At 42.4% G+C, this 288,358-nt stretch overlaps 3 protein-coding genes and 1 long non-coding RNA gene across 6 annotated transcripts in view; 2 read left to right on the forward strand and 2 right to left on the reverse strand.

The window, feature by feature from the left end:
* Positions 1 to 16,202: 16,202 nt before the first annotated feature.
* chst8 (carbohydrate (N-acetylgalactosamine 4-0) sulfotransferase 8) lies at positions 16,203 to 206,202 on the forward strand (the record flags this gene model as incomplete). The annotated part of the gene is made up of 3 exons (XM_080789378.1): positions 16,203 to 16,362; positions 202,501 to 202,538; positions 205,054 to 206,202. The coding sequence occupies 3 exons, from the start codon at positions 16,203 to 16,205 to the stop codon at positions 206,200 to 206,202; spliced, it is 1,347 nt and encodes a 448-aa protein (XP_080645504.1).
* On the reverse strand, positions 132,480 to 217,380 carry LOC308333244. Its single transcript, XR_013965785.1, has 3 exons — positions 217,234 to 217,380; positions 188,634 to 188,788; positions 132,480 to 132,575 (listed from the first exon to the last, which is right to left on the reverse strand). It is a non-coding gene; the product is annotated as an uncharacterized lncRNA (long non-coding RNA).
* A 12,702-nt stretch (positions 217,381 to 230,082) lies between these two features.
* On the forward strand, positions 230,083 to 271,836 carry kctd15b (potassium channel tetramerization domain containing 15b; the record flags this gene model as incomplete). 3 transcript variants are annotated; one of them, XM_080772209.1, is made up of 5 exons in its annotated part: positions 230,083 to 230,916; positions 233,408 to 233,583; positions 241,479 to 241,623; positions 252,126 to 252,431; positions 266,677 to 271,836. In XM_080772209.1, the coding sequence occupies 5 exons, from the start codon at positions 230,902 to 230,904 to the stop codon at positions 266,833 to 266,835; spliced, it is 801 nt and encodes a 266-aa protein (XP_080628335.1). In that variant the 3' UTR covers positions 266,836 to 271,836. The 3 variants fall into 3 exon arrangements, with proteins under 3 accessions (XP_080628335.1, XP_080628336.1, XP_080628334.1); XM_080772210.1 differs by lacking the exon at positions 230,083 to 230,916 and adding an exon at positions 231,155 to 231,286; XM_080772208.1 differs by lacking the exon at positions 230,083 to 230,916 and having other exon boundaries at positions 233,381 to 233,583.
* Positions 271,837 to 277,081: 5,245 nt separating this feature from the next.
* LOC308318850 (transcription initiation factor TFIID subunit 4) overlaps positions 277,082 to 288,358 on the reverse strand; it is a 118,696-nt gene continuing 107,419 nt past the window's right edge. Inside the window, exon 14 of the mRNA XM_080768523.1 lies at positions 277,082 to 278,713. Coding sequence (XP_080624649.1) covers positions 278,540 to 278,713 — 174 coding nt within the window. The 3' untranslated portion in view covers positions 277,082 to 278,539. The remainder of the gene's footprint in view (positions 278,714 to 288,358) is intronic.

Genomic DNA, 288,358 nt, shown 5'->3' on the forward strand with positions numbered 1-288,358 from the left:
AATAACAGAAAAAACAGAAGGAAATGGATATTGGCACAGTGGATTACAGCTCCTGCCAATACTTTATTGATTAGTACGTTTCAAGCCAATAGGGTCTCCATCTCTTCACATCTACTTTTATCCTGCACCTGGCTGGCTTAAACAGGCTGGATGTGCAGAGCACTACAGCTACTGTACTGTGTAGAAACAACACACCATCTGTGGCTGATCCAGATAGGATTAATATCCCTAAGTAGCACGGTAAATAATGTAATTACAGAACCTCACATACCCTAGAGAAATTAATCCTGTCCAAACAGAGCTTTTATTTCACATTACATTGTAGAGGGTATAAGGAACTAGTTTTATGGTGGTACTGTAGTATACAGTACCAGCCAGGTCATTACACAGTCAAATCATGGCAGTGAGTGGTCACACACAGGACAACTAGTTAATTGAATTCATGGCGATATCCACATGTTTACAGTACAGGTTTGTACTCTCTACCGTAGGTAGTTTTCCCCAAGGTAGTTTTTCGTCACTGTCGGGTGGAATGTCCAAACCTGTTTCAGGCTTCTGATTTAAAAATAGCAAAGATGTCACAGAAATTGCTTTTCGACAATGTCGATCTGTGCTCTAAAGTGTATCGAAACAACTTGTTGTGGTTTGGCACTTTAGTACAATGGAAATGGAGTGACACCGTTGTATGACGAAGTATAAATAAGGCAAAAATACATGTTTGAACTGGAATGAGTGAAAAATGCTGCTGTGTGCAGTTTCAGTAGTATGTTAATGATTCCCAGGTGATTTATCTTATACAAATAAGACTTTTTTCTTTTGCTACATCAAACAAACACCATTCCACGATATTTCTGTTTTTAGCTGCATGAGATGTGTGCCCCTCTGTTTGCTAATGAACACAGTGTAGGAATTAAACACAATTCATATAAATGCAGCGCAGCTATAGTTCATTACGACATGGAAGGCAGGAGGATACTTCTTTTTTATATATATATTTTTTTCCCCACGATTTTGCAAACCATTTTTTCACCCAGTGTCAATTATCTACACTTCCTCTGCCAACCTGGGGAGAGCAACGGACTGACCTCATGCTTCCTTCTATGCATGAGGAGTCCAAGCCGCTTCTCTTCATCTGACAGGGGGGAATTTCCCCCGGTCGGACGTAGTAAGTAGAAGGAACACGTCATTCCAGTTCCAACCAGCGCCTTTCCCCTCCATCAGGCGCCCCGGCTGGCCAGGGGGAGGCAGTTTAGAGGACTTTTCTGTTTGGATGTATGGGCTGTCGAGGCTAGAAAGTAGTTTTTTGCCACTCAGTAGGCGTTCCTGCATAACTTTCTGGTTTGATGATGATGTCACACGCATACCCTCTATAGTTAATTTATATATATACTCCCACTAATCAGTCTCCTTCTCATTCGCTTCAAGCTAACACACGGCCACAATATATCAGGCAGTCAAATTAAGCAGTCTATATTCTGTGTTCACTCTATGCTATGGAGACAGTAGTTGTTCAGATGTTGGCGTACAAATTCCCTCCAACTACCCGGCCTCCTCCCTGTAGCATCGGTAATGGGTGATTCTGTGATTATATGTGATGTATGGGTTGTACGTACAATGTGGTATCTGTAATGGGTGATTCAGACAGTGATAATGTGATTTTTCAAGAAATAAAAAATATAAATGTTTCAGTGGTAATGGCAATCCTGAGCTGAAGAGTCTTAATGAATAAATGCTGTGGTTTCACCGTTTGATTCAAATAGCACATACGTACAGTACTACTACCTACAGATAACAAAACCAAAATAGTTCAGCCATTTTACCCCCACATGTGGGTCAACATCATACAAATTGCAACAGAAACAAACTCAAGGGATTTGTGTCAATCTGAGCGAGACAGAAAAAAAGGAATTGTATGAAAAAAAAAGCCTAAATATGATCTAGCCAAAAGCACGTTTTTTTTGTTAGCCCTATGGTGCAGTGCCCATTCATGGCGTGGCCACCATTTTGGAACATGAACCTGTTCTGAGCAACCAGTCTGGGGAACCATTCCGATCAACTTCAAACTCAACACCACACTGCCCTTGGGTCCTCAGCAATACATCTGCCACCCTACATTTACACAGTGTTACAAAGTTACTCTAAACAGTAATATTGGTAACTAGATAACGTGCCCCTCGGGGCACAGGTCTCCACCAGGGCAGGTGATGCCATTTCTTCTTACGCCTTGGATGTCAATTGGATGATTTGAGGCATTTTGTTTCAAAAATGTATTTTGCAAAAATCCACCTGTTGGCCGTTAGTGGCGCTATAACAGGCCAATGTGAAAAGGGTGGGATATATTCCTCAGCCTAGTAGAAAAGTCTGTGAAAGATTTCACGTAATATTAATAAATAGTATGTATATTATAATATATATTTTAATATTAAAAATAATGTTTTACAAAAGTCGGCATCCTGGTGGCGCTATAACAGGCCGTTCTGGAGAATTTGGGGCAGAGGTTCATCGTTGGCATCAAGGGAGTGTGTGCTCGTGCATCGTCCAGGTTAACGGTGCCGGAGATTAGCTGTTAACAGACGAACGGACACACACACACACACACACACTCGCACACGACCACGATTTGTACAGTTCACCACACGACCAAATGCTATATTAAAACTCGGCAAATGATAAAAGCCCTTACTGATGAATTGCCATGCACTGCAGGGGTTATAAAATCTGTTAATTTCCATTTGGCCTATTTGATTTATTGATTACTGGGGTGATTGATTCCCTGCCGTGCACTGTCAGATTTGGAAAGCAAATATATGGACATGCATGGACACAGGACATATTTAATCCACTGGACCATGCGGTTTTGGCTTTTCTTTTCTTTCTTTTTTTTCTTGTGGGATTAATCCGTTTTTGGACTCGGAAAGGCTATATTTCATCCGATCCAACTACGTTGTATGTTTACTGATCAAGGTAAGAGTTGGCTATTCTGTGTGGCGTCCGCATGTGATCAATATACATTATTATAAATTAATACCACGACGCAGGCCTGGGCCGTGGCTCAGCGGTCCAGGCACCTTGGCTGAAAATCCAGTCAGGCAATGTGCCGCGGGTTCGACTCCTGATCCCGACGGCCTTTACTGCATGTCACTCCCCCATCTCTCTCCCCATTTCCTGTCAGCCTACTGTCTGTCCCTCCATCAAAAATATAAAATAAAGGCAAAAGCCACAAAATAAACATTATTATTATTTTTTTTTAATACCACGTCGCAAATGGAGGCAGATAGGTGCTTGCAGCAAAGCTTGCAGAAACTTTAATTGGCTGAGTCTCTGTCAACATGCTGATCAGCGAGTTACAGTAGGTAGTAATGATCATCATCCACTGCCTTTCTTATGTCTGTCTGTCCGTCATGTTTGTGAACAAGCGCAGGTGAGCTGGCTTTAAACCATGATATGACTGGCCGACTTTCAAACACGCTGATGCCATTCAGTAATGTGGTTTTCTATTTTTTATATACTGCAGTAACCCTCGATTTCGCTTGCATATAGGCAATGGCATACAAGTGATACTAGGCTTTTATATAGGGCAGGCTATCATGTTTTTATGTGCTGACCAATATTGGGGACACATATTTTATCTGAGGTTTGGGAACTATTTATTGATTCAGCATGAAGAGTAAAGCCTTCTAAATAAATATAAGCCGTATGCCCTATACACCACCCTGGAGCAGACGTCGATATGAGCGGAGTTTACGGCCAATTAAGGGACGTCAAAGTCAAGTTCAAGTACATGGCCATGAATTCCTACGTAACGTGGGAATCCTTGTAAATGCCGGTCCGCTTACGCTCCGCTCACGATAGGAGCGTAAACGCGATTGTGAATGAGGTCCATGACTTTTACTGTGTATGAATTCATAAATTACAGACTAAATGAAAAGCACACCTGGGCTCAAAATCATAATGAAACGCAATATTTGAACAACTTCTGTTTATTAAAGCAAACATAGTGCTATAGCTACTTTTTTTTAAATAAAATGCCAGTGTCGGTGTCTCCTCCACCTCCATGTTTAGTTTGTTTACTTCTCTTGCTGTCTACCACGAGTCACACACTAATTTGTTGTTCCGCGTTCCGGACAGGTTAAGGCCTGCCCTTCTGCATCCGATACTTCACACCTACTAGTCTCACAAGGTCGCTTCTCGCCCTCAGGCGTCTTACTGGTGTTAAGTAGTATAAAAGTATAAAACCAACACATCTCACTTTAATAATGTTGATAAAACCGTGTCGGAATCTACATTGCAGTGCAAACATTTGGACAATGTCTGTGTGTGCGGCGTGTGTGTGTGTGTGTAATGTATGTGTGTGCGCGCGTGCACGTGTGTGCGTGTGCACATACAGTACGGAGAGAGAGATGCAGAGAGACAGAGAATTACTTTTATGAAAATCAAGATTTTGCCGTTAAATCAGACAGGAGCAAAATGTTTGCATCCTGTCTGCTGCAGTGTGTGATCCATATAGTTGGCAATCAAACGTGTTTAGTGTGAAATACATAACGATCTGATGACTCCGACAACTTTAAAAGTCCTACAGTGTGTAGGGGCCATAAGTCTGCATTCTTCCTGCGTTCCTTTTGCATATTGTTGTTATGTGACGTTTGCTCCCACCACTGCCCCAGCATCTCCGGTGGGTGGTTATTGTGAATGCAGTGATTACTATCACTGCTCTTAATGTTTAAAGATGACTGTCTAATTGTGCTGAGCAGGAAGATAGAATGTAGCAGGGCTGTACGTCAAGATGAATATTATATTCTCATTCTATAATAAATATTGGTTAAATCTATCCGTGAGTTATCTGACTGAACTCAAATAGCCGTACCTGTGAATGGAGGTGCTAATGAAACATATCAATCATTCTGTATGGTTAATCACAATCATGCTGATTTGAATGCAGCGGTTAAAAGCAGATTAAAAAAATAATTAAATTCCAATTTGTGTTGCGATTTTTAGTACTGCAATTATATCATTTGAGACAGAGCAGAGAGCACAAAAAATGAAACAATGGCGCAGCGCTTGATGCCTCCATGCAAAAAAAATCATAGTTGGCCAGCAGAGACTAGGCTGTAAAAACAGAATATCCTCAAAGAAAAAGATCAAGTCACAAAGTGTAGATTCCTGCTGCTTGTACCAGTTTCCTTAAAAATAAATATATGAAAAACGAAAAACAAGAAATGTACCGGATGCTTAAAATGTAAATGGCAGCTACGTGCTGACAATTTCTAGTGACACACAAACATTTCAAAGACAGTTAACAGAAAGCCTTTTGTAATAGTTGTTTGAAGAGTCTTTTTGTTGCATGTTATTTGAAATGGATTACTTGCTGTGCTTTCTAGCAACGAATTTAAACTACAAAAAAACGATGGATGATATGATAGTAACAGACAGCAGGTATATGGATAATACTGAGCTTCCATAATTAATAAATAATAATCAACCCCATATAGGTGTATTGAATCTTAATTAAAATCTTATTTAGCAATTTACCAAGATTTTACCAGGCATTATTGGAGTTTCCAGTTAAAATAAATACAACTTTATTCAAATACCTAGTGTTCCTAATATTTTGCACAACTTATATCATGTTATAAAACTATAGCATTCAAGCTTTCTGTGGCATCTGAATTTAGTTCACCTGGAGAGGTACAAAACACAGCCGTCTGTGCTGTACGTGTGAATACAAGGAACGGGACTTTAATAGAATCCAGCTGAATGATGTGTGAGCTCACCACTCTGCCCGCATTGAGCACACAGGGTCGTCATGAAAGAAGGCAGTGAAAAGTGATAATGATTCATGGGGCCTGAGGCTGCGTGGGTGGCCCCAGTATTAAAGTCATCATCAGTATATGTTTTATACTGAAAGGCGCCCGCCGCCATATCGGTCATGAGCCCCTAGAATTCCTGGCAATTCCCCTGATAGTGGTAAAGACAGCCGTTGGCGATTTAGAACACGGAGAGAGAACATGAGTGGGGTCAGTCAGTGCAGTTGCAGCGTTATTGCTGTGTTTTTGTGCTCGACAGTGGGTCTGGTGTTTGGCGGTGATGGGAGAAGTACTCGCCTTTCTTTACTTAAGTAAAAGTATCAATGCCCTAATCTCACTTTGCGACACGTTTTTCTAATTTGTACGGTAATAATAAAGTAGAAGTAAAAGTACAGAAGATTGGAAATACTCCAGTAAAGTAAAAGTAGGCTATCACAACATTTTACTCAAGTACAGTACTTGAGTACATGCACTAGTTATTTTCCACCACTGGTGGGTGGGTGAGTAGGTACAGTAGACAGAGATGACATCTGGATATCTAGAACGACTCGATCCCAAACTGTGTGCCACTGTCTCGGCACACAGCGGAGTGCCGCGAGACAAGTCCAGGTGTGCTTTGGGATTCGGTGACAACCACTTTTCTGCCCTCACTTTTTATCCTCAATACGTACTTTTCTCAGCCAATCAAATCATCAGAATGCCTAATTGGGGAGCCAGGCAGTGTAATACCTGGAACAGCAGGACTGAAAGAAGTCTGGGGTTGTCCGGAACTGAAGTCAACAACCAGTGTCAGTCTGTCAGACTGGATTCCTGTTAGATTTATTTTTTCTTCAAAATCTGTATGGCAAACTCACTCAGCACCTCCACTGCATTACAAAACTTGATTATGGGAGTGTAATCCACAGGCAGGCTTATATTTAAGGGAGTCTGTGGTCACATGTGTGGACACAATGTCTACTGCCCCACTCAGGGGTATGTAACATTCATGGTCCAATCATATGCATGTACCACCCTGTAGTGTCTGCCAGCAGGGAATATCACACCTTCCTAGTGAGCACGAGAAGTAGCCTACAGTACATTTTGATACTTTATATCATACTTGATATTTTGTACACCCCTCCAGTAATGACTTAGGTCAGTCATGCACCGAGCTGTAATGCTTCATTACACGCCAGCAGTGCAGTGTCGATGTTTACAGTGCAAACATTGGCAAAAATGCAAAAAATTGTGCATGATCAAAATTATGACACCCGCAGAAATTACACACACACACACACACACACACACACACACACACACACACACACACACACACACACACACACACACACACACACACACACACACACACACACACACACACACTCTTATTTGTACACTCTTCCATCTTCCAAATGGACAAATTAACTGAACTGCTCATTTTACTTTAACCAGCTCATAGTGCCATCTGAGCTTGTAGATCTGCTATTTGACAAATCGTGAACATTTGTGCAAATCTTTGAATACCTTATGTATTTTTTTTTTAAGATTCTTGGGGTCCCTAGAACAACATATTTTGAGATGGGGGTCCGCTGCCAAGTACATTTTGGGGGTTTTGGGGGTCCTTGTCATGAAAAGCGTTTGCACACTACTGAATTATAGTAGGTTTTTTAGAAAACCGGCCCTCAGATCTTAAGGGGTTAAACCTATAGTTTCTTCTTAAATACAGTAGTATTCTGCTGCTGTAGTGAGAAAACAATTAGCAATGAGCATTCATTTTGTTGACCTGCTTCCACAATAAATGTGGAACAAGGTTGCCTAGACACAGTCTAGACAAGAGAGGAAGAGAACATTGCTGTCATTGTTGTACGCTGTGAGGTGTGGTGTTGTTGTATTTGCTAAAAAGAAAAACTAAAAATAGCAGTGATCAAGTACGCCATGAGACTGAAAGAAATGGATGACAGTGACACTGTTACTGGAACTGAGGAGAATTCATGACATGGCTGTCGTGCAGAAATTATTTGTGCAAAACAGGAAAACAGGAAATTATCCTATATGGATCCGATGTAGTTATTAAGTCCTTATACTTTCTATTGGTAAAAATGTTATAAAACCCACTTAACCATTTTACTTCCCCCTTAGGGGACATATTGGGTAGATATTTTTCAGAGGTAGGTAAAAATATATAAAAACAGTGGGTAGATTTTTTTCAAGGATAGGTAAAACGAATATTTGGGTATATATTTGGGTAGAAAAAGGTTGAAATTATGTTTTCAGGGGATGACATTTTTTGTTTGTCTTGGACTTCAGTACAGAACAGATGAGGCTAGAGAGGAGGGAGGACATGCACCACCGCTGGAATCAATGGAGCAGCTAATGTAGAGCAGTCCTGAAATCCCTTTAGAAAATGACCCTGTAGGCATTCTTGAGGAAAAGTACTCAATGGGTTGTTTCTATATGATTTTGATGTGCTGAATCCATTTCTGCCGTATGCCGAGTGATACGGGTCACTGTGTAGTCAGAAATTGAGTAATTAACATAATTAATCACAAAAAACTGGAAATGGGCTATAATTATGATAAATAATTGTGCTTAATGGGTTGTTTCTATGGTTTTTATGTGCTGAATCCATTTCTGCCGTATGCCGAGTGATACGGGTCACCGTGTGGTCAGAAATTGAGTAATTTGTATAATGAATCACTAAAAACTGGAAATTGGCTATATAATTCTGATACATTGTACTTAATTAGTTGTTTCTATATGATTTGTATGTGCTGAATCCATTTCTGCTGTTTGCTGGGTGCTACGAGTCACCGTTTTGTCAGAAATTGAGTAATTCACATTTAGTATTTAGCATTTTTTGAAAGTTCAATGTAACCCAAATAAGAATCCACTGTATGCCGGTGAAGGGTCCCTGTTTTTTTTAATTCCTCTTCCAACAACATGGTGATGTTTTAGGCAAAACATCCTGGGCAAAGTAATGTATACGATTAGGCCCCTGGTGGTGACCGAAAACACATTGAATTCAATGGAGCGACATTCTATAAATGGCTATTCTATAAATATAATGGGGATTTCTGTTTTGTAGAACTCACCCCCAGAATGAGTTATGAGCACATGAAAATCATATAGAAAAAATACATTTAGCACAATTATTTATGGAAATTATAGCCCATTTCCAGTGTTTAATGAGTAATTGTGCGAATTACTCCATTTCTGACGAAACGCTCACACGTATCACTCGGCATACGGCAGAAATGGATTCAGCACATCAAAATCATATAGAAACAACACATTAAGTACTTTTCCTCAAGAATGCCTACAGGCTTCAAGCTTTTGTCATTTCGGGACTGGTCTAATGTTGTTGAAGGGCACACAAGGTCGAGCAGTGTGCACTGGGCCTTTCTTTATCAAGGTAAAATTAATGCTCTCATAAATTCTCAAGTAAATAGATAAGTAAGTAAGTAAAAGTAACGTAAGTAAGCAAAAAAAATGCTTCAGTATATACTGTAGTGGGCAGTCTATAGGCACAAACAAACATTGTTCTAAATATCAACATCAACAATCCTGAAATAATGTGTGCCAAATGAGCTCATTTTAAAGTAACAAGAGGGGTAAAGGTTATGCTGATTATACCTGAGAAATGCAGAACAGCATCTGTACACACAAACAGTGCTCCCGTGGAAGTGTGTGTGTGTGTGTGTGTGTGTGTGTGTGTGTGTGTGTGTGTGTGTGTGTGTGTGTGTGTGTGTGTCTCTCTCTCTAAGGTTCACACTCTCAACACCTTTCACACTTTTCCCACAGAAGCTGGTTTGCTCCCCTTAATCCTCGACTTCCTGGACGGTAATCCTTCCTCCCCCCACCAACATGCTCTCTCATCATCATAGTCAATTATCCAACTCTCGCAGACACCGAGTGCATCAAATATTTAAGACCGCCATCCTAATATTGACTTTACTCTTCATTACTCCTTCAATGAAGACAATTGATTTAACAACGGAAACCAATAGGTGATCATAGCCTTGGCCTTGAGTTCACCTGGTCAGTGTCTTGGGATAAGAGCAGGTGGTCCAATAATGGTTTACACACACAAAGACACGAAGCAAACTGCAGGAGTGAGCCAAACAGCACTTGGTATCAGGGCCACGCAGTACTACAATGAGCTCATTAAATATAATTATGGTTATTTAGCCTTTTAAGATATTCAGCAGCCAATCTGTATTCATAGTGCAACCTAAATTGTTTTCCCGGCGGATCATTTGTCTGACATATATAATAAGGGCCATGTACTATAAAAGCATTATAAGGATTTACTTCATTATATTTCAACTAGCTAGTCCAGGTTTCTCCAGGTTTCTTTCAGGTTCAGAGTTTCATCGAGGGTTTCTCTGGTAAATTTAGAGCTGTTTTGTTGTGAGGACAGACAGACAGAAAGACAGACAGACCTGTGTGTGTGTGTGTGTGTGTGTGTGTGTGTGTGTGTGTGTGTGTGTGTGTGTGTGTGTGCGTGTGCGTGTGTGCATGCCTGCCTGCGTGCGTGCGTGGCTGCCTGTCTGTCTGTGTGCGTGCCTGCATGTGAGTCTGTGTTTTTATTGATCATAAAATGCCCTCACACAAACAGCTGGCTTGTTTCCAAAGTGCTGTCTTCTAAAACTAAAGGTAAGTAAATACATGCTTCAGGATATCAAAGGAGAAAATGACCCAGGTTGTAACCCAGTTATCATTGTTCTAATATAAACAACAAATAGGCCCACATGTCTACAAATATCAGCGCTTGCACAGAAGCCTGGGTTCAAATCAGGGGTAGAACATAAAAGTTACATAGTGCAGCATTTTTGTGCCATGATTTTTTTTCACCCCAAAACATGATCATCAGGTATTATTATAATATAAGGAGGATGATCTTTTCCAAAAAGTGTACAGTATTTGTTAAAATCATGCTTTTATGTGGACACGCCCACCAGTTCATTAAGTATGCCTGGTTTGCGGTGATGGGTGGTGATCCACCTGAACTGAAGCCGCACCCACAGCTGTATTTGTATGATAAAGGGGGACAGGTTAGGGGAGGGGCTGATAGTGTGATGTCACTATATTACTGTTTATTTCATTTGACTGTCAAGGGTTCAGCCTCCAGGAAGAAACCCTAAATACAAAGTTAATACACCATTGCACATAAAAACGACTCAAGGGTGTCTAATGACGTACTGTCACCTCACAGACACATGAAAAACTGGAAAAATACAAAAATGGTGGCACTCCATCTTTAAAATATAGCTTTTAAAATATATATTCAAAGATTTGCACAAGATTTATTTTTAAATAGCAGATCTACAAGCATAGCACACCACTTAGTGCCGTACTATGACCTTATAGAGCTAAAAATATTACATCGATGCTTTCCCGGGTTTATGGAAAAATAATAGAAACTAGAAAAAGTAGCCCTCGGGGCACAGGTCTCCACCAGGATAATAGCATTTGTGTTGTTTGGACAAAATGTGTAGGAGTAATATATGAAAAATCTAACAGATCTGTGTTGAACACATGTCTATAGACAGACAGATTTGCATGATGTATGGATAAAATCTGTACGAGTAATATAAAGCAATGTGTGGAAGATGCAGGGAAAAGGTTTTTCCTTGGCCTGGGGAGTGCGCATACAAAGATCGGTGCAGTTATAGGTGAAAACATGATTTGGCCTGGTATAGCGCCACCATGAGGCTGATTTGAATTTGTGTCATTTCTTCCTCAGCCTAATGGGAATGTGTGCATAATGTCACGTAAATTGCACGTTGCCTGCAAACTTTGGAAGGCAATCGGGATGTAATATGCAAAAGCGAACAGATCCGTGTTGATCACATGACTATGGGAGATACGGTATACCGATTTGCATAATGCATGTATAAAATGTGTATGAGTAACATACAGGATTGGCCTCATGGTGGCGCTATAACAGGCCAGGTATAATAGCATTAGCCCCATATATATTCATCACCACTAATCAAAACATAATTACACGTGAACTGACAGTTTATCTGTTTGCCGCCATAATGTCGCAGGACAAGAAAATCTTAAATATTGAGTGATTTATTCAGCCACATTTAAAACTGGTTGCTATGGCTGACAACGATCAATGTGGAGCTGAATAATAAACATACATATCTCTCTTTAAACGAAAGGAAGGATGTATTACCGTGTATTGTTGGCTGATCATGGAACCGCTGTGACAGGCCTAAGTGTATAAATAGAATGCACTAGAAATAGATATGTCAGACGTGCTGTCGTGCACGGGAGAGGAAAGCACTTGGCATGTACTGTATTGGGGGCTGATGTGATATGATGCAGCCCTGGACCTATTGTATTAATTGAAGCATGTCTGAGCATGTGTTCAAGAGCTGTTGTTCCATCTGCCTGAGCTGGTAATGTCACTGTTCTGACGACACAATCAGGCTTACTGATCGACCGACTATACATGTTTTTTCAGTGGCTGATGCCGATATATAAAATAAATACAACATTAATAATATGAAACAGTAGCTAACAACAACACATAAGTGAAAATAACAAGGTGAGTGATCCACGGGTGAGTTTTAACCAGCAGTGCATGCCGGGAGCCACAGGTGACTCTTACCATGCAGCCAAGCATTTGTCGGACTAATGCCTGATCGGACCAACGTATGGGCCCACTTCTAAATCAGTAGTTCACAGTTACACACGGCATGGACAATAATTCACAAAGGACTGCTTTTGCAAAATGATTGCATATCTAAAATCCTCAGAAGACAAAATAATAATGCATGGTTTTGTATGTCCTACATGAAAAAAGTTGAATCCCATAATAAATTGAGCATTTCTTTTATGCCGTGTGAGCATTTCTGAAGATCATTCGGCTCATCTTGAACTGCTAAAGTGATCTGCAAAATGGTCTGCATTTCTATGACGCCTTCATCCAAATACAACGTGCGTTTCACCCATTCGCACACAGACGTTGGAGGAAACCACTGAAGATACCGCCATCGTTGGTAGCAGTTAGGGGTTCATTGTCTTGCACAAGGATACAGTACATACGGTACATTGTTGATATAAAATCACGTCCAAATAGGCAAACTTTTGGCACAAATAGGTGATATATGGTACAAAATCACAACTGAGCTTGTACACTATTTTCAACAAAGAAGGCTATAGAGGTAAACGAAAAAATGGCTGGGACCAAGACTAGACCTGGAGGTCTCCATCAATGAAGTAAAAATGTATTGACTGTTGCATTTTGAATTTAACCGCTGTTTCGTTAAAAACAACATACTTCTAACCCTCTGACCTCTGACTGTATAAGACAACAAGCTTTAGCTGATAACAGGACGGTGATTCTATCTCCCTCTCACGGCTATAGTCTCCATCCCAGCGCTCGGAAGAGCACATTAATTCAGATGGGGGAGATGGTCATAAATAAATAAATAAAGACAATTAGCTGCGCTTTCAACACAATTTTACTGGCTCCCACTTCACCCGCTGTCAAATTCCCCTCTCATAGGTAATTATTAATTAATGAAACATGCCCACCAATGGTGCCGGCATCTCTTTGTTTATCAGCCAGTGTTGTTCCTTTCCAACTAGGATTCAAGGAGCAGTAGATACCGTATGCATGATATTCATAAAATCTGCCTCATCTTTCTAGGGCACCTGTTCTCCGAAGCCGCTGATTGCATATGCAGTGAGATAATGAAGAGGTTTTTTATGCATTCTGTGCCATAAGGGGCGAGCTCCAAAAGTGGTCTTTGGTATACCTCTCTACAAAAAGTGGTATACCACTTTTAAAAAGTGCTATACCGTTTTGAAAAAGAGGTATACCACAAAGTGGTGTAAAAGTGACAGGGTATTAAGCTGTCTCTGATGTCTTGGTATAGTGGGCAGGTGGGCAGAAAGTGTAGCTCTGTTTCAACTGCATTTTGTGTGCAGTGGGTGCATAGTCTGTCTTCCCTTGGGAGCGGGGTCTGTCTGTGGTGGCCTCTCTATTGCAAAGCTGTGTTCACTGAGCCAGTACCTACAGTAGTCATGGCTTTCCTTAGTTTTAGGTCAGGTCTTCTGACATTATATTCTCTATTTAGGGCTAGTTAGCATTCCATTTTGCTTTGGTTTTAGGTTGTCTCTTTTCAGTATGTCAGGTAGCTTTTGTGTTTTCGTATAGCAACAATGAATGCCCCTAGTGAAAGAAATCGTATAGTCCCGCCGAGATTCCCATACAATGTGGTGCAGACGTATGTGGTGAGAGAAGTATTCTAGTATACTATTTCTCATATTAAAATATTATGACCTTCGGAATACTGCAGGACTCTTATTGCACTTATTGCGTTTGTCGTGGATTGCCTTTGTGAGTTCCAGCACATGTAATTGTAAATGATTCTGAAATGTGGAACAAAGCCTCTGAGGACTGTCTTATTGAGTTCAAACGCCTGTGTATTCATTCCAATGTATGCGAGTTATAATAATTCATTAGCATTTTGTATTCAAATTAGTGGGATAAAATGGGGTCATCCCTATGTTCCCCGGCCGGGTTCCTTGATTAGGGTTTAGGGTTAGGTTTATTGTTGTAAGCGGGGAACACAGAACATTTTTAGCAGGGGTAAGTGGAGAACATAATAGGTACGGTCCAAATAAAAGCCTACCCATGTCAGGCAGAAACCTCTTATCTCCATATTCAAACTTTTTGCTCAAATTTACATTCCTCATGTTGGACTAAAGGTATAGCTCTCCACCAAACAGACTAGTACAGACTAGGCCTACTTCAGACTGGCAGTGGAATAAATTCAGGAGATCAGTCGGTTGGAACTTGGAAGGTGTATACCGGTATATATATATATATATATTTTTTTGCTGAATGCACCCGAGAGGCGACAACCGACAGAGATTTCGATGGTGCTAAAAATAGTATTTTTCAACAACAAGCCTGCTTCTATGCAATGGTCGAAAACCATTCAGTGTTTTTCTACAACTCACCCTGCAACATGACAGTTCGACCCAATGTGACAGTGTACCCAGCGCCCATTGAACCGCAGATTTTCGGCAACAGGCACTTTCAAACACCGACGACAGTGAGGTGGTCGGAGAGCTACCTTTAGAAACACTTAAGTTTTATAAATCCTATAACATTTAGACCAGCTTTTTGATCACCTTATTTACAGGTGTACTTCTATCCAGAATTCCTAGGATCGGCTAGTGCGGCTGGCGTTTAGCCGTCTGGAAACGTAGGCTAGCAATAGCCTACATTTCCTATCCTATTTTTCCTAATAAAGAAACTTCAATCATCAAACCTACTGTAAATCTATCAATAAAAGCCATTCACAGGTTGCGGAAGAGTGCCCTATATCATAAACACTGAAAACACCAAATGACGAACGTCATATGTCAATGGCAACCTGTGCCTTGGACTGAAATGACAAATATATTCATGAATGGCAATCAAAACACATATATGGCACTGTGGGAAGTCCTGAAAAATCAGTTAAATCAGTACAGTATATGGCATTCTATGAGTTAATTGAGACGAAAGGCACAAGCTCCCATGTACTGTACAGTGCCCTTGTAATAGGTAAACCGTCCAAAACTGTTATTTTTCAGGCTTCAAATTCAAAAGCAGCAAAAGTAGCAGATCTACTCAAAACGTGTCACTTCGCGTCATTTTGTGCGTGCAATAACTATGCAGATAAGATCTGCGGCTTCTATAAAGGTTACACACACCGGGAAATTCTGGGAGCGGTGACATTTCGCGGTGGACCTTTATTTACCAGTATTTATTAAACTCTAAAACCTATATATATATGGCATCTTTTAGTGTTGTTGTCAGGCCTGGCTCCAGATGTATCACTTCACTCCATTCACTATCAGCGTCGTCATCTGTACACACAGTATCAGTCAAGCTAATGTCCGTCTGACTGCAAGGTGTCATTCTCACTCTGATCTTCTGCTATTGTACAGCGCCATTGCTCACCCTGGCCCTCATTCGTGAAGTCATCACAATTTATCAAAAGTAAAAGATTCAAAATGTTACTCAAGTAACATTTTGAATCTTTTACTTTACTTTTGATAAATTGTGATGACTTCATGAATAGCATAATAGCATAAAATATACTTAAAGAAATAGCCTACCGGTATGTATAAAATCCTGCTAAATCGTGCTAAAGTGGGTAATGTATGTTTTATAATATAATAGTTTATGTTTATAGCCCCTGTTCCTTTTGGAGGGGCAGGACACAAAAACAAAACAAAACAAAAATACTAGACTATACTAGACTATACTGTAAAAGGTCAGTACAAAAAAGACCTGGCAAGAAATATGTGGATAAAACATTATTATGAACACTTCTCTTCTCTGTCTACCCCCCTCAGATCTTCCTGTGTTGGTCCTGTACTGTACTGTGCTGCACCATGCTGTGGATGGAGTGGAGGGTGGTGGTGGACTCGCTGCGCGGGCGGAGGAGGATGCTGCCCTGCACCTTCTGGTTCCTGTTGCTGTTTGCCGCTGGCGGCCTGGTTCTCTTCATCCACCTGCAGGACCTGTCTGAGATGGTCCAGCAGCAGGGACCAGGTTGGTGTGTCTGCCTGCATTCTACATAATACTAGCAAAGAGGGTTCATTTATGAGCATCCTATTGGAGTCGCTATAGAGGCTATATAAATGGTCTCCTAAGTGGGCAATAGCAGCCAGATCTCGTGAAATTCTGTTGTTTACTTGTGCTAGATCTCATGAGAGTGTGTTTTCTGAGACAGAAGAATTGATTGTCTCCTAATTTATCTCTCTGAAAAAAGCCATTTTTAGTGTGACAATCTTGGGAAGGTTGTGTGGCTTGTGATCAGGTCCCCATGATGGGGCTGAAGAATATAGTTCAGAAGCTGTGTTCACGTTCACTCTTCCATTGGAAATAATAGACTCCAACCTGCTTCCGGTCTTGTGAAAAGGCAGCCACCTATGTCATGCGGATATGGGAAGAAAACTGGAGATGGCATATCTTTTCTTTTTCTTAGATACCTATTTATTCCCAGCGTTTTCTCAGATCTCAGAGGAGAAAAGCCTGGTAACAACCTAGACCATCTTCACATGGCGGCCATCTTGCCATTACTCATTCCCTCTCTTGTCGTCACCTCCTCATTAGAGTCACATCCTGTTGTGCCTCTGAAGTTACATCGCTACGTTTAATACACCTTCATGTCTGCTTTTCACCTTTTAGACACTGAGCTGACACTCAATCCAAGCGCAATGAAGAGTCAGCTACTCGATCAACATAAAAAAGTTAGCAATAGTAACACGTGCAAAGGGTCAGAGATATAGCCTAGTGGTTCTCAAACTTCTTCATGTCATGTACTTGGCCACGTGAGCTTGTAGATCTGCTATTTTTTAATCACTAATTGCATACACAATTATCACCCCACACAAGCACAGAAATGGGCAACAAAATCTAAGGCATCCATGGAGACAGTGGCGTAGTGATGCAAATGCACAAATGGATGCATACAAGCACACATGGCACTCCAGAGAAGCTGGCTAATGGACTCCAAACCCCCCCCCCCCCCCCCGCCCACACACACACACACAATTAAAGTACGATTGGAAAAACAGTCTCCCCTCCCGTGAAACTAAGAAATGGTGTCTCGGAGGTACCGAGACTTGGAGGGGGATTCTGTCCCTATCGATACATAAGTCGGAGGACGAGTCGACTTAAGGTGACTTCCCAATGCTCTGGCCTAAGCTCGCTCGGCAGTGCCTCACGTGGCTCAAGTCAAGCTGCGCCTCCGAGTGCTCACAACGCCACTGGGTGGTAGAGCCGCTGACTCATGGGAGCCTTGTGCATCTTCTTGTCGTCGTGTCCTTGAGCAACAAACTGAACCCATAACTGCTCCCTGCCGATGAGCAGGCTGGTGTCTCGCATAATGGTTTCTCCTGCGTGTGTGAATGTGTGCGTGAATGAATGTAATGGCACATAGTAAAGTGCTTCGGATAAGAGGCACTATAAGAAAGCCAGCTCCATTTATTTACTTTATTGATCCCTGTGGGGAAATGTATTCTCAGCGGTTGACCTGATCCTACTTATTAGGAGCCATTGAAGCAACCACTGAGCAGTGCCTGGGGACCAGTACAGGTGTGAGGCCAGTACCTGTATGTCCCCAAACTTACATGCATTGTGTTGGAGGAAAGCCACATGCAAGTACAGCTCATAAGCCTAGTTAGTGGTGGGTGAACTAGGCAACCTTAGGCATGGGTGCCAACATTGGCACAGTGGAGGGTAGCCTAAATACTGGCACATGCAGGTAGCCTATACAAGTGTGAGAGAGAAGATTTTTCTTTTAAAATAAAATATTCTTTTAAAATGTGGTCTATTAAATTAAGTCCCCTGGCTCCCACATCTGTAGGAAAATGAAACCCTGCACATACAGTAATTCTACGTTCATAGAAACATTGATCGCTGACTGGGGAGAGATTCTGAGAGATGGGTAATTGCTCTGAATCTAATGCTCATTACAATGTCCTGATATGAAAGAAAATAAGTAAAATCAAGGCAGTGGTAAAGTCCCACCGCCGTTGTGGGTTCAAATCTACCTTTCTTCCCCTTGGCTTGTATACAGTAACCAATAACCATACAACCTTATCATTGCCACCAGAGGAAACAATCAGTTTTCACATTTTTAAGTAGAACTACTACTTTACTGAAAGTGAGCTAGTTTCATGGGCTTGGGCTCCATTCAGCTGCAGTGATAGACTTGTTCTTTTACATCCCTTAAAATAGAACCTTTTGGACATTAGTTTTAACCTGTAGCAAACGTTCAACTTCAACAAGAGATATTGCTTAGAGATTCTACATTAAAATTATTCGCCGTCAATTTGAAAGCGGAAATGTTGCGTGTCTTCGCGTCGCCGGCCTAATTCTCTGCTGGTCCTCCTCTCTGACCTATCAGATTTGGCTTCCCCCATTACGAGACTCAAATTGTTTCCCTCCTTTATCGCTTCCTCCATGCTGTAGTTAACTGTCACGCTGAGAAGCAGGAGTAATTGGCCGTGAACTGTGGCAAGTGTGAAACAGTTGGGAGTCTGAAATGAACTCCTGCACACCTTCTGCTCTCGGAGGACAGACACTAACGAAACGCCTCAATCAGAATAATCAGAAGCAATGAAACAATCACAGCAGGTATCGATTCGTATCGTGTATATACACGTAACTAATAACTTGGCCAAGTTGTAATTCAAGGAATTTGGTGTTGCTGTTGCTCACATTAAACATTAATCTGAACATGGCAACATTAAATAAATTAATTGGGAGGGATAACAAATTACTGTAGGCAGCTGGGATTTGGATCTCCTCTGCACATTATGCACATAATCTTGGTAAAAACTAGACTGATTATACTGATTATTTATGCAAAATATTTACAAACGACGTACGCTACTGCAGCACACTGAGACTGAAAGCTCTACATGGGAGGGAGGGAAAGAGGAAGACAGAAACAGATAAGCCCGAGTAATATTTAGTTGTGTGGGTGAAAATAGGCAATCTACTACTAAGATCTGTGATCTACAGTAGCCTACTTTTACTTAAGTAAAGAAAAAAGGTTTAATAGGGCCATTGAGGCTCTGGCCTTGTCCACTGCTGAGTTATTTCTATTGGCACTGTGTTGGCCTCTCTGCCAATAAGAGCCACTCCGCCCTAGAGTACAGACTCTCCGCTGGCCTACAATTATACTGATTGTCAAGATACGTTTTCTAATCGTCTCACCCAACAATCTGTTTTCACAGGCAGGCACACCAACGTGTGCATCCAATACACTTCTCCCTGCGCACGCGCACACGCACACGCACACACACACACACACTTTCTGCTACGAAGGCACATCCTTTCATCCAGTTTGCTGTACTGCAGCTGATAAGTGTATTGAGGTAAATGTGGCAGTACTCATGAGCGAGAGAGAGAGAGAGAGAGAGAGAGAGAGAGAGAGAGAGAGAGAGAGTGCTGTGTGCAGAAAACAGTTGCTATTAGTACCGTGAAGGCACAAGGCAGAGTGAGAGAGTATATTTGCCTAAAGCTATGGTGCTTCAGCCCAACAAAAGCTCATATCTAATAGCGTTGAGGTTTAATGCATTGTGTGTCAGCTTTGATCTGCCTCTCTCTCATTCTCCTCCTCTTTATTTGTGCTATAGCAGTGCAACAAAGCGATCCAGAACCCCGACGTGGTTGAAGACAGCAGCACAGACAGTGAAAATGGCCTGCAGTTTAGCCGACAACAGACTTTGGCCCCCTTGATCTCAGTCACACACGTACAGGAGTAATTGCTTAAGAACATTTTGAGAGTCAACCCAAAGAGCTAGTAGTTCAGATAAATTGCCGGCACAAATGTTCATCCCCGGAGCAGCACTCTTTTGATACTGTGACTGAGCTGCAGGTGATGACTGCAAGGTCTGGTTTTGTGTCACCTCACTGAAGCTTAAAAAGTGGGTGGAAAGTGTCTCACACTCTTGTCTCCATAATGCTATACTGAACCAGTGATTCTCAAACGTTTTCGTGCCAAGGACCCCCAAATTGAGCACAGAGTTGTCACAATGGGAACTGCCCATAAGGCAACCTTCCCGTTAGTCAGACCTGTGTGGCCGCACTGGCCGGTTAAAACTAATTTTAACAGCGGGCGAGCATCGGCCGACACATCGCCCGAAAAGATGAATTATTTTTATCTTTTCGGGCGACGTTCCTCCGCCCACTTTTCGACCATCGCCTGTTCACCTTCTATCCCCGGTAGTCGCCGGGTCCCATAGACAAATAATACACTTCGAGGAAAATTCACCTGGCTGTCGCCTGCTGTTAAAATAAAACGTGCTGTTAGGGTTAGGTTAGGAATGGTCTGACTAACGGGAGGCCGGATCAATGACATGTTACCGTCACGACGGTCACGATTAGACTAACTTAGATTTAAGTTAACGGTATGAATAAAAATGTAATTTCAGATTAAGGCTTAGTAATAAAAAATTATACTTAACAAATGTTGGAACTGGCTGATCTACAAATTTACAACACGTCACTTTAAGCTTGTAGATCTGCCATTTCTTCTTTTTGTATTCATTCAAATCACTCCCAGATAGATAGCTTTAAAAGGGAACAGCAGCACACAATTGAAAATATGCTTCAGCTACATTTTATTGCACTGTCTCCTGATTAGCTTAATGCTGCCACGCCCACTGGCAGCAGACATTTTAACCATGAATAATTTTCATTTTGATTACATTTTATGCCTTCAATAAATGTATTATGCACCAGGACACACACACACACACACACACACACACACACACACACACACACACACACACACACACACACACACACACACACACACACACACACACACACACACACACACACACACACACACACACACACACACACACACACACACACACACACACACACACACACACACACACACACACACACACACACACACACACACACACACACACACACACACACACACACACACACACACACACACGGCTTTTCCCATGTATTAGATAAAGTTAACGAACTCAGCTGGAGGAATTTGTTATAAAAAAGGAGCATTTTCTTAAATAATGAACTGGAAAATTATAGCCTATTATGTGGCGAGACATAACATTCTTCTAGCGTTTTGGTTCTATATAGTTCACCAGTTCTGTATAGTTCATGGCACACAAAACCCTGCCTGGAGATTATATTCCCTGTGAAGGGCAGTAGTAGTACACATCATCTGGACAATGCTTTTTAATAAAAAACATTCAACCAAGGTTCATGTTTTAGGTTATTAGAGATTGTAAAAGATGAGTTCATTTTTTTTCCATTTGCTGCTTTCTTTTGTTTTAGCGATTTTCACAATTCCTTGACAGGCGGCGGGGGAATTCAGACTTTAGTCCTACTAGACTCCCGGAAATTATATCTTGCCACAGTTGGTTTCCGTGTGTCTCAAAGAACAACTGGATGCTAGGGGTCTGCCATACCCCATGGGCACATTTGAGCCGATAGCCGCGGACAGAAGAAGCTGTGTTTTATGTCATTTCCGAGTTTTTAGACAGCTGGTGGATGGAATTTAAGCTCCACCCCCGCGGCTGACTGCCGCGGATGAGAGCGTTTCCGGGAATCTGTCTGTCGCGGCAGTCAGCCGCGGAGGTGGAGCTTCTTTTCCATCCACCAGCTGTCTAAAAACTCGGAAATGACGTAAAACACAGCTTCTTCTGTCCGCGGCTGTCGGCTCAAAATGTGCCCATGCTGATACTGTGTGTTGTAGCCAGGCTCATCAGTTTGTCACCTCCCCTTTCACATTCAATAGATCCCGTATCTTTTGTGGCCAGATATACTTTCCTGAGGACTATAGGCTATATAAAAATAAAGAAATCGCGTACATTCTTTTTTTAAACTAAATACATATTTAGCCACTTGCAATCGCGAAAATCACTAAAACGAAAGCAAGCAGTAGCCTAAATGAAGAAAAAAAATCATTAAATATTTTACTTTCTCTAATAACAACCTAAAACATGAAAGAAACAAAGTTGTCCTTTAAGTTGTCCTGCCGTGGAGATATTAGCTGTCCCGACGATTAGATTGAAGATCAGAGGTGACCGTGCCTTTTCTGTCGCTGCCCCCAAGCTGTACAACAGCATTCCCTTCTCCCTTCTGTGCCCTCCGTTGAATCTTTTAAATTTGTTGTTTCCATATTATAGCTCTTCTTCTGGTGGTTAGGGTTAAAATCCCCGGTAGGACATTATGGATTGCAGCTTTAAGGGGGGAAAAGGCATTACTAACTGTGGCATGTAAGACCATGTTAAAACGTCTCTAGTATCGGTGCAGTCAATTTCAGAGCAAACATGCCACAGGCTTTCACAAATGAAATGGCTGATGTGTACTTTTCCACCCGTTACACTTGTAGGATTATGAATGTTCTTGTTGTGGAGTGAACATTCATTCTAACTCCTCTTTCACTTTGCATCTCGTCTCAGGATATCATCTGATCGTGATTATTCACTGCACAGTATAGGCCTACGTACTACCTCTGCATGCACTATGCCTAATTTCCACTCGGCAAAAACAGATGATCTACAAGTTCATAATGCTTTGCAATAAGCCCTACGTTGTTGTATGATGGTGTCGCACATGCAGGCAAAAATAACTCCAGTGCAGCTTGTAGATGCAACATTTTCACGCATTTTTTTTTTCAAAGTGTCTACCTATAATGGCAAATTGAATGCATTGCTTTGAAAGGAAAAAGACATACAGCAACAACAACAAAATTCTACTGCTCTGCCACCAAGATGTGGAATGCTCTGACACCATCCATTAACTGCTTTCTGTCAACATTGGTCTGAAAAAAGGCCAATCAGGAGACCACAATGTTCCCAAGCATCCAAAGGAGGTGTCATTCACCACTGCCGTTTTCCCTTTTTCTCCTTTGCACATAGTGTTTTTGTATTCATTGACGACATGTACAGTATCTCTCGCTAACGTTTTAATGCTTCGTCGATTAATTAAATACATACACACACTGGAATGTCTGACTACCATGTTCCATTTGCATTTCTGACTATTAAAGTATCAATCAATCAACCAATCAACCAACCCTCAGCCGTGATATCACCAATATTTTTCAAATCAACTCTCATCTTGGCTTCTCCATGAGCAGACTCCCTCCCTCCATCCATCCCTGCCAGGGACTGCGTGGGCATATTGTTTCTCTCTGGAGGTAGAATTTGATCTCCCAGCCAGAGGTCCCGTAATCCCCCTAAGCCCCGTCTGTTTGCAGAGTCTAATTTAGCTGTCTCCTAATGTAATTAAATTGTGCCGATGACCCCTGTAGTGGGGTGGGGGGGGCTGCACAATATTTCTATGCAAATCCCACAATGGATGATAGTCGTAGTGATGGAGGTGGAGGTGGTGGCAGCAGGGTGGAGTGACAGGATGTTATTTTACCCTTTTTTTTCATCCTCTTTGACTGTGCCCACAAAGCTGGTTTAAACAAAGCCGTCTTTCTTGTGTAGTGCTGGCACTGTCCCCTGCATTGGGCACAAGGCACAAGGGAGAGCATTGGAAAGCAATACTTGGCACGGCTCACTTCATCGCAGTCATTTTACACAACCCCTTAAGTGCAAAACAAGGGAGAGCTTGTGTCTCGGGGGAACCGGCTACGATAACAGACCTTGATTGGAATGTTGCGAACAGCATTGGTGGTGGGGAGTATACTAGGGGGTCCGCTCTGCTATATAGCCTGCTTCTGTGTTCGGCTCGGATGGCCACCTGGACCGGTATCCCCGGCAACTGGGCACCTCGGGGAGCTTAAGGACGACTGAGGATACCTCAGCTCTGGGGAGGCTTCTGGGATCTCCTGAAAAGGAGGAGGGGGAGAAATGGAACGGGAAACGGGAAAGTACAACCCTGTATTCTTCCTCTGCGCAGGCAGTGTGCTGTGTGGGTATCAGATGGCTACAGCACACTGCCTTAGAGCCATTTCCAGACCGGGGCTATCAGGAATTGGATTTGAGAACTCATGGCAAATGTGAGATCACCCATGTGGTGTTCCATTTACATTAAATCTGTGGGTTATTCCATGGGCTCTCCCAGCGTAATAAGATTTTCCCTGCAATCTGATCTTCTCATCAGTGGCACATATCACAGTAAAATCCTCACTGCTAATTTAATACTGAGAGCGCACAAATGTAACCATAATGGACCCCATTTGTACTGTTGTCTGTTGTACACGCACTTCTGGTTGCATTTGCAGACTCAGTCACTCACAGAGACACAAAAGTGGATGAAAAACATGGAGGATTTTATAGTGTATAATACGCTGTCAAATAATGGGTTTGTATTTGTCTTCTGCATCTCTACTACGAGCGAGTATCATGGAAAAAAAAAAAAGATCTAAAATGTTGTGAGGCAACAAACAAAAGAAAAGTAGTTAAATATGCTTTTGATAGAAAAATCCCTCCAAACCAAGGATTTATGGTTTCTGTCGAGTGGACGTTCTGTCCAAAACTGTGGATGCAAGTATATCTGCTACTTTTGTGTGTACTGTATGTATGATCAAGCAGTGTATTATTTTTTTTTATTTTACAAAAAACAAATTAGAATATATTGACTAGAAAAGAATCGCTGCAAGCAGCGACAAGGCAGGATCAAGCAGGAAGGCAATAAGCATTAAGAATAATATGCACAATAAGAAAAATGGAAGAGTGAAATTGTGAAAAAAAAGACCATGTAATTGTGACAGGGTCAGTTTTAATCGTGTGTGTGCTGTCTGCTACACTCACCTCCCTTTTGACCACCACCCACGGGGAAACCCGACCCGGGTCACAGCACCAATGTAACAGAGGTCAGAGGTCAAAAGTAAGAGCACGATACTTCTATATATTTAATCCAATAATAAAATGTGCCCATCGTCAGCAAACGCCTCTAGGCTCAGTGTAGAGCGATGCGATCAGTTTTCATAGCACTAATTTGAGATTATCAATCTCCGTCTCGGGCACATGACCGTGCACTTGAACTTGACGGTGATTTACACCATGGGCCCCGATGGTGTTAAAAAGAGGTTTATTCTGCCTGACAGCAATGATAAGTAAGATATAAAACACTTATGCCACGTTGAAAACAGTTGGCCGCAACTCAGGAAGAATTTTTCCGATTAGAATCGGAACTGGAAGAAATAATTTCACCTGACAGGAAATGTCCTACTGTTTTACAGTAACTATTTATCAAATACATTACATATGTGTGAAACTTGTGGATAGTGCAGGTTTTTTTAAGGGAAAGATTTATTATGGATATAAATAAGTAAACACTGTGATTCTCTGGCAAATAGATGGACATTGCACCGATATTTGAACACATGGACAAACCCACACCTTGACATGAACACAGAGAATACACACATTCTTTGATAAACCAATAGCTATATGGAATGGAAAAGTAATTAAACCCATATTTTTCTTTCGAAAGTACTTATATTGATTATTTCCATTGCAAAACGATACGATACAAAGTCAAACGATACGATACTTGTTTACATCGATATACATCGCTACACCCCTAATATATACTGTGTGTATGTGTATGTGTATATACTGTATACACACACACACTGTATGCTACTGTGTAGGAGAGTCCAAAAGGAATCATGGGTCACAGCCACAAATCACATTAGTGTGGAGCTGAAGCCTGGGCATTATACTCTTTCTCAACTATTCTTCACTTCTCTGACATGAAAGAAAGCTTTAAAATAGCTGATGGGGGTAATAGAGAGAGCCAGGAAGCATCAAATTCAGCAGAGAAAATAAATGCATTTCTTTTCTCTGCTGAAAGAAGCTACATTTGTGATTTTCCACTGAGCACAGACTAGAGGCAGCAAGCAGGGAGTGATGTACTGTACATGTAGGCCCCTCAAGGGGGTGCATACTTAGTTTAGACTATAGTCATTGGTTAGACATGGGTTAAAGTTAGGTTTAGGTGTGCTGCCCCGTGGGAGGTTAGGTTTAGGGTGAGGGTTTGACATAGGTTGTAGTTGTAGGACTAATGACTGGTCTAACCAATGACTAGTCTAAACCAAAAACTGTCTAAACTAAGTCATGCACCCCTACTCAAGTACTGTACTTGAGTACAATTTTAAGGTGTGTGTTTTTTTTAAACTTTACTGGAGTATTTCAAATACTTTTACTTCTACTCCTACATCTCAGAGGTAAATATTATACTTGTACTCCACTACAATTATTTGATAACTTTAGTTGGGCCTACTAGTTATTTTGATTATTATTACAAAACATACATTAACCACTTCAGTATACATTTTGGCCATTTGAGACGCGTTGTGAGCTTGTAGTTCTGCTATTTTTAAAGATGTAGTGGCATGATTTTGTCCACCCTAAAACATGATCATCGGGTATAATTAAAGAGGAAGAACTTTTTCCAAAATGTGTACAGTATGTGTTAAAATCATGCTTTTATGTGGACAAGCCCACCAGTTCATTAAGTATGCCTGGTTTGCCTGGTGGGTGGTGATGGGTGGTGATCCATAGAGAGCCGTAGTTGTATGATAAAGGGGTTAGAGGAGGGGCTGATAGTGTGATGTCACTATATTACTGTTTATTTCATTTGACTGTCAAGGGTTCAGCCTTCAGGAAGAAACCCTAAATACAAAGTTAATACACGATTGCACATAAAAACGACTCCAGGGTGTCTAATGAAGTATACTGTCACCTCATACACATGAAAAACTGGAAAAATACAAAAAATGTGGCATTCCATCTTTTAAGAATTTGTATGGATTTTAAAACTTGTGAAATGGGACATTCTGCAATAATGAGTATTTTTACTTTAGGTACTTTACGTACATTTTGATGCAAACACTCTTGTACTTTCTTGAATATGGAGTATAATAGGGTATTGCTACTTTTACTAAAATATCTGAGTACTTCTTCCGACAATGGGGAGGGGTATAGGACGCCCTGCTAACGCAGGGAGCAGTAGAGTAGGGAGGGGCCTGGGTGGATGGTTGGGTGGGTGGTTGGTCGTGGTATAGTGGGACTGTGAGGTTTGCCCTTTTCACTAACACCATGCTGGGCTGCATTAAAAAACTCCAAAGGAAATCAAAACAGGATAGTGGGGGGGGGGGGGGGGGGTGGAAACCCAATAGAGAGGCTGCCCCCCTTTCTATTTTTTTAGATGAAAGTCTTTGAAGGCTGTAATCAGGGGAGTGTGCCACTCAGCTGCTGCCGAGCCTAACCCCCCATGCTGGGTCACTGAGCGGTGTAGCTGCTGGAACAGTACAGTGGCCTTTACTGCAGCAACAAAGGGAGAGAACACCTTCATGGATAGACCCAATCGAAATGCAGTCTATGTCAGTCTATCAGTCAGTCAGAGCAGGACAAGTCAAGCATGAAACAAAATAAAACATTGATTAAAAAATAAACATTTTGAGGACACAATAGCCAGCAAAATGTGCACAATATACATTTAGATTGCTCATTTTCGTATAATATGTGAGGATCTTGTGTTTTGTTCCTTTGCTTTTCATTTGTTCATTTAAAGCACAGAATAAATGTAGAATAGGCTAAATGTTACACACACCCACACCCACTCCCACATCATGCACCATCAGTTGTTCACTTGCTTGGGTGTGGTATAAGCGTTAATCATGCAGGCTCCCTCTGGGGAATCAAACTCATTTCCACCATGTTCGCCATGAATGAACACGTATGAACGTACGTAGCATGCTTTTAAAGGTTATTATGGCAGACAGACACTCAAATGAGAAATGACAGCTTGCTCTCCTCTTGAGAGAGAGTGAGGGGGAGAGAGAGAGAGAGAGAGGGAGGGAGAGAGGGAGAACAGTATTGATCAGAACAAAGTTTCTGATAGATTTGGAAAGATTATATTTTATTTGTAGGCTTGGTGCAGTGGTTGATTTGTAATAGAAGAAGTAAAACTTTCCAAATTGATTTCTTTCATAATAAATATGCCAAATTTCATTTCATAAACTATAATGTTCTACTGGAACTGCAGTTATTTTGCGAATGCTGCTTGCCTTGGGAATCCAATAAACAAAGTTGTTTATTACTTGTATCAGCACTATTTTCCTATTGCATAATAGTCAAGGTAGAGTTTGTACTGTTTTACTGTAAAATGACTGACGTTCACAATTTTACCTATATCGTGGTTATAGGGTTGTGTATATTATTTTCAAGTAGGTAAAGGCAAGCTGTGCGTGCCCTCTGTGGGTGGTGGCTCGGAGTGTGGAGAGCCCCACATACGAGGCCAGGGTATAGCATGGCCCCGACTGGGCTTTTCCCACTGGATCGTATATACTGTAGTAACTTGGCGATGCCCCCTTATATCACTGAGGCGGAACTGCTTTGCCCCCAGTAGTAGTCATGCATGCGTCGCATTCCAGGAGGACGACAGCACTCCACCGCACTGCCCGGTTTCCTCCGTGGTGGGAAATAGTGCTCAGTGCTGGCACTGCCTATTCCCATTTATGACCCGAGGGTGATTCTACAAAATGCCTTTTAAATCAGTGGTTTTCTTTTTCGTGCTAAGGATGCCCATGTAGATTAGCCAGGCACCCACAGAAGAAAAGATTTGTGTTCTAAATTATTTGAGATTTTTCAAACACTTAAAATCTAAAATGACAGGTGCTTTACCAGTTTTAATGGGTTAAAAGACGGCCCAAAAGACGACATGGTCGGTGTGTTCCTCTGTATTCTCGCATCTGTCTTCACTTCACTGTTGATGAGCTACCATTGTGTCATTAGCTTGTATCACTTCACAATAGTGACACATCTTTTGAACGTATCCTAGGTGATGAACATGGGCTAGCCAACATCATTCGTGTTTCTTTTGTTAACGAATAAGAACAGGTTCGACAGAGTGCTGCATTGCCTAGACGACACTTATTAAAGTTGACACGCTTCTTTCTTATTGGCTATGAAAGAAATGGACCCTGATCAGTGCACCAATCATACTCATACACCATCTGTATAATGCTGTCCAACAACAAATCCTCATCTTTCTCTGGGAAAACAAATCTGTCTGCACCGCAGCTTCACCAATTAATCAAGTCTGGATCGGTTTTCAAAGGGCCTGTAATTTGCCGCAACATGGCTGTAATGTAACATGTATCTCAGAGTCAAAACTGACATCTCTGCAATGTCTTCAACCAAATTGTTTATCTTATTAACCAGAAATTGGAGAGTTTCAAGGAGAATAATAAACATTGCACTATATATTATATCCCCTAATTGTTTTGTTCCTCGTTCTTGCTTTTGGTAAAAAAAAAAAAGTAATCAGAGCTGAGAACAGCAGAGTGATTTTGAGACAGGGCGTAACTAGCCTGGGATCAATACCATTTCCAGGTTTCTGGAACGGAAATAACTTCACGTCATCAGGTGGCCAGAACACACAACCTGGTGGTGCAATGACTAAGGGGCGATTCACACTATGGTCACGGGTGCCCACTCGGGACACTCGCACTCGGGACCACGGGCAAATGTTGTGGTAGTGTGAATAATGCGTACCGTTCCCAGGAGCGGATCGCCCAACCGTCCCCGGGACGGTTGGGCGGATCGTATCCATAGATTTCTCTTTTAAGGGAAAAATAATAATTCACTGGCAAATATATTTCATTTGACCAAATATGGACTTACTCATACCTTGACAGGCATGCAGAGATGCCCACATTTCTAGGCTAGAGATGAAGTATGGAACTAAGTGTGAATACTAAACCCCTCTCGTTGTAACAGCTAAATACAAGGCATAAGTTCTTACAGTCGGTTAGATACATTACGTTCGTTCTTTGCAAGTCACACAATATAATATTTTAATGTTTACTCGTCAATATAGTTGATCGTTGATTCGTTGGGCAGGAGGAGTAGGACGAAGGCTCTACTGTACGTCCTAATAGGTGCTCCTCACTGGCAGGTGAGTCAAGTCAGTAGGATAAAACAGCAGTGAAAGCTTATAGAAATGTGTGTGGGGAGGAATCAATTAGTATAACTATTAAATTGGGGAGAAAATAAGGTAAAAAGCAAAGAAATAACTAAATGGAAAAATACAGAGATATAGAGACGGACTGACAAACCCTGTTCTAGGCGGCTGAACTTTTCTACGCCACTATGTGTAAATAGCTTGCTAGACGCCCGTCTGCCATGTAGGGCAAGTTGACATAGTAACCAAAGCATTTTGATGTTTTTCTTTGTGGGAACCATGGAGTCTGTTGACTATCGATAAACTGTGTACACTGTTCTATTCTCCCTATAGTTCCCTAGGTCATTTCAGAAAAAAACTCACCACTCGCCTGGGAAAACCGAGAATAGCATAGTATCTGATTTCTTGTACAGTCTCAGAACAAAGACTGAGCCCCTCCATCTGCCAACAACCCCCCCACCTCACCCCCCAAAAATCTCATTATAGTCACAGAGACCCATTTTTGACTAAGATTCCAAAATGCGCAATAAAGTTATACAATGTTGCTCCCTGGAGACGAGAAGCCCGACCGTGTGATATACGTCACCGGCAGACAGGAAGCCAGAGAAGGACGCTGCTCATCACTGATCTCCCCCCGTCTGCGAGGTGAGCCATGCAGAATGTGAGATCACTGTGCTCCGCTGAGGTTTCCATCACTGTAATCCCTCCACAAAGTGGCCGGGTCCGGTCTTAAGACGGGAGATGAAAAGAGAGGAGAGAGAGGGAGCCCTATTCACTGAGTTGTGTGTCGCCACAGAGGGATTAAAAAAGGACAAAACACCCCCCCCCCCCCCCCCCACACACACACACACACACACACACACACACACACACACACACGCGCAAAAAGAACAAAAGATAAAGCCGTCCTGCCATCCACAGTGATAACAAGCTGTCAACTTCTAAAATGTAATCGGCTGACTCTGGGAGGAAGTGTCAGTGTCAGTGGAGAGGGTCGCCACAGGATGATGCTTATCACCTGAGTGGCACACTGTGATGGAGATGGAGGGGGGGGTACACAGACCCACTCTCCCAATGTCTGTCTGTCTGTCCTCCCTCCTCTCCTCATGGAAGATGGACCACAGAAATCCATCAAACGCCACAACTGCTGGTTGGATCCTTTTCTTTTATGTAAAGCGACTTTGGGTATTTAGAAGAGCTATATAAATAATAATAATAATAATAAATATAGCTGCAAGCTGCAGCGATAAGGCGGGACCAAGAAAGAAGACAATACGCAATAAGAACAAAATGTACAAATAAGAGTCATGGGCTGAGTCGTCGGTACCCGCATGTGAACCAACAACCTTGTGGTCAGAAAGCAAGAGCTCAACCAACTGAGCTATCTGGACACAGTCAGTTGTTTAATTGTAAACAGTAACATCATGCAGTGTTTTGGTAATTAAGTATGCATGTCCTCATTTTGGACATGTCATTATCCATTTCTACAGTGTGTTCGATGTTCATGTTTTCACGTACAAACTTCTCTTCAACCAGGATTTCAGTTAATGTTCCATAGATTGTGTGTAGAACGTTTCATGCAAATTGCTAACAAAAAACAGGCAGAAAATAAGGTATAAGTGTTTTTTAAACTGCTCAAAGTGGCGGAAAATCTGAGGGCGGATCTTACTGATCAAAGTTACATGTGTTCCCCATGAGTCAAGGAACATGTGGAAACAAGTGCCATGAATTTTGACCAAACGAGAGAACAGGCAAGAGTTATGCCTGTTCAAAGGTTTCATTTTCAAAATAATGTTATAGCGCCACCCTTTGGCCTATTGCAGTAAGTTTCAGTGCTATTTGGCTTGACCTTCTACCATAAGCAAATGACACTGCATGTAGGTACTGTATATGGGGCAGAAGAAGAAGTTTCACAAAACAGCAATTTTCATTGGCTCATAAAAACTTCATTTTTTCACTTAAAAATAATGTACTTCGATTTTTAGACGTTTTTGTGCATTTTGATCAAATATCCTGGGAGAAGATACATTTGAACTGTTTCATATAACTCAAAATAACGGGTGATTTAAAGGTCAGAGGTCAAAAGTCAGAACACGGAAGTTGTTCAGCACAAGGATATCAAAGTGTCATTGCCAACGGTCAAACGGTTCATGAGATATGCACGTTCAAAGTTTGCATTTTCAATTGAGTGCTATAGCGCCACCATTTGGCCAATCGTCATGGGCTTCGCATAGTCACCGTTTGGCATAGCCCTCTACCAGATTACCGCGTTTCGCGAAAACCGACTGCACGGTTCAGCCAGAACTGCTATTTTTGGCGGAAGGAGGAGAAGAAGAAAAACAAAACACAAAAACAATAAGACCAAAGTCACTTCGTGACTTCTTGGTCCCTAAATAATAACAACATTAATTATTATAATAATTACAATTATTATAATAAGTTATTATAATAATTATTATTATTATAGTTATTATTTGCATTTCATTCAATCTGACCAGAAGAAAACATATCCCCACCAGCTAAAATAAAAATAAAGACCAGAAGTGGAATATTAAAGGCAAAGTCACGCAAATCGAACCCTGCATATACTGTATATACCTCCCTCCTAACACGCACACTTCAGACCAGATAAAAAACATGAATGGCCATAGTGAGGGGACAGTAAGCCATCACCCCTGACAATGCTGACAAGTGATGGGAGGCTCTCTTCTGTCAATGTCGCTCCTTCGCTTCCACCGGACCATTCCCATCGGAGTCCTCCTGATTGTTAAATGTGTAAAAAGCATTATTGCTGCCAACACAGAGAATCTAATGTGCAGGTTACAGTATGGGAGTTGTCACAAGCCTGTAGCCCAGTAAATCAATCCAAAATGGGTATTATTGCAGGTCTTTAACAAGGATCCCAATGGAGTATAATTGACCTTATACCTGCATCGAGAAGAACTAACCTCAAGCTCCCAGCTTTTCTCTCAACTGTCAAAACATTGCTTGAACGTACCCAAGGCAGCTGATAAAGTACGCCTTTCATCGTTGAGTGTAACAGCCATTAACATTGACAAGCCATATAATCTCTGTGGTCTTGCGTCTCTAAAAAGGTGAGTCCATTTACAATACCGCGTGGCAGCGGCACAAAGGCATGTTAGTCACAGCGAGGCCATTTGAGGCCGGGGGTGTTTACAGTTTTATTTCAGACTGGAGTCAATGGGGGGTGGGGTTGGGAATCCCAAGTGGATACAGGAGCTATTGGTCCTGTTCATGCGATACGAAATTGATACGCTTAGTTATGTAGAGCCTGCTGAGACAGAAATGGATGGCTGAAACTCTGGGTGTCCGAGAGTTACCTCGTACAATACAAGACGTAACTTGTTATAAATAGACAGATAAAGCCCCAAACTCAACGACACCATGCTCATGTAAAGGTTTCCGAAACGGTTTCCAAGACGCATATGGTGTAAGACTTGTAGTGCTGCACATGCTCAGATGCCCTCTAGGTCGCACACAGAAGCCTGTGAACATAAACATTCCGTGCATAGATGTGCCACGCAATGGTAGGCCTCAGGTCTACCATTCTGAAATTTAATTAAATAATATTTGGACTGCTGGACAGCTGACAGTAGGCTCTCTTTACTCTTAAAAAAATTATGATATATATATATAATTTATTTTCTATATATTTATTTTAGAGGCCTACCATTGCGTGGCACATCTATGCACGGAATGTCTATGTTCACAGGCTTCTGTGTGCGGCCTAGAGGGCATCTGAGCATGTGCAGCACTACAAGTCTTACACCATATGCGTTTGGAAAACCCAGCCATTGTGTCTTACTTACAATGATGCTGTTGATTTGGACTATAGTTGTGTTTTTCATAAAAAATAGGGCTTTATGCTGCATTGTATTAATGAATCGTTCATTTCATGTCAGAATTAATTTCATGGCTGTGTACAATAGGCTGTAGGGGAATGTGATGTAATATCATGATCATTTATCATCCTATTATAAATGTGTGAAATCTCTGTCCGGCCTTCCATCTGTCCATCTCTCTGTGCATCAGTAGTTCACGTATCTTGAAAACTTGAAAACTTCAAACTTGTCGCGTGTGTCGCCGACAACCAGAGGGAACGCCGTGCCTGGCATCAGACGGTTGTCCAGAACCGTCGATCCAACCGCTATGCCCGAGTGATACTCTAGGTCAGGACCACAGGGACAAACCAACAAGACATAATTTAAAGGGTCGGTGCAAGAGATTCTTTGTTTTCCTGGTTCACAACAAGTAATTGTAAACTTCTCCGGTAAACACTGAAATACAACAGTTTGTTGTATTTCCCTTGAGATCCAACTATTGGTGCTGAGTGACGTGGCAGCACACCCACCACTGGCAGGCCAACAGAGTGCATGAATACTAGTAATAAAAGCAATGACTGCCAAGTCTAGTGGGAAATTAACAGCAGGCACAAGCTGACTGCTGGTATATTAGGTAGTGGTATGGCATGGTAGTCTATTCTAGGCACAAAAACAGCCAATGTCTTGACGTTCTCTCCTCCATTGCTATTGACAATTTTACAAATTGGGTATTTACTGGACACTCTTACGACTTCCAAAGTGCAATTTGAGAGCATGCATGCTCCACGAACACTATATAGTCTTCCAACACTCCACAGAAAGGAATTAGAATACTAAAATGGGTATGTGCTACGTAAGGAGAGCCGTAATCAACTGGGTGAGTGGGTGAAATTAGTTTTGTGCATAGTTCCCATTGTGTAGGCCTAGTTATTCCAAGAAAAGAATGTTTTTTATCTGGTCTGAAAAGGGCTTCCCCAAAGAGTTTAAGTTTAAAGCTTTTCGATTAGTAGGACTATAAATAAAGGCTTGGCAAACCTTTGCTACTAGTCACATAAAAACATATTTACATATAGTACCTGAGATAACATGATAGGTAACTTACCTTACCTAGCATCTAACTAGCTATCTATATAGGAAGTGCAGATGCAAAGGTAGTAACTGTGAGAGGTATGAAATGTGGTGGGGTTTGAAGACGTGAGATTTCAAACTGCGGCACAACATGGAAAATGAGTCTATCTGTAGTCCTGACTGCAGACTCCAATGTCTGAGGAACTGAATAAAAATGATTTGTACTCTTACGTCCTGCCTAGTACACAGGACTTGGGGCTGGGCGATATGACTTCAAATCAAGATCGCTATTTCTGCACACTACCATTGTACAACAAATTATAAAATGGGTAGGCATTGGCACGTGTGGCAACATTGGTACATGAGAGTGTGTTCTCTGGCACCCTGGCATAAGTGGGAGAGAAAATGTAACATTTTAAAACATTTACTATATATATGTACATCGTGTGTTTGCTGATCGTAGTGTGTAGGAAGGGCAGGTATAGGGGGAGCAGGATACACGTACAGTGACGAGTGCATGGTAACCATCATGAGCCACTGTGTATGGTATAGTAACTTTCCTGGCCTGTTGCGAGGGAATTGGCAAGGTGCTGCCTGGCTGTTATAATAAGGTGTTGTTCAATAATGAGTGAGACAAACAAGAACATGGGGGTGGGGGTGACTGACATAGACCCAGACTCCTGCAGTTTCTTCTTTCTCTAGCAGATGAGGATGATGATGGTGATGATGGCAGGAACTCAGCAGAATGAACCCTGCTGGCCTGTCAGGCAAGTATTCACAATTAAGTAGAGAAATGAGAACTTGGCTATGTACTGTATGTACAGTGATCTGAATGTCACATCCCGAACCTTGATGCTTTCAATGTGTGTGTCTTCACTACCTCATTCTCACTAGCCCTCTCTCTCTCTCTCTCTCTCTCTCTCTCTCTGTCGTCCTTTTGGAACTGGAAAGGCAACCGCCTGCCATAAACGCATTCAAGTGCAACTTTGCAATTAGAGAACATATGTTTTACATCAATTACTATCTCGCACATATGCATCAAAGCACACACACAGGACGGCACTTCTTATCCTCTGCATCTCCCCACCCTGTCTCAGCTAGCTGTCTAAAGCCACTTCCGTTTTGGCTTAATGACATTGAGCCGCTCTCTGTGGGAAGCCATTAGTATAGCATTGGGGTTGCTGCCAGTGTTGCCAGATTCTGCGAAAAAAGAAGACTATATAGGCCACATGAGAGCCACAAACCTATATTCATCGGCTATTTGAGAATAGCCAATCTGCAAGCTCACAAACAAACAAGACCCCCCAAAAAACGCAACCTGCAACTACCACTGAATTTTCAAGCAACTTTACAGAAAAAGATCAGCCCAAAGTTGCTTATATAATAAGCGGACAATCGGACATGGCAACACAGTACAGTGCAGTGCAGTACAAAGGACTACGTACAGTACAGTACAGTACAGTACAGTACAGTACAGTACAGTACAGTACAGTACAGTACAGTACAGTACAGTACAGTACAGTACAGTACAGTACAGGACGGGACAGGACAGGACAGCACAGCACAGTACAGCACAGTACAGCATACTGTTCATGCTAGGTTGCCTCATTTCCGGCTTCCAAGCAACTTGGGATATAGAAACATTGCGCCTTGCCATGCTCGCTTTCATACCAAAAAAACAACATAAAAACAGGGCCACTCAGCCAGGTTGCCAACTTTGCGCTTCCCAAGCAACTGCGTATATGAAAACATCATGCGTTTCCATGTTTGCTTTTACAAGTAAAAAAACTAAACAAAAACAGCATCGCCCTCCCGCTATTGCCTTCTTCCCAATTGCGACGTGTGGCGCTAGGATGAGCGGGCCGAAGGCCAGAGAAATTCTAGTGTATTATGCATTTAAGCACATATTTATTTTCCATCCCCTCTCCATCACTGAAAGCATGAACTCATACAGTACAATAAGATTGCAAGTGTGCAGAAGGCATCACGAGACTCACTAATAGTCACAGTCACATGGTTTTCTTTGACAGCAATGTTTTATGTTATACATACTGTACGTGTGGGTCCTTTTAACGCCACATGCAGTTAAAATTGAAAAGCTGTTAGACATCTGCCAGGGAGTTGTAGATTGTTTCCTCATACGAATCATACGCATGTTGTTATTCCTCCCCAACTCTCCCCCTCCCTCGCATTAGACTGATCAGCACAAGCCATTCATACAGCAACATCCCATTTCAAATCTGAAATCTGCAGGATTTGTTTCAGCCTCTACCATAAAACAGCCACTGTTTTATATGATAAGAATTGATTTAGTGAGGCAGGAATGAATGGCTTAACTTACAAGGCACGGGACTGTCCTTCATTTCTCAACTTAGTTGTCACTGCTGTTGCTGTATAATTGCTACACGGTACTGCACTCTATGTCCCATGGCCTTTTGGCTTATCGGGATCTTCAGAAATAAAAGCCATGGCAGAAAATAACACAACACATTTCAAACATATCAGCAATAACAATGAATGATTAGAGAGAGTGCTAGCAAAAGGAGAAGCATTGATCCCACCTGCTACACATCCCTCCAGTAAATCAAATGCTGATTCTGCTAACCTAAAATCAAGCAGCTTTCCTTGAGAAAAAAAGGCTATTGTTTACACAGGCTATTGTTACAAATATCAAGGTTTCAGTCGTCTAGGTCGGATATCACAGCAGCGCCAGCAAATAATAAAAGTCATCTGTCATCTCTTCAATGGCAGATTGAGTCAAGTTCACCTTTCATATAGGCCTACACCAAAACATGTTTTAACACTAATGCAATTTGTGGTGATTTTTGTTATCGCCATTTCAGTGTGATCATTATTATCACTATTTATAGGCTTATATGCAGAACTGTAGCTTTCTAACTTTTTGTAATACGCATTGTTTTGGCATGTCGCATAATCATCTTTACTCTATGCAAGAGTAACTAATCACTAGACAATAATAGTCAATTTTGTAATAATAACCATTATTCATTTAGTTCTCCAGTTGTTTTGTATGGTAACAGAAAGACCGGGCACTATAAGGAAGAATGGGCACCTCGATCGACAAAATGTAATTATTTCTTTCTTTTATTAAATCGACAATAAAGGTCTCATTGAGTGCACCATGTCTCTTCAACCCATAAGAAATGAGCCCACTTCAGTGGAGGGATTTGCAAGGCCCACACAGTTCATGTGATCAATTGTTATCGGCTGTCTTTTTTGTTTTGTTTTGTTGGAAGGGACCACTGGTGTTTGACTGATATGAGCCAATATGTGAGATTTGCTACTGGCAACAAAACAATACTATGCATCATTGATTGTCTCCACTAGTTTGAGGCCATGCTAAGCAAAACTGTTATTTTCAGGATTCAAGTTCAAAACCCGCAAAAGTAGCAGTTCTGTCATGACAACACATCATATACTAGAATATATTTGTATTGAATATAAAATGAGCAATATATTGAAGAAAGAAAGAAAGAAAGAAAGAAAGAAAGAAAGAAAGAAAGAAAGAAAGAAAAGGCCTACTGTACATAGAGACATTCTTTGCCAGAAATTGACACCATGCTAGTCAGGAACCAATAAACAACAAACGTACAGTTTATCAATCTTCAATTGAAAATTAACATTTGGAATATTTGGCTGTTATGTCAAAGCCCAAAACCTCTATCGAACCAAAATAAATAGCGAATCCACTCATAGGATTATTTAAGTGATCAAGAGCCAAATACACATATACTGTTCCCTGTTACAACTCACATACCTTCAACGGCAGATACAACACATCATATAAACTGTAGATTCACATCAGGATTCAATTCCAGAGCCACAAACAGTTACTGAACACCCAGCCACCCAGTCATTGGGTCCCAACATGACAGTAATAGTACACCAGCGTGTATCACACTAATTTACACAGCATACAACACAAACACAGCAGCAAAGAAGCAACAACAAAGTTTACCTTGAGCCGTCTTCTACTTGACTTTGTGATGCCAGGGTCATGGTGAGCCCTTCAGCGGCGTCTCCAGTCATCTCCATCCTCCATACATGTGGATATCTGGCCAGTACTTTCCTTCCAGTATCAATGGCACCGACCAGCCTCATTCTCCTGGCTGCCATCTTCTCACTCAGCCTTGGATGTAGCCCCTTTCGGGACCCTCAGTTATCTTTTCTGAATTTTGGACGGCGGATTTACCTACTATCTGTTCACAGGAAGTAAACAAGGAAGTCAAGGAAGAGAGAGGAGAGAGAAGTTCAGTACTTAACGGCAACTCCGATTAGTGCTCTTTCACACACGTTTCCGTTGTCTCCTATAGCTGTGTTATGCATCTTTGAAACATCTCACCAACACTCAAGCGGCGGCGCAGGTCTCTGTGAGCTGAACTTGGGGGTTTGGACTGGGGTCATCACTGGGGTCATCACCCTGGCTCATGTACCTGTGGAGCATGTTGAGAGAGACACTATAAGCTTTAAGTATGTGGTACAAAGAAAGAAAGAAAGCTGACCAAGAGCAACATACTGTACACAGTGTACACTGTACCCTGCCCTGCCACAATTCAATAGTAACAGCAGACAAACACAGCCTGTATACGTATATCCTGACTACCTGACTACCCCCCCAGTGTCCCTTAGTGCCTCCCCAGACAGTGCACCCCTGGGGGGAAACATCTCACCAACACTCAAGCGACCGCGCGGGTCTCCGTGAACAGACAGTAGGTAAAGCTGCGTCCTATGGAGAGTGGAATAACTAGCGCGGGTCCCTCAGAAACTGAGGGTTCTGAAAGGGGCTAGGCCAAGAGCTGCAATGTTGGTGAGTTTAACGTCGTTTAATACAAACAAACTGCAGATCGCAAACTGGATGAATGGAGAGTCAATGGAGGGTATTTTAGGGTAACTCTAAATTCATCCCATTATTAAAAGAATCTAGAGTTGCAAATTGTGGCTACCTAGTAGACAGTATATGTCACAAGTCACAACACAGCCTGCCCTATAGTATACATAGGTGTACATATATACACAAATGTTAGTTTAATATCGGATATACATTTTAGGAAGGAAGCTGTGGGAACTATGCACAAAAATAAAAGGATTTGTGCTGTGACATGCACCCCAAACGAAGCATTTTGTCTGTATATTTATTCTAGAAATGTATAGGATCCATGCACAGAGCACTTCAAGCTCATTTGTTTGTTCATCCCTCACCCTCACCCACACACACACACACACACACACACACACACACACACACACACACACACACACACACACACACACGCTAATACTTAGCATACTACTTAGCATACTATACCTAGGTATAGCTAACTCACCTGCAGAATAAAAACAGATCGACCAAGCAGTTTGTTGTGAAGATGAATTCACTTCCTAACAACCCAGACTCAACTTCCATGAAGTTGTTTATTTCACTCTTTTTACTACCAAACATAAGGAGCTGTGTCTGTCTGTTGCAGCAGGTGTGTGTGGATGAGGGGGAGGGGGCGTGGCTACCAGCAGAGATTTTAAAGAGCTTGAAGCCTGTTTAGTGCTCAGGCACTGTCTATGTCTATCAATTCACTAAACTAGAGTGTCTATTCATTAGAATCTCTCGAGAACTACTTTTAAACTGACCAACACACATAGAATGGGAAACAGAAGGGCAAAATGGAATTGGTAGGATTTTTATATGTATTATAATATGATGTTTGTAAATTGTCTGCAACGCTCTTGAAAACAATGTATTGCTTTGTGGGTTTGAGGTAACATGTCCTTTTTATGTCAATTAATCAAGTCGCCTTAATTCAAGTGGCAGATGCCAAAAATAGTTTTCTTTAATATTTAATATTTTAGGAGCATGTCATGTGGTCTACTTGCACAGCCTATATGATCTACTGGTACTGTAGATCGCGATCTACCTTTTGGGCACCCCCTGCGTCTACATTCTAGATCTGGATTCGGATCCACGGATCCAGTCCAGGTTTTGGTGATGTTCTACTAGTGTCTGAATCAACTTTGTTTGCGTTTGTTTTCGGTCTAAAAAGAGTGACTTTGAGAGCGTACAATGTAAGTCAATGAGGAGCATATTTTGAATTATCAATTTCTAATCACTGGAGCAATTATTTTATTTTTCTTGTCCACATTTGGAGTTACATCATGGCAAGGTAACTACATCAACCCAGACCTCTACCAAAGTGGCCTTGCCCTTGGAGACTACCCCCTGGCCTCAAGGACCGGACCACTGGTTGAGAACACTGGTGTAGACACAGACAAAGATGGTTGCATAACAGTTTTTAACCAACAACCTCTGTGGTGGTGGGCAGGGATTTTACCACTGCACCACCCGAGCAGCTATAGGATCTGCTACTTTTGTGTGACACTTTAGTATGATCAAGTAGTAGGGTGTTCATTTACAACAAAACACAAAAAGCTAACATATGGAGATAAGAGGTTTCTGCCCAACAGTACCCATTATCATCGTGGCCTTCTGGAGGTCAGTCTGTCATCAGTATACCTACAGTATAGTGTCATATTGATGACAGCAGAGGTGGTCATATATGGACATGTAATGATACCAGATCACATTACGTTCATGTTTGTGATTGACAGCTCATTTGTTTCATTGTTTTATTTATTATTCTCTTTTTCTTTTGTTGAATTGTTTTGATGTAATGCAATGGCTTGCGAAAGAGTTTCTGTTTTTCATTACATATTCGAAATAAACAACCACATACAAGGTAATGAAGGCTGTTGTGCAACTTCTCAGGTAGCACTCATGCTGAACGACACCCTCCCAAACCATTAGTGCAGACAATTCCAAAATGAATTAGCCGATTTGGATAACAGGACCAGATTGGAGTGGGCTCTTGATATCCGGCCCTATTCATGATGCAACGTGTCTTATTTTTATGGGAGAACTTCATTGTGGGCGTTTATGTGAAAAGAGGATTCCAGGGGATCCATGAGAAATGGTAGAATCGCTGTTAAGAAATAAGCCCACTTCAATGGAGGGATTTGCCAGGCCCACTCAGACAGTGGGAGGGAGCCCTTTCAAAGCTGCCCCTGTTCCAAGGCTGTTTCAAATTGGAACTGTCCACACACAGTGACTGGCACAACTCAGCATGTTTATGAGTCTTTCCACCACTGATGGTGGAACTTAAGTGATTTCGTTTTCAAGTACAATTGAAGTGCAGTAAAAATATAATATTTGCCTCTGAGATGTAGTGGAATAGCAACAATTTTGGAAATGTTGGAAATAGTCCAATACAGTAAACATTGTACAGTATTTGAGTAGATGTTACTTTACACCACTGCTCTCCACCACCTCAGAAATGTAATTGGCTCTTCAGCACAGTAAACAGTGTTAATTTAACTCCAAGAGTGTACAGATACCAAATTGAATCCTATGTGTCAATTTTGCTGCATTTGTACACTCTCAGAGATACAAATTAACACTGAGGAGTTTACTATGAAAGCTCTGTCATACCCTGCACTATTAGATCGCAATATCCTTCAATGACCAGTACCATTATTTTTATAGTATTCTATTCAAAGGCATTGTATCTTATCAAAATGGATACACAAATCACTACGGTGTTCAACATGTTCATTGTCATTTGAAATCCTCTTAAAGTTTCACAGTTTTACCTTTGGTCATCCATAAGTTCAGCTTGACAGCGGCTTTCAATATTTCTGAGAACGTGACTAGCTTGTAATTCCACCAACAGATCAATGTAGGCTTAGAACTGACAAATATGTGCATGCCGCTGTCTGCTGCCTGTCCCCGTCATAGTGCCACTGACCCCTAAATGGCAAATCTATCAATTGTGTGTCAAGCTCCCCACCCTCCCCATGAGAGGGAGTGGGGCAGCATTAATTATGAGCCTTTGAGCTACAAGGGACAGTTAATCTTTGTCATTTTGCTCCAGGAGACATTTGGATCTGCCACCGAGATTGGAGCCAGGTCGCAGCTCTTGACCCCTACTAGCTGGTGATCTGAATTCTGTTCACGATCCTGTCAGAGACTAGTGATCATTTACCTTATCCCTTACATGGTTTCAAGGCTTTTAAAAGTCTGTGGATTAATGTGTGGCCCCACCACTTTCCAGGGGAAAGTTTTGAATCACCTTAAGCAAGTTCTTCTAGTGGGTAAAAAAGATCTTCATCAGATTAAGAGCCCATGGAGTGTGAGAAATACTGGAAACTGCACTTTTTAGTTGGGTCGTTTACGCAGTTCAGTGACCGCGGAGATTTCTCTTCGTTTCTCGGTTCGTTTCTCAATGGATTTGTCATCTAGGAGGGTTATTAAAAAAATTAAGCCCCCATGTAAATCTAAAAAATGCGGGGAAATTTGATGAGAGCCCCAAATCCATAGCCACCTTTGGCTAAAAACGGCCATAGCCACTTGATAACCATCCTATATCCTTGATTTGTTTTTGTTCCGTGTGGATTGTTTCTTGTTTTGTTTTGTGTTGTGCTCTGAGGACCCTCCCAAAAAACTAGAGGCTGAACCTCAAGGGGCTTATTTATCCTCTAGTGAAATGTCTAAAATGTATTATGTACTATTTGCCAAACAGCATCAGCTTTTCAAATATGGTTATTTGACCAACAAGGCCAACATTAGCATTTGTTTTCAACTCTGATAAATATTTTTGAGCACACGTCAGATCATGTATTCATACATTTGGAAAAAAGCTCTTTACATAATGAGCTCTCGCCATTATAAGGGGACCGTTCATGCTCGATCGTGTCTAGTCTGCGAGGCTCATTGTTTGGCTCATTATCATTTGCAGATTGACATTGAAGAGACAGCGCATTCAAGTCAAGCAGCCATCTTGAGTAGGTAAAAGACTCGAGTCGAAGGAGTTATCATAAACCAGGTGTAGATAATTAACCGATTGATTCACATGGGCAAACCAGACAACAATGCAATAGAGAGAAACATAAAACTGTGGGAAAAAATTCAAAAGAATTGGGGCATCTTCTATTTATTCTACATTCTTGGTGCAGTGCCCATTTTGTATGTGCTTAATATCTTCAGAAGCGGGGCAGGTCTCACGTCAATACAGAAAGATGATACTAATAAATACCTCTATATTCACCACAGGCATGTGGTGAATAGTCCAGATAGTCGCATGGGGCCAAGCCTCATGTGCATGCATACATTATAGTCTGGCAGTAATTGGCAGGCTGAGAGGATGCAAACTCACTGCCTCGTGAGTGTATAAGCACAGCAGTAGTATGCAGGGCCATGGGCGCAGGTGTTCATGGCAATAAAAAAGAGGTGTGCTGCTTAAGCTGCTAATTCCACGAATGCAAAATTGCACTGAGGTTTTAATTCAAACACACGTCCTTATTTGTATTTCAGCTGCTCCCTGCCATGACACACATCATAAATCATTGCTGTCTTCATATACCATCTCCATGTTTCAAATGTTCATGTTGATTTTTCCTGTGAATTAACGCCCTACTTCGTCCTAAGAGTGTGTCATACAAAAGTAGTGACAATTTCACTTATTATTCAAACTTATATATTCTAATAACCAACAAAGTATTACAAGAGCTTGTGAGTAAATAATAACTACATTGGATCCATTGGAGTGCAGGTTATTTTTCCCTGTCCTTAAAAGTAACACTTTTGAACAAATACGAGGTTTCTGCCCAGCAGCAATGAAACGTTGAGTAGCATCCTCCAGAGAATAATATGCCACCCAATAAGATGGGCAGGCACACGCAGAGCAAGGCAACTCTTTGACTCCTGGTGCTATGAAGATTAATGTGACACTGGGTGTTGTGTCAGTTGTAGGCCACTGCCACCTGAAAGAGGAGCGTGGCTTGTTTGCAGAAAGAGACGGCCCGCTGTGGCACATGTGTCCCGCCTTGAGTGCACGGGTCCTTCTTATCTGGGACAGAATGGGGGGGGGGGGCTGGTCTAGGGGGGCTTGATGGAGTGACACAGTGGGGGGGATGGGACAAGAATGCCTCAGCTGTGTAAAGCAGTGTGGTTCTCAAAGTGGCGTCTGATCGATGGAGAATCTTTGAGTGGATTCGAAGGCGTCCCCTGGCAAAATGAGAGAGAGTTCAAACACTATATTATTTGGACATTTGGCACAGTGGTTATCAAACGTTTTTGTGCCAAGGACCCCTGAATTGGTATGTATTTGGCCAAGGACGCCCATCTGAAAATGTGTTGTGCCAAACTTCTCTTATGGGGGTCCCTGGCACAAAATATTTATCAGATGGGGGTTCGTGGCCAAAATCCTTGACATGATGAACATGTTTGAGAACCACTGGCGTATAGAGTTCAAAGATGTCATTGCCTTCATCAGAGGCATGAAGCTGCCCCGCCCTCCCACCCCCCACCAGCTGTTTCATCTGGATGCCCAGCATCCCACCTCCAGGGTCTCCACAGCAACGCCCTGGGAGTGGCATGGCCTGGTGTTTGACAGATGAGGTTGATGGATGCCCCCCAACCAGCTAACGCACTCACACACACACACACACACACACACACACACACACATCTTTATTTGTATTCACATTTTACAAGAAATGTCTTGAACACAAACAATAGTGGATGCGCAAACTTGAGAAAACTCTACAACAAGTGCTTCAGATACAGATCACGGGTACAGAAAGCATCGCCTTCTCCATATATGGCGACTGCCAATTATTGCAGACACTGAACAGAATTTTGCCGATGCCTTAGCTCTCGTAGTAGTTTACATCTGTAGCCAAGCTGTATAATAGCTTCCTTAAGACGCTGGTACTTAAGCACCTTGGTAAGGAATGCCTCTTCCAGACTGTGGTCAAATGTACATGCCACTTCCAAAATGGTCACTTCTCTACTGTCCTCATCAACAACAACAATATCTGGTGTATTAGCTGTGACATCTGAAAAAGCATAATTTCATTATTGTGCATGAACATGGCAGTTGAAACACGTGAGTACTTGGCAGATGATGAAAGTTTGAAACATATGAACTTATGTCCTTAGCTAATAGGTCAACAATTATGTCGTGCCTAGCAATGTACATTCCCTTATATACATAGCAGCCATTAAGAATATGTGACAGTGTTTCTGTAACTGGAGTGTGGTCATGGTGCAGACAATGAGGAGGAAACGTGTTAGGGTACCACAGAGCCACACACACACACACACACACACACACACACACACACACACACACACACACACACACACACACACACACACGTCTGTTATTCTTTCCCCTTAATGCACCATGCCACCGTCCAATTAGATTACCATAGTTTCCAGTGCCTTCCACTGGATGCATGCTCATGGATTATAGTGGTGGAAGTAACCAAGTACATTTACCCAAGACATGTTGAGGTACATTTGACTTTACTGGAGTACTTGGAGTACATGTCTTTACTGGAGTACTTGGAGTACATGTCGCAAAGCGACTCGTTGTGAGCTTGTAAATCGACTATATGCAAAGGATTTTTATACAACTTGTCAAACGGGACATTCTGCACAATGAGTATTCACTTTTGGTACTTTACTTTGTCTGTGAGGCCTTTCTGACCCATTTTGAGATTTTTAAGTTGATTATCTTTCCCTGTGAATTGATTGATTTAATATTTTATTAGACAACACACAAATGCATGGATTTGTCAAAGTGTCTGGAGACAGTAGTCAATAACCTGAATTCAGCTTGTGCGGTAGGTGGCCTTCCTTCAGTGTTAACTATACCTTTTGATGCCAATATTTGGTACATTTTGAATACTGAACTTGTACTTGTAACAGTTCTACAATAGTGTATTGCTAAATGTGAGTACTTCTTCCATCACTGATGATCCATTCCCTCCAGAAATAGATTAAGCGTGGGTGGTGGTGGTGGGTGTGGCGGCCGGGTGGACGGGTTCTTGCAATGATTTGCTTTCCGTTGTCAGCAGCACAGAAGTGTTAATGGTATTTCTTATCTGCGATTGATGAAATGATGCATTCAGGGATAAGGTATATGATTATTATTAGTATTCACAGATTAGGTCCATCGACTGTATGGAATACTTTTTCTTCCCCTCAGGAGCGTAAATAATAAATAAATAAATAAATTAGGTCATCAGGTGTGAACACACACACACACACACACACACGCCACACTAGTGTTGTAGTTCTCGAGACATGGTCTCGTCTCGAGACCGGTCTCGAGACCAAATTTTCGTGGTCTCGGTCTTGTCTCGGTCTCGCGCTTCTCGCCTTTTTTTGTCTTGTGGTCTCGTCTCGGTCTCGCGCCTCATTTGTCTTGGTCTTGTCTCGGTCTCGCGCTTCTCGCCTTTTTTTGTCTTGTGGTCTCGTCTCGGTCTCGCCTCTCATTTGTCTTGGTCTTGTCTCGGTCTCGCGCTTCTCGCCTTTTTTGTCTTGTGGTCTCGTCTCGGTCTCGCGCCTCATTTGTCTTGGTCTCGGACTTATTGTCTCGGGTCTCTTCCCCCACCGAGACCACTCGAGACGAGATGCAAAACGTTCTATTATATCAACCCGATCGCAAGGACTGAGAGAGGGAGCCCATTCACATTAATGAATTAAAGACAGCTGTTAAGGAGAACAGCGCTGCATGACGTTCATACAGGTCCAAAGAAGAGCACATGTTGATGTTATTATGATCATTCTATCATGAAATTATATCAGCCTCAGGCAATGGGCTTAAATAAATAAAGTGTCGGCCGGGAGGCGGAGAGTTACGCACGGCATTGACGGCAATACGCATGCAGCGCCCGGCATACAGCCTGGCATTTTCATTTCAATATATTCTACCAACAGTGCAAGACTGCAAGCTTTCTTTTTGTGTTGTAAGTTGTAACTTGTAGCCTGTAGTCGTTTTAATAAACGAGGTTGAGCGGTGATCTGAATACTGATCTGAAAATAGCCAATCTACAACTATCACAACGCGTTGCACTGCAGCCGTGCAGCGCGACCGCGACATATGTATGAACTATGAAGCATCGCCTCGGTTTAGTTTCATCATGAGAAGAGTAAAGAACCACCACCTACCTGACGTTACATCTATACCTAAAGTAAACTAAAATCCATCCATCGTCCACCTTATGTGATCATGTCTTGTCAGGCTATAATAAAAACGATCATAAAAACAATCCTTTGTTGTATAACGTGCATGCATGCCTCATTGACATTGTTGGTTCACTACCGATTTATTTACTAAAAGGCTCAAACAGCAGCAACCAAAACCAACTAATAAACTATTGTTTTAATTTGAAGGTGAGCCATAGCCCATAGCCATTAATCTGAAAGGTTTTGGTCGGAAACTGTCAAACTGACAGTGACGGACAGTGTGACAGGTGAGGTCACAGTTCACAGGTTAATTCAGTGCATGCGCAATGCACATGGTTTAATTTGGGGGAACAACAAATGTACTGGTCAATAAGATGTCGGCTAATTCAGCTGTTATAAGGTTTGGCTTTGTGGAACACAAAAATTACATTTGCAAGGATAATGGGGGGGAAAAGCACAGTGCAAAGTGCAAGTTTTGTGGAAAATCATACTCTGAGACGTCAGGAAGAGGGAAAAATAGTCTTGGTCTTGACTCGGTCTCGCCTCGCGGCAGTCTTGGTCTCGACCCTCCTAGGTCTTGGTCTCTGCCCCCTAGGCTCGCATCGGTCTTGGTCTTGGTCTCGACCCTCCAGGTCTTGGTCTTGGTCTCGGCCCCATAGGCTCGCATCGCTATTGGTCTTGGTCTCGGTCTCGACCCTCCAGGTCTTGGTCTTGGTCTTGGTCTCGGCCCCCTAGGCTAGCAGCGGTCTTGGTCTTGGTCTCGGTCTCGACCCTCCAGGTCTTGGTCTTGGTCTTGGTCTCGGCCCCATAGGCTCGCATCGCTATTGGTCTTGGTCTTGGTCTCGACCCTCCTAGGTCTTGGTCTTGTCTTGGTCTCGCTTTAGGTGGTCTCGACTACAACACTACGCCACACAGACGCACGTGTACGTGCATTGCGTGATGATCTTGTTCATTATGACTGATGCATTATGATTAGTGCATTCGATGCGTATGACAGTGCGTAAAATGAGCTGCATGCAGCCAGGTGCCATTAGAGCTTCCTAATTTGCATTCTCTAATATTTGAAGAGGGTTCCGTATTTATTTGCCTATAGAGTGGCAATACATTAGGTTCGGGGGTGGTTTAAACAGAGATTGCCTCACATTCATTTTGAAGATGCATGGTCTCATGGTCATGGCACGGATGATTCCTTACCCATTCCCAGCATCAGTGAGGTCATTACCATGTCCATATTTAAACAGGTTGATGAGGCACATTTTTCTGTTGATGACGGACTAGAGGCAAAGGACACAGTGTCTCCTTCCAATTCTTAGCTGTTGATTATGGTATATACAATAAGTAAGGATTTTGAATGTACAGTGAAAAGTTCATGGAAGGTCATGGAATCATCGAATGCTGCCGAAAAAAGAACAATCAGTCTGCTTGGTGTAGATACAAATTGCACCCGCTGGCCATGCATGCAGGAGGATCCATGGCACTATAGAGCACTTCATGGAGAACGCCCTCCCCAGATCAAACATATGCCTAAACTTAACGCAGACTAACAAAAAACAAACAGTTTTCTGAATAACTTGCCTTTCTATGTTGGTTCTTCTAACGTATCATGCCACGGACCCCCATCTCAAAATATTTCGTCCCAGGAACCCCCAGAAGCAAAGATTTGAGTAAAAGATGTTTGCTTTAAAAGTATATAGATTTATAGATAGATAGCAGATAGCTCATAGCGCTGCACAAAGTGACTTGCTATGAGCTAATATATCTATAAGTATAAAATAATGGTTAAAGTGGTTAAATTCTAAAATGACACAGATGCTGGATGTTTCTAAATCTAAACCAATAATAAAACATTGTGCAATGCATCAGAGATATGCATGATGGCGCCCAGCAGGTATATTTAGCATTCTCTGAGCTTTGCAACTCAGTGCTGCACTAAAATACTGAGAAGACAGCCCACCATATCAATCAGAATGCAGAGGAAAGGGTGTGTGACAGAGACTGATTACGTAAGGAAACATGCTGGGAAGCATTTAAGAGTTTAGTGTTATATTCTTATATTCTTGTGTCTGTTGATAAAATGAGTTGTAGACCTGGGTTGTAGATATGGATGGAGCGTGCAGGACACGCTCAAAATCATATATTTTTGAAGATTGACTGCAAAATAATTACCACAGGGTCTGTGACCATTATTTATTGCATTCATTTGCTTAAAGTTAAGATATTCCACAACACATTAAAAGTATGTTGAAGAAAAGGGATTCTATATGAAAAAAAGAATTCCAAAAATCATGGCATAATGTAGTTCTTCTGCAAAATTCTTTGATTGCCTCTAAATCCTATTACATTTGGAGGGCTTAAAATCAGCTGCCAGAGTCGCCTATGTGTAAAATACAAAAGAAAAAAAGTTTCTGTGAATCAATCAGGTCCAATCAGATATTTAATCATGTCAGTTCAGTGCCATCTAAGAAATAAAACACGTTATATTACTGAGGCTCACCTCATCCTATTTGTCACTGTCCTTGGGGAGACAAAGTTATCTGCAGGAGAAGATTAATCTCTCTTTTCACTTGGCTTTTCTCTCTTTCAGTGTGAAACTACAGTAGTACCTGAATACCCGGAGTGAGATCTTTTATTTCAACCTGTTTCAAATTAAGACCCCTGGGTCTGCCACCACCTGCACCCCTGCTGGCCTGCATGGACAAATCACGTCAGTGGCCTCTACTGTCTCCCCTCTGCCGTGTCCCTCTCAGGGTTAACCTCTCCTAACGAATTACGTACATTCCCAAAGGTTTGAACTACGTGCCATCCTTGGTAAAAATGAGAAAATCTAATTTTGAGCAGGTTGGAGAGGATAGGGGAAGAGGGATCTGGTCTGCCTGCATGGCCAAGCTCAACTAATGAATCTCCTTAGCATATATTTGGCCCCTGTGCTGGGTCTCTTACTGGTCCCCTGTTAAAGAAAGGCCAGAGGGGTCGATGTGCTCAATATCCCTCCTGTTTAATTACTCACCTCATTACCACACAGCTGTGCGGATTGACGATCAGCACCTCTGCCCAGTGTGGCGTGCACTGCACCGGCCATAAGTGACTAGCCACTCAAAATACAACCCCAATCGATTGGTCTCTCTTGTTACAGCTGTTAACAGTATTGACACCATCAAAAAACAAGATGACCAGGTTGAGCCGGACAGGGTTTCCACAGAAAACATTTGACAGGGCAATTTGCGAGTTGAGTATGACTGAAGGGTTTCATTCCATTTGAAAAATGAGACCTCGTAGATTTGATAGTGGAAAACAAGATATAGCTATGTTTTGAAGGACTGTAGGTAACTTAAGCCTTCGGTTGACCACAACATCGTACTCAACATCGTACCCGACCAATTTGCATAACCACTTTCAACCTGGCGTCCATACTTTGGGCATTAAGAATGTAAAAATAGCACTTGTGTGAAGTGAGGGGCTGGAAATTAACTAATTATTTCTCTGTTGGTCTTTTTCAGTAAACAAGGTAACGGATGTCTACATCTGCAGAGTAAAACGACCTGAAAGTAAATTTCGGTGTAATTCCTTATCCTGTGTTGCCAACTTGCCACTGACTTCCCAAACAGTCACATTCTGTGCCATGTCAGATATTCAAACTAAATGAAACATCTGAGTAGAGGGTCGTTTCACTTGGACCTTTGCAGATGAAGCGGAGCCCTTAAGCGTTTCCTCATGCCTCCCAATCCTAAACAGGCAGATTAAAAAGGGTTTGAATAATGCATGGGCACAAACTCCATTCAGGGTTCAGCAGCCTCTCGGCTGACCAGCGATAAATCACGCTCGTATTATCACCCCTGCAAAAGTTAAGAAAACGATAAGCAAGGTCCCAGTGACACAATGATAAATTCTCATTCTTTCCCATGGAGATGGAAGGGATTTTCGGATCCGCTAGGCCCTATCCTGAGATTTGGGTTTATTGATTCTCTTTCTTTTTAGCACTGCCTTTGCTTAAAAAATTAAAACTGGAGAGGCACCGTGTCGTTTTTCATAATTTTGCATCACAATCTTTTAACCACTTTCTTTAACCATATTTTATACCTTGGCTATTCAAAAATAGTAGACATGCAAGTTCCTAGCACGGCACAATTGAGCTTGTAGATCTGCTATTTTTGAAAAATCTTGAAAATAATGTGCAAATCTTTGAATATTATTTTAAAGCGACGAAATACATATCAATTTGGGGGTCCTTGTCACGAAAAGGTATGTGCACCACTGATATAACAACATACAGTAAGCATTTTCAAAAACTGTTAGGATTTAGAAGATATTTGTAGAATTGGTCTAAATGGGTTAAGTCTGTAATTTGATTAATTCCGTAGGTCATTTGTACGTCTTGGCTGAATTTGAATGATTCTCTTTAGTATAGCATCACAGTGCCTTAATGCTTCATGTTATCAAGTGGAAAAATGCAGCTGTTTCCGTAGACTAAAGGAATCCACCTATTTCATGGATTTAAATTCAAAGCCTTACTATTTATTTGTTTTCTTGGGCTTTTCCCACCGGGGATATATCCAGCATGTGCTGATCTGTTTGCAACAATCTGCTTTATATTCATAGAGCTATAAACATTCACATTCTGGGAGCAGCTCAGTTGTCAAACCTTTTAGTCACTGAGCAGCTATAGGTTCCCAAACCATTCAGAATTATCCCCCAAAATTATCTTGAACTGGGGACGCCCCAAAATAATCATATTTGAACTGTGGACGCCCCAAAATAATCATATGTGAACTGGGAATGCCCCAAAATAATCATATATGAACTGGGGAGCCACACTCTGACAAGCACTTGGTAGGCATTACATTTAGGTTGACTCGGTTTCACAGATCGTTGGCCTCTTTCTTACGTAATATTTGACAATTTGGTCAATGTGGTATTAACTTACTTATTATATCCTCTTCGTCCCGGTTGGGGCATAAGGCCGCAATCATACATGGCCACTGAATCCTGCCTCATGCTTTGGCCTGTGCTTCGTCCCAGTGTAAGACCCATCTCTGCAGTTCCCCTTTGCCTTGTGTAACCTTTCGTTGGGCAACCTCAATACATGCCTGAGCCATCTTAGTCTGCGTCTCTTTATCTCAAGGGACATATGAGAGCTGCCCGTCTTCTTCTAAAGTTCGTCATTTGAGATTTTTTTTGGCCAGAAGATGTTACAGATTTTGTGTAAGCAGCTATTATGGAAGACGTCAACCTTTCTCATATCCTCTTTCGTTTCTCTCCAGCACTCAGAACCGTATAGCAGGACAGCCTTAACATTGCTGTTGTAGAGCCTGAGCTTAATTTTGAGGTATTGTTTGGACTTCCAAATGTTGTGAAGATGGCTGAAAGCACCTCTTGCTTTTTTTAGACGCGTCTTGATGTCTTTTTGCGTTCCACTTTCTCTGCCTGAGGCTTCCAAGGTATGTAAAGTCTTCAACACATTCCAATGTCTCTCCATCGATGGTGATTGGAGGTGCTGTTGCTGTGTTGATGCACATCACCTGGGTCTTTTTCTGGTTGATGTACAGACCAGTTCACTTTGCATAATTGCATAGCCGGTCAGACTTTTCCTGGAGGTGGCTATGAGTGGATGACATGACTGCCAGGTCGTCTGCAAAGTCAAGGTCTTCCATAAAAGAGAACAGGGTTCATTGGATTCCACGTGGACGTGATGTTATTTGACGCATAACCCAGTCAATGGTAATCAGGAACAGAATAGGAGAGCAGCCCTGTCTTACTCTACGTCGTCCTCGCACGAGCCCTCCATCTGCGTCTTGAGTCATCTCGGTTCTCCATACATCTGGCCAGCTCATTTGTGCTTTCTGCAACAGCATCTTTCTTTAGTACGTCCACGTAGGTAGGTGTGGGACGTCCTCTCGATTCGTGCCCATGTGTTGGTTCCCACAGTACAAGTTTTTTGGCTGGGAGTTCTTAGTGTCGGTGGCAGTGGCCAGCTAGACTCATCCTCCTTACTGCTATCTTCTCTGTTACACTTGGTAATGACCCGTACAGACGCTTCAGGTGTTATCAAGGATTACACTGCATTCAAAGTCTTCATAGAATGTCCCTGTGATATTAACATTTGGTATTAAAAAGGTCTCAAAATGTGCAGATATCCTGTATAGACTGGTGTTGGTTTGTTTACTGTTGAGGTAGAAAACAATGTTGCACAGTAAGCTAATCATTTGGGGCCCACCATGGGGTTCCGACCCACAGTTTGAGAACTACTGCTCTAGGGCAGTTGCGGCTAGTGTCTCATCCCTTAACCTGATTTTATCCATTGAGAGATTTGGGACTCTACTGACACCATGCAGCCTCCACTGTACTCTAATAAAAATGTATCACAGGTCGATTCAAACTCACTAAACACATCAGTATATCAAAGTGAAATATAGCGACATACACCCCTACAATTTGTATACACGCTAAAATCCAGAGAGTGTACCTGCCTCAGAAAGTCCTGCAGTCACAGTAGCGCCTACAAGGCAATGAGGCATAGTGATGTCTAATGCAGTGACACATTTTCCACCATTTATTTGTTCCATCTCTTAACTCTGCAGTTATTGCATCCATTTGTTTGTCATAGAGCTATAATAGTTACAGTTACGGTATGAATATGAGAGGCCTGCTCACATTCCCTCTCCCCTTCCGCTTCACTGCAGGTTTGACGTGATTAATATTGTCACAGACGATATTAATGCAAGTCTATTTTTAAACGCTGACAAAGGCACGGCTTTCTCTCACACCAATAATACTGCTGATTGAGAGCATCTGCTTTTTTTCTTTCTTTTTTTTTTTTACATAAGAGAACATTTATGTAAGCAATAATTCCTCAGCACATGTTGGTGTGTTTTGGTCTATATTTAAGCGCTGCGATTGCAAAATATTACAGTATGTGCGAGGAAGAACAGCCTGAGCAGTGTTCTTTGGGGGTATAGGGGGGTGGCGGGGCTGGGGCAGCTGGGGATTCATCCCAGAGTGGTGAGATATTGAATGTAAGCTCATTTGTGTTTATATGGGGGTGGTATTAATAGCTCGTCGATAATGGGATATTTCAAAACTCTAAAATTATAGCTCGCGGAATAATTAAGCTGGCGAGAAATTCACTGATTAAAGACGACATTTTGATAGTCCTGAGAGATCAGAGGGATTTCTAATGCTTCTCCGTCTACCTCTTCCCCTTAATAGATTACCACTGATCTAGTTGGGAATTGAAATAGTGTATAAGTGAGGGGAATGATGCTCCATCAGTATTACGATGGTGGTATCTGTACAACATAATGTATATCATGTGATTCCGATTGCCACTGTACAAGCTGAGATCATATTGTCTTTACGCATGTAGGACAACTCTCCCACCGGATCAGAAACCGTTAGAGTAGTTTCTTATGAACTTGGTTTATTGAAGAACAATTGAAACAACAATTGGCCTTCCTCAGCGTTTCAAAAAGAGCCGAGGAAGGCAGACGTGCTGACTAGAAGAGTCTCCTACTTTGAGTACGAGACAGGTTGAGTTGGTCATCAAATTATTGGTTTAGGAATGCGACAAAAACAAAAACAAAATCTCATTGAATTCAAGGCTTCATGGGATGTGTAATTGATAGAAAATATGTAAGTTTTTTTGTGGTTTAGTGGTTACGTTGGGCCGTTGGCAAGATAGTATGTGTCAGCAGCACCCACACCATCAAGACTAAATCTGTAGTTTGGCAAACAACTTGCTGAATCTGAGTCACACTTATAATCATGTTTGCTCTCGCTGCAATATAGCATGTTTTTCAAAAGCTTTATTAATGACTGGGGACATTGTGGGAATTCACTGTTAATTACTGTCAGGGTTTTTAACGATTATGATGAATAATCCCTAACTAGAGGCACGGTATACAGCATGCGTGTGCATGTAATTATGTGCATTGCAGGCGTGTATTATTATGAAATCGAGTGCTGCCCTCAGAAGCATTCCAAGGGATATAAGTCTTCTGCGTATTGCTCATAGTTTCAATGGAAGTTGCTCAGTGGCGTTTGAAGCACCCGGTAGCACTCTACAGTACCCTACTTCCGCATTTTCATGATTTGTGCGGAAGTGAACAAGTGCTCTGTGTTTGGTTTTTGTTTTTTTATGGGTTTTTTTTGTGTGGCTTTCGCATTTATTTTATATATTTTATGGAGGGACAGACAGTAGGCTGACAGGAAATGGGGAGAGAGATGGGGGAAGACATGCAGTAAAGGCCGTCGGGATCGGGAGTCGAACCCGCGGCACACTGCCAGACTGGATTACCAGCCAAGGTGCCTGGACCGCTGAGCCATGGCCCAGGCCAAGCGCTCTGTGTTGAACACCTCTTTTGCTCATCTATGTACTTCGCCTGCCTGCCGTTCTAGCTTTGTCCAGTAGGGTGGGGCGGCTTCAATGTGTCCCAGCCGCTCTGGGGGCTTGGTACATGCATTTGAGTGCATGCATACAGTACAGTATAGTCTGTCATACTACAGAGAATAGCTGAGCTTATTAACCAGATGCCACAAGCCTGATTCAGACGCCATTCATAGAGAATCACATAGACACTACAAGTTCACAGAGCTTGTAGATCTGTTATTTCAGCATGCGACACCACTGTGCATTAACAACACATGAACCATATAGCAGGGATGTCACACTCAAATACACAGTGGGCCAAAATAAAGAAATTGGTAGAAGTCAAAGGCCAGACTGTGTTTCAACTGAAAATGCATTATTATTAAGCTCAGTTTCCTGTTCTATGATCCTCACAAAGCAGGACTTGTAGTATTATGGTGGTCCGTGCAATATACCAGAGGGCCAGTTCTAATACTAATTAAATATCATCCCTCGGGCCAAAGATAATTCATTCACGGGCCTGATTTGGCCTCCGGGCCTTGAGTTTGACATATATGCCCTATAGCATCCTTACAGCCGGGCTACACTGCATGGGCGCGGACTTGGCTCTATTCCGTTCGCGGAGCGGAGTCCGCTGCCACTATCAATGGAACTGGGCTACACCAAGCACGCCTGCGGTGCGCAAGTTGTGCTCCGCACGCAAATCTTTTTTTACGCAAGTGCTCTATTTTTTCATGTGTACGTGGGGGTTGTGCAGCCCTTCGCCTCGCCTTCAGAGGGGAAAAAACCCAGTAAATACGCCCACGGTACGATTCCGTTCCGTCCCTAGTGTAGCCCCCCCGTTATTCTGACCATGGCATAATAGGCAAGGCAAACTTTCTGCAAAATGTGTAGATCTACTGTACAAACTTGCAATGCATTTCGTCGTGAGCAGTCCCAGTCAACAAAGTCAGGTTTAAGTGGATAAGCGTCAGTCTAGCTAGCCCCACAAATCTGCTACCCTGATGGAACAGACCACAGCAAATCAGCAGCCATTAGAGGTTGGACAGTAAAAACAAAACTAATGTTTTTCTAGCCAGGGCTCCTTCTCAAGTATGAACTCACTGTCAACCAAACATCTGTCTTAATAATGTGGTGTGGTCTGGGAAAAAATGCAATAAAACCACTCACGGATAGTGAGTGCTGCTATTTCCCACTAAGCACAATCCACCGAATAACTGGCACATTGCATTATTGTTCACTCAACCCGATCCATACGGAGGCACAAAACACTAAGATTTCATTCAAGGCTGGAAAATGTGCACCTGTCCGATATTACCTCCCAATTCAAAGCTGAAACAGTATCACAGTATCACTGTTGAAAAAAATAAAAATATATATTTGACTGAAAGTCAGATAGTCTACCTACAACATGATCATGGCACCTTTCAGTTTAACTAAAAGCTAAAATGCCTAAAAGTTCCAATTACATGGCTGTTCTTTATCTGGCAAAAATAATATTGATAAAGAGCCTACGGAAGCATGCTTTGTACTGTAGGGAATATTAAATGTGGCATTGTGTGTGTGTGTGTGTGTGTGTGTGTGTGTGTGTGTGTGTGTGTGTGTGTGTGTGTGTGTGTGTGTGTGTGTCACTTACACAGAGTGCACTGGACCATTGCACTACTGTATTCCTGGGACTTCACAACACAACAATGAGAGGGCACAACATTAAAATTGTTCCCGTGAGACCAGGGGCATTTCGGGTCATTCTGGTGACTAGATTGTTGACAGGCGGAGTAGCTGTGAGAATGTTGACCAGCTGATTTGCCTATGCCTAATGCTACTATATGACATCTAAGCCACTGGTTCTCAAACCGTTTCATGTCAAACACCACCAAATGTGTTTGGCCACGGACCCCCATCTGAAATGTGTGTTGTGCTACAGAACCCTACAAGATTTTTGACCGTGCTATGAGTTTGTACATTTTTGAATAGGCAACATATAAATGGATTAAATTATTGTGATGCTGTATTAACACATTTAGCTGCGGACAGCAAAGGACCCCTGGCCCACTTTGAAAACCAATGATCATGTTAATCATGATGCGTAGATCATGTTCAATACTAGTTCTACAACACTACTGCTGCTGCTACTACAATTATTACTATATTACTTCTAGAACTACATGGCCTTGTGTCCGGGTATCTTAGTCAGTAGTATTCTCGTGATGTATATTTCTGTACCAAGTGACCCATATGTTGTAGCAGCGATGGTGTGTGGAGAAATTGGAGTCAAGCAACAGGTTCTACAGTCTATGAATCTGGTCAGATTTATTGAACAGAATTCACTCAGTTACAAGGCGCCACGGGCAGAAGGCCCCGTGGTATTCAGTGGAGTCACATCGCGGCCAATCTCAATGTGAACACACCATGGTGAATACAACATTACAGGTTATACTAACTTCAAGGTCCCTCCTCCATGGGAACTAGGAGGCTACCTCAGCCTGACACATTGAGAATAGGTCGACTGATATGTACAGATGTCCATATCTGTCCAGATCTGATCCATCACTAGCCTTTGGACCACAAGGTTCTGGGTTTAACTTTGATCCCGGGCACCAGCAGCTGTGTATGGCACAGCATAGCTAGCTAAGTCGTGCATTATTACTGGGAACTGATCATATGGTGCTGCACTCTACCTCAGCTCTACTGCATTTAAAAGGGGATAGACACCCTCGTTCTGGGCTAATACGGACAATCCACTTACTTTTATTCCTTACTTTATGACTACTACTAAAATGATTACTATACCGACTATTATAGCCACTAAAGCAATTATTGTACTTATACTACTTTATTCTGTTGCCTTTCCTGTCGTTTGGTCTTTTTGGATGGTCTATTTATATGGGTTTAACCTTTTTGCCTGCTTCCCGTAGTGCCCTACATGTACTGTAAGTGTATTATCACGCGTCTGTATAAAAATACTCTTTAAATAATCTTTAATTCAGTGTTAAGGGGGGGGGGGGGGGGGGGGGGGGGGGAGAAGGCAACAATCTGTTTGTGTGCTCTGTGCAGCCGTACCAGTACGCCATGGGCATTGGCCTGGCTTGTGATAGTAGCATGCCTGGTTTGCTGTGCATCCGTCCGTTCATGTGTGCACTTACATGCCCTGCTTACCGGTTGAACACAGTCAAAATAACCACTACACCAATCCACGAGGCATTTATTTTGTCTGTCCCACTGGGCAGGGACGGGAAAGCTGTTTTTTCAGGCTAACAATTAGGACGGAGAAAAGGCCAAATTGTGCCTTGTGCAAACTCACAAAGGATTTGCAAATCAGGGTTAATTATGAGTCAAACTGCCTTGCAGGGGCAACAGCAACACTTGCAGACGGGCTGTAGCAATGCAGGATGGAATATCATATTTGTAACATACAGTACAATATAAACAGATAAACTACTTTATTAAATCACTGTACATACTGTACCTTTGTTGATTTGTTTGTTTGTTTTGTATTGTCAGAGCACTTCATTTACAACATTACACTGTGCAATTAGTAGGCTATTATGTTTCTTCCCCCTTCCCTGTGGGACTCACATAGTACAACACCAGTGTTGTACATAGATCACGGCCGGCATTTATAAAGACAGAATATTGTATTTAACATTATCTGACCCAGATTCGGTCTTACTACTTTTAACAACTCTTGCGTTGCTACAGTACTTTAAAGTCTAATTAGGATATTTTTTTCCATGGCATATTCCCCTGACACATTCATTTCATCAGACGGGGTAAAGAACACAGAGGAGCACAGGAACAGAGCAAGTAGATGTGGGTGTGTTGACATGTTATCATGGGGTTCAAACCTGTGTCTTCTGCTTAATGGCACTGTGTGCAGTATTTACCAGACAATTCTGTTGGCCAAAGCACGGTGCAAATATCACATTTAATGATCTTCTGTATCTGGTGACTGTTACCCGTTACTATAGTCATGGTCTAGTTTCAGTTGTAGATCAGGGGTCTTCAACTTATTTCATGGCAAGGACCCCTTAGCTGAGAGAAAGATGAAGCAGGGACCCCTGCTCATTATTGTATAAAATAAAATTATGTTGCAGATTAAAGGGATATTACACTTTCAATTTTATAGCCTACTCAGACTCATGTGAACACCAGTATTTATTTTTTATAGGCCTATATTGTATACATTTTGTTTTTTGGATGGAGCCTTGGATGGAGTCTTTCCTTATTCTAAGGATAATCCTAAAGTAATAGCAAAAAAAAAAAACACGGGCACCTCACGTATTAGGAAGGCAGCATGAGTCACCAGAAAAAAGGACAGGTTTTCGATTAATCTAGTTAAAATGGATTTTGAAGTTGCAATGGGTTTGTATTAGCCTGGGCAGCATTGCTTTTCGGGTTTATGATCCGGTCAGGAGCGGATGATACATGTCATGTTGTATAGTCATTGTTCAGGCAGGAACCCTCAAACCAGAACTTCCTTACCCTCAAACCGGAAGAATAATACCTTCCCAATAAAAGTGTGACTCACTCTCCTGTAGCCTGCTATGAGAATACAATTTCCCTGTGGGATTACAAAGGTATACAGACGCTAAATAGTAGACTTACTAGACATAGACTTATGTGACAGCACTATGATCAGTGTTGTTAATGTGTATATTTTCATCCATTTAACCACTTAATCCCTCAATACTTAGCAAACTTGATTGTTGGCTCTTTATACTGGACTGGTCAGCGCACCACTACTTATGATATATACATAATAATGGTAATCGCACGCACACATGCAATGCTGCGAGGCGTTGCATGTGAGCTTGTGGATCTGCTATTTTCAGAATGGAAGCTGATCTGAGGACACCCTAGGGGTCCTGGATCCCCTGTTGAAGACCACTGCTGTACAGCAGATGACTAATCAAAGCACAGACTCTACCTCAAGGTCCTCCACAATCTTATTATAATTCACCACGACTAATGACTTCCCCTCTCTTCTTCTGAAGTTGGAACAGGAGGGGTTTAGTTCTCAAATAGGTTACTAGAGGCTTATAGGCGCTTGCAGGCTATACCAAAAGGTTTATGATTGACATTTCACTGTGATTGAGTTCTAGGAGTTTATTAGGATGATAGGATCTTTATTAGTATCAGATCTCCCTGGAGTCCACGGCCCACGGGAAGATGAAATATGCACGTTACAACGAAAGGGTTAATAATGTTCTAATGTTATGGCTCTACCTGACTTCATATTCAACTTTCAAGCTCAATCACATTTAAATAGCCATTTTTGCTTTATTTTCCATAATTGCGACCAAAGGTCGTAGTTAACTATCGAATCGTGCATTTCCCGTCAGTGTGTTGGTTGGTTGGTCACATATGGTCATGCCTCGTGACATCACATAACATCATCAGGGATGGTGTCATCAATATTAAGCCCATACTGTTATGAAGATCCCTGATATCATCAATATTGGCCAGCAACTCTACATCTGACGTCAAACCTCAAAACCTTAGATCTCCATATATGGAGCTGACCTGTTCTGACATTCCATATGTTGATCCTTCCCCATCCGTCCTTCCTCTTCTCCCTTTTGACTGATACCTGTCCAAAGTGTCCATTTAAAATCTAGACGGGCCTGCCCGAAAATTCATTCCATATGTTGATCTGACCACCCATGCCAAAGCGCCAGCGCTCGCCCAGCAGTCTGCTGTCACCCAAGCGGATATGTTGATCTGACCCCCTATTCCAAAGCGCCAGCGCTCGCCCAGCAGTCTGCTGCCCAGTATATGCATATACCTTGCTGTGCTTTATGTATAGATCTATCGCTATCTATAAGCGCCAGAGAGCTCTCTTATAATGCTAATGTGAATGGGCTCCTCCTAATGAGTATAATAAAAATATTTAATTGCATTGTCTTGTTACTCGAGTTGACTTAGTGGGAGAAGAGTCCCTTGGCCCGAGACCAGACCGAGTAGGCTAAATGAAAATGTGGACTCGAGACCAGACTCGAGACGAATCAAGGACTCGAGTACTACAACACTAGCTTGTAGATCGGCTATTTTCGGAAAATATCCCTGACACTTAAGTATAATGGGTGGTTAAATTCTCCACATTTAATTCACACTTGTTTAGCATCACACTCCATTTGGTTGGGATGCCGCTCATGTGCATGCCACGGCACACATCAATATCATGTTTGCATTTCGGACGGCTTACTTGTCTCTCACTTTAACAAGCGCATGATCCCGGTGTATTCTGGGCGTAATTAATAATTCACATGCTCCAGGAGTGTCAGCTGATGATGGGTCATCCCGCAGTGCTCCCACCTTGCGCTTTGTCTCATTAAAATGGTAATCTGAACCACTGACCCACCCTGTTGGTGAGGAGGACTCATAATGATTGACCATGCAGCCATTCCCCTGGCTCTCTTCCTAGCTCTCACTCCCTGAGGACCCTACCCTGCTAACACGTACGGGGCTTCCCAGGTGCCAAAGCAGGGAGCTCTTTACAGTCAATAAGAACACGTTGGTTTGGTGCGGAAAGAAACATTGTATCTCCATTAGGGCTGTCACCATTATGACATTTTACTTGACTATTAACGTAAGCTTGTAGATTAGCTATTTCCACATATTTTTGCAAATGATCATACACATGCAAATGATCATGATTCTATGCAAAATAATTGTGATTATCTCAAATAATTTCAATTATGTCGCACCGCCGATCCCACCAATTTGTCTGATTCACAGCATGTCAGGGGGTTGTACCTGTTTGTCTGTGTCCCTTTCATGCCCATATGGAGTGCCCAGATCAGTATATATGCCCATAATGCCCATATATTGGCATGAAAATGATGGGCATATCATATATGTATGGAGCTGACTGATTAGTTTGAGCCACGTTGAGGTTAGGCAACAGTGCAAGCTTGTAACTTGTATAGGGATATTTTCGGGGCACATAGCAAAGTATAAATCAGGCATTACGATGGCATCAAGGCCTGCCAAATTACATTTGCATATGCATATGCATATGCATACTCCAATTTTAGGTGAACCACCTTTTCGGTGGTTAGTAAAAACAACGAGACTTGGTCGCTTATCACTGTGGCTCAGTGACGTCATATTGTACTTTTCCGAACCACCGCAGTGAGTAGGTTATCACCGAAAAACTATATGTTTGCATGGTATATTATATTATATTTAGTAAACTAAAACTAGACTAAAATCTTTCAGATTACTAAAATGTGTGTACTAAAAGTGTAATTTTAACGCTTTTGGGCATACAAGGTTTCCACCCGACAGTGGTGATAATATCCACAGTAAGCTATTCATTTATTCCACTGTGCTCCCCTGCTGCTGCCATGGAAACCAAGGCCTCATTAACCAAATGTGATTTCCTTGTTTTTCTTTCTTTCTTTTCCCCCCCTCCTTCTCTCCTTTAAAATAGCTCTTTTCATTTCTGTCACCTAGCATATACCATACTCGGCAGGGGTGAAGGTTCTGTGTTCAGGGAAAAGCTGCGACCGCAGAGATTATGAAGTGCTGAAGACTCATTTGTCAGTCACAGAACAGTGGGATTCTGGGACATGAGATGGAAAAGAGGAGGGGGTCCTATGGGGTTTAGAGAGGCTCCTCTGGTCCCAGGCCTATTAAATCTGGGGAAATTATTTTTTTCTGACCGATATTTGATCTCTGATTATTTGCAGGGTCATATCTGCCTATACAGATTCTGACCGATTCCGATATTATACTGAGGACCACAATGGAAACAAGCCTAAGCCCTATAGGCCTATAAGAGCTTGGCCCAAAGCCTGTAAATAAAGTATTCAATCAATCAATCAATCAATCAATCAATCAATCAATAAATAAATATACTCTTTTTCCAAGTGTCTGTTTTCACTACTGAATGACTACAGAATGAGATGAGTAGGCCTATACTGTTCTAGACTAGAGGTACTATAGACAGAAAAATCCTCTGCTGTCTTAAAACATTAGAAATACAGAAACAAAAGAAAACGACAGAAAGGCGGACTGGCTGCTCTGTGAGTACAAAGCTATTGACGGTCACATTGTTGCGTTATTATTGCATTACATTATTATTATTATTAAAATAATCTGGAATCTGAATTTTTTGACCGATCCGATACAGATATGGCATTTTGAGGGGCGCCAGCGCATCCTATACACAGGTTTAATGTTTGTCTTTAGTTCAATGTTTGTTTTGTAAACGCCATTGACAATGAAGGGAAGATTTACGTCATAATGTGCCTCATTATGTCATATTGTCTCTTTATTGTTAATGGCGTTTAATGTTTGTGTTGGCACCGTTTGTTTTACATCACCATTACATCACCTAATCAACATGAGTTAGACTTTAATATATTAGTGCCCCTCACTTCACACGGGTGCGATATGGCCGATTTCGATATGCTATCATATGCTATCGTGCATCACTATTTTTTACAGATTCATTTTTTACAGCTTGATGAGCTTGTAGCTATTGTGCTTGTGCTATTTTATAGTATCCAAAAGACAGGTTATATCAAAAGCATTTTGTCAGTTAGTAGTACAGACAAATCAACGTGTTTTTGGGATAGAACATTGGCTGTGGTGGTCACACTGTGCACAGGCTCACCAGTCAAGTTAGTCAAAAGTTTTGCATTAGGCCCCTGAAATAGGACATCATCTGGTATTAGTCTAAATACAGTATAATCATAATTGGCTGCGGTGCTCAGTGGCGAGGAATTGTCTGATTCATTTCCAACCACTTGTTTTACATTATTGTCTCTCTGTCAATTTTAAAATGAATCTTTTCAAGGCTGTACTGTACTGTACTCTGTACTGTACACAGTAGTACACACACACTGTAGTACTTGTACTCTACCATACTGTACTATACTGTACTACTGACTCTGACTGCACAGTACTGTACTATTCATACTGTACCGTACTTTACTGTAGAATTCGTACTGTACTGTACTACTCGAATTGTACTGTAAAATACTGTACGGTACTGCACTTTGTACTGGAGTCTGTGCTGTATAGTACTGTACACTGTGTTGTATACTCTGTAGGCCTACTGTACTCTGTACTGTACGTGCTGTAATCTGGACTGGACTGCACTATAGTAACATTGATGCTGCAGTGGTGAATGGGTGTGTGTGTGTGTGTTGCAGTACTGAAGTGGATATGCATACATGGAGTGGTTAGGCACCGGAGTGGTTAGGAGTGGTTGGAGTTGGCGCCGAACTAAAAAAGTCCAGTTCAGGAAGTAGCCAGCGGAGGTATTGCAGTGTTATGTTTATTGTACATGGAGGAAGTACAGTAAGGCTGAATAAAGTGGCTATTATAATACACAGACTACGGAGGAAGATTTATTTCCTTAGAATTGTTTGGAGCATGCGTGTTGCCGTGTGCGAGGAGACCCCGGCATAATACTCCTCCGGACTCCATTGCGAGATGTTGTCAATTATTATTGTAGCGGGATCATGTGCATGCATGCATTGCGTGTGTGCGTGCGTGCGTGCGTGCGTGCCTGCGTGTGCGTGTGCATCTGTGTCCAAAAGGTCTGACTGATACCTGATACTGATAGAAATAAGTGTAGATCAAACAGAAATGCTATATGTGTGAACTAACATGCATTATAGGTTAAGGTTTGTACCCTGATTCTGCATCTTTGCTTTTAGGCTGCCTTTCAAGACCTAACCACATGCATTTTTACTTTGTACTGAACCTTTTGTTTGTTACCTATAATTATGCACAAGGCTGTTTTCTACCATGTTTCTACACCAGAAGGTCAGAGTGCCGTGTTATGCAGTAGATATCCTATGTGTGTAGGCCTACTGGCTAAAGAGCAATCCATGCCAAGCACTACAACTAACTATATCTCCTACCAGGCCGGAATAGCCAGGGGCAGGGAATCAGGGATCAGGGGCAGGGATTATGTGTTCACCCTTGTGAGTATGTGAGTGTCTGTCTGTCTGCTTTTTCTGGTTTTATCCTCGTAGCAGTTTTTGTATAGAGCACCGAAGTCCTGACGTAACTCGCTCATCCCTTCGATTCCCCTGGTTCGCGGAAGTAATTTCTCTATGGAGAATAACATGGGGTGATCTTAATATCGTCTACTATAAGCGATAAACAAGCTGTCTCTGCGTTATTGTCAGGGAGGTGTCTCTGTATCGTTTGCAACAGTCAGTCACTCATATATGATACAGTCTGCTTCTAGCGAAAATGTAACTAATTCAATAGCAGTAACATTAGCATTTTCTCTCAGTCAGTTGATTCTTCATATCCATATGAGTGAAGCGGCCGGTTTATTTTTCAAACACAGTTCTTATATGAGGCGATCTAAAATCCCCCTATGGGGATTATAATGCAGATAAAAAGTACATGAACCTGTGGATTTGCGCCCTCTACCGATATTGACGTCAGACTTCGGTGCTCTATTGACAAACTACAAACTGTCAGTACAATTTTCAATCAATCACAATTCCCCGCCACACGATAAAGCAGAGGTGCCAAGTGCATTATCTGGCAAATAGAGAGATGCTGAAAGGTACAGCATACTGTGTAAATATTTGCTTTGTAGAGCTAGGATTTTATACTTTACATTCAGCTTCCTTACAGTTTTGAGCAATATTATGTAATTTCTTTATTTAATTTTTTTGTCTATACCCACTTCCCAAATGCTGTGGAGAAAGAAAAAGAAAACTCACTGCGGCAGTTTGCAGTACTCCACATCAGCTATAACTGGCATTTACTTTGTGAAAAGCTTCAATTAAATGTTGATGTGTGTCACAGGCTCTGCCTGGTGGTGCCAAGGCCAGCCATTCTAATTGACAGGCAGTGCTAGTTTAACTGGTTGGACGCCACAGATGTTTAGCCGAGTTTTATTTAATAATGCATTGGATGCCTCAGACGTTAAGACGAGGTATGATAAATTAGGCTTAATCTAGAGTTTTATCCCTGTGTGCACGCGTGCACGGCACGCCGTCATTAGTGACATCATAGCTCAAAATGAGATGTACCATGATCGGAGCCTAATAAAACATTAGTTCGAGCTCCCGCTAAACAAAACAATGGCTCAGAGACTAGTAGGTCTCTGAGCCTCAGTAGACCAGGGGGTATACGATTACGTACTTTCAGTTTCAGGCACAACAAGAACTTTTCTTCTCTGCTCATGTTGCACATTTAGCTGGCACTCGGCACCTAGCGCCCCCTATGGGTTTAAAATCTTAATAGAAGGGCTATACGTGCTGCAGCACAGGGCACCAACCTTGGGCACCAAACATAAGGAAGAAAGTCACAGAAGACTCAACTATTGCCGCAAGAGCACCAAAATGTAGCAAAGGCTGCTGAACATGGGCATGGGCCAAAGTCCTAAAAGCTTTCTACAGAGGCACCACAGAGAGCATTCTGACTGGCTGCTTCACGGCCTGGTATGGTACAGTAGCTGCACCGACCTCAACCGCAAAGCAATGCAGAGAGGGTTGTGCGAACAGCTGAACGCATCAGCGGATGTGATCTCCCCCATTGAAGCCCTGTACGACGATCGTTGTGTCAGCAAAGCTCGTGGAATTATGAAAGACCAAACCTAACCCTGGAAACAGACTGCAAAAGAGCTTCTTTCTCCGAACAATCAGATACATGAACGAACTGATAAGAACCAGAGCGAAACCGGGCAAAAGAAAACGCTAGACACCCCCCCTCCCTTTCTTGCACTATCAGGCTGTAATTGCACCTTTTAAACTAAATTTTGCTGTATATACGGAACATGACCTCAAATTGCACCTCCTTAAACTAAATTGTGTTGTACTATATGGAACATATAACCTACTGTGAAGCTGTTCACATGTAAGTTTACCTAACTTTGCTACTACATTGAAAACATGCACAGTATGTAGGCTACTTATGTTACTATATTTTATTTTTATTCTTTACTCTTTGAATGCTCTTTCTTGCACTCTTATTCTATCCCTGTGTTGCTGTGCTTGCTGTGTTTTGTGTTTGAATGTTATGCTATCTATATGCTGCCGCATAGTGCAAACAAAAATAAGTTTTACTCTTACGTTTGTACCTGTACACAAGATGTAACAATAAAGTACAACCTTGAACCTTTAACCTTGAACGACCCATATGGAAAAAAAAGTAGAAGAAACATATATGTTGTCCTGTTGCCTCCAATAGTAAGTATTTACATTTTTTATGTATGTCATTTACATGTATGTCATGTAAAGTACATACTAGATTTTATATGTGAACTCTTGAAAGTGGCACCTTTCATACAATCCTCATATAAGACAATAAAGTGAATCATGTATGAATCAAGTAAACAACATGTATGTGATCTATGAGGTAAGTACATGGCAAACTGTATTTTCCTTACATGTTCCATACAATGTTTGTAGTTTTAAATTATATGAGATATATCCTTTCCATATATAAAAAAAATACCATTATAGTATGTATTTTATAGTTTGTAACCATTTAATTTACAAGAAAAGTATGCTTCTTTTATATGATTTTTATAACATTGTTCTATGTCAGCCAATACATTATACCTTATAGTTATAAAAAAACCATATGTTTTATCTATGACTATATATAAGTTTTTATATGTGAAGTGTATGATAGGTATAAAAAACATATGCGCTATAGACCCCTGGGAGATGGTTGCTGAGATAGAGCACCACACCTACTATACCATCAACTCCCAATTCTTCCCGCATGACTTGCCGCACCCAAGCTGTGCTACTCATACGCTGAGTTGCCAGTGCCCAGGATCGAACCCACGAACTTGTGGTCTTAAGGCGAGAGCTCTACCGACTGAGCTACCCAGACACATCCTGACATATGTGAAGTGTTTGATATGCTCTCTTTATGTTTTTTGTTTTTTTTAGAAGATTCTTATAAGTTACCATAGCAGTATAAAATAAAATGCATTGGGAGGTACATGGGGGGACAATGGTGGTGACACTGGCTGGGGGGGCACTGGTTGGGGGGGCACTGGGGGCTTGTGTCACACTGGGGGGACACTGGCTGGGGAGGACACTGGCTGGGGGGGGGGGGGGGGGGGGGGGGCATCACACTGGGGGGACACTGGCTGGGGGGCACTAGGTGGGGGGTGTCACACTGGGGGGTCACTGGCTGGGGAGGACACTGGCTGGGGGGGGGGCACTGGGTGGGGGGATCTTAAATAATGTAGGAGTCATAAAATGTAAAAGGGAATACAACTCATTATTTTGTCATCTCATGTTATTTCATTGTAAGATTAGGTTTTGTTTCATTTGGATGTCTCTGTGACATACATGGCCTGTATTGTATGGTTTCTATACAATATCCTATCAGATTTTGGTTTCACTGATGTTTGCCCAACTCTACAAGTTTGACAACACACAATTACTAAGGATTTTGTATGTGGATTTACTGCAGTAATTATTTATAAGTTCATATGTATTTCAATTTATACTAATTTACTAAGAATATTGTATGTGAATTTACCGTCACATATAGGTCTTATAAGTTACAAAATTATATAGGTTTCACTTTACAAAAACTTACTATGGCTCTTATATGTGCTTTGACTGTTATATATAGTTCCTATAAATGACAAAATTATATAGGTTTCACTTTACAAAAACTTACTATGGCTCTTATATGTGCTTTGACTGTTTTATATAGTTCCTATAAATGACAAAATTATATAAGTTTCACTTTACAAAAACGTATTATGGCTCTTATATGTGCTTTGACTGTTATATATAGTTCCTATAAATGACAAAATTATATAAGTTTCACTTTACAAAAAAATACTATGGCTCTTATATGTGCTTTGACTGTTTTATATAGTTCCTATAAATGACAAAATTATATAAGTTTCACTTTACAAAAAAATACTATGGATCTTATATGTGCTTTAAATGTTTTATATAGTTCATATAAATGACAAAATTATATAAGTTTCACTTTACAGAAAAATACTATGGATCTTATATGTGCTTTGACTGTTTTATATAGTTCATATAAATGACAAAATTATATAAGTTTCACTTTACAGAAAAATACTATGGATCTTATATCTGCTTTGACTGTCATATATATTAACTACAAGTTTCATGTAAAACATATACAAATTTAGTACATTTTTTTCCATATGGGGAGAAGGAGCCAAAACGCCAATTTTCCACGCTGCACGCCCCCACCCTGTTGACAGGGTGTGGATGCCTTTCTTTCTAATGTGTGATTTTTTAGATCTATAGGACAGACAGACAGGGAGGCTGGGTGGGGATGAATGTAAAGGATGCGGTAATGTGTACTTTGGCTAGAGTCCTAGCCAGTCATACCTGCTGTTACAAGACAGCAGATAAAAGCAAGATCTTATCAGCACACCAGTGCATCTAACAATGGCCGCAGGCGCACGTATAGAATAGTGTCCTGGTTGGTTGGAGAGGTTCACAAGCAGGTCAGGAAGACTTTTTATAATTGTCTACAAATGTCTGTCCTTCCGTCAGTCCGTCCGTCCGTTTGTCCATGGACGAGCTTGATCGCTGCCAAACTATGCACACACTACCCCGATGCCAGAGCAGAACCTCTGCCCTGAATGTAAAGTTTTTATCCTCATTTCGACCTGAGCATAACATTATTTTCTTCTAATCTAAGTGCAGTGGCTATCAAACGTTTTTGTGCCAAAGACCCCCAAAATTATGTATTTTGGTTTTGGCTGTAGACATCCTAAAAAGATCATATTTGTGTAAAAAGGTTTTCAAATGTATTCAAACATTTTCAAAATTATTTGAATGAACACTTTCAAGATTTAAAAAATGTTCCAAAATAGCAGATGTACAAGCTTGCAGCGCGGGACAAAGTGATGCACTGTGAGCTTGTATGTATGCTATTTTTAAATAGCCATGGTAGTTATTTTTTTGCTGGGGACCTCCTCCAAAGACCCCCGGGGGTCCCGGACCCCAGAACCACTGGTATAGAGATCAAAGCAGTCCAGTTCTAATGTATATATATTTCTGCTAAATCGTATTGGAGAGTAATTTCAGTCTGTCTTATCAGTGTTTTGGCTTGTAACACATCAGAAGTTGTAAACATTGTTTTAGTAATGCTAGAGGGCTATGGATCCAAAAAGTCAAGATGATGAAAATTCCTGTTAAACCCAGAGACCTGCTGTTCAGACGAATTGTGGTAATTGGAGAAGTTGGGTCAGAAAGCTATGTTCTACTTCTCTCTGCTGTAAGTTCATCAGCAAGTGAATGCAGAAATGAGAATAGAGGAATATATTACATGTATTCAGGACAGTGTGTGTCATTGCTGCAGCATGGCTATTTTAGTAGAAGCACTACTATACTTAATCTAACCTGCCCAGATCAACTGTCAGTACATGGATACCGCTAGAGGCAGAATGGTAGAAACATTCACTCTTCCATTAGAAAGAATAGACTCCGGTCTCCTAAAAAGGCATCCTATCTACTTACTGATCAAGTAAACCAGAGATGGCATGTCTTTCTATTTTTGTCTTGGGCCATACTAACCTACACTAGTGTAGGCCTGACCATGCATTGTGATCAAATAAAACCAACCAAATCTAGCAGATCTCTGAAGACTACCTGAAATGTAAATGTTGTGTATGTATAATTATAGTTACCAGAAAGTACTGTAGTGTGTGTGTGTGTGTGTGTGTGTGTGTGTGTGTGTGTGTGTGTGTGTGTGTGTGTGTGTGTGTGTGTGTACGTCCTAGCCCCCCTGCTCCCCCTCACTTGCACACATGCATTTTGCACACAGACATCGAACATCATGTTATGCAGCTCACCACAAAGCCCTTTTTCCATATTAACAAACTGAACACTGTTTATTTGCGTTTATTTGCATTTTCCCACAGTTACACCCTTACTGCGCATGCATGGTTGCCACAGCGTCACCCTATATGCATGCGTGGTTGCTTTACTGCATGCGTGATTGCGTTACACCATAATTCGTTGCCTATCAAATTTAGCCACGTACGCTGGACACTCCAAGCCTCATAACAACACTGACTCACAGGCACTCACAGTCGTATGTTTTTGGATGCCTACGTCTGTACGTTGCTCCATTTCACCTCTAAAAACAACCACGGACTCTCTGTGTGTGTGTGTGTGTGTGTGTGTGTGTGTGTGTGTGTGTGCGTGTGCGTGCTCACGTCGTGTTCATATATTCGAATGGGTACAGACTACATAAATATGACAATTATGTCCTCTTGCGTACGCCTTTTATACTCTGTCGCATAGCTGATCTACAAGCGCACAGAGAGTCCATTTCAGGGCACGTGGTGCCAGTGTGCGACAGCCTATTTTCAGCATCACTGGTACAATCCACGACACAGCTAAAGCTAAAGTTTGAACAATGCTCAGGCTGGTATATGTAATTACCACCGAGGGACTGTGCTTATTGTTCGATGGCACCATTGGCACGCAGCCTGCCCTGTGCTTTCTTAATTACCCTAATTAAGCTGATGATTGTTTTTGCCGTTTCTCTTCTCGATACTTCCTGGGGCGGGGAAAGGCCTGGGGCACACAAACTGTACACAAGATTTTTACGGAGGAATTCTCAAATAACTGTTTGGTTATCATGTTAAGGAGCTTACTGTCTGTAGATAGATACTGCATTGCGTGTTTGACACAATGTGCTGGTTGGTGAACAATGGTGATACATCTAATGGTTTGCTCACGCTTTTGATGCTTACATCCATAAAGATATCTTATACGGTATGTTCTTCCCTCAAGACATTTTTAGTAACAACCACACATTTCTGGAAATGGCAGTAATATCATCCTCTTACACTGTACATCTGAAAGAAATGTATAGTCATCTCTTTGAGCACAATTTGCATTGTCTTGTCTGTCATCTTTGTGGACTAATGCAGGGGTTTACAACAGGGGGTCCACGATCCCTAGGGGGTCCTCAGTACCAGGGGGGCTGCCAAACCCATATGATAGGAACCATCAGACAACAATGTAAAACCTTTGACATGAGCTCTGATAAGCCACTATATGCTTATGTGGATAACAAGAGGACATGTGAGGCAGCATTAGTTCAGGATAATGAACTCATAGTGGCTGATACCAGGACATCTGGCAAAGTGACTGTTCTGTGCATCCATAACAAGAGAGCCCACTGAGAAACAAGGCTGGTGGCAGCCAAATCTTCTAATTAACTCCCAGATTTGCATCATGCTGCAACACCCCTCAGTAGATAATCAAATTTGAACAAAAAAACTACAAAAAAGTGTTTTTTTATTGGTTTGTTTATTCTTTGCCAGAAGTAAAACTAGTGTGCCATAGCCATCTTGGATGTCAAGAGATATCGGTTTGTTATGAGGGCCGGGGCAGGCTGGGTATTTTATTTCCTCCAGCTTTGTGTAAAATAAATTCCCAAATAATCATGGAAAGGGCCTCTCTGTTCCTCAGCAGAGATTTATGCACCACTCATTTGGAAAATGGTGTGTGTGTGTGTGTGTGTGTGTGTGTGTGTGTGTGTGTGTGTGTGTGCGTGCATGTGTGGGGGGGCATACGAATAAGAAAAAATAAAGAAAGTCTGTAGGGTAGCTGAAAACTTTCCGGAGAAAGAGAGAGAGAGAGAGAGAGAGAGAGAGAGAGAGAGAGAGAGAGAGAGAGAGAGAGAGAGAGAGAGAGAGATTTTGGCGTGGGAGACAATAGGGACGGCAACAACGGCTACGGCAGGCAACCGGAAATGGATCAGTGCTCGATACATAAACCTGCTTTCCGTCTCAGCCCTTTCTACTACGGCAGAATATATAATATAGGCTTACTTAAAGTACCAAAGTAAAAGTAGTCATTATGCAGAAGGTCCAATTTCACAAGTTTTCAAATGTATCAAATTAAATTAAATTAAATTAAATTAAAAATCCTTTGCCAATAGCATATAAAGCTCACAACGCGTCAATTTGCTTTACCAAATTACTTTAGCTATTTTCAAATTGCTAAAGTATGGGCCTATATCAATATACTGAAGTGGTTTTGTAATAATTATCAAAACTACCGGTAGTAACTAGTAACTAATACGTTTTCTAATAATTGTATTGGGGTAAAAGTACAATATTTGTACTCCAGTTAAGTAAAAGAAAAAAAAAACTCTAAATTGTACAGTACGTGCAGTACTTGAGTAAATCTACTTATATCACATCATGAGTAAGGAGCACCTCTGTCAGATCAATGTGTGAATCGATGCTTGGATTCTGAAACATTACACATCCCTTTCCTTTTCTCTTTCCCAATTAAAATCACAGTTTGACAGACTTTTGCAACCTGAATGTGGAAAGCCTTTGATATGAAATATTAGTGAAGAAAGAGAGTTGCTCTGACATGCAGCTTTACACTTGATTCTATTTATATGTGACATACTTTGTGCACTATATGTGTTACTCTGTTATAAATCACAGTTATGTATACTAAAAGCACACTTTTGTATTATTGCTGCTATAGTGTATATGCATTTGTGAGAAAAGAGTCAAAATGGATACAATATATTCATATTATGAATAGTAAATGCATGGGGGTACTTTTATTCAGCATCAGCACTCTACATCAGCCATTTGAAAATTACTGATCTACAAGTTCACAATGCGTCACTCACATCGCAAAATATTTCTTAGGCCTATATTTATGTTTTAAACGACACAAATCTTGGAAAATTACATATTAATCTGGGGGTCCTTGACATGAAAACATGTGGAAACCACTGGTTTAAACAACATTACAAACCATGGCAAGCCAAGAAAACGCAATAATGCGCAATAATGTTGGTTATAATAAGCATGACATGGCAATACTGGTAAACAGAAAAAACCCTTGATATCCCCCTTCCCCCTCTCCCATGGTGCGCTTGGCCAGGAATAAAGTGAACAGTGTCTAACAGTGTTTTGTAAGAAAAAGCTATATAGCTATAAAGAACTAGGGCCCCTCATGGACAGGCGTGCCGTTCTGCAGACGGAAATCAAGATGGTAAGATATAAACCAATCTGCATGTAGCAGGCAGATTGAATTAGTCAATCTGACCCCCTGCACTGAGAGAGAAGAGAAGAAGAAGGAACCAGACAGGCAGATGGGAGCCCAATCCCAATCATTTAAACAGACTCCCCACAGTTGCGAGTTGGCGTCTAGCCTGTGAGCCAAGGCAGAAAATAACACCTTCTAAATAATGAAACAAGCCTTCGTTTAATGAAAGATTCAGGCCTCGGAATACTGACTCTGACATTACTATGGCTTTCTCTCCTCAGTGCCAAAGCCATTCATTTCCAAGCTATCTTACCCGCTATACCTGATGCGTGTGTGCGTGCGTGCGTGCATGTGTGTGTGTGTGTGTGTGTGTGTGTGTGTGTGTGTGTGTGTGTGTGTGTGTGTGTGTGTGTGTTTTAGATGGAGTAGTCTAGTAGAGTAGTATCTTGGAGGCATGGCAGAAACCCCATTCACCCGTATTTTTTTATTACAGTATACTGTAACCAATTAGCCATCACCATGCCTTCACCCACGGTCTGAAGAATATATGTCACGTTAATATTCCACTGTCTCTGGGAGGAGGAGGTTCACAATGTCTCATGTTTAATGTTAAGTAAAAAAGGCACTATCACGGCACAGCAGTAGCAGTTTACACAGCGCTTCAATGTTGCTGCTTGCATACAAAATAATGTTTCATAATGAACATACAGTACAGTAATGTGATTTAACTTAAAGGAGTAGTTCACCCAAAAAATTACTTATTTTCTATAAATTACACACCCCATCAAGCGCTGAATGGGGGGCCAGATCAACATATCCGCCTGGCAGCGGACTGACCTCATGCCTCCTTCTATGCATGAGGAGTCCAAGCTGCTTCTTTTCACCTGACAGGGGGGAATTTCCCTGGTCGGACGTAGCATGTGGAAGGAACACGTTATTCCGACCAGTTCCTTTCCCCTCCATCAGGTGCCCCGGCTGGCCAGGGGGAGGCAGTTTCAGAGACCAGGATTACTGCATGTTTTTGTGAGGGTACCTACCCTAGGGGACACAGGGAGAACATGCAAACTCCACACAGAAGGGCCCTTTTGCCAACCCCACCTCGGGTATGGGCACTGATGAGGAGGGAACACGCCCACAGCGTCCCCAGCGGGAATCGAACTGCAGGACCTTCTAGCTGTGAGGCGACAGCACTACCGACTGTGCCACCGTGCCCCTAACAGTATAGAATTTCTGTGTGCTGATTGAGATTACACTTCCGCATTGACATTAGACTTAGGCTAATTAACATTGCTAATGTATTATAAATGTGCACCTTCAAATATTTGACCTTTAACCCCCAGGGTTAGTATAAGTGTTTCTGTCTCTTTGTCTGAAGTTGGAGGTCCGTGTGATGAGAGCTATAAAGTACATACTTGCACCACTGGCCTAGATTAACGTCAGTAAGGTTCATAATAAACATTACATAATACAACCATGTAATATTGCAAGGTTGTAGATCTGCTATTTCTAGTGCGACAATCAAGTATAAATGAAGCATGAGTGTCTGAATGAGTAGCAGTGAAGTGCTGGGGAGACGAGCAAAAGGGGAGACTGGGATAGCGAGACACTTTCTCCTCCTCGCTAATGGGATTACTGATGAGACTAAGAAGTGCTCTATTCTCCTGAGTGTGTGTGGGGCAAAAACTTACAAGCTGCTAAGTAATTAACCAGTTAAAACCGTGAAGGCAACTGTGTCATTTTACGTTGTAGCTATATAGCTAACATAATATTTTAGACTTTGGTTATTCAAATGCTAATTTTGTGCAAATCTTTGAATATATATGCCACCAAAACGTCGCTCCTGGGGATCTCTGGGACAAAATGTTTTGAGATGGGGGGTCGGCGGCCAAATACATACATGTGGGGGCCCTTTAAGTTCTAATTTTAGATTTACATTTCACATTTTGTAGAATCGGCCTCAGGTCTTAATAGGTTAAGCCTGAGGAGACGGTGGAGACCGGGGGATATCCCATATGAGGAGCTAGTGGCTTGTGTCGTGTGAGCAACCACTACAATCCTGAAGCGCTCTGTGATATAGTTCAGAGGTTCAAATGCCATGCACAGACACTTTCATGGGGCAAGGACAGCCACATGTACGTATGGCTGACTATAGTGGCAGTTGTCAGAGCACCGAGTGACTTTGGCGCCATGCTGGATGGCATGCTCCTTAAGTTCCTAAACTAGGGTTGTAACAATTACATTTTTTTTTTTAGAAATTTAGAATAGAAAATGTAGACGATTAATTGTCATATAAATTAGTGTGATTAATGATTTAATTGTGTCATGGCATTGAACACTGGAAATATAAGAATACAATTTTAACATTTCAGTTTGTGGCTTAGTTATCAAAAATGGCAAAGGGCATATGATAAATTAACTCACTGCCACGTGATGAGTCCTACTGTGTAAACTCCCCCCGTCAGGTGATACGAATTGGCCTGCTCACTCCCCTCATTTACATGCATTGAAGGAAGCATGAGCTCAGTTCGGGGCTCTCCCCAGGTTGACAGAGGGAGAGTAGCGCCCAGGATTACAGCTTAGGCAATTGGCACTGGGTGAAAAAGATATTACAGGGTTAAACAAAAACACTGAATGAAGGAGAGAGAGAGCACGTGAACAAGAAAGACAGAGAGACAGAGAGAGAAAGAGATACGGCCATTATCCATTAATAGCATAGCGACAAATTGATCACTGTTATGGGCTACCATTACAGGGCCACTTCACCCCTTTTGCAACTATAGATCCTAGATCCTGGACTACATATTGTTTCAGTAAGACAGCCCTTGATCCCCCTCTCCACAAGGTGTGGTGAATGCAACAAAGCAAATTGTGCTACTGTTATCTAGGCGTACTACCAGTAAGATGCCTAAGAGCGAGAAGCATGCATCTGCCTCGTTGACAGCAGACTGCTGGGTGAGCGCTGGCGCTTTGGCATGGGGAGTCAGATCAACATGGAATGAATTCTGTACTGGCCATAGGAGCGGGTACAGGCTTTAGTTTAAACATACTATTGGTCCGACTGTCAGTAGACCGACAACCCAGGGGCGCAATAGCCTAGGGGACGCGGGGGACGCGTCCCCTGCCAGCGTCACATTGGTCCCCCCCAGATGAGTTTGGGCCTGGTACGAGACTATAGGTACAGCTGTTGCTTCTTTCGAAAAATATAACGCAACATAGGAACCCCGCTAGTGTTTTTGGTCTTCGTCTGACAGTTTCTGTAGCAGAAAGACCTCTTTTCTGGAGGGGGGGGGGACAGTCGGTTTGGGGGGGTTCCCGACGGCTGCGCGTAGCTTCCACCTCTGACAGAGGGGAAGCGAGTAAGCGACGCCGTCAGAAACCCCCTCACTCAGGAAGGCCCCCTCACTCAGATCTCAGACGGACCAAATTGCGACAATAACATACAGCCTATGTAAAGAGGAATATAAACAAGACCTTGGCGCAAAACTTCATATTTACCCTGCTCTAATACAACAAAAGTGTGTTCTTACATCCTCCATTTCACATCAGCACTCGTGAGTAAATTTAATTGCCATTATGAAAGTTTTCAGTGACGTTGGACCCACAGGTTGCATTGTCGTCAATAATTAATCTGTCTTTAAAACGTTCTAATGTTAATATAGCATATTGGCATTGCATTTGTATGTGCATTGAGTCACTGGAACAACCTCTCTGTAGTCCGACCCTAACCATAACCCCACGTTTTGGTGGTTAGACGGTTAGACCCCCCCATCCCCCCCTCCCCTAGGGTAGTGGGGGGGACGGGGGGGACGGATTTTTCGGCGGCGCCGCTTCGCGGCGCCGCTCTATATCCCCCCCTAGCGTTCGGTCAGTGTTGCGCCTCTGCGACAACCTACCTCAAATCCTAACCTAACCCTAACCGCAAACACGGAGCAGCACATGTTCGACCGCATGTCCGACCGTTGGTGTATCTAATCTGTGTGTGCATCCCATAAGGAACATGTCTTGAGTGTATAGGGTTTGATGAGGTCAGATCAACATATGGAACAGGTCAGCTCCCTGGAGATCTAAGGGTGGTAGCGAGGACATTCTCTTGAGTGTACAGGGTTTGATGAGGGCCTACATTTTCGGGCCTGTTGCTGGCTGCCGGGCACGGCTGCACTAATAACTTTGGGGCAGGCCCATCTAGAGTTTGAATGGACAGGTATCAGTCAAAAGGGAGACATCGAAGAGGGAGGATTGGATGGGGAAGGATCAACATAATGTGACCAGATTTGACCGAGGGGCTGCCATCGTGCAACCTCCAGCTTTTCACCAGAGGATACAAACTGAATTTATGTATTTTTTATCCAAAATGAGTTAATAGCACAGCCACAGGCAGACTCTTCACATACAGTACTAGGCTACTAGAGCATGTCTGAAATAAATGTCAGAGCTGAAATCGACATGTAGCCTAAATATAAAATAAATGCTTAAACAGGTAGTAATCAGGTGTAATGAGTCCACAAAAGTGAACCTTTCAAGCTTTTCTTCAAGACATTACTCTATAAACCATATCTCCAAACTGGTGGGTCAAACTGAACAACCAATACGTCAATTTGAAGCTATAATTCTGCTTTCATATGACATGAAAAAAGTCCCAGTCAAATCTGGTTGGAATAGAAGATACGAAACACATACTGTATACTGTAAGCTAAATTACGCCGCATCAAGGTTTTTTTTTGTGTAGACTCTAAATGTATGATTGCGGGTAATTCTGGTTCAGGTTTGGTGGTTCCAGCCTGATGACTACAAACCAGTGACTACAACATGACGTACAGAAAGTAATTTCCACTCCCGACCGGATCATAAACCTTGAAAATGGTATTGATCCCAGGCTAGGCTGCTTAATGCTTAGAGAAACATGCCATGTTTCAGTGCCTTGGAAAAACTTGGGTTGACTCATTGACTGTACAAGATCTCCAACAAAAGCGTAATCATCTTTGCTTCTTTAGTGGCCTATATATTTAGATTTGTCACAAGCTGAGCCCAATCACTGTTATTATTCTTCTGAGGATTATTCTGAAGTGTGTATTTCTGCCACAGCCACTGCATGCTCATTATTCTGGACTGAGAAAATGTGTTGTAATAACAATGCTGCAATCATGCAGAATTATGCACGCATGCCACGCACTCAAACGTGCATTTTCTACATTCCATTTTCATATTACTCAAATAGTTTTCAATCCAAAATATAATGCTGTAAAATTATGTTGATGTGGCCACTCACACTGAAGCTATGATTGTAGTGATTGTAGTTTTTATTTTATTTTTCTTGAGGGCCCGGACCTATGTATTTAATCCATTAATAAAATGTGCCCATCGTCAGCAAGCGCCTCTAGGCTGTAGAGCGATGCGATCAGTTTTCATAGCACTAATTTGACGGAGATTATCACTTTACTTTTTGTCGACTCCCACCCAGTAATATTGTCTCCAAAAGTGTCACACTATCAAGTTTGTTCCGGGACCTGCCCTTCCGCATCCGATACTTCACACGTACAGACAAGTCTACCAGTATAAATAAACACTCCAAGGCTGAAAATTGTAAATTTTGGAAAATGGTCAAATATATTATTACTCAAAAAGTACTAATTATATTACTAGTTACTGGAAAAAGGTCATAATATTACTTTAAGTGATAAGTTACTTTAGTTACTTTCCAACAGGGATGATAACTTTAATATTCTGCATAATGAGTACTTTTACTTACTTACTTACTGTAAGCTTATTTTGATGCCAATACTTTTGTACACATTTTCAATGCCTGATTTCTACTTACAAGAGAGTGTTTCTACATTCACATTTTGAATACATGACTTCTACTTATAAGTAACAGATTGTTTCTACATTGTGGAAATCATACTTTTCCTTAAAGGACCTACTGTATAACATAAAACTCAACTTTTTCCATTTTTTTCTTTATTTGGGGCTTCCATGTGTTTTCTATCCCCACAAATAACCAATTTTGAACAATCAGGCTTTCATATTATATGTGCTTTAATGGACATTGCTCTCAGGAACAGCTCAACGGATTGTGTCCTCATCGTGATGTCATCAATGTTACCCTGCTTTGTATAATTCCTAAGCTTCTTCAGTCTTCAGTTCCACATTTGCATTTCCACTTTGTTTACAATGTCTGCCAGTTGATTTTCCAAGCTGGCATGAAATGGAAACAAGCCTGGGTTTATCTAGCATCAGTATTATAATGACTCAAATATTAAATAAGTTGCATATCAGCACCCCACCACCTCAGGACATTGTCCTAAACAGCTTTCAAAGTCCAGAAAGAAATAACAAGGACTGGTTATATCGGAGTGGTGATTGAGGTTCAAGCCATTAGAAATAACTTTGAGGGACATAGACAATATAATATTAAATATCAAAAGCAGTTTTAAAATGCATGTTATTTGCGCAATTAAAAAAGAAAGTAAATTAAAGGAAAATGAAAAAAGTTAGTTTCCACCACCATCGGTGTATGAATGTGTGTGTGAATGGGTGAATGTAATGCACCTATCTAAAGCACTTTGGATGAAAGCGCTATAAATGCACCATTGACTATATGCACCATTTATTGAAGCCCTCTCTACGCGGCATCCCAAGAAAACCAAAGTGGAGAATTATAAGCTGGAGTGGTTACGGTAATGTTGGCATCTTAGAAGCAGTCCTGCTTGTTCTCCACGTGGGTGGCATGCACACCCATTGTCCAAGTCATGAAAGTAACGCAGTGAATTAAGTCACCAAAGCAGGATGAGTATTTCTACTGCCATCCATGACTGGAGGTTCTATTTATATCCCTTTCTAGTGGTATAAGACCGTTCACAAAGCTGGACATGAACCATGCCTATACAGCAGCTATTATTATACAATGATTCAAAACGGTTGTCACCACCGACTGACACAAGGGTCTGCTCAAGTGGTAACCAAGTGGTTTGGGGCAGCGTCCAGCTTCCACAGGACAATGGATCATTGGCTGCAAGACATCCTCCTACATGTGGCCAGCTACCTGGACAGTATACTTTGGTAAATACAGGGGCCATAGACACAGAGCATCTGGCCAACCTGGATCAGGTGCTAAAGTGGCTTCTACAAGGTTGGTGAACCAATAGTGAGCCGCCGTCCGTTTCCAGTATTAGATTGACCCGCCACTCTTTCAGGCTAGGGTCATTTTAGATTTTTGCTATACATATAGCAGGTGAGGTCAATCTGTAAAGATATACCCGTACACTGCCACTTGCACGTTCATGAGAAGTTTTTATTAAACTAATTTACTGTCAATGACGTATTTTTCCCTGGCAAAGATTTTGACGTCTTTTTATGAGTTTTTAGGTTTATTGCACTAGATGGCGTTCTTGGCTAACTATGGTCACACACCGGAACGTTGGTATAATGAGAGCCGTTCGTTGCACGTTCGTGAAATTGAAAGTGACCGTGCCGAAACTGGAACGATACAGCAAGAGAAATAACTGGAAGAGAATCAATGTCTGCCGTGGGGAGCAAGTGAGAGGAGATACTTGCGACCATGTGGTGTCCTTGTGGTCTCGCTGTACAGAGAGGTGTATCCGACTGTCTTTCAGTAGTATTGTATTCGTGTATCTGATTGCTCCCTAGGCCTAGATCACTTGAAATTCCTTTGTGCATGTCCTTTTGACTCCCTTCCTTCCCTCCGTTATGCTCGGTGCCTGTGAGTTAGTTTGTTACTGTACTTATTATTATTATTATTCTGTGAAAGGGTGAACTTAATCATTAGATTTTTGATTTTTGGCGAGCATATTCACACACTAATATTTGAGGTTGAAGGAGGCCAACCTCACATTGTAGACTTCTATGTTCAGCTGTGCCAGGTTGTGTCTCATTGCAGCCTCATCTTTGATAGCATGTGGGGAGAAGTTTTCTTTTAGGAATGTTATGGGCAGCTATATTAGTATTTTTGTAATTATATCAGTATTACTGCAGAATTCAGAGCTCACATGTAAACCACTGACCATGTAAAGTGCAACTTTATTGTCACGTCACATGATTACTGGCATAAAAGAGTGTGTGAAATATTTTTTTTGATGCAAGGATACAGAAGAAGGAAACAGACAGAACATATGAGTCAATAAGAGAAAGGCATGCTCAAATCAAACTAAGTACAATAATAATAATAATAATAATAATAATAATATATACGATTTATATAGCGCTTTTCTAGGTACCCAAAGTCGCTTTACAGAAAGAGTACAGACATATTTATTAGAAAACTATTTAAAAAGGTTTAAAAGGTTAAAAACTAGAAATCAAAATCAAAAGAGGGACAAACAAGAAGGGGTGTGTCAGTGTGTGTGTGTGGGGGGGGTTATGTACAATAATGCATAAGGTGCAGGATTAAAAATTGTAATGGGTAGATGGCACAAGAGAAGTGCCGACATGCTTCTTTTGCAGGTGGAAAACATACCCAGCATAATACAAATAGCAGCAGGCATTGAACATTTGGAGTAGAGTACGTACGGTGGAATTTAACTCAAGTAGAAACACAACAGCTAAATTGAGTGATGCTGAAATTGATTGAAAGCTTCTCCAACTGTGAGAAGAATAATTTGAGCAACTATTTAAAAAACAACACAATAACAATTCCTGAGTGAAAACAGATGGCAAAACAAGGATTTGGTGCTTTGTTAGATATTACTTGAACAGTCACTGTGTGTTTCCTATTTCTGGAAATGTGTTTTCTCAGTTTATTGTGTTGAATATCATACTGCGGGGAAACTTACAGTATGTTTCTGTCTGTGTTAAAAGAGCACATTCTCCAGCGACAGTGGATGTGTGCAATGCTAATGGTGCTAAATGCTAAAGGAACTCGGCTGTTTCCAGAAGGGAACAATCGTGTGGGAAGTTCACAGTTTCTGCATCTGTTAAGTTGTAAAACCTTTGAAAATGTGTGCCTGTTAACTTACAGTATGGGTCTATTCTCGGCCATTCTTGGTGTGCTGCGAAGCATAAATTAGGCTTAAATGCTGACACCGATATCAACAAATAATGGCCGATACATCAGCCATATAACTGATATGGGTCAGGCTCTGAAAAAGGCCTCATTTCCTGACCAGATCACATCATCAGTGGGGCTCAGATGCCTGTGAGTGTGAACGTTGCTCTTCCATGATTGGATTATTCTGCCACTCGAGCAGAAGCAGAGCTTGCCACACAGATGTAAAGTGAGAAAACGCAATGTGCAAAGCCCAGATGAGATGTTAATAGAAGAAAAGAATCACCCTCCGAACAAAAAAATGCAGAGTTGGGGAGGCATTGTGAATAAGATATTTTGAGACTGATGTGGCGAGGCTGATATATCTAATGCTTTTCCAAGTCGGCCAGCTTCGACAGAGAAATATAATATAGACGCCCCCGTAATCCCCTCTGCTGCCTTCTACCACACAGCCATTGTCAGTGTGCTAGCTAGCCAGTTCGCCAGCCGAGCGCCAGCTGATGAGTGCTCAGAATCTACTGATGGCCGGGTAGTGTTCCCATATCAATTATTATACTTTTTTCGCTACATAAACTTTGCAGAGTTACATTTTCTGCAATTATCTTTTTTTTCTCCATTATTTTCTTTTCTTTTCTGTTTTAATGTCAGAACTTCAGTCTTTGTTGCCTTAAACAATTCAGACTGCTCTTTTTATGTTGTACATTAAAGAGATAGTGACCGGGCAAAAAGCCATGTAACATTTATTGATAAATCCAGGAGAAAACATGTTATCTGTACCAAAGAGTTGTATTTTCTGACAACCTGGGTCATCCCACTGTGTACATGTATAAAAGGAATTGCCAAGTATGCTGGTGGAGAAACTGCTCAGTCAGCTTTGATGCTCGGAGCTGCGGATGTGATTCAGTCGGTGCTCAAAAAGTATCCTGCACGCACGCACGCACACACACACACACACACACACACACACACACACACACACACACACACACACACACACACACACACACACACACTTTACCTGCAGTATAGCAACATACTATGTTTTTCAGAAAACTCTTAGGATTTAGAACAGTGGTTCCCATATTCAATATGATATTCAAGCTTCGTGGCCAAATATATACCATTTTGGCACGAGAGAGTTTGAGAACTACCGAATCGTACCGATTTGAATTTGTCTTAATGGGTTAAAATACAAATCGTGTGTGTGTACGTGCGTGCATGTACTCTCTAGACTCCCACAAAAGCTTTCTCTCACATGCAAACACACACACACACACACACACACACACACACACACACACACACACACACACACACACACGCAAAACAGGGACCCTCTGGAGCTAATGGCTTTTTCTTTGTTATAGCCAACACTCTGATTGATGATAGAAACAGTCCAACAGTATATATAATGTGAAAGCGCACAATGCACTGTGAACTTCTAAGAACTTTCACCATAAGGGAACTCCTTTCTGAAGGACATTCCTGTAGGTTGGATATGGCCCTAAATGGTCCTGGATCTGATTTGTGTGTGGGCGGTGTGTACTGTATGTTTGTATGCGTACGTGCTTGTGAATTAAAGCATGCGGGTCTGTATGGGAAATTGTGTGTAAAGCAAGATGGAGAGAGCACACACACACACACACACACACACACACACACACACACACACACACACACCTGTAACTACCATAAACACCTGTCCATCTGATCCCCCCACTACCTCCCTCAGGTGGCCACCTTTAATTAGCCAATGGAACCAAAACCCTTTTCATGCAGGAAAAGCTGCTCCTCTGACTAAATGAGACTGTCGATCACAGCCCCATTCCCCATAGAGTCCCTCCCACATCCCTGTGCTGCTGATTAATGGCGTGAAGTGAATTCATCAATGTGCCATATATATCCAGCATGCAATTCATTACGCCTTGATTTATACCGTGGTTGTGCGTCGAAAATAGCCAATCTATGCCGCAGCATGTTGTGAGCTTGTAGATCAGTTGGTGAAAGACATGGTGCAAAACCAAGTTTAACTGATTAAAACCGGGAAAGCAGGTGTGTCATTTTAGATTTTAACCATGCACTCTAACCATTATTTTATACTTTTACTATTAAACATCACACCCGTGTGAACTGAGTGGTGCAACTCCCCTCTCCCCCCTCCCCCCCTCTCTCTCTCTCTCTCTTACTCTCTCTCTCTCTCATTAGCAGGCAACAGTGCAGCACGTGCAGCACTATTTCTGGCACAACAGCGCCCCTACTGGTACTAATAGTCATACTGGTGCTCATGGCCACATACATGAACCAACACATACAGTAGGTGAACACGGACATTGCTGTTCCTTGGAGTAGTTGCACGCTCAAAAAGCAGATATACAAACTCATGCGTCAATTTGTGCTGTACAGATCTGCTAATTTTGAAAAACCGTGAACATGTGTGCAAATCTTTGAACATCTCAGGGATTCAATAGGAAACAAAAAGCCTCTCTCCTGTCCACACACACACACACACACACACACACACGGTTGGCAGGCATTATGGAAGAGGCAAACTGAAAAGAAGGGCAGTCATTAATCAAATCATCCACAGCCAACAATTTAAAAGCATCAGTCTGGCTGGCTACGTATGGAAAAGTCCGAAGGGCAAATACTTACAAGGCTGCCGCAAATACATAAATTAGGCGGCGGAGTTAATTCCCCGCCGGTGCTTCAAAATGATTGTTTCATGGCCTCGGTGAGCGCAAGGGGCTCACTGATCGTGTCTTATGCAGCTCATGTCATGCCTGTCTATCAAGCTTTGTGTCTTTCTTGTTTCCCCATGTGCATCAACCGTCCGTACATGCTCGCAGGTTCCATCACCTGCCATTTTTTACAAAGAAATCTCCAATTTAAGAGATCTGGGGAAACATGCACAGCCCATCCCATACTATGATTTATTCGATCACATGTCGACGCTAATTAAACCAAAATGTCACGCTAATTTAAGAAGAGAAATGATTCTCTGAATCATCTGACCAAAGCGCTCACTGTACAAATGAGCCTGTGAGTTATTGATAGCTTCCATGCTGAGCTTTACTGTGCGCTTATTAATCTCATATTAACTAAGTCAGCGTGGAGAAAAGAAAAAAAGCGCTGTTTGCGTTCCAATAATCCACGGTTGACTGGATTTTTTTATTACATGACATTTTAATTAACAAGGCTCAGCTACAGTGCAGTGCACCTTACTGGAGTGTCTTGCATATCACATCATCCATACAAGCTTGAACATCTGCAATTTCTGAACATTTTGGAAAGATTTTAACACAAATCGTATCTTCTGGTGGCTCTCTGGCCAATAAATAAAAATATATAAACAATCACGTGGGGGGTCTAGGGTCAAATATAATCTATATCAATTAGGGGGTCCTTGACACGAAAACGTTGAAGCAGTGGTTCCCAAAGTGTGGTCCGGGGACATAGGGTTCCTTGAGGGAGTTCCAGAGGGTCCCCAGCTAAGGAACCAAATGGACCCTTATGGGTCTGTAACTCAGAGAGTGTAGTAACTGAGTTAACTGAGTTAAATTAACAGTGATTTTACAATATACTGTACATTGGGGGTCCCAGAGATAGAAATGCCATTAAATGGGGGGCCGTAGCCTAATTCAGGTAGAACCGTGGGGTTCATGAAATGAAAATTATAGAAAATCAATGCTTATAGAAAAATGCTTTGGCATATATTTTCAAATGGGGGTCCGCGGGTCAATGAGTATAATTTTGGAGGTCCTTGACATGAAATAGTTCACTGCTCTAACTAAATAGCTTTCCGTTTTCATCCTCCTCATGTCTGGAGGTTTTATGGTGTCTGTCTGTTTGATGACATCCATATAAAGCTCCTTTGGGAAGGCCATATGATGTGGAGAAAGCAGTTCCAAGGTGTGTACCAGCAATAGGCCGGCAGCTGCGTAAAGGAACCGGGGGAAGTCAGGATGTGTCTCTGATTGCCTGGATGTGCTGGACCGTTCTTTTACCGCACAAAGCCTATATAATCATAAGAATAGTTTGATTCGGGTGCCATATTGTTTCATGCATGGGTCATGTCATGTGCATATGATTTTTTTTTCTTTGGGGGGGATTCCTTCATTGTTCACCAATGGGTGAAAAGGGGAAATTAAAATTGGTGCATCGATGCAGTGAACTGTAGAATGGCCACTTGCCCAAATGTGATGGCTGTTTTAAGTCCAAGGAGTGTTTTCCGTGCAAAACAAATGCTTGCAATTGATTCAGAATCATGAATAGTTTGACATGTGCTACTTAAAGCAAAATTCAGATTAGAATTTTGTTTCACACAGTTCACACAGTATTACCCTAAGTTCACAGTCATGTCAAACATGCATGTCAAACCTCAATAAAGGCAGAAGCTGCAGATCTAAGTTCAAACCTTGAGCTTGTGGATCTGCTACTTTTGTGTGGCGTTGTGGTGTAGATGATCAAGTATATGGCATTATTTACGGAAAAACACAAAAAGTTAGAATATGCATTGCATATATGAGGTTTCTGCCCGACAACAACCATATCGAAGATGACAGGTCGCAGAAGAACAGCGACCCAGAAATGTCAGAGAAGCTGTAAGTGCAGCAGTCTTGGCCAGTCTATGAGGAGGGCAGGAGTTGTGAATATAGAAGCCCACGACAGCTCAAGCAGCCTATAGGCTCATACATACTGTGTGTTTGGTGTTTGGTGATAGCTTATCACTGCGGTGTAGTTTTTAAAGGGTTGGAAAACTACACCATTACGTCAGTCGCGGTGAGGATCAGCTATCACCGTGGACACAGACCCATCTCTCTGTTTTTACTATCAGACAAATCTTTTCACTCTGGAGCTATCACCCCGTTCACTGATTGGTCTAGAAGTTGGATAAACCACCTATCACCAAAAACTGGAGTATGTATGTATGTGACACAGACCAATGGTTATGGATGATGCAGAGGGTCACTTGGAAGAGACGAAGGCCATGTTCGCAGGTGTCACACTTTGCCTAGTGTGGATAGTGTTAGGCCGGAAGGCACAGGTTGCAAAATAGACAAAAAGCAGGAAAGATACTGAATAATACTCAAAATAGCAAGTCTGAGTCCCTCAGTCAAAATTAAACAAATTAAACAAAACAGAACCGGAAAGATTGGCCTGGGTTTCAAACCCCCACAGTCCTACCTTGACTGATCTATCTGGCAGTGGTAGGTCTCCATATTTATAGGCTAAGCCCCTCCCACTGGACCATACCAAATCTTAATTTAATCCACAATTACACCAGTTCAACACACTATGTCCAGAGACATTACATTTCTTAATACACATTGTGTCACACATTACTCATAATATAAATTATCCCCATAATATGATTAAAGATAAGTGTCTCTATACATAATGAAGTTGGTGTGTTCCACACACAAACCCAGTTAGTATGCTCCCTACCCTGGAGCAATCACTTCATCAGACACCAGAGAGAGAGACGTTCGCGCAAAATAGCCGACACATGCTAACAACGCATTATGTTGCAATGCATTGTGAACTTGTAGATCTGCTATTTTTGGCGAATCTATTGTGTAGTGAATTAAGAGCGTACCAAATGTTCTTCTCACAGGTCCGTTTTAGTGTAGAGGGTCAAGTGAAGTGGCACTGTGTTTGTAGCTGAACTTTTGGAATGTTAAAATGTGCAAATGTGCAAATCGAAAAAAGAGAGTGAATTACCCACACACATGAACCCATAAAAAGATTAGAATGACAGCATTTTATCGATACAAGAAGCGAATAGACCTGAACTTGTGAAAGTGAGAGGTAATATTTTATCATTGCCTGCCTGGTAGTCACTTTTTGAGCCTGAGCAGGCAAATAGGATTCTGAGGAAAAAAAGAGAAAGACGATGGGTCTTTTATGACACTGAAGATGAAATTGAATGCTGCCTTTCAAAGCTTTAATGGAAAGTGGCTGCAATTTACAGGACTTGAAAGAGTGAATGTACCGGTGACAGAGGGCATGCAAAACAGACACAAAACGAAGAGAAAAAGATCCGAGCCGAATCATAAGCTTTTAATGTGCTTTCGGCTAAACCTTTCCTTGTGTATTTAGCCGCGGATTTGAGGAGAGACTGAACGGGACCCTTGCAACCAATCTAGTGTAGAATAACTTGAATAACTCTCTGAATGGAATTCAGAGAGCAGGCCGTTTGGCTTGGTGTTGGGACACAGGGTTTTTGAATTTCAGCCATTTAAATTGAGCGCATCAGCTATAATGTTTTCATGCCCGAGAATATAGATTGCACATTATAAAATGACCAGTCATACACGTCTGTGTGAGACATCTGAGAAAGCCATAATTGTGGGCATTAAAATGTACTTTATCATTCAATCTAATCACGACAGCTACTTCGTCATCATGCAGAACTGTGATCGGTTTGCAAAACAGGTACCTGCTACGATGATAATTCAATCAGTTCTTTGTATACCAAACGGTAGCATTTCCTCAGGCCAAATATCAGAAAACCATTAGATGCCCCAATAAAAAGAGCATATATCCATTTCTGACAGCAGGGCAGCTAAGGAGAATGGTTTTAGGATTGCCCTGCTAGACAAGGCTTGCATTAAAATGCTGACGAGTAGGATGCCCAGACATTCTATATTAGTGTGTCATGCACGGACGTACAATTTTCTCCTCCAGATGAAAGAGACGAGATACACTTTTGCACTGTTGCAAAGGGCTACAAAGTACAGTACTTTAAGATTTCAAAGAACATGAAGGAGATGAAGATTTTAGCACAAGACTTCATTAGAGGCGATGACACAAATTGCAGCAGTCGCAGCACAGCAGAGCAAGACAATAGAACAGCAGTAAGCCTACATGATTGCATGATGATGATTACATGGCACAACATGCAAGAAGAACTAGAAAGGTCGCAATTTTGAAGAATTGCAAAGTGTGGTTGCCGCAGTTGCTTACATAGGCCCCTTCCACTAATGTTGCTAGCCAATTACAATGTCGCGTCAACCTTGTGATCATGCGTAAGTAATTCTGAGTAATTTTAGTAAGTATTATGAATTTACCCTCCAAGTTTTGTAACTATATCGCTTACGGTCTCAGAGGAAAAAATACTTGAATGTGAGTTTTAGCATTTTCCCATTCATGTCAATGGGGAAATTTAATGCACGAATACATTTATATCAATTAAACTATACAATATTTCTCTTAGCAATGAGCAAGCACACGATTCCCGATTTTTCCGGTCAATTGGACATATGGCTCATGTGCGTAGAGTCAAAACTGTGGGAGGAGTAGTACGGCAAAGTTTAGGGTTACAATAGTCTAGTTGCACACTAATGAGCCAATCAACGTAAGCAAAAAGGTTTTAGCCTATCACCTGAAGGTAGACTGAAGGTAGAATTCTATTATAATACAGTATTGTCATTGCATGTTGTTTCGTCTATTTACCAGTGGTGGACAGTAACATTTACAAGTAACTGTAGGCCTATACTTACAGTACTTTAAGGACCACTTCACAATCTACCTTCATATAACTGGTCCTCACTAATGTTTATTATAAAATAGGCTACCACAATTATCTTCTACTTGGTCTGTGTCTCATAGGAGGTCTGTGGTCAGTTCAGAAATCCGTCCACCAGTGACATCATCGTTAGGCAGATTTTATTTTTTTATTAAAAATATATATATATATATTTAGATTATTATTATTATCGTAAGAATGATGGATTCCGTTTTTGCATTGTAACTTTTCAGGAATAGAAAGCCTGCGTTTTCTATTAGCCATTGATGATGTCACTGGTGGACAGGTTTCTGAACTGCCCACAGCCCTCCCGTGAGACACAGACCGAGACACTGAGTAGAAAAAAATTGTGGTATTTTATCATGATCATGAAGACCAATTATATGAAGATGGGTTCAAAAGTGGTCCTTCAAGTAAAAGAAAATGAGTGTCTGTACTTTAATTGAGTAGGCCTATGTGTATTTTATTTTGGAAACTTGTGACTTTCGCAAGTTGTTGTGACTAACAGGAACAAACTTTTCAGTATTACCCGCGTTGCTTCCAAGATCATCGGACTTCCTACACCCACACTTTCTGACATGAACAATAAGTTCATCACACGGCTAGCACTTTCGATATCAAATGACCTGATCATCCTCTGTATCGCTTCATCCTCTGTATTGCCATCTGGACAAAGATACAGAACCTTGCCATGGAAAATTAAGCAATAAGCCAGGAAAGGTCTCAGGTTACCGGGTATTTTACAATGGCTGGGGGCGTAGGCAGACTCGACGCGGAGCGGAGGGTCTTCTACCCCCCTGCATGTTTATTTTTTAAACTACATTTCTTTTCCTGGAAAATAAACATTTTGGAGCTAGGTAGTTTCTTCCAGACAGCAGAGATGTACTACTTTGTCCCCTACGGCTATTCATACACGAACTGTGCCTGGAGCCTGGAACCGATAAATACCAGTGACAACTTCAGTATAATTTGTCTGGGAATTAATGCAGATTGTAACCTTTCCCATTAAAGCCAAAAGCAGTGGGTTAGTGCGCATGCCCTTTTTACATTTTTTGCATGCAACCCATGCAATATATATATATCACCCATTCTTGAGATAAGGGACAAAACTTTTTTCAAACTGGATTTTTTTTTTTTTTAAGATACATTCAAATCAAATAGATGTATTTGTAGACACAGGTCTCAACTACCAATCTTGAGAAGGAACAGGTTTTTCGCATAACATTTCTTTCTAAAATGGGACATTTATGCACTTAATACCTGATTCATGTCAACTCCGTCAGACACACTAAAATCCCTTTTAATTGAATTTTATCATTTCAACAATAATATAAAGTCCTCAGTTATCTTATAATGGCTTTCAGTAATCAAGTTAAGTAATACAAATCTTTTAATATTATTTTGTTCCAATATCACACTATTATGAAATATCCAATTTCTCAAAACCGTCATTTCAACCTTTATTTTCAATATTATAACATGAAAACCATGTAAAAAAATAAAATAATCATCATTACGTATCATTTCAGTTGGTGTTTCAATACATAAGCACAAAAGATTTGACAGCGAATTTTCTATTTCTTTGGAAATTAACAAAAACATCACGGGACGAACGTCTGACGGAGTTGACGAACATCTGACGGAGTTGACAAGTTTAACTGATTTAGGTTCTAGACCACCTAGGATCTTGATTCTGGTGACTAATCCCACATTTTCAAGGATGAGGAATACAGTGGTACTATTTAGAATTGCCCTGTGAACATGGCAGCCATTTTTCAAAATGGCCGCCAACTTTCTGTTATTTCCCAATAACTCAAGTTCTACACCACCTAGGATCTTGATTCTGGTGACTAATCCCACATTTTCAAGGATGAGGAATACAGTGGTACTATTTAGAATTGCCCTGTGAACATGGCAGCCATTTTTCAAAATGGCCGCCAACTTTCTGTTATTTCCCAATAACTCAAGTTCTACACCACCTAGGATCTTGATTCTGGTGACTAATCATACATTTTCAAGGATGTGGGATACATTGGTACTATTTAGATTTGTCCTGTGACCATGGTAGACATTTTTCAAAATGGCCGCCAACTTTCTGTTATTTCCCAATAACTCAAGTTCTACACCACCTAGGATCTTGATTCTGGTGACTAATCATACATTTTCAAGGGTGAGGAATACAGTTGTACTATTTAGATTTATCCTGTGACCATGGATGGTAGACATTTTCAAAAATGGTGGACCTGCTATTATTTTACCAATTTACTCAGGGAATATTATCAGAATAATATAAAATCTGTGAATACATTTCTTACCAAGAATTTTCTTCACCAATGTTTGTAAAGGTGTCTACTAACATATCCCACATTGGTTTCTATTTGACCACCCTAGGGGCATGTTTGACAGCTGCTGAAAGTTGGGTACCATCAACAACCAATATAAGGCTAAATGTTCTAAATTTCATTATGCTTTAAGTAGCATGTGGCATGTCAAACTAGGGGCTTTTCATGATTCTGGATCCATTCCAAGCATTAGTTTTGCACAAAAAACACTACGTTGGCTAAAAACGGCCATAGCCATCATCACAGATGTGATGAGGTCAGCACATGTCGGCACATTTGGGCAAGTGGCTATGGCCAAACTAGGGGGTCTATGGCCAAACTAGGGGTCAAACTCCTTGGGCTAAATTCGGTGAGGTGAACAGTGAGCAGTGAACAGTGAGCGAAAGACTGAAGACAGAAGATTTGGCTTCAGGACCATCAGGCAGGATGTGCAGACACTGAAGGCATCAGTGTCTTTCTCTGTGTCCCCAGCATGTCAACCAAAGCAATGTTACCAATGTCACCTCATGTCACCTGGGGCTGGGTGAGCAATCGTATCCTGTATCTAAACTCACAACTAAATACAGACACTTGGCCAGACTGCCGTTTGAAAGGGTCAAACCCCTCATCCTGATTGGGGAAGACCACCCCACCTAATCACACCAACCGAACAAGTGAGGTTGGGGCCTCCAGGTGGGCCAGCAGCCATCTGCACAAGACTGGGCTGGACCCTGCAGGAAAGCAATCTCCAGCCAAGACAATGTAAGTTGACTATAACAGAGCCCCAGAACACAGAGCTCAGGAGAAGGATGGAGAAACACTGGCAGGAGGCCACCAAGATACAATGCCCCAGAGACCCAGAGTGTGCCACCACTGGCAGTAAGGAGATCAACTGCTGCAGCAAAGATGTCATGAAAGGCAAGTCTCCACCAAAAAAACCCCTGAACCTAATCGGGGTGTCAAGAGACCAAAGTTTCTCCCCCACAGTTCCCTGCAGTGGCCAGTGAAGTCAAACTGTGCATCTGTACCTGAAAGCCCACCTCCTTTTAATGTCCTGTCAGTAGAAACTCATCCTGCACCTGAAATAAGCCCTTACCTCTCCCAGAGAAAGTTCATCCTTGAAAATGTAATGATTAGTCGCCAGAATCAAGATCCTTGGTGGTCTAAAACTTGAGTTATTGGTAAAATAACAGCAGGTTGGTGGTCATTTTGAAAAACAATGGCTGCCATGGTCACAGGACAAATCTAAATAGTACCACTGTATTTCTCATCTTTTAAAATGTATGATTAGTCGCCAAAATCAAGATCCTAGGTGGTCTAAAACTTGAGTTATTGTAAAATAACAGCAGGTGGCGGCCATTTTGAAAAAAAAAAGGCTGCTATGGTCACAGGACAAATCTAAATATTACCAATGTACCCCACATCCTTGAAAATGTATGATTAGTCACCAGAATCAAGATCCTAGGTGGTGTAGAACTTGAGTTATTGTAAAATAACAGCAGGTGGCGGCCATTTTGAAAAATGGCTGCCATGGTCACAGGGAAAGTCTAAATTGTACCACTGTATCCCTCATCCTTGAAAATTAGGTCTTAGTCACCAGAATCAAGATCCTAGGTGGTGTAGAACTTGAGTTATTGTAAAATAACATCAGGTGGCGGCTCTTTTGTAATATGGCTGCCATGGTCACCACGAGACAAATCTGTGATGGCCCCATAGCCAAAAATGTTCCTTAAGGCATGCTCTAACTGTGTGCCAAATTAGAATACATGCCCATTATTCAAAAACAATAATTTTATTGTTTTAGGAACACTTTTGTCAACTCCGTCAGATACACGTCAACTCCGTCAGACACAAAATCTGACGGAGTTGACGTCTGACGGAGTTGACAAAATGGCATTTGTTTTCATCTTAACCCTCTTTAGTACAATGTAGCCATTTTGTTTTTGCTTAATTTTGTTAGCTAAACCTAACCCCTAAACTAAAATAATAAACATTATTTTGGAATTCTTAACAAAGATCATAAAAATGTGCAGACGGAGTTGACATGTAAAAGCTGTGACCACATTGTTATCAACATTGTTTGTTTAAAATATCAAACAATTGAATGCTTGTCAGACCAGGTACTCCACTGTTGCAACAAATATAAATGGGACTTGGAAAAGGAGTCTTCAGGCTAAATCTGTCGACAATATTTTCTGATTAATTTAAGACTTTTAAAAAAACCTGACGGAGTTGACGGAGACGTGGGACGAACATTTGATATGAGATATTTAATAGAAAATATAAATTAAAATTAACTGTGTATATTATTTGCTATGTTGTTGACAATCTACTTTAATTTAGTATGTATATTTATGTGATTGTGACAGTATTAGACACTTTTTTGGCAGTTTGAAATTGTGGCCACTTGCTGGGGACAGGCTAAATACAGGCCTTTTTGGGTACAGGGCCTGCTTTTAACTAATTCAGATGGAATATGAAAACAATTATAATGAAATTAAGGGCATAATAATACACAACTGTATTACACTTAACTTGCTTTTATTTTTATGAATTAATTAATTTTTTACATAAAATAAGGCTCTTATGTGTGGGACATGTTTTTTCCACTTTTGTCCCTCATCTCAAGAATGAGTGATATATATATATATATATATATATATATATATATATATATATATATATATATATATATATACATGCACATACATGTGTGTGTGTGTGTGTGTGTGTGTGTGTGTGTGTGTGTGTGTGTGCTTCTCCATTATCCGATTCATCAAAAAGGTTATGGATATAATAAACCATTCCACCATGTGACCCCCTGAGCTTTTCTTCATTGGTGTATCACAGATCCCTGTGCTCGTCGCAGCAGGGGGAAGTGCCACTCTGTAGCTTAATGTCTACACATCCTATTTGTTTCCTTCAATGACCAATACAACAGCAATGAACCATGAGGGAAATTACATTGAATTATAGGCTGTCTACACCTCCTAATAGCGGTACGTGTTTGGGTATATTGGTGCTATTACTGTCACAGAATTGTGCATCATGATGTCTGGTGGATTCCTCTTTTGGCAGCTATTACTTCTTATTCAATTTGCATGTCAAATGACTGAGCTATTGACCCCTCTCCCTCGCTCAGCAGTCTATTATACTAGGGTGGTTATTGCACTCATAGATGCATACTGCATGGCTGAGTGTGTGTGAGTGTGAGTGTGAGTGTGTGTGTGTGTGTGTGTGTGTGTGTGTGTGTGTGTGTGTGTGTGTGCACGCGTGCGTGCGTGTTTTAGATACATTTTTATCAGCCAGTAAATGTATTGTACAGCAAAGATGGTCTTGGAGAAAGTGATGGCAGGCCATACATCTTCAGTTCATCAGTCCACTATCTATAAATGATGAAGTGGTGAGATCTTGCTGTTGCAAAACTGCAAGATAGTCTCCACTGGTGGATATCAACACCAGAGAGTTTGTCAGTATACTGCATGCCACCACTGTACCCCTTTAACCACTTAGACTCTATACTGCCCCTACTGTACCCATGTACTGTAACCACTTATAATCTATTAAAGCAATAAGCCACAAGAGGTGTGAGGTTAGTTACCTTGTGTTTTATAATGGCTGAGAGGCGTGGTTCCAACTACTTGGAACCGAATTTCGGTACCCACCCCTAGTCACCACTCACCATGCGGTACCCACCCCTAGTCACCACTCACCATGCAGTACCCACCCCTAGTCACCACTCACCATGCAGTACCCACCCCTAGTCACCACTCACCATGCAGTACCCACCCCTAGTCACCACTCACCATGCAGTACCCACCCCTAGTCACCACTCACCATGCAGTACCCACCCCTAGTCACCACTCACCATGCGGTACCCACCCCTAGTCAGCACTCACCATGCAGTACCCACCCCTAGTCACCACTCACCATGCGGTACCCACCCCTAGTCACCACTCACCATGCAGTACCCACCCCTAGTCACCACTCACCATGCAGTACCCACCCCTAGTCACCACTCACCATGCAGTACCCACCCCTAGTCACCACTCACCATGCGGTACCCACCCCTAGTCACCACTCACCATGCAGTACCCACCCCTAGTCACCACTCACCATGCGGTACCCACCCCTAGTCACCAAACACCATGCGGTACCCACCCCTAGTCACCACTCACCATGCGGTACCCACCCCTAGTCACCACTCACCATGCGGTACCCACCCCTAGTCACCACTCACCATGCGGTACCCACCCCTAGTTACCAAACACCATGCGGTACCCACCCCTAGTCACCACTCACCATGCGGTACCCACCCCTAGTCACCACTCACCATGCGGTACCCACCCCTAGTCACCACTCACCATGCGGTACCCACCCCTAGTCACCACTCACCATGCGGTACCCACCCCTAGTCACCACTCACCATGCGGTACCCACCCCTAGTCACCACTCACCATGCGGTACCCACCCCTAGTCACCACTCACCATGCGGTACCCACCCCTATAGTCATAGTCACCACTCACCATGCGGTACCCACCCCTAGTCACCACTCACCATGCGGTACCCACCCCTAGTCACCACTCACCATGCGGTACCCACCCCTAAAGTCATAGTCACCACTCACCATGCGGTACCCACCCAGTCACCAGGCACTCACCAGAAGCCTGCATCGTTTCAGAGAGCAATAACACAACAAGAAGAAAAGCACAACACTGACCTGCACGAATAGGTCAGGGACAGTAGACATTTCATAGGCCAAAATGCATACGAAATAAATACGCTTTCAACAAATTCTTAAAACCGTCAGCAGACTCTGCCTTAGGTTGGGAACTTGGGACCAGGCTTTATACATAAAGAGATGCAATGACAGTTGAGTTGACCAAAGTTTGGCGGAGCCTGGTGGTGGCACACACGTGTCCTGTTGGTAGAGTGTAGGCTAGTAACGTGGAAGAAGTCAAGAGGGGAGGGTGCCCCGTGGGCGGCTGAACCGTTTCTTAAGGTGCTGGAGTGTTTAAACAGGGAGCAAGACACAGATTAATACTCCGGCCGGGCATACAAAGAGCATACAGCCCCATTTCAAAGACATTTCTCATGGACAGGTCACATGACAAGGACATAGGCAAGGGCATGAAAAAAAAGAATGTATAGACCTACTAGGTGGACGTTTGTCCACATAGTTTATTTGGCGAGTAGGAATTGGGTTTATGAACTTGGACTTCACACTGAGAAACACTTTCTCATGGCCAGATGTAAACTGCGTCTGTTATTTTCTCCCAAGATAATTAATTCCTCATGATCGCTTGGTGATCTGTTTGGGGTGCCATATTATTTGACGACTCCGCAACTTCCTCCAACACAAGGACATCAGCTTGCTCTTGGGAGACATGTAGTTTCCAACGCTTTTCTTCTTCCATCACACTGTGGAAATGACCAGTACACCATCAAGCTGAATGTGCACTACACTGCTCTTAAAGGTAATCACAAGTGACCATTTGATTCCACCTGCGGCACACTATGCACCACTCAGCCTATAATCCAATCCACCTCACCTCACCACTTCACTACACCCATCTCCAGTCAGGAAAATACCAAACGTGTGTCACCAACAACAACCACACCACTGAATGCACTTCACGCAGCTTCAACTTGGACTGAAGTCGAGAAAAATGTGTTGGCTAATTTTACCAGCAATATGATGATACCAATGCTGATTGTGGGTATGTACTGTATGCTCATATACAGTATAAATATGGGCCTGTGGGTGCATGTATACAGCATGTCTTCTTGGTGAGTGTATGCCTGCACGTGTGCATGCAGGTGTGTGTGCATGCAGGTGTGTGTGTGTGTGTGTGTGTGTGTGTGTGTGTGTGTGTGTGTGTGTGTGTGTGTATGTGTGTGTGTGTGTGTGTGTGTGTGTGTGTGTGTGTGTGTGTGTGTGTGTGTGACTGTGCGTGCATGATCCAGTTAATCAGACATCCAGGCTCCTGCAGGCTCCTATATGATGAAAAGAGACATCTCGCGTTAGAATCAATGCGAGGACGTCACCGTGATGAATTCATTTTCCAACTGGATTCAGTGTTGGGGGAACACACACACTGCACATTATCCCATGTTGAAGACCTGGCTTGTATATACTCCTCATGAATACAAAAAGCCCTTTTACACTGAACGCAGCTTTTGAATTGCATGAGAGTAATGATGAAGCTCTAAGACGTGTATGGGGCCATTGTACAAATGCCTATAAAATCAGTAATTCTCACACTTTCAAGATTTTTCAAAAGACGCTCGCAGCGTGGCATGAGGTAACGTGCTTTGAGCTTGTACATCTTTATTTTTAATAGCCAACGCAAAAATCTAAAATGACACAGATGCTTTCCCAGTATTAATGGGTTAACCACTTGAACACCTAGTAGTATTTATAGCAGACATTGCATGCTGCGTTCATGATTTGAGGCGTTTTGTTAAAAACAGACCAATCCTGTAAACTTTGGAAGGCAATGTTAGCCAATCAGAATGGCATATGACAAATTTGACGGATCCATTTTGATCACATGTCTATAGAGATACTGTGTACCGATTTGCATGATGTTTGGACAAAATCTTATAGTAACAAAAATGTGCCTCCTGGTGACACTGGCCAATCTGAAAGATTTGAGACAGTGGTTCTGCTCTGGCACTCAGGGAGTGTGTGTGGCACAGTTTAGCTGTGATCAGGCGACCGGTGGCGGCGATTAGCTACTTGTACACACACACACACACACACACACACACACACACACACACACACACACACACACACACACACACACGGACATGGACACACACACACACACACACACACACACACACACACACACACACACACACACACACACACGGATGGACGGACAGGATGCAAAACATACCGGTAGTCTCAGCCAGGCCAAATGACATACAGCTGGGAGCAAACAGAAATGAGGAACCAAGAAAAGTAGACCAGGTAACAAAACATAATCTGTGACTGTGACACACCCTGTTCTATAGACTGCTCATCCATATAGGCCTATAGGAGATACGCCGATCCACGCCCACCAACCATATTTCATTTTACTTTTTCAATTGCAAAGTCTTGGGCAGAATGCCATCTGGAGAAAAATTATACAGTGAGGAGCGTCGATTGCAATTCATGGCAACGTGGGTTGGGTAGGAGAGGAGAGGAGGGAATGGGGAAAGTCGATTCATCAAACTCTCAAGTAACTGCCTATTTGCAACACCAAAACAACAGGATAGCAATTTTCTTCCAGCTAGGGCGAAATCCAAAAGACTGACGCGGCAGTCGGGTCTTTTGGATTTCGCCCTTCCTCAAGGTTTGTTCTCTCCTGGGCCCTCCGGGGGAACATCTGCATGATGATTTCTTAAAATCAGGTCAGACACATACTGTAGGGACAGCAGGAGGTATTACGGACCATCATTTCAAGTGATCTGTCAGTGTGTCTGCGTTCGGCAAGGCCTTAAAGCAGAGGTATTCAACTATTAGGCAGGGGGCTGTAGAATGATTGTGTGTGTGTGTGTGTGTGTGTGTGTGTGTGTGTGTGTGTGTGTGTGTGTGTGTGTGTGTGTGTGTGTGTGTGTGGTGTGGGTGTGGAAGGGGGGGGGGGGGCACGAAAAATGTTTGGGTTCTCAAAAATGCATCTTGTGCTCAAAAACGAACATTTATCTATAGTCTATAATACATTTGTGCACAGTAATGAGCAGGATGATATATGTACTGTATATATGCTACCTTATAGATGTATACCTTAAAGGTTGGTTAACTAGAGTTTCTCTGTTCTGTTGAAACCTCTGTTGCAGTTGCAGAGCAATTTGTTCACTGGCACTGACATGCCATTTAATATGTTAGGCAGTAGGCACTGTCCAGAGGAATCTAGGGCATGTCTAGAGTGACTGTGTTCATATCACTTTTGTAGGAGAGTGTACAAATGTAAAATAGAAATACTGTACAATTGTAGACTTTGAGTTAAGGCCAGCAGAGAGCACAGTTCTCAACATAAAAACAAAACAAAACTGTTTGATATGCATTAGACCAGAAACCGGACACCCATTGTAGGATTTATATGTCTGGGACATACTAAACTATGCAGTAATATTGTCAGTGTTCATTGAATCCTGGTTCCATTTGTACACTCTGAGTTACAGACTGATAAGGTTCCATTTTGTATCAAATCAGTACTGTAGATGGCCCGGCGCTCCCCTGGCCAGCTGGCCTGGACTCGCCCTCAAGGACTCCTGCGGATCCCTAGACCACACACTGAGAACCAGTATAGAGCCATGCTCAAAGACATTTTTATAACAAGCCACATGATGGCCATTAACAGGCAAACCAATGGCTTTTTGGTTACAAGAGTCTTTATTAAAATGGCCAGGCCCTGTCTTTCTCCAAATCGCAATGCCGTCCTCGTGGCTCAGAAGAATATAAAAGGGCTTATATACGGTTTCAAAGACCCACACATGAATGACACCAGAGGTTTGGTATAGCCCCCATTAAAATAACACTATACGAAGCGCTCCATAACTCTCACGCCACTGAAGCTGTTCACACATTGACCCATCGCCGGCTTGATTGGGCGCTTCTGTCAAAAGCCCTAGCATCACCGTAGGAGATCTTTATGATGCAGCCAGAGAGGGCATGTTGATTTTATGACATACTCTTCAAATAAAATAGAGCGGGAGGGGGGGGGGGGGGGGGGGGGGGGTGTTGGGGAGAGAGAGAGAGACACGAGCAATAGGCTACCATTAATTTCACTGTGTGGGCTGTAAAATATTTTTCTCGTTTGCGTGTTGTGTGGAGGTTCCTTCACACTCTGCGATTCCAACATGTCATATAATTCAGTGCCGGGGCAGGGCTGACGCATCCCATTCTGGATATAACTTCCTCACGGTGGAGCGCACTGATGAACTGTAGAACACACTGACACCTGATTTATACTTGGGTTGTGGGTCGTGTCGCGCACCGATATACAACTCACGACTCGCCGCAGCTGCATCACGTTGTGAGCTTGCAGATCGGCTGTTTTCGGTGTGTGATGACGCAACCAAGTAAATCAGGCATGACTGCACTTCCCCAACCAGCTGTTAATACATACACATGTGTAGTGGTGTGATATGTGTACGGTTTGCTGTCAAAATAGCTGATCTACAAGCTGGAAACGCAGCGCAAAGCAACGCATTTCGACACACTGACAATGTGACTTCAATAAATCCTGTAAAGAAATGGAGTAAGTCTTACACCATTTCTTTACAGTATTTGTTGAAGTCACCTCCCCCCAGCAACATACATTCTTCAGAAAACAGTTTTTAGAAGATTTTTATTTTCTTCTTCTTTTTTTTTTACTATGTATGTAAATTATGAGTTTATGTCCCCGCACCGGTGTCACTCACAAGTGAATGTGACTGAAGTTTCTGTTTAGCATCACAGGCTAGACCTGTACTGTAAGACTCCCCGTTTTCTGATCATAGGAGGTAGCCAGTGGATTCTCTTGTTACAAAGCACAGGCCTGGAAAAAGAAGACAGGTGCAATAGAAACTAGATAAAGTGCCCCTCGGGGCACAGGTCTTCACCAGGGCAGGTCAGGTTGTGGCCTCCTGGTGGCACTATAATAGGCCAATGTGAAAAGGGTGCCATTTCGCCTTGGATGTCAATTGGATGATTTGAAGCATTTTGTTCCAAACATGTGGTGGCGCTATAACAGGCCAATGTGAAAAGGGTGGGATATATTCCTCAGCCTACTAGTAGGAAAGTCTGTGAAAGATTTCACGTAAATTGCACCAAATTTGGCATCGACCGGGTTCACAGTGCCGGAGATTAGCTGTACACAGACGAACGGATGGACACACACACAAACACACACACACACACACACACACACACACACACACACACACACACACACACACACACACACACACACACACACACACACACACACACACACACACACACACACACACACACACACACACACACACACACACACACACACACACACACACACAGAGTGCAAAACATACTCTCTCCCTATACTCTCTCCCTATGAGTTCGGCCTGAAGGAGACAATGAACTGCAGGATGCTGTTCATTTCTATTGCATCTGTCGGCAGCCTTCTTTTTGGGAAAATTCATGATTTTCCCCACCCTGCTGCTTTTTCCAGTCTATTGAATTTTTTTTTTTTTTTCCTGCAGTAAAGCCAAATAACTCCATTATTAGACGAACTGAAAGCATGAAGCAGATTATTGACCACTGTTGGAACCATGCCAATTGGGTATTGTTTGTTCTGCCTCATTTGTTTGTTGTTGGAAATTGTCATCTATTTATGATTATATTAATCCAACCTATTTTCCCACATTGCCTCTGTATTATACAGCACTGACACTAATACAACTACGTTATAGAAAATATATGGGTTTAAAAGAGCAAGAGAAAACAGGTTATCCATCTTAATTAATTAATTAACAAAGATTGTAACCACTTTCATACCTAGTACCCACTTTCAGCATTATAGGCAAACCTTTTTTAGCAAAAGGCAGATGCACACCTCAGAAGGCTAGTGACAGGTGTGTAGGGCAATAGAGCATACATTAAAAAGGGTATCTTTGAAAAACAAAGAAAAGGTCCCACACAGGCACACACTGTCAGACACTTGCTGCTCTTTATTAGGTCGACGTTTCGGTCGATTAAACCGTCATCAGGACGGTCGATTAGACCTTCATCAGGACAGACAATGTCTGTCCTGATGAAGGTCTAATCGACCGAAACGTCGACATAATAAAGAGCAACATTTTGTGTGTCTGACAGTGTGCGGGACCTTTTCTTTGATTTTCATAACCTTAGTTTAAAAGAATGTTTTCCCCATTTCTTTCATTCATTCATTCATTTATGAAAGTAGCATACCGGTATCTATAAGCCTTTCTATTTTTGCTATACAACCGTATACAACCATCAAGCTCCAAGGTTCCTCTCTGCATCATTCTAGACGTCACAGCTCTCTTATTGTCATCGTGCTGACCTTGAAGTGAGGGGGGGGGGGGGGGGGGGATCCATGTGTTTACATGCAGGAAGCTTCGGACTGTGAACCCACAAAGGGCCACTATGTTTTAAAAGAGGCCATTAGATCTAACGTCTAATTTGATTAGAATTTTGATTAGAACTGCTGTGATTAGCCTGTTTTGTAATTAGTCCCAGAAGCAATCAACTGTGATTCCAATAGCAACTATCATTGTATGATTAAGATTTGTCAGGAACCATATACTAGTATACTGTGATTACCATTTATTGTAATTAAATGGTAACAAGAACACTCGGCGGATTTACCCTTTTTGCCGACTTCTCAAGACAAGTCGGCAAACCGTGGAGAATATTCGGCAGAATCTGAAGAAGAGTCGTCGCGCGGCGAATCTTCTTAAGATTCTGCCGAATATTCTCCACGTTTCGGGGCACTTTCAGCAGCTGCAGCTGCAAGTTTCTGAATGTTAGCTACTGTGCTAACGACGATAACCAAAACAAACCCAAACCAGAACAATAGCTGTCTACTTCCTGACTGAATTACATCTGAATAGCAACGCTTATTCTCCACGTTTCGGGGCACTTTCAGCAGCTGCAGCTGCAAGTTTCTGAATGTTAGCTACTGTGCTAACGACGATAACCAAAACAAACCCAAACCAGAAAAATAGCTGTCTACTTCCTGACTGAATTACGTCTGAATAGTGGACGTCCTAGCGACGTCCAAACGACACGGGGCGAGATAAGAATATTCAGAATGATTCCTATTTGTTTTTTTGGCATTTCGCTTTTCGCTTGCCGTATGCTAATGCTCTGTGCAACTATTAGCTTGTCATTGACTCCCATGAATGACTCGTATCTCCTCATCCAGGGCGCTCTCCGTGGTGATAAATGGATCGATATGCTGGCGCTTCATTTCTGCTCCTCATCCGTCTGTCCCGCAAAATATGAACGCTTTTTGGAGCGTATATAAATATATTAAGATGATCGGAGATTGTGAGGTCACTTTGTGCGCGCGCGCACACCCACACACACACACACACACACACACCGCCTCCTGGCGCACACACACACACACACACACACACACACACACACACACACACTGTGAAGGCCGTAGTACTGTAAATATGACATGAATATGAATGCAAAGTAGCGGTCCATGCTTTTGCATGCTTTTATTGATCTGCTGTCTGATCAGCGTGCATGATCATCATGCAGTAGCTAGATGCGCGCTCCAGCGCCGAGATTTCTTCCCGTTTCGGCGACTCTTCGTCACTTTCCGTCCGAGTTCTCAGACAGAACTCGGACCGGAAAGTGACGAAGAGTCGGCGAAAGGGGAAGAAATCTCGGCAAAGATGAAGAACAGTCGGCGACCCGAGTTCTCCAGTATTCAATTAAATTACTGTAATCCAATTAAATGTACAGTTATTGTACGTATTAGCCTGGACATTCCCATGGCCGTTAAACAGTATAGCCTGGCTAATAAGCCAGACTCAAATCACACTGCATTTGTTTTTGTTGCCAACGGCTGATTCGGACTGGCTTATTAGCCAGGCTTAAACTGTACAATGAAGCATTGGGGAAGAGAGGAGGGGGAGATGAGGGGGTTCATGGCCAGAGATAATTTATAATTATAGCTTTGTTTTGTAACTGTGTTGTTGTTTTGGATTTTTAACTTTTAATTTGTCCACTGCATTCTATTTCCATTGATGTAATGCCTTTTAGATATGCATCATACTTCTCTTATTGACAATCTGTATTAATGTATTGCATTTGCAACTGTAGCTGCTGAACAGAACACATTTCCTTCGGGTTTAATAAAGTTTATCACAAAGCTCGGTTGAATGCTTGATTCTGATTGGTCAATCACCGAATTCAGCGGTGTGTTATAATGACCGATAAGCTCAATAACAGACCATGCTGTCTAATCAAAGCCTCAGAGCACCTGCTGCACTGCTTGATTTTATGCAGTATGATGTAAACAAACGCACAGCTAAACATTGCTCTCAAGAATGTTTTTGAAAACATTCCAAGCTTTCAAATCAATCGCACACCAGATGCCATATTATCAGGGGAGTTGTGGTTCCCAAACGTTTTAGCTCAAGACCCAAAAGATAGAGTTTAGTTTGCGGGCAGTGAAAATACTAAAATAGCAGATCTACAAGTTTACAGTGCTTCATGCCTCGTTGTGAGCTTTTGAATCTAATATTGTCACGACTTATTAAACATTTTATTTATTTGGAAATTATTAGATTTCTTCATTTTATTTATGCAATACTTTGTTTGAATTGTTTTTAATTGATGAAAAGGTTTTAATATATTATAATATAATATATGAAAAAAACAACACACAACTTTTCATCAATTAAAAAGAATTCAAAGTATTTCATAAATAAAATGAAGAAATCAATTAATTATATTTTTTATGTAGGAAAAAGAAAAAAGTATACATTTACTATAGCAACCCATAAAAAATTGGTCTGCGATCCAAAGATGGGCCCCGCCCTAGTGTTTGGGGACTATACAGCACAGTCACACAAGTAAAGACATTAGAACCACGGTGTGATTAAAGTCCATTAGGCGGATTTATGGTTTTCTATGAGGATGCTGATTTCAACCAAACAGCCATTTCAAATTTGCAATGAGTCATGCTCCATTAAATTCACGAGTTTAAAGATGGAGAATATTATTAAGCCGAGAGGGAATTAATTAAAGTACGTTACTACTTTCTCAATTCGTTGAATGTCAGACGTTCTTCTTCGTGGCGGGGATATTGTATAGTAAATCTGGATTTATATTAAAGTCAGGATGGCCTTGAGGTTAGTTTTATTGGACAAACATGTTTACTCATTGAAGGTATATCACTTGAGGTGGCTCGCAGGTCTCATTAAACATAACAAGGCACAGAGACTAATACGGCTGGACAGGGACAAAAACGTGTCCCTGGGCATTTAGGCTAATGCCTTGACCTGCCCACATCTGATGTGAGGAGAGTGGGTGGGGGGTACTGGCTCAATGTTATTTTCATCCCTTGTGCTCATCAACAATGCATTCCAGCATCAATTCATTAACAGTAACAGACTATAATGCGCAATGGCGCACACAGCCTCTCTCACACATGGCTGATACAGTATAGCCGGGGCGGCAGTGGCTCAGGGGTAGAGTGGCCGGATGCCGGTAACCACAAGGCTGCCAGTTCGAACCCGGGCCGAGTTAGTGTTGAAATGTCCTTGAGCAAGACACTGAACCCAGAATTGCTCCTGATGTGCTGGTTTCCGCCGCCATCAGTGTGTGAATGTAATGCACAATTTATGTAAAGCGCCTTGGATAAAGGCGCTATATATAAATGCACCATTTACCATTTATTTTAGTTCAAGGTTGTTGTCACAGCTTGCTTATCAAATCAAGTAGATTGACAAATTAGCCTAAACCCAAATCTAGTCACTCAGGGCTGCATACAGAAATGACTCCAGGGCTCTATAGACCGATTCCGTAGCGGGTTTCATGGTCGCAGCCTACATATTTCCTGTAGGCGGACTCGACGTAGCTGCGGGTTTAAACCCTCACCAGGCGCATCTCTTCCACTACAGTGAACGGCAGAGTGACTGATGTTAGTTTGCATCAAACTTTACTCTTTTACCTGCTTTTTTACTAACACTAACATTACAAAGATGTCCAGAACATCGGGATGAACATGTGTAGTTTATGGCTGCTCCAACAGTAGTGGCAACATAAAAAATAAATAAATACGGAATGTCAAAATATCCACCGCGGTGGCTGAGACCAGAGCCTTTGAGTAATGGTTGAGACAAAGCAGTGAAAGGTCCTGAAAGATACATCATTTCAGTCTTACCCAATACCCAATCTTTCTGTTTTATGAACACAAGGCTGCTGTATTTTATACCTCATACTAAGCATTTAAAGTATGAGGTATAAAGTACAGCAGCCTTGTGTTAATAAAACAGAAAGATTTGGTATTGGGTAAGACTGGCGTTATGTATCTTTCACTGCTTCGTCTCAACCATTACTCAATGGCTCTGGTCTCAGCCACCGCGGTGGATATTAGACATTCAGTTTTTTTTATTTTTATGTTGCCACTACTGTTGGAGCAGCCATAAACTACACAGGTTCATCTCGATGTTCTGGGCATCTTTGTAATGTTAGTGTTAGTAAAAAAGCAGGTAAAGGAGTAAAGTTTGAGGCAAACTAACATCAGTCACTCTGCCGTTCACTGTAGTGGAAGTGGGTGAGGGTTTAAACCCCGCAGCTACGTCGAGTCCGCCTACAGGAAATACGTAGGCTGCGACCATGAGACCCGCTACGGAATCGGTCAATACTTGGTCTGCGCCTTTTATTTCCCACCCAATCACACCAAATCTCTCTGCTGAAAATGGCCATGTAGATCTGCTATTTAACCCATTTTAAGCGGGAACCCCTTTTGGTGGTTACATACATTATGTTATAATTTAGCTATTGAAAAATAACAGATCTACAAGCTCATAGCACGCCACCGAGTGGCACTCTATGATCTTGTAGGTCTGCTATTTTTGAAAAATCGTTAAAATGTGCCTCAAATCTTTCAGAAAATTGTCATGATTTAGAAAACATTTTTTTCTTTCCGACGTCAGGCCTGAATCGGTTCAAATGAGTGTTCACCCCAGAATAGGGACACAAGGGTTTAGCTTCATTATGATCTATGAACAACAAGATATCTGACTCAGGATCCTACACTCTCCACACACAACGCCACCAAGACCAAGCATATAGCAGAAACAGAGAAATGGGTAGACGAGAGAGGAAAGGGAAAGGGAAACTCACTCACACAGGCAATTATATCCCTCTGAAGTTCTCGACAGCGGCCCAGGAGACATTTTTCTCAATGTCAACATTAATTTGAGTCAGACACTTTTGCTACTGTAGGTTTTAGGGCTCTGAAATAGAATGTGGTCTACACACTTAGTCAGTTTGAGGTTTGAAAGGATTTTATTGATTCTGAATTAGGATCTGATTACACTTATGAAATTTTGAATTGTTAGTGAACAGAGGAAGGAAAATATTTCTCTCTCTGTTGTACTATATGTGTGAGCATATGCTGGATTAGGCGAGAGGTGCCAACAAATTCCATGAAATGATTCATCAAATCTGAAGAATCTGCCTACTTGGAACTGGTTCCAAATTGGAACCAGCTATGGACCAATCTTGAAATGCTTTTCATAGGACCCATCTTCTAAATCCCTGAAACCCCCGAAAGGAAATTGCAGGGTTAAGCATGTTCTAATCAAGTATACTTTACTTATTAAAAACATTTCCTGTGTTTCTACAGTATGTGACAGTCTATCAGTCATTTCTGTCTCATGATCATGTAACTGGTCAAATGAGCAGACACACTGGCCTGTATCAACTATCAAGTCTGTCAGAGAAGTCTCAATTGGAGTCACAAGGTTTTCTTGTGCATTCAGTGGTGTGGTTGTTGGTGGTGACACACATTTGATATTTTCCTGACTGGAGATGGGTGTAGTGAAGTGGTGAGGTGGATTGGATTATAGGCTGAGTGGTGGATTGAGTCGTGACAATATAAATGGTCACTTTTGATTACGTTTAAGAGCAGTGTAGTGCACATTCAGCGCAGACAGCAGCCCCATGATGCTAGCAGATCTGCCTTTTATGCATAGTAGGCCAAATAAGTAACTTTGTCATGTTTTACGGACGCTATACGCAATTTCCTACGCTACGCAATTTCCTCCCGGAATTATCCTGTTAAGGACGCTCCGCGACCCGTTTTTCCTCCCAGATTGTATCGATATTTGCCGGTGGCGTATCGATATATATCGCAATATCAATATTTCAGCACACCCCTACTATTTATAAATGCACCAATAAGTCTCTGTACATGTGTATGCATGTACGTATGTCTGTAATCCACGTACTGTAACTTGAAAACCGTTCGCCCCGCCGACTTCAAATTTTACACACACGTTCCACTCCACCACAGCGAGTACAGTGCCCTGTGTCGAGTCCGTTGAATAGCCCATTGTCCAGAACAGCACAAAAGCCAGGCTCTGGACAGGGCCCAAATTTTCCAATTGATCAAATCTGATGATTGACTAATTTCTCAATATATGGAGCTGGCCTATTCTGACACAATGATGTTCTGACATCTGCATAGACTCCATACTTTAGGCATGCCTGTCAAATAACTCCATATGGGCATAAAAGGGACACAGACATAAGCATGCCCATTGGCCAGTGCACAACGGGCCCTGCTCTAGTAAAGGGGACATTTCACAGCTGGAAGAAACTGCAGTCACTCAATGTTAATAGTATTTGTAGTAGAAAACAATGGTAAAAATATTAGCACTCGCGCAGGAAACCAGGTTCAAATCCAGGGTAGAAGAGGAAAGTAACAGCTTCAATGTATACATCTGTTTCACTGTTCACTCAAGTATTCAATTGCCACTGAGAAAGGTGCAGTGAGGTTAATGAGCCATGTATTACAGTTCTTTGTTATGTTCAGTTTACTGAAGGACCTCTCTCCCCCTGTCACAGTAAAATAATGTTAGTTGTAAGTAATGTTAGTAAGTAGTAATGTTAGCTGTAGGATTAGACTTCAGACTGAGCAGGTTTCAGAGCTGAATGAAAAAAGTATCATCTCTTGGCATCCCTATTTAAATGTAGCCTACAGGTCCTGACATAGCAAGGACATTCACTCCAGTAGTTTAGATCAGTATTGTTGATATTGTTATTGTTGTACAGTATTGTAGCAGAAATCTATTATCTCCATATTTTTTGTGTGTGTGTTCTTTGAGGGGTGCTAGCCCCTCCTATATACAGGTTTAATGTTTGTTTTTAGTTTAATGTTTGTTTTAAAAACGCCATTGACAATGAAGGGAATATTTCCTCATTACATCATATTGTCTCTATTGTTAATGGCATTTAATGTTTGTGTTGGCACCGTTTGTTTTACATCACCATTACATCACCTAATCAACACGGGTGCATTTTTTTTTAAATTAATTCCCAGTAATGGCTTCTGTGCATGCATAGAGCCTATATTTTCATTTTATTCCAAACATGTTAAAAATATACAGTAAATGAGGAAAGACAACGGATCAGCCAGTGTGTCTTTGAGCAATGCCCTAAAACCTCTTACCCATTGCAAGTCTCTTGCATAAGCATGCAGACCAGCTAAATGGCTTGAAATGTGAATGTTGATGTACAGTATTTACAGGATCGCTCAAGTCTCATGTGACACGATATATGTCACATGTCTAATACACACACAACCGGAGTGGGTGGAGGGTTAAGGGATCAGAGTGAAGTCCTCTGTTCTAAAGCTGTGTATGCATGTGTCAGACACCAGAGCATGCACCACGGTACTGCAAAGTGGCCCAATGGCATTCTCAGAGAGTACACAGTGGAGCATCGGCTATACAGAAGGAGATTTGCCATGGTTACTTAGCTTCACTACCGCTGTTGATACAAATATGTCTTCTTGAGCAGATCTGTTCCCGTTTGACAGCATTTGATTCGTATCAACATAAAAAAAAGAAAAACATAATCCTTGGCATACTGCATCATTTTCATGTAACTGTGGGTGGTCTGTAAATGTTCATTCAGACCTAAGTGGTGGGTGACATGCAAACAGGGGATAAGCTACAATTTTCCCCTGCATGCATTATTACGGTATCTTCAATATCTTGTCATGTCAGCTTTTACATGATTCTACTGTATCTGATTTGTACCTTAAAATGGTATCATGCTCAAACTTCAGTTACTGAGTTACAGTTATGTTGCATCTTCTGTAGTCTATTCCACAATCTCTGAATGCTATATAAAGTCTGGAACTAGTCCCCTCCCAAAAGCTGTCATCTGTTCGTCATTTCCATTCATGAAAATATATTTAAGAATATCTTTACATTTTATTTTACATTTCTGATAAGTAGCCTATATTGCTTAGATGATTTATATTTATATTTAAATTTGCACAACTGTAAAGGCGAAGTAGAAGCAGGGAGGACTAGGCGTCACTAGGGGCTTGATCATTTTCAGAGCTTCCGTTGCTCCAGACTGTATGATGGAAGCATTTGAAAATTGTGGGAGGCAACAGTCTCCTCACGAGATTACACATCGTCTGAGTCATGAGTTTATTGTTTATGTACGAGTTCCCAAATGATGTGTCAAGTATCCTTACACAAGTGCAAGTGCATAGCGACAGACTGTATATTACTTGTACGGCTTATTCAAATGTGCAGTACAAAAGCGTTAACATTTCATTTCCAGTCAGGAAATATGAAGTGACTGTTTAAATATAAAGTCGCTGATGCATAAACGGAGTGGAAACATACTGTGTTCAGGTTATTTCACAATATGATGTATAATAAAGTGACTGATGCATAGCGAAAGAGTTTAATATAATATTGGAGAGTGTCTCCCCTGTGTTTCCAGAAGGGAAATGTTAAATTATCGTACCTGAGGCATATGATTTTAAAGAAAACAATATGGTGCACAGCCAACTTGGAACGATGCAAGTTGGAAATGCATGCTCACCCAGTTGTACAAATATGATGATTATCGTACTGTACGTAGATCTGGCAACACTGCTTGCTTTTTTGTCATTGCTCACGTGTCACTTTATTCCTAAAGAAGAAGTTTGGATATGTCTTTACAATTATTCTGAACTACAGTACAGCAATGTAGTGGAGATGTTTTGCTAATAGCCTTTCCAGAATATTACTATCAGCAATGACAGTGTGACTGTAAGGCATACATGTTGGGGAACTACAGCATTATCCTGCTCTTCTCTGCCTGCAGCCCAGAAGCATTATCAGTTGGTCCAGTGCAGTTGGTCCATAATCATAAACCAATTTATATTTTAATGAGTGTGACATTAGATGGAAGTTAGTGTGGAATAAGCGGTGTGCAACCATGCCAAACAACAGCAGTGGCACAGGGGGGTGGAATGGCCGCGGATGAGACTTCAACTCCCAGTGGTGAAAAAAAGCACTCAATTTATGTACTTAAGTATCATTCAATACTACAAAATAGAAATACTCTCGTACAAGTAAGGTCGCATTCACACCTAATACTTCGGTAGACTTGATCCGAATGGGCGGAGAAGTTGGGATTCTTGCATATTTAATTTGCTGCAGTTTGCCTTCACACTGTCATCCGCAGCAATTGAAAACGCAGCAGGGAAATGTGTTCCATTCATAAACTACACAGTGAAATCTATGGTGTTAAAATAATACTTTGAGTAATAGTTAGAACGTAAAATTAGGGTAACGTGTGTCGGGGACTAGACGTCTCTCTCTCTCTCACTCTTGCGTGCGTGTGTGCACGCACTGTTCTTTTGGGCATGTGGAGGCACAGTGCAGACAGCAGCACAAAATGAATCCGACCTCCGTTTACAAGTTTATCGACATGAAGAAAGTTCCCACTCCCTCCCCACACAGTGACAGCAGTGACAACACTCCATGTTTACGCACAGACGGACTGAATATTCTGTACACTACAGTGTTTATGTGTTTCCTTAAGCAATTGATTCATGTACTCGTCCTCATATTTCAATGAGGGCTTCAGTCTCCTTATTTGCCCACGTGACACGTCTATCCACGGTTAAACGGGACATCTTTGCACTGCGTAAAATTAATATTCCTTCTCCGTCTCCAACTGTGTTTAGCTTCATTTCCTTTATTTGCTGCAGATTGCATTCCCACCAGAAATCAAATGTGATTGGAAGCGAAGTGAAACCCCCGTTTTTTGGTAGAATGCGGTTCTTGATGCGCATTAGGATTCGAATGATGCTTCACACCTGCCAAACGAAGCGCACTTTCCGACAATGTGCAGCAGGATTCGTTTTAATCGCATTAAAGCTTTCTGGTGTGAAGGCAACCTAAAAGTCCTGTATTCAACATTTACTTGAATAAACGTGCAAAAGTATTGACATCAAAATATACTTAACGAACCAAAGGAAAAAGTGCTGATTATGTAGATTGTAGAATGTCAGTTTCACAAGTTTTCAAAAATGTATACAAATCTTTTGAAATAGCTACAAGCTCACAACTGTTGTGAGCTTGGAGGTTGGCTATTTCCCAAAGCCAAAAGTATAAAATCGGACTTAGATGGTTAATGCATGGATAATAATCTCACTCTATAAAGTAACTAAAGTTCTCAAATTGTAATGGAGTAAAAGTTAATGGAAATACTGAAGTAAAGTAAAAGTAACTCAAATTGGTATTTAAGTATAGTACTTAGTTACTTTACAACTTTGTCGACTGTTGTAAGGAGAGGTATAGGACTGGGTGACTTTGATTTGTGGAAATTGGCAATGGGTTCTGCTCGATTCCTAAAGCAGCAAAAAAACTAATTGGGTTTATTACTTTCCCACACAAAGCACAGTGCAATCAATCCCAATCAGACAGCTTCAGTCACTCACAAAGTTATTATGACGTTTGAATGTAACGCCTAATTATTTTTTGTGGATTGGAGTATAATGAGCTGCTATATGGATGTTTTCAGTTGAATTCATTAGACCATTGCAGCTAAAAAGCAGCAGAATTGAAAAGGAACAAAAGATTGCAAGAGTTTATGGTGATATAGATGGCAATTATTACTGACTACGACCGTCATTGATTTTTGCCATGACACTTAAAGCCCTTGTAATTATTTCCACCAGGAGATAATGTGTGTATCCCTGTGTGTGTGTGTGTGTGTGTGTGTGTGTGTGTGTGTGTGTGTGTGTGTGTGTGTGTGTGTGTGTGAGTGTGTGTGTGTGTGTGTGTGTGTGTGTCCACAGCTAAGCTTCCACAGTACTAGGCCTTGCTGACATCAGGTCAATTTACCAATTATAACAACCTCAATTCTTTGAATATGTCGAAAACGAAGCCATTTCTTTAAAATAAATCGCAGATCAATCATCCCTTCAGGATATGGGAGAAGCATCCTGCCTGGCTGTGGACCAGAGCTAATCACAGACACGCAGACCCCCCCCCTCAAATTCAAATCCATGATTGAAAGTTAATGTTTATTGTCTGTGCTCATGTTTTTGTCTGAACAGTGAGCTGGATGATTCGTTTTTGCAACTAATGACAGAGGAGTTGAGTGTCATTAACTAACTACCAACAGAACCCATTCAAACTAATGGCGGTGGTCGGTGGAGTTGAGTGTCATTAACAAACTACCACCAGAACCCATTCAAACCGGGAAAGCATGCGCGTGTCATTTTAGATTTTAGCACTGGCTATTCAAAGAATAACATATGTACAGTACAAGTTCTCAGTGCGATACTTTGTTCCAAGATTCGTGCTTGTAGATCTGCTAATCTTGAAAGTTTGAGAACTACTAATTTAGGTGACCTTCACACCAGAAAGCTTTACTGCGATTAAAACGAATCCTGCTGCACATTGTCGGAAAGTGCACTTCGTTTGGCAGGCTCAATCGAATCCTAACGCGCATCAAAGAACCGCATTCTACTCCGACCAAAAACGGGGGTTTCGCTTCGCTTCCAATCTCACTTGATTACGATTCAGTGCAGGTGGTAATGCAATCCGCAGCAAATAAAGGAAATTAAGCAAACAATGTGGCGGGTGAGGAGCTAAACACAGTTGGAGACGGAGAAGGCATATTTTACGCAGCACAAAGATGTCCCGTTACCATGGATAGATAGATGTGGTCGAATGAGGAAACTGAAGCCCTGGTCAAAATGAGGATGAGTACATTAATCAATTGCTTAAGGAAACACATAAAAACACTGCAGTGTAGCCTACAGAATATTCTGTCTGTCTGTCTGTGCGTAAACATGGAGTACTGTCACTGTGTGCAGTGTGTGGGGACTCGGGAGTAGGGGCTTAAGTCTGTCTGTGCTTAATCTGAGTTCCCAGAAGTTTTATTCTTCGCCACTAGGGGGGCGAGAAAGAAGTCTATGCTCAGTGCGCCTCTATGCCCAAAGGAACAGTGCGTGCGGACTAGGGAGGGAGAGAGAGAGCGAGAGAGAGAGGGAGAGAGAGAGAGAGGTCCAGCCCCCGACGGCACGACACATGGATGGATTAGAGTGAAAATAGGCCCTGTGCACAACACCGAAAGGACACCCAAAGCCTGCCCAATTTTATGTGTTCAGCACGGTTGTTTCAACTGCCTAGCAGCCTAACAGTAAGGCAGAGGTGAAAAACAGGCAAAAATCGGCAATCGAAAACCGGCTAAAGTGGCCGTTTTCAAGAGGTTTGGCCATTATCTTTTGGCTATTATATCTATCATTATCTTTCTGACGTCCAAAGTCCAATCTGCTCAGTTCGAAGCTTGTTGGAGCCGTGACTTTGAGGACATTCTGAACCCAAGGGCCCCCATTGGATCAGGGCCCCTGTGCACATGCACACTTGGCACAAGCCAAAATTCGTCCATGGCACGACACATGCACGTTATGAGTATAATTTTAACACCATAGATTTCACTGTGTAGGGTAGGCTATAGTTTATAGCCCTAAGTGGGTGAAAGAAGATGCTTGCCGGATTGTATATCAAAATGTGTGTATTCATTCATGCAGCACACTGATCCAGTGGGGGGTAATTCTAGTAACTCTTCCGGTTACTAACTGACATACAGCCAGGACATGGAGACGTCGGTCGAATGGGGTGGATATTGACCCTTAATTGATGCAGAGCCTGGTCCATTTTTTTTAACCATTACTATCCGTTATTATGTCTGATATCTTGTGGTCACGTCAGTTGGGATCCAGCTCTATATATGCTCCTGTATGTGTAATAAACTTTGTGAACCTTTAGCGTGATACTGTCTCGTGTTATTGTTCTCCCAGGCCCGCCGCCACTGTCGCCGTACCAAGGTATACTTCAACCGGATTGTCACACACCACCCAGCCGGCACACACTACCTGTCTGTCAAACCAGACGAGGGTTCAGTACTTAGAGTTTTAGAACACTATCTATACCAGCCAAAGGCCGGGGACAGAAATTCAGTTTTCAGCCCTGTGTGTGTGTGTGTGTTTCGCGCGTGTGCATGTGTGTGTGTGTGTGTGTGTGTATGCGCCTGCGTGCGAATCCAGAGCTAATCTTGCAAACCGCAGGATCTATTAGCAAACACTTTGTGCACGCATTCAGTATACTTATTATTATTATTATTACTTTAGTATTAGTATTATTAGGCCAGTGTATTCTGAAAATGATTAGTTTTTATATAAAGACTATTTCTCAGCATCAGATAGGTGCCCAGACGGTTGAGCTAACTGTCCGGGCCTTGGATCTGGTACTTGTGGTGCTTTTATGTGACACTACTATAGTATGATCAAGTAGGGCGTGATGCAATGTGTTGCAGCAGCTTTCGTTTAAATATAAGCTTAGAAAGTGGCAGATTTGATGGGCTGTGTGGTGTGTTGGAACAGTAAGGTCAGTGCATCAGTCGGTGCACCCACTGATGAGACAGTGACAATTAAACCACACAACATGTGCCTTAGTTGCATTAGTGTAGACCGGCCTTATAAACACATCTTTTGCCAGGAACCGGCAGAATATGACCTTGTGTCTCTCTCTGCTGCCTGCGGCTACTGTAGGAACGAGGCCTGTCTAAATTGCCCCCAACATTTCCTGGCATATCAGCATCCTTTAGGACACGGTAGCCATGCAGTACGAGAGATAATGGCAGAAGCAACACTGAAGACACTAGTTATTAATTATGCTCCGTGCCTCCGTTTCTGATCAGTATGTTTAACCATGAGGCCGATCCTACAAAATGCCTTCTAATTCAGTAGTTACTGTATCAAACTTTCTCGTGCCAAGGATCCCCAAATGTATGTATGTATTTGACCTCATCTGAAAATGTTTTGAGCCAGCGTGCCCTGTTAAAAAAATGCAAAATTATTTGAGATAATAGAACAAACACTGGGGCGCCACTGGCCTAGTGGTTAAGGCACATGGCTCTAATGTGATCTCTCTCCCGGTGTCTCTTTCTACTGTATACTTTATCAACAATAAAATAAAATAAAAGATGTACAGTAGATTGTACAGTTTTCTTTTTTTGTAACGTATGTTGCTATAATGACACGGATGCCTTCCCAGTTTTAATGTGTTAAAACTAAAGGAAGACTCATGCAGTGCATTTATCATGCAGCTGCATGCCCGGTGGCTATCTACATTAACACATAGCCAAACTATATTAAACGTAGATTAATTGCCAAGGTGAAATGCATAATTTAATAAAACGTAATATCCCTAATGTTTTATTTAGCAATTATGTATAATACTATATTTATTAAATCACCATCAACCTATTAAGGAGCAGTAGCAGAGGGTAGTCAAGAGTGAATATAGGATTAAGACATGTGACCACCACCCACCATCAATCTCTCTCTCCAATGCTGTCTGGAATCAGTCATAAAATCTGAGTTGTGGCCAGACCTGCACATGAACACATTTATGACAATACACGAATGGTCTGTCTTTATACTTTGTTTCTTGGGGGTTATTCTAGTTTTTAGTTTTTTTGCTGACCACATATCCCAGTGGTCATATCTATCCCATAAAAGCATTTTCTGTCCTTCCCGATTCCGTTTCTCCACTGTGCTTTCAAACAAAGCCAGAAAAAATATCTTTGGGGGATAAAGAGAACTGCATCACCAGCCAGCCTGTGTTTATTTCTTGTATATGTGCAGTTTCCACTATAGGCTATATTTCTTTTAGGCAAACAGATTGGGAGGATTTGGCCTCAACTTCCGAAGCATTTATAGCTCCCCCAATTTCTGTCAATAATCCAGACCCTCCCTCGGTGGTCCTGACGTGATCCTGTTATGTATTGATTTTGAAATGCATTTCCAGTTGCCACGGGCCTCAGTAGTGAGATGTCCTTTGTGTCGCCTTGCTGGAGGCCAGTAGAGGGGGTCTGAGTGGCCGGAGGACCAGCTCACCTTAAGGCCGTTTGAGGGCTGTTCAGTTCGGAGCCTGACCTGAATCTCCAACCAGTTGCTCCTATTGCTCCTATGCCACTAAAATGTAGAACACCCTACAAACAGCCATTACGAAATGTGAATCCCTTGACTCCTTCAAAACCGCTCTCAAAGAGCACAGATCTACGGACGGCCACAATCCACCCCACCACCGTCTTGTTCATCATTTTTGTCTCCACCAGCCGAAGGCATGGGGAAAGTATGTTTTGCACTCCTTCTGTCCGTGCGAGTGCGTGCGTGCGTGCGTGGGTGCCCGTCTCCGTACAGCTAATCTCTGGCAGCGTTGGCCCGGTCGATGCCAAACTGTGCACACACACTCCTTGGATGCCAATGAACCTCTGCCTCAATTTTTCCATAACGGCCTATTATAGCACCACCATGAGGCAGATTATTGCAAAGTATTATATTACTCATTTACTTATAGTTTACATAGAAGTGTATATTTGTTCTGATGAATTGACCCTGATGTAAACATTTCTTTTCATGCTTTTTATGGTTTCGTCCTCAAGGTAGCAGTTTTTGTATTGACTTTTGTACTAGTTCCAGTTCTGTGAAATAAAAAATGCAATCAATTTCAATCAATTCTGTGCTTTTCCACAACAGAACCAGCTCTTGGCCAGGTATTGGCTGGTCTAGAATCATACTTACATACATGAATAAATGCATTTATTTAGTTATAATAGGAAAGAAAACACATACGGCAGACACAATATCCCTGGGGATAAAAAACACAATAAAGCCCTCAGGCTTTATTTCCACTGTGGCCTCAAAAATCTAAAAAAAAAGTGCTGAGGCGGGATTGTCGAGCTTCAGGACAGCATTACAGCATTCAAAGTAATAGGGCGACAGAACAGCCTAGGTGACTGGACCACTCGGCCGGCCCAGGCCGATTAACTAAAACTTTATGGCCATTAAAAACAAAACAAAAACAACAGTGTTTCAACACGGACAAACCAAAAAGTATCATTCTAAACAACAGACTATAGTGTTTACGGTTTGGATAGCCTCGCAAAAACCAAGGAGCAACATAACCTCATGAACCCGAGCCTCCCTATTCTGGGCATGTCATAATTGGCGAACTGGTGGGAAATAGGCAAACATGAACTGAAAACAGTCAATCCACAGGTCACAACACACCACACTGGTGGGAAATAGGCAAACATGAACTGAAAACAGTCAATCCACAGGTCACAACACACCACACTGGTGGGAAATAGGCAAACATGAACTGAAAACAGTCAATCCACAGGTCACAACACACCACACTGGTGGGAAATAGGCAAACATGAACTGAAAACAGTCAATCCACAGGTCACAACACACCACACTGGTGGGAAATAGGCAAACATGAACTGAAAACAGTCAATCCACAGGTCACAACACACCACATTCGCTATTTGACGTACAAGTACTGTGTATAGCGTTCATTGCAATGCCATTTCAATGCCATTGGTCATGATATTTGCATATGAATACCCCCCACAGAGGCTGAAATTCACACAAATAAAAAATGTCTGGAAGCAATTTTGAACATTTTTTACAAAGTAGTAGTAAGGTTGAAATCTATCTATGAGTAGAAATGAATGCGGGTCTTAGAGGGTTAAAGTGGTTAAAAAGATGTATGTAATCTTAAATTAATGGTTGTTGAGCCTTTAAATTGGCACTAATCGCCAGCCCAGAACCACAACAAGGTCTGTTGGTGGGAATGGGGGTAAAAACTGATGCCCGTAGGCTGATGGCTGTGGGCAAGCATAGAGAACAGAGAAGTGGGCAGATTAAAGGCTGGCAAGTGTGTGTGTGTGTGTGTGTGTGTGTGTGTGTGTGTGTGTGTGTGTGTGTGTGCGTGTGTGTGCGTGTGCGTGTGGGGGGGGGTTGGTTGGGGTCAGTGAGAATTAGCTTTCAGGAGAGAGAGGGAGGTCTGTGGGGATTGTTTTTGCTACTAGATGCACTCAGGAATTCTCTCTTCTTGTTTCATGTGATCTCCAACGGCCTGAATCAAAACGCACGTTATTCATATGCCGCACCACTACGGACATGTACTGTACTGTATGTGCAGCATGGTCTTTAATGCACTTCTCTTGTTCCTCTGAAAGCAAGGAAAAGTGCTTTTGTCTTCTCTCATACATATGCACATGTTACACATACTGTACATGCAAACACATTACACAAATCGTCTCTCTGTCTGTCAGGTGGAAAAATGTCCAATATGTTACTTTTTAGGATTCAAACTCAAAAATAGCAAAAGTAGCAGATCGGCAAGCTCAAAATGCGGCGCTTCACGAGTCACGACGCGTTTTGAGCTTGCAGATCTTCTACTTTTGCAACAAAATAGTAAAATTGGGCATCCTACCATCTATTTGCTGGGGGGATTGGGTGAAATGTCATGCCTCTACTTTTGTCCGGTGGGGATAATTACGTTTCATCCCCTGCTTCTGGCCATGCAGACTGAATTAAAATACATGCATTTTCCTTTTGAGAAATGTAGATGTATGATATGTTTGAAATGTTTGTTTGATAATCACAATTTAAATTTAAAAACAAAATCATGTCAACCATATTAACCCATTACGACCGATTCTGCAAATGCCTTCTAAAGCAGTAGTTATCCGTGCCAAATTGAATTGACAAATTTTGAATAGCCAACTCTAATGACGATGATTTCCTGGTTTTAAAGGGTTAACCCTGGTCTCCTGATTTGGAGGGGAAACAAGGGAGCCCAATCCATGTTCCCTATGTACTTGTACAGAAAAAGTATACTTAAGAAGCCCCCACTCAGTTTTTTTCTTTACAAATGGCAGCCTGAATCTGCATGTTGTTTTGTTGTACAGTAGATGTGTGGTTCGTGTCTTACCATCTTCTTGCAGGTGCTCAGAATATTAATGCTCCCCAATGTTTTTTTTGTTTTTTTTAAAGAGGCCGCTATGTTGGATATAACTTGCCTCATTCTTTTTCTCTCTCTCCCTCTCTGCCCTCCCTTTTCATCTCCAACCGTGACTTGTCTGTATGGCCATTCATCCGTCCACATGTGCATCATCATCTAACAGGTAAGCACAAATCTCACTATTAATGTTATTACATTGCACCAAGCAGGGGGAAGCACAATGCTTACAGTCGCCGAACTTTCAAAGGACCTTCCCAACTATTGATTTGATTTCTTATCACTTTTCCAGCTCGGGATTATCACTTTGAGACTGACACTTTTCGTTATCTTCTCTCGAGTGTGCATAATGGTTATGCAAGCAATATGCGTGAGCCACTCACAATTTAGTTTGGAATACAGAATGCAGCCTTAATGAGCGCTTATCGTCTTTTCCAAACGATGCCTATTGACTTATCCAACAGTACAGTAAGCAAACTATAACAATAAGCCACCACCCCCCACGCACACGCGCACGCATGCACGCACACGAGGAGGTGACATGCTGTAGGCATTCCTCTTTGGCAGGGTTAAAAACTATACGCCGAGCTGACTGAAAAGGAACATAAAGCAGATTTCAGACGAGTTGCGCAAGGTTGCTTGTTCGCAGAATCGCAGAGAAGAGTGCATAATAGATATGCAAAGTGCATCCCTATGCACAGCGCAGCATAGCAGAAAAACATTTCAGCAGAGCTTGCATGCCTTGCATTCGTTTGAAGACATCAAGGCTATTGTTTTCCCCCTTGGAGGAATTTAGTTTGTTGAAGAAGGGACATTTATTTATTTATTTTCATATTATTATTGTATTCTATTTTGAGGTGGCTGCTTAAGATGTGTACAATGTCTCAGTTTATGAGCATCAAGATGAGAATAATAACCTTAGCAAATTGAACATAACTGATATGAATTCAACCTGCTTAGAGCCTGAAGGCCTTTTGCAATTTGCATTAAAGGTTTTATGACATTCATTTTCATTTCTTTTTCTTTTTCCTTTTAGGTTTTATGACCTCAATTACACCCAAAAAACCTGAACTTTGAACATTCAGTGGATTTTCTGTGGTCTGAAGTTTTCTTTGGGGTTTTGAAGCCTTTTGAGCTACAATGAAAACAGGCAACACAGTGAAAACAGTGACATCTGCTGGCAAATCCCATTGACATATATGGGATTTGCAGGATCTTACATCACAAACTGCCGGCAAATCAGAGCACCTGTTTGAGCCAGAAAACCCCAGATCACAGAAATCTACTGAATGTTAAAAGTTCATGTTTTTTGGGTGCAATTGAGATTAGAAAACCTAAAAAAAATATTCCAAAACCTTTTTTTTAATGTCACAATCCCTTTAATACATCAATCACTTCGACTTCGTCGGTTCAAAACCATATGAAAGAACCAAGTTCAACTCCATGCTGAAGTTCTCCTCGACTCTGACATTAAGCATGCACTGCTTTTCAACACACAAGCTGCTTTTAGTTCTTACCGCTTAAACATTGTATCGACTCTGTCAGGTGGAAACCTCATACTGTATGTCCAAAACTGTTACTTTTCAGAATCAGCATTCAAATTTAAAAATAAATAGCTGACCAGCAAGCTCAGCTGCTTGTGATGTTTTTGTGTGATGCTGTATGATCAAGTTGGAATATGGAGAAAGGAGGTTTCTGCCGACAGCGACAATATACTTTGTTGAGGGTCCCCCACAGCGGTGCTACAGTACTTGGTCCCTGTCTAGGTAAGGTAATGAATGCGCCATGTGTGCGTGTGTGTGTGTGTGTGTGTGTGTGTGTGTGTGTGTGTGTGTGTGTGTGTGTGTGTGTGTGTGCGCGTGTAGGGTACAGGCGTTGCTACTGTATATTTTGGTGAATGATACACTGAATCCCCACCTACAGTAGATACACAGAGTTATATAAAAACAACTGCACTTCCTCACAGTTTTGAAGACAATGCAAATTGTATTAATCAGAAGCATAGCAGTACTGCATGAGCTGTTTGTTGGCCTAGTTTGAATAATGAAACCATGCTGGGGATCAAATGAGGTCAGCTCTTCTTGAGGAGAGCAGCAGTTTCTTTTACAGTGTGATTTCTTTATCAGAAGACAATCACGGAATGATCTGGAACCAGGATCTCAACAGGATTATAAAGAAGCATCAACATATCGCACATGCACGCGCCCGCACGCACACGCGCACACACACACACACACACACACACACTGTATGCCAACCTTTGACAGAACATTTCACAACAATGTCGTCAGCCGTATACACAGTAGCTTAATTATCCCTCCTTATTTCCCCACACGACGGCTTCATGATCCATCAGCTACCAGACACGTTTGTCAGTAAAGTGAAACTTTGTTTTCCGTTTGCTGCTCAGCTCTTTGTGCAGTTCTAGCTCAAATCTTAATTGAACTTAATCTACTGTACATTAAGTACATACATAATATATAATATTTGGCCCGATACCATCAGCACGCCACTACAAAACGGCCTCACAGTTGCTGGAGATTTATCAGGGTCAGCATCTCTCTGCGGAGTGCCAAGCAGCCAGACATGCCTCTTAATCCTCCTCCGTTTCATGGGTGCAGTCGGTCCGCTCACGGATTCAACCGTGACAGTACAAGCCAATGCTGGAGCGATGTGATGCATGTGAGCTTATAGATCGTCTATTTTCAGCATGCAAAACAGTTTTGTCTAATAATACATTGGCTTTTGATTAATCCATACCCCTTTTATATACAGCATTATGCAACAAAATATAGTATAGAGTATAAAGACGGATAGAGACTGAACTGGCGGGTCCGCCTGCAGTCCCTCCTCTTACCACTAGGGCCCAGTGCTTCAACGTTGGAGAGCCTCACTGGCCCCTTGGGTGTGCACAGGCACCTCAGTTAGGGTGTGAAGGGGTATTATATTTTTGCAAGCTAAAAACACGTCAGAGCGCTCTGCATGTTCTGTGTGCTCCAGAGCCACATGACACCTTCCCTCCACCGTGTGCGTGTGTGCGTGCATGCGTGCTTGCTTGCGTGAGTGTGTGCGTGCGTGTGTCATATGCGTGCGTGTGTCATATGCATGCATATGCACAACACACTATGAGCTTTTTGTTATAGATTTGTGTGTGAATGTGACGTGTGTTCATGTCTGTGACTGTGCATGTATCTGGTATGCACGCACTGTACGTGTATGTATACAGTTGCATAAGTGTGCATACCATATACTGTATATATACTATACATACTGTACATACAGTGCGTGAGTGTGCCCTGCTGTCTGTATGTGTGCACATGCTGTATAGTACATAATCACCTGGGCATTTGTTCATCACGTGCCTATCGTCCACACCGCGTTGTGATCTTGTACTGTAGATCAGCTATTTTCGGTGTTTGAAGTAAAATAAAGCGAGTAGCCTATGCTGCCCGCACAAAGTTTACAATGGCTCTTTGACTGACACAATTTCACAAACTTAAGCCACGCACGGAGGAACACGGATATCTGTGCGCGACCCCAGACCTGGCTGCAAGCACTGTAGCCTACTGTACATCATAACTTTGCGCGACGGTGCATGCTTAAAAAGGAACAGATCTACAAGCTAACATCCTGTTCCACACAGTGTTGATTGTAAAGCTGTTCTTTTTGCACATTTGACAGCTGTTCTCCTCTGCCTTTGAAATGCTACACGGATCTGAATGCTGACACCGCCGGGTCAGAGGCAATGATAGAGGGAGGCTGCTTTTTATCAAAAACTAATCACGTTCATTGTAATGAATACAGTAGTATTGGAAGCTCTAATAAGTTACACTATACTTGTTACTGGGTAAATTAATATTACAGTATAATAAATAAGGTGTTACTGCTCAACACTACTGCAGGGGGACTCCCGGGAAACTCCTCCAGGACCCACTTTGAGAACCAATGCTCTAATAGAAACTTTAAGCAACTTTTGACTTTTTAGTCTAAAATTGTCCAATCGGGATCACATTGGATCCAAAACTGATGAATTGAATACATAAGACCACAATGGGAAAATAACTTGTTTTGTGTTATCATTTTAGCCTTAATGTCTTACTGAACCACGTGCTGCTTACATTTCAACTAATAAAGTATTCAGTCAATAAGAAAGAAAGAAACTTAGATGGTCTACTTAAACAAAAAGCCTGCAGTCTCTGATTAATTAATCCCCCATGGGGTGTGATAACCACCACCTCTGAAACAGGAGAATATGAATCAGATCTATCAAAGCCTGAAGTAAAGAAAAGCCTTTTCCCGCATACAGGCTCTGCCGTCCTCATAATTAAATGCAGCCCATTGAACCCCATTAATGCTTCTTGCTATCAGGCCTGACGAACAGCTACTGCAAACACAGGCCTACATTCTATACAATACCATTATTGCTGTATGTCATACAGTACACCTCTCCACATTATTTCCATTATTGCTGTATGTCATACACCTCTCCACATTATTTCCAGTGTGGTTTCAACAAATGGGCGAGGGTTATAGCTCTCTATGGCAGAGAGAGCCCTTATTATGCAAGTTGAGAGGTGCAAATAAATCATGACTTTGTGCATAACAAAATCCCCCAACCCGGCGTGGAGGACTTAGCTCCAGGGCCTATCTGGTCTTCCTGGCTGCAGGTCTGAAATTCAATTACCTAGTGCCGTGGGTTACTGCTCGCCTGGAAGCAAATCATGGATCTCCGCTCACGTTTAATGGATTCAAAATATAATTTGCTTCTGGCTTTGGCTCCTAAGAGACAGGTCACCATTACCTGTAACCACATTAGGGGTAATCAGAGATTCTCCTGAATTCGTTACCGAGACATGAAGCAAGACACCTTGAGTGTTCCATGCTGTTGTTTTTTTTATTCTCTGAAGGACAGGGGGGGAAAATGAATAAAAAGAAACCCCATGGACATAAATCATGCACGTTTTGAATATGGATGAATCCTGAAAAACATCACGTAACCACCAGTACAGTTTGTTTCCTTCATACTGTAAATGTACAGGGGTGTAAAGTAACCAAGTACATTTACTCAAGTACTGAACAGATTTTGAGGTATTTGTAGTTTACTTGAGTATTTCCAATACTTTTGCTTCTACTCCACTACATCTCAGATCCAAATATTGTACTTTTACTCCATTACATTTAATTATCATCCTGCTGATGGAAATGTTTTGGCTTTTATTCATCCATCCAACTGAACAAGTCGCTTTGGTTAAGATGATCATTTTCTTTCTTTCTTTCTTTCTGATTGATTGATTGATTCTTTATAAGTCAGACATGTAAACACCATGTGGTAAGACATTAAAGCTAAAGGGATAACAGAAAAAGCTCATGGGAACTTGTTTTCATTCTGGTCCTAATACTTATCATCAAACACTACGTACAAAAGAGATGGTGAAATTACATTAACCTCCCCTTGTGGTATCGTGATAGATTAAGGCCAATTTTTAAAGGAACCAGTGTTACACATCCTAGGGTGGTTTCTCTCTCTCTCTCTCTCTCTCTCTCTCTCTCTAACAGGCATAGTTCCCCTCCCCCTCCCCTCCAAAGACACCTATTATTAATTATCCTGTTTAATCAGAGACCTGGGAGTATAGCACTATAGCAGGCACTCCTCAGACTCCTCGGATGACAAATGAATTGGCGGTTTAGAAAAATGGAAACAAATTCATCCACTCTTGGAATTTCTGTTCCATAACCAGGCATTCTTCTTCCAGAATAATGGATGGTGTGCAGCAGGGACAGTGTTGGAGGCGTGGCCCGGAATGCCAATAAATAGTTCATGTTGTGAAAAGTCTACTGCTTCCTAGCGCTATACTGTATTCGTTTTCTAGATAGTTTCAATGCTTGCCTTGCGTTCTGGTTAAAGTCAAATAGTGCAGGCTATTGCAAGAATTAAACAACAGAGAACAAACGCACTCTCCATACTCTCCCGTTTGTTGCCCCAGTAAAAAAAGGTTTGCTTTAAAATGTATAAGAGTTGCACACATTTTCGTGACAATTATCTTTGAATTGCCAAAGCATAAAATATGGCTGAAATGTCAAATGACACAGATGCTTTCTATTCCAAGTTTTAATGAGTTACGTGCATTTATATCAGGCAAAGTACTTCACTTTGATTCTGACCAGATAGTTACATTACGATTACGAATATTCACGATAGCATTGAGCATGGCTGATGAATCTGCTGTTTTCAAGTTTATAACCACTGTATGCAAACAGCTGAATGTAAACACTAGCTGGGATTTGTATTGCTCCCCTGCAGCGAGAAGTGGACTGTTTGAATGATTGAATATGCTGTATGCTGCAGTGGGGCGCTACATTTAAAACGAAATAGCTATCACGTCGCAATGTGCTGAGTTTTTCAGAAGGCATTCAAATTGTCATGCATCAGAGCATTTTTATTGCATTAATCAGTAACAACATTGCTTATCAAGTTTTATGCAAAACAAAATATGCAGAAAATTAACTGCAATGTTCCCAGGCTTTGCCACAAGTTGGGGGAAAGTGAAACAATTTGATATAAATGCATAGAGGTTTCTCTAGCGTGCAAAAGTGTTTGCTAAATATTACATCATCGCACATGTACGCGAAGCCACCGAAACGTCATTTTAAATAATACCTAATACTATTGTATATCAATTTAGCTTTGATATTGAATTATATTATGAACTATTTGCAGCTGCAGTCCCATCAGTGAAGGGCCAGGTAACATAAACACGATAATGTATTAGTTACTGGAGTTATGACATCAGACGGTGAAATAGCATATGATGATGTAAATATTGCAATATGATAGTAGGCTCTCATTATAACTGTCGTGTACGCAGCCATAAGTGAAACCTGACTGAAAGATTTGTCAATAGCAGAGAATGGAATGCAGTATATTATTTGACCATACTCCACTACACAGATGGAATGCACAGTTATATTAATTTAATATACAGATGGGAACGCAACATTTAAAGCTTTACACAACCCCCCCCCCCCCCAACAATGAATGATTGATTGATTTAATGATGATTGTCTTACACTATGCGTAGCCTACGGTTTTTAACCGTTCATTCTAGAATGTATTATTGTGTTTTTGCACAGGCGTTTGTATAGTCTGTTGGATGTTGATTGTTTTAAAATAGACCACGATGGAAACAAGCTTTGGCCTTTTTGTTATTTATGGTGATACTAAACTTTAAGATAATAAAGTATTCTATTCTATGAAACGGCAACTATAAAAACAGACATCCTTGTTAATGATGTACTGTATATATTGTTGTAGTTTTTTTCACTATACTATTGTACATACTGTCAGAACAGTAAAACTGTAATAACGCAGTTAGTAATATCAACAGATTTCACCAATTCTGAAGATTCTTTGTTGTTGGTTTGTGCTCAGCAATCAGAGTCATTGTGGTTTTGAGGTATGCCTTCTCGAGCTCACAGCAGCTGTTACAGAGAAACCCACTGCTGTCATTGATGGCACTGAATTCTGTTTGATCACTTTTGCTGGCTCGCCATATAGAAGCACCACAGAAGCTCATCCCAAGAACAGCTGCCCAGGGGCTTGAAGTTGTCCAAATAGCACATACAAATTGCAAGAGTTTGAACATTCACGGCGCACAGCTTTCATCTTTTAGATGATTGCCATGTGCCCTGTTTACAAGTGGATGGAAACGCGTCACCAACGTGTAATCATAAATAAGACAGTGGACATTTAAGCGGATGAGAAGCAGGACAGCAGCGTTTGGAAGCCAACACAGATCTTGCCATCTCAACATCAAAACTGTCATTCCCAAAGGTCCTATTCTATTCCCTTTCATCTGACAGCTTCCTAATACGCTCCCCTTCCTTCTCCCAGACAAACAGGCTCTGATAAAGTAATACCAGCCGATAGATTGCATTTCAGACAAATTTCACAGGCGCCCGATTGTCATTCAGTGTCCATTGCTGTGGATGTTATATAGATAGACTTACAAAGGACACAAGAGAGACAGAACGAGAGAGAGGGAGGAGAAGATGGCTGTCTAGTATGATTATGCACCATATTTTGCTGAACATAAACCTTTAAGAGGCTTGGAGCGCTCTTAAAAGATAACGGAGATAGAATGTCACCGTTTTGTCATTGTAACTGACAAACTTTGTGTTGATTTGGGTGAGCATTAAAAAATAAAACCAACATGCCTGTCTCAGGCTTGCTCTTTGAGTACAGAAAGCCCTGAAAGAATTAGATTTGTCACGGCATGTCGCCGGTCTTTGATGTGCCACAATGTGCCAGTAAGAGCCAGTCATCAGGTTCAGGAATTCACTATAGACAGAAACTGACGGCAAAGACTCTAAAAATGTCTCCACCTCTGCCTCAGCTGCCCTCATTTTAATGTTTCTAAACATGGCCCAGTGTGCTCAAGGCATAAATCAAAGGCCCAGCAGCCATCGCTTGCACCAAACTAATACCATTATCAGCATTCCTGGGGCCAAGGAGGGAGGAAGCAACTAATTCATTTAATTTTCTTTTTTATAATGAACTCGCACATTAAACTCACTTTGAGCATCTGGCTGAAACAAGATAACGGGTTCATAATGGAAAGTGGGCTTGACACCCCTCTTTAATGAGACTAAAGGTCTGCAGAACTCATTTAATGAGCTTATGTCCAAGACCACAAACACACGACAGAGGGAGGAAAGAAGATAAATAAATACAATTATATATCATATCTGTCGGGTGGAAACCTCATGTCCAAAACTATTACTTTTCAGTATTCAAAAGGAGGAAAAGTATCAGATCTACAAGCTCAAAACATGTTGCTACTTTTTTTGCTTTTCTGTGATGCTGTGGAGGATTAAGTAGGGTACCATTTCACAGAAAAAAAACACAAAAATGGAGATAAGCGGTTGCTGCCACACACACACACACACACACACACACACACACACACACACACACACACACACACACACACACACACACACACACACACACACACACACACACACACACACACACACACACACACACACACACACACACACACACACACACACACACACACACACACACAATAATAAATGCCCCATGTTAAACTTCACTACTTCAGTGAGGAAGACTTACGTAAATGCCAGTGGTCCTGTTGTAAAGGGCTCTCCGCTGTGCACACAGTTGCAGCCGTTGGTCAGGTAAGGTAAGACTGTGGTTGAAGCCCAGGCTCTGAGTTATCATTACGGGGCCCGTTGGGGCTGGTGTGATTCTCCATCCTCCAGTAATTTGCCAGCTGCATGAGGATGGCACTGAGGCAGAGGAAGGGGGAATAATCAATGATGTGGGTGTGAACCTACAAAACAAATAATTACAAGGATGGAGAAACTTTTTCTGAACTCAATGGCAGGATGCATCTTTCCCACTCAGGTAAATAAAAGGTACAGTAGGCCGTGACCAGCCAAAATAATCGTATTTTAGCGGGGGACGGCCACCCTGACAAGCACTTGGAATGGAGTTGAGGCATTTAATTCAAACCAAAAATGAATGCCTCAACTCAGAGATGCTTTAGGGAAATAAAGACTGGAGTGGAGCTCAATGATAGTTAGCCAAACCATTGTGATTGCATGCTTCCGTGTGTGAGCACTGGTAGCTGTCCCATTGTCGATCAATGACTGTCCGACTGTCTTGATGTATCTGACAGCTCAGAGAAGGACAGAGAGAGAGAGAGAGAGAGAGAGAGAGAGAGAGAGAGAGAGAGAGACGGAGGCCGACATCACTTTTGTAATTGACAAAATGATGAAAAGATCCGAGGCCAAGCCCCTGAGTGACACATGGGTAGATGGTAGCTTCTAATCCATTGTGCTGCCAGTGGAACACAGCCTTGGCCTGAGCTAAATGCCATCTCTCCCCTCTGAAGAATGTCGTGTATAGGCCTGAGTTCTTCACACCTTTAATTGGGGATCCAGGTAAGGTGAAGCATTTTTTTCCCCAGACCTGTACGTATACCTGCTTATGAGGTCACTGGTAGACCTTGGATTTTCAGTAAAGCTATAGCTGTCAGACAAACACATCAGACAGCCAAGTCAACATAACATTATTCATTTAAATCCATCAAAAGAGAGATTTCAAAAATAATATAAAAATCTGTTAATTTAACTGAGAGTTACAAATGAATAAGATTAAGCGCTGAGAATTGACATGTGTATATAGAGGACGGTTCTCATTCTTTGTTTCCCCATATAATGCAATCAAAATGTGGGATCGTCTACGATTTCAAGTGGAAAAACATCTGAAACAACAAATATTTCAATGGAGAGGAGAAATAGGCGAACAAACAACAAAACAAGGCTATAAATGTGATGCATTATGTGCAAATGCATTTCTCCTAATCGCAATAAAAATAGCACAGATTAATATTTAATGCTATATCTTATTGTCGGTTCTCATCAAAACAGTCAAACGGGAGTCCTTCTCACTGCTGGTAAATCGATTCCAAAGCAAGATTGGCTTTCATGTTTTTTAAGGTAATCCTGCTTTAACCGATACAGCGGAGACAGGGCAGACAAACAGAGAAAAGAGACGACATACATATTTATAATATTATTTGAAACCACATTGTTACGGTAAGGACTGTGCCTTTGTTGTCCCTTAGGGCAAATTCTCCAATAAGTGAAAGTCTTCCAAAAAAAAGGATAAAAATCTTGAATGTTAAATCATTAAATAATAACAATAAAACTGTTGCGCATGGTCTCTGCCAGGCGGGGTTGTCTGCCAGTACAAGCTCCCTGCGAGCTTGTACATCTGCCATGTTTATAAATATTTGACAAATATCACAATATTTTTAGATGGGGGTCCATGGCCAAATACAAATACATACAATTTGGGGGTATTTTTATTTCCGTTTTTGTGTTACGTATGTCAAATGTGAGTATATGTGTTGCAGTGCAAACCGACAATAAAGTACTATATGATATCATATCAGCAATATATCAATAATGACTACACTGGATCCATTGGAATCTTCTCCATTTTCTTAAGAGTACCATTTTTAGATTAATTACCTAAAAAGGTTTCCCATTCAATTCATCAACAGTCATTGGCGCCAAAAAGGCATAAGGTGCATTAGCAGTTCAACAAGTGTTGAGTAAAAAACATGATACTGCTCCAATGGCTACAGTACATCTTATACACCAGCAGAAACCCCCCCTGATCAATTGAAAGTGTTTGCTTGTCTACCCTGATTGTTTGACTGGGAGGTTGAGACCGCGTCTCGCGGGGGAGGAGAGCAGAGCAGGACGGCTGCTGCTGATGTGTTTATTTATAGAGAATAATGAGCCTAATTGGTAAATTGGTCTGATGATTGATTCACTATCGAGTTTGGTGTCGTCTGTCTGGCCTCCGCGGTGAGGGATGTCTTTAAATAGCATGGATGACAGCCAGGCAGAAAGGAGAGCCAATGCATACGGTCCCAGGGAGCGAAATCCTCTGTCTCTCTCAATCTCACTACCCAAGCACCTCCACGAGAGCTTATCTCAAATATCAGCAATTAGACAGAGAAAGGTTACGGCCCCTCTGTCTGCTTGTCATGATGTTGAAGGAAGACAGTGACACGTTGCTTTTCTGTACCCACTGGACTGGAACTTTGCAGTCTGGGAACCCATTTGGTAAAAAAAAAAAAGAAGGAAAAAAGTATTTTTTCCCCCTTTATTTTGGCCTCTGCAGGCACCAACTCCTTTTTTTGTAGAAACAGGAACTTGGATTTTGCAACCCATTTTTTCACCCAAGTGTCAATCATCTAATGTAATCCTGGGCGCTACACTTCCTCTGCCAAACTAGGGGGGCGGCGGACTGACTTCATGCTTCCTTATATGCATGAGGTGTCCAAGCTGCTTCTTTTCACCTAACAGGGGAGAGTTTCCCTGGGTGGACGCAGCATGTGGAAGGAACACATTATTCCGACCATGCAGTTCATTTCCCCTCCATCATGGGGCCCCGGTTGGCCAGGGGGAGGTAGTTTAGAGACCAGGATTACTGCATTTTTTTGTGAGGGTACCTACCCTAGGGGACACAGGGAGAACATGCAAACTCCACACAGAAAGGCCCTTTAGCCAACCCCGCCTCGGGTATGGGCATAATGACGCGGAGGAGAGAACACGCCCTTAATGTGAGATTTTTCAAACATAGTTGCCACTTTGTGAACTTCTAAATCAGCTATTTTCGATACCTTTGTCATACTGTACAATAAGCCACAACACGTTATGCCTCAAAACCTGTATTATCGAGGTTTCTGCCCGACAATACTAATCTGCTTGTCTATCCAAGAAACTACCTTTGTTTGCCACACGGTGGCAGCAAAGGGTAGGTAAGCCATGCCAAGGCATTTTCGCTATATACTGTAGGGGTACTTTCATTCCTGGAGACTGCCATTGTAAGGAACGGCTAATGTTAGCATTAGCTCACAATGTTTATCTTTAATCAGAAACGTTAACATGTCAGGTGCGATGCGATGAAAAATCACAAATCACATCCGAACCTCGGATTTTTTTTTTTTAGAGAAGAGCCTATGCTTTTAATGGAACCCCATGGGGTGCGCACGCAAGCATCCTGGGACTGGGGGTATGCAAAGCGTTGCCTTAAAATTTGATTTTCAGCTAAACTGTTTCATATTTGATATAAAGCTTTATCTATGAGATATCTCGTAGTTGGCATACAACTGGAGTAGCGGTAAACTACAAGAAATCTCGTAGTTGGCACACAAATATTAACAATTCATTTTCTGTAGTTGTAATACAGGGTCTTATTATAGTGCTATTGTACGTCATGTTATAAGGTTCACTCACCATCCTATCAATTCATCTTCATACACTTTAAATGAAGCAGTTCAATTGCTAGCGCTTTCAAATTGTTTGAATTGTGAATGTGAATTCATCAAAATATTATAAAGGGACGAAAACTGTCCATACAAAAAATATCGCGATAAAGATCAAACCTAGCCCCTTGTGACACTTGGATACTTATTAGGCATTTGCATAATCTGAGTGAAATGAATATCTAATAGCCGTCTATACAGAAGAAAACAGTGTACAGTACGCCTCCAATCATTAATGTTTCATGGCTTCTTTCCCAAAGTTTCATTATCACTTCATATTAACAAATGAATACAACCCCAAGAGAGGAAGATATTAAAACAAAAAAAAGAATGGTGTCCGCCTAAAATGAGCGTGGGTTAGTTACTCAGGTCTAAATCATAACGTTTAAAAAGTTGGGGGGAAATTGGGAATGCCAGAGTCAACGTTTCAAGAGCCTGTTTTATAATTCATATAGCGAAGGCAGAGAGGAGGCACTTAATTGGCACCATCTCCTCTCCTGGATGTCTATTGTCTACCTGCATTCTCTCAGGCTCCTGGTTGGAGCTGCTGTATATACTGTATTGCTGCTCAGCCTGTCAAAGATTCAAGATCGTCCAACCTCCTGTCACCGCACAGAGAAAAATATTTCACTCACACTGACTGAAGGCTCATGTCAATAGCTCCTCCAAGACAAACACGAGCATTTTAAAATAAACTGTCAAGACGGCCAAGCCATGAGCGTCAAGAAACATATCTACAAATATTTCTGCTATTGTACAGTATGTCTATCTGTCCACTGAAGGCATGAACTTGCACAGAGATATAACGTCAGTATCTTGAACGAGAGTCAATTTAGTCGCAGAGCAAACCTACGTGTGTAGCAACCAAAGAGTTTGTCTGGGTGGCATTTGTGCAACGACATTATGCAATGGCAAATGCAATAGCACTGTGCACTGACTGACACAGGTGTTGAAGGCCTCGCATACTGTACAGTACAGTGTGATATAGTAGAGATGTTTGAGGGTTTTGCAGTTATGAGATTGTGACACAATGTGACAGGCAGAGTATAAGCGCAATTAAGTGCTTGGTTTTTAAATCGTTATCAATGTGACTGTATTCTATGGCTTGCTGGGTTTTTTGCAGATCACCTTGTGTTTTTGAGGTTTCCCAAACAGTGGGTTGGGACCCATATGTGGGTCCAAATGTTTGTTTTGACTATTATTTCAAAACATTTTCAAAAAGCATTCCCAAAAAAGCTAAATCTTTCATGAAGAAATGAAACAAATTTCATAAATTAGAAAACAAATGTATACCGGTAAGTAGAATTGAAAATAGCCGATCTACAAGCTCATAGCTCGTTGTGTGGCATTTTCACTCATTTGGGTCTTGAGCTAAAGTTTGGGAACCACTTAACTGCTCTATTGGGCCTTGAGTTTTTGGAAGGGTGCCCTGGGGGTGCCCCCAAGTTGAAAAGAATTGCACTCAAAGCAGTAAAGTGAAAAAGGCGCTGTGAGCTACTCTGCTTTGTAGACTGCATGAAAAAAAGTGTGGCACTGCCGTGTGTTTTGCAGCCTGAAAAACACATCCCGTCTGATTGGGGCCTTAATGGGTTTTATGAATTTGTGCAGTGAGCCTTGAACTCTCAGAGGCAAAGTACAACAAACAAAAGAGAAAATGCATTTTATCAATATTCCATCAGAGAGGGGTCTCGGCCCAAGTTAATATAGTGGCCACACTATAGTGGCACAGCATCGACCCAGAAGACCTCACAATTGAGACACTCTGCACTCGGTCTGCACTCAGCACTGAGGCAGCTGCCTGGCTCATGGGACCATGTTGAATTAAATGGACCGCCACTGGTCATGTCTCTCTGTTGACAGGCATGCGTTTTGTTGTCAAATGTATTGACTGTGATTTTTTTTTTGTGTTTTTCGTCTCTCCATTCAAGCCAGTTAAAAAAGAAAGGATTCGTTCTGTCACTCTCACTTGGGACTTGGGAGTGTCAGTGTGTACAAGCTAGAACTCCCGAGCCACATAGATCAGAAAGGAAGGAAAAGATTGTTGTGGCAAGAAAGTTACAATATAAGTTCTCCCTAATATAATTTCTACATTGGACTGTCAGACATTCCTATAGTAGCTAACACATTGCTGCATAGCCCATTAAACCTGAGGCAGACTCTACAAATGCCTTCAAAACCAGTAGTTCTCAAATGTTTTCGTACCAAGGACCCCCAAATTGATAATTATGTATAGGCCACGGGCCATGATCAACAAAAACTGGGCTCGTACACTGAAAGGAAAACTGAGGCTCTGCAGATGCATTTTTGAGTGGCGCTAGCCCCTCCTATAAACAGCTAAAATGTAGATTCTGTCTGAACACAAACATTACTAATAATGAATGGTGAATGGAGAATGTGTCTGAGCAAATCAGTATGCGGGTGGGAACATTGCACTAGACAGAGTGTTCGTCTGATATATATCTTATGTTATATTACTCATACTGTACCCCCATGAGGGACCTCTGTGACAATCTTGAAGAGTAAACTGATACATTAAAAGTAGATTGCCAGTGCAGGGTTATAACGAAACCACTTTAGGCCTATATATCCACAATGCCAGGACTATGAAGAGAGCGCTATTTATATCTTGAGTGATGTTTGGGAGATAGATGTTAATGAAAGAAAAAACATAAACTAGAGGCGTACAGCCGTACACCTAGACAGGAGTGTGATGAAGTGCATGCATACAGTAGTAGGAGACAAATGGCATAGGAGGTGTAATTTGAGGAGGAGAGAGAGGTTGGTTTGGTGGGGAAGTGCGTGTGTGTGTGGGGGGGGGAGTGACTGTGCTCTCCTGACCAGGGCAGGAATCATGTGGAGACTTAGTAGTCGACATTAACATTTCACTCGGCACGCAGGAGCTGTTTATTCTCCATGACAGTGTGGAGGGGGATGTCCCACTTAATGCACAGAGGAAATTGATTTCAGAAGACACAGAGGCTCATTATACAAAACGGCCATGTCCTGCAGACTAACAAAGCAGCCGCTTCTGGGTTTAAAGGTCAACAGCTTGGGAAAACAAGCATGCAAGGGTAGTTCGGTACGACATACTACATGTTTTGAATCATGGAATACGCATCCTTTTTTACCCTCCCAGTGACAACATGGTAAATGTGTTATTTATTGCTCAGATAGGCCTAAATAAAAAACAAACCCTCTGCGATTGTTATTGATTAATTCAGCCTCCATGGTGGCTGATTAATTAGCATTGACGACAAGCAAGTCTGACTCACGGCATCACAATGGCAATTCAACCATATTCTCTACAGCAGAACGCAGACAGACCTCCCCTCAATATGTAACGAGGAGAATCTCTATACAGCACAATGACCCATTTCCTTCTGCGGGAGGGTTGGTATCTTTGTCCTGCTGAGATGGAGGAGGGAGGGCATGCTAGAGGGAGGGACAGAAAGGCGAGGCGTTGTGAAGGGGGCTGCATCTGTGTGGGTTGTCACTTGCCATTGTGGATTATGATATTCATCACATGGCGCTATGCCATTAGCCCTGGTGTGGTAATCCAAACAGCCCTCGGTGATAAGTAGACAGTGCGGCGGATGATTGCAGCCCCAAGGAGAGGGGGAGTTTGAGGTGTTGAACCGAAGCCAAGCCGGCTCCTTCATCGTCAGCCAAGGGAAGGTGTCACAGCCCTGGCAGCCCACGCCGGGCTGAGCGCCACTCTTCAACAACCATCAGAAAAACAAATGCTTCTTCTCCGCTATGACCTCGGGGTGGAACGCACATTAGAGCCATCCATAATCACAGTGATTCAGCATTAATGCGCATTGTCGGGAGCCTTAGCCCAAAGTGGCCCTTGTGTGGGAAAAAAAACATGCTTTATTTAAGAGCAGTAAATCAGCCCTTTACGACAGTAGGAAGGTTATAGTATAGACAACAATTTATAGTTCATCACTCGATGAATAACATTTGAGCCTTAAGGTAGCATGGAAAAGATGTCAGCGGTAAAGTTCTTGCCCACCACCACGTAGGCTGTGGGTTTGAATCCACCTCCGTGCATCCGGCTTTGTCGAGCGACACATAATGTGTGTGGGGATCGAGGAATCAATTGGCATAACGATTAAAATCGTTATAAAATGTTTCAAACTGGGGCCATGTCATCATCCCGTTGCTAGGAACGTTTATTGAAAGCCTGTTGCATGCATGCAGGCTTTTCATTTGCAGACATTTTACACCTCATCATCCTGTCCTGGCAAAACCAAATGCACGACGCTTGGTGCATGACCCGCACAAGGAAAGCTCAAGGAGGGGAATGTGTGCAGAAGAAGACATGCACATCATTGTGCTGGCTGCATCCTGGGCTCATGGAAAATGAGGAGGTTTGATGGAGAGTGCTGGCGTGCCCAGGCAGGCAGAATGCTTCCTAATGCTCGGGCTAGTTCTAATGAGGCGGCTTGATGTAGCAACCAGGCCCAGTGGGCCCAGCGAGTACCAGATGCCGGCTGTACACTCGCTCGCTCTCCCTCCAGCACAGCCCACATTTACCACTCAGGCCATCTGCTGCCATGCGGCACAGTCAATATTTAGCCGTTGGGGGAAAGGGACAGGCAGCAGGCTGCACCTACCGTACATCATTACAGTGCCTTTTTATTTCTCTCCATCTCGCTCTCTTTTTCTTCTAGTCAAACTAAGAACAGAATGTATGTCTTTCAGCCCACACAACCTGACCGCTGTGCTCGCTGCACGGTAAAAATCCCCCATGTTAATTTAACTCTGAGAACGTACAAGTGCAACCAAATGGACCCTTCCATTTGGTTTGTGGATAATGAAGTGGATAAATGAAGACTGAACATTTTACTGTGTGGCCTTCTTGAAGTTGTTCATTGTCTCTGTCGGGTGGAAACCTCATATGTCCAAAATTCATACAATTCAGGATTCAAATTCCAAAGTAGCATATTAAGTATAATCCACAAGCTCAAAAAGTGTCGAGACTGCGAGCTTGCAGATCTGCTACTTTTGACGCATTCGTGTGACTCTGTAGTATGATCAATTAGGGCTGTTAATTTACGAAAGAAAACACAGAAAAAAATATGGAGATAAGAGGTTTCTGCCTGACAGCCACGCCATATACCGTATTTCCTTCTTGTCACCTGTGCGACATCGACATGTGCTAATGAAGTGTTTTCACTGTTCTCGCTATACGGCAGATCCTTCCGTCCAGCTGCAGCCAAATTGGCGTCCACACCACACAGCACACATTGAAACGGGGATAGCATCCGTGTCACTTTAGATTTTAGCTATACTGTATTAGCACATTGGTTGGCTATTCAAAAATGGCAGGAACATCTTCTTTTTTACCATGAAAATTTGTGACAAATTTAGAATATTATAAAAGTGAACATTTTAACCCAAATCTTTGCTTCTGGGGGTCCCTGGAGCCAAATATTTTGAGATGTGGGTCCATGGCTAAATACAAAAAGGTTTGTGGGGTCCTTGACATGGAAAATGTTTGAGCACCACTCGGATAAGTTTTTCAGAAAAGGGTTAGGATTTAGAAGATATTTTTAGAATCGGATTCAGGTCTTAATGGGTTAAATGTCTCATACAGTATATATATTATTCTCACTTTTGACTGTTAGGTGTCAAATAGACTACATGATGGACATTTAGTAATTGTTTGAGTAGAGGTGGAAAAATCGGATGAAACCTTTCTTTTACGGCATCATTGTAAATGCTTACATACTGTAAAATGGTAAATAAACGGTGCATTTCTATAGCGCCTTCATCCAATATATGCTTCACAACGTGCATTAGATTCACCCATTCACATGCACAATCACACACCAATGGCGAGGGCAACCATGCAAGGCCAACTCGCTAATTGGGAGCAGTTTGGGTTTATAGTGTCTTGCTCAAGGACAATTCAACACAAAGCCGCAGGAGGAGGTGGAATTGAATATACATACATAGAGAGAACCTTCAGATTCCCAAGTGAATGATGGCTCACTAGACTAGTGAGCAGTTTGAACAAGTATCTATCTAGACAGGACTCCCTCTTGCATTGGTGTGTCACCTGGCCAGGTTGCGCCTAAAGTTCCATGCATATTATTGCTTCAATATGAAGGAATAGTTTTCAGAGAGGCCTGAACACCGTCACTCACAGTGCAGGAGAGCCTAAAGCTGGATTCATAGCCGAACTACAAGCTCACAAAGTGTCACGTATACAACACTTGTAGTTCTGCTATTCTCGGACGGCGGTGGATGTATGTTTGGAAAAGCTCAAAATTGGATATACTACAGGGCAGGCTGGCCAGTTCTATTAAAGGACCACTTCACCACTTTTCAACCTATCTTCGTATAATAGGTCCTCACTAATAATCATGAAAAAAAAAATCTACTCGGTCTGTGTCTCATAGGAGGGCTGTGGGCAGTTCAGAAACAGTCTTCCAGTGACATCATCGATGGGGAATACAAGCTAATAGAAACTGGAAGCCATCGTTCTCACGATAATGAAAATCTAAATATTTTTGTAAAGAAATCTTGTTTAAAAAAATATCTGCCTCATGATGATGTCACTGGAAGACGGTTTCTAAACTGCCCACAGCCATCCTATGAGACACAGACTGAGTAGAAAGAAATCGTGCCAATCTTTCATGATTATTAGTGAGGACCTATTATATGAAGATAGGTTGAAAAGTGGTGAAGTGGTCCTTTAAGCTTGGCCTACTATAATGAACTCCATTCAAAAAGTGCATGTTATATCCAAAACATGACCACTGGAGCAGGCAGGCAGAATTTAATTAAAATTGGCTACTTTGCCTGCCTATGAATTCCACAGGCCTGGATAGACAACCTGGCCTGGCGGGGATATGCGGACCCTGCTCACAGCAGCACTGCGCTACGAGTGTAATTCTCCGCCTCCCGACATTATATTTAAGCTTGATATTGATTCATAGAGACTCGGTGGGGGTCAATTGGGGAACAAAAAAGAGTGACAAAGAATAGACCCCTGCGGGTCAATGAAGAAAACAGGGTTAAAAATTGTTCAACTCAATGTCAGAATCAAGTTGATTGTCACATCACAGGTCTGAAACAAAAGTTGGTGTGATTAGTTTCTGTTTGTTTTTGTCATAAATCCTGGCATGTGTGGCTATTTGTGCACTGTGCAGTGCACTGTGCTTTGGATGGATGTATGCAATCTTTGGTTTGAGGCTCATGTACAGTACATGTCTTCCCCCCACCACCACCCCCTCCTCTACATTCTGCTCCATGATTTAAAATCAAATCAAATATCTGCAAGGCATGCAGGCAACCTGCTGAAAAATACGGAAAACAACATCCCTTGTTTGCTCTTCTTCTTGGTGTGGTGGTGCGTTGTGGCGAGGCACTCCTGTGTGACACTCCGGTGGAAGTGTATTTCATATTCATAGCACTGCGTGTTTTTGTCTGAGAGCAGCCCCACTCCACTTGCATGTCGTCTCTGACGCGAGGGAAACCTCATATCTCCAAAAGTATTACTTTTCAGGATTATTTATCTACAAGCTTGTGTGGCTTCGTGTTGTATTTCTATCTTCTGATGCTGTTGTGTGACACTGTAGTGATAAAGTAGGGCTTTAAATGACGAATAAAACACAAAACGTGAATATGGAGAGAGGTTTCTGCAGCAAGGATGTATAACTTGAAAGGATGTAGTTCTTGTCAACTTACTGCCTCAGCTTCTGCATGGGCTAAAAGCGGGGTGCAGTGTTTTTCCTCCCTGACTCATTCTCACAGCTGTGAATTGGATCCTGTCATTTATACTCTGTGTGGTTCTGAACGCAACACCACTGGGAGTTTAATTTGCATACCATGAAACAGAGCATTGCACCGGGTCTTCTGCTTATTATGATAATGAAGGTTAATAAGCAGCCAGTGTTTGAAACTCTGCTATAATAAAGTTGAAGAAATGTCTGCTAAAATATTTAACATCCCCTCTGTGGTTTCTTCTATCACAAGGAGGGGGAGAGAGAGAGAGAGAGAGAGAGAGAGAGAGAGAGAGAGAGAGAGATAGAGAGAGAGAGAGAGAGAGAGAGAGAGAGAGAGAGAGAGAGAGAGAGAGAGAGAGAGGGATGGAAGTGAATATATATGGAAGGATTCAATAATTTTATTCAAAGTTGGATATATTTTAAGATAACTTTTAAGAATTACACTGCTTCATTAAGAGCTAACTAATCAGAAACTTCTAAAAGTCTGCCATATCAAGGTTCTCAAGTAATACCTCATGTATTGACTAGAATTATTTGGACCGTCTACTACAGTATGCAGTCAAGGAACATATATTGACACAGCAGTTCATCCCAATGCCCTTTGTTTTAGGACAAGGGTTCCCAAACTTTTCAGGCCACCCACGACCCCTCAAAATAATCATATTTGAAGTGGGGACCCCTACCCTGACAAGCACTTGAAATCGTAGGCATTACATTTAGTTTGACTCATTTCCACAGATACATATTGTGATTGCTCTTCTACTGTGTCAAAGAAGGTCATGTTTCACCTAGACACAGGATCTGACACACATTGTTACCTGAAGGTCAAGATTCAATTTATCCCCTGAACAAGGTTAAAGCAAAAACTATTTGCTCAATGATAAAAAACGTCAGCACTTGCACAGGGAAACGCTTTGAATCCAGGGTAGAAGAGAAAAGTTACTTAACTAACTAACTAAACTGGGGTACGTCAGCTTAGCCTCGGTCCAGGCTTACACATCTGTGAAGAGAAAAGCCTGGTCACAATAATATTGTGACCAGGCCCTGCCTTATAATATAAGGCAGAGTGCATAGCCGGAAGTGTCGGTCCGGAACATCCGTCAGATGTATATCCCCCATTCCCCCGGATGTACAGTATATCCCCCGGATAAGATATTTTTTTGACCAATCACAACACTTGTTTCATTCACAGAGAATGTAAACATATTATAAAGCGTCAACATCATTTCCTTGAGCGGTACTTCCGCCAAAATCCCGCTACCTCTGCCAAATTTCAGCAATGCACTCTACAGCGTATATTGTCCCAAATTACAGTATGTAGACTACTGTTGCAAGACATTATGGAAAAATGCAAAACCACAGAATGAGAATGACCTAACACAGCACCCCATCTGCTGTTGTCTTATCAATATTTTATGAGGCAGTGAGCAGAGACCTTTATTCTTGATGGCAGTATGGAGACAAATTGGAAGTTCAGGACTGTAATGCTATCAACGGAACTACATCAAATGATGTCTACACTGTTTTGTCGAGTAGAAGCAATTGGAAAAACTTGGTGGTAAGCAATAAATATTGAAACTATTAAACAAAGTGGAAATCTTAGCTATTATGCGGTAGCAAGATGAGAACGGTTTATGTTCAAGGCAGCAGCCTAACAAAGCTCACATTCGGGCCAGTGTAACAAATCCTATCCACAAGATATTTTCAACAAATATTTACGTGATGAGAATAACCTTGGAAACTGTGAGTGAAAATATATAATCTTTGTCGATAATCTTACAATACATGCACCACATCTCTGTATGTGTGTACGTACGTGTGTACGTCTGTAATCCACGTAACTCGAGAACCGTTTGCCCCACCGACTTAATTCGCCACACGCATTCCACACCACCACAGGGAGTGCAGTGCCCAGCTAGTGTCAAGTCTGTCGGATAGCCGGTTGTCCAGAACCGGCACTAAAGGCTCTGCCCAGGCTCTGGACATGGCCCAAATTAGCTAATCACACCTGTCCAGCCAATGTGGCTCTGCCATGAGCCAAATGATTGCCATGGCAACCCCACTGCCATTTGATTAGCCTGGGTTTCAGCCTGATTCACTGCGTTCCAGTGATTTGTTTTGTCACTCGCTTCGCTACTCAGTCTGGAAAGGGTCCCATCTCCAAGGTAGGCGGGACATGTAAAAGGTAGAAATCTACCCGTGGCTTCTGATTGGTCTGTGGTGCGAGTTGGGACAAAAACACCAGTTTGACATCGTATCAATGCGCAGCTACTGCTGTTTCCCTGCAACGTACCACTTTCTTACCGTAGGTTTTACTCTCAAGTTTCGAACTGGTGCTATTTTTTTCAAAAGTGAGAAGCATGGACAGAGTGGCACTGACTGATGAGCAACAACGTGGCTACGTAACAGGTGACGGGTGTTGGCCAGATTGAGTAGCGAGTGACTAAACAAAACAAATCCACTGAACACAGCGAATCAGGTTGGAACCCAGGCTAAAATTTGATTACTTAGTAAGTCCGCTTTTCACAGTCAGTTTTCTCGTCAGACATTCTATACAAATTCTCCACAGACGTTTACCACTGCACAAGGACTTACACAGACAGACAGGTAGACAGTTAAAACGGGTGCTGGATATAACGGGTATTGCATACTAGGGCTGGGTATGTATTCCCGATTTTCATTGTTGCCAAATTGCATCATTCCCAAATAGGCCGGTAGGCACAGGTCTAGTAGATATAATTCAATATATGTGTTCAAAACTATGACGACAAATGTTCATCAACTAACTTTTTTCACTGAGTAAAGCAAAATAAAAACTAAATAAATCAATCAAATGGACATTTGACAGACTAATGACACACAGCAGGTGGAGGAGACAGTGGGGAGTCCTCCTCCACCCCCCGCCAGATAAGAGACATGGGCATGCCAGTCAAATGTTTATGACTGGCATGTATGTCACTGTCAAGGCGGAATACAGCAGTGGTTCTCAAACTTTTTCATGTCAAGGACCCCCAAATTGACACCCATATAAGCTATGCCAGGGACCCCAATAAGAGAAGAATTTTACGGCTCTAGCAGTGACTCTCAACCATTGTAATGTCAAGGACCCCCAGTTTGACCTGCATTAGGCTACGGACCCCCATTAAATGGTATTTCTATATCTGGAACCCCAATTTATATTGTCAAATCATCGTTAATTTAACTCTGAGAGTCTGAGTTACAGTCCCATAAGAGTCCATTTGGTTCCTAACTATCATTTAGCTGCATGGGGACCCACTGGAACCCCCTCAAGGATCCCCGGACCCCACAAGAATACATCACCCCCTGCTATCAGTGCAAGACTGCAAGTATACACAGCCCAGATGTGAGTCTAATTACAAGCCCTTCACCACCTCAGTCATCACACAAAGCGTTGTGTTATGGCCTGCAGTGTTCAACTCAATGCATTGTAAGCATTGCATGGACTGCATGTGCACCAGGCCATCCATGAACTCTTTACTGCAGCATGTCATTGGTTATAGCGTCTATAATGGTAGGCACTGGTAGCCTCTTATGGGCCAATGCGTCCTGAGGGCAATATTGCCCTTTTCACTTCACAGCTTCATAATGTCATTAACATTGCGCTAACACAGATTATATATATATATATATATATATATATATATATATATATATATATATATATATATATATGTATATAGGTGGTATATACTCGGCCCCAGCCTTTTTTTTCTCCCTGGAAATAAAAACGTCTGGGTTTGCATGTGGGCTACACAATTTGAGGGTTCTTGACATGAAAATTATTGAAAACCACTATGATAGCCCACCAATAATGTGTAACTGTATCCCTCTTCAAGTACCTGCAACACTTAAGCTTCGAGATGCATTGTGTGTCTGTATTATCCTTGTTCAGAGTCTGGTCAATAGTTTTGGTGTTAAAGCAGTCTTATCTTTTCCGTTGTTCCAGGAGTTTGAACCTTTGAAATGACGAGCATACTAAATGACATGACCTCTAAGCTTGTAAACACAGGATGATAAGGCAGGGAAACCTCCCTAATCTCTCCTGAGTCCTACTTCCCACTGCTCTGCAGACACACATTACAGTGATTACACACAGCACAAGGCGGGCAGTGGCTCAGGAGGTAGAGCAGGCAATCCTGGAACTGGAATGTTCCCGTTCTGCCAGCTCCTCTAGGCTGCGTGTCCTTGAGCAAGACAATTAACCCCAAACTGCTCCCGATGAGCAGACCATGGTGCCTTGCATGTTTTGCTCCACTGTCATTGTGTGCGTGATGTGTGTGAATAGGTGAATGTACTGTAATGTGCTATATAAACGCAACGTTTACGATTTTACAATCCACTTAAGAATGGATTTATATTCAGATCCTGTACCATATAGTACCAGAGAGTTCTTACAGGGTTTTTGGTCAAATTAATCAAATGTGACACGTGTTCATTTTCTTTGAAAATACCCTCAATGCAGTCATCTGATAAGATATCACACATTAGATCAAATTGATGACATGGAGATGGGAATGCAAATAGAACAACATGTGACATCAGTCTCCATCTCTCTCAGAAAGGACAGCATGTGGAGGGCTAACACGAAGGCTAACATAAAATCCAACACGACCCAATTACTGAAGTCAAGTTTCCAGGTTTTTTTCGGAATATGTATGACACTTATTTACTACGACACTATGTATGGCACATTAGGAGTCCAATAGTGATCATCACACGTTTTATTTGCAAGGACCCCCTGAACTCTGAGAGAGTACAAATGGAACCGTTCCATTTGAATACTCTCAGAGTTATGTTATGACCTGTTATGATCCTTCAGGGCTGTCTCTTTATGTGTTTCTGGTAATATATTATTGTCCACTTATGTCTGTGGCAACATTTTTATTTTGACAAAAAGGTCTACCACAAGCCAACATGACGATGAGCCCTGATTATGAATTGGTTGATTTGGCAATTATAAAAAAATAATTTTAATATGAAACTTACAAAGAATTGTCAAAAATGAATGGATATAATATAATAATATAACAAAATAATGGATAGTTGCAGCCCCTACTCATGTCCTTTCTAAACACATTCACCCACCAAGAGTACATACCCGCCATCTCCAGCCAGACTTTTAGCCTACAATTTACAAACCGCCTCAAACAATCTTCACTTGAATTGGCTCATGACCTTTTGGGTGACACTTGATGAATAGCCATCATAGTAAATAATGTCTCATTTGAAGCTTTGCCAGGGAGGATTGTACTCACTACGCAGTGTCTGCCAAAAAAAAAGGAGTTCTCCCTTCCTTTCCTATTTAATAAAATCAGTCTCTTGGGCATGGAAGACTAAACCAGTGTTTCTCAAAGCTTTTCATGTCGACTCTCAAATTGAAAAGTATTTGGACGTGGACCCCCATTTGAAAAGAAATTGTACCACAGTGACACATAAGAGAAGATGTGTGTTAGAAATGCAAAGGTAATGTTATATCATATTTATTATTATATTATATTTTGACATTTACTTTGGCAATGTAAACATACGTTTTCTCATGCCAATAAAGCTCCCTTGAATTTACATTACAATACATTTTCGATCTTTCAAAGATGTTTGAATATAGCCAAAATGGATAAAGTGGTTAAAATGATTGACTACGGATTAACTACTTAAGGGCTTAATTACTACAGTGTGCATTTATTATGTGACGGGGTGGAAAAACTGTCTCCATTTGGTAATATCACACAGCATCTACATTAACACAAGGCTCTGTGTTCACCGATGAACAAAAATAGCTGGACATTCTGTGAAAGATTGTGAACATTCTCCGAAAATGTGTTGCGACATCTTGCGTGAGATTGTAGTAGATTTGCTATTTTCGGCAAAGACATGGTAGAGGCTAAAAAGCCCTGGAGGACCTCAGTAAACTCAAGTACACAGAAGAATGATTATTCTTTAAGGTGCTCTTATTACAAAGATATTATTCTCCAAAATGGTTGTCATGAGCTGAGAAATGGCATCACTTTGGGGGTAGAATATATGTCAGAACAAAGTGGAAAAGAACAAAATAGTTCTTCTCTCTAGTGTTAAGATTTGAAAGGAAACAACTCTCAGTGAGGTGTGGAACATAATTCTGCATGGGATTATTTTATTATAGAAACAAGATGAGGGCTCGTCTTCAGCACTCGGCTGCAAAATAAACATATCTACTCACATTCTTTTACATTAAGGAAAGGTATCAATATTGCAATGTAGAAATACTCGGTTACAACAAGTGAAAGTCAAGCATTCAAAATGTAATTGAGTAAAAGTGTGAAATTATTGGTCTTGAAATAATTATACTTCAAGTAGGCCTACAAGCTCACAATGTGCTGCATTGAGATGCATTGTGAGCTTGTAGATCTATTTTCAAATGGCCGAAATGAATATACAGTATGGCTGAAGTGGTTTTTTTAATCATAATCTAAATCTACAAAGTAACTAGTAACAAATAAATAAATCTAATAATAGTGTCAAATATTGTACCAGTACAAAGTACAAATAGAAATACTCAAGTAAAGTAAAAATGCCTAGGCTCAACATTATACTTAAGTACAGTACTTAAGTATAACTGATTTCTACTCAACCTGGTGAGGGCTCCATCCATGAGAAGACCACACCTATCACACTACTCTATATGTTCTCAGATTACCATGATGTATTCAGTGTGTAGACAATCGCATCACTCGCCGCCACAAAGGCCCCACTGTACGCTCTGTGGTTTTGCACAAACGCAGCACTTTGCATTGGCACTTTTGGCACTTTTTTAGTACAGTAAGTAGAGAAATATGATTAACCACCATGGAGGCATATTTGTGTATATGGTATGGCATTTTTACAGTTCATCTCACTCTGTGATTGGACAGGTTCCTCCTGTCTGACCTTAATTTGTCCCAACCCGCCATGTCAGCATGATGCACTTGGGAGGACCTCTCCCACAGCACACATCCCCAGGCTGTTAAGAGGGGACATTGCTCATGGGCAATGGAGGAGGAGACTGAGATTAATCTTCTACAGCATGAATCAATCCAGAAAAAGAGGTTTTATATCAGGGAGGATGATGCTTTTGTTCTCTGTTCTGGCTTCATCCCTCCCCACAGTTAGTCTTAGGTCACTGGTTTTCTAACGTCGGGTGGGCCATTTTAGTTCTACAACAAATGCCTTCGAAATCAGCTAGCTCTAGCCCTTTTTCATGCCAAGGACAAAAGATCAATATGGATGCATGTATTTGGCCATGAAGCCGCACCTGAAAATGTTTTGTGCCACAGGGAAACCCCCAGAAGAGAAAGTGTAACAAAAATCTAAATTCAAAAAAATTCAAAAATAGCAGGTATACAAGCACACAGCACGGCACGGAGTGATACGCTGCAAGCTTGTATATCTGTTATTTTTGAGAACCACTTTGTTCTAAATCCTAAAAGTTTTCTGAAAAAAGTACGTTGATCAGGTTAAGAATCACCATTTTACAGGTCATCCTCACTGCTCTGAGCACGGAAAAAACATTGTCTTATAGCACAGGCGTTTGTATCCGCTGTCATTCCTGTAGATCGATAATCATGCAGTGTCTGTGCACGGGTCCTAGAGCTTGGAGGCTGGCTGCAGGGGCTATTTATACAGTGGAAGGCGTAGGCATAGACTCTGCACTGACCCACACATCTCTGAAAATCTCTAACACTTCAAACTAGTTAGAGTAACAGGCCCCTGGAGTTAAGTAAGTCACAGCAAAGACTGTGGCGGTGACGGCACTGTAAATCTTTAGCATTATTAGACTATAGGAGTGAGGAAATAAGGTCAGTGGCACTTCTCCCTTCAGCGACACTGGTGGAAATAAGCTGGCTTCTCATTCTTCGCACGGCGTGAACAAATCCCCAAACTGCAATATTAAACCCTCATGGAGCAAATCATCTATTAGTGGCTAAATAAATTGGATGGCAGCCCAGCCCAGCAGAGAGGCATGGACAGCTGATGACATTTTCATCATGGTGAAATACACAGGCAAAGGATTCTGCAACTCTGCCCAGATAGGTGACAGATGGAGGAGTATCATGGCACTATAGGAGACAGGTTGAAACAAATACATTATTTAAAGAAAGGGACAGGTGTGAATGTTTTTGTTTGGAAACTTATTTAATCTAAGTATTATTAAAAAAGGTGATGAAACTGAGAAAAGTAGTTGTGTTCAATTCCTTTTTTTTTGTGTGTCTTAATAATATATGGTCATGCTTAAACAGCACTTGAGACAGACCATTCACGCAGGCTCAGCGATCCCTGCAGCACAAGGATGGACCCCTCCCTTTTTCACATAACAAAACTTTCATAACAGATAAAGGTTTATAATGTAAGGAAACTGTCGCAAATTAATATTGTACATGAAACAGTGGCTCTAAACAGCCTGTGTCAACGGTGGATGGAACAATGTGGTGGATGCATCCTGCTGTTGGTAAGATATTAAGATCTATAAAAAGATATCACACATCTAACACCGGGGGTGTTACCCCAACACCCAACAATGTCAACTTCGACCCACAAGTGAGAAGCTCACAGTGGGCAAGTTGATGCTGTGCAAAATTGATCAGCCCTATGTGTCTGAGGTTCTGACGCACTAAAGTGAGGTTCTGACGTCAGTGAAAAACTAAGATTAAACCAGACACCCAAATCACATTGATATCTGTGGAGTTTTCGGTGCCACACACGCAAACGTGTGCACCTGAAAACCTTTGCCTACTAATTACCTAAATATTCTGTATTGTGCTTTTACTGAAATATTAACTTAGAAAACATGGATTGATTTTTTTATTCAGATTTCCATTACTTTGCACATATTCAGAAATGCCCTGATATGCCCGGATGGAATCGCGAGGACCCATGTCATTACTGTTTGTAGATCAGCAATTTTTGCCATCTGTCATACAGCAAAGTAGATACTGTAGGGCTTAAGTTAAAACTAACTACAGCGAGAGAGAGAGAGAGAGAGAGAGAGAGAGAGAGAGAGAGAGAGGCGTCCGGGCGCCGGGCAGGCACCCCAAGGTGTTTTCAGACCGGGGTTCGCAGCAGTAAGATAAAGGGAAGAGACAGAACAACAAGATTGCAGATTGCAGACGGTTTAACACTGGGCTACCGTCCAGTGAGGATGAGGATGATGAGGATGAGATACAGGGAGGAGCAGTTGGCAGCCAATAGGTGGAGCCTGGCTGGAACAGGACACACACACAGCATACACAGAGCAGACAGAAGGCCAGGTCCAGGAGGAAGGGAAGGATGAGCAGAGGGGGCGTAAGAGGGGGAGTGTGTGTGTGTGTGTGTGTGTGTGTGTGTGTGTGTGTGTGTGTGTGTGTGTGTGTGTGTGTGTGTGTGTGTGTGCTGGACACTGTGTCGGAGAGAACAGCCTGTGGTCAGTGTGTTGATGTCCTGTGGGTTCATTTGGGGAAAGGAAAATAAAAACATGGCACGAAAAATAAATAGACTGTAGCATACTGTGTGTTTTAGTATGTATAATTATTTATATATAATAATAAATAATTACAACAATAATATATTATAATATGCATATGTCTAAATCAGCCTAAATCAGCCAATCCTCTTATTATAAGAGGTCCAAGTATTGTATCTTTTGAGTATTGTACAAACGTTATGCGATGCTCAACCAATGGCACATCTCCCACCCAATCACGCCAGCCAATCCCAATTTCCGTCCTCACTTTTGTCTTCAATGTTTGCCGTTACAGTGCTTACACAAACAGTTACTGTACTACACAAACCTGGAATCCTTGGCATAGAAGGTGCTAGCGCCCCTCAAAAACAGTACATTAGAATGTACCCCCCTCTTAACTCTGTCATAAGCATCAGTAACCATACATCAAATCAGGAACTACTGTAGTGTTTTTATTTTCAACACTGCAGGTATCTAGTCTCCCCTCAGCACTTGACTTGCTAAATAGGCTTGGCAGTTTGTACTTGCTATGCTGTCTAATTGTATATAGAAATAATGTTAATGGATTGTGATAGTCGGTGTACAATGCGTTCTGTGGTGTGGCTGATGGGAGGAGACAGCTCCACCGTATAATGAGCTAAACTTCTGACCGGGGGGGAGGAAGTCATTGGAGAGGACCGCTTCCTGTTTAGGGTGATGGCCAGTGCACGACAGTTTTACTCACTGTGAGCTATGACACATCCAACACCATTCTGGAAGTATGTCCCTTTGCATTTGACATTCATTGTATTTATTTATTTATTTATTTTACCTTGCATTACCGCTGACAATTCTTTATTGATTGTTATTATGTTAGAACAAATACATGCAGTTCATCCCTTGTGATGCTGTAGTCAAGTGGAAAGTACATCGTATTGCTGTCGGGCAGAAGCCATCACAGTTTTTTTCTTTTTTTAACATAACAGTGTCACGCAAAGTAGAGAAAATGTATTTTTTGGGCCTATAATTGACATACTCCCAAGTTGGGATGCCAGGTTGATAGTGGTTAAGTTTGTCCGTGGGATTTATAAATATTTTACAGAGATTGTGTCAAAATAACTACATTTGAACCAATTTCCTGAGGTTTCCGACCGACTGTCACGGTTGTCTTCCGCACACACGCACACACACACACACACACACACACACACACACACACACACACACACACACACACACACACACACACACACACACACACACACACACACACACACACACACACACACACACACACACACACCTCACACTTTACTTCTATGACTCAAGTTCAAGTACCGTATTGTACCAAATAGAAGACGACCCCCATTTTTGTAACCCATTTTTCACCCCTGTGTCAATTATCTAATGTGATCCTGGGCTCTGCAAACCCTCCGCCAACCTGGGGAGAGCAATGGACTTGAACTCATGCTTCCTTCATGCATGAGTGTCCAAGTTGCTCCTTTACACCCGACAGGGGGGAGTTTCCCTGGTTGGACGTAGCGTGTGGAAGGAACACGTTATTCCAACCAGTTCCTTTCCCCTCCATCAGCAGGGGGAGGCAGTTTAGAAACCAGGATTACTGCATGTTTTTGTGAGGGTATCTACCCTAGGGGACACGGGGAGAACATACAAACTCTACACAGAAAGGCCCTGTCGCCAACCCCGCCTTGGGTATGGGCACTGATGACGCGGAGGAGAGAACACCCCGCCAGCACCCACAGCGTCCCCAGCGGGAATCGAACCCAGGACCTTCTAGCTGTGAGGCGCTACCGACTGTGCCACCGTGCCCCCACGACCCCCATTTTTCAAGACTCGTTTGTGGAAAAAGAACATTGAATGTCGAATGTCAAATGTCCCCGATTTTAATACGATGCCGTTTTTTAGGATATTTCCATTGGAAAAAAAATATTATATTCAGACCAATGTGGTATTTTAGTTTACCTTAAATTGATATTTTACTTAAAAGTGAAAAAAGTTTAAGAAAAAACAGCCCCTCATGCATTAGACTAATGCATGAGGGGCTGTTTTTTAGAAGGACAATATCAGTCACTAGAACAAAGGACGGGGGTTTTCAATGAATCTATCATGGTTAAATGTCTGAAATATCTCTTAAGTCTTAAAGGCTATATCGCCCCAGATACAAATAATTTTGACCTTTTTATTACCATCCACCCACAAGCCAAAGAACCAATGTAAGGAAAAGGCCTCTGGCTATAAGTCCTAATGAGGAAGAAGTCAGGAGGATGAAGTATTCTGGCTCCTGGTTCCCCTCCAGCTGGAGGGAGCAGCTACTGTATAGGAGCTGAGATGGGAGCTCTCATTTCATTAGCAGCTGGGCTCTGCCAGCAGCAACAGGCTGCACAATACAGCTTGTAGAGCACAGTCCCCCAGGAGTGTCCAGAGGAGCTCGGGCCAAAAGTAGGAAATGAATCCGCTTCACTCCCCCTGTAATCCCTGCCGCTGCGATCGCACGGGAAGACGGTAGAGATTAAGGCCTGCTTGGAGGCTCACGTCTTGATGAAGGAACAATAAGAAAATAATAGCCGGCGCTCCGAATTCCTTCGGGTGTTTTTTTTATTAATTTGAGGAACGGACAGGAGCATACATGGACGCGTTTTCTACGGCAAGCCTGCGGTGAGCCGTGCACCCGGTAAATTGCCTTTATATAACTCGTTTAAATTTCTACTTGATGAAAGAACACGCACAACAGATATTTCCACACGTATATGCCCATTAAGTCCCCAGGCCATTCATGCTCAATACCATGGGAGCATTCTGGGTTTACGGCTTCTTGCCTTCCTCAAACAATGACCATTCCCTTCCCCCTCACTGAGTTGGTCCACAGCGTCCAGAAGTAATAGTCACTCACCATTAACCCTGGTCTAATCACCAAGCGCGCTACTATCTACCGCTAATGGAGTGACAGTCAGGGATGCAGTATAGGAGAGACTGACACACACTGCCTTGCTTGACTGGGCTGTGTATTGGGTCACCGCTGTGGAGAGAGTGTTGTTTAGTGCATTGTGTGATCTAATGAGATATCAAGACATGTTGTTGGCGAGGGAAAAGGGAGCTCTTCCTGAATGGCAAGCTGGGTACATACCAATCCCACTCGGGAGAGATATACACACACTGCTCACCCAAATACTGTGCTCGGGTATATGGCTGACTGGGCTGTTGCTACAGGGCATCTAGTATGTCTTACTTGTGCATTAAGAGATGTTCCCGTGTCTCAGCAGATTGAAAGTAACATTACAATTGAAGGATTACGGACATGTGCAACTAAGTGAACATGGAGGGGGAGCATTTAGGGGTTAAGCGACGTACTCAGGGACATTAAAGGGGAATTCCACTCATTTTCAACATTTTACTATGTGATTAATATACCTTAGAGCTGTCCCCCCATTCTGTGTTTCCTAGAACTGGAGGTCTGGAAAAAATCATTAACATGGTGAAGTACATCTTGATGACATCATCAAGATGTACTTCACCATGTTAGGGCGGGTGACCAGCACCCGCCCCTCTAGGTCAGACATACAGGCTGGGCCAGGCTAAACTGTGATTGACTTTGTTTGGAAAAGACACAAGATGAACGTTTAGAATGCAGAGTGAGTGCTGCTGGGTTTCTTACGACTGTGACCATTCCCCGATATCTAACAGAAGAAATTGTTACAAAACTTGCACTTCTATAAACGTCTATAGCTAATAAAAAATAGATCCTTTACTTTGCTTCACTGACACACTAATGATAAAATATGGTTGGTTAGTGGGTCCCCGGCTGCCAGAGGCCCTCAAACATGTCTGTCTGATTTTATGGTTTTTGTTTATGAGGATTTATGTCCCACTGGGTCCCAGCATCAGGTAGAGAATAGGTAGTATAGAGCAATGTTTCTCAAGCGTGTTTTTGGCCACGGACAACCATCTTAAAGTGTCTTATGACTATGAGACGATTAGAAGATAACCCAATGTTATTCTCCGTAGATCAAATACTTCTGTGAACATGACTTCGATACTCTATATAGAATATGAACAATCTGACAGATACATCTTGATCACGTGACCACAGAGATAACGTGTAGCAATCCAGCATGTGAGAGTTTGTGGCAAAATGGCACAAAAGCTTGCCAGGCAGAAATGGGCTTGGCCTATAGGGAGTTGTGTCATGATCTAAGGAATGCAGGGGATTTATTTTTTTATTGCACAACCTGTGGTTCCAGAGTTGTGTGCCAAATCAGAATCTGGCCATTTACACTACAATCTGGCCATACTCTGGGTTTAAATCCAGCTCAAGGCCCCAACTGTACAGTATGTTGAACATCATTCTCACCACCTCTTTCCTGTTTTTTTTAACTTGATACTAGCTAGACACGTGTCTGACTTAAATATGGCTTGGAGTGTGGCATGAATCTGCTATGGTCCTATGGAGAATGATGAAATGTTCCACATGCTTGTTTCAGGGTACAGCTGCATGCTTTGTACAGGCTCAGGAGGATGGTGAATGCATGTGTCCAAGACATTTCTGATGTACAGTATGCAGTCAGGCCTGCTCCCTCATGTCAGAGATTGATTCAGCTCCGAGCCCCTGCCTGTCAATAATTGAAACGTTCTCTCCATGGCACCTATTCCAAAACATGCCCACGGCAGTGAGCTCTACAGGAGAGGAAATGGATTGTGTGCCGTCTCCCTCTCCTGATACAGATTCCCATAACTTGCGTATTGATCGATACCGAGTAGCGATCCGATACCAGTGTGTAATTTAAACAAATAATAGGACAGCGGTTCTGAAAGTAGGGTCCCCCCACCCCCGCACCACGGGACCGTAAATACCACTTCAGACTAAAACCCTCAACGTGGCTCAGTTGCAGCATACCTGAGGCATACAAAATGTATAGGCTCACAGGTTGCATATCGAAAATCACGTTACATGTCAAAATACATGTCCGTAACCATTCCTAACGAAGCTAATCAAATACTGTAGTGTAGGGTGTAGGCTGCTACTCACATATAGTTGTGCCTGCATGCCGTCTGTGGCTGTTTAATCAACTCGGGAAAGTTGATTAAATAGTCTCTTAATTTTTCAATTCAAGTGGTAAAGTTAACATGGGCATGTGTCCATCTTTATGATTACTGTTGTTGTCTTGGTATTTCTTTCACCGGCATGCGACTTCACTCACCTCCACTCCACTTTACTCCATCTATCTTGCCCTCTCTTTTGAAAGTGTCTGTGGTAATTTTATGTCTTGTTTTGACTGTTCAAAGAATCAAAACTCAACTTTACCAGGCGATTGCACAGTCTGCAGTGATAAAACTGTTTACAGCAACACCAGGCAGACCGGAGCAAATACGTCTGTAGCCTACTCTTAACGTGGACCAGTAAGCAGCCCAGTCTTAGTCGCGGTAACTTAACAGCGTGTGGGAGAGAGAACCAGAGAGAGAGAGTTTACAGTGTACTACCAAGAATCAGAGCGGCCGGCCGGCCGGGCCCTTCCCCCCGCGGGCCCCGATGCGACTGCATCTGCTGCTTCTACTACTGTATATCTCCATGCCTGGTCCAGGGGCTATTTGTTTTTCCTTGATAGGGTTCCAAATGGACCCTTACAGGTCTGTAACTCTGAATTTGTACACTCTCAGAGTTAATAGTCGTTAATAAATAAATCAAAGTTCAATTAAAAAAATGTTAAGCTACAAGTTAAATACCAGCATTTTAAGCAATATTGGCAGCTTTTCCAATACCGGCATCGTTATCGAAACTACTGTACTCTCTGTGCACACTGCCCAGCAACACACAATGGACTGGTACTTGTGTCTGTTGTGTTGAACCTGGGACCTACAGTATGTATTTGAAAGGCGCATACGTTACCAGACGGCTAAAGAGCCCGGGCCAATAGCGATGAGCAACATGGCACCCTATAACCTACAGTCGTCTCCGCCTACCTGGAAGCGACTCAGCGAGTCCATGCACACCAGTCAGGCGCTAGGCTCGACTGACTGGGGCGACCTCCACAACCAGGCAGGTAACGTGCTGTTGACTATGCTGCATTAAGTCTGTAACGGTGAGGAACGAACTGAGGAACCTATCCCACCACTGCCACCAATGTTGCCTCGGCCTGGAGGCAAATCCGGGACCTATAAATCCGAAAGGTGCATACGTTACTAGTCGGCTAAAGAGCTAGGCTCAATAGCGAGTTGCAACGCAGCACCCTATAGTCTACATGAAGTACTGTGTGTCAGTTTTGCAGTGGTTATGATGATGAATGGAAGTGCCTTCCTCTTCACTCCTATCTCCTTGACTCAGCAAACAGGCTCCGAAGGCCCCATTACTAATATACAGCAGGAATACATTTCATGATCTTGGCTCAGATATGATTAATTTCTTTGTACAGTTACTATAGGGAGTGATGTCCTTTTAACAATGTAACAGAAAAGATAAAAGTATCCAGGTGTAGCCTGACCTATACCCACACTGCTGTGTATATTGAGTCTCATTTTGGTAGTCTGCATTTGGTAGGAAAGTAGGTAGGTATTACTAGGTAGAATTACATAGGGTAAGGCTGTCGCTATTACAAAATTGAAGTTGACAATTAATTGTCACACATAATTGCGATTAACGATTTAATTGTGTTTTTGACATTAAACATTATAACATAAATCTTTCATTTCCTTTTGGCTTTTAGGCTTTGTAAAAGAAAATTGCACAGGGGCAGATATGACAAATAAAGAGATTACAATATAAAGCCAGAGAGCGTGAATGAAGAAAGAGGACTTAGCCGTGGATGGTGAGATGGAGAGAAGACACAGAGAGAGAGTGAATGAAGAAAGAGGACTTAGCCATGGATGGTGAGATGGAGAGAAGACAGAGAGAGTGAATGAAAGCGAGAGAGAGAGAGAGAGAGAGAGAGAGAGAGAGAGAGAGAGAGAGAGAGAGAGAGAGAGAGAGATAGAGGCCATCTGATTGGCCAGTCTTTCAGCTGTACTTTGACGTGTTCATTCAGCTCTGAGGGTTTCAGAGTTGGCAGGCAGACACAAGGCATACCGGCTCGGAGGAGAGAGAGAGTGATGGTCAAAGACATATGAAATGTTGAAGAGACAGTAGGAGTTTGCGGAGTCAGTTAGGTGGTTGGGGAGGGGGGGTTGTGAGAAGATTAGAAAGGAGAGGATAGAAGACAAGAGGGAGTTAGATACCCCAGATTACATCAAGTGGTCACAGCCAGGACAACAAAATAAAGACATGATGGCATCTCCGGTTTACTTTGCATGTGTGTGTGTGACGTGGGTGACCGGAAGCAGTTGGAGGCTATTCATTCCAATTGAAGAGTGAATGTGAACACAACTTCTGAACCATTCTTTAGCCCCATGGTCACTGGGACCTGATCGTCATAAGCCACACCATTTTTTCAGGAGAAAATCTACTTTATTATCAACCTTTCTATGTCCTCACACTCTCCAGCTACATACTAGCCTCGCGTTGTGATACTAATATACCACTGCGCTGCACTATATGCATATGCAATAGGGGCGGATGATGTCTGGCTGCGCCAGGCTAGCTAGCTACATACTCTCGTAGGATCTGGCATCAGTAAACATTGGGATTTCGCAAGATTAGCCAGCGACCATTTGCAGGATTTGTGTACGAATTTGGGTCCAATTGGGATGGCGTGTATCTTTCATAATTGAATATCTTTGACTGATGTCACCCAGTGGAACGAGAGTGGAATGTAGTTGATAAGAATATCCAGCGATTCAAGGAATTCATCAAAAATAGCATATATGCCAATATGATTTTCTCACATCAACAAACAGGAGCCATTATATAAAATATTTATTTACTAAAACCACCCTTTCTAGAGATTCACATCTCAGTGACCGTGGGTCGGTTTGTGTTTTTGTATAGTCTTTGTATAGACTTTCATTTGAAAGTAATTTGCTACAATGTTACTGGTATTACAATGATATTTTAGGAATATACCAGTAAGACGCCCTGAGGCCGAGATGCGTGCGGGTGGATTCTTGCACAAGCCTGGGTGACGGCAGACTGCTGGGCAAGCGCTGGCGCTTTGGCATGGGGGGTCAGATCAACATGGAATTCTGTACTTGCCATTATATGGATCGTGTCTTGAGGGTACAGGGTTTGATGAGGTCAGATCAACATATGGAATGTCAGAACAGGAAGGACGGGTGGGGAGGGATCAACATATGGAATGTCAGAACAGGTCAGCTCCATACAGTATATGGAGATCTAAGGGTTTGAGGTTGCTGGCCGGCTCCATATATGCAGATCTATAGGTGATGATCCATATCCAGGGTTAGATGAGGTCTGTGTCATGATCTTGGCCATATATGGTGGCTTGACATGTCACGAGGCGTGACCATATATGGAGACGTGATGTCACGATGCGTGACCATATATGGATGCATGGGTGACGGATGGACGGGAGATGCAGGCTTTCCTAGTAAATGCAACCTAGGGTCACAAAAAATATTTTAAAGCTAAGATGAAACAACTCGCTAGCATTGCCGTTTGTGTAAAAGCACTAATGCCAGTGTAATAAAATAGGCCGTGTTCTGTTCTGATTATGACTGCTGCCCAACTATTGCAGACCACTGGTTGGAGAAACACATATTTTTCACAGAATCCATATAAGCCTATCCAATTTGCTTTGCATTTCACTTGTCATGGTTTCCAGTTTCCAAATCATCACTGGCTCAGCGCATTTGTCAGCTTTGTTTACATACTCTATACTCCATCCTTCTGGTGCTGTTAAGTATGCACTTAAAGGACCACTTCACCCGTTTTCAAGCTATCTCCGCATGTAATTGGTCCTCACTAATGCTCATCATAAGATATGGCACTATTTCTGTCTACTCTCCCTTTTGTCTCAGAGTGAGTAGACAGAAAGTGAGTAGACCAAAATAGCGGCATCTTATAGTGACCATTAGAGGAGTATGGACCAATTATATAATACGAAAATAGATTGAAACTGGGTAAAGTGATCTGTTAATAGCACAGTGATGATTTCCTCATTCTCAGCAAAATATGGCTAAATAGGCTCTAACAAGAGGTTCAAAAGTGTCCTGTCTGCCCATGCTCATTCTTGCATCTTATCGATCCTGTAGGTTTAAACTCCATAACATTCGAAGGATCATAGTTCACATTCACATTTGGATGGATTTTAGCAACAAAGGTTGGTAATACACTTATATTTGTATGTATGATGGTCATATTATTTCACTGCTCTATTTAAGCGTTTTAACAAGTTTTACAACTTCACTTTTGAGAGGAGGCTGCCGCTGCTCTCTGTCTCTGTACAGAGTGTAGTGCCTCCTCCTGACTATCGTCTACCTCTACACATAAAGGTAGACTCTTCCAGCGTCTACAGTAGACTTCTGTATCTCGAGGGAAGGCAACATGGAGGCAAGCTTTCCCGAGATTCCTTGCGAAGCAAAGCGGAAGCTTGCCAAGCTTCCAGGTACGTAACGGATAGGGACGTTCCGCGTTCGGTAGGTCAATCAGAGGGGCGACTCACTCTTTCCCAGCAAAATTTGCTTTCGCGATGTAAAAGGAAGTCCCAGAAAAGATGTGCTGTGATTGGCCAGTAGTCACTTGAGTGGCAGCGACGCAGCATGCCTTCGGCACTTCCGTTTTACTTCTTCCCGTTGGAGACAGGTCGCTCCAACAAACTGCAGTGACCAATGAGGCATCTATAGTTTTAAATATCTATGTGCCTGACTAACCGTGTGTGTAGACTATAGGGGGAGGAAGGCGTGGTTAAGCAGTTGCGCCCGCTGTCTTTAAAGTACACCCTTGTCACTGGGCCAAATTGTCCACCCCCTTATACATCTGTACAGGATTCTAATTCCAAAAAAGTTTAGAATTGAAAGGAATGTAAATCCATGTGTTGACTGACGTCAACATCAACAATCTCTTCATTGTAAAATAAATGTAACATGGCTGACGTGTCGAGTCCATCATTATGTTAGTCCGAATGACATGACATGAATCAAACTGACTCATAATACGCACACCCGCAGTTGGCTGATGAGAACGCTCCCAACAAACTAAAATTAAAACCTGGTAAAGCTTGATAATAAAGGTCTGGGTCTGAGGCTAGATAAATATGAACAGATAACCACGTAAAACTATGTATGATATAAAAGGGACACAAAGAAAATGACTAGTGGAAGTCAAGACCAAGAAGAGAGGCGGGGCCATGCAGGAGATTTAGAGGAGGGAGGACTTTTAACCACACCGAGGGAGAGGAGCAACAGGTGGAGGAGACATTAAACATGGTAAATTTAACAATACTCATTTTACTTTGTTACATAGTTACTGAAAGTGTGTGTGTGTGTGTGTGTGTGTGTGTGTGTGTGTGTGTGTGTGTGTGTGTGTGTGTGTGTGTGTGTGTGTGTGTCAGTTGTGAGCTGTGTTTGGGGCAGGTGGCACCCGCTGAAGTTGTACCTTCTCAGGCTGCTTGCCAGGCTTAAATATTAATGCGCTGGGTGGCCGAGGGCCTGTCAATGTGCATCCACATGGACAGCCCGCACGTGACAACCACAGTCACAAACCCTGAGGACTATATGCCCTGTCGTAGTCCATGGAGGTGAGCATAACCAGTTGAACGAAAACAAAACAAGACAGGGTTAGAGGATAGCTGGGCATCCTAGTCGCAGCCCTAGCAACAGTCCTCTGCTCTCACCGTGACAAACGGAAAGAAATGGCAATTGGATTGTCTTAATTATCTCCCTCTCTTTATCGCCTTGCATCACCTCTACAAAAACGCTGTGCTATTATTCTGTGTCTTGCTCAAGGGCCCTATGAAAGTTTGAGTGGTGGGTACCGTATAACAGCAACGAAACCCCTCCACCCTCCAGATGGAAGCAATCAGAAAACACAAACCTGTCAGAGCAGGAGGTCAACCTGCAACACTTTAGATAATATTTATTAGTCTACTGGCCTTTGTACATCAAGGTCAATCTATCTTCTTGCCTTATGCTCCAGGCTCTGACAGCGATCTGTGTGTGTGTGTGTGTGTGTGTGTGTGTGTGTGTGTGTGTGTGTGTGTGTGTGTGTGTGTGTGTGTGTGTGTGTGTGTGTGTGTGTGTGTGTGTGTGTGTGTGTGTGTGTGTGTGTGTGTGTGAGCGTGCGAGCGCGTGCGTGTTAAGTAGGAATTAAAATCCCATTAAATCAAATGGGTTGTTGACCTTAACTCTGTCAGGGTAAATTATGGAGGCGGTAAACTCTTAAAATGACTAAGCACAAAAAATAAAAGTCACTGCCATGCAATTTTCAAGAGAAATTCAATCACAAATATGAATCATAACCCAGCCCACCCTGTGTAGATAGCAATGGTAGGCTAAATATATCTTTACAGTACATCACCATCATGAAATCATTATTTATAGCTGGAGATGTATAGCCATTGATACAACACATTAGGATTTGATTGGAGGAATCAAGATTGTGTTGCTGTCGGGCAGGAACCGCTCATCTCCATATTTTAACTTTGTGTTTTTTCAAAAATTACTGTAACGCCCGACTTGACTACTAGTGTCACACAAAACTATCCAAAATAGCAGATCTACAAGCTTGAAACGTGGCGTGAAGTGGTGCGTTTTGAGTCGATCTGCTAATTTGGCAATTTTTTTATTTGAATCTTGAAAAGTAACAGTGTTGGACATATGAGCTTTCATATGACACAGACTATTTGCAGTCTGTTCAGAATGTTCATTGTGGGCATGGCACAATAGGAGCGCATTCTGTGACAATTGCAGATCTACAAGCTCACAATGTCTCACGTTGTGAGCTTGTAGATGTAATACTATTTTCGAGATTTGGTGTAGAGGGAAACCAGGAGGGGGCCAAGTACAAAGCCCTGGGAGACACCTGTCCACCAAGTAAATAGTTTTTAAGACAGATTGACTGTAGGATAAATTCATGGACTGGGTAATTGATAATTTGCTGTCTGTGTTGATGTTGCCTACATTTGCCATCGCGGGAACATGGCAGTCACCGAATATGAAAGGCATAAAATGTTTGCAGACACAGAGCGATAAAAATGAAACCTGCGGTGGATATTAAATTATAAGGATATTAAAACGGCTCCTCGTGGGAGCCTCACTAGGCGCCGTTTATATGGCCCACAGGATTTTAATAACAATAAAATATTGCTTTGGATATTCATAATAGAAACGGCATTGCTCTTTATTTCAGGCTCCTTTCTTTAATTTTGAGAATCATTTATTTATTGGCTTCCTTCCGGTCCATCCCGGCTCAATGAAGTGAGATTTTGAAAACCAGGTTACTCTTCGTTTAATAGCCAACTATGAAGCCGGGGAGAGCAATTTACATGCAGAGAATGGCTGTCGTTGCTGCTGTAGGAATTTGGGAACCCAGGCGATATTACAGCCTGTGTACACTGGATGACTTTTCACATGGTGCATTTCATACAAGGCATTCTAATGGTTTGGATTCTCTGAACCGTTTCAATTTCTCACTGTAGCAGTGTATACAGTACTGAAGATCCGACGTCGGTCCCACGTACCCCTGTGTCACTGAGTTATGTTTTGTATTGGAATCTCCATATGCAAGTCTTACAGTAGATTGTGTCATATAGTGTGTTCCAAAAATAAAGAAATCACACTAGCGATGTCGTTTATGACTTTGAGTTACATTTGATAACGTCTGTGTTTGGAGAAAAAAATATAATAATCTATATTACTAATTCATTAGTACTTTTACAGCCTTCCAGGCTGTAGAATTCAATAACCATTCCTCAATGTGTTCCCCACAGTGAGAGAACTGAGAATACTGCCAGTGCCATTATGATAGTAAGACAGATGGTATTAATTTTTTTATGTATAAAATAAGGCTTAACTGATAGCAATCAAGAAATATCAATATGTCATATTAGTTAGAGTGTCCACCCTGACAACGACTATAAAAGTCATACCAACGACTATAAAAATGCTGCTTGGCACTCAGCATTAAGGGGGTTAAGTCCCTGTGCCATATACTAGCGTCATGCAGGGATGAACTTTACATCAAGCTGCCTCATGCTACAGAAACAGGAAATAGGCTCCTGCCCTATGGGCCACAGGCTTACTTATGATATTATGATATTGTCAAGTAATTTGAAATCCATATTGATGACAACCTTACATATTTCTTTATTCCGTTTCATGTAGCTACACAAATGACAAAGCATTCAACAGTAGCTGCTCAGTTAGACCTTTGTAAATGTACAATAGAGAACAGGGTTCTCTTGATTCAGGTTGGCTCCCAAAGCAGAACTTGCCACTGCAATAGAATTCATGATTACATTTCACAGCTTCACATGATACTATTACATGGGCTGACAGCTTGTTTATTACATCGACTTGATCATGTCCATGCCACGGCATGTTTATTCCTCAGTTCCATTATGAGACAGCCACAACTGCAAATTCTATCCGCAAACAAAATTTCCCTCACGAGACAATACATATTGGAACAGATTCTAGAATTCAATTCACAACTCAATTGAGATCACTCAAATGTACTGTTTGTGTCTAACAAATTAGCCTATTTGGCATCCATTGTCAACTTGTTTTACTGTGATTTCACCACATAAAATATTGTCTCGACTCCTATTTGCCCCATCGATTTGGTTTGGTTTGGTTATACGGGTTTGGTTGTACGGCTGTACAGCCTGTAAATAAGAGAAACCCAACAGCTGCGCTGTCTGTGAAACAAGCTTCTAAATGATCTGAAACCCTTTTTTACTTGTACTTTCTGTGGCAAAAGCGCTCAATCTTTCTTCTTTTACAACCAGTACCACTACCAGGCATTAGGCAACATAATAGATGCTCTATAACCTAGTACCTGCTAAACAAGCCTACTAATACATATATAGATTTGATAGCATCAGCTCTATATATATTTATCACCATTAATCAAAACATCACAAAAACAGCCAACGGCTGTTACATAATGGGAAGACTGGTACAGTCACATCATCAGTTACAGTACAGTAGCTTTTACAACACCTGGTGGTAATGCTCGTGTCTAGTTTTGCCAAAATTGCTTGTTAGTCCACGGGGAGATGAATGAACGCTCTATGGTGCCAAGTCTATAGCCATGCAAATATGTCTTACATTTGTTAAGATTTTCTTTATGCATTCATAGTGACATCAAGCATATAAGCCCGCCTCAGATCACACCTACAGTATGTTAACTTCCACAATTTGCCATAAATAGTTGCGAACGCAGTGAGCACTTACTATGAGACCTAGCAGATCATGTCTGTCTGTGTGTGTGTCCCCCCTTTGTGCCCATATATGGAGCTGAGTGATTTGTTTGTGATTGATGCAACACACTCCATATTTGGACGTATAGCTGCTTTGGGAACTCCTTATATGGTTATGGCTAAGTTAAAAACTTAACTTAAAAATAACTTAACTTAAAAAAATAATAACTTAAAAATAAATCTTAAAGAAACCCAAATATGTACGAGCTGCGTTCGCTTTCTGCGTTTGCACGTCTTACTGGTGGTCAAAAGGACAGGCTAACTGGCGATGGATTGTTTGTTTGGTATAATGTGGCCTGAAGATGAGGAGTCTGCAGTGAAGTGGGGATGTTTCAGGCAGATTGGATTAGACTGTATTATCAGTGGGTGTGTTGCAAGTGGATTCAATCATAATGACCAATCAAATGATCACTCACTCGGCATACAGTAATTGCACACTGGGAATGTTCACGGTACCGTGGAAGCAAAGCCTCCCAAGAGAAAAAACAAAACAAATCTATGGCACCTCAAAAAGACCACCCTAGAGCAGTCCTACCGCTGGGTAGTATAGAGAGACTGGAACTGTGTTCCAAAAATAAACAAATCACCATGGTCATTCTGTCAGATAGCCTAAGTGACTATGCATTGTTACTGATTAAGAAAGAAAATATTAGTCTTTGGATAAATTAGTACTCCCTCACTGTTTCACCGGCAGTTGATGCTTCATATCCATACGGCCCGGGTATAATCGCAGGGTGTTTTATTAAAATTTTGGAACACAGTTCTTATAATAATTCCCCATAGATAAATCTTAGATTGCATCATATTACGCTGAAATCTAAGATTTATCTATGGGGAATTTTTATGAGGGACATAATCTGTGATCCAGGAAGTAGTGCCCTCTAGCGCCTGTAACGTCAGACCTTGGTTGCTCTAATAACTTGCCTGGAGACACAATCACTCCACAGACATCCAATGTGGACCCTGAGCAGACATATGTGTGTGTCCTGTCCACGAGAAATGTTGTCTATAAAATGGTGCTGGTGCACTTTGACAGTGTACTCATATTTTAGTTAAAATATCAATACTGCAATGTAGAAATACTATTACAAGTAAAAGTCTGGAAGTACAAAAGTATTGGCATCAAAATGTACTATACCAAAGGTACTCATTATGCAGAATGTCCCATTTCAAGTTTTCAAATTAATAAAAAATATTTTGAAAATAGCAGATTTACAAGCTCACAATGCGTCACATCAGTCGTGTGAGCGGTGTGAGCTTGTAGATCGGCTACTTTACCGCACTCTACCACCACATCTCTCCAAAATGTGCAGCCTGCCTAAGAATAGAGTGGTGCGTGGTAGGAGTTAGTCTCCGGAAACCACATGAAACTGCCAGTGTGAAATCATTTGCTTAATGCTTTACAAGTGTTTTTAGTCTTGCCATGCCAGGCTAGCCTGTCTCAGCAAGACACAAGTGCACCATAATGCTCCTTGTGAGCACAAGGGTCTTGTCCTGCACACCTCTACCCTTGCTTTCCTGTCTCTCTATACTGACCTATCTGAAATAAAGCATAACAATACCCAAAAGTAAACCTGAAAAAAAAACAAAAAAGAAATGTGTGGAGGTAAACACAATTCCCATGTCAAGTTATTTTTTAGACAAGAGAAACTGGCATACACAGTATTTTTGTCCCATTTTGTGTGGGTGCAGCATTTATGACTGAGGCGCTTGGTCAGACACAGCGGTTCTCAGAGTGGGGTCTGGGGATACCCAGGGGTCCGTGAGAGGGTTCCAGGGGGTCCACTCCACACCCAGCAAAATGTGGAACAGTTTAAACAGCTGAGCTGTATTATATTTTCCGGCCAATTGACACTAGCTTATCTACAACCTCACAATGTGTCGCAATGACAGTGAGGCGTCGAGCTTGTAGTACCTATAGCCTGTATGGAATCCAGTCTGACTGACTGTTCTGCACCAAACGGAGCGAATCAGTCTGGATTCAGGCTATGTACGTAGATCTATCTATTTAAAAAAAAATACATTTGGGGGTCGCTCGTTAACATGAAAATGTTTGAGAACCACGTACTGAGAACTAGGCACCAACATTTTCTTCCCAAGATTGTGTCTGGTCTTATTTGTGAATTGTGACTGTGTGCTTGGCCTTTCCCCTCTTTGTGTGGGTGCCTGATGTGTTTTATTTGTGCGTGTGTGTGTGAATGTGTGCTTGTGTTATTTGAATAATCTGTGTTACTGTGCGTGTGTGGGTGGGTGGTGGGGGACCAAGCTGACCTTTGCCTGATGGATTGTTTTGTCCCAAATGGAGACATGAAGGAGCTGTGTGTGTGTGTGTGTGTGTGTGTGTGTGTGTGTGGGGGGGGGGCAGGAGAAGGAGGAGGAGAGATGAGCCGCTGCTCTGCCGTGTAATTATGTCCTCCCTCTCTCACCTCTTGCTGCCACCTTCCTCATTCTCCTCTCCTCTCCTCTCTCTCACACACAACCCTCATTCCCTCAGCCAGCTCCCAGCTGAGCCGCAGGTGGCACCAATCTCTGTCCACACACACACACACACACACACACACACACACACACACACACACACACACACACACACACACACACACACACACACACACACACACACACACACACACACACACACACACACACACACACACACACACACACACACACACACACACACACACACACACACACACACACACACACACACACACACACACACACACACACACACACACACACACACACACACACACCTGCCTGGCTGAAAACACAGGGAATATAATATGGGTTTACATTACAGGCGGTGCAGACATGCTCACACACTCTCACTGTACGTCACATAGACACAAATGGCAATGTGTGGGAGCAAAGGAGGACACGTACACATCCCCACACACAAAGCCATCGTCAATTGCATCTGCATGCCGTGCACGCATGATTATGCATACATGCTCCCGCGTTTCCCCGACACGCAATGTATACATTTGCATGCTTACACAATGGGAAGATGGCCGCGAGCCGTTTAATATTTAATTTCTCTGGGAAGGAAATATCTATAGGTGGCCCTTATTTTCCTGCATGCGCTCATTTTTCTGGTTCCTCATATCCGTCATCCATTATCCTAAATCAAGTCAAATCCAGTGTTTAACTGTTAAAGTCACTCTGAGTTAAATTAACACTGAGGATTTTACTGGTATCTTTCTGTCACCCCCCTTCACCCCCACTCTGCCCTGTTGATCTCTCTCTTTGTGTTGTATGGATTTCTGTCTGTATCCATGGCTCTTTGTCTCTATTTCACACTCAGTCCTGCTTTCTCTCTCTGTCCCTGTCTTGAGGTAGCCTGGGCACCATTTCATTTCGGGTATATGATCCCGGCGGGAGCGGATGATATTGTTACGCCATGTTGTAGTATTGTTTTGTAGTCGACAGGCAGGAACAATCAAACGGAACTTCCTTTTCCCTCAAACCGATTTTTCTCAATAAAAGCTGCAGGCTATATGAGAGCTTTTATTGTTATTCTTCCGGTTTGAGGGAAAAGGAAGTTCCATTTGATTGTTCCTGCCTGTCGACTACAAAACAATACTACAACATGGCATAACGATAATCCGCTACCGAGCGGATCATATACCCTTTCTGTTTGTCTTCTACGATCAGAGTTGTTTATTTTGTCAAGGGGGGCTTGGGGGGTGGATTGGGGGGCTGTGTTTGGGTGCTTTAATTTTCACAAATCAAAACGGTGCAATTATTCATCTCCTGCTCCCTGGGGGTGGTAATTTATTGCTAAAGTTTAAACACATGCGTCGCTGTCGCCCGAGAAACACGAGGTGGCAAGTAAAATGAAAATAGTGCGCTATGAAGGACACCACACCAGAGTACTACTCTATCTTGCCATGTATATCCAGTGGTGGAAAAAGTACTCTGCTCAAGTACTTTCTAGATTAAGTAAAACAAACATATCAATACTGCAATGTAGAAATACTATAGTAAAAGTCTGGAATTTTACAAAATGTGCTCAAGTACAAAAGTATTGGCACCTAAATGTACTTAAAGTACGAAAAGTAGAAAGTGCTCATATAGTGCAGAATGCACCGAGATCTCTGTATCAGTCAGTCCTTGACCCTATATGGAGATCGATGAGTGATCACTATATGTACATAAATGGGCATATGCCCCCCTTTGTGCCCATATGGAGCTAACAGACTTGTTTGCGCTTGATGCCATGATGAGTCAACACATTGAGGTCAGACAACACACTCCATATTTGGGCGTATATCCATTAGTAACTCCTTACATGGTTATGGTCCTTATATGGTTGTGGCTTATACAATGTGGTCCACCTGCCGTTTAAGCCAATTTTAATATTGGATTGAAATGTCATGTTCTCTTTTCGCCTCTTGCTGACTTTGACACGTGTAAACAGAAAGTAAGAGACAAATACAGCAGAATACTTTGTAATGGTTTGTCTGTGAAATTCATTTGCAGCCGTACACTGGTAATAATGTGTAATTTTCTGCACCAAGAGGTTCACAAGCAATGTTTTGTAACAGAATAAAATCAAACATTTCAGAGCTCCAATTATATAGTGTGTAATTACAAATGCATGCCTGCAGTCACATTAAAGGGATAGTTCACCCCAAAAATGTATTTAAATTATTCACCCCATGCGGTGACTTTGTTTTAGTCACATTAGGCCAATAATTTGATGAACAGCAGTGGTTCCCTATGGCAACTATTCCTTTAAGGCTGCAGAATGTCATAAAAGTGAAACAAGAAAAAATAAAATAAATAAAACATTTAATATTGTTTGTTTAGTTCAAGGTGTATGTTGGAGGCCATACACATCTTTTGAGAACAAATTAAATATTGAGTAACCCAACAAGCAACAACCACATCCCCACTCAAACTCCACCAACAAGCTAGAGGCTTAAGTGAGATGCCCCTGGAGAGGAAAACAGAGAGAGGGAGAGAGACCTTTTATTTCATGGACCCATACCTCTATTGATTGAGAGTTATTGTCTGAGTCTCTGAGCTTCTTTAATCACTTCATCGCATCTCCTCAACAGCAGGCTTTACATGAGAGCCCACGGACTGAAGAAACCCCCCCCCCCCGTGCATCTGAGAATACCACAGAGGACGTTGGGAATCAATGAGCACTGACATGAAGGAGCTATTTTCCAGGTTCTCCACGTGATTTATTTTTTACATTTTTTGAAGGGGACAGTAAAGTGACAATATCATTTTATTACTTAGTTTTGAGACCAATAAAAAAGGCCATTACTGCATCTAACTATACTATTAAAAGTAAAACTGGTCAAACATTGGCCAGATTGTCAAATAACATAAGAAAGAGGTAAAAATTGTGAAAATGTCTGATCTATCAGCTATTTTATTTCACAACTTTTATCTGGGTAATAAATGTAAGGCCTCACGTCCTACAAGTGCTTGTCAGAGTGGGGGATTCCCAGTTAAAATTCTGATTATTTTTGGGGGTCACGGCCTAAAAAGGTTGAGGAACACTGTCCTAGATATTGCGGTATTATTGAGGTTGCTCCTCATGTCCTCCAACCATCCCCTGAATCCACCCCATCTCAACCAAACCTTTTAGCATCAAACCAAACCAGGATGAGAGCGTAGCATTTCTCTGGCGGTTGAAGAAGCGACGGTTGGGGCTTTTTATAGTGATGCGCATGTTTATGAATATTTGAACACTCCTTTGTGAGAGAGAGAGAGAGAGAGAGAGAGAGAGAGAGAGAGAGAGAGAGAGAGAGAGAGAGAGTGGCATTTATCTGGCTCTTGCACAATGAGCCCTCTCCCCCCCTTCAAATCCATTTATGACAGGAAGCAGGGACGGGACAGCCAGTCACACTGAGCATCATCATCTGTCTGTGGTGAAATGCGAGCAGTTGCACATGTGCGCCCTGCCCTCCACCATACAGATCACACAACCACTTAGGCTAAGGCTTTACCCTCACCCTCATCACAAAGTCAATGTATAATTGACATGCAGTCATGCAAGGCCTTTTACAGTCATACAAGGCATTTCACAGAATAATCAAAAAAGTTGTATGAAACACTCAATTTAAGTTTATAGTTCCAAGTAATATGATCAGCAACTGCAGTTGGGTAACCATGCCGACTCGGACTCGATATTAAACACACCTGGATGGATGCCGTGAAAGCCTTTGTAACAGTACATAATATAATCTGGAACATGTCATTGTCATAGCAGCCACAAATTCAAAGCTTTTATGAACGTATTATTTTTCTCGCTGGATGATATCACATTTCCATCTGAATCTTGTATTTTTAGCTATTATAAGTACTCGATCAGTAAGTCTCTCTGCTCAGAATGGTTGTATTGTTTTTATAGAAACATTTACAAAGTGTGTACACAGGACGGTACACATAAACATTGGCATCTCTATTCTAGTTCAGTTTGCAACAATTGCGCCTGAGTTCTAAGTGCTTTGAAAATCAATAATTATTTTATAAAGCCTCCCTTGTAAAATAGATCACTAATCTCAAGTGTTATGCCTAATTTACACTCTGTTGCTCGTGTTGCATTCATGGCATAATGGAGCTCAATAGATTAGCTATTTTTTGGACTATGACACTGTCATACAACATAGTATAAATCTGTCCTTAGACAGTAATGACAGTTGAACCAAATCAAAATTGCAGGCAGGTATGAAGGTATCCTTCATTTGTCCTTTATTCGTCTGCCATGTGCACGCAGCAATGTGCGAGCAAAGAGAGCCTGAGAGACAGAGACAGACAGACCAAGCAGAGAGAGACTGAGACGGACAGATGAAGTGAACAAGAGCAGATAAGTGGCAGGGATGGCCGCTGGGCAGCAGGTCATAAGTGCCACATGCACTAACACTTTCCATACAGTGCCATCGTCCCCAGAGTGAAAACACAGCTGACCTTTTCCAGCATTCAGTTCCACAGGATCTACAAGGATTATGAAAGGCCACTTGATTTTTATTATGCTAGGATATTGCTGCCACACACACACACACACACACACAGACACACACACACACACACACACACACACACACACACACACACACACACACACACACACACACACACACACACACGAAGCAGGTCAAGGCCATACTATACTGGTACTCAACAATTCCCCATTGATCAAAATGCTTGGCGACTACAGCAAGGAAAAAAACCTCCCCTTTAACGGGAAGAAACATGTGGCAGAACCTGGCTGGCTCTAGGTGGGCAGCCATCTGTCTTGACTAGTTGGGTTGAGATGAGAGAGATGTAGAAAAAGAGAATCAAGAGTAGTTTAAAAAATGTCTAATTACAGCTACCTTTAGAAAATAAAAATAGCGGTGCGTTCAAGCTTGCAGATCTGCTACTTTTTATGCTTTCGTGTGATGCTGTAGTACAATAAAGTAGGGCGTTAATTTCCAAAACAAAAACACACAAAAAGTTACAATATGGAGATAGGAGGCAACAGTAAGTTAGCCTGGCATAGCCGAGATATTAGTCTGGAATCTCCGTGTGGATCCTACATTTCCAAGGGGTGAATTAAAAAAATGCCTCTGGTAATAAAACCCGCCACATATTTGCACACTGGGCGCTGATTGGTCCCTCACTACTTCAGCCGGAGTGAAGTCCAATCACAAATGAGCGATGCTAGACCAAATCTGCCGAGGGCTATTTAGTTTTTTCTCTGGCAGATTCATCTGGTTTTCAGGCTAATAGTATGTCACTGTTTTACTTTACAATAATAACATTGTAACACTGTAATCCCTTGGATTCCTACACAGTTGCTGTGTAGGGATCTATCTAACCTACCTATACCTACAGTGCCTAACAGTTACAGTCTATTATACACCAGACTGTCTATATACCAATAAAGGACTAAAGGATGATTTATATTGTGAAAAGAGGGATATGAAAAGCTGTCCATCACGCGGCAGACCGCCTGCTGCTTTTAATATTCTCCCCTCTTATCAGCCTCACATTTCATCAGACAAAGCAAAAGGCGTCGACATTGAAGCTGATCGCGTTTTCAGCATCTTTTGATCACGACACGATCTGTTCTAATCTTCTTCCCCTGCGGGACATGACATAACTTTCTCTTGTATTCAGGCAAAACTCTAGATTTATTAATAAATAAAATAAAATAAACTGTGAAGATGCTGTGTGTCCCGTCCTCCCGATGATGTAATCCAAATACTGGCATGAAACAAGCCATTAGCCCTGGGGTGAAGTCATCTTCGCCAACTCAGATAATGCCAACTTGGAGATTGGCGATCATGAAAAGGGGCAAAAAAGAGGAGAGAGGGAAAAAAAACAATAATATTTCCCTCACACTCACTGCTTATCTGCTGCATCATATTTGAAAAGGCCACTTCAGTAGCATGTGGAAACTTCTCGTCAAGGTTTCAGCATGATCTTTTCCTCCATGCACCATAAAGCAACTGAATTTAACTTGGGAGACAATTATCTTTGGGAGGGATCGAGCGAAGGGAGTGTTGAGGAATTGGAAAGGAAAGCCCATATGTAGAAGGAAAGAAAACAAAAATCCCAACAATGAATAAAATGTTTGTCACACACTGAAACATCCCCATGGTGCTCTTGTGGCTATAATGAACAATGCCTCCCAGGTTTCTTAAGCGATTAAGGTTAATTAGTAGATGTACAGCCGCCAGCTGTAATGTTCTACGGCTGTGAAGTTATGAGGACGCCTGTATACAGTAGAAAAACACCCCATATCTGGCACTCAACGCACACTGGAGGTGAGCTAATGGGTAGCTGCAGTAATTAGCTGACGTTCTCCCTCAACAATGTTTAGCAAGGTGCCAAAAATATCCCATCACTCAGTGTTGGAAAGGCTTCATATACTGTATACTAGAGGAGAGGGAGGCTTTGATGGTAAACTGCGTAGTTAAAGTCATACTGTGATTAGGGTTGTGTGGTTTTACGGTTTAACGCGGTTTTATGAAATCTTGACAGTCTCGTCGGCCAAACCGTGTCACGTGACATGTGCGTGGGGTGCCCATGATTGTCTACGGAAGCAGTAGAGGGAATGGCAGCGTCAAATAACAACTAAAGAGACTGGAATCAAACTAAGTAATTCGACACCCCCACTATGGGAAGACTTTGGATTTCTACTAAGGTTGGGTGAAATGCCAAAATATTCCTATCAGCCACTGTCAGTCGCAAACTCAGCGATCGTGCTGAAATAAGGTCATGTGAGAACAGCTCCGCTCCCAAGCTGGAGTTATAGCTCACTGTACAACGGACTGTGTGCAGAAAATAGCAGATCTACAAGCTTGTAGATCTGCTAGTCCTTCATTGTTTATACATGCACTTTTAAGTTTGTTCTTGACTAGTTTCCAAAACCTGCAAGTCAGATACTTATGTAATGTGTAAAATCACTGAGATCCACAAGCATATCAGACGTGTTATTCGGAGTGGAGCAGAACAACACTACGCCAGGTACAGAGGTGCAAAAGCAGTTCTGGATGGATCTACATATTTCATCTTTTTTTGTCAGGTGAAAACTGACTAATGAAAGCTCATGAAATGTAGACGACCAGATGACCACCTAGTCATACTGACGGCCTAGCCTGATTGGCTGCCTAGTCTGCCTCCTCTGGCCAATCCATGCACACATGCACCTCTGGCCAATGGGACAGGGACAGCAAGCAATGACATGCCAACGGCATCCATGCACACACGCACAGCGCACACACGTTGAGAACCCCTGGTTTAATGGATGTAATAACACACCATTAAACCACCAAACCAACAACCTGAAAGCAAATTCTACCTGCCCGAAATTTGTATTTACCCAGCAGGGGCAGGTGGGCAACCCTTAGTGTCAAGGGCCATTTCCTTGTTGTTGAAACGAAATGAATTGAAACTTTGTTACAATGTAGTTTCAATTTAATTCAAATATGCACATTTTTGTGCTCACCTACCTTTTTCAATGTGGCTATAAATAGGCTATTTTCTAAGGATAGGGTGTGCATCAGCACAGTTAGGATGCAGAAAGCGGTGCAATGCCTAAAAAGTCTCGGAACCGCTGCTTTAAATGTTTGAACATTGTTTGTTTGAACACATAAATGAAATGTCCAAAATAGGATTGCCAGGTTGAAAGTGGCTAAGTTAAGTTGTATAAATATTTAACCATTAGGCTATTATATTTCTGTTAACTAGAGCTTGTGACTAAATAATGTTCCATTGGAACACTGTTACTTTTCAGGAAAGTAAAAGTGTTTGAGAGTGATGACAAACTGGCATCCTTTTATGCGTGTATCCCATTGGTTCTCAAAGTGGGGTCCGGGGACCCCCAGGGGTCCTTGGGGGGGATTCCAGGGGGTCTGCAGCAAAAGTACAACATAGCATATCCATTTATATGTTGGCTATTCAAAAATAGCCAAGTTAAACTATCAAGAGAAGTTGACAAATACAGAAACACAGTAAAAGGACGTGCAAATATCTACTATTCTGTAAAAGAAGTAGGTCGGGAGTGGCTTATTGTCGGTAACAGCCGCTAACACGCGGGAGACTATCCCCGTTACAATGCGCTAGACCCCTGGGAGATGGATTGCTGAGGTGGAGTGCCACACCTACAGTACCATCAGCTCCCAGTACTTCCTTGCTGCACCAAGCCATGCAACTCATTCACAGAGTTGGCAGTGCCCGGGATCGAACCCATGAACTTGTGGTCCAAAGGCGAGAGCTCTACCAACTGAGCTACCCTGACACACATTCTGTGAAAACTATCTGTCAAATACAGTCATTTCCAATCAATCCTATTATGTGGACTTTTGTTAACTTTAAGTAGAGTCACTCAAACAATGCAAGGTATTTCCTAATCTGATCAAGATATGGTACTCTCTAAGGTCTGTTTTCTAAGGTCTGTTGAGAGACTAGTGTACATACATTTGTTTTCATATCCGCTACTGATACAGTGTATATATTTGTTCATATTCATTGATAAACCATGCATATACTATATCAAAATGCACTTGTACATACTTGGCAGTAGATGTTTTCATGACTGCTGCTGTATTAATTTATATTTAACCGACTTCACATATGTTAACATTTCCAGTGCATGTGTGTGGAGAAGTCTTGAGAACTTAACCCATTTAGTCAGAGTCCCAGTGCAGGTGTGTAGTGCAGTATCAAGGTTCACCAAGTATTTTATTTGCATTTTGGTTTGGTTCATGACTTTTACTCTTACCAGTATCTCTCCTGCCCAGGAGATGGTGTTTATATTCAAATGAAGCAGCAACTTGCCTTAACATCAACTATGATGTAAACCCTTGATGGGAGGCGGTGGCACGGCTCTGGTGGGCGGTGCAATAAATTACAATGCATGATACATCACTCTCAGAGTGCTTGAGAACAACTCAACACCCACAACACTCAACATTTTAAATGTTGAGCTGTATTGCTGCCGAGTGTGACTTTTAGCTACTCTTGACATATTAATTACGGATGTGGTGATAACTGCTAGAAGAGAAGGTCACTATGGCTTTAATTGACGCAGGTTGACGGTTCAATGATTCCGGACGGTGGTAATCTGGTTTGGAGAATGTGACCGAATACTTCTCACTTAATAATTTCTCATTTGGTTCAAGCTAAAATATGCTTTAAATAATGCTCCCGGGGTGCTGTCTACATTCCGGCTGTCACCCGTCTCTCCAGACTATACCTGGTTGTCACATAGTCTATTCTAGTCTAGTCCACTACTCACTATAAATAGAATACCTCAGAACGAAAATACATCGCATGGATGCACCTGGGACGTATCCTCAGTGATGTGTAAACAACTTCATTCATTCATTCATTCATCTCCCACCAAACAACCCTCATATACATGTGCCTTATTTTAGTTGCACGCTTACATAAGGCCCATCTGTGTACTGAGAAGCTTCTACTGTACAGTATGTGTACATACTGTACGGCCACCAGGAACCTTGGTCTGTACGTCCTAAACCAGTGCATTTCAACCCTTTACATATCAAGATCCATTATTTATTCAGCATTTGAGCCATCACCACCATCTGAGGAGATCTAGCCTCTCAAACCCTCTCAAAGATGTGGCACCATTAGGAGAGATAACAGGCAAACGATATAAATAACAATTCTTCTACATTCTCTAATTGTGTAGACTAAATTAAGTAATGCCGATGTTTAAAAAATAATTTAATTCTTGAGAGCATAAAATGCAACCAAATCCATTCAGTTTCATTTCACACTCTCAAGAGTTAAAGATCTATAAGGGCACATTTGGCTAACAACTCCCATCAGCATTAGCAGGGGACCACCTGGAACCCTGCCAAGGACCAATGGTGGTCACAGGACCACTGGTTGAGAACCACTATCCTAAACCATTACTTTATAAAATGGTAAAAATAACTATTCCAGCCTGATTTGCTGCATTCCGCGGGTCTGAATGTGACATTTCAGACCCGCGGAACACAGCAAATCAGGCTGGAACCCAGGCTAAAAAAGAACCTGTGTTCCAGTGGAGCTTTTTCTGGTACTTTCGTTTGAACTGTTACTGTACCCCTTCTGCAAACTGTGAATACAACTTTCAATCAATCAAAGATACAAGGTTTCTGCATGACACCAATTACATGAAATAGGAGCACTGTTAAACTTGGTCCATAAACATTGGCCGGATAAATAAGACAGAAGAGGAAAGGATAAAAAAGAAAAGTAATGGGGTATGGGGAACTCATTTTATCCATAAGCAAATGTGACGGGAAGGACGACCTGTGGCTCCGTTCCACATTTAGATCCATGGAGAGAAAATCCCCACACATCAATTCTCCCGTTGAAGCCTAAGCTAAGATTAATGACAGGTATTAAGTCAATGAATATAGCCATGTCATATCTCAGCTGCTTTAGTTAAATTGAACATAAAAATTGGTTTGGGGGGAGGGGGTAACATTTGCATATTGCAGCGGAAACCACACCTAGGCTATTCTGTCACACTGACAGCCATGACTGCAACTTCACTGCATATACGGTATGCCTCGTGTGTGTGTGTGTGTGTGTGGTGACCGATTAACCGTTCCGTGATTATAAACTCCCTCTCTTTCCGCCCCACCTGCCCAGTGTCGATGTGTGGCGCTACATTATATTTCCGCGGCACAGCCAAGCATGTCATTTATTCATTACCTGGCCTCGGCCCCTCCGGGCTCTACCTCAGAGCTGTCAAGCGTTGCCCACGAGCCGGGGCCGTAATAAGGCTTTAAGTGGCTGTCATTAATAACACAGAGCTGTCATGGCGGACGGCAGATCTATTGCCGGGTATGTGGGTTTGTGGGCCAGCAGCTGCCGTCGATGTATGGTTTAGTTGGCACACGCGCGAGCATGCGCCGCGCGCGCATGAGCGATAGGCACCCCCAGTTTAACTCGCCCTGTTGCTGAAAGCAGCCACTGTGAAGTTGTCGGCAAGTGTGTCAATAACCAGAGTGACAGCTCGTCACAACTTGCAGGGTTGTTTTCTTCAGGGCGGCGGTTTGAAGGCTTCATGTTAGCATGGCAGACGTGTAGGCATGGGAGAGTAAAGCACAGAGAGAGAGATGAATGACCCAAATGGGCAGAACAAGCTCACACACACACACACACACACACACACACACACACACACACCTGGAATACAGCCTGCCTATATTCATCCACTCTTAATATATCATTGCTGTTGTGCAGAAACTTGTATCTCCATAAATTTATATTTTCGTAAATTAGTGCCCTACAAAAGATGCTCATCATGATGAAGGGAGGACCAGGTGGCTCTGAACACCGCCATACAGAGCTGGGTTCAGTCCCTGGCAGCAGTGGCATGGCTGGGTGCTCCAACAAAAGACAATCGTCCGCTTCACTGACAGACAATGACTCTCTACTGGCCATGGTTTGTCTCTCCAGAGCCACACGGTTCTGTTTCAAACAGACATACAGGCAAGATGGTGTTGGTTGCGTTGTACTTTTAAGTTATTACTAGTGTTACTACTGTGTTACGACTGAAGTAGGCTACATGGTAGTTCCGACCAAGCAATCTGAAATCCGATCTCTACTCATGCTTAAACCAGTATGATGGAACACCTAGCCCTGGGACTAATCACATCAATAAAATCACTCCACAGTCCGCACCTGATCACAGGTCCAAAATAATTGCCCGTCTCTGCTTGAAAATGTATATTACCAAGGCGTGTCAGTCGCTTCCTGTCTGAAACGACCTTTAGAAGGCATTTTAGAATCTGCCTCAGGTCTTAATGGGTTAACACAGCTTTAGGAGTAGTTGTGTCCATACATCCAAACAGAAAAGTCCTATCTGATTGCATTAAACGACTTACGCAGTATGCAGTCCCGCCCCCTCGAGAGACCCGGAAAAGAAATCCCCGTTCATTTTCCTCATAGACTTTTCAGAAAGTATTTATTTAAAGACGTTTAACGCCGCGGACAAAGCCAACTCTTGTCGTGACAAATCTTGACAACAAACAAAAGATTTCGGGCCAAACAAAGAATTAGATTTAACACTTTTTCTTCTTTGTAATTATTTGTTTGGTCCAAAATATTGTGCGTGTTGTCATGATTTGTCACGACAAGAGTTGGCTTCGTACGACGCTTTAAAGGTCTTTAAATAAATACGTTTTGAAATGTCTATGGGAAAAGTGCATTGAGATTCATTTCCTGGGCCTGGCGTCGTCATGAAAGGGGGCGGGACTGCTACGCTCTATTATGACCCTGGATAGTGTACCAGGGGAGGATCCACGGGGTGGACCCATGGGTAGGACCAGGTCCAGCCAAACTGAATCTCGGTCGACCCACACTCTGCTAAATGCCGCTAACAGAAAGCAGCCATGCATAGCCTCCACCGGTCATTACGATATCCAAGCATAAAATAAAACACTGCAGGCACACCCAGATAGTTGGAATTCCCTGCGTTTACCTATTTACTAATACAGCGCAGAGGGAGCAGTTAGTGGTCTTGTGTAATATGTTGTTATGTATCATTATGATCACAATTAATTTGGGATCAGTTTAACTGCAAATTGACACTTCGCTCCTTTGGCTCTAATTATGGCTGTCAGCTCAATTAGACCTATTTAAAGCTAATTCTGCCTAATATTGATTCCTGTTAAGGTTTTTTCAAATGAATAACTTAGATTTAATAAAATTTAAGTTAATCATCTGATGTTCTCTCTGGTGTTTAAATCCAATAATTCTAACGAAAGGCAATATTTGGTTTGTAAGGATCAAGCCCATTTCCCCCACTGAGTAAAAATAAAATGGCTTAAATTGCAAGTTTGACTTAATCTCTGAATATTTCCTTGCAATTGCATATCTTAAAATTGTGAGAATCTCTTGATCTTCTGAGATACAACACCATTCAAACTGAGAATGGCGGAAATGGGCTGCGATAGTTTTGGCTGCCATTGTAATATTTTTGGTCCGTAACATATCGGGACATCCCACACAATGTTCTTGTTTATGATGTGGAGCCTACAAAACGTAAGGTCAGATATATGTTTTATGATGTGGAGCCTACAAAACGTAAGGTCAGATATATGTTTTATGATGTGGAGCCTACAAAACGTAAGGTCAGATATATGTTTTTGTCTCCGTTGGGTGGAAACTTTTCAGGATAAAAAAAGCTAAGAGCTCGAAACACGGCGCTGTGATGCTGTAGTATGATCAAGTATAAGTCATTAATGTTAATAAGTAATTAACAGTAATGTTTTGTTTAATTTAGTTCCATGAAGACGTAGTCTGAAAACCCACCTTTTCAGACTCCATCATGGCCCATAGCACTTACCCTACCCCCTTAGATAGCATTTCTGTAGACTTAGATAGCATTTGATACAGACTTATAGCATGTTATGTAGACAGCACTAGAATTGCATTGTATATAGTCATAGCACCCCATAGTACATATGTATAGCATAGTAGTATATATGTATAGTTTCATTATATAGATATTCCACTGTTACTTTCTTAGCTTACACATGTTTCATGATAAATGTTTTTATGTGATGTATTCCCATGCTTTTGTTCTTGCTTAATGTAAGTCGCTCTGGATTAAGAGCGTCTGCTAAATGCCTAAATTGTAAATTGTATAGGCTAGATAGTGCTTTGCATCTTGTGGGAAAATGTGCCAACAGTAGGCTATACTGGATGTAGCTTTTGGCCAAGATTTCCACTTCGCCTCCCCATAACAAAGGATGTGCGGTCATGACAGGGCTGTGACAGAGAGGCCTCCTCGTCGTAACGCACCAGCAGACAAGCTCAGCTCCGAGGCTCTACCAAGGGATCCTTCCTCACACAAAGCTATTATTTATGCGACGCCAGAGCCATCAGACATGTGGCCCGGTGAGGAAATACACACAGCGGCCATGGCACTTCTCTTTAGTGCATCACACTAAAACTAAAAGGATTGTGTGTAGACTGAGGCATGCAGGAGTTATGTTGCATGTGAAAGAGCTGTTCTACACAGAGTGCAACAGCAGAATAACAATGTGACAGGACACAACGCACACCGTGACGTGACGCCCCAGCTATTTGACACCTAAGTTTGCATCTTTAAAGTATCCCTGCCTCTTCCTCTGCTGCAAAACCTGCAACATGCTTTGTTTTCCAATTTTCAAATAACAATTTTGTATTGAATAGACAGACCTTTAATACATTTTAAAAGTAATTTGAGGAGTAGGTCTGGTCCGAAGGTCTATTTTGCCTTTTTTTGCCCTTTTTTTTGCTGCGCAGCAGTTGAGGAGAACGCAACTATGCATTCATTTAAGCAACACAACTTGTGCAGGTGCACCATATGTTTAGAATTTGCATCAAAGCCCAATAAACAACGATACAGAAGGAGCAGCGCTATCGGCTATATTATGCTATGCTATCAACTATGTTCCAACTCAACTGTCTGCAGTTGAGTCCGTAATTAACGGGACGCACGTTACTCCATGGTATTTTAGTCGGGTCGGGGAATAATTATGAATGACGGCGTGCAGCTTATTTGACAAGTTTGTCCTGCTCTCAGTCAGTGCTCCAATCCTCCCAACGAGAGAGCACTCAGAGTGGACGACCTGTCTGTCTGTGCCACTGCCCTGGCTGTGAGTGTGACTGCCTGTGTGACCTGTCTGGGAAGCTCAGAGCTTCACATCCCTATACATACTTATTCCGTGCAGCATATTCCTTGAAAATGAGGTTGAAAAGAGAGCAAAAGTTTGAACTCCATGTCCGACTAGCAATTCCGTTGGGTAGAGCCAACGTAAAAAGTTGAATGGCCCCATCTGTGGTGAGGGGGCCCCAAGGACCACATGGAGTAATGTATCAGTGTTGTGTTGACGAATCTGTGTGGTACAGATGGCGAAAGAGAGGCCCTTTCCCTCAGGTGCACACACACACACACACACACACACACACACACACACACACACACACACACACACACACACACACACACACACACACACACACACACACACACACACACACACACACACACACACACACACACACAGTGACAGAAGGTCTGAATGCCTTTATAATACTCTCTCTCTCTCTCTCTCTCTCTCTCTCTCTCACCTTCACTCTGTCTAAAGCCCACTCCGCACCAATGATTCGCCATGCAACTCCTTGCAACACGCGACTACTTGCAACTACAGTTGCAAGGAGTTGCATTGGTGCGACTGACCTTAAAAATGTTTTGTTGCAAGGAGTTGCGACTAGTTGCATTGGTGCGGTTTGGCCTCAACTATTTCACCTTCTGTTCATGTGTCTCCCTCTCTTGCTCTGCCAATTCCCACTTTGCTCGTGTCTCTTTTGATTAATGGATTCCACCAAGGTTATAGGAAGACCCACCCATGGGCTCGCCCTACCCCCTGGCAGGCATAGTTTCACTGAGGTTAGGGTTATATGGTTAAGCTTAGGTTTAGGCATAGTTTCACTGAGGTTAGGGTTATATGGTTAAGCTTAGGTTTAGGCGTAGTTGCAAAAACACTAGGTATAGGAAGAGCTGCCAATCACAGCGACTACTGGCCAATCACAGCAGGACTTCCTAGCACTGCAGTGGGAACCATAAGAACACCCCAGCAACCCCACCCCCCACCCACCCAACTCTCACATTTTATTTCCCCTGCCACATTCATGCCCTCTGTCTATCACATCCCCATCTCTCTCTCTCTCTCTCTCTCTCTCTCTCTGAACCAGGCCAGTGTCCTCATTGGGGACAACAGTATAGTGCAGAGAGGAACAGCACCTCAGGCCCCAGCCTTCCTTTCTTAGCCTTATCTTTATTCCCTTCATCACACGCACACACGCACGCATGCACACGGCCATACATTTAAAGTCCAGACAAATACAGGCCAACTCATTTATAATGAGTTGGCCTCCATGTTGAGTTGCAGCCTGGAAGCTTTGTAACTTCTCTAAATCCACCTCAATGCTCAAAATATATGGGTATACAGTTAAAGCAGAAGCCAGTCATGTCACAGCTTTGGGACCCTTTTCTTAGGTGAAAGAGGTGACGTGGACAAAATGTGTACAAACACAAGCCCGCAGGCACATGCTCAAATACAAACCGGCACACACTCTCTCAGCCTCATACACTATAACAAACCTTAAACAGTTCACAGCAGCTATACAGTGGTCTGGATCCAGGCAAGGCTAAAACACTAATCCATAATGACAGCGGGAGATTGAGCTAAATTACTCCAGACATCACAGCCAGTGAATAGAAAAAAACAGTCCCTGTGGGAATAAACTGTAATTCACACAAAAGGAACACAATCCCTTTGATGGCACAGTTATCACTGCCACTCTCCCTCAATATTGCCTGTGCTCATTATGGACAAAATGAGGTGAGATAAGATGGCATGAAAGAAAAGGTACGTGAGATAAAATGATGAGTTTTTTTGTTTCCCATGCAGTGTAGTGAGTGAGCACACAGACAGACAGTATAGAGAGCACACAGACAGGACATACATTTTGTTTTGTTAAAATATGTGTTAAGTTAAATAGCTCCATATTTTTCTGATATATAGTACTCCATGTTATAGCATGTTTGTTCAGTAACCAGAATGTCTTTCCAGTTCTTTAATAAACAGAAAATGCCTTTTCTAGTTTTTATTGGTACAGTGTCAGTAGAAGAAATGTCCAGTATATTTAATCATAGTTTTAGTCATATAGTCTTTTATTTCGTTTTCATCAGTAGAAAAGGGTCGTCACACCATGGTGATCTAGGCCAGAATGAAGAATTACTTGCAGAATTGCAACAGCATTTTCCTGCATGGCCTTCAAAGTACAAGCAGCTCTGACCAAAGGCCAGCCTGTGAGTTTTGTCTCATTAACGCTCTTCTTCTCTGGCTTGTCAAATCTACACCCGACCGACCAACAAACAAGTTACTACAACCACTGTACATACCGCTCCCAGTCAGACCAAAGGTGGTTGCACACCGGCCGCGTCTTTCGGAAACCCGATGGAGAAACGGCGCTTAAAAATCCGACTTCCTGCCCGGTGTGTGGAGACCTTAATGCTTGATTTATACTCGTTGCTCACCGAGAACAGCAGATCTAGAAGCGCACAACGTCATCGACATATAATCAGGCTTAAGTCTCGGGCCGTTTCCGTCAGTGACACACTGTCACGTAAATGTGAAACTCCAATTATTCTACTGCTCGCTGTCAAATTAGTAGAGCCTTGGAGCTCAGCGTGGCTCTACGGTGTCTTTCTGGCATTTTCACTTGACAGGGAGTCAAAAGTAACCGTAGACAAACAGACATACAGACAGACGATAAAAAAGGGTGGACATGTACAGTACAATGTATGTGGAAGGGAGACAAGGGGATTGAATGTTTAAATGCTATTCAGAAGAAGGATATCCCCTATTTTTCAAAATAGTTTTAGCTATGCATCATATGATGAAGTATATAGTGCTTAAAGGTTTCATGACATCAAAAGAAATTCAAAGAAAAGTGCTGTGATTGGCCTGTGGACTTTGATGTCATAGTCCATTTATCTGGAGCTTGTAGATCTGCTATTTTCACAGTTCATCCCCAGAATATAGGGAGGCTGTGGTTCATGTGCTAATTAACAGAATTAATCTAGCAAAGTTAATTTACTCAGAAGAAGATTTTCAGGATGTTTCCTCAGTCAAGTCCTTGATCTGAGAAATTATACATAGCCAATCTAAATTATGTATTACACAATCTTCAGAAGAAAGTCAAACTGACTTGGCACACTGTTTCAATTTCCTGATTACGTTCCCTAATTCCTTTTTTCCTGATGAAATATGGACAGAAATGTTTTAATTAATGAACATAATATACTATCAATTGCCCCGCAATTCAAGAAGTTACCTCAGAATTCCCTGGAATTGTAAATGCATCAGACTTCATCTCAAGTCTCTTTGTTGCTGAAATGTTGTATTCTGACCTTGGTCTTTGACCTTTTCAACCCTCTTAGGGGAAGCTTACTGATCATTCCCTCCAAGTAAAAAGGTTATGGAGGTTCTGCCTATGAGGGGTTCATACAGTACTGTATGTCCATATGCTGTAATAACTATCTTTAGGCTCAGCATAATATGATATTAGAGTTTGTGTAATGCAGATTTAACGGCAGCCCAACTCTGCTTGTTACAAGTAGGGATGGAGCTCGATAACTGATATCCGACAAAATCCAAAAAGCTTATTGAGTACACGTTATCAAACTTTGGGCTTATCAGGCCCAGCTGTTATCGAGCATAGGGGCCCATGACGTCATGTTTAAACAATCAAGACAAGAGGCAAGAAATCATCAGTGGTGTCATGGAACCACGGAAAGTCACGTGCACACGCGATGCACACAGAACAGCTGCATAGCCAAAAACATGCTGCTGCATCATGTATCCGTATTTCTTAAAACAAACTAATCATAAACACACTGATTTCAGAGACTAGACCATGAATATAAACGAGACAATAATGAAACTCACCAATAGACGAAGCAAAATGTAGCACGGCACAGCACAATGGGGTTCACCATGTACGTATGTGGATCTGTTGAAATTTCCCTTTGCGTTGACTTTCTGCGTGGATTGAGTCACTTCGGAGTCGTCCATACATGTCTTTATATTCCCCCTTTGAAACGCTGACACACACACACACACACACACACACACACACACACACACACACACACACACACACTGTTATTATTAAAACATATTTTCACAAATATCATTGTGGCAGATCGGCTGATGATAGATTCTGCAGCGAGATGATGGGTGTTAACGTTCCAGTCAAGGAGGACCACAGCTGGTGTGCTTGTTGCTTCGTTGCGGTTGTTATCAACAGTTTTGTTTGGAGGCTGTGGGTCACTGGGCCAGAGGTTACATGCCTCAGAGGTAGAGATGGATGGAATAAAAGACTAGGCTCCAGAGTGGGAGGAAAACAGTTTGAGACCAGAGGTATGGGAAGAAGAAGCAAACAGGAAAGAGCTAGAGGCTAGATATGCGGTACGTTACGTACTGTACGTTTACTATCACGGCCGGGTGCGCTCATGCTTGGTAGGGCATTTGAAGCACAGAGGCGAGATCTCAGACACTAAAGTATCGAATGCCTAATGTGTGCAAGAGGGAGCAGTTCTTGTTGGCAAGTGTCACCGTCGCGCAATGGAGTATAAATGAGCTTAACCCATTAAAACCGGGAAAGCATCTGTCATTTTAGCTATATACTGTATATAACAACATACGGTTTTCAGAAAACTCTTTTGAACAATGGTTCTCAAAACTCAAAACTAGCAAATATACAAGCTCACAGCACGTCACTTAATGGGGGGGGGGGGGGGGGGGCCCTGGCACAAAACATGTGAGAACTACTGATTTAGAAAGCGTTTGTATCGGCTATTGGACTTAATGTTCCGAATCGTGTCGTCTGCAGTCAAAAGTACTGAGGAAGCTTGAAGGAGTTCAAGCTAACAATGTTTTTATTCCGACTCCCACACAAGCCAAGGAGCAGCATCTTCCCTTTGACAGTCAATCGGTATTGTATGCACTTCAGAGTTCAGATTCAGTGAGCAAGGTGCTCTGTGGCGCTAGCTTTTCACACCCGTTGTGATCTGATTCTCCTTTAATTGTCAGTCTAGCTACGATGCTTGACCAGTTGGAGGAGAGGACCAAAGACCATTTTTTTCTTGTTTTCTCTCTCTCTGTGGCTTACTGCCATATACCATGTAGGATTAATGACCCGGATACTGAACTCCAGACAGTGGGCGAGTATCGAACCTGCTGATCTGCAAACACATGCGAGGGCGGCCAGTCCACCCTCCTTTGAAATCCACTTAGCATTCAGCCGGCGTCCGCCGCGCTTTACTCACCCGTCCCAGTTCATCACGGCCCTGCTGTATTCAGTGGTAACGTGACAGGAAAACGAGGAGTGCATGAGGGAATGTGGAAGTTTGCTCAAAGGGGAAGGTGTAGGTAAACAGTGACAGGGCCAATTGAAGTTCCCAATCTCACAGCAAATAGGGGTGGCCACGAGGACACGTCCGCTTAACGAAGACGCAGCGGTGCAGAGCATTTCAAGCGATCACAAGCAACCCCCGGCAGACCGCATGCACACCACACGGGTTACAATAAAATGATCTGCCATTGCTTTTTAACGCAAGTGATAGAAAACGGTGAGAGTAGCCATTAACAGAGCAATTTAAATCCTAAAGTAAAATATGGTACAATAAGTGTGGATAATGCAAATAAAGATCCTTTTATGTATAATCACTATTGGCCCAGTTTCCCAAAGGACAAATGGTGTATGAGGTTTGGTGCTGCACATGCTCAGATGTCCTCTAGGCCGCACACAGAAGCCTGTGAACATAGACATTTCGTGCATAGATGTGCCACACAATGGTAGGCCTCAAGTATGTATGTATGTATGTATTTCTCTTTTTTATGTCTATGCCTGCTAACTAGACTTGCACCTCCTACGGGTCTTTTTGGATGTGCAGGAGTCCCTTTATTGTCTCATATATATATATATACTGTATATATATATATATATATATATATTATATATTATTTTTTTTATCAAGCATTTGTGTTTGATGAGGGGTGAGGGGCAGAACACCACCAGCAATCAGCAATCAAACCATGTGACTCCCATTGGAAAAGCATTGTGGTGGCCCAAAAAAACGACCAAACATTTGCTTGATTGGTGTTTGGTACGTGTGAATGAGGCCTAATGATGCATTGCATGCTACAGCCTCACAGGTGTTTCACCAAATCAAAGATTAGTAGCTACTGTCAGAAGAGCCCAAATTAGTGTAACATTCCCTCTTCTACTGCAGTTTTAGCCTTCAAGAGATTGATTCTAGCATTCATTCTAGATTGGGACAACATTAATGGTTCATTTATACTACTATACGGTCTACAATCTACAAGCTCACAATGCTTCACATCATGACACGTGAGCTTGTAGATGTGCTATAATCTTTGACAGGCTCAGGTCATCCGTTTCCATGTGACTGCACAGCCAAAACGCAAAGGGATGGGGGCTTATTTTGTACTCATTTACAGACCTTCCAAAGTACAGTATTATGCGGAGGCATTTGAAAATTGTGGGAGCCAACATGCCAGAGACTACCAACTTGATAACACTCCATAACATACCAGATCTAGAGGTTTGCGCTCCAAAAACAACTGGGTATATGAAAACATCGTGGGGTGCCAGGTTTGCTGTTCTAAGTAAAAAAGAAAAAAAGGTATCGGCCGATAAAAATAGATAAAATAAAAATCGCTGATCGGGACCGTCCCCCAAAAAACGTGATCGGACCACTCCTAATTTTAAAGTCTCTAGCATTGACGTTGTTCATTAATGTTATCGCCGCATATACCATTTATTGCAACGCTATATGGATTTAGTTTGGCGGTGTGGCTCTGCTCATGTGATATTACAGATTAGCTTTGCAACATACAGAATCTGAGATCACAAACCCCCAGAGCAGAGCATTTAGCATTACATGAACAACGTAACAACTTTCAATTATTGAATGCCATATATCACATAGATGCATATGAAGATTCAAGATACGATACATATATCACACATAGAAGAATCCATAAATCACCCATTACAGAACTAGATACCACATATCATAGTAACCCATAAATCACATATTAGCGAATGAATGGTGGGTCCAGCGAGAGATAATTAGAAGTAGCCTCCTGCCAGTCCATGTCGTAATGAACTGTCGCTGGAATTGTTGTGTTGACAATAAAGGTAAAGTACCTTTATTGACGGGCATGGATTAACGCAGATGTTGTCACCTGGATCAACGATAGGTCTGCTCCAGGTCTGCTCATGAGGGGCGCGACAACACAAGCGTTAAAACAAGCCAAACAGAATCCAGATCTGGTCAGTCGCAGGCGTGTGCTCGAAACAAACACGCGCGTGACAATTTCACGGGAACGCGCCCACGGAAATATACACTTGCATTGTCGCCCCTTGACTTCTCTGCGCGTACAGAAAAAAAAACTCAAGGTCTCATTAGTTGCTGCTCGTTTGAAAGGAAGCTGAACATTATTTTTCAATTGTTAAATGTTAACACCAAGACAGTATATTTATAAGTGGGACTGTGGCAGCATTCTATCCGTATTATTTGCTGGTGTTGGTGACAGCCTATAGGATTTGGGTCCCTTCCTTTGGTAACAGTTGGAGCTTTTTAATGAGGTACCGGTCCATCGCAGAAGCCAACTTCACTGCAGCTGCTGGTGCAAAATGTACTGGCCTCTGCCAGGCATTGCAACAGCAGCACTATTGGTACTGTATGTATGTGTGTGGGTGTTGCCCCTCGATCATGTTTTTTAGTAGCATTCTGAGATAATTTAATGGATTATATTTTTGCTCTATGCCCCCCACTTATCTTTCAGTAGACATCGCTCAAAAGGTCTGCCAGAGCAGTAAATGTTAGTGACACATCCATTAAACTAAAATAAAATGTGTGTGTGTGTGTGCGCACGCACGCGCAGCAATGGCGGCACGTGTGGAAACGCCGGTGGACGCCAACTTTAGCTTTAAGTTATTTAACATCTAACAACCGCACCCGTTCTAACTACGATCGTTAATGTAGTGGGTACAGCTTTTGGAACTTTTGCAACTCCTGTGGCGGTGGCTGTGTGTCAGGATATCACGTCAGGATGTACCCAGCACGTAGTCTACTACCGGCGACCACGCTGCCTGTTGGTCCCTCCCGTGAACAAGAAGGTGCCGGGAGGAGAGGCAGTGGACCCGGTGACCTCCCCGCGGTGTGTCGGTCCGCCATCGGGGCAGCGGTGTGTGACTTCCAGGCCCATGAGAGCGGCCATGGAGTGTGGAGGGTGCAGCGTCACCGGGAGAGACCCGGTGAGTCGGCAACTTCCCTACGGCAGGCGGACGCCGCGTGTTGTCACCGGGCGGCGGTGTGAGACGACTGGCTCCGTTCTCCGTCCCTGATGGTCCAGCCTGGGACATGTCCACAGACAGTTGTGGGAGCGTTTCGAACTCTCGACAGCTTGGAGTGTCCATGAGATGAGGCAGAAGGACTTGCGAGGTGTTGTACTGTCCCTGTTGTACTGTCTATGCCACCATATAAGCCTAGTCCTGAGCACCGTCGTGTGAACGAATATGGCTATCAGAGACGCTGCTGAGTGACATTCTTGTTGTATCATGATTCCAAACATGTGTCATAGGCTTGTGATTGTAACATAACTGCACCCATAATGTTTGTGTCCTTGTATGCATTTTTCTTTTAAAGTGTGGACCAAATAAAATAATTCAAATGTGTGTGTGTGTGTGTGTGTGTGTGTGTGTGTGTGTGTGTGTTAAGCTGCGCAACGTTGACACTTGGTGGTGAACAAATGCTATTATGCTATTTCCGTGCTCAGACGGACAGACCCAGAGACAGACCCAGCCAGGGACACATATTGCTGTGCATTGGAGTGGCTGCACCACTCAAAAAGTGCTTCAGTGTGTGTAGTGGATGTGTGTGTGTCTGTGTGTGCATGTTCTCTGCCGAGGTCAAGAGCTGCATCTAAATAAGATGGGTGCCAATTAAAAGCTCCCCGCATCGCAAGTCCTATATGCCACTAATTCAGTTAACCCCCTGGATCTCTGGTGACGGGTAGATTTGTTTACACGTCTCTGCTGCCACGCCTCTCCCTCGGCTTTCTCTGCGTGATATTAAAACAACCAACCAAACACCTCAACACACACACACACACACACACACACACACACACACACACACACACACACACACACACACACAAGCTTTGCTCTGTTTCCATGGAAATCTGCCGGAGGAAAGTGTTGGCGTCTATACACTCCCAACCTTGAAGGTAACTTGTGGAGTGTTGAGATGTAGTACAAAGCTGTTACAAAGCTAACAGAACGGCCTTCCGTTGACACAAAGAACAATTTGTTTGCCGTCTGGGCAGAAACCGTGTATCTCCAAATGTTTTATTTTATTTTGTTACTTCATCAGGGTGTCACACAAAAGTAGTGATATTAGCAGATCTACAAGCTCACAAGGCGTGCAGATCAGCTAATCACTATTTTAAATTGTTATGTTTTAAATAGGAATGGGTTTGGACTTACAAGGTTTCCACCTGACAGACAAAATATTTGTTCATGACGCTTTGTCTCCCTAAATTCCGTTGTCTCCTCATCATTGACAAATACATTTTTATGATTGAACTGCAAAATTGGCACTAAAAAAGGTCACTGTTTGTGCACTGCTGTAAAGTAAGTACAGCCAAGAACAGCTGTAATGGCAGCCAATCCAGATGTTCTCGGTAGTTCTTCTTTGGCAAGAAATTGATGGGAAGAAAAAGTCTTAATGTGCCGAGGCACATAAGACATTCCTGGTTATAGATCAGTTTTATAAAGAGCTTTTTGTAGTGCTAGCTCATACAGTATTTGTTTTTATTTTTATTCAATTTTAACTTTATATCTCTTCCAGTATGTTGTTTTGTTCCTCCTGAAGCATCTTGTTTGGTAAGCATGCGCTGTGGCCTTGTTTTGATTAAGTGTTTCATGCAGAAATAGTCCAGAAGGGAAAGAAGTATAAATTTGTATCAAATAATACTCGTGCAATCTGAAGAAATTGTTGAAGTTGAAGAAATCCAAAATTTGCTTCTTGTGGTTATATGTGGAATTTATGATTATATCCCGTGTCAGTAGAACAAAACATTTCGACTACAGTACACCTTTTAACCTTTATATTTATATTTAGCATCACAGATTATTATTACTAAACATGTAATTTATTGTGAGCTTATAATGCATTTACATAGATTAATATGAATACTGATAATAACTTGGAACAAGAATAATATTTCTATGACCAAAAATAAAGCCAAAGGAAATCCCCCAAACGAATTAAAGCATGGAGCAGATTATTACCATGGGTTTTAGTCACGCCTCACTAACAGTTTCTTCTTGCCAATTGTCATCATTAGAACGCTAGCACAGTTTATTTTATGGGGACACATAAAACAAGAAAAATAAACCCCCTTATGAAGAGGCTTTTTTTGGGCCACTTTTATAAGATACCAAGTTACCAAAGGTGCACAGCAGACCAGTCGATCCAACGGATTAAACATTAAATAGTAAAGGAACCTAACCTATATCCGCACATCCGCTTCACTTCACCCATTTTCAAACTATCTTCATATAATCACTAACGCGGATGAGAAAATTGTATAAACCTGCCTACCAGTGACATCATCGTTATTTAGTTGTTCTAAATTAGTTATTTTTGGCTTTCGCCTTTATTTTATATTTATGGAGGGACAGACAGTAGGCTGACAGGAAATGGGGAGAGAGATGGGGGGGGGAGACATGCAGTAAAGGCCGTTGGGATCGGGAGTCGAACCCGCGGCACACTGCCAGACTGGATTACCAGCCAAGGTGCCTGGACCGCTGAGCCAGGGCCCAGGCAGTTGTTTTTTTAACACAAGAACAATGGCTTCCATTATACTATAGCATGACAACTTTCCAGGAATAGAAAGCCTGCAGTTTCTATTAGCTTGGATTTCCCATCAATGATGTCACCGTTAGACCGAGTAGACAAAAATGGTACCATATAATATTGTTCACAGAGAAGATTGTGTGCACATTTAGGCCAGGTGCTTGACATCAATAACCTGACTTCGCCGGATTGAAGAAGCTTGCTTCACACTTGTTTCACAAGCTACTTCCATCTGAAATCTCTGTAGTCTGATAGCATTAGGTTTAACACAAAAACTAACTATCGTGTCACATGTGTAGGTCATGTCTTTGCTTGCTTCCAAGAATAGAAGACGATTTTCCAATTTTAAGGCAATAGGAAATAGAATTGCAACAGACGCTTCTCAATGCCGCCACACCTGGTCTCGCAAAGATCCCGCCCGTAGCTGCCACTGAATGGTATGCCTTGGCGTGGGTCAACGCCAATCCCTGATTGGTACGCCTTGGCGTGGGTCAACGCCAATCCCTGATTGGTACGCCTTGACGTGGGTCAACGCCAATCCCTGCGCAGTCCCAGATTGAGGCTGTGTTGTGAATTTGTGAACTCAGAGTCAAGGCATCAAGGTGATAATCAAGGAGAAGATACAGTAAAACTTCCTCCACACTGTTCCTAAGCTGAAAAACGTACTTTTAATGCGCAACGTTTCGACCGTGTAGGTCTTCAAGGACTGAAACGTTGGAGCTTAAAAACAGTGTGCGGATGTTTTATCTTCCCCATATTATATTGAGCATTACTGAGGACCAAATATATGAAGATAGGTTGAAAATGGGTGAAGTCATCCTTTAAGCACTGACTTGATGTTGACGAGACACCCAGCATTCATGGCAACTCACCACAGTAGAAAAAATAAAATAAATACTGCCATGGATGGACCCACATGACAAACAACCCCTTCGCCATAATGCTCAGGATTTTATCTGATCCCAATATTGATGCTCTAGGTTTAGTGTGCATTCGCCGGTGCCCTGCATGTCGTCGGCAAGAATGATGAGCCAAACCAATGTTTAATTTATCTATTATGGAAAGGTGAGCAGATTTAATGTGCTGGTAGTGGGGGAGGATGTTGTAAGAACCACGGTTCCCCGCCCCCCCCTCCTCCTGTGAATCCCAACTAATAAGAGCACGTGATATCAAGGATTTATGGCTCTGTCCAATTGTTGACCTTCATATGGGGTCAGGGGTCGCGAGGCGAAGCTTGCGTGGCATCATGAATAAGATATAATTTATGTGCTGCACTAATCACTCTATCAACTCTAACCCCCCCACCCCACCCGCTGTCAGGTGCTGTAAATTGGCTACGAGGCAGTTCAGAGTTAAATTTAGTAATAGGTCACAGGGATCACGATGACAAAGTGGGTTGCGTTGGGGTGGGTTTCATTTGATTGGATAACTTTACAGGTTCAGACTAGAGCTCCACTTGATCCATCTGTATCCTCATCCATAACATACTAGTACAAGATACTACTAGTACTTTCGCCAGTCCCATACACCGGGTTGACGGTTCATTTAAATGGGGGGGGGGGGGTGAAAATACCTGCCCACACCCCCCTCTATGGACGGTGGGGATACAGTATATTAGCATCTCTGCTTCTGGTCTACTAAATAATGCATTTCCTGTTTAGTTGGGATATGTCTCTCTTGATACGTTTGAAATATATGTTTGATGATACAAAACCCGGTTTCTCTGTTCTCCTATAAAGACTAGACTCGTCTTTAGGTGTGGAAGACTCGTCTTTAGGTGTGGAACGCTGTCAGTGTTCAAACTAAAAGTCAACCTGAGTGAGTGGACGTGGGGAGGTGGGGGAGGGAGGAAGAGAATCTCCAGGCCTGTAAGTCGTCATGTAAACAGTAGCAGCGTGACAGTATTTCAACAACTATTATAGATATAGCCTTTTAGGAGGCTCTGCCAGCAGTAAGCCGTCAGCCCAAAGCAATCAATTGCCTATCCCCGGCTCTGCTCGCGGTGTCACACATCAGCCATCAAACTTGTGGTATACGTTGTTCCCTCAGCTTCTCCTATACCCACACCCCTTTCACCCCCAGCAACTGCTGAATGCCTCAATGCCATTTTATCTCCCAATATAACAACCTGAGACTAGGCTTAAGAGCATAATACCGCTGTTCTCAAGCATTTTCCTCTCTGATAAACCAGCACACACACTAGAAGCCAGGACTCCCTATTCCCATGAACAACCAGGCTGAGAAGCCTTTGTACAGTCAGTGAGTGCAGTTTGTAGAATAGATGGTGGTAGGAGGGTGTGGTAAAATATATCACAACATATGCAGACCACGCCCATCTTGCCAGCAAGGTGGCAACTAGATGCAATTTCCCAAATCCAAATAGAAAAGTCCTATCTGACTGTATTAAACAACGTCAAACTCACCAACATTGCAGCTGTACAAAAAGCTTGATCAATTATCCTCTTTCTATCTGCAAAGTGTTTGTTTAGGCTAATAATAATCCACAGTAGACATGTTGAGCTACTTCCTTGCAGATGATTATTGTTCAAGTGTCAGAGTTTGGAAGCGCTCGTTATCAGTAAAGCAACCTCCTGCATCACATGCAAATTCAAAACAGGTGGTACGCCAGAAAGTATTTTTTTTGCCACCCAGTAGGCATTCCCGCACTTCCAGGATAGGCTAGCCGCTATATGATGATGTCACGTGCATACCCTCTATATCATTAAGATACCATATCCATAAATTGCCCAGCCCCAGTTCGGGGTCAGTCACTTGGATGTGTTGAATGACTATTTATGAAAGTTAGTTCTCTGCACAACACGTTGTGTCATTACGAACTGCCCTGCCAATTCCATCCACTCCTACACCAGAACAGAAACGCCAGAAAAGTCCTCCCATAGCTAGAGGATGGCATATAATTATTGTTAATAATCATTGTTTCACATTGTTACTGTGTCCTCATGCCCCGCCTTGGAGACAGTGGCAGGAGAGCAAATGTGTGTTGGCGTTGCAGAAGCCCCACTAATGATGTGTGCACCCTTTCAAGCCCTCTCCACAGTCCACACACAGCTCTCTCCCCATAAACACTGACAGTATGAATATTCAGAGGCCTTTGTCAGCAAAGGAGAGGATGTTCAGGACTGAGGCATGAGGAGGAGGAGGACAACCGAGGACAAGGTCAATGATTCAATTCCACTGTTCAGTCACGTCCTGGTGTCAGCTAAATTACCAACGAGATTGCCAGCAAAACAAAGTGCATAACATACAGTACTTCTCCCTCTCTCTCTCTCTCTCTCTGAAAGCATCCGTGTCATTTTAGATTTATTTAGCTATTACAAAATAGCAGATATACAAGCTCATAGCTATAAACTTGGAGCTCTTTGAATATACATTTTCAACTCAAATCTTTGCTTCTAGAGGTCCCTGGAACTAAATATTTTGAGATGGTAAATGGACTGCATTTATAGCGCTTTACATTACAATGTACATCACATTCAACAATTCACACACCGATGATATGGTGGAATAAACCATGCAAGGCACCAACGTGCTCATCAGGAGCACTTTGCCATGAGGAGCTGAAAATAAAACCGGGGGCCTTAGGTTTCCAAGTACTCTACCTCCGGAGCCGCTGCCGAAATGGAGGTCGGAGGTGGCCAAACACATAATTTTTGGGGTCCTGATGGGGTACATGATCAAAACAACAAAACAAAAACACAACAAGAACATGATTAGGATTTTTGGTTATCTACATGATTAGAGAAAAGAATAGATGATACAAATAAATTATAATTAAGTGATCTGGTCAATAAGTGGGTCCTAAACTTAAATGTTTTTAATGAAGAAGAATTTGATGAGATTGCTGTATAGGTGTTCCATAGCTGGGGCCCCCTGTATCTGATGGAGAACTGACACAGACCAGTACGGAACTTTGGGAGATGTAAATGATTTGCCTGTCTCGTATTGAAGTGGTGCACATCACTGTTGAACTGGAAAAAGTCTTTACATGGCAAAGAAAATGATGGTGCAAAAAAAAAAAACCTTGTACCAGAGCTCCAAGAGATTAAACCTCTGTTAACAATTCATCACTGCATCACAACACGACAGTGAAAATCAATAGCATTAATACTTACCATGAAAGGAATTGACTGACTGTGAAATTGCAATCAAACAGCAAATATTAGCCGTGACCAAACACGCACTACAGAGATAAATGATGTTTACGAAAACGAAACAAAATTAGATTCAGTTTCATCTCATTACATTACTTGGAATTATGCAGAAAGGGCTGATTTAATCAGAAGTCACTTTGTCTCACAAAAAAAAGAAATTGCATTTTTCTGATGCAGGCAAATGTTAATCCTACAGTATAACTTGTGTTTTTAGATTGGTGAAGATTGGTGGAGAGTTGGGTCATATTCATTTCTAACACACTTTCGACCTATCTGGTGAACAACAGCAGCGCTAAGCGCTTCACAGAGCAGCTGCGGGGATTGAGGTGGGGATAAAACATACAAGAGAACAAACCCATTGTATTTACTTTGTTTGTTGTCCAGACTGATTCAGATTGCTCAGCAATCAGACAGAATAGTCTCACTGGCTACATAGTGAAACTCGCTGTGTTAATTAATCCATTTGACTCTTTATTATAGCAACGGAATACAAATGGCTCCTCTCTTAAAACATTGTTTCTATGCAAGGAGTTGCAAAGAGTTGCATTGGTGTGAACTGGCCTTAATGATGTATCCTAAGTAGCATGCCAACTTGAATGCATTTTAATATTAAAGCCATAGAACATTCATTGAATTCAGTTTAGAGCCGTGCACACATGAATTTCAGTTTAAATGTTTTGAGAAAATGCTACAGTATAATGTGGAGGCTGGGGTGGTGGAGGCAGCAGCAGCGTGTGGCAGCAATTGCAAAGCAGTGTAGGAGGGCACTGTATTTAACAGACCGCCTCGTTGAGGGAATGAGGTGTGATTGGTGTGTAGAAAAGCGTAGCTGATTGAGAACAATCAGCAGACTGACAGCTGATTACAGCTGAGGCGTATTTGACTCCCGTGCCCTGCATGAACGAACGTGATCCTTCATTTGTAACTCTTACAAATGTAACCAAATGAACCCAGAAGAGACCATAATAACGCTGAGGATTTCACAGTGTACTTTGAGTTAAGGACAACCGACACTGCACTAAGTATTCTGAACGAATGGGCCTATCGCCCATTCTTGGCCACACAGTATCAACAGTCATCTACGTCTGTGACAACATCTTAACAACCTCCTAACGAAAAACAACTCCACGTGGGATCTAATTAGACCTGTGGAGATTTCAATTACCACCTCGATGGGGTTTGTTGGATCAATATCAAAGCGCGTATCTTGGCGGGGATGGCCGAGGCCTAGCAGCGCGGGAGGGAGATGGGGGATGTGTGGCCTCATAACACTATCGCTCCCGTTGTACTTGTAGCCTATGTTTTCACGGGGTTCGGTGGTGGCTGGCGTGTGTGTGTCGTGATAAATATTCATGGGTTTTATATTTGTAAACTGACATCAAAGATTCACGGGCTATCATTAGGGTTAGGGGATCAATGTTGCAGGAGCGAGCCCCGAACAAGATTAGAAAATGTCAAGCGCCAGTGCCGCTGAGCGCCACCCATCCTCGTGTCTCCTCCACTAGAACGGAGGAGTCGGGAGGGAGAAAAAATAAATTCTACATGTAGAGAGGGCCAGACACAACCCTTACCCAACACACACCACTCTCTGGTGCATGCTAAACTAAAAAGAACATTGCAACATATCACGGTGGTACAGTGTCTCCCCTCCGACTGTGCTGCTGTGTTTTAAGCTGGAGACGCTGCAAGATCTCATCCCTTAGGGAAGGTTGTGGCCCTATAGCGTCTTCCTGCCCCACCCCACTCCCAACCCTCCCTCAATTCATCCTCCCCACCCCATCTCTCCAGGTTCCTATCAATTCCGGCCTCAAATTGGAAGTGACAGGCCACTCAGGCAGAGGTGTACGCCTGCCACCATCAGCAGCCGTGGAGCCTGAGCTTCCAGGCTGTCACTCTGATTACACATCAGTGGGGATGTGGGGGTGAGGGGGTGGGTGGGGCGGTGTGGTTATGGGGGTCCATGGGGGATAACGGGAAGGGGAGAGGGTGGTAGTGGGGGAGTGGGAAAAGAAGATGTCCAGCCAGCTGGAAGACAGACCACTAAAGACACATCTGGGCTGTCCTGCCGGCTAACATCTGCCAGAGCACAAGCCACCTGTCCTTCCTGCAGTCCTCTGATGGCTGCTGCCGCCCGCCACCAAAACCAATCTATCTGTCACTGGAGCTCTCTCTCTCTCTCCCTCCTTCCACCACTAATGACTGTATAGGCTGTGGCTCTCATCTTTATTTTTCCAACTCTTTCTCACTCCTTTCCATCTCCCTCTCTCACTCTGTCTTAAGTCGTTACTGTTCACTTGCTCTCGTTCCCTCAAAAATAGAACAGCCCCCCCCCCCCCCCTTCTCTCTCTCTTCCTCCTTCTATTCATACATCTCCCTTCCTCTGCATCTCCCCCCTCTGTGCTTACAACTACTGGCAGCACAAGTCATTTACCAATACTTTCCATGCTTGTGGCAGCTCATTACGCAGATAGAGCTACCTGTCTGTCCCCCCTGTGTACCAAGCAGCGCATCAAAAGAAGTGCCAGTGCTCAGTGGTGGGCAAGCTAGCTTATAGGAAGCGTTAAATTGCATCAATGTTTTTTTTTTCCTGTCTTGCCAGTTATCTTGCACAGCAATAAACTAAAAACATATTTACTTATAAAGTGCTGTTTTTCCCCTCTCTCCTCTCCTTCTCTCCCTGTGCAGGCGTGAAGCTCGGGGGCACCCCGCGGCAGTCCAGAGAGGTGAGTGTTTGCTCCATTTATCCCATCAAAACAAACATGTACTGTACGCAGGCGTGTGCCAACAGTAACACCCCTTATCAGTTTACACACAGGTTCCCAAACCTTTCCATGCCAAGGACCATATAATAGTGGGGATAAATTTAAAGAAAGTGTGAACTGTGAAAAAAGAAATTAGCCGATCTACAAGCTCACAATGTGGCGCATTGTGATGCGTTGTGAGTTCGATCTGCTATACGTTCGCATTATAATGTTCCTTTTTCCCTCTTCTTTCCAATTGGCTCCCCTGGCAGGCCTCACTTTTAAAAGCTGCATGTGTGCCTTATCAGTTTTAACAGTCCCCAGTCAGACTGCTATACCCCTCAGCCCAGGCTGATAGCATCAGTGTGCAGAGAGAGGCCAAGCCTTCCCATCGTATAGACTCAGCATGCCCAGAGACACAAGCGGACTAATGGCCACGGTCAAACGCCAGCCTCGCCCTTAGTCTTTCCACATCCCTGGAAAGGAAAGGGCATGGAGGCATGGCGTGTGGGGCACTGCGTTTCTGCCTAGCATCGGTAATGCAGCGTCTGAAGGATGGAAGAGAGAGAGGCTCACGCATACTCCCGTTTTTACTAGGTTATCGATAACCTAATTCACAGCGGTGGTTGGGAAAATTACAACATGACGTCACTGAGCCGCGGTGAAAAGCCACTCACTGCTCACCCCAACACATCTCTCTGTTTTACTAACCACCATGGTGGTTAGGTTATGCCAACTTAAAACCATATATTTTAGGTAGGGGCCCAGTTTAACCACTTTCAACCTAGCGTCTCGATTGTGGGCATGTCACAGTGTAAATAAATAAATAAAAAAATATTCAATTTTTGCTATTTTGGGGATTTCTAAAAACACGGGGGCTGCAACCAGAGGCTATAGCTATTTCAGGGTCCTTGGCATGGAAAGGTTTGGGAACCCAAGCGCTAAACTCTCTGCCAATATATATATATATATATAGCCATGGCCATAGACCCCCATCTGAAAAGGTTTTGTGCCAGGGACCATCAAGGAAGAGAAAGAAGATCTGCACACTGCACCTGGCCTAAATATAGGCATTGAGATGTGTACACAATCTTCTCTATGATTTGTGCCAGGGACCCCCAGTAGACCCTCAGAAATAGCAGATGAATTAGCTGATATTTTCGTATACAATATGGATAAAGTGGTGAAAATGATTGTGATTGCTGTATTAACACATTTGTCCAGGGACCCCCTGGACCTCCACCCCTAAGGACCCCTGTGGGTCCACAGGCTCCACTTTGAGATGTCCCGTTGGTTCCATGTTGTACCCTCTCATAGTTAACTGTCACTGAGGCTTTTACAATGTAGATTGGCGTCCTGGAGAAGATAAGAATCATATCAAATGTGAGTCTGTGGCCTCAATGCAGATCAACCTGCGGGATTAAAAAAGGGCTTGATGATGACCGATTTAATAGAAGGGAGGAGATTGGGAGGATGAGCCAAGATTCATGATGGTCTCATCACCTCGCCTGTTGTAAAACTGAAATTATACATCCAGTCCATTGGCTTTATTACACGATTAGGACTTCTAATTGAAATAAAATGTCACAATACACAGTGGCCCTGGGTGTCATCCGACGGCTATCAGGCAGTAGATGATTCTAATTTAGATTTTCCCATTAAGTGTTTATAATACATTTATATGGTATTACAGCTCCAGTTTATGGATGGGTCGTGGGTGTCATTGTGCTCAGTGCATGACATTTCAGTTAGAAGCACAAGCAGAGTTCCAGTTTCAATCAGCGAGAGCTGATTTAAGGCAAAGACAAACACTGCCACCAAGTGGTCTCTTCATGCATTGCGGACCATCTGTCTGGACGTGCTGAATTACAGAGAAACGGGTGAATGAGTCCACCCTAACCAAGGACCTATAACCAAGGACCCAATTCATTTGTACAATGAAGGAATACAGTCTAAAAGAAAAAAATAACATAATAGTTATATCTGTCTGCCATAGTGTCTGCTGCAGACAGACAGAACAAGTAGTTCTCAAAGTGCTGTCCGGGAACCCCCAGGGGTCCTTGGACAGTTGGGGGTTGGAGTTCCGGGGGATCCCATTCCCCAGCGAAATGTGTTAATACACTCATTTTCAAGTTCACAGTGTGGCAAAAAGCTTGGACATCTGCAGGTTTTGAATACAAATAAATAAATCTTGATAGTACAGTAACATTTATAAATTAGTATTGTAACGTTTTGAATATTTTTTATATTTTTGGGGGGGGGTCCCTGGCACAAAACATTTTCCGACGGGGTCCGCGGCCATCAATGTGGGGGTCCTTCCATAATCGCATGAGAACCACTGAACTACTGTATCTCTTATGTGATGTATGCCATGCTTTTTGTTTTTGCTTAAATGTATGCCATGCTTTTGTTTTTTGCTTAAATGTAAAGAGGCTAAATGCCTAAATTGTAAATTGTGTGTGCATGTCTGTTTAACGTTGTATGGTTTGTGCTCCAGACGCTATGCACTCAGGACAGAGAGGGCCCCAGGCCTCACCCAGAGGGGGGCCAGCGGAGAGCAGCTCAGGGCCTGCACAGCCCCATCCCTCCCATGCAGTTCCCTGACTTCGAGAGGAGCAGGCGGCAGACGGCCACTCCCGGGTCTCGGGAGCACGACATGGGCTCCCTCCATGTCACCAAGCGCCACAGGAAGCTGCTGAAGACCAGTCCCATGTTGCTACAGCCGTCCAGCAACAACAACAACAACGCCTCTTCGTCGGTGGTTTCCTCTTCCTCTTCCTCTGCCTCGGGCTCCCTCCCGCCGGAGAGCTGGAGCAGACTCTCGGGCACGCTGGAGGCACGGCGGCAGCTGATGAAGGAGATCTGCGCCAAATACAAGAGCAGCATCTCCCGGACCATCACGCAGCACCACGTGGCCAACATCTTCGTGGAGGACAAGTACAAGCTGTTGTACTGCCAGGTGCCCAAGGCGGGCTGCTCCAACTGGAAGAGGACCCTGATGGTGATGGCAGGCCAGGCGCCCGACACCTGGAGCATCAAGCACGACACGGTCCACTACGGCAACCACCTCAAGAGGCTGGACGGCTTCGACCACGACAGCATCATGCACCGCCTGGAGACCTACGCCAAGGTGGTGTTCGTCCGTGAGCCGCTGGAGAGGCTGGTGTCGGCGTACCGGGACAAGTTCGAGAACCCCAACAACTACTACCATTCGCTGTTCGGGAAGCCCATCATCTCCAAGTACAGGGCGAACGCGTCCCGGACGGCCCTCAGCACGGGCAGCGGCGTCACGTTCCAGGAATTTGTGCGCTACCTGCTGGACGTGCACCGGCCCGTGGGCATGGACATTCACTGGGAGCCCGCCAACCAGCTGTGCAACCCCTGCCTGCTGGACTACAACTTCATCGGCAAGTTTGAGAACATGGAGGAGGAGTCCAACTTCCTCCTCAGACGGACTGGGGCGCCACGCAACCTCACGCTGCCAAATTTCAAGGATAGGAACCCTGGTGCTGAGCGGACCTCTGTGCGCCTCACGCAAAAATACTTTGCACAGGTCAGCGCGTGGGAGCGCCAGCGGATCTACGACTTTTACTACATGGACTATCTGATGTTTAATTACTCCAAGCCTTTTAAAGATTTATACTAAACTGACTGAAGACTTTTCTTCAATTAAAAATCAACATTCCTCCATATTTACACCTCATGTCAACCATTCTAACCTGCACAGTACAGAGAGAAATACATTAAATCACAGGAATATATTTGGGAAGGCTAATTATGTCCAAGTATTTAGTCACAAAATGAAGTCCAAGTAAAGTATCTATTGTGAATTGTGTGGCCTGTTGAAGGGAAGCAAGTTTGTGTACTACTGTACTCTACAGTAAAGTATAGCATAATATATGTGTGGAAAATGAGAACTAAATTTGAGATTGTGCCGAGGTCAAACGATCAATCAATTAATGGAATGCATCAGCCACTATGTTTGGCAGCGTGGACAAGAAGTCAGTTTCCTACCTAGACTATTAGGTAATGTTGGAATCTAACAGTCATCTTCCTTTCCAACACAAAATGACCGATTATGGTTCCGTACTTTCCTAAAATGTAATGTGCCTGTTGTTGATCCCCACATTGATTACATGGCAAGGTAATGTTGAAATTATTTAATTGTATGCCCCTAAATAGGCTTTATACCATGTTCCAACAGTAGGTGCAAATATAGTCATGTACAATCTACAGTATGTCTATATAATATTACATACATATACATTAAATGGCCAAGGCCACTGATATTTTTAACAAATTGGATAAACAGCATTTTGTAAATGTGAAAACTTGCATCAACTATTTGAACCGTGGCTGGCATCAATATACCTCAATGTATCAGTGCATACTAAAACATAAATCCATGTGGTTTCAGTCTGCATATACTACAGTAACCTAATGAAGACACTATGTGTGTGTTTAAGTGTGAAGTGCTGCCCAGCTTGAATTTGTATTGCACTCAGTAGCCTTTTGTACCTCCAGATGTCCATAATTCAGTAGACATCTGGATACAGATTACTTGATGCTAGCAGGCTTCCTTTAGGCTTGTTGGCATTACAATCATTCCTTCTCGCTATACTCTTTTTACAACGAAAAAATAAATGGGAGACAGGTACAGTATATGACTAACATCATGACAGATTAACAAAAAAAATACTAAAATTGTTAGTTAGTGATTATTACCCCATTTGTGTTTTTCCTCACAAAAAGGAAAAAGCCCTACTTTTCCATGTTGATCTATTGAATCAGAAACCGTAAGTTCATCTGACCATCAGTTAAGCTAGACTTGTCATACCTCATTAATCTTTATAAATATCATAACCACCACACAGCACTGTCTTTTGCGCTTTTTCTGACACTGATGTGTAAAACTGTACTGTACATTGGGCATTCAGATGATATATTATATATTTTTCTATATGTATATGTATTTCTATATGGCTATATCCAGTGATTCATTAATTTTTGATGTCATCAATTGAGTAATACCATGAGAGTATAGGACAAGAATTTTGTTCAAAAATGAGATAGCCATCATTTGAAAACAAAATCAAATAATGTACTTAAAGATGATTGCCAAAAGGGGGGAGCTGCAGAGATGGTGTAGATGAACTTCACTTGGCCTTCTTTCTCACAATGGCTAATAACAACAACATAACATATACCCGCATAGCCTAATTCATACTTTCGCCTGCCATGTCACACTTCAATGTATGAATCAAGCAAGCTATAGTATCTCCATTCACACTCACTCACAGTACCTCATTTAAATCATCACAATCACATCTGCGCTCGCAGGCACACACCCACACACACACACACACACACACACACACACACACACACACACACACACACACACACACACACACACACACACGAACCCTGTTCACTCTGAACAGGGTTCCTTTGTGAACAACTTAACAAGACTGTATCTTTCTATTTTTCTCAGCAATCAATAAGGATGACACATAACCATTAGAACCATTAACTCCCATATAGATTTTGAGCAAACACAATTATCGTAGTATTCGGTTTGCTTTCACAGTGTCGGCCAGGTGGGAGTGGAGCTTCAAAGACAAAAATAATGCACATCCTCCTCAGTCTTTGGTGCTGAGCCAAAATGCAAACAGCTGAATCATGAAAACACCAAGGTGGCTCGCAAAAAACAGTTTTCTGAATAAACAGAAAGTGGTTCTCAAAGTGGTTCTCAACTATTTCATGACAAATGATATGCATTTCAATCTTTTTATTGAAAGTGATTTAAAACCGAGCACAATACCCTTGTGAAGGCAAAGGTTGAGTGGAGTTTACTACAAAAGCAAAGTGGTGGAAAAGGTACTGTAGGTAAAAGTACAAATACTGCAATGTAGAAATACTCTGTTACAAATAAAAGTCCAGAATTAAAAATGTACTTGAGTAAAACTACAGAGGTGTTGGCATCAAAATGTACTCAAAAGTTTTGAAAATAGCAGATTGGCCATTTTTAAATGGCGGAAATGTATATAGGGCTGAAGTGTATATTCTAAATCTAAATCTACAAAGTAAATAAAGTTTCAAATAATTGTAGTGGAGTAAAAGTACAATATTTTGATCTGAGATGTAGTAGAGTAGAAGTAAAAGTACTGAGAATTCGAAATGCTCTTCACCACTGCTATTATAGCCATGCAAGCAAATGGTTTTGTAGAGTGGTGTATTATTTCCAATGGCGGATATCTCACATTGTAATGAAACTCCTCATATAATCAATATTTCATTCAACCTATTATAATTTTATTTTTTTCAAATGAACATACAATGCATATTATGGTATGATATTATGGTCATGATTTTTGACGGTATACTATGCTTTAAAGTGATGGCTATTCTATGAAAACTCTATCAGTGTAGTGCGTTGGCTTTGCAAAAGAACAATATACTGTATTCCTTGTTCAGGAGATGTTGAGAGTTCAAACTCTCACCACAAAAAGCTCTCGCATAATTACAGTTAGAGCTGTCACTACCATGACATTTCACTTGACGATTAATTGTCACAAACGATTGCGCTTAACGATTTAATTGTGTTTTTGTCATTGAACATTGGAACACATCCATAGAAAATACACTTCTATTTGGCTCATAAAAAAAACGTTCACAGGGCAGATATAACAAATAACTTGTTGACATATTTAATAACTTTCCACTTTCAAATGTTTTAAAACAATAGTGGAAATAGAAGCTTGTGTAAGCTTGTAAAACGGCTATTTCCACAGTTTTTTTATATTTGAAAATGTATGGACATTTTTCAACATGGGAACAATGTTGACGATTATGCAAACTATGGGATTATCTCAAATAATTGCTATTAGGCGATTATGTAATAATTGTGACAGACCTTGCATGTTTGCTGCCCTACAAAGCCAAAGAGCAGTAACTAGGCCTACATCACTACAGTAGTGAAACTGAGAAGAAATATTAACGGACTAGAATGTTTATCTCCTGTCATGTTACTCGTACAGAAGTCGATAAGTGTATTATTTAGCAGTATTTATGGGTAGTTTGCTGATGACATATAAACCCTGATCTCAAACTTTGATCTTTTAAAATCATGTAGCTGCTGCCGTTTGCCCCTGTATGAGTGTTGCTCGTACGCAGTACATCCTCGTGTTCATTTAACTCCCAAGATACCCTTACAGGTCCATTTGTACACATCTGAGTTAAATCAAGACTAATGGATTTTTACGATGTACAAAACACTCCACACCCCCACTCCCTGCTAATTGAAGTCTATCGTTGGTATATGGAAAGTACAAAGATATATCAGAAAAATATACACATAAATATATTTATGGTAACAAGTGAATGTATAACTGTTTTATTATTGGTGCAAAAGTGTATAAAATACGATCTCAAGCCCTTTGCCTTATTTCACACTGCCAATCAAATGGTGTATTTCAGGAAGACATTCTTCAGGTGGTTGATTTTCTTTCTGATGAGTGTCTAACAAATAAATTGTCTTTAGCATTTTTCCATGTGCGTCTTTAATTTCTCAGATGATTATTGGAAGTTTGCCTGTGATCCAGTGCTTTTTACTGTTATTCCAACTCATGAGAATATGATAACATGTTTATTTGAAAGGAATACTGCATACAAAACAGTGTTAATTTTTTTAAATATTTTGATTTAGTCTTAGTCTTTTGAATAAAACACCATTTAGTCTTAGACAGTCCTATTTAATCTTCTGAAGAAATCTTAGTCTTTTATAGTCTTAGTCAACAAAATTAACACTGATACACAATACTGTGCAAAGGTTTAAGGCACTTTAGATGTTTCACAATAACATTGGTTATTTTAGCATGTTGATAGGATTCCTTCTTTTTCTTTCCCCTTTAACCCTGCCCGGAACTCTGGGCTTCAATCCCGGGTGTTGCTGTACATGATGATCACAGCAACATCATTTATTTACACGGTGGTGATCCTGCATCAACAAAGTCTCTCAGACACTAGACAGACATACCAGTAAACTTTAACCATATTTTATACTTTGTCGATTCAAGAATAGCAGGGAAAATAGTGAACATTTTTGGGAAATATTGAATATAAATTCAATTTTAAATCAAACATATTTAATTCAAATATTTGCCTCTAGAGGTCCCTAGCACAAAATAGATGCCAAATACATATCAATTTGGGGATACTTGACATGACACAACAAGCTGACCAACGCCGTACAGTGGTGCCCCACGCCAAAACTCGAAAAATATAAATCAGGCTTTATTAGCTTCAATTTGAAGATATCCCACATCAAAGAAAGGCACCTCAAAGCAGGTTTGGGGCAAATTTCTGCAAATGGAGATGGGGATTTGGTCAGAAGTAGTGATTCTTATGCATTATGCAGGACCATCAGGTAAGCATGTGATCAGTCCCAAACTCATCCATTTCAGAACTTAAGCCCTTCAGTGCCACATCCATTATGTGTCAATGTGTCATGTCATCATTGGCGCTATCTCACATGAATTACCTTACATTTGCATAAAGTCAGCCTTGTAGACTAATACTAGTTAGTGGAGAAGAGATGCAGTAGAACTTAAAGAAAAGGAATTTTATGCTTGGTTGCGCTTGGGTGTTGCACTCTGAAAATAGCATATCTACAACTACAAGCTCACAATGCATCGCAGCGTTGTGATGTGAGCTTGTAGATTGGCTATTTTCAGCATGCAACCAAGTGTCGAATGACTCGAATCAGCCATTACGATGCCATCAAGGCCCGCCAAAATATTGTTTTGTTGACAAAATAAACTGTATATTTAGTCAACTAAAATCGTATATTTAGTCGACTAAAACTATACTAAAACATTTCAGATAACTAAAATGTGACTAAAACTAAATTTAATTTTATTCCAAAGACAGAAATTGCTAAAAATCAACACTGCTGTATATCGAGGGGTGCGAGCCGAGGTGGTCTTCCCTGTACTCTTACAGGGAAGACACTTTCACATTTATTTTTGGTTCCAACTAATGGATCACCCTCCATATGATTGCATCTTACACCGGTTATGTCTTTCTTGCATTTGATGCAGTTTTAGGATCACAAATTCTATAATACCATGATGAGTATAATCTAATGAATCTTGCTGATCAAACTAGAAAAGTGTGGACCTTTCAGACATTAAACCTGTAAGGGCAGTAGAGCTGCCCCGTCCGTTCTTCCACTAAATTTAAATGGTTAGCTACTCCCTGATGTTCAATAAAAAGACCTTTCAAAGACAAAAAGTTACCGGTATATGCATAAATACACATATAAGAATTGTCTCGTCTCTGGTCTCTGATCTCTTGTCTCTGTTCTCTTATCTCTGGTCTCTTGAACTCTGGAGGTCTCTTGTTGACGGCCTAGACCAGGGGTGTCAGGTGTGAATAATCCTAGAGATTGGGGTTAAATAAATCCCATGCTCAAAGGCTTGGTCATGATAACTGACCTGACAATGTTCTGATTGAAATGACACTTAGGTGGTTTCAAACTTTATGACTTTATTACAGTATATACACTGCAGTAGGCTATTAGAATATGGTGTATTGTGCGCACACACACCACACACCAAACACAACACACACACGCACATGCACGCGATTAAATCTTCACATAGCTGTTGATGCTGGTTGGAACCATATAGAAATGCAGATTTATCTGCTTAAGCTATACAAACAACAGCTGCTCAGTGCCACGATAAAAACAGGCAAAACTAAATAGACAAACAAGACAGTAAAACATATAAAGATAAATAAATAGAGTGAGAGTCAGTGCGAGTGTGCGTGCGTGCGTGCTGTATACATATGAACACACAAGTAAATTAAGTAAATGTGTGGTGACATGCAACAGCAGTGTGTTGCCAGCCATGTTAATAATACACCCTTGAATGCACACAGCTCCCCCCCCAAAGATTAACCCATAAATGTATTTCATATTAATATGCCTAATCAGAAAGAGAACCACATTATTGCAAATCTTTGTTTCAACTTCCTCAGCTCAGGCAAGACTGTTGGGGGAGAATCACCAGGTTACACTTCCTTATCTCTCAGTGCTCCCGTAAAGCAGGCCTACAGACTACACCAAAGCAGTTGTGGAAATGAGGCATGAACGCTTCAAATTTCCCTTCAAACTCTGCACAGGGATCAATCTGATCACGCAGGCACACACAAGCAGATGCACACATACACACGCACATATGGAGAGAAACTACGATTGAGCAGTAGCAACATTTGCATTGTTTTTGTACAACCTCCCATTAGTTTTCATACTGTAACAAAACCAAATAATATTTCCTCAAATGTCAGAGAACCCCTCTTATTTAGAAGCAGACGGGTTGATTTTCTCCTTTTAATACCAGTAAGATGCCTGGGGGCGAGAAGCAACCTTGCCCTAAAGGGGCCATATATGGAGTGTGTCTTGAGTGTACAGGGTTTGATGAGGTCAGATATGATATATATATATATATATATATATATATATATATATATATATTTATTATATATATATATACATACACACACACACCGGTATATATATATATATATATAGGTGCAATATGTTATGTCAGAACAGGTCAGCTCCATATATGGAGATCTAAGGGTGGCAGCGGTGGCAGTGTCGGGCCTGTGAGAACTTTTTGCCAGCTGCTGGGCATGGCTGCATAAATAACTTTGGGGCAGGCCAATCTAGAGTTTAAATAGACAGATATCAGTCAAAAGGGAGACATCGAAGAGGAAGGATGGATGGGAAGGATCAACATATGGAATGTCAGAACAGGTACTGACATATATCCATATACTAATATTGATGATCAGGGATCTCCATATATGGGCTTAATTGCGACATGCACAACTTCATCGCTGCAGGGATAAAGTAATGCTTCCCCAACACATCAGCTGTCCTCCCATTTGGTTAACTGTCCTGGCCCGGCTGTTCTTTCTGGGAACGGGCCCCAATGTAGCATTTGGCAAGATGAGAAATAGAGCCCACTGATAATGTCAGCATTAATTCTGGGAGAAGGGGCTTTGTGAAGTATGGATTTAGCAGAGGGTAATCTGCGGTCTGTTTGATGGGATATTTTTGCCGTATCTTGCAGTAAGCGAGTAAGGTCATATCATGGTTACAGAAACAGAAACCATGCCAAAACCGATGTGTCTATACATACTGTGATACTGAAGTGTCCTTGACTTTAGAAGCCTAAGCCTCAGTACAGTGGCTGGTTCTACATTGTAAAAATATGAGGCTATACAATACAGTGAGACAAAACAGCAGGTGTGGTCCTTTAAAATCCCAAGAAATCTACTTTGAATCTCATGCATGGATAGGGAGTGTATTGTGTATAATATTGTTTATGGCCACATGATGGCAGCACTGCATCATTCTGAAAAACTGACATTGCTTTTCAAATCAATGATAGGCCTACTCCAAAGTGTATGCAGAAGCACATTGTCTCCATACCAACTACACAGTCAAATCTTCAGTATTACTTTATCTATTTATTAGTCAGAGTGTACAGATGTAACCAAATGGACCCGTACACTATGTGAGTTCACTCAGATTTTACAGTGTGCGATGTCCAATTTTCTATAGCCTTAATTACACTTGTGTTCTGACACTAAAACGCCTATGAAATTCCCAGCACCAGCTCTAATTATGGTATACGGGCTGGCATTGACATGAATTATGCAACGGCTTTAATGAACTTGAATCAATAAACACAGGATCTATAATGAAGCCAGTCACGCACGCTGGTGGGCAAAGAACAGATCTCTAACCTTGAGGCTACGCTGCAGCTGGATCTCCACTGTAGTGTGTTGGCAAAGCTGCTTGGAGCTGTCAGAAACATTTGGCCGATAAAGTGACGCGTGTCTATGGAAATGCTACTTTCTCCACCAATAACAGCATCATGACTCATAATGTCTATGTACTGTATACTGTATATAATGTAGAAGCACATTTAGGGCTGACATGAACATCTGGGACAGACAGGGTGGGAGTGCAAGTGTTCAGAGGAGACAGGGGGATAAAGACAGGATGGAGGACCGGACCGGGTGTAACCTGTCTGGTGGTGCACAACTTAACAGGACCACAATGGAAACAATCCCTCAAGGCTTTTTGTGTTATCCTTTTGGCATTAGTGTATAACGGTACCTCTGTACTTTTAGCAAACTGATAATAAAGTATTCAATCGAACAATCGATCACCTTAGTGACAGTCTGTGGTGGAAAAAGTACTCAGACTTGCGTAAGCAATACCACGTATGTACTCTGTTACGTTAAGTAAAAGTCCTGTATTCAAAAATCCTGTAAACACAAATCTACGCGTGCAAGTATGATGCGAGTTTGATGCAAGTAGTTCCATCAAAATAGTTTCATTTGAACTTTGACCCTGTTCTACTTCTTTGTCACGTATAGTAATATTTGTAGTTTACTCTGTCCGAAGTTGAACACCAAGAAGACTTTTGTGACTTTGTTGCCAAATACAACCAGACCCACTGCCAACGCCGATCTGTATGAGGTGCCACAATTTTCAAATACTGTATAGGCAAGGTGGGCACAATGTACAGCATGACCTTTGATCATCATCCTAGTATAAGAAATGGTGTGATTGGGTGAACAGAGTAGCCTATAGCCTATATACCACCACAGGCATGTTAAACAACTAATGGCAAATATGACCAGTGAACCACCTCCTCGTCATTTAAAGCAGTCAGGTGGTTTATTATGCACAAAGCATTAGACAACACATTAAACGCACACAGCACACATTAAACGCACTAATGGGCATCACTAGTCCATTAGTGCAAAGTACCCCTCGATCATCTCTCAAATGAATGGTCATACACAGGGACATGAAAGCACCAAACACTTAACTATACTGTAGTGATACGCAGCAGCACATACTGTACCAGCTCCCAGCCTGGGATTAAACCGCAGTCTCCCACTCGCCAGGCTGAGCCCGATGTTGTGGGCCGGGTCTTGGCTGGGGGCTACATATTATAGAACATAAGAAGTGCAAAGCAGCTGACCACTCTTTACGGTAACAAGAAGACTCGCCACTTTTACCCGGGGCGACTCTTCTTCTCATTCTGGCGAGTTTTTTCTTCACTTCATTGAGAGAGTGTAGGCAAGCGCACCACAGCTCAGTGGACATTAAATATAGCCTACCATGTTTGATAAGTCATATAAAAACATTACTTACACCCAAATGAAAATATAAACTTCACAGATTATAGATCACTTGGAATTATAACAATCTGTTGAGTATTGCCTGAATAATGCCACTAGTGAAATCCCAACTTTTATCGCCATTGCTGAGAACCTTGTGGAGCCTGGCGGTGTACTGTACCTATACTTGTGAGGACCTGCTTGGATTCACATGGTGAGTGCGCGCACCGAAAATTCAAAGATCTGCATATTGGAGCAGGTGCTGGCAAATAACTAATTACTGTAATGCCATGCAGTGAAGTTGTGCAAATGTCAACTCAATTAGCAAGCAGAGCTGCTCTCATGCACTCTGCACTGTCTGCAGCACAATGACTGCAGATCTCTTCTTAAAGTTTACTTATTATGGTTTACTTTCAACCATAAACCATAATATGATTGACAAACCTTGGATTATAATTCTTCATCGCCCAACAGCGCATGCAGCATGACTATGAGGTAATTTAACTATGTGGGATTTCTCCATCGGCATCGAATCGCTCGGAAAGTCTTCACTTTCGGAGCGAGTTCTCAGAGAGAGAGAACTCGCCCTGGGTCGAGTCTTCCGGTATTCCTCTTTACACCCCAACACACACACACACACACACACACACACACTTGCCGAAATCAGACAAATATTTAAAAACGGTAAGGCACACTGAGTTTCTCTGAAACTAAACTGGATGAATTTGATGTTGAAATAGAGAACTATTCAATCATCAGAAACGACAGAAACAGACACGGTGATGGTGTATGCATGTATATTCACAAATACACTGAATACATTACTCGTACTGACTTACAGCATGATGAAATTGAAACTGTGTGGGTTTAATTAATTTTTTTAAATGCGAAATCAGTATTAGTGGGCACCATATGATACTTTATAAATTATCAGTGATATAGGAAAACAAAAACAATCCTCGGGAGCTCTGGAAACCAGCTAGGCTGTGGTCAGAAACTAAAAACCAGGTTTACAAACATAAACATCAAATCGAACAACACCCTTTGTCACTGACAAACTTGATGTAGCCATGGCAACTACTTAAACATCTTCTTTACAAACATTGCAAAAACGCTGGTTAACAAACTGCCCTCCCACTCTGGGAACTTTGGTGTAGAGAACATCCAAGCCTTCTACAAAAACCTAGGTGTTTGTCGATGGCCCCCGTAAAATCTGCTTATTTTCTCTTTTTACCTGCTATGATGATTTCCTGTTTTGTAGTTGTGTATATCCGTGTGTCTCTAAATGTTTTGATGAATTGAAAATGGTGGGCCCTATTGTAAACAAGTGTAATGCTTTATGGTGTCGTCCAAGTCACACACTTTTGTATTGAGTTGTACTTGAAATGTAGTGCAAACTGTTAATAAATAAATCAATCAAACAAACACACACGCACACACTACACACACAATCTGAACTTACCCTGAATGGAGCTCTGTCGTTCTCCTTCCGTCAAGTTGAAGGTGTTGAAAGTTGAATCGTCTCACCACACAATCTCATCCCATTCCCATTCATCCTCAACTTCTGCAAGATGCTCTTCAAAGGTACTTCAAAGGCATTAAGGCACACTGAATAAACACTGAAGAAAAACAACGGCAAAAGCAACATATCATCACACATCATGTTGTGTATCAAGACTGAAGTAGTCGATCCCAGATAATCCCCCAATCATCAGTTTCATCACAAATGCATCACAGGAATATGCAACAAGCGCAGCACAATCAAACAGCTGTCAGTGAAACATATGGGTGATATACACGGCTTGGGATATCCGTGGATATACACGGCTTGGCAAGCAGTGGATCTACAAGCTCCAAGTGTTGCGTACACATGCAGCATGTTGTGAGCTTGCAGATCGTCGGTGCCCCACTCACCATGAATCCAAGCAGAACAAAGAATGTTTCAGGTCAGTGTCGTGATCTTCATGGAGATGGCCATATAGTGGCATGTGTCACAAGGCACCATACAGTAGAGATCTAAGGGTCTTCATGATAGTCATGTGATGTCACGAGGCGTGACCATGTATGGACTATTTATTATGGAGGGTGGCGGACGAGAGATGCACGTTTTCATCATAGTAAATGTGAGCTACGGTCGCAATAACGCAAACAAAAATGGAGTCTGCATGGCTATGAGTCATGGACCATCACCTCCATCCTTGAGAAGTCCCTCAACGGCTCTCCTCCTGAACATGTGAACAACACCGTCCTTTACAGCGAGCTCCCAAGGGTTGGTGACACGGTAGCAGCAGAATGCAACTGCCAGGTCATTGCCATAGTCACCTGGAGCTCAGGGCCAATCAAGTTCTCCTGTGGGAACCAATGAGGCACAGCATGCAGAAGACCCTGTATGCTGGGGTAGTGAAAAAGGACGCCAGAGAATACCGAGCTGGCCAGCCTCATGGCATAGCAGATCACGCAGCATCCTTTTGAAAGCCTAGCTGAGGCAGACCAAGTAGTAAGTAGTAGTAGTAGTAATAATAAAACACTCACTAAAATAAACATAGGCTGAAAGAAAGAAAGAAAGAAATTGCCCCAAAATAAATCTATACCAGCACCAGTTAACAATTCCCAACCATATAACCGTGTAGCATACCTCCTATAGCGACAGCAAATGTGAAAGAACAGTGTTCTGCTTAAACCAGCATGCATCCCCTGCCAATAAAGAAAGCCTGGATATGTATTTGCCACTCAAAGTTGTGTAGCATATGTGTAAGCATCAATTTATAATTTAAAGTATAGTTCACTTTGTAGAAAATAAGTCCCTTTTCATGAAATACTTTTTTGGCTCACGGCTTTCACAGATCAGATAAAAAGACAACCACAGTTCCTCTACTACACCTACCCTTTCAGGAAGAAAGCAGCGCTTTCAATGAATCACACCCCTCTTCCCACTGTGATCTGAACAGTCAGTCTGTCAAGCAACATGAGTGATGGAAGAGACACCTGCCCTGAACTGCCTCTAACAAAGCGAGAGTGGGAGAGGGCGAGAGAGGGAGAGACAGAGTAGGGCAGAGGAGGGATGGGGAGTGAGCCGAAATGCCTGACGGGAGGAACACGCAAGGAGGCAACAAACTCGCAGAGACTATCACTTATAGTGACAGGCCAGGCGGTGCCGTGCTATTAGCAGGCCGTGGGGTTGGCCCAGAGCACGGCCCGTCCCACCTACGATGGATGGGCCTCTCTCGCGGGACTAAATTAATACTGGGAGTCTAGTGAATTGCTTTTGGAACAATGTCCTCCTAAGGAGCTAATCAGACAGGAGTTATCTAGGATTGCCTGTAGGCTCACTGGCTTGGCTGCATGCACTGTGTCTGCCTGGCGGAGGGCAGGTGCACCCATGCCCGCTCGCTCACTAAGGTTTCATTCTGAAAGCGAACAAGATAGTGGAGGTGCCATCCATTTTAACCGTGGTGATGAATTGAGAGATAGTTTCAAAGTAAAGAAAGACAATCAGATGGTGTGTTTTTTGTTGAATGGATTCCATGTATGAACTTTTGAAACCTTGTAAAGTTGATGATCTGAACATTGACAAGTACAAATCTGAACAAGATGAACACTAGTATCTCTATTCTGGAATGTAGAGGGGGAAAAAAGGAGCCGACCAACTATAGAGCCCTGGGCCTGGGGGACTAGTCTCCAGCCAACTAAAGTATTAAGTATATAGGGTTTAAGTGGTTAATGCAGATGTAGACAATCGTGCCAATGTTAATGTTCATTTGGGCATGGAATAAATCATCTTCTTTCTACCCAGTTTTATTTTGCCAGTCTAATGCATTTATTCTCATATTTCTGAGTTATAGCCCAAAAAGATGAGGCCACAGCTAAAACGTTTGGGCTGCCATAGCTAAATGGGTTGAGAGTGGGACAAGTGTCCCAGAGCAAGACTTAGCTTACGCATGTTTCATGATAAATGTTTTTATGTGATGTATACCCATGCTTTTTTGTTCTTGCTTAATGTAAGTCGCTCTGGATTAAGAGCGTCTGCTAAATGCCTAAATTGTAAATTGTAAATTGTAAATTGTAAGACATAACTGCTTGCTGGGAGCTGAATTAATGGCACTTCCCAATTGCTCCTAATAGTTAGGAGAGGTTCAATGTGGGGGACAAATTTCCCGTACATTATGTACAAATGTACAAGTGAAAACTGTCAGAAAAATACTTGCTCGCCGCATAAATAGTTAAGGACGATTCTATAGACTCAGCTCAGCTCAGGTGCTGAGGATCCCTACTCAATGTCATCACCATGCCAATGGTGGGGCATGGACATGGAAAACATGGAAACAATTTCATGGAAACATGGAACATGGAAAACATTTCATCATAGTACCTGTACATTGCTATTCAATACAGGGTTCCTAGCACTGGAGGGAGATGTCTTCATTCATGCTACCCGTCGTTAACAGACTGTAAATTAAACATTCATCTAGATTCAGTTTGAAGGAGTTTGGTGTCTAAATCACCACCTCTTCTTATCACTATAAATGACAGATCTGGTAAGGAGTGTCTGGCAATAGGAGATTTCTGTCCTTGTGTCTGATGATGCGTGTGCAAACTAGTCTGGAAGTTCAGATCGGTGAACCAATAGGATCCACCACTTTCAATTCACCCCGTCTAGTCTGGGCCATGGGTTCACCCCCTCTAGTCTGGGCCATGGGTTCACCCCCTCTAGTCTGGGCCATGGGTTCACCCCCTCTAGTCTGGGCCATGGGTTCACCCCCTCTAGTCTGGGCCATGGGTTCACCTCCTCTAGTCTGGGCCATGGGTTCACCTCCTCTAGTCTGGGCCATGGGTTCAATTCACCTCCTCTAGTCTGGGCCATGGGTTCAATTCACCTCCTCTAGTCTGGGCCATGGGTTCACCTCCTCTAGTCTGGGCCATGGGTTCACCCCCTCTAGTCTGGGCCATGGGTTCATCTCCTCTAGTCTGGGCCATGGGTTCAATTCACCCCCTCTAGTCTGGGCCATGGGTTCCCAAACATTTCAGCCCACGACCCCAAAATAATGCTGCCCTTGCGACCCCAACCTAACACCGGAGGTAATTTTATGCACATAAACATGCACGAATTGGTGCTCATTTGTCTGCATGTGTAATGTACAGTATTAATCCTAGGAATATAGAGGTTGTACATTTGTACATTTTACATTGTATTTCACTCATTCTGTTTAATTCTATTCAGGTGTGTAAAATATCTTTGATGACCCAAAATAGTTTTGCGAACCCACCGTCTGTGTTCCGTGACCCCATGTGGGGTCCCGACTCCAACTTTGGGAACCTGTGCTCTAGACCAGAAATCACACAGGCTGGGCCTGGCTGACAGCAATGGCATGCCCACAATAGGGATGGCAGGGTGAAAGTGTTTCTACTGGCACAATAATATGTTCCTCTCCTTTCCAATGGGCCCCCATGCCACTTTGAAAACCACTGTACTAACCCAACACACTGTAGTGCAGAGCTAGTACCACTGGTGGTACTTTAGCCCCCCTTTGGTGGTAGTACACAGAGGAGTCGCCCAAAAAAGGAGAAAAAAGACAAAAGTGAAATGAAATATTTATATTACAAGTAGTTCTTCTGACCAAGCAATTGGTTGAAATAGGCTATCCAGCCGTGCTGAAATGAGCATGACAGCACACCTAGCCGTTAATGTTCTCAAAGAAGATTTGAGAACGGATTAATCACATTAGAATATCATCAGTTGTGCTGATTTTGTCAGAGCAGCAGCGTCATTGGCTTAGGAATGGAACACAGCATATGATGTCATATACTCTTTGAATAAAATGTACTTAAAAAAAAGGAATGGAACACAATGGGCAGGTATTCACTCCTGTCTTTTAACATCAGTTATTATGGTGGTACTTGGAGAGCCACATATTTTCTGAAGTGGTACTTCAGTATAAAAAGGTTGGGAACCAGTGCTGTAGTGCACATGTGGAATTCTAGTATTACTAATGGCCAGTTGGCCACTTAACAAAAAAGTGTTCCTGAAATAAATAAAAAATAAAGCTACTGTATGTCTGCAGGGGCGCCCTGCGCGTTCCCTGCACAGCACTCCCTTTCAGCCCTGACAACAGGCCAGCCAGCTCGGCCCCAGAGTTTGGCCCTGAGAGAGAGAGAGAGAGAGAGAGAGAGAGAGAGAGCAGCCTCCAGCTAGCCTTGTCCCCATCACCATGCCTCTCCCCACCCTCTGGAGGACTGCAAACACATTCATTCACGCTGTGATTCACAACGCAAAACAGATACATCACAGGCTAACAGGGCCATAACACCATAATCTGTTAGAACTGAATTCAACCGATACATATATTGTTCACGCCAGAATGCTGAGGTTGTAATTCTGGAGAGGTTATGAATGCACACTTGAACCAGAGTATTTCTATGATTCGTACACCTATGTAATGAGGGCTGGGCACCTTTGGTGCATGACACAGAAGAAATCTATCTATACTGTCACTACATGCCGTTGTCTTTTACATAAGGAATAATGGACATAATTATAAACCCAAAATTATTTGACACACAAATAATGTGGTTGGAAATTAACCATTGCAATCCTATATATATGGCAGTCATATAAAGATCATTATTCTACCGCCCACTGCTCTATTTACTGCAATTAATTTCAATTCAACGGATGTGATAACACATCATTCTTTGTGTAGCTGGCAAGCAAAAGACAACAAACAAACAAAAAAAGAGATTAATGCACAAAACAGTCTAAAAGTTGGCGGGATTGCATGTTGTGACCATAAAATGTCATCAGCTAGCAGCCCCAATCCCTGTATCAGCCAGTCTGCTACACAGAGCACTCTCCCTGCTGGCCTGGGGCACTTGGCCATACCAGCGAACACCCTTCCCCCGTTCTCTCTCTCTCTCTCTCTCTCTCTCTCTCTCTCTCTCTCTCTCTCTCTCTCTCTCTCTCTCTCTCTCTCTCTCTCTCTCTCTCTCTCTCTCTCTCTCTCTCTCTCTCTCTCTCTCTCTCTCTCTCTCTCTCTCTCAACTCTCTGTCTCTCCCCCATCTCTTTCTATCTATCTCCTGTGACCCCCCCTCCCCTCCCAACCCCACCCCTACAGCCCCACCCCTACACCCTGCGGCACTCTGCTCCCTCTCACAGTGTCAGCAGCATAGAGGCCTCAGTGTTGACAAAGCAGCAGCCCTTCATAAGACACATCAAACCCAGTCCTCTCTCCGTGCTGCGCTGTGCTGCAAGGGAGCTCGGCTGCTCAACAAAAGGACAGGGACTTGAGTTTCAGTCCCGGGCCATTACTAGTCTCAACAGTCAAAGCTACAGACAGACAGGCCCCTCGAGGATATAGCTATACTGTGTACATACCACACAACTTACAAATACTCAGCCAACCCCGAGACAAGGTCCACATATCATGACACATGACAGCAGTTAGATCAGATGGGTGATCATAAAATATAAATCTTATACCACTTGAACCATATAGCTTGAACCATTTCTATGTTGTGGGGAACAGTCGCTGACAATAGCCGATTTACAAGTTCAGCTATTTTCAGCAAAGAGATTTGGTATAGGGAAACAAGTATAGAGGGTTTAAGTGGTTAAATCAAGGATGGGGGTTGACGCAACTTCTACTTAGACAGTTGTATGAGGATTGTGGGGGCCATGTAACACCGGTATCTTGCCCTCAGGGCATGTTAACGGTGGAAATAATAATATCTGATGCATGCCAGATGTGAATAGAGGCATCTATTTGTTATTGCCAACCAAACAGTAACAGCGGCAGCCACTCTGAGACATTCCAGAGAATTGCTAAAGCATTAGCGATACCGGTACACATTAAGATTCCTTGAGGCTATGTCTCTTTCTGAACAAAGGTTTGGAACTAAAACCTTGCACATATCCTTCTGTAATTTGACTCCCAGACCACATGATGGCAGCAAAATAGATCCTTATTCAAATGTCAATTTGACAATTATTGTGTGTGTGTGTGTGTGTGTGTGTGTGTGTGTGTGTGTGTGTGTGTGTGTGTGTGTGTGTGTGTGCGTGCGTGCGTGCGTGCGTGCGTGCGTGCGTGCGTGCGTGCGTGCGTGCGTGCGTGCGTTAAAGCGATGACTGTGTGTGGAACTTGCACTGACTAATGTCCAAGGTCGGCACAACAGCAACATTTGTACTGAGCTGAAAATACAAGGGAAGATTGCATGTCTCCCTCCTGCGACCATTCTCTCTTACTCTGTTCAAAAATATTGCCATAGATCAGTGGTTCCCAAACTTTTTCATGTCAAGGACCACCAAATTGACACTTATTAGCCTGTGGACCCCCATTAGAAAAGATATGCCAGGGACCCCCAAGAGAAGGTTTTTACGGCTCTAGCAGTGATTCTCAACCCGTTTAATTTCAAGCACCCCCAGTTTGACATGCATTAGGCATTTATATTGTAAAATAAATATTAATTTAACTCTGAGAGTGTACAAACGGGACCCATTAGGGTCCACTTGGTTCCACTTGGAACTCCCTCAAGGACCCCTGGGGGTCCCCGGACCCCACTTTGGGAACCACTGCCATAGATGAGTGCATTGTTGTTTTTACTCTAAAAGCGAGGTTGCAGATTTTACCTATGATGTGCAGACAACCTGATCCAATCTGATCAGGTGACTAGTCGCATGCACTCTTTTCATGATCAGAGTGGCTATTTAAACTTCTCTGCCTACCCGCTCATTCGTGGCTTCTCTCCTGCCGTGCTGACGTGCGTCGCTGTTGCTGCTGCCTCCCTGCCTCGCTTGCTAACCTGCTGCTCATGACGTTTTGCAAATCCCACCACCTCCCCAGCATCCACCTATAGGCTCTATTTCTAGATCCCCCTGGGGGTCTTAATTAATTCCCTGTAATTCTAAAATGTTGTGACAGAGCCCTGACACCAAACTATGCTTCATCTATGCTCAATTATGCTCAATAACTTTTTTTCTAAATTCATTCTAAGAGTTGTGTGACTGAACTAATCTTAATCTCTCTGTCTGGTTTCCAAGCAATCATGCTCCTCACTGTATACATCATGGTCATGAACAAATAGCTGATACCATGTCCCACATCTTAAATGGGGCCATGTATACAGGGGACTCTACATAATTAGACATGACAGAATAGTGGATTTGATATCAAAAGATATCTCTTCCATTTCCAGGTCCTCATGGTATATAAGCATTCTATCGTGAAGCCGAGCATGTTTAGCTTGTGTAATGATGATACTCTGTTCTCTAACATTTCAGCTAACATCCTTGATGTCATTGTTGTTAATAAAAACCATAGGGAGGTGTTCATTCTCGGTCTAATCTAAACATCTAAATGTTCAACAACATTCTGGTGCTAATGTGCGAGTAAGCCATAAGTACTGTATAACACAGAGTCAGAGGGGGGGGGGGGGGGGCGTTCATCAGAAGTGTTTTTTACGTGCAAAACTGGGTTGACACTTAATAGGAACAATAAGCTCTCAGAACAGAACACGCTCACTTTGTGCTCCAGTGTTTTTTCAAAAACGTAATTGCTGGTCTTAAACACTTGAGGGAATAGCTGTTCTTGTTAGGTGTTTGTGTGCAACACAACCCCACACATTCTATTAATAAACTGACATCCTTGTTGCTCTCTCTCTCCTCTCTCTCTTTCTCTCCGTGTCTGTTTTGCTCTGTCACTCTCTCTCTCACACTGTCTCTTTCTCTCTCACTTTCTCACTCTTTCTTTCTCTCCCATTGTCTCTTTCTCTCTCTCTCTCTCTGAAATAATGAACAATAAGTGTCGCTGCTGCACCTCAGACACACGCTGACATCAAGCAGAATGTCAAATGGCTTGAAGAAGGGAACGATTGACAGCTCCACAAAGCATGCAGATTACTAAATGCAAGTTCTGAATATTCTTTTAAAAAACTTTCTCCACTTTTGCCCCTAGGGGGAGTGGGAGTGTTGATCTGCTGTGTGTAGCGCTTGAAAGAGGTTCTTGTGAATGCCAGCATTTGGCAGCAGGCCAGGTGCACTGTTTTCACCTCCAAGTATAAAATGTCCGGATTACCCAGTAATTTATTATATTATGTATGGTCATGGTTATGGAAAAGGGCTTTGATGCAATCAACCACTTTCACCCTGCTGGTGGCATCCCTATTTAGAATTAGGACAGGTCATTGTAGGTGACTTAAAAAAAACGTAACACGTGGTGAGCTTGCTGATCTTGATAGAACATGAATCAAGCAAATTGTTACAGTAGGTGTTGGTGACTTGTGTAATGTGCAGCTGATGTGGGAATAAGGCTGGGGTTGCCATGGCAATCAATTAGCTCAGGCAGAGCATAGAAATTGCACAGGTGTGGGGACTTATCTATACATATTCATACTGATAAAATAATGATAAAATGTCAGTCAAGCCTATAGCAGCAATTTATTTTACTTGAATGTGTACTTTGTGTAAATTAGTCTTTAAGGTTCAAGGTTCAAAGTTTACTTTATTATTGCATGTGTAGAGGTATATAAGAGTAAACCTTATTTTTGTTTGGCTTCCTTTGGCTTCCTTTGCCCTGTTTTGCTCTGGTTAACCAATTCGTTCAAGTAACTGATTGTTCGGGTAAAGAAACTTTTTTGTCTGTCTTCGATGGGGGGGATCACATCCGCTGATGCGTTCGGCTGTTCGCACAACCCTTTGCATTGCTTTGCGTTGAGGTCGGTGCAGCTGCCATACCAGGCATTGAAGCAGCCAGTCGGGATGCTCTCTGTGGTGCCTCTGTAGAAAGCTTTTAGGACTTTGGGTCCCATGCCAGCTTTCTTGAGTCATTTCAGGAAGTAGAGGCATTGTTGGAATACAGTTAAACAGCGCCGTTAATGGTTCTGCTCTTTAAGATATCCCCTACATTTTGCTAAGCAGCATGCTGAGCAAAATCAGGGAACGCTATGCAAAATCCCGCCATGTGTATACAAGATAAGGCCCATAGCAAGACAGTTAATCAGATTAACATACAAACTTGAATGCATTTTTAACATTTACACATTATAGGACATTAAAACCTAGAACTGTAACACCACTGTCTACCATGGTGCTGGGGGCTAGGTTCAGAGTATGGGAAACACCACTGTCTACCATGGTGCTGGGGGCTAGGTTCAGAGTATGGGAAACACCACTGTCTACCATGGTGCTGGGGGCTAGGTTCAGAGTATGGGAAACACCACTGTCTACCATGGTGCTGGGGGCTAGGTTCAGAGTATGGGAAACACCACTGTCTACCATGGTGCTGGGGGCTAGGTTCAGACTCACTAGAGTATGGGAAACACCACTGTCTACCATGGTGCTGGGGGCTAGGTTCAGAGTATGGGAAGTGGAAGTCATTGGCGACCCCCTCGTTGGCTTGCCAATGTGAGAAAGTAACAAGAAAGTGACGACTAGTTGCAGTGTCTATGTATTGACAGCTTTGCCAAGCTGTAATAAAAAGGTGATTGATTCCGTGCAGTGATCATCCAGTGCAATATTACTTTCTGCATTACAGTGTATCTGTTAAACCAGTAAGGGGTGCTATTATGCACCTCACCGTGATCCCAGATTACAATGAACTGATTGACTGGTTGATGATGCCTGTGAGGTTCCTGACCTAGTTGTGAAGGGTGCCATCATGCCATGGGCGTGCCATCTCCAAAAACTAAAACCTGCCCAATGCCCAATTAATGTAGGCTTACTTATTGGATTCTAAAGATAGGCCGAAATAGGCCTATGTCCTATTTCTGCATGCTGAATACACATACAATGACACATTTGCGTTTAATGTATGTGAGTGAGAGAATAGCATGCCATGTTGTTAGTTGTTACACAGAATACACACCCACTGCATTGGCTAGCCCTCAAGGGAATAGGCATTCTCATAACTACATGTCAAAATCATAGCATATAGGCCTAGCACTTTATCACACTAATGTATATCATTAAATATGGGAACATTAAAAAAAAATAAACACCACAGCCCCCCCCCCCCCCCCCCACACACACACACACACACACACACACACACACACACACACACACACACACACACACACACACACACACACACACACACACACACAGTAGGCCTATATATGAAGTAAAAGATACAAGGGAGGGAAGCATAATGTTGTCCCCTGAATGCCACTTTCAGCAACACTATTAATGGCACCTGCTTTTGGACCTTGAGGCTAAGTTATTATTCTTATAGGGTCATGCATTAATGCATACCCCTCATTAACATATGTGCGCCACGGGAGACATGGAAAATTCTGACTTATTTTCCTTTTTTGTTCATATTTACAGTATAGCATTTCTTGCTGCAGTAGCCCAAGTACACCAAATTAAGCAAATTGATTCAATGTTAATTTTACTGCCAAATTCCAAAACGCCTGTTAATAGTCTATCCGAAGTGAGTTGGAATGGAAATGGTAAGGACATACACAAAGAGGCCAAGTTGAACATATTAGGGGCCAAATGTGAGTGAGATTCCCATTGTAATTTGAGAGCCTGATCTTTGAATGGAATGAAATAATGTGCTATAGCTGGAGGTTTTGGTTTAGGCTTTGCTATAGTGGAATATACCACTGCTTCTCAAAGTGGACCAGGGGTCCTTGGGGGGGAGGTGCAGCAGGGGGTCCCCAGCTAAAGTGTAGGCCTACTGTAGCATCATAATCATTTTAACCACATGTAATATCCATTCATACATTCACTATAAGAAAAAGAAAAATATGAATTTGAAAACTTTAGTCATTTGAAAGATGTAGTCATTATTTAAACATATACCACAACCTCTCTCTCTCTAGTTTAAACAAATACATCACAACATTTCATCAATTACCAACCAATTACCAACATTTTTTATAGTTCATAAATAAAAATAAATAATTTACATGAATATATTTAAAACAAAATCTTCAAGAAGTATAGTGGAAAATACCAGATCCACAAGCTTGCAACAGCGCTAAGTGAAGCATGCATGAGCTTGTATAGATCTGCTATTTTCATTGTTTGGGTCCCGGTCAAAAGGGTGCAGGTCCTGCAATAGGCTGGACAGGTATAGGTGCCCTTTATTAAAGTGCAAGGCTGCATGTAAATCTCCAAGATGGCCTATTTTTTCCTTTTCACACAACATCAGACACTCCGCTAAAATCCATAAATTAAGGAAATTAACTGATGGGGCCCAGGGCAACTTTGTAAGCTATTTAAATCTTTAAATTTACAACATCCCCGCATACTTCATGTAATTGAACTAACTCCAGGGGTTGTTACTTTAATGAGAAAAAAAATCCAGTTTGCCCTCCAGTTTGTACTCCTGGAAACAACAAATCTGTGCCAGAGGGTAAGATCCATGCCCCGCGAGGGAGCTGCTTAAAGGCGCTCTGATGTCTATCTAATTATGAGCACTAGACCTATGCATAAAGAAAAGCCGAGAAAGGCGTTTCTCTCTTTCTGCACACCCTTCTGCGGCACTTCATTGCCAATAAATAGCCTGCATATACCACTCGGAAAAATACTTTATATTAGCCTACGCGTCGTCAATCAGAGAGGTAAATGAAAATATGGTGTTGGTGATGGGAAACAAAACTCTTATTCATCCAGCTGTTTTCAGAGAGACAATAATCATTTCCTAACACTGGTTGGCGCCAGATATCAAGGAACGAAAGTCGACCTCTCTCTGGCTGGTTAAGGGTGGTGGTGGTACTGTGGAATATACAGTAATTACTGGGCATCAACTGTGCATCAATTATTCACAGTTATTTACACGCAAATAAACAAACATACAAATAAATAAATAATCACCTAGACAGTGTGAGCACCTGCGCAGGAAGAGAAGAAGAGAGGAGCAACGGTGCCACTTCTTGACTCTCACTTGGGCGCATATATTAGTCAGTAAATGTAATGTAAAAGTGGTGCAGCAACACTTGAGGCTATACATCTTTGGTGTGTGTGTGTGTGTGTGTGTGTGTGTGTGTGTGTGTGTGTGTGTATGTATACATATATATATATATATATATATATATGGATGAACAACAATATTCAGCCAGAATCTCTTTCATTTTCTTCAGCTTTCTCTTCTTGCTTTAGTTGCATGCATGGAAAGCTGAGCTCCAGTCCTTGCAGACATCTCCATCTATAGCCGTGTGCTGAGCTCTATAATTGAAATGGCTCGTTTAGCTGCGGGCAGGTTGTGAGGGAGCTTTTTTCCCTTTTCTTTTTTTTCCACAGCAGCGTGCATGTCGATAGACGTCATTTGGTTTTAATGGCCTACAGCAGGAAATTTGGCGTTTGCAACTCGCCACAGAGCGGACAGACAGGGGGAATCGCCGCGTGACAAAAGTCTTCCAGGACAGCCTAATACATTTTCTTCATTTTCACTAGGCTATGTTTCTATTTCAGACTTTTATCAACAAGTTACAGCGCCTTTTATTATTGCCCGAGTGAAGGACTGTGGCAGCCTGCCTGCGCCAGTGCGCCTCTCTCTTTTTTTCTTTTCTTTTTTCCCTTAAATGTATTAAGGGCTGGAGATGGAAATGTATGTATGCCTGCTAGCCGGGGAAATGCCTGGGGAGCCATTACATCAGTCGAAATGACAATGATTAAAATCAGCCTTTTTCCTGCACTAAATCTATTGAGCGACTGACACTTGCCTGTTACCTACCCTCTACCCCCAGCAAAACCACAACTTTCAACCGTAAAGGGGGGGAATGGTCTATGTTTTGTAGGCTACTTTTGCGGTTATTTCGCTGAAAAAATAACCCAAGTTATTACATCTGTGTAGTCATAATTTCGGGGGAAAGGGGGAGTATCTTCTTTTTTTTTTTTTCTTTTTTTTTTTTTAGAGGAGTCTAGCTAATTGTAGCCTATAATCCTGTTGCCCCAGAGGCGTTTGGGCAGCCCGGAGCAAAGAATTCATTTTTAGCTTCTCCTCTGTTATTTGGAGACGGGATTATTGGCTTTCTTCTTCTAACAGATCGGCAGTTTCATTTATAGTCACAAAAAAAGGCAGACAAGAAAAGAAGCAAGAAGATACGAAGCGGTAGGCTATTTCATCATCATCAACAACGACAACAAAAAACGTACACAAATAAGAGCAGAGAAGGGGAACGAGACACCTCATGTACATTTACAAGGTAAGAAGCGCTGCTTGTGCGTAACTGTGCGCTTTAGTGGAAAGAAGCTTTGATGAGAAACCATTCAAGTCACCCTCGCAAGTGGACCGTTCGTTCTGCCCTTTATCTCTCACAGACTCACATCGTGTTTTAAAAACTGTTTGAGGATATGGGCTAGTGCGAAGAGTTGGTTTGGATATATTGTGGGCCGTGGCGCTGGATTGGTATTTGTTGTAGTTCTCCGAAACACTCGGGGCATTTGGAAAAGCCCAGGGCGCACACACGCACGCACACACACATACACCACACAAGATACACACACACGTACAAACTGGGGGAGATTGAAAACCGGCACGGATTCCCTATACGGACTCCTACAATGTTTGAAACGGTAGGGTAAAAAACTAAAAATATTAGAATATATATATTATGTTTTACTTCTACCTTATAATATACTATTTGTGGTCTATTTCGGGGGAAGTTGTTAGCCTCTGACCCGGTATAGTGTGATATGAATGATGTGTCGAGTCGAGGATGTATATGTTTTTTTACGCATCCATCGCTGCGTTTATGGATTAAGCGTGTCTTGATAATGCCTTTATGCACAGCGAGAATAAGACGCCATATTGAGAATGTTGTAGAATTAGTCTTACTATAGATACATGCAGGCTGACTGACTGATCATTTTCATGTAAAGTGAACTGTTGAATAACGCTGCGGTGCGATGTTGTATTGTAGCCTAGTCTATTCTAGCCTTGAAACATGATATGTTTTAACATGGTCGTTAGGTTTTTGTGTATCATTTAAGTTTAGCCAGTGAAGAGCTGTTATGCTTGGATCTGTAGCGGTGGTGGTGGGAAACACATGAATAAAGAGGCAGATTTGTTGAGAAAGTTGTAGTTTGCTTTGGCCAGTAGCCTATTGCATTTGGCTTTGTGTGTGTGTGTGTGTGTGTGTGTGTGTGTTCGTTCGTGTGTGTGCACTGATATGATTAGTTGATTGATTGAGAGGGGAGGCAGGGATAGTGTCTGTTAAATATTGCCCAACACAGTGTGAGAGTTGGCTTAAATAGGATATCACACATGTCCCCAAACATGATCCCAATATGAAACGTTGCAATATACAACTATATTATCCCACTAATGGCAATGGGCAACACCCTGGAAAAAAAATCTGCTCTCCCACTTGGTGCCCAAGGGCACATCACTTAAAGCAAAAAAGAGCAGATCTGAATGGGGTCTGTTCCCATTTTAAGAGTATACTGTACAACATGTGTGGAAGAACGAGTTACTAATTGTTTTGCCAAGTCATGATTATTTATAGTGGTTTCCAATCATTTAGCCCATCCCTATATTGCCTGTTTAGATCTCATGCCAGCTTTAACTAACCTCCCAGCTATGGAGCAGATTTGTAGTTCCGCTGTAGAATAAAAACCTTTTAGTGTCTTCAGAATTATGTTTGTTAAATATCATAGGAAACATAAAGTAGGCTATTAATGGAGACCTGATGGGTCAATGGTTTACATAGAACTTGACCTCAATTAACTGTACTCTTAACTGGACCATAAGCAGTTGGCTGACATAAGTAAACTTGAGGGCCCTACATTATCTGCTTATTATCAGGGGTTGTAGTTGCATGACCCAAAGCGCCTTCTCTAGGTGACCCCAGAGTAACAAAGCAGTGATTTATAGTCTCCCCAAATAGTGATTGTCTTCTCTAATGCCCAAATCCACTTGACGAAGCATTGTAGTGTGCTGTAACTGCTACTCTGGTACTTTCCCCAAAAAGTTCACGCAGTCCGTGTTGAAACACTAGGCGTCTGATATTTTGTGTCATTTTACAAGTGTTTGACTTTGTCAGTACATGCTTGTTAACTGTATATAGTTACCTTACTTGTGGTCTGGATAGGATTGTGGTGTGTAATATGTTCTTGTTATACCATCCCACTATCAATTCTGACAGCTATTGTTTGTGGTAAGCACAGATAACATGCATGTTAAAGTGGTCTGACAATCAGCTACGCTGTAGGATCACCCTGGTGATATTTTTGTGCACTGTGTGCGCGGCCACGCACGCGTGTGCTGAGAACAAAGTTGCCGAATGCCCTGGATTCCTTGCTCTCAGATTGGTGGTTGGTGTGTCTGGGCATATCACGTCTAACACATAAGGCGACCCTTAATTAGAATATAGCAGCAGCAGTTTGTTTTATCCCCCTGGAGGCTGACACCTAGCATTCCTCTCTCTCTGTCTCTCTCTCTCTCCTTCTCACTCGTTCCCCTAATAAGCATCCTCCTATCCTCGCCTCCGGTGTCTAAAACAAAAAGATGCAAACATACTTAATTAGAGCTGTGGCAATAATTTCTAAGCTAAATATGAGACCAGACAGAAATGGAAGTGATCTGATAGGATTCATCAGGAGCGTGGAGCCGGTGGAGAAGGATATCTGCTTTCCTTGAGTAGCATCACCATCACTCATTTATTCTCCATGGCGTTTATATACACTTGTTTTCAGGAAGGAAGAAGCATGTCTCGCCTGTCCCTGACCCGGTCCCCGGTCTCTCCTCTGGCCACCCAAGGAATCCCTCTACCGGCTCAGCTGACAAAGGCAAACGCGCCGGTTCACATTGACGTCGGTGGACACATGTACACTAGCAGCCTGGCTACCCTCACCAAGTACCCAGACTCCAGGTAAGAAGCTGTCTTTTATTATGCTTTAATAATGCTTTTTGTATTTATTATGTTATGTATGTCCTTTATTTAATACGTAAACTACACACACACACACACACACACACACACACACACACACCCCACATGTTTGACATTATTTGGGTATATTTACGAATATCTTTCTAATGCATTGAAAAACAGACCCTGTGGGGGTTTTCTGTGTAATTGTAAATGAATCATTCACTTTTTTACATTTTATAATGCCGTTTTCATTTAACTTTTAAGCCTGACATTTTGAAATTTATACTTTAATCAAGTGAATAGCTTGATCGTGTTGGTTGCTACAGGTTGGTGCCACTTTGAATTCAACTGATTTGCAACAGAATTGTGACAAATCAGATGCATAATTAATATTTGGTGTGCTACAATGTAATATGATAATGAAAACGACAGCTGTCTTCATAACAACATATGCAACAGATCAAACTGCTATGAGGAATCCTATTAGGAAAAAATAAGAAAAGTTGACATAAGATCCCTCATCCCACCAATCAAAGATTATATGTGACTTCTAATGTGTGAATGTAATAAAGTTGAAATCAACTACTAAATTGAATATCACAATAGCCATTTTACTGTATGTCTGTGGCACTGCTAGCGCACATTATGACCTGTTTTAGATCAGATCAACTGATCCACAGGTTGAATGTTAACTGTTAAAGTATGGCCATGCACAGACCATCACTTTCAAATGTTATATATATATATATATATATATATATATATATATATATATATCATTTTGATCTATACCAAGATGTCTGACAGCTACTAGTGTACATCATAGCAATACCATTACCATTGAAGAGAGACATCATAAAAAGTGGTATTATGCTTCGGTCTTTGACTCGACTTCACATGGCCGAGTCCCTTCTCTGCCAAGATAAACATGCATCAGTGCTGTGCAGGAAGACTTGCCAAATTGGCTACAGGAAATGATCCCCATAATCCTGGGAAGATAAACCTTTGAAATGTACAGTGTAACTGACAGCCATCTCAGTTATTATATATTTTTTGTAATGTCATATGAAGAAGAATATATGGCTAATTCCATGCAATGGCTTGGTCTTTTTTATTAAACATTTTAATTCAATAGTGCAGATCATCACTGATATTTCTAGGGTATGTACCAGCTGTGTTGATGGTGCTGGGTTTTGCCTTATTAGAAACGTTCATACTATACATTGTCACTGTTTTAAGAAGCATGTCGTGAGTGCAGTGCATACATCTGAATGTTCAAAGCTATCAGTGGATATCCAGTTGCCTTATAATGTGTTAAGACATATCTGAATGCTGATAAATATAAGTGTGATTTGCATTTGTTTGAATTGAATGTAATTATTGCAGTGGAGGAGTCTTTTGAGTAGCTCCTGAGATGCTAGATTAGACAAAGTTATTCATGCAGAACCCATTGGGGCATGAAACCATGCAAATAGAGCAGAGAGTCATGTCAGGGCTCCCAAACTGTGTTTTTACACTGGGACGCTAAAACCCATAACAAATGTGAATGTTGGTTGGTCTTGTCTCTGACACACAGTCTCTCTTTCTTTAAATCTGTCTGTCTCACTTTCTGTCTCTCTCTCACATGCATGCACGCCCGCATGCACACACTTTCTTTCTCCCTCTCTCTCTCTCTCTCTCTCTCTCTCTCTCTCTCTCTCTCCCTCCTCAGTGTACATTTGGCCTCAGGGCTCCACTTTCCACTGGAGCCAGTAGAAGGAGGAGCCCTTTTGTGTGAATTAGGATAATGGCTGACAGCAGAAAGCTAAACAATTACACTGGGTATAGCCAGAGTGTACATGTACTTTAGGTCACATCCGGTAAAAGCAGGACCCCTTCACCGAAAGAAGAAGATAAAAAAAAGTTGACAATTAAAAGAACAAGGTTAAGGATTGTTTTAAAGTTGATGATTACTTTTAATAGATTGCCCCCTTAATAATGCAGCGTGCGAAGAGAAAGTTAGTCTAGTAACTAATGTGCAGCTATTTATCTTCCTCTGCGAGGGCCATATTAAGGGACAGGGGTCATGAAACATTGATGCACACTCTGTGTAGCCTTCAAGAGACGACAGCCTCAATGTTTCACTGGAAAAGAAGATGTAAAAAAATAATCTCAGGAAATGTTCCACAGACAAGGACACTGTTTTGGATGAACATTTCTTTGTGTGAGCACGTTTGTCCGCTGTCTTCAAGTTCAGCAGCATAGAACATCATGTAAATGTAATCTAAATTTGTACCATTATTTATACAATATGTGGATTTCTTTTTTTTTAATGAGGAATATATTAGTATCCTATACACTAGCCTATATACAAAACATACTTATTGGGTAGTGCATGGCCCCCCACCAACACAAGGTTAGAGGACACATTCTCCTTGTAGCTCCATGGATAGAGTGTGATCCTAACACCATCAGGGTTAGGCCTTCCAACTCCCTGCGGAGCCGCCCACGCTATACAAATTAATCATGGTCGGATATTAATGTACATGATTTCATAATAGTGGTTCTCAACCTGTGGGTCGGGACCCCCAGGGGGGAGGGGGGTTGCTCAGATGACAGTGACGTGACAATCTAACCCAACAGTTCTCTAAAAAACCTACAGTATGTTTCTATGTCAGTGGTGCTCAATCATTTCCATGTCAAGGACCCCCGGAATTATCTGTATTTGGCCATGGACCCCCATCTGAAAATATGTTGTTCCAGGCACCCCCCAGAACCAAAGATTTTAGTTAAAAAGAAAGAATATATATTCAAAGATTTGCGCCACATTTTCAAGATAAAAAAAAAATAGCGGATATACAAGCTCGTAGATCTGCCGAGTGCCGCGCTATGAGCTTGAATGGGTTAAAGACTTTCAAAAGCTTTTGAATGCCTCAAAACAAAAAGAAAGACCAAAGGCTTTACATAGTCGGAAGAATATACATCCAAGCCCAATCCCCTGCTTGAATATACATCCAAGCGCAATCCCCTGGCTGCTTGCTTGCCGTCTTCGAGTGCACAGCTGTTGGAAGTCCAGCGCGGGAAGGTTTAGCGTCTGTTATAGAGACTGGGTTCATTAGAAACAGTTTTCTGTGTTTTGTGATGGAAAACGGCTTGATATGCACCTGACCCTCCCACACCCCCAGCTTTGAATATCGGGGGCTGATTCGTTAGCTAGCCAGCTAACTGGTGTACTGAAGTCTGACATGTGTTGGTCTGTGAGATGTTCCTACACACATCACCACCACTACCCGCATGCCTCCCTCCATTTGGCACCACCGGGACGGGAGATCTGAGCAGCTTCTGTCCTTGACAGCCTCGTACACCCACCACCTCTCTCTCTCTCTCTCTCTCTCTGTCATGCATACACTACATGTGCACAGTCTCCCATTCTCTCCATGTCTCCCAGCTCTCTCTCTCTCTTTCTCACTTCACCCCATCTTCTTTTGCTCTCTTCCCACTCCCCCTCTTTTTTCTTTCTTTCTTTCTTTCACTCTCTCCATCTCAGTCTTTGAGTCTCTTGTACCCGGTCCCCTGCCCCTTCTACCTGATAAAAAGGACAGATAAAGAGCTAGAGCTGAACCCCCCACCCTCCCACCAATCAGTGGTTTTTACTAAAAGGAACAAACTGAGACCAAGGGAGAGAGAGACACACACACACACACACACACACACACACACACACACACACACACACACACACACACACACACACACACACACACACACACACACACACACACACACACACACAGAGAGAGAGAGAGAGAGAGAGAGAGAGAGAGAGAGAGAGAGAGAGAGAGACGGGTGGAAGAGAAAGAAAAAGAAAAACAGGCAGCATTTTAATTGCTTTTTAAAAAAGTGGAGATGAAAAACAGAGTTTAGCCTGCAGGGGTATGGTGAAATTCTAGCTGGAAGAATTGCAAGACCATATGAGAAAGAAAGACCTCGGGCAAAACAGGGAGATGAGTATTGGTTTTTTATAAAGCATTTTGCATCGATTTCCAGAAAGAAAGGGAGTAGGAGAACGATGGATAGAGAGAGAGAGAGAGAAAAGGGAGAGAGAGAGCGACAAAGGATGGAAGGAAGGGAGAGGGCAGAAAGGCAGAAACATCTTTCCTCCACTTTTTCATACAGCCAACCCCAAGGAAAGAAAACTGGACAAATTGAACAAGATCGTTTTGGAATTCCTAGACTATAAGTTTGGGTTTGAGTACGACTCCGTCCAAAAACAAGCCTTTAGTATAAGCACAGAATCATTTTGGACATTTTTGTACAACACATCTCAGAACAGGACTTTGAAACCGGTCCTGCTCTTTGTTTCATTGGCATTCCCAATGCAATCCCCTTCCCTCAGTAATAGTAATAGAATTTGACAATGAGTCAAGACAGCTATGTGTGAGTGCGTGCGCCAGTGCAGCTATGCGTGTGTGCACTGTATGGGCACGTGCATGAATAGGACTGATTTTCTTCGTCGTGCGACTCTTGTCAGCCGACCTGGAAGCTGTTATGAGTGATTAAAGTGCTGATTACATCAAATGATGATAATAAAAGTAATGCAGTGCCCTGCCAAGAGCTGTTTCTGAGGAAGACCATATAAATGTACTGTGAAGCCATTAAGCAGGTTACCTTCAACAGTTTTGTTGGGTAAATCTTTAGTTTAGCATAATTCATACAGCACGAGGAGCAGGCTTTCCAGAGTACTCTCCTGCATACAATTAGAGTAAGAACTAAGGGCAAAAATAAGGCCATCTATAAACCATAGACTTAAAGTTTATCGTGTCAACACATTGCATTTGACAATGTGTATGATGAAGATATCCGCATCATGTAACAAGTCACTCCTACTCTTCACAGAGACATATTATACTATATTAAAGGCAGTGACACCTATATATTAGAAAATATATTTACATACTGTCCTACTGGTTTTTTACATGGAGGGTACGGATCCTGTATAGGTAAGAGACAGCAGCAGCAACACAGCCCAAGGTTTAGAGAAATGAATATCTGTCCGTACATATCTAGAGGCAGGGTGCAGACATGCTGTGATGAAAGCTAAAAGATTGGAGCAATTTCCAGTCTTTGCCTTGATGAGCCCCCTGTAGCTAACTTCATAACCACAAGTCCTTAATCTCAGCACATAGTCTTGGACACTGTGAGGCAACAGGTGTCTTTATTATGCCAACATCTTGGCAATAATCCATAGAACCTTCATATATCATTTTATTATTTTTATTTTTATGAGCTGGGTCCCAACATATAAAATAAATCAAATAATTATGCGGATTAATTGACAGGTAGTAAGCGCACACACACACACACACACACACACACACACACACACACACACACACACACACACACACACACACACACACACACACTCACACTCACACTCACACTCACACTCACACTCACACAGCAAAAGTGGAAATTGAGTTTTCACCACACAATGTAATCATATGCCATGGCTCCATGTCATATAACTGTGTCGCTTGTGTATTCCTACTTATTTATTTTCTTTCTAACATGGTTCATTGACATTAAGTGTACATTTCAAAAGGCCAACGTGTTCTTTTCTTCTGTGGTGGCATTTCCACTAATGTTTTCAGGTCTCCCCACAACATGTATTCATGATTGTGATTGTTGAACGGCTACACGCAGTCGGTAGCACATTCCGCCTATCAGAATTGCTTTATTTGTATGATAAATGTACATGGTGGCAATGTTGCAGACACATTGTAAGGCTACGGTATATGTATACTTGCACCACACATGGTGCTGGCATAACAGGACCTCACATACAGTGTAAAGGGACATGCAATACATAGAATAATATCACCAGTAAGACGCGCAAACGCGGGAAGCGAACGCAGCTCGTAAATATTGGGTTTTGGACGTATAGCTGCTTTGGGGACTCCTTATATGGTTATGGCTGAGTCATGGTGACGTAATCACTCAGCTCCATATATGGGCAAGCGGGACAGACAGACACACAGACATGATCTGCTAGGTCTCATAGTAAGCTTAAGTGCTCACTGCGTTCGCAAATACAAATGTACAGCAAACTCAGTATCCAGTCATTCTGGGTAGCTTGGCATGAAATAGTATTGCCGGTGTGTAGAGGAGCAAAGTTTTAATATATGTGTGCAGATATTTTTAAAGGTTCACATTCACAACACATAATTCAAACAGTAGAAGTAAAATGTAACCGTTTCTGACCGAGGCTAAGTCATTGAATTAATTTTATTTTGTGGCTGTATTTTATATTTTTTATAGAAGGACAGACAGTAGGCTGACAGGAAATTACGATTTTGGTTTAAAAGCAGGACAGACTGATATACAAAAGAGTTCTTTAGTCTGTCTTTCGCCAGTCTATAAGCATGCTCTTGGTCTGGGCATCTTTCAAGGTATGTAACAGGCCTACCAACAATTATAGCACAGATCTTAATTTGGCTATATAGTTTGTAGTTATGGATAGTCCCCCGGCAATAAGCGTTATAAATCTACGTTAATTGATTAGTCTGGCCGACCACCAATACACGCAAATGAGTTAATTCAGTTGTATACTGTACATGTTTTGATCAGCTACTGACATTAGCTTTGGGTGGCTACTGGGCTGCGCCATCTGTGCGCGTGCACGCACCCACGCTTTACAGTCGCTTTCATCTCTAATTCCCTGTCCCAGGCGGCATTTCTGGTCAAAACAAGGCTTATTGCACTCTATTTCTCATCGGCTAGCGATGAGAAATCCTAATCCGACAACACACACCTAATCCGACAACACACACCATTATGTCAACATCCGGTCGCTGTGTTTTGGATCTTCAAAATAAGGGTTGAACAGGGGAAATCCTGGCATATAACAACCATTCTTTAATTAATCGTGGCGGTCTAAGTATAGTCTTGCCGCCATGACTTTCTCTGTATCAAAAAGAGTCACAAATGTCTCTGTCAAAATAACAGTATTAGCCCATTCCTAGATACAACACACCCTACATCCATCCATGTATTACAAGTCCACACGGTAAAAATACTATATCTTTGCTCATATAATCTCAAATATCATTCGTGCACTATATCATTCGTGTCTGTGAGTCCTATGTCTTTATACAACGCTCAGTGTTCATTTATCTTCATAACCCAGTGCGTTTAAAATGTAACAAAATGAACCTGTGTATCTTTCTGTGGAGGTCTTGTTAGCATATCTTATTAGCGTATCACATCAATACATAATATATTCGCTGTCTGGGTGGAAACCTTGCATGTCCAAAACCATTACTTTTCACAAAATAGAAAAAGAGAACCAGCGTTCCAATGGATCCAATGTAATTATTATTGAGTCACAAGCTCACGTTAATATGTTTTTGATGTTTAAATATCAATAAAACCCACAGAGACTTAACCACATTCAACCTGGCATCGCATTGTGACACATGGAGATGTAGATACAAGGTTTCTGCCCGACAGAGACAATACAGTATGTCACATCTCTCACTGTCGGTTATCTCATTCAGCTGAACATATTCCATTGATTTCTATAAGTACACAAAAGGAGAGACACATGTAGCAGAGAGTGTGTGTACATATGCTGTTGTAATCTTTGGAAAAAGGGACACTCACTGACTTCAAACAGGTCTGGAATGGAGGAGCTGTGCCTTAAGCCTCTTGTTTCAACCAGGGAGGCTAATACATTTTCAAGCTTAGCGCTAATAAAATTGAAAACTAAATGGATGGTAATTGTTTCATGCATTGGCTGACGGTGCTCATTCCAATGTGTGTGTGTGTGTGTGTGTGTGTGTGTATGTGTGTGTGTGCGTGTGTGTGCGCGCGCACGTGCTTCTACTGTATGTGTGTTTCAATTTTTACAGAATCAGCCGCCTGTTCAACGGCACAGAGCCCATCGTGCTGGACAGCTTGAAGCAGCACTACTTCATAGATCGGGACGGGGAGATATTTCGCTACATTCTCAGCTTCCTCAGGACAAGCAAACTGCTCCTTCCAGATGACTTCAAGGTATGTCCACTCCACACCAGAGCATACTTTGCAGTGTGTGGTGGTATGTGTGTGTTTTATCAGCTCTCAATGTTTGAGACAAAAGAAAAGAAAAGAAGTGTTTGGAGAGTTCCTCTGCCCAGCGGTAGTAGTAGCGTGGTCTTCTATTGTTTTGTTACATTGCGCTTTTTACTAAAATGTAATGTTCAGTGGACATGAGAATATTTGTTATTTCAACTGTTCAGGTGCGTGGTTTTGAATGTTATGGGCAATTCATACGTACCCTAGCTGTTTTTGATCCTGTCGTGAACTGGAAATAGCCGACCTACAAGTTCACACAACAGTGACAACACGTCGTGCTATATGACACACACCTTGTAGATCTGCTGTTTGTGGCTCACAACTATTTGTACAAATCTTTGAATGTAATGCTTGTCAATTGGTACTTCTCAGCTTTAACAAACATTGTGTGCATTCAGTATACGCTTTCATAGATTGCCAAACCTACCTTACTAAACAGTGTATTACTCTACTACAAGCCATAATAATTTGCACCTTGATACCAAATCTCTTCCATTTTACATGCAAAAAGCAGTTTCTATGTTCGCTTGTTATTAACTCCCAGGTGCTCCAGGTTGATGTAAGTTGCCAATGTGGAGCTAGCCACTAATATTCACCTACACTGTAGCAGTCCCCGAAGGGTCTGTTCTTCTACAGCTAATCTCATTGCTGAGAATAGCTGATCTACAATCTCACAATGAGTCATGTTTGGGCGTTCAGTTTAGGCACACAGTTTAGCCATACAGTTTAGGCTGTGTAAAGCAAATGTTTCCTCGGCTGCATCCGATTGGCCAAAGTGTCTCTGGCTGGCATTGATTGGACATTCTATTCACAGCTGTAACTTTCAGCCAATCGGTGACCTGCATGATACTGTACTTGGTTCTGCTCTTCTGTTACAATCCTGATCACAGTAAAGCCAAAGGGAAACGGTTGGGAAGAATTTGACTACATTTCAATAGATTTAAATGACTATGAACCAAAGGCTTGCATTAATATGGAGCAAATGTAATACGAGATCTAAAAAAAGAAAGCAATTTAGGTCAAAATTATCTGGATTTATGTAAAATAAGTGGCCATGGTTGTAAATGGATGTTGTACAAAATGACACATAATTATTGGGACACCATTATGGTTCCTTTAACCCATTTAGGCCTGACGTCGTTTTTTTTTTAATGTATTTTCTTCTGAAAAACCTCATGTTTCTATATCAGTGGTTATCAATATTTCATGTCAAGAACCTGAAAAATTATGTGTAATTGGCCACCGACCCCCATCTGAAAATGTCGTTCCAGGGACCCCCAGAAGCAAAGATTTTAGCTAAAAACGTCCGCTCGACCTACAAGTTCATAGCTATGAGCTTGTAGATTTGCTATTTTTCAATAGCTAAAGTATAACATAATGCTTTAAAACACCAAAAGGGGTTCCCGCCCAAAATGGGTTAAAGTAAATGTATCCTACGTTTTGCCATCTCTGTAAGAGCATCAGCTAAATGCCTACGATATGTAAAATGTAATTGCTTTACTGTAGATTAGAATGGAGAATATGTATTTATTGGTAGTTGCATTGCCATACTGTGTATATAAAAAGTGGTCCATATATCATATTTGCAAGACAAATTATGCATTTAGCAGACACTCTTACCGAGAATGACTTTCAAAGTGTAAGATCAGATTAAGTGACGTGAACACTAGTTAACAAGCAACGTGGCAAATGGTCATGTACTGTACTGTACGAAGGGACAGAACACAATTAAGTTCTGCAACTTAACATCTAAATAACATAATTAACATTAGTGATCAAGCTAATTGTATAAATCTGTCTAAATAATATATGCCTAATAGCCTATACATATAGCATTTGTGAACAAGTGACCAACATAATTCTGCATAGTGTAACTACAGTAGCATCTATCCAATTAACAGGTATGTGATACAAGGAAATAAGGAGTGCTATGGGGGGTGAGGTAGATTCTGAAGAGGTGAGCTGCAGTCCTGACTGAGGGGTGAAGTCTTTCCACAGCCCGGAGGCATCAGAGTCTTGGTTGCTTGGAGCATTTAGAGTCTTGGTTGCTTGGAGCATTTACAATTTACATTTTCCCCATTAAGAACCACCAGCAGCAAACATTTCCCCAACACTGTTGCCAGTATACTCAATAAGATCTCCCACGACGTACATATTATTGTTGTTCCACGCCCACTCGACTGTCAGGCAGAGCTGCAGTCGCTCCCAGGAACGCACATTAGAGCTAAAACAACACTTCTCTGGCGTCATTCTGATGTGAAACCGCTATAAAACAACCGACTAAACCACAAGATTGCACACATACCCACAGATACAACTATACTAGAAAAGTGGCAAAGACAAAACCAACTTTGTAGCCAACCTAATTAATTAGCTTTAGCAAATAAACCCAATGAAAGGACGTTTCCTTCTAGGAATTTGAAAACAGGTCTATTGTGACTGATCATGTGAGGATTCCAAAACGATACAGTCACGACAATGACTTTATGTGTCGCTGTACAGGCAGTGTGCATTGAGTCAACCAAATTAACACTTTCAGGGCTTTAAATTGTTTAATCCAATGTTCCCCCCTGCATAATACGCTAAACCCACTATTTGTTGTTTAATTCGCCGTTTAAAAATAATTAAAAAGAAAGAGCGGATTTGTCGCGGACCTGGTGATGAGGCCGTCGCGTTATGATGACGAAACCGGAAATCAAGCCATGCTCTCGGCTGCTAGGGCTTCTGGGAAAATGAGCTCAATGCAAGTGAACGAGGGGTTTGTTTGAACATGCTGTGGAGGTGGTTCTTGTCTCGCATTGTAATGGCGGCCTGTTTTTCTCTTCAACAACAAACCATCTGACTATTTTTCGCCGGATTTTCGTCCAACAAAGCTGCAAATACTTCGGCGTATGCTCCAAAGGCAATCTAGGCAGCGTATAATATTGAATTAAATAGCGGGGAACGCGGGTTACGCAGTAGAACTGTTAATGAATGAAACCCCGGGCCGCAATCATGACCATGGTTGGTCAAGGCTCAGTCAAGGCTGATGATGTTTGTTTTCTTCCGAAAAAGGTTCACGTGATAGGGATGTGACGAATCACGTAAGGATACAGCGTGACTGATTAGACCCAATTAGGAAGCAAACATTTCCAATGACATAAGCCTATACAAGTACAAGTACAACTATGGAAGCTACTGTATAGTGAAAATGTGACATATTAGTGTGGATGTAGCCTCAGTATACTCTGGCATTATGGCCATTTGTATCAGCCTTTTCCGTCTTTGGATTCCCAAAACAGAGGGTTACTGTACACTGCACTGTACACGTTTTGTTGCAGGCTTAACAGTGAACTTAAGCACAAAACAATCATTTTCTTCTCCCTCTCTTCAACTCATTTTTAATTGATTCTTTTTTTTTTTTTTTTTTTTTTATCCCACGATTTTGTAACCCGTTTTTCACCCCTGTGTCAATCATCTACTGTGATCCTGGGCTCTACACACCCTCCGCCAACATGGGGAGAGCAACGGACTTAACTCATGCTCCCTTCATGCCTGAGTGTCCAAGTTGCTCCTTTACACCTGACAGGGGGGAGTTTCCCCCATATTTTTGGGTCACAATTTTGTACACAGGTCCCAAAACTAAGTACATACTTCTCACAGCTGCTGTACAACGCTTGGTGACCTTAAACGTGCCAGGAATACACACATGCATGCATCCAAATTAACCTAACCTTCCACAGCACTGTACTCCACACATCCATTTACCTGTTACCTGTAAATATAACCAAGCCATCACGGTATTTTGGGAATGAAATATGAAATCATTTTTGATACAAACAGACTGGAGGTAGGAAAGGGGAAGGAGGAGAGGAGAGGAGGAAAGCGCGGCTAACTGGAGCATGGCCCTGCGATGTGTGCCAATGCCCTGAGCTGTTGTTTTTCCCTCTGAAGCCTATTTCTATAGAGGTGAACACAGGTGAAATAGCCTGTATACCCCCTTGCTCTGCCCGCTCTCTGATGGCTGACTCCCACACACACACTGAAACCAACACAGCCAGCTCTCTCTGGCACCCAGAGGTCTTGGCTGGGAGAGATCCACTGCTGGAGCTCTGGCTGCCGAAGACACAGAAAGCAACTGGGGTGGCTGTGGTAATTAGTCTGGCGGAAAGGTGATGCAGCTCATTAATTAAGTTAAATAACACACACACGCACGCAATCATACGCTACGCAGGTGATGTTTACCGTGTATCTTTGAACAGTACGCAGCACTGCACACAAACACACACACGCACACACACACACACACACACACACACACACACTCACTAACACACACACACACACACACACACACACACACACACACACACACCTTGATAGCCATCACTTGATGGATGCTTTTGTCCAAAGCACCTTTCCACAGTGCCGCAGTCTCCCAACGAGGCCGTCCATTTTTAGCATGGGCGGTCCCAATGGGGAAACAAACCCCCCTACCATGGCACTGTCATGCTCAGGTCCACCCTACCATGCACAGGACAAGACACACACAGGTACATGCATATTCGCATGCACGCACACGCACACACACACACACACACACACACACACACACACACACACACACACACACACACACACACACACACACACACACACACACACACACACACACACACACACACACACACACACACACACACACACACACACACACACACACACACACAGGCCTACATGCATGGCCACACACACACACACACACACACCTTGGTATATCTAGGTCATTAGAGCTGGTTAGCTCATATTAGCCCACTGTGGCAGTGCACACCTGGCTCGTGTTTTTACAGCGTGAATGAAAGAGCTCCTGTGCTAAGGCCTATAGCGAGCACACAACATGGACCCCCCCTGTTATGGTTCAATACTGTCTTTGGCAACACTGCAGATTGCAGTCACCACTTAAACTCTATACGCTATAGGCTACTTTGTCGGGGAGGGTCCCAAAGGGGTCTATAGCCTACTTGAATATAGATATTTTATCTATTTAGAATGTATGTAGTCTCACGTAGCCAGACAACTATTCCACAATCTCTGAAAGCTATCAAGTCTGGAACTACACCTCCCAAAATCGGAGTTAGGAAGTTGGCATCCGTTCGTCATTTTGGTTCACGAAAATATATTAAAAAATATCTTTGTTTTATTTTTTAATTTCCATTTCTGCTGCATTTCCGCTTTCCCCCTTAATTATCAAAAGAGCTTCCGTGCTCCACACTGTATGGCTGGAAGCATTTGGAAATTGTGGGAGACAACAGTTAAGCCACGCGAGACTTGAATGTATGTAACGCTAGCAGGAATTAAGACTAAACTGAAATAGAGTACCCAAGTCCTGACGTCAGTCACGTCACTCCCACCACATCACTCCCGCCACATCACTCCCGCTACATCACTCCCGCTACATCACTCCCGCTACATCACTCCCGCTACATCACTCCCGCTACCCATGGCTCATGGAAGTACAGTATATATATTTTTTTCACAGTCAGTTGATTCTGCACATCCATATGAGTAAAATCGCTAAAATTGCTCTACTATACAGATTGGTTAAAATAGTGTTGTAATCATTAAAATAAGTTCCAGATTGCAGTTTTAAATGTTTATTATTCTTACCAAGGAAAACAACTTACCTTTCAGCTCTACACAGTAATAATTATCTATTTTTACAATTTCAGAGTTAAAGGTTTTACTATGATTTGACTGTGTATTCTACTGTAATGTGCATGTCCTTTCCTGTGGGAAATGTTCATGATTATTCTGTTTAAGGGTAACTAGGCGAGGCTGATCGCGCTATAGCTAGAAGCCAGAGGGCAAACTCTGAGGGCTTGTGCAGTGAAGTCTGGGCCAGAGCCAGACCTCCAACAGCAGTACAACACTGAGAGGGTACAACTGGAACCAAACTGGAACTCTGTGGGTCCATGTGGTTCCATTTGTACCCTCTCAGACACTGAGGATTTTATTCTGTGTTCTTTTCTTTTGGGGAAATGACAACCTGAATTGGTTTTGATTATATTTGTGGGAGTTGCTCTCTCTCGCCCATCCCTCCCCAACCACACGACTCCCTCTCTCTCACCCATCCCTCCCCCAACCCCACGACTCCCTCCATGTGAAGTCTTGACAGTCCAATCAGGCACCATGGCCCAACACAACGCGTCAGACCTCATTGTTTCAACTCATTACTCCCCCCCCCCCCCCCCCACGAACACGCACAGTAGCACGCACACACACACGCATGCGCGCACACACACACACACACCAAACTCCCCCTCCACACACCAAATAAAAAGCCAGCGTTGATCTGCATACCTTTCAATTTGCGTGAAGTCGGAAAAAGCAGGAGGGGTGAGAAAAAAAAATGCAAATAGTGCGAGGCAGAATTGAGCATGTCCTTATCTGAACACAATCAGGCCTCCCGTCGCCCCAGGGCCGGCCGCGGTGCGCTGCTGGCAGCCACGGTGCTGCTGTGTGTTTTACTAAACCAACGTGAAAGTCTGAGCAGAATAGAAAAAGAAAGGAGCACATTTTCTTTTAGCATGCATCACTGCATCGAAATATTCACCATTTTAATACCGCTCCGACTTTCGTCTCATTATTCAAACTACAATTAGTCACGTGTAAGTGTGTAAGCAATGCGCAGTCAGAAGCATGAGGGTACGTTTGTGAGGTGTTTTGTGTTATGCCATTTCTGTGTTAAGGGACTTTACGACTTCTATATACCCAAATACTATATTTTCTGACGTTTGCGCCACGCTAAATGGTTCTATTTGTCACAGGTCCACTGTATTAGATATGCTTTTTGGAATGGATGGGAATTTATTGTGTCGGTTATTGAATGGAAAAACTGAAAACCACTGAATTGTGTGTCACCACAGTTCCCAGATACGACATGTGGATTTTTTTTGTATTGCAGTGCAATGTGAGTGCTTGTAGATCAGCTATTTCCGCTATTGAAATGAAATGTTTGCCTATATTGAAGTGGACTACCCAAAATCGGGACGGCATATTTAAAGGGTCATTATTTTGAAACTAACAAGTCTGACTAGACACTGGACTGGGGATTGAGGGAGGGGGTGGGCGGGGTGTATTGTCTCATAGAGCTGCCAACAGTATCATTACTACTAGCAGTGGTATTGTAGAATTAATAGTAGCAGGACAACAGCAGTACCTAGAAAGGTGTGGTCCGTGGGAACTCATATCTCCACCAGGCCCGGTGGCCTAGCCAGGGCTATGTAAGTTGTGGGTTGCAGACAGTCGTCAGGACCTGAGGAAACTGCAGGGGGACATAGCATTCCTATGACATACTGTACGGCTAAACCTTTCGCATGAGTGGCACAAGTGAAAGTGCTTTGGGGCGTCTTACTGGTAGTAATAGTAGTGGTGGTAGCAGTAGTAGTAATAGTAGAAGTAGACTGTTGTTTTCCACACAGCTCCAAATTGACTAAGGTGCCTTGCAGACAGGCCCCAGTTAAAAACATATCCATCCATGGCTTCAGACCTGTGAAGGATGAGGAGCTACACTTTGATACAGAGCGCCGCCCGAAGGCAAGCGTCTCATTGTGCGTTTTGTCAGCTACAGCGAGAAAGGACCAGGAGAGAGGGAACGAGAGGAGAGAGAGAGGAGAGGAGGAGGGAACCCCCCCCCCCCCCCCAACACCACACACACACACACACACACACACACACACACACACACACACAGCGTGACATCCCTTTAATATTCTATCATCTTGAATATTAGACTGCAAGTTTAAGATGTGTTGCATCAGCCCTCAATTCAGCTCAGACAGGTTTTGGGGTGTCATATTGGAGTTCACTCTAAGATGAAGGGTGATACATGAGGGGTTAAAAGGTTGGGGGGGGGGGTTGGTGAGTGGAGCTTTTACAGGCTTGTTCTTCACAACAGAGGCATCAGTGTGTCAATGGGCCGGGCCGCCCGCTGCCACAACGTCCCGTCTCTGTACCCAGCAGGGCTCCAGAGAAAAGGTCTGGGTCCCCAACCACCCCATCCTTGTTAGCTCCCAGCACCCACCACAGACAGTGATGATGCAGTCCACACACACAAATATCACTCCAAAAGCAGTTTTTAAAGTCTCAGTATAACACAGTAAGTAGCATAAAGTTTAGTATAAACTAAAGGTAAGAAAGCCAAGATGTCCAACTTAAAATTTTATGTATGCTATGAAAAGCTTGATCAGACACGGGTGGCATTAGCCTGATGGGCATCATGGTATAGCAACACATCAATGTCACGCTAAAGGTGGCCTTTGCCTTCAGTGCGGGAAGTGCATTAAGGGGAAATCAAGTTACCAGACTGATAACTGTATTTCACCCCCTACCATTGCATACAATAAAACAAACTGTAGCCGAGAGCCAAGGAACACAAACGTAATTTTAAGAATAAACTATGAAAGCAAGCAAGAGCTAACCATGAGCAAAGACATGGATTAAGCCGTCTTTCTTTGTCACTGCGAAACACTAATCAGAAACACAGCTTCATTAATTACTAATTGCTTCACAAGATGGATTTACAACATTTTAGTGACATTTTCCTCCAATTAAATCATGTTGTAATAGGAGCTTAACATCAGGCCACAAGTCACATTACCATAAAAATCCCCTCCACGCAAGGAATACATTAAAATTCTCCTCGGCTCATGAATTGTCCTCATGTCCCCATGTGCTCACACCATATCATTCTCCTATCACCTCCTATCTGCCTCCTCAAACAGTGAACCTCCTTCGACTCTTCCTCCTCTGTATTTTCTATGGTAGTGCTGAATGATGGTACCATCTGGTCTTGTGGGAAATTAGAGAGAAGAGTGCCGGGGCAAATGGCCCCCAGCAAAGGCCCAGCCCGAAGGGGGGGGTTGTCAGGCAATCTGCTGCAGACTCTGTCTGCACACAGGAATGCTCTCCATCCCACTTCACTGGAGCCTTGCTGACGGCCTTGCTGGAGTCAGCTTTGCTGAAACATGCTAATGGATAGCCCGGCTCAGCCAAAAGCTACTGCAACAGCAGTTGTTGGCACCGCTTGGCTTATTGAGACAGACGTCCCGTGGATGAGACCCCACAAACATGTGTGAGAACCATGCTCAGTTCCATGAGATACTCTGCGTAACTAGAGGACAAACAAAGGTCATGCTAGGTCATGCTAGCTCTGCTAGTGGTGATGCTCTAAGGATGGCGAAGTCAGTTGGTCTATCCAACACTTTGTCTGCCCAACACTTTAGTGCCAAGCAAGATATCTCACAAACTGCAGGCTGGCTTCCCATGAAACGTAGTGAGTGCATGCATGCTCCCGGATGGATGAGCCCTAACCATCTGAGTGACCCTATGACCTTTCCACTAGCTTAGCCTTAGTCTAATTATGGTAGGCCTTTATTTTACTTATAAGCTGTTGCTTTGGTTTACAATTAGTTAATCCTTCAGTTAATATACACGATAGATAGATAGATAGATAGATAGATAGATAGATAGATAGATAGATAGATAGATAGATAGATAGATAGATAGATAGATAGATAGATAGATAGATAGATAGATAGATAGATAGATAGATAGATAGACAGATAGACAGATAGATAGACTGATAGACACACACAGGGGTAACCTTTTTGGGCTGGTTCTCAGATAAGTACCTGGAGATGTAGCTTGCGGTAATGATTAGTCAACACTATTTATATATATCTAAGTCTACTTACAGGATGTAGATAGATAGATTTGTAGTACGTGACACCAGAGCTCGTAATGGGGCTTGCTTCTTCAAGAGTGCCTGACTGTATGCACCGGAATGTTATATCAGGATTCTCAGGAAGTAAATTCCCGTCCTAGCGGCCCCAGCTCTTGGTACGCAAAAGTGCCTCCATGCCTTTGATCTGCACGCATTTTGACGACGGATGCGCACTGGCACACCAGTTATGTGCAACCCTGGCCAGTTCCAAATTGCAGCTCTAAAAGTGTTCTTTTAGAGCGGTTTTGAAAGAGAGTAGGGATTCACACTTCTTTATGGCGGTTGGTAGAGCATTCTACATTGGTGGCATATAGCAGGATAACAAATTGAAACCCTTGTTCGTGCCAAATCTGGGTTGAACGTGATCTGTAGAGCTCCCTCTGATATTGTGGACTTGACGTTTTTGAAGTAGTTAGACAGGTACATGGGTGTCACTATGGAGTAGTGTATCCTGTAGACTAGGCATATTGCAAGTTGCTGTACTCTGTCTTATACCCTGAGCCATCCCACCCTAAATGGGTTCTAGATGGAAGGCCAAGAAGTAGCTTGGCAAGTTCAAACCATTTTGTAGCTATAGTCAGGCTTTTAGACTTTTAGCCAACATAATTCCGATGACTCCCTGGTTCAATTACACTCAAGTGATCCAATCTCTCTCTCTTTCTTTTACCTGTATTCTCAGGATTTCCGCCTGCTGTATGAGGAGGCGCGTTATTACCAGCTGGCGCCCATGATCAAAGCGCTGGAGTGCTGGAAGCAGGATGGCGAAAACCGAAGGTTGTCCACGCCCTGTGACTGCCTGGTGGTGCGCGTCACACCCGACCTGGGCGAGAGGATCGCCCTCAGCGGGGAGAAGGTCCTCATCGAGGAGATCTTCCCCGAGACTGGAGACGTCATGTGCAACTCGGTCAACGCCGGCTGGAACCAGGACCCCACGCACGTCATCCGCTTCCCCCTCAACGGCTACTGCAGGCTCAACTCCGTCCAGGTACGCTGCTGGGGACCAGTGGGCTCCTCGTGCAATGCTGGCTGCCATGCTGGTCACTTCACACAACGATAGGCAAAATAGTAATGGCTCACTGAAGAAAAAGAGGAGAGATGTATAAAGGTAGCTTTCCACCGCACTTACGTCGGTAAGTGTTGGAAAACGCCTGTTGAATGGGCGCATGTTGTCGAATGTCGGATAGCAGCAGGTTTGTTCTAGAAAAGGACATCAGGCCATAGGCTATTTCTATCACTATAATAGCCGTCTGACGGTGTCTTGGGTGCATTAGTAACTATTTTATGAACCTTCCAACCGACTGATCTCCCGACTTAATTGGGGTAACCCAAAGAGACGTACAGCTGTATGGGTCTGATTAATTAGTTCTATAATGTAATAATCTGTTTTATCTGGTTTAATATGTAGAACTATGCCTCACAATGAAAGATCGCTCATGAAATGTATTTAGACAATCACGTTTAGATTCCCAATGGGATTTACACCAGCTATATTATTTATACTTTTATTTAAATCCCCTAACCATTGAGGATCAGATATGAATTGTCAAAGTACATTCTGGTACATCAGACAGAAGAATTGCACGGCGTCTTTATTGTTGGGATATCTGTGACAGTTTGTCGGCATCACCAGAGCAGTGGATGTGTGTAATGCCTGATTTATACCTACAGCCACATCACACCAGAGCAGTGGATGTGTGTAATGCCTGGTTTATACCTACAGCCACATGACACCAGAGCAGTGGATGTGTGTAATGCCTGGTTTATACCTACAGCCACATGACACCAGCGTGTAATTAAGAATTACCATTAAAAAAAAAAACCTATGCAACCCCCTCATGTTAGCTTGATTCCTGGCTCTGCCTTCACTGTCATGTCTAAAGAAACAAGTGCCATAAAATCTGGTAGAAAACGAAACCAAAAAACACATGGGTAACCCAAAGAGAAGGACAGCTGTATGGGTCTGATTAATTAGTTCTAAAACAAGCACCCATACGTTTTTCAGTATATCACCTTCGCTCCACGATTTTTTCACCCCATGCCACTTGTAATTACAATCGCACACTGGTGGCAGTGGTTACATAAGCCTTTGTTTTGTCAAAGAAGATTTGATGATCAGGTCTGGTGTCATTTAGTTGGCATTCCTCCAAAACGTCTGTACCTTCTGTTCTGTGGCATAAATAATTGCTAATTGCTTTAATAGCTGTTCATGAGGTAAGGTGCTCATAATAAGGCTACAGTAAATGATAGTTTAAAGTTACAATGAGTGCTGCCTGGTGTCTCAGCCAGTTAGTGCACAGACCATTATCATCTCTGTCGGGTGGAAACCTCATAATGTCCAAAAGTGTTACTTTTCAGGAGTTAAATGCAAAAGTAGCACACTCCTTTTGATACTTCTGTGTGACGCTGTAGTATGATCAAGTAGGGCGTTCATTTACAAACAAATCGGCGGCCATTAGGGGCTCAGAGTCTTGCTCAAGGACACGTCGACAATAACTCTGGGGGGGCCAGGGATCGAACTGGGAACCTCGCAATTCCCATCCGGCCGCTCTACCGGCCACTCTACCCCTAAGCCACTGCTATAGTATTAGGAGAGGTATTGTACTGTACTGTATGTTGTTCATCTGTAAGGTCAGCCGTGGGACATGGATTCTAACTCCACGATGAGTCAGTTGACTTGACTTTGGCTGTTGGCACATGTTGCCATTGTTCCACACCTTGTATTTATCCAGGAAAACGTCTGCTGAGTATGCCGTTTGTCGTTTGGCACCGCCCTACTTCACATTCATGCACATTGCACACTGCACACCTGGGAACTTCCCAAGGCAACCACTGTCTTATCTTGGCCACTGGGTAGCTTCACTGTAACTATAGGGGTTACAGTATACACTATAGCTTCCACAAGGAAGGGCCTTTGAACAGTAGGGAGTTTTAAGCCCAATTTATAGTCCATAGTACGATGGTATTGCTTGCCAAAAATAACTAACGAGCTAACAAAGTGTCGCATCGACACCCTCGCATGATGGATTATGAATTTAGCTTATCTCATTGACTTGTGCAGAACCCGGCTTCGCAGACTCAAACCAGCAACTTCCTTTCTCTATCCTTCTTTAACCAGCAGTTCTGCGGCTTTGCTCCCTGTCTGTGTCAAGGTTAGCCACACACAGGCAGGCCCCACTTCAAAAGCTGCCTATAAAATCAGCATGAATTGCTGCGCCATATTCATCCTGTGTGTTTCCAGGGAGACGAGGGAAACGTTACCCTTATTATAAGCTATAGCAGATAATAGCAGCTCTGATGTGGTCACAGGCAAGTTTGTCAAGAAACTTCCAGAGATAAACTGAACTGTAGGAGAACACATAACAGCCTCACACCACAGGCACACTCGCTGTAACACACCACAACGCCCGTAGCCATGCATAGTCCAACCAACACCTCCCTCTACACCCCCCAGAGCACTAGTGCTCTCCCAGGCAGGCGAGCCTCGCACTGACACCTCCACCTCCCCTCCTGCCAATGTGAGAGAGAGACCACCTCCAGCTCCCCTCCTGCCAGTGTGAGAGAGAGACCACCTCCCCTCCTGCCAGTGTGAGAGAGAGACCACCTCCCCTCCTGCCAGTGTGAGAGAGAGACCACCTCCACCTCGCCTCCTGCCAGTGTGAGAGAGAGACCAGCTCCACCTCCCCTCCTGCCAGTGTGAGAGAGAGACCAGCTCCACCTCCCCTCCTGCCAGTGTGAGAGAGAGACCAGCTCCACCTCCCCTCCTGCCAGTGTGAGAGAGAGACCAGCTCCACCTCCCCTCCTGCCAGTGTGAGAGAGAGACCAGCTCCACCTCCCCTCCTGCCAGTGTGAGAGAGAGACCACCTCCCCTCCTGCCAGTGTGAGAGAGAGACCAGCTCCACCTCCCCTCCTGCCAGTGTGAGAGAGAGACCACCTCCACCTCCCCTCCTGCCAGTGTGAGAGAGAGACCAGCTCCACCTCCCCTCCTGCCAGTGTGAGAGAGAGACCAGCTCCACCTCCCCTCCTGCCAGTGTGAGAGAGAGACCAGCTCCACCTCCCCTCCTGCCAGTGTGAGAGAGAGACCACCTCCACCTCCCCTCCTGCCAGTGTGAGAGAGAGACCAGCTCCAGGGATCCAGAGCCCGACTAGAGTGAGGCGGGACAAAAGCACCGTTTGGACTGAGGCCATGTTTTCGAAAAGAAACACGAGAAATGGGGGAGGAAAAAGAAGAAGAAGAAGTAGGGGGGAAATGATATGCATAATTCACGCTTTACTCCTTTTTAAGACTCGGTTCCTTTTTTTTTTTTGAAAATGAAAAAAAAAGACTCAAATGTAACACCGCCCGGGGCCAATTGAAATACATGTATTGCATTTTTTAATACCATACTTACAATTCCTCAAACAGCCTAAACCCGGTTTATACTTCTTTTATAGATTTTTAAATGACTTGCAATATAATTAATTGGCCGCATCAACTAACACAACATTTTCCTACTGTGTTTACCAGCGAGTCTGGTTGTGGTGCCTGTGCGTGTGTGTGCGTGCGTGCGTGCGTAAGTGCATGTGTACGTGAGTGGTGCACGTGCACGTGTCCGACTGACCGTCTTGCGGAGGGAAGGCTTTTTTTGGTTGTTCATTAGAGCATGGTCCTCTGAAGACAAGGTGAACTGAAAACCTTTTATCGTGTGTGTGTGTGTGTGTGTGTGTGACGTGTGTGTGTGTGTGTGTGTGTGTGTGTGTGTGTGTGTGTGTGTGTGAATGAGCGTGCGTACGTGTGTGACAGAACAGAAAGGGTAGCAGTCTCCTCAGGGTTTCCTGTTAGCCATGCCCCTGTTAGAGGAACAAGGACACGCTGTAGAGAGCTGCGAAGGCCTTTTGTCTCAGCGTGGACTCTTCTCACATAAAGAGGTGTTGGCTCTTTTACCTTTTTTCTTTTTACACAAACGCACAGAGATGCAAACTGTGTGTATACACACATAAGGGACGTATACAGTAAGTATAACGTATTAGTACACGGCAAAAATCAGAGAGTTCGACTAACCGCTTTCTCAACCTGGCATCCCTATTTTGTTATTATGGCCAAAGATATTTAAAAAAACAATGCTCTAAAACATTCAAAAATAATTAGCACAAAAAAAGAAACGTGAATGTAGATATAATAGCTCCTAACTTGTGGGATCACATCACGTTGTGGTGGGCTTGTAGTTCTTTCACTATTGGTCGTACAGCAAAGTACTGCCTGTATAAGGCCTTAAGTGGTTCAGTGGTTAACATTTTTACTGTGTACCCACAAAGACACAGAACACACACACAACATGCAACCACAAACAGGCACACAAATGAAGTGGCACGCACGCATGAGCACACACACACACACACACACACACACACACACACACACACACACATGACTCGTCGGGTGGAGGGCATGGTGAGCAGATGGAGGTGTATTTTTTTTTCTGTGTAAATGGAGATTTTTCTAAACAACTTATATTACTCATCCTGTCCTTTCTCATTGTTGCGTGAAGGTATGAGAAGGTTAGGAAAATAATCCTCATCTTACCCCAGCAGACAATGAGCCTGTGATCTTATTTCAGTCCCGGGACCCTGACCTAGGGGTATGTGGGACACGCACTCACGCACGCACGCACGCGCGCGCACACACACACACACACACACACACACACACACACACACACACAGCCACACCCTGCCCACAGGAGAACAACAGGGACAAAAAGTGAGAGGAAAACAGCGTGAGCGAGAGAAGAAGGACAGACGAGCAATTAAAAGATAGATCACTACCACATTTTTGGCCTGATTTGGATGCAGCCTTGACAAGAAAGGCACTTATGTGGAGTTAGGTACCCTAAGGTAGGTGAGTTTAGGAGTTAGGTACCCTAAGGTAGGTGAGTTTAGGCAGTGGCGTCAACTCCGTGGGTGCTCAGGAGCAGAAGCACCCACTGGCAAAATAATAAGCCAATAATAATAAGTTGCAGGGCGGGTGGGCACCTTAAAATATATAGGCTACTCTAAGGTGGGCACCCACTGTCGTTATAGGAACCTTCCACCACTGATAGGAGTTAGGTATCCTAAGGTAGGTCAGTTTAGGAGTTAGGTACCCTGAGGTAGGTGAGCTTAGGAGTTAGGTACTCTAAGGTAGGTGAGTTTAGGAGTTAGGTACCCTAAGGTAGGTGAGTTTAGGAGCCCTCGCTAAAAACTAAAACTAAAAAGCCTGATGAAAGGGAAAGGAACTGGTTGGAATAACGTGTTCCTTCCTCGCGCTGCGTCCTACCGGGAAGTCTCTCCCCTGTCACTCCTCATGCATTGAAGGAAGCATGCGCTCATTTCAGGCCTCTCCCCAGGTTGGCAGAGGGAGAGTAGCGTCCAGGATTACAGTTTAGGCAATTGGTACACGGTGAAAAATGAGTTACCAAATTGTGGCATTTTGAAAAAATCACTTATTTTAGAAGCTTTTTGAATGGCATGCTGGTTTCTGTTGATCACTTCATGCACAGCAGCAGCAGAGGAACAGAGAGGTCCTTCAGCCTAAAACATACACAGATCACAATGCGACAAAAACTGCGAATGCGAACTCACACATAAATACTACAGTGTAAATCATGGCCCCCTGAACTCTCAGGGCACTCTGAGGCACTCTTTGAGGCACTACCGTGAAATACAAATAACAATGCAAAAACTAGGCAGTTATATGTCGCTTGGCTACCACAGAGGAAAATGCATTGCATTATACCATAATGGTTTATTCCTCCTGTACCTACAGTGTGGCCTTTCTCCTAGTGTGACTCAAATCTCAGGGACCATGAAGACGAGTAAACAACAACTCCACCTTGGCAAATGATTCTCCATGAAGTCATGACGGGAATTTGGTGAATAATTCAAACCATCTGTACTCTGATGTAGGGCCAATGGGGTGAGCGAGAGAGAGAGAGAGAGAGAGCGAGCAGAGTAGAGTCACTTAACAGAGGGAAAACATTTAGCCAAAGAACCACAGAGGTGTGTACACGCACCTCCCAGAGCTGGAGTCAGGGGCCAGTCTGCTCCATACATCAATGTGATGGAGCACTCGGATCAGGCCAGAGCCGATCTGTCCTTCATCACAGTGACAGCGGAGGCACTCAGAGAGAAGGGGCCTCCGTGTCCCTTATCGCTGCTAGGGCAGGGGACACAACACGGCACACCACAGCCACTCTCTGATACACGTCACATTGCAAGTCCATCAATCCCCAGCCAGGTAGAGAGGAGAGAACAGGGATCATCAGAGCAGAACAGACTGTCACACAGGCTGTTTCTCTTGTTTGTGATCCCTGTGTAGAATGTGGAAGGCATGGCACAGCTGTGGAGGAGGCCTGTTTTCTGTGCAGGCTACTGTAGCTTGATGAGTATACTGTAGCATGCCCTGCCACACAATTAGACTGAAGCACACTCTAGCGCGCACCTTGTTTTATATTTTATACTCTGGTAGGTACCACGTGCTCTATATTGTAGCTCGGTGCAGTGGTTTTCAAATTACAGTATTTTTGCCCAAGGCCCAACAGTGGATCAAATCAAAATCTCAAGGCACACCTGTATTCATAGTGAAAATCAAAAGTACATTAAATAGATGATTCATAACTTTCTGTATAGTTGTATAGCAATAATACAGGGAACATAATGGACTCACCTCCTATGAATATTTAACTGGAACAGAACAAAAAAAATTGTGCATTAGCTTAACCATATTAACCCTAGCTGGCATCCTTATTTGGGGCAATCAAAATCTACCTCAAACTATTTCAGATTTGATAAAACAAACTAGGCCAATGTCTGTTGTCTCAGTCAGTGAGGTCATATTGATGACATCCAACTGATATGCCCAGACAACTATAACATTGTATGTCTGAGTTATATTTAAAGAACTAAAATAATAAAGGTAATGTACCTGCGTCAGTAATTCTTTATACTGTAAACAAACTGTATTGCAGACCAAAAAGGATAACATTTTAAAATTAAATTGCATATATCTTTATCTGACTTAAACTTGATCAAACAAAATAATTTAATTGGACAATCAATATATTTTAAAATACAAATGTCTCCAATGAGTCTCAGCCGGTGGTTTGCGACCCCACACTCGCCTAGGGAGTCCCACACAGCATCCGTCTATCGTCGGCTGCGGCCCCTTGGAGGAGGTCCCGGTCGGAGGCCCCTTGGAGGAGGTCCCGGTCGGAGGCCCCTTGGAGGAGGTCCCGGTCGGAGGCCCCGACCTGCCGGACGTGGCCTCCGACCGTGTACCCAACTCGCCTCGCGGGGGATTATAAACAATAAACTCCCTTCTTATCACCCAGTATAGTTATGTTTCATTCTCTTTCAATACTCATACCAGGACAGGAAATATATTTCTTCACAGTGTCACAATTACAGTCACTGCTCCTTGTCCATGCATAGTTAAACAACCCCCCTCCCTCTCACACACACACACACACACACACGCCACAGCGGTGGCTGCCGTGTTGTTGTGCACGATTCCTGTCACTCAGACCTCACCGTGCCCCGAGTGCCGGAGACACCATCTCAAAGAGCATAGTGTCTTCCCCCAGCACCTCCAGAGAGGAGCTGTAGTGATTGCAGCGCACACCGCTCCGGTTGCCATCAATATTACATTGTGCTCTTCTTGTTTTGTTCAATCCGTAAAGTCTCACCCTCTTTGATTTGTGCAACATCTTGCCTGCCGTGTGATCAAGACAACACACAATGCTGGGAGGTTAGTGGAGGGAGTCTGATGTATCACGCTCTCTGCTCATCCTCAGGGTGGGTGACCCAGGATTGAATGGAAGCTCTCCGAGAGTGAAGAGTGAAGTTTGTGTGTTTGGGATGACTACTTAAGTGCGTAGTCTGCATACAGTATGATATTTAATTATCTGCACAATCTGTCCTCATCTATAGGATTTTAGCTACCAAGAGGTTTTTTTATTGATTGAATACTTTATTAACAGTTCGCAAATAGTACAGTGGTACAATTATACGGCGGTGGCTCAGGGGTAGAGTGGCTGGATGGTAACCGCAAGGTTGCCAGTTTGAACCCGGGCTCCCCCAGAGTTAGTGTCAAAGTGTCCTTGAGAAAGACACTGAACCCCTAATTGCTCCTGATGTGCTGGTTTGTGCCTTGCATGTTTTCTGTTGCCATCGGTGTGTGTGTGAATGGGTGAATGTAATGCACAATCTAGGTAAAGCGCCTTGGATAAAGGCGCTATATAAATCCACCATTTATCATTTACCATTTTATACAATCGTGCTAAAAGGATAACCCTAAGGGCTTGTTTCCATTGTGGTCCTGTCCTGTGTATTCAATTCACAATTCACATCCAATGTGCACGCCAGATGTGCCGCTCAAACTTGTGTGTAATACCCACATTTAATACATTTACCCTAAAACACACAACTGCATGTTGGGAAGGACACAGCTTAATGTAGGGGGCACCGATTGCTGTACAACATCCCCCTCATGTTCTCACCACCCATTGCGGCTACACCACACACACTAACCTACACAATTCTCCACCCGCAACACAGAGACCTTATTGGTTAGCCCGCTCACATGCCGATCCCCACGCAGCAAAACACAGCTGTGATTGGCCTGCCAGCCACACACACACACACACACACACACACACACACACACATTTGAATTATTTTATTTGGATCTGCACAAGAGGCGTATACAGAATAGACCCAAACACTGGTCAGAATAAGGTTATACATTACATGGTCCAACCAAGCTGCTGCACATGCGCTTAACACACAGAGGGAAAAGAAGAGAAAGTATTAAAAAAAAAAATATATATATATATATATATATATATATATAGCACATTGTTGACATACTATATACTATATACACACACACACACACACACACACACACACACACACACACACACACACACACACACACACACACACACACACACACACACACACACACACACACACACACACACACACACTACCATCTATAAATCTTGGGTACTTGCCTGCTTCTCTGTAGTGCCTGGGAGGCTGGGATACGTGTTGGGATTGTTACTCCAATGTAGCCATCCTAGCTCGTTAGAAATGTTGATTTTGGTTGAGAAAGTGGTAAAGGGTTGTGTCTCCAAACAGTTTTGTGGTTGTGATTTCCCCACAAAGCTGGACCAGCTGTGTCCCTCTCTACTAATCACACTTTCATTCTTGCCTCTATTTCTCCAAGAATGGACAATTAAAGCAATTAATTATTCAAGCTGCTTACACTTTATTCATGTTTACATGAAGACTGTAGCATTTCAATCTGTCACTTGTCCACTCTGCTGCCCTGGTGTCACACTCAAATCTGTCCGTGTGGAAACACATAACCAAACCTAACAATCCTATTGTTACAACACTGAGCAACTCCCTTATCTCTCCTCTGACCTCAGCCACTTCTGTCAGGTGACCCAGGTAACCCATGGGACCCAGATGGTCTGATCAACCAACTTCCACCAAACTCCCCATTATTGAACTGGGAAGTTTGGAAGTTGGAAGGTAGCATTCTCACTGCAGCCAAGTCAATCACACAGCAATGGAAACTGTGTTGAGTGTGTGGAAGACTCGTTAGGGATCAAGGGAGATTAGGGGAAGCAAGTATTTAGCTCACATCCATTGCTTAAAACACGCAATGTGAGAGAGGAGAGGGTTGTCATGCGTCGAAGCCTGCCTGAGTTAAACGGCGAGTGATTAAACTTTGTTTACGAGTTGTTTGTTTGATCGCACAATGCCATCAAAGTGTTTATTTTTTTCTGTTTTCAGAGAAATGCAGGAAGGCTGCCCTCTTCAACGATAATAGTTGAGTGGGGAATCTGTATTGTGATTTTTAAGAGATGGTAGTTCAGTGTCGTCCACTCTGTTTAGCATTTAACAGTAGAGTGTCTGTGAAGTCTTTCTGAACCATTTTGAGATTTGGAAGTTGATTATCTTTGCCCGTGAAGCTCTCAGAAGGTTCCCCTTCAATGAATTTTCCTAAATATTCAATTCAAATCATCTGTTTTTAGTTTTAGTTTTTTTTCATCTGAAACATTTTCTAAATATGATTTTAGGCCTATTTGTTTTCTGTCATAATGACCCCTGCCACCCTTCCTCCCCCCCTAGTGGGGGGAGGAAGGGTGGCAGGGGTCCTTGGCAGCCCCTTGTTCAAGTTAAAGGCTCTACCCCACTGGAGACAGTAGCCAATAACATCACAGGGAAAAAAGGGTATTTTTGACCTGAATTCAGCTTGTGTGGTAGGTGGCCTTACTTCAGTCATGTGAGTTTAAATTTATTGAGGCATTGATTAGGAAAGACAGAGACAGGGAGGCACATGGGAGAGGGTTCTCATGCATGGGGTTTGATCATTGTGAGCGTTGTGATATACACTGTGAGCTTGTAGATCCGCTATTTCTTTTGATAATGTTCACCCCCAGAATATGGATGCTGGGATTGTGGTTAAAGTACAATTTTGTAAAGTACAAGTGGAACAAACATGACGGCTGCTGTAAGGTTGTTACCAATCCCTGCAATCACAAGTAGACTTATGTGGTATTATAGCGAACTGCAGCCGCACATTTCACTTTCCCAGAGACAGCTTTTAGTTTAATGTTGCCGTTGTGGGGATTAATGTTAGGACATTGTCCTGTGGACATTTAAACCTTTATATATCTTAATTATTCAGCGTAGCTGTTGATGCACCTCTGGCACTATTTCACCACATAGTCAGATCCAAACCTCAAGTTGTTTATAGTGCCCAAAAACCCCTTTTTTAACCATTACATTATACCCAGCCCAATCCAGACAGCACCAACTCTCTTCTCTAATAATATCCTTAAGTCTTATGAGTCGTCGTGCATTCATGATAAAAGTGTTCTGCTGCGAGTGTCTTTATTGATCAGCCCTGCCTCCTCCTCTGTGACCCAACGCCTTGCCGAACATGACAGAGTCCCATATGTGTTAAGGAGATGATGATGATGTGTGTGTGTGTGTGTGTGGGGGGGGGATGCAATGTGATGCAATGATCAAAGACGAGAGTGTAATATCATTTCCATAATCGTTAGGCTTTCCTCTCCTCCTCTCGTCTGTCGTGAATTTGGGAGGCGTTTGATGCTTGGGCAGGTCTCTTAATTAGTCATCTTTCTCTCTTATAAACCCACCATTAGCGGTTTGATTCATTCATCCCCCCCTTTCCTTTCCTCTCTCTGACAGAGCTACAGATTGGTTGTTGTTTGTGATTATTATTGCCCAGACAAATCTCCAGGCATCACAATTGGTTACCATCAAATGCTGCGTGACTCCAGAGTTGGCTGTGTTTGTATATTTACAGCTAGTTAAGTCTCAGTAATTAGGCCACAGAAATGTGAGCAACTATTCAATGTTACCTGCCATGCATGAGCTCTGAGTTGTGAGAGACAGCAGCACGTCAATTAGCCTGGCTGGGACATAGGTATGTCCTAATACCTACAGTTAAACTGTTGCCTGGCTGGGACATAGGTATGTCCTAATACCTACAGTCAAACTGTTGCCTGGCTGGGACATAGGTATGTCCTAATACCTACAGTTAAACTGTTGCCTGGCTGGGACATAGGTATGTCCTAATACCTACAGTTAAACTGTTGCCTGTATTGGTGCATTTTATACAAACATTGGTGACTGTATTTTACACACAAACGTCACATACACATTTGGCCTCATCAAAAGACTGAGCCAACAGGAATTTATCTTAGATCGCTCATGAATGCATTTGCGCAATGTGGTATTTATCAGTAAGTTTTCATATATCCGTTTGTTTATTTCACCAGTGCTCTAAATTGTTGGTATTGCATGCATACATGGCAAAAAACACAGAAATGTTTATATAGATGATTTGATGTGCAGCTGCCCCCCAGGCTTTATGCAACAATAAGTATACAAGAAACGTACAGTACCTTCAGATTTGGAGGATGATCGATCCAAGACTAAATGGATTGATCCACTGTATAAAAAAAGATCGCTGTCACCCCTACGGGGTAACATCCAGCCTTTTGTTTTCTGGAGCCGTGTGTGCACTACCATGAGTGGAACAAATAAATAATCAATGAATTCCAGTCAACGACATCTCTCCAATGCCGAATGTGTATATCGTGGCTGTCGGGCAGAAACCTCTTATCTCCGTATTTTAAAATAACTACTACTTGACCATGCTGCAGTGTCACACAAAAGTATCCAAAGTAGCATTCGAGCTTGCCGATCTGCTACTTTTTCTATTTTTGTTACAATTTTGGACATTTCCACCCGACAGAGACTTGACCGCCACATTTCAATCAATTTACAATCGATTGGTGTTTATCAGCATACGCACAGAAGGGAGGCCAACAAATGCTGACAAATCCAGTGGAATGAGCTAGTGGAGGCGTTGAACTATGAATGTTGTTCCTTCACACTTAAACACAGTGTCCTAATCCTCAGAGTGGGGAGACTGAAGGCTCCATCCAGGGGCCTCCTTCCCCTCACTCCTGTAATTAAGCCGGGATCACTCTTGTGTCTTCTATGCGTGCGTGTGTGCATGCGTTTGTGTTTATGCGATGCAGTGTATTTGTGCATGAACTCCTAGTGTCGGGCAGAAGCAGGTTTGCCCTGCAGAGCCAAACCTTTCATTTCCATGAATTTAGTGCACACTTTGTATAAAAGAAGAACTGGAGAGAGTATACCTGTAGGTAAACACACACAGCACTCCTCTCTCTGGGATTTAGATTCCCCCTTCCAAAAAAAGACCCCACAAGGATTAAATAGTAGCTGAGAGGAGGAATCGTGTGTAGTTTATGTGTAGTCTAACAGGTGTCAATTGTCTTTGTGTGTGTGTGTGTGTGTGTGTGTGTGTGTGTGTGTGTGTGTGTGTGTGTGTGTGTGTGTGTGTGTGTGTGTGTGTGTGTGTGTGTGTGTGTGTGTGTGTGTGTGTGTGTGTGTGTGTGTGCATGTGTGCGTGAGCGAGCGTGAATGAGTATATGCGTGCGTATGGGTTTGTGCAATCAGACTGGTGTATCTGTAATCATACCTACTTTCTGTTGATATGCTGTCGATATATCCACCTCACCTTGTGAGGTTGTCGATCGGCTATTCTCAGAGATGGTTCAACCCCACAATAACAGAAAACAGAAAAGATATGGGACAATTATAGAGTCCTGAGGGACTCCGGTCACCCACATTGGGTTTAAATGGTTAAAGAGGAACTCCACTATGCCAGCAGCCCAGCACACACAGTAAAAACCTTCTGAGAGGGTACAAATAGAACCTAATGTACCCTTATGGTTTAATGTGTAGACTCTGCAGCGCGCTCTCTCTCCCCTCTCCTTCTGACTCCCTGTGGCTTCTATCTTGCTTGAAGTCCAGGCTCCGATTGCCCCTGACTCTCATTCAGCACACGTCTGTCTCCTGCGCTTGCAGCAGCACCAGACCGCACTCCTCTCTCCTCACCCCAACCTCATTACTCAAATTAGGAGCCCTAGTTATCACCGCGCGCCGAGCTAGTCGACTCCCTAACACACCTATCATGCGTAGCCCACATCCCTTTGAGCTCATGCCCTCAGATCTGTAGCCGCCGGATCCAAAAGCAAGCGGCATGAATATTGCAGAGACTATGTGATGTCGGAATCCCCTCTGGTTTTATTCCATCGCACCTCACAGTGGTGTGATTGGACGGAATGGGGAGGTTCGTGTAATGACTCGAGCTACGCGTTGGGATTGATGAAGACCTGGGTCATTGGTACAGTATGGGGTCGATATTTGATGTTCATGTTGTTCAAAAGTTTGAAGAGAAATCTAACTTCGTGCATATTTATTTGATAATTATAATCCTGCATTTTCTTTTTATCGCCCAAGTGCTCGATTTGTATTTAAGCAGATAAATGTAGCATGCATAATAAAAAGATTGCTATCCGAGCAAACACTGGCATCAAAAAAAGATGTATGACTGCATCTGAATTGGTGGCAAATTATTGTGTTTACCACATTCCTTTCTGCGCTTCCTTCAGTGTTTTGTCTTTACGGACAGCAGGAAAGCAGAGCTTTGCTCGTGTACACAGAAAGAGGCGGGACGATTAGAACAGGACGAAGCACATATTAGGTCCAAATGCAGGGTTCTTCTTAAACACTGTACCATAAATAGTCAGATAAGTGTGTTATATTAACCCCCTTGTGCTTTCCCCCGCCGGCAGGTCCTGGAGCGTCTGTTCCAGAAGGGCTTCAGCGTGGCTGCGTCCTGCGGCGGCGGCGTGGACTCGTCTCAGTTCAGTGAGTATGTGCTGTGTCGCGAGGACCGACGGAGTCTCTCCATCAACACGCCCATCAGGATAAAACAGGAGCCGCTGGACTAGAGCACTGCTGCTGTGAAGAGAGGGACTTCTGGTGGTGAGAGGGGGCCCATGCAGCCTCATCACCCCCCCCCCCCCCCAAAAATAAATAACACTCACCGCTCCATAATCACTTCCAACAAGAACATACCTGGTTACCCTCTGAACCCCCCCTCGCCTCTACTACCCGTCCAAGCCCTCCAAAAAACAAACAAACAAAAAAACTGTTCAACACACCTAAGTATTAGCAGAGGCGCGTTACCTTTGCAGGCTCTGCGAGAACTCTTAAGGGGAATGTAGTACCGAACACAGAAACAACTAAAAAATGACCAAAAAAAAAACTCTTTCTTTTTTGGATTATGTAATAAAAAAGTACCCTAGAAACTGGTACCGTGACGAACAAAAAAGTAATAAAGGACTGAACAGCAGCTCTCTTGAACCGCTGCACCGTGTCCAGTTGATTTTCCCTGCCCATGCTACGGTGCACTGACCTCTCCTACAGTGACCTCCTGACCCCGGCCTGCTTCGAGGGACACAAGCCCCTCCTGCCCAGCCCCCCTCAGCCACTCAGGCCAGCTCATGGCAGCGTGTTGTCCAGTCCTGTGTCCGTGTGAGGCCCTGTGTCGTGTGGTAGTAGAGCGCTGACCGGGGCCCAGTCCACTTTATCGGGAGGCTTTCGGGGAGACTGAGGGTCTGGCAGAGAGAGGAGAGACGCTAGAATAAGGATGGCAAAAAAATAAGAAAAGAGAGAAACGTGTGTAACCAACCGTATCTGGTCTGCCAGCCCTCCTCCCAGCTTATCCAGATCGCCTCCCCCGTCCAAACCACCCACAACCAATCAACACACCTCACTACAAAAAGTCCTTGCCAATCCATCGTTTGTGAAATTGACTATTAACATAGTTCTTTTCCTTTATCTTTTTTTTTTGCTTCATTGTTTTTCTTTACTGTTTCTCAAGTATGTTACCTAATACCTACTCACTTTTGCTCCCCCCCCCCCCCCACCACAACCTGGTGAAAACAGTTATTAATGGGAATATTTTCAAATTTTTTCTCTCTCTCTCTCTGTTTCCTCCAATATGAAGGATTGTATGAACGTTGTAGTCATTAGCACCTGAGAGCTTGTGAGAGTGTTTTCCTGGCAGTGGCTGTAGAGACTGCTGTCCGCAGGCAACGTGGCTAAAGCGATCTGGCTCACAATGCATCCACAGCTGGAGAAAACAAGTCTTATTGTTAAATTGGGGCTGAAGAATATGGAGACTGTACGTCTACAGCGTTTAAACGTTTATTATTATTATAATTCAAATGTGTATCATATATATGGTAAAGAAGTGCTTTTGGAATTTCAGCTCTATAAAACATATCCTGGATCCCTTTAACCGGATCCGCTTCACAGCAACAACATGGCAGATATGTTGTGATTGAGCGAAAAGTTCAGCAAAAAATAAATAGGCTCTAGGCACAGCAGCCATGTTGAAAAAATACATTGGGCCTCTTCCTTATAATTTCCTTCATAGGTCTTACCTATGACACTAATGAAGGCTCTGTTCCAATGGGTCTCAAAGTGTGGTCCAGGGACCCTCATGGTTCCTTGAGGGGATTCCAAATGTCCCCTTACAGGTGTGTAAGTTAACACCAGTGGGTCCTTATTTAAAAGTTTGAGAACCAGTGTGCTACACAGTGTAGCACAGTGGTGCCTTAATTAGTATTAGTAATTAGTAAGACCAAGAAGAAGTAAGAAAGTGGCCCAATTTCGATCTAGCCTATTGTTAAAAAATGGAAAGAGCGAAATTGCACAAGCTCTGAAGTGTAAAGTTGTCTGAGCCACGAATGTTTAGGACTCGAGGGCCAACGGAGGAAGTTTGAGGTTTACCAGTATATCTCCCAATGATTGTCAAGAGATGTACTCTAAATGCTTGATGACACTTGTTTTTGCACTTAAATATATAATGTACAGAACGGCCTGCCCAAGTAGGCTACTACCCTCCACAAATATGTTGTGGTGTGATGACCACTGCCACATCAAGCGTTCACGAAGAGCTCTATTCTAAAATGTTATACGTCTGCTAGGACAGAAAACTTAAGAACTAAGAATTATTAAAGCAGGGTGCAAAAATGTTAATATTTTTGTCAACTGAGACTGGTACCGACTACTATTTAAAAAATTGATGTCTCTTTACTCTGTAAGAGGAGGGGTCATTTCATGTGAATTACAGATAATTTTGGAACACGGCTCTGTGTTGTTTTAGGGGAGGTTATAAAGACATTGGAACATTTAAAGAGCAGAAAGGTGGTACAAAGATTAGATGCCCTGTTTTAGTGATTGTATAAAAGGTAAAGTCAAGAAAGTACCTCTTTCTACGGTTGGTGACAGAAGACACACTGGGTTATTATTATTGCGTACAAAATGGTTTCCGCCTAATAATACCTCAAAACAAGGGTATTATTTGTTCATCTGAATTCCTCATCTAGATGACTTGTTGAGAGAGGCTTCACACCAACTTTAAGGCAGAACGAAAGACACTGGTTTCATTTCTTTCTCTCTGTGTGTGTGTTTTTTTTTGTACTGTCACTTCTAAGCCTGAGTTATTTTAGTGACTCCTTACATGTCTGTATGACAGAACCCAGCTTGAACCGTACGCCCCGCATCAGAGCAATTGTTCTCAAAGAGCCAAGTGGGAGGCACTTACTCCATTCTGCCCACACTCCTTTGGTCTCATTCTAAACATTTCTGCATCAAAGACAGAAACAAGAAAGGGCCAAGTTTTCATACTTTGCGTGTATGTGCACGTGTGTGTGTGTGTGTGTGTGTGTGTGTGCGTGTGTGCGTGCGTGCGTGCGTGCGTGCGTGCGTGCGTGCGTGCGTGCATGCGTGCGTGCAAAACTTACAGATGCTGTTTATTCCATTCCAAAACATTGATGAAAAAATAAACACCCCCATGGCCTATAGTCTGATCTGTTAGGGCACTGGCAGTTTGCTTTAGTCAATGATATAGGTAGGGGAGGTTATTTCTAATAACCAGTTGAACATATTACAATCCAAGATGCAGGGATAGTTCTGCAAAAAAACAAAAAACACACATTTTCATAATATCTCCTGGATGGCCACTGATTAAACAAACTGTAGTAATGAAGATGAGCTTGAGTGTGGCTCTTGGTCCGGTATGGACAATCCTGGGGGTGGGGGGGGTTCTCCTCTCTCACAATCCAGCTTGTCTTTGTTGTTGTGAGCCCGCTTGTTGCCCCGCGCCTTTCGCGTCCAGTCGCCTCAAAGGGAATAGCCAATCAGGGCCTTTCATGTGCCGAGGGACGTTGGGCTTCAGAGCGCCTCTCCACACACTCCCCCCGGGCGGGCCTCCATCTGAGCAGCGCCAGTAGAGAGAGACACGGGTTGTACCATCACCCTGTCCCTCCCGCTGTGTCACCCCTATTTGTTCTGAGCCTCCTCCCCAACCCTCACTGGACCACAGCACAACATGCTCAAACAAAGTGATGAGTCAAAACTCCAAACCCCCTCCTCCTTGAATAGCCATCTGGGATTCAAGATGTTCTTTGCCAGATTCTTTGCAGGTTCTTTGCGGCCAATGTTTTGAGCTGAGTGAGTGAACGAACAGCATTTAGTTAGTCTTGGCTTAGTCCTCGATGACACAAAACACACAGGATCATTTGTTATCCAGGAGCAAAGGAAAAGAATGTTTATTTTCTCTCGTGTAACTTTATAACTTGCAATGAATGGGGTTCTTGGAAGGTTTGAAGGACCCAAGGGTCATGAACACTAATCTGTAATTATGTGCCCCAAACAGCACACACATGTACGAGCGCACACACGCACACAGACACACACGGATGCACGCACGCACGCATACACGCACGCACACACAGCAGCTGAAGTGATAGACAGCATACCTCTTTACTACTTAACATGCAAATGATGGGTGTAAACCTCATAATTATGTCCAAGACTGTTACTTTTCAGGATTTAAATTCAAAAGTACCAAGTGGGGCGTTAATTTGTACTGTACGGTGCTGTACTGTACTGTACTGTACTGTAACTGAGGTAGTAGGCATGTTCAGAACTTCAGACTGGGCAGTGCAGTGGCCATGTTCAGAACTTCAGTCTGGGCAGTGCAGTGCAGTGGCCATGCCCATGAACCTGGCATCCAAACCACCTCCAAGGTGGGTCAGTAGAAACTCGTCATGGAGTGTCCGTACAGTGGTTACAAAAATGTATGATAGATATCGGTCCTTAAGCTTGTCATCTCCATTCAGCTTTTTCTTTTCTTCCTTACTTTGTCGTTCAAGACCATCACAAGAGTAGTGGTAAAACAGGCAGCTTGCAGATCCACCATTTATATAGCTCTATTTCTGAAAATAAGAAGTGAAGGTGATTAAGTCTGTCTGTGGCAGGTATTTATTTAACCAATGGAAAAGTATTAACAAGAGCTTGTGAAGTTGTGAGTACCGGTAAATAACAACTACATTGGATCCGTTGGTTATTTTTCTCCCCTAACATTTCCTGAAAAGTAACGAAAATTGATACCATATTCGATCATAATACAGGATCACAAAAAAGTAGTAGATCTACAGTACAAGCTTTGTGGCGCATTTTGAGCATGTAGATCTATTTTTGTTATTTGAATTTGTATCCTGAAAAGCAACAGTTTTGGACATAATGAGGTTTCCACCCGACAGAGATGATAAGTGATGTTACTTGTAACATCACTTGTAACACTACAGACACTCAGTGACAGACCTGTTTGTACAGTAATTGTATATTGAACTTGAACTATCAGGACTGCTTTTGTTTTGTTTTATTTTGTTTAGTTTATTTGTTTAAAGAACCCTAATGTTGCTAAGTCCTCTTCGTGGGAGAGTAAAATAATGAAAAAAAGATTTCAAAGCATTACATCGTGTACATAATGGATTCAAACATTGCAAAAGGGTATACTAAAGGTGCAAAATGTATATTATTTAAAGTGTTTAAAACAATTAGACTGTGGTATTAAAGGGCATGTGTTCATTTTACAGTGTCTCCATTTGATTTCTTCTTGCATATTTGCGATAATAAAAAGGATGTACTGTATATGCACGGTCGTGTTCCCTGCTGTTACTGTCACGTGGTTGTTGTATGTATCAGGGGTTCTCAAAGTGGGGTACAGGGGCACCCGTGGGGCCCTTGAGTGGGTTCCAGGGATTGAAGAACAGTTTCATTTCACTATTATTTCACCAGCTAAGTGAGACCAGTGAGAGAGTATGTATGAGGATTACTACTCACATTGTAGGTTTCACTCTCCACTGTTATTTCCCCACCTACAGAAATAGACTTCAATGTTTTTCAGCTTCCACCAACAGTTCAGTGCAGCATTGAAGGCCTTATAAATAACAGATCAAAATAATACTTTAAGAAACATATAAAAAAGAAAACACTTAAACAAAACTATTAAACAACATTAAGAAACTGTAAAACAGGTAACAACTTTACACACTGGCCCTAGTAGCTCTCTGCTAGGTGCTTACAGGTTGTTGTTCCTAGCCCAACTAAATCACTGCCTCTGCAGCCTCCCTCTTATAAGGAGTGGATCCTACCACATGATATGAAATCAATTAACAGTCATTAAGTTAACCCAACTACACATTATCATAGCCTGCTATGACTGATGGATGTTGTACAACATAATATAAGATACCTTTCTCACACATAATTATGATTAAAAGACAATGAAATTATTGCTCTTAACTACAGACAGACAACACACCCCTCCTCCGCTACTATACTTGGCACCCTCCAATCTAGAGAGGTGTGTCAGCACTCAGCACTGAGGGGAGGTGACCAATCAATAAACAGAAAACTTCAAACATTAAAATAACTACTAAAAATAAACACTGTCCATGAACAAACACTTCCACACAGTCACTTCCCAAAGCCAGCTGGCAATGTTGGTCAAACAGAAGCTGCTGTACAGTGTAGTTATTAGTAAAGTGTAGTTATTAGTACATTGTCCTCTTACCACTGTAGCTTGAAAGAGAAATGAAGCAGCGAGGGACGACCACTATGAAATTGTGTTGCAGATTAAACCTTTTCATAGATGACTTCATAGTAGACTTGTTTGACGACCCGTCATGTCATGTTGAATTCATGTTAACGTGTGTTGTCAGATCTTTAACCACTTAAAGCCTCAATACTTAGTGAACTTGACCTTTCACTCTGTACTTGGTGCTATTTTTATGTTTATAGGGAATGGACGCTATAAGGTTAAAGTGGTTAATGAAATGGAAAAAAACACCCTATCACACAAAATCTGGCGGCCCGCCTGTAGTAACTATGAAGACCCCCAAGGGGTAGAATTCTCTACTAACAGCTTTCTCTTATGGGGGTCTAATGTATGGCCTGGCACTATTAAATGGTGGATCCACTGCCTATTACTACCTATCAACTTGGGACTCTTTGATATGGAAAGGTTTGAGAACCACTTATTATATTATCATTAAAAAAAGAATAGTATGATTTATAATTCTCACAATGCACCTGACAATTCTTTCTGTACATCGATGACACTTAAATCACAAACTATCTCACAATCTATTATGTCTTGGTGTATGTCGGAGACCTTTCACTGTACACGGTGCTTTAATTTCGATAACATTGAATTGCAATTTCCGCAATTTCCGCAATTAACATTTCCGCAATTTCCGCAATTTCCGCAATTTCCATTTCCTCAATTTCCTCAATTTCCATTTCCACCATTTCCGCAATTACCATTTCCGCAATTTCCGCAATTTCCATTTCCGCATTTCCGCAATTTCCATTTCCACCATTTCCGCAATTACAATTTCCGCAATTTCCATTTCCATTTCCAACTATTAATGGCAGCTGGGTTTCATCATTCAAATAAAATAGAATTCTGTCCGTTTTAAAATTATGTCAGGGAATAGGGATACACAGTATATGTCTTTCATTTGCATTGCATCTCCCCCCCCCCCAAGCTTTTATTTTCGTTCGAGTAATAGTACAACTCTAATAGTATTACTTATAATAATGTAATTAAAGATAACTTCATTCAGATTTATTTATTTTTATTTCATTTTCCAGATTTTTTTTTCATCTTTTTTTTAGATTTTCATTGGTGGGCCAGTCATAATGGTCCCGCGGGCCTGATGTGGCCCGCGGGCTTGAGGTTGAGTATCACTGGCCTAATACATTTATCAATTTATATGTTGGCTAAAACAGTAGATCTACAAGCTCACAGAGGGTCACTTTGCACTATAAGAAATGGTGTAAATCTTCTCTTGTAGGGGGTCTCTGGCACAAAACCTTTTCAGATGGGAGTCCGCGGCCAAATAAATAAAATTGTGGGGGTCCTTGAGATGAAATAAAATGGAGAACTACTGATTGAATCAAAGCTTGAACTCTCAATGTCCTTAGAGTTAAACTGTGAAACCGGCTACATCCTTCTACACTCCAAAGGGACTAACAAATACTGGGCCAATATCAAAGACAAAAAACCAAAACCAATACAGTATGCTCCCAAACCCTAATATTTTATTATACAGAGTTAAACGGTTTGGTCTTTTTCAAGAGACATGCTGCTTAATTAGCAGCAGGATCCTAAGGGGACTTCAGTAGCAGCGTTCAGCTTGGTTTGTATAGGCTACTTAGCATGTGTTAATGTTAGCAAATGGAAATTAAGTAGGATAAATGTGTTAATTTGATTCTCGCTAAAACTGATGATTCTTCGATTTTATTTGTTATCAAAATTCTTCCAAAAACGCCATACAATGTTTTGTATGTTTGAATATTTTAATTACATAAAATAATGTATGCTTAGCAATGATACTGGTCTTACCATTGTTAATTATTATATTATATTGCTACAGTAGGTCTACGGGAGAGTAAATAATTAAGGATATAAGTCAGCATCTGTTCAGTTTAGTAAACAGCTTATTTATTCCATTACAAAATAGGTACAAATACAGAAGTATGTTTTTTTTCTTCACACAAACAAGAAATTTTCCAAGATATGTACAAGTTTACCAAAAATAACGTAGTTCTAATAAACACATGGTTCTTGTAGACAATATTTACAAATTATCCTTACATTTAAAACATGAATACCCCCCCCCCCCCCACTGTGTACAAGTGTAATATTGTTCCTAGCATTTTGGCTAAAAAGCTGTAGCAGTATAAGGGCCGCCTGTGTGTCACCAACAGAACAAAAACTAAAATCATACAAAGCGTTGTTAAAAAAACAACAATACAAAAACCATTTGAAATCACTTTACTACAAACTGTTGTGCTTCTGTGCCACTTTTATCCTAGTGGTAGTCTACTTTGAAATCAAATTAATTTGCATGACATGTAATAAGAATAAATGCCAATTGCTACATAGAATGCAAGGAGGAAAAAATATTATTAATTTAAAAAGAAGAAGTGCCTTTTTTATCCTAGTGGTAGTCTACTTTGAAATCAAATTAATTTGCATGACATGTAATAAGAATAAATGCCAATTGATACATAGAATGCTCCTTAAGGAGGAAAATATATTATTAATTTAAAAATAATAAGTGCTTTTTTTTTTACAGCGATTCACAACGCTGTTTAATACTTTATAGGAGACAACGGGATCTGGTACATTAGTGACAGCTTTTAGTTGTCAGGTTAAGATGTTAAAACACATATACACATACATATGCAGTATACGTCAAAATGCCATAATGCACATTCATTTTCGTTTAAAGTGTTTCCAATTTTTAAATAAATTACAATAGCTGTATTCAGTTTTAACTAAACAAAACAAGGATTAAACAAAGAACGAGGATTAAAAGATAATAATAAAAGGACCAGAGAAGCCATTGCGATTGGTCAAAACAGGAGATGCTGCAATGATGGACACAACTAAGACAAAGGAATAAAAGGGCTAATTGGTACTTCGCTGCACGCTGCATAAAAACAGCAGATCTACAAGCTCACTCAGATCTGGCATTTTGTGGTGATCTATTCATGAGTGAAAAACAATAAAACAAACAAAAACAAAACATCTGAAATTAATACTTTTCTGTCACTAAGTTATTTTGTCAACCAGTTGTTTTGTACTTTCTTTGAAAAAGTGCCATAGTCTTACATTTTCAATATTGATCATTTTGGTAGTCCTTAGGTAGGGATTAGGGGTTGCCATTGGTAACATCGTACAATTTCTGTAAAAAAGATTTCATTTCTCAACCAAAGAACGGAGTGGGCGGCCCCCAAAAATGGACATGCATGCTGTCTGGATAAATATGATCATATTATGAACATGCAATATGCCCATTTATGGACATGCCCGACTTCAGAGCAAATCAATGTTGTTGGGCAATGGTTTCTGTTGTGTGTGTTGTCAGCCCCGATTTTGATCAGCGGGACATGGAGAGTGGGGGAGGGATTTTACCCTATTTTACCTACATAATGACAACCATGTCATTATGTAGGTAAAAGTGCAAATCTGCATTGTTAAGTAACGGTTGACATCAGCGCAAATTGATGTTAAAGCAATGGTTTGGTTTCAGACCAGAGCTAAATCAGTAAGAGGGAAAGAGAGAGAGGGGGATATAAAGGCAGAGTGAGAGAGGGAAGCAGGTTATTATATGACAATGTAAGATAAGCAATAACACAGCTTGATAAGGGAGGGAGAGTGAGCCTATTTCACCTGCGTACTCTGGGTGCCAGTCTATGGCGTCTTCCTGGCTACCTGTAGCTGTGTAAACCAACAGCTTAACTTAAACTGGTTCAATTTGATTTAATACATATGTGCATGTTATTTGTCATTTTAATAAATGCATTGCACTAGTAGGGGACCATGGTTGATAATATCTCTGTTTGGAAAGGTTCAAAAAGGTACTGTATGAGTGTATGTAACTAAAAAGGATATAAGGAAGTAGATGCAAAAATCAGAAAATACTAAACAGAAAGATAAAAAAATAAAAAAGAACATTTAAAAACAAATTGTGGTAGCATGGTCAGTGGTGGAAAGTAAGTACGTACATTTACTCAAGTACTGCACTTAAGTACAATTTTTAGGTATTTTTACTTTCGTAAAATGCAGTACTACAATTTTCAATTATTTTACTTCTGCTCCACTAGATCTCAAAGGTAAATATTATACTTTTACTGCACTATAATATTTGAAAACCCCTATAGTTACTACCGGTAATTACTTTTGTATATTTTGATTATTACAAAATCACTATAATTTGGAAATTTGAAAAATTCCAATCTATGAGTGCAGAATGAGTACTTTTAGTTTTTGATGCAAATACTTTTGTACTTTTACTCTAAAGTAAATTTTGAATAGCGAACTTGTACTTGTAATTATTTCTACTTCTTCCATAACTGAGCACGGGCAATGACTGAGCAATGACTCCTCCAGCGGGTTGAGATGGAATCTCTACCTTGCAGGTAAAACAAAAATGTATTTAAAAGGATTAGAATCTTATTTTGACTCGAATGACTTTGAAGAACTTTTACAAAAAAGTCTGATTTCTTAATATAGACACCTTTTTCTTTAATTCTTTCTTTCTTTTTCTTTCTTACAAAGCTTACATGTGATTAAAAAACTATAATACATGCGTTTTAAAATAATTCAATTAAACTATTTACACTTTTACCCCTGATTTATACTTGGTTGTATGGAAGTGTCATGCACCGAAAAAAGAAAAGAAAATGCATATATGTTTTTGTCACATGCGTTATTATGAGCTTGTAGGTCTTCAATTTCTTTGATGTGTAACACTGGCGCGTAATAAACCAAATATAAATCAGGCATTGGAGAGTAAGATAAGTGGAAGTTAGTTATGTGATGCAGTTGTGGAGAATCAGAGACATTTCAAATCAAACGTCTCTTAATTGGTCAGGTTTCAATATTAAATGCATCCATTGAACGGCGTTCAACAAATAAGGATATCATAGGCTGTATCAAGGGGTGAACAGGTTTCCTCATTTTGAGCTGATGGGGTTATTCGAGCTACTGCCTCGAACACCTCTCTACCCAACATTACTGGCTCAAGTCCTTTGACATGAAGACACACTTTCGCTCCTTAACTTCAAACTCCCCACACTACGACACAAATAAGAACTTGCATGGTTGAATATCAGTGACCTATATGTACACATATCCATCGTGAAGCTAAAACAGATAACACGCAACAATTACATTTATTTTTGTGAGTTTTTCTTTCATTTTTTCCCCGTCCCTTATTCTCTCTCACACTTCTCTTCTTCTCATCAAAAGCTACATGGAACGTCACCACAGTACACATGGAGACACTGAGTTGATACATTAGACCCGAATAGGCTCTATGCACAGCAGCCATATTGGAAATAAATTGAGCCTCTTCCCTATTTCCTTCACAGGTCTTACCTATTATACTAATAAAGGCTCAATTTAAAGCACAGTGGTTCTCATACTTGTTGAAGTTGTTTCATTGCAAAGCCCTCCATAAGTAACTAATGTGCAAATACATACACTCTCATAGTTACACACCCGTAGTGTAGCAGAGCGTTTCCAGTGAGCCACCGTGCCACCGTCAGCACCCTGGATCTGTTTGACCAGAAATGGAACAGCTAGCCTTCATTAGTATGAGTGGTAACACCTGAAGGAAGTAAGGAAGATATGCTCAATGACTTTCCAATGTGGCTGCTGTGCATAGAGCCTATCTGAAGGCACGTGGCGGGGAGGAGGAGCAGGTTGAGGCGAAGCTACTTGAGCAGGGCGCGGTACAGCAGGAGCGAGTGGGCCGTCTCCCGCTCCTGCTCCATGTAGAAGATGAAGTCCCTGAGGTTGACGCGGGTGATACGCTGGCGGCCATGGCGCGAGGCGGATGCGGACGGGCTGGACGAGCTAGATGGAGAACTCACCATGGTGCCTGAAACCTGCACACGCATACACACACACACACACACACACACACACACACACACACACACACACACACACACACACACACACACACACACACACACAGACAGACAGATACACACACACACACACACACACACACACACACACACACACACACACACACACACACACACACACACAGACACACGCACGCACGCACAGGAAGGAAGATATGAGGAGAAAACATTTCTCTTATGCTGAGCACAGAGGTTTAGCCAGTGGTTCTCTCAACATTTTGAATTTCGAGGTTTGATTTGCCCCCATTTGATGCAGTCAGAGGAATTAAGATGTCATCTAGGCCTGCCAACATACATTTCAGTCGACTAAATCAACTCTAGATTTAGTTGACTAAAATCTTATATTTAGTCAACTAAAACCAGACTCAAACTGAACCACTGTAAAGGTTACAACATCAAAGTGAAGGCAGGTCGACCCGCTGACAAGGTGGTAGAACAACTTGGCAACCGCAAACAAGATGTAACTGCATGCTGGTGTGAGCTGGTGTGAGCCCACCGTGAGCACGAGGTAACAAAAGGATGATTAATATTTGACATTTTGCTGGCCCAAATCCCAAAACACGAGCAGGAAGGTGAATCACAGCTGTATGATCTAGGGACTGAAGGGCCGCTGTTATTCAACGCCAAATGCGTTTGCAGCTTTATTGTCACAGTTTTACAGGTAAAATTGGGTGAAATATTTGTTTTTGTGCATAGTTCCCATCGTATCATTCTCCCAGGAAATTTAAAGAAAGGGAAGAAGTGAGCTAAGGAGATCAAGGCAGGAAAAGAAAGAAAGTTTAAGTGCTTTTACCACAAAAGGTACAGGTACAGGTAAAGAGATTTCTTCTGTGTGGTCCTATACAAGCTTTTGCAACAAACGTAAATGGTAAATGGTGGCGCTTTACATATATTGTGCATTACATTCACCCATTCATACACCGATTTTGGCAGAAGCAATGCAAGGTACCAACCAGCACATCGGGAGCAATTTGGGGTTCAGTGTCTTGCCCAAGGACACTTCGACCTACTCTCACCTATGGTCATGAAGTGTGGGTCATGACCGAAAGAATAAGGTTGTGAATACAAGCGGCCGAAATTAGTTTTTTCAGACGGGTGGCTGGCATCTCCCTTAGAGATAGGGTGAGAAGTTCAGTCACGTGAGAGAGTAGAACATCAGAATAGAGTCACTGCTTCCCTTGCCTGGAAAGGAGCCAGCTTAGGTGGTTTGGGCATCTGGTTAGGATGCCTCTCGAGCGTCTAGGGAGGTTTCGATGCATGTACCACTGAGAGGAGACCCCAGGGCAGACCAAGGACCAGATGGCGGAATTACATCGCCACTCTGGGCTTGGAACGCCTCAGGATCCCCTAGGAGGAAGTTACTAATGTTGCTCTGGAGAGGGAAGTCTGGAGCTCTCTGGTGGAGCTGTTGTACCCGCCTACGGATAAGCCGTTTAAAATGGATGGATGGATGGATGGATGGATTAAAGGCAAGAAGTATTCCAGTTCCGACCCAACTTTTAGGGATCTGAACCAATTAATTTGGTTCAAAGTTAGGCAGGAAAAAAGAACGGAACCGGTTCAACCCTGGTGGAAAAGGAGCCAAAGTGAGCTCCAGGGACTCTCAAGGTTCTTTGAGAACTCTGACGCGTACAAATGGAACCAAATGGACCTGTTAGTGTCCATTTGTACACTGTCATCCTTCAGATCCTTGAAATTTTAATATTTGATTACCACTGTCCCAGCCCATCCAAAAGGTATAAATCACAAGTATAAGTAATTCAATGTTTTGTTAAACGGTACGGTACCCATGGAATACTGCACTGCCTTTTTAAGCAACTCCACGCCTTCATTTAACCGAAGGAAACTTCACACGGAGTCAGCAACGAGAGAATGAGATGAAAAGACTAATAACGTCCAGGTCTTCAGGTGCCGTCGAGGGAAAAATATAATTATTTTATTAGCGTCTATACTAGTTGAACGCAGGGGCCGAGTGGAGAGCAGCACCAATGTGCTCCGACTGCAGGGAAATCATCATTTACTTAAGTGTGTTTTATGGCTCTTTATATTGGCATGGTATATGAACAGATCTTTCTCTCAAAATAAACAAGAGTCAGGCTGACATAGATCTGAGCTGACGGCTTAGTCTGAAATGAAACCCTTGTTGTTCTGTATTCAATCCAGGAAAAATGAAAAGATAAAAAACCCGAATGTATACACAGCAGGCTCGATAGAAATCAGGAAGGGGGAGGCATTTACATTTGGAAATGAGAAACACCGGGAGAAGAAAAGCTCCATGATACAGCCAGTGCCCACACTTGAACCCGGGCAATGGAGAGAAACACAAAGGCAGGCGCTTTTGCTTCGGGAACACCCTGTCTCACAATTACATTGATTGCACCGGTCTATAAACACACAAAGTACAGACGGGGGTCCTAATTGCTAACATACGCGTCGACGGCATATGAATTTACAGGATCCAAACAGAGTCCCTCCAGCTCACCCCCAGCGTATATGCTATATGCTTGGCTTTGTAATGCACAACTCCATGACACCACCTAACCTCAAATTCTCCAAACACACTCTGCGACCTCTCAGCATGTTTAGGAGAGTAAATTGTGGCCTCTCTCTCACAGCCAACCACTCCATCTCCTGTCTCTCCTCTGCCCATTGATGTTGACAGACGGGGAGGAGGGCTGAAGGGCTGAGGGGTTGCACGCGGAACAGCATCTGCACCCTGGGGCGGGCACCCATCCACCCGGTCCTCTCCCTCACTGAGGGGGCGAGTGACTCTGCCTAATCAGGCCAATCTTGGCTGACCACATGTGAAAGATGGGCCTGCCCGCTGCCATGCCAATTACTGCCAATCACGTCGCTTCCCGCTCGGGCGTCAGAGCCACCAGACGTCACCGGTCGCATCCATCCGTCTATCCACCTGGGCGGACGACACTGGGCTCTCTCTGGCCCCGCTGGCGGTAGGTTGCAGAGGTGGTGCAGCGACTGTGGCTGTGGTGGCATTGGTGGTGAGGAGGGGGGGGACTGTAGCTACCCATAATGCCTCATTCCCACAGGGGGACAGGGCGCAGGCTGGGTAAGTGATCCAAATACAGGGAGAAAGGTCAGGCTTCTGCCAGGGAGCCAAGCTGACTTCACTTAATTCTCCCCCCTCTCTCTCTCTCATCTCCCCCTTCCCTGTGTCTTCATATGCCCTCTATGTATGGCATGCCAGCAACCCAAACACCAGCCTGTTGTTGTCTGTGTCTATGGAGACCAAGGGCTCCCGCCACTACATGCCGAGAGCCATGTTGTAGAAGGGGAGGGGCAGAGTAAACAAGCAAAACACCAAACAAAGCAGATGGCAGAGAGTCGGTAAAAAAAAGGGAATGTGAGACGTCGTCGACCACGCACTCCCCCCGTTGACAGCAATTACATAATTACATGGTAATTGTGTCTGAAATTAAATGAAAAGGGGTAAAATAGCTCTGTTAAGGCCATGGCCACAGAAAAGATAAAAAAGAAAGGAGAGAGGGAGAGAGCAAAAATGAAAGTCTCAAAATTGGCTTTGTCGAGAAAGATCCATGAGGCAAAAAACAGCATCTGTCATTTTATCTGTGATGGCTGCTCGGGGGCATTATGTCATATGACATATCCATCGTACAGAGAGCGCAGCGATACTTCCATACATCTCTTCAGACATTTGACTTGTTCAGAGCCGGGGACAGAGAGAGAGATGAATAGAACCTGAGGAGAAGAGGGGGGGGGGGGAGCAGTGGAGAGTGACAGGGAGGGCTGACGGGAGGAGATGAATAGGTGAGAGGAGACGATGTTAGCGCTGAGCCCTGTCGCGACGCAGGGCATCACACAGGCATTATCTGTACATGTATACACTTACATGTTTGGAATCTGCTGCTAAGTGATGTCTCTCACTATCATATATCTAAATCATATACTTGCATGCACTTGCCCGAGCCTTGACAACCTTGCAAGGGTTAAAATGTAATTTAGATTGAGATGTTATGTATTGTTATGTATTTTATATATATATATATTTTTTATCCTCGTTTTTCATCATTTTTGACCATGGGCTATAGCCCATATCGTACGGCATACTATAGCATGCCGTTTTTCATCATTTTTGAGTTTTTGAAAAAAATGAAAAAATGACAAAAACGATGGGTTATAGCCCATCGTTTTTTATGTAGACAGGGGCAGGTTCATTTGTAGACCTGGCATTCTATATACAGATTCCCTTTCAATGTACAGATTATTGCTATTATACTGTTTAGAGACTGATGATGGGTCTTGGTTTACCTATAATCCTAGAATACTAGATTATTACTATTATCTCATGTTTTCCTTGTTTACTGTATATCACTCTGGATTAATCTGCTAGCATCTGCTATAAATGCCTAAATTGTAATTTGTAATTGCAAGTTGAATCGTTTCTACTTGCACAAGAGGGGCATATTCTGCCTCATTATATTCCTATTTTGTACTGTAATTCATATATTTGGCATAGAGTGAGTATGTGGTCTGTCTGTATAAATTAACAGTATGTAATACGGCCAGTGTTCTGAATATGCTGTTGACACTGTAACGATATCTGTGTTTCCTGTGATGTTGTAACGCCTGTCGGATTGCATAGCATTTTCTTGTGAACAGCTGAGCTTAGATTCTGTAATGACACTGTGATTACAGGCTGCTGTACAGGCCACATAATGTTTGTAGGCCTATACTGTTTGCTATCTCAGTGTGGGATGCTGTTTTTGACACTGTACTACCGTACTGTAGGTTTTGTCCTGCATAGTGCGGGCTATTTAGAGTGTTCAGTACTGTCGTATACCCTTTTGTCAGGTGAAACCTGACCTATGAACACTCATGAAATGTAAGCGACCATTGTGGGACCTAGTTGTAATTGGCTGCTTCTAGCCAATGGGACAGCAAGGCAAGGCAAGGGCAAAGCTCCCTTTGGCCAATGGGAAGGGGAGAGGCAAAGATCCCTGGCAGCCACGCAGGCTGCAGAGTGCAGACCGACAGTGCAGAGCAACGCAGCAGAGAAGCATGAGCACATGCACAGAGTGACGGGGAAGGAAGAGCTCATACTACAGTTATTTGACACGTTTGCAATGTTCGAAACGTCACTCGATATAATTTCAAACCGAACGCGGCTGAAACAGCGCAGTGCAGACAATGCACAACAAAACACAGTCATTGAACCATGCACAGAAAGTCGGAAACGAACGCAAACAACGGCCGCGAGGCGTGAGGTTGTGACACAAACATACACGTTACTAAAATATGGTGGGAGAACACAACGGAGACAGTGCTTATTTCACCTGACAAATATCACTATGTGATCATTTCTTGTTTGTTGATATTGACTGTGCTTCTTTTGTGATCTTTTGTTCCTATGACTGCACAGTACTTTACTCTTTATCTGTAACTTAACTGCTGTGCTTCCTACTGTATGGTGTCGGAATTTACCAGCGGGATCAATACAGATAGATCTATAATATTCTATAGATTTTAAATTGCACTTTTTTCTTCCTCTATTCTCCACCCATATGAAACTTTTTTTCTTTATTTTTGCGCAAAATGTTGGGAACTTCTACTAAAAAACTTTTCACCCAAACTTTGATACCGGCTTGGGTACCTGAAAGTCGTGCGGAAAATACTGGGAGCTGATGATAGGTGTGGTGCTCCACCTCGGCAATCCATCTCCCAGGGGACTAGCACTTTGTAACGGGGATGGACTCCTGCGTTCTGGCTGATACCTTCAATAAGCCTCTCCGACCTACTTACTTTACACTTAGAAACTTGTGATGTCACTGACGTGGGTGTGACAATAACTTTGAAGTTATTATGGACACTAAGCTGCAATTGGGGCCTTATCCTTACGATACATGATGCCCAGCCTGTCTGTATCTTTTTTCCAAATAACTTTAACTATGTATTTGCATTACATGATCCACCCATTCATACACACCTATTCACACACCAGCAGCCACACAGGGCACCAACCTGCTCACCATACATGGGTTCCGTGTATTGCCCAAGGGCACTTTGACAAGATGCCAAGAGGAGGAGAAAGATTCTCATTCAACCACTCTACCATCGCTGCATGCCCTATGTGGTTCATGTTAAAGATAGTCTACATGCAGTATAATAGAACTATTTAGGCAATTACAATTCAGGCATTTAGCAGACACTCGTAATCCAGAGCGGTTTACAGTAAGCAAGAACAACACATGGAAATACATCAAATACATACTGTAGTCAACATAAGCAAGCAATCTGACTAACAGTAGAATATCTGTACAATGAAACTAGTGTATACTAGAGTGCTATGTCTACATAAAATGCTACTGTATCAAAGTTACATAAATTTAGCCTTCGCCTCGTCGAGGCTAGTGCAAGTCCTACGGTTCTGTAGCAAGTGCTACAGAACAAAAAACTAGAGAAGTGTGCTCCTTGGAACTCAGGTTTCCACCAGGCCGAGTTGCCTCATCATGACTACAGAGAAAATGTATACCGTGTTACTGCTCCTATTATTAATTATTTCTTGTATAGTATTGTATGTCTTTATATATTGGTGAATTAAATACACAGGACCGCAATGGAAACAAGCCCTCAGGGCAAATCAGTGATGAAATTGTAATCTGTGATAAATGAGGATGAGGAATATGGGCAATTCTGGGGAAAAAATAAGATTGCAAACCGGAATGTTAAAAAGAAGACAGACGAAGTCCAACAGATTTAATTTAAGACGAGAATTTATATTGACTTCTATGCCAATTTAGCCATTCAATCTAGATGTGGTCAGCTTCTAAAAGGCACTATAGGGTCCAGGTGTTTTATAGTCTACCCGATGACCCCCTGACTCCACCCATCAGGGATGTGTCACAGTTAGACAAAACGAGGCACGAACCCTGCTGGCAAAACCGGAGCCGGCTTCAAGAAGAGGTGACAAAGGCACTTCGCACACTGAAGTGCAAGGGGAGATTGCAACAAATAAAATGTACTCAACACCCACCCCACCTACACAGTTTCAACACTCTACACTAGCCAAGAGGCAACACACATTTTTACTAAAGAGAATATTGGCAGGGTAGATAACATACTCTACTCTTATTCCACATTTATTATACAACCAGAGTGGAAGCCCAGCTGAAGCTTCTTTTTTTCCCCCCTCTGCTTTTATGAAAAACCAATCTACATTATTGTATTTAAGGCTGCTGCTTCTGTGTTGCAGCATACTTAAGCGATAACGAGAGAATGTTTCCGTTTCCACAGAGGGGCAGGGTTGACGGGTCACTCTTTCATGTTTGCAGCCCCCCATTCGAAAATCAACAATGTTCCCTCCACCTTCAGAGGCCAAAATTAATCCCCGTTTTGCTAAATTCACTTTTGATTAATAATGTATGCCCCCCCCCCACCCCTCCCCCCCCCCCCTCCTCTCTTCCCGTGCCTTGGTCCGCTTTTGACTCCCGTCTCTAATTGTGCGGTGGCAGCAGCGATGCTTCGAGCTGTCCTGAGGAATTTACATTCAAGCCGCCTTCATTGTTCGAAGGGTCCTTTTTCTTGCTGATCAGCGTCTTTTGAACCCTGAGTGGCACCGGGGCCTTGATGCCGGATCCAATATTGGATTTGGCCCAGGTCACACCTCAGGGCAGGAGGGTTAATGGCACACTTTGCCAGGCACACACAGAGCTGCTTGGCCCGGCACGCTGAATCAGCACTACCACACTCCTCACAGGAGGACGAGTTAGAGGCAGAGAGAGAGAGCAGGGGAAGAGATAGAGAGAGGGAGAGAGAGGGAAAGAGAGATAGGGAGAGGAGAGAGAGAGAGAGAGAGATAGAGAGATAGAGAGATAGAGAGATAGAGAGAGAGAGAGAGAGGAGAGGGAGAGGGAGAGGGAGAGGGAGAGGGAGAGGGAGAGAGAGAGAGAGAGGAGAGAGAGAGGGAGAGGGAGAGGGAGAGAGAGATAGAGAGCAGAGAGAGGTAGAGAGAGAGAGAGAGAGAGAGAGAGAGAGAGAGAGAGAGAGGTAGAGAGAGGTAGAGAGAGAGAGAGAGAGAGAGAGAGAGCTGAGAGAGGGAGGGAGAGAGGGAGTGTGTGAGTGTATGTGTGTGTGCGTGCGTGCGTGTGTGGAAAAAGTACTCATTTGAAATAGTGAAAGTATCAATACTGCAACTTAGAAACACTCCGGAATTCAAAAGTTACTTACAAAAAGTATAAAGTATTTTGTACCAAAAGTACTAATTATGCAGAATGTCCCATTTCGCAAATTTTCAAATGTATAAAATGGGCAAAAAACGGCCGAAATATATACATAGCAATATGTGTTTTGTAATAATAATAAAATGCACAATTAACTATAACTAAAAAAACTTACAATATCTCCATTTGAGATGTAGCGGAGTAGAAGAAAAGTACCTCAAAATTGAAAAGTGTGTGTGTGTGTGTGTGTGTGTGTGTGTGTGTGTGTGTGTGTGTGTGTGTGTGTGTGTGTGTGCACACGCGTGAATGCGAGCAGGTGCGTTAATTCCACAGCATTTGTGTGGAAGAAAGATGTTTAAGTTGTTGACGATGCAATATTGTCGTATTGTTGTCATGACTTTGATGTAGAAAGATCCCTTTAAAATCTTGACATCTACACCTCGGGCAAAGAGCAGAGCGATTGTACAACGAAGGAGACAAAGACAAGCAAAACAAAGAGGTGAAGACACTAGCATAACCAGGTCAATGCCTTTCACCCTAAAACCACGATTGAGAAGTGAACCACCGGCTAAATACTGGCAAATCCTTTACTGTGGTTGGTAAGAATCTGGCTGTTTTATCAGCCACTGTGGCAGGTAGCCAACCATGGTTTGAGGGTACAATTCTATTAGGCAAAAGAAAGTTAAGTTGGCTGGTAAATCAGTGAAAGCACGTGGCAGCAGAATATTAACCACAGCATCCCTATCATGCGATAAGGATGGCAAGAATAACACGTTTTAGTGTGGAGAATGGAGATGAGCTTTTTTCTGTGGCGTAGACCAGAGGGAAACAAGGGCCTGAAGAAGATGGCGAGGTTGAAACGTCATTGTTTTTGCTGCTGTTAATGTTTTGGAGCATCTAAACTGAAGCGAGTCGCGAGCCCTTTTTTCCGTTTCATGATTTTACTGCTTTTGCAGTCTGGCTCAGGACGGAGGTTGAGCGTTTGTCTTTGAATGTTTACCAAACAAGGACTAGACCAAAATATATTGGGTATATTACATTTAACTATTGCTGTTTTATGCCGATGTTATTACAATCCTGTAGCACTTTGAGATTTGTGAAAATGTGAAGTGCTTTAAAAATAAAACGTATTATTATTATTATTATTATTATTATTATTATTATTATTATTATTATTAGTATTATGATCAGTCAGTATGGCTGGCGGACAGGTTATTTGAAAAAGATCTGGTACTGTAGCTGGTTATGCATTTCTACATCTGTAAAGGCCACCATTATATAGCATGCGACTGACTGATGGACTGACAAACAGCCTGACTCTCTGACTGGACAATTGACTGATTAGCTGCGTGACTTGGCTGACTTGCTCGCTTGTTTGTCTACCTCTCTGACTGACTGACTG

This window comes from Protomyctophum bolini (assembly GCF_963924005.1).
Source record: "Protomyctophum bolini genome assembly, chromosome: 1".
In the NCBI taxonomy this organism is placed as follows: domain Eukaryota; kingdom Metazoa; phylum Chordata; class Actinopteri; order Myctophiformes; family Myctophidae; genus Protomyctophum; species Protomyctophum bolini.